The sequence below is a fragment of the Lytechinus variegatus genome, chromosome 3, assembly GCF_018143015.1.
Source record: "Lytechinus variegatus isolate NC3 chromosome 3, Lvar_3.0, whole genome shotgun sequence".
NCBI lineage: Eukaryota > Metazoa > Echinodermata > Echinoidea > Temnopleuroida > Toxopneustidae > Lytechinus > Lytechinus variegatus.
In genome coordinates, this window is record NC_054742.1 from 4,383,820 (window position 1) to 4,662,018 (window position 278,199).

Genomic DNA, 278,199 nt, shown 5'->3' on the forward strand with positions numbered 1-278,199 from the left:
TTCTTTTCGATGGTGAGTTTTCGTTGAAAACACCAAACCCCAATCTATGTTCGTCCATTGAACCTTTTACATGTATGGCTTGATACATAGCCCCCCTCCCCATGCCATACCCCCCTATATCACCCCCCCCCTTCCAACACAAAGTCTTACATTCAACCTGGACTGTATCGTCAGCATTTCTCTTTGTGTAAACCTATTATTATATTATTCTATCATGTCGCTGAAAATAACAATTATACAAAGACCACCACAGTGGTGTATTTTGTTGGGACCCTCAACATACACCTACAAACATTCTTGCTACAGAACCTTCAGAGTCTTCAACGTGACTTGCTGAAAATATAGAAATGGGCAACAGATTGGTGCATCACCTTCAATGCATTCAAGGCAAGAGTACAATCTCTGGAGCCCAGCCCTTGAAAGGCCAATGGCCTCTGCTGGCTCCCCCATATTCTTGGTTTTTATAGTCATATGTTTTCTTTTTGTAAATATTTGATTGTATTTGAATGTTTTTTTTTTACCAGAAATGGAAAAAAATGAAATGAAATGAAAGCTTATGTCAGGCACTCACACACATTTACCCACTTTTGAAGGATGTACAAGTAGTTTTTGTAATATATTCTAGATCATTTGCCATAATTATAAGATATTTTCAAAATAAGGATCCAGGAAAATCAAATCCAGTCCAATTGTATTGTCTGGTAAGAAATCGGTTCTGAATGATATTATTTACAAATGACATCAATATTCTGATATCCGTGGATGAAAAAGATTTTTCTGATTGCCCTTGTATAACACTTCATTCTATATGGGGTTCATATTGAAATCCCATGTCATTTGAGCAAGTATTTTTTTTACTTTGAAGCCATTGATGGTCGGATTCATGTTCATACTGTACTACATGCATGACATGAGTGTATGCCATACACTTACCAAATAACTTGTTTTTCGATCAGATAAACAACCGAGATATCACCAGCGTCACACAGCAAAAACTGTGGTGTTAACCAGTGTACATAGAGGACCACACCAGTTATTTTACACCGGTGTTAAATTGGTGGTGTTAGTGTTACACCTATAGGTGTTATCACAACACCTTTAGTTTTTACAGTTACACTCTTTGGTGTTATGTTCAACCTCTAGTGTAATTTAACCATAGGCGGCGGAAGCGGGGGGGGGGGGGGACGGGGGGACGTGTCCCCCCCTAAATTTTTTTTTTGATAACCTTTTTTTTTTTTTTTTGCTTGTCAATTTGTTTTTCCTGCGTCCCCCCTAAATTCACGTGGCCCCGTGAAACGTGTGTTGTTCCCCCCCTAAAATTTAGGTTGATGACCTTTGTTTTTTTTTTTTTTTTTTTTTTTTGCTTGTCAAAAATTTTTGGGGCGCTTGTCCTATTTTTTACATGTGTCCATCCCAAAATTTCAGGTGGAGACCTTCTAAATTTATTGGCTTCCGCCGCCAATGAATTTAACACTTCAGGGTGTGGTGCTCTATTAACACCAATTGGTGTCAGTTTTAACACCACAGTTTTTACAGTGCACACACTGAATCGGTTTTTAAACTGGCTTTGCCAGGAATTTGGATTATTTTTTTTTTGTTACATGGGAATCATTTTTAGAATTGCATACGCTTCTTATTCCAAAAGGCTCGTTATTAAGAATCATTTACACTACTCCAAGATATTTGTTATTCCGAAAATAATAAGGTGTTTTTTTTATTCGAGCTTTGTAGCATGATGCCGAAGGCTCTCTTTTTTCAGAAGGTGCGTTAATCCTATAATGAAATCAAGGTATAGTAATCAGAATGTTCTGTAATCCGACAATGAATCAAGGTTCGTTGATACGAAATTACACATTGGACTATTCGGACCTTAATTCATTTTAGGAAAGTTGAACATTCTGAATAACGAACACTATTTCATTTATAATATCCAACTTATTTCATTATCGAACTATCGAGCATTCGGAATAAGGAGATAGAAAGCGCATTCAGATTTGGATTACATTGGGTATATTTCATTATCGTATGTAAATTAACTACTGTATTATACCGTAATCATATTATGTATACCTAGCAAATGGGATATTATCGACGTTTTCCCCAAAACAGAAAAACACACACATAGACTCTTAAGATCAACTGTCAATTTGTTTTCAATTGAGGATTTATTCCCTTCGTCATATTCTAATTTATGATATAAATCACGTATATATACAAACAAAGAAATTAATTTCAATCACATACTATCAAGTACATAGGTCGTGAAATCAATTATTGAAGAAGTGTGCATGATCTTTATTCTAAGGTCAACAAAACCAACTCAAAGTTGATCGATGGAATATACTTGAAAAAATAGTTATGATATAGGTAGATTTGGTTGAGTGTGATAGCAACAGCAATAGTTATCACTGTACTGTTCAAAGAGAAGAAAATAATACATTATTGATATCATGATCAAAATGGCAATATCTTTGTGCATTACAGCAAATAGAAATACTAAAGAAATGTTATTTCTAGTCTTTTGTCATCAACCATGTTAACTGCCATGTTTGCATAGATTAGTCTATGTCTACGATATACATGATCTATATGGCATTGAAAACTGCGCTTACAAACAATTATACATTAACTTCAATAATTATACATTTATACAATTGGCACGTATTAAATATAAATATATTTATAAATCATTTGTATACTAGAGACAGTTAAACAAAATTTACCTATCAACATGAACATTTCCTGTAGAAAAACTATAATTCATCCTCCAAAAAATATTGGAAAAAAATATGAACAAAACATCTATGAATAATTCGGAATAAAAATTCGTATCTGGTGTACTGTTTACTTTTTATATAGCTTATATTTTTCTTGGGTTTACCAAATTTAATCTACTCAAACTATTTTTTAAAATCTTGAACATATATTTCATTCGACATTAGTCAACTGATTACATTAAATTTCATAATGAAGGCTAAACTTTGTAGTTAGGAATTATCAAACAAGCTTCTTGCCACATCTTTTTGAAATCCCACGTCTGATTTAATCTGAACAACAATCAGTTTGGACCGGGTCAACTTTGATCCGGTTAATTGTCTGTTTGGTGCGGGTCAGATTTGACCCGGATATCAGTTTATTTGGACCGGGTCAGATTTGACTCGGATATCAGTCTGTTTGGACCGGGTCAACTTTGATCCGGTTAATTGTCTGTTTGGTGCGGGTCAGATTTGACCCGGATATTAGTCTGTTTGGGTCATCGTTCCAGAGCGGGTATGATCTGACCCAGAGATGAGGTATTCCAGGGTCATTTCAGACCCAGAGTGGAGCGCTGTCCCAATGGACTGATTTCCGATACAAATCTCATCCAGAACTTAGCGACTGTTAATCCCTTAAAAGTACTTTACTCGAGAGAGCAATACACATAAACCGAAACGATATTGGCATACCGTTGGTTGGCAACCAATGTTACGGATACCCCCAATCGCCAATCAACGTCCAGTTTGACACTGTTGTAGAGTTCATTCCATCGAAGAATATCTCACGGAAATAAAGACCAGTTTTTGCACCTGAATTGAGAAAAAATGAGAAAAAATATTTTTAAATAAAATTTATTTGAATTCAATGAATGGGTATACCCCCCCGGCGTGAGAAATATTATTTTGATGAAATGCTCCTCGAAATTCGAAACATGAAGATGATAATACATGTATTTCGGACGACTACGCCCTCTGTATGTGAGCACTGGGCAATATCATCATAAATCTTAAAATGTTTTATTCTTAGAAAGCCCCCAAAACACTGTATGATATATTCTGTAAACCGAGAACATTCCTTTTCAGCTAATCAGGAGTGAATGTGAAAATAATTTGTTAATCCAAACTTTGCCACTCTTGACCCAGGTGATAAATGGGTACCCGGTAGGAGTTTTTTATGTTTGAATTTGTCAGGGCCATTATAAGGCTGCGATGAATGCAAAGAATGCTCCCAAGGAAGTGGAAATTGTGCACTTTTCGTGCAGGATTGAAATGAATCCAATGACCGGGGTAATAATATGCTGTAGAGCGCTTTGAGCCTATCTGGGAAAAACACTTTATAAAAACTAGCTCTTCTTCTTCTTCTTCTTCTTTTTTTTTTTATTTCTTCTTCTTATTGTTATTATCATTATTATTATTATCATTACTAACATTGTTATTATGATTATTTTTATTATTATCACTATTATCATTAATATCTTTATTAATACAAAATGATGACAGACACAATTGATATAATATGAGGCGAATGAGTTGGGAGGTGGGGGGCTCGGGGAAGGGGGGGGGTGGTGAGGAGTCATCTTACCTGCCCATTCCATTGATATGCTAGCTCTAGTCATATTACTAAGGGGTTCAGGTAACGTCATCATACTGTATTCCCAGTCATCATTGTCCGGTTCATCTTCAATGTCATCCCACGGTATCTTCATAGTCTCAATGATGCGCCCTGGCTCGGCTAGAAGACCATAGTAATATTCGGGGTTGGTGCTGTAGAAGTTATCACCTAGATTCGTACTGATAACCATTGCTTCTTTGTTCTGTGAGATCCCGTAAAGCTCACTCGTTTCGTTGTGGATACCAATCACGTTAGCTACGTTGTTGTCGATGGCTATAATGTGATTAATGGAAAGATAAATTAATTAGTAAACTTCTTAGTACACATAATTGGGGTTCATTCTGCACCTATCACTTTCAAATTAAGAGGAAGCCGAATTGTAAATAGAAAAAAATGTAAAACAATTTAATTCTCATAAAGTTGCTAGTTATTAGCCGTCAATGGATAAAATCTTTTTGAAAAAATGTCAGTAATGTTTCAACTCTAACCGAGAATAAAGATAATCGTTAAATACACAAAATCAATTTTTTAATAAAGGATAAAATACTTTTCATTATGATGTTTCTATGTATTTTAAGCTTACTTTTATAATTATGATAAAAGGCGAATCCTCATTCGAGCAAGCACTGGATATTATGTCTCTTTCAATAATAATTTTCAATTTCAATCAAGGACGCGCATTGAAAGTGTCCATTGCAATGATATCACATGTAATTAAAAAAAATCAATTAATGGGTTTCTAATAACGAAATACACTTTTTAAAAATCTTAAAAAAACACATTTCTAGCTTCAAAATTACAATTTGTACCTTCCCAAGTGGTGCCATTGTCTTTTGAATATGAACATCGTGTTGGACCGCTGTATAAATGTTAAAAGAAAAAGAATGAAACAAACAAAGACATCAATATTAATTGACATCCCTTAGTTTTCTACATTTTTCAGTAACGTATCGTATCCCTTGTATGTATTGTGCCCATTATAACATGAAGTAAAATGTATCACTTTTTTTATTTCTTCATTAATGAAAACAAAGAAAACAAACATGAATTTGAATGCACAAGACCTTGACCACCGGCCTCAATAATTTGTTATCACCATCTCTTTTTCTGTTTTTATTTATTTTTGTACTTTTTCAAACAAAAATATGTAAAAAAAATGAAATAAAAACTGCAGGCATTTTCTTCATTATCTCTATTGTGGCCTATATTTTTTGTTACTAATTCTAATTAAAGAAATTGATCTCCCTTCTGTAAAAGAATCTCGACACATCAATAACACAAAGACTATGATTATACTTCAGTCACAGCCATACCCATATCAACCAATTAATTACGATCAGGGTGAATCCTACCATACACATACATTCGTCGTTCAAATTAATTTATTCACTACATTCTCCGACTGATGTTTGTACCCTGGTGCATTGTGACGTCAGTTGAAATGCTCTCCAGCATTATTCGTCTATCGCTGCATACATTAATTAGACATGGATTCCATATATTCTGGTAGTCACATCCTCGTGTCACATCAAATATGTGGAATTTATAATTTTCATCATTATAACACCTCTTTCATACTTGAAAAAGGGTTCGCGTCAATGAGAGAGGATAGATCAGGAACGTACACCCAGTACAACAACAAAAATATGCCAGAAATATTATCATTCCGAGTAAAAATGATTACAAAAAGTTTTATTTTAATTTTATTATCCCTTTACAGTATTTTTTTCTTTCACTAGTGCATTACAAATACAAATTTTTACGAGGAAATTAATTTTACAAATGAGATAACAAATATAAATCAACATGTCAGCAGATATAATCAAATTAATATGAATAAGTCTTTCACAATGATCAAAATGTTAAATTTATGAAGAATTTGAATTCACGATCATGTTACTAACAAAATAGATTGTATCATTTAAAAACTCACAGGAACAATACCCATTTTGCCTACCTTTTGCGTATAACCTTATTATTATGATGTTAATGATCTAAATATCCCAACTTACTCGATGTATTCCAGAAGACATACATAGACCGTCCATGTTATCGGATCAACAAGGAATCCTCGTTCAAAGTATCCGAAATCTGATAAAGAGGGAGAATATAGTGTATTTTGAAATTATAACTTATCGAAAATATGTTCATGATATGTTTCTATTGATATCGAAGAACTGAGAGAGAGGGGGGGGGGGAGACAATGACATCAGACGTTAGAGATACACATATTTCATCACCATGGATATGTGTACTTGCTTAATCATAATTAGACGACGACCTGAATTTGCACAACATAATATGTTGTGCATTATATTATAGTTTTGATGACGTGAAATACAAGAACAAAATACGACTATGTACGTTAGTTGGAAAATATTCTGAACATTATCATGGAGAAACTGACTTTAGTAAGGTGTTTAATAAAAGTTATGTATTACCTTTTTCATGCTCGACAGCACAGACGTCTGCAAGAAAAAAATACACAGAATGGAGCTCATAAGTATCAGTGAAGAAAGAAAGCATATTGCGTCTTAAAACATTTAACATTGAAATCTAATAATGATGATATGTCATCCGCACGACTGGATGATAGAATAGTGCTTATATACGTATCCAGTTTGGATTTATATTAGAATAATAACTGGAGTAAATTTGCTTGCTTTATAATACAGACAAAAGTCATTCTGTTGGTGATTAAGAACTGAATTAAACACGTCATTACAAATCTACTCTTGTTAAAATCTTCTTTCAACATTAATAAGATGATTGTATAGTGTGGTGTTTATCATTATGAAAAAAAATTGGAACTTGAAACAGATGAATTCTTATTTCAATCACCACCACCATCACTCTACTGCATGCACCAGTATTAATATGAAGGGGAAAAAATAGAATATCACAAAACAGAGAAGTGACGAACCATTTTGAAGTAAAGAAAAAGTGTCGAAAGAAAAATTTAAAAAAAAAAAAAAACTTGTTTTATGTTAAAATAATGATAAAAGTCGCATCTCTGAGAGACGAAAGAAAGCGAGAAAGAAGGGGGGAGCTCCCACCAGAAATGATGAATTGCGAATGTTGGTAAGGCATCATCACTGTTTCAAATTAAATTCTATTGAGTTAGTAATTATTTAGTAACCATGCACGAAGAATGTGTTTTACAGTTAAAACATAAAAATCAATACCACTAGTCCATTTGAATAATAAAAAGCGATATAAAAACAGACAATGACGTAATATTTGTGTAATACGGCTTACACAACTTAAAACCCCGGTTTTCTTGCTATTTAAATCGACTGTTTTAAAGTCATATAATATTCACATCCTTATCCCTGAAAATATTTTGTAAGTTTCAAAGTATGTCATTATGAAAATTGAACCACACATGAAAAAAAGTAATCAGTTCAAGCTGCATTAAATTGCATTACAGATTTAACAAAAAAATATGTGTGAATGATGATTTCTAAAGTTCAGAGATTGGTAACCACATATATTGGACATGTTATCAGATAAAGGGTATAATGGGAGTATAACGAGTGAAATTGTGCTTTAAAGCTACAATTGGGGCATAATAATGATTGAGCTAAATCCTTAGCCGAAAGGTAAATTCCAAACAATTCTGGTAGTGTTGAATTTCGAATGACGATAGGGGATGTCCAATGATTTATGTAGTATCATGTAGCCTACATGATGAAAATGAGGGGGGGGGGTGTAAAGGGGATAGAATGCATACCTGCTACACCACTGTCAATTTCCCTAAGACACCCATACAATTCAAAACGTAAGATCGGATAGTTGGTATCGTTCTTGTGTGTCTGTGGTCGGATTCGGAAGAACCGGGCATTGAACGGATTGGCAAAGAGGTGGATGACCCATGGATCTTCGGTCACATTTACTTCCGGGACAAACGCTTCGTAGTCATAATTTTGAAACGTCTGCAAATGAGAGAACAACGTGGAAATTATTAACACCGATATAAAACTATACAATATTCAAACGGTAAAACGATAAAAATAAACGTTTGAAATTAGAAGACGTACCATGCACCAACGTTTCTCAATGCGTCCTATTGCGAGGGGGTGGGGGGTGATTATTAATTGGTTGTCAGGAAAGGGAACCTAATTAATTTTATTTGATCACAATAATAGCAAACGTTCATAAAATAGTGTCACACGATGAATAGACATTGTAAGGAAAATGTTTAGTAGCAATGACATTTGATTGAATTGTCGTTTTCATAATCGAGAATGCTAGGTCACAATAGCCAATCAATTATGAATTTTGATGAAGTTTGTCAAGGTATCATGGCTTACCACAACTGCTCCATCTTCCTGATAATCAAACCAGACTACATCTTCTTCACTATAGCTGATTTGAAATGAATCAACATAGTTAGTTCCATTAGGTCCTTGTTGCATCTTGATACCACTGAATCGCATCAGAGACGGATACTTCACCTAATCGAATAATTAATGAAACAACAAGAAACAATATCATTAATACTCAATATTCAAAATCTCTTGGCGTTTTCTTAATAATCCTCGCATTTCCCCCATTTATTATTCCCACGTTTCCCTTTTCACCATTATATATATTTATTCACTCTGAATTGGACACCACTCCGGGCCGACAATGGTTGATTTCAAGTCCGGTGTTGGCCTTGGTGTTGGTGTACCGTGTTAGTGTTGAAATTTTAATTGTTTCCCTGGCTCCAATACTTATTCAGTTTGTAAAACTGATCCAGATCACATTATGAACACCTCAAAAAATAGTGAGTGACTTTTCAGGACTATCTTCATTTTATTTTTGGCGTTATAATCGTGTAAAAATTGACCTAACACCAACACCAAAAGGTCAACACTGAACATGTAATCACCCAATGTACTTGCACACTCTCCAGAGTGCGTCGGCACTCTGCAGCATAGTTGCATTATTGTCAAAATTTCGCATTTTGATGATATTGTACTATCGAGACTGTATAGGCTTTGCTTTCTTGTTATTTATGTTGACCAGCTTATTAGTATTTCATATCAGTATGAGACTCCTGAATGATAAATATAATGGTCCTTTCTTCTATAATTATTTTCCACGTCTGAACAGAAATGAAGAATTATTTTTTTCCTTACTGGAGCCAGGTTTTGCCTGTAAAATGTCTAGGCCTATGTGATTTATAGAATAGTAAAGGATTGACGAACCTGTAGGTAGTCATTGCCAAGGTATGGTAGCATGTATCTTGAACCAGGGGCCCATCCTGTCATTGAATTAATAGTTGCTGTATGAGGAGCATGTGAATCGTTCAGTGTTGAACTGGCTGTAAACTGACATTCTCTATTCATAGCGTAATCCAGTCTTTCAGCACAAGCTAGAAAATGATTAAAAAAAACATTACGGTGAATTAATAAAATAATACATGTACAACTTAAACCAATTTTTACCCTACCTCATAATTATATAAGACAGATCTTAGGCTTCAAAGTGTTTCAATATGATTTAATTTCATTTTCATTTTTCTATTATCAGTAAAAGTGTTGAAAAAGACCAGGTTCTATCCAAACCATTTGTAAGAAAAACAAATTAAAGCATTATAGGCTAATAGCAAGAAATGTATTTGATATTTCAAAATTCAATTTCATTTCACATTTTCCTGGTCAAGCTATAGTAAGAAACTTTATATCCTTTATGATTACCCAGGTGTATTCTCGTGCTATCTGATAAATTATGATATACCAATAAAAATTATTACGATTCTTGTAACTATTCTATTTATGTGCATGGGTTTCCTTTATATTATTCCTAATTATTCATGCCGTTCTGTCATGAACGTTATCAAGCAAACTGTGTTTACTTGTTTTATGTATGAGTCAATGAAATATGCCTTCATCTAGCATGTAATCAATATACGTTTTTACAATTTGGAAGATTCTTATTTTGCAAATGCACTTTCTGCTGTCCTCCATTTATTGCTCTAATTCGATTATATGCAAATGTACAATCACATTAAAATTTGATAGAATATCTAGGAATAAATTGATTGTTGGTTAAAATCAATCAAAATGAATAAAATTTATTAATTCTAGGATTTATCCCCAAAGTGGGGATGATCAATTCAGAATGAAATGAACAAGAAACTCTCTTTAGCCCCACGTACCTTCGATCGTGTATGTCAGATCAAGAAGCTCTAGTTCCGTACTGAATACATCGCCAAGAATGACGTAATCATTATCATCTAATCCACCTGTCTTGTAATAGACGACTTCTAGTGGTACAGTTGTATTGATGACATCCATTTCAATTGGCATGTAGCGATCCTCATCGATTGTGATATTGAACCACATGGTGAAGATATCAGTGAAAAACATCTCGGAGAACTGAAAAGAATTTTTTTAAAAGAACTTATTCTACTTAGTATAACACTGATATATGAAAAACTTGATTATGAAATATATGTTATTCATGAAATGGAATGTTTTCTACAATCATTCAAATCTATGCAACGATGTGAATTCTCGAGATTGCAGCATTCCATCACTAATGTAGGCCTCATCAGTACAGTGTAAATCCGAAGTTAATTACTAGATCGTTATTCAAGTTTACCAAATTTTAAAAAAAGTGTCCTGTACTTGAGCAGTATCGTGAAGTTACCATGGTTTATTTATCTCTTTTGTGACTTACGTGGAATTTGATTCCCTCATCACTGGTTTCGGTACATAAAGAAGGTCCTTCGATCTCAATCAGGGGATCAACACCGATAAAATGAGGAGTCATCAGGTTTATCATGACGGCATGAGCATGTGATGATGATCTATCGTTGTGCTTCAAGGAGATACGTCCTTGAACCACGTCACTATAATATAATCAGAAATAACAACAAAGGTCAAACATTGACGAAAAAGACTTCCAAAAAGGTAATGTTCGGGACGACATACTAGTTGGTTTAAGTACGATATTGTAAAGTATAACATTCGCTCTAAATTCCATAGGGTAATCTGCTGAACTCAGCCGACGTGAGGTAAATTGAGCGCTATATGAGCGAGTATAATATTGATATTACCATTATCATTATTATCATTGTTATTATTATCAATATTATTATTATAATCATCATCATAATCATTATTGTTATCATTATCATCATCATTATTATTGTGATCCAAGAACGAGAACAATTTTGCAAACAAATCGGGTAGAGTTTCAGAATTACACTTCACAGGAGCATGAACCTTAAACATTTATTTTTCAAATCATTCTCATCAGGGGAGCGTTTCATCAATATTTTCATCCGACAAATTGTCAGATCTGACATATTTCCATGATTTTGATTGGCTCAGAAGCACTGTTCCTATGGTAACTGTCGGATAAAATGGGATTTGTCGGATAAAGCATCCGACAAGTCCTTTCATGAAACGCTCCCCTGTTCGTACAATCTAATATGCAAAGTGAATTGTTGCGTTTGCATTTTATTTGAAGGCAAGATAAAACGATATGCCATGAAATCATTGTCATTGATTACATACCCTTGGTGAACATCCCTGATGTCATAATCTTCTATTGTCATATTAATATCAATAATAGGTAGGTCCCACGGCATCATAAGAGCTTCTACTGTCTCAGTGAAAGTCACTTCTCTATCCAAACTATACAGGAACGTGATGGTGAAATCAAGAAGTGTTTGGTTGACTAGCTGGTAATGATCAGCTAGCTGGATCTCAAAAGAGACTATGATATCATCATCACCAAGATTAGATGGCAGGTATTGGTACTTGTGTGATGTTCCTGGTGAAAGAACGAGACGAGACGAGAAAAATGTTTTATATGAAAATCTGAGGGATAATAATTTAGTGTATAATTACTACGTTAAAAATAGCTGCGCAACTATAATACAGATGTGCCAGATCAAAAGCAAAATAATATATCCATTTACAAGACATCTTTAGCGACTAACATTAATTATGTCACAGCTGAACAACATGGCCCTGGAAAGGGGGGCACTGAAGCACCCCAAGGCAAAAACTTGTGTTGCTGCGTCTATTATTCTCCTTAGGCAGCACCCCTGGAATTCTGGTGTTAAAAATAGAGAAATGTAGCTAAAATTACATATTTTTTGTAGTGAAACCCTCGGGAATTTCTCGGGACCAGAATAACCTTCATTCTGTAGTGAAAGCCTTTTTACTTAATTTTTATTAGTTGATTGCTTGACAAATTTACTTCAGCACACCCTATATAAAAGCGTTCCCTGGGCCCTGCTGACCAACTAATCTAACTTTAACCAATCAAATCTACTACATTATGTTTAATGACACCCCATCGGTCGGCTTAGAGCAGTCAGTGTGACTGTGGTATAATGGTAACGCTTTACATCCTTGATAGATATTGATAAAATTTCATTATAAAACAAATAATAAAATAAGACATAACCCAACGTGTTCATAATCTCCGAATCGAAAATGATAGTGCCGTAATTTAAGAAATGTATCGTACCATGATTAGATATGACACCGAAGTCAATGAGCGCGGTATCGTTTTGTGATGAACCCAACGACGACACCGTTGTTGGTATAAACTCTTCGTCCCAGAGCTGGAAACATCCAAAGTTCTTTCCTACATGTTCAAGCTGTATATCAGTAATGGTTAGAAAGGCTTCATCACCAGCGATCGGTAGAGATAGGTTGATAGCCATCGGTGTAGTGGTGACAGTGGTGGATATGTTTAGATAGTAACGGGCCTTTTCACCGATTGTCATACTTAGATTGCCTCGAGGTCGCTTCACGTGGAACGTTGGCTCAGTGTACGTCTATAAGACAAATATAAGATGTTGGCGATTATTGTACTATTGTACGTAGAAGCAGGTTTTTGCATGTGTATAAATTATATGAATGGATTATCTGAAAGTATATCCTCATGTTAATCATTCTGTCAGCCTTTTTATCAACGCCTTAATTATGCTTAAAAATGGTTTGGAGGAGTTGCAGAAAAAGATGAATTAAAAATGTTAATATTCAGTGGATTTGATAAGTCTTATTTTCTACACTTCCGATACAATTATCATACTTGATGAAGAAGATGTTTTCTTACCTCCGGATAGAGGGGTTCTTCTGTAGCATTGAATCCTGACTGAAGAATGATCTCATTGAAACCATCTATCTTGACAGCTCCACCCAACCAGAATTCGTCTCCTTCTACAATCGTATCATTCAGTTCTAGACGAGTCAGAAGCTGAACTCGAACCTAAGATGTAATAAAATTGCAAAAGTGTTACTTTAGAGAACATTACTTATCATTTCGAAATTACAATCACAGTTGGTATATGTGAGATATCTATTTCCATTGCCGTATGACTCTCAGTTCCTACTGGGTACTGTTAACATGGAAAGGTGATTTTAAAAGGTTATTGAATATTTATAACGAAAATGCATTTGTATTAATTCGAAAAATGTCCTACCGCATTTTTGTTGTATTTGACCGGAAGTCCTTCGCTCTTCATCCTCATATTAGTGATCACACCAGCATCTAAATAGGCCATATCGATATGCTGGTTATCAGTTGAAGAGTTGTAGATAGTCTCGATAAATGATCCATTCACACAAGGAATATTCCATCCTGTTGAGATGATCCTTGCCTCGCAGATTGTCGTCTTGTAAGGTTCATCAATGTCGCTTTGTAATTCGATTTCATAGTGGGCGATAGACTCGGGTGGAATGAAGATATCGAGGTTGAATTCAACAACTCCACCGATAGTGACACGAGATTCAGCAGCGTTGAGCTTTGTCAACGTGGCAACGGGAAGAGGATTCTGAATAACATTGAAAAAAAACAGATTGAGCAAGAAAATAATGGGCATGTTAAAGGAGTTAGAGTTTAAGAGTTTTTGGTAGGCGATTACGGATAAAGATTACATATAAGAAGTAATTGGAAGAGAGATAATGAGGGCTAGGTATTGAGAAAGGACACATTGAATCCTGCCAAGTGGGATGGTAAGGGCGATTGCGCCGAGTCCTATAGATGAATCCGACAATCCCTTTTCCAATTAAGAAAACTGGACATAAAAATTTGACTGACTGACAAAATGATGAAGAGTTTATAATCAGTTTATAAGCCTAATGACCGGAACATTATTATTATTACTTAAACCATATTAATTTGAATGATATGATCCATACCAGATTATTTGGAATAGTCTCATTCGTATCCACTGTAAGTATATCTGTAAAGCTCCAACTATCTGTCTCTCCGACTTGAACTGTTACACCAAACCCTTGAGGATCCGGTAAAGTGAGGTTATCCGGTGGCAGAGCAGCTTCCTCCATTTTGACAACTACTTGACCCACTATCCGATTATCCGCCTGATTAGTGGTCGTGATACCTGTCCGAAGAAAAGAATAGTTCCGTTTGGTTTTTCTGACTTCAAAAACGAAATTATAATAATAATAATCGTGTATATTTGTAGAGCGCACACACCGTCAGTAGACGCTCATGGCGCTAGCCGAGCAACAGTTCTCTTTTACAAGAAGAGAGAATTATTTGATGGAAAGACGTAACATTCCTTTTTCAAAAGATGACTTCTTCTACTATGTTTACCAAATTCTACATAAATATTTTCCAGAACACGTGTGTATTCCTGAAGACTTTCATGTCATATGGGTAGACCTTGTGTCTATTCGAAGGTCGAACATTAAAATCTTTTTAAAATCATCATCTCAGACGTCCCTGTAATACTATTTATATTTTCGTCATACAGCGAGAGGAAACGACTGATGATACATCTATAATGTATATCGCTATTATTCCAATACTAGAGAGATAAGAGATCAGCGAATACCACGAAGAACTCTGATCATAATTTGTTCTTTTCATAGTTTCATTCGCCCTTGCTAATATTTTGCAAAATAAACTCGGGAAAATAAACTGAATTAAACACGATGAAAGCCACTACAAAATCTACGACTATTCTAATTTGAACGAGGTAAATAAGCACTTATCATTGATTTTGGCCCTACCTGTATTCCTGACTGGACCTAGATCAAGGAAAGCTCGATCTCGATGTCCATCTTCCTCATAGGACATTAACATCTCATCTCGCTCATCAAAGCATGGTATGTTATCACCACCGTAACGGAAATGAGCACGACAGACAGATAGTGTATCGTTGGGTGCTGTCACATCAAGAGCGTATGTAGTGACTGTGTTGACTGGAGTATACATAACTAGGGTATAGACAGCAGTAGAACCAGCCTTCAAATGACGAGATCTACCAGCGTCAAGGGCCATCTGAATCTGAGGGCTCTCATCCGACTAGGAAAGAATAGATAGTGGAATTGATACTTCATTTACAGTTTATTTAAAAACTAGATAGTGGAATTGATACTTTATTTACAGTTTGATGAAAAAAAAACATTTGCCTCTTTTCAAGTATCTTCCGAATATAGATGATTCATCATTTGACTTTGCTCTTCACATATCTCCATATCTCACTCGTCTTTACAATGCTTCATTTACATTTTGTTTTGGCTGATAATCAAAATTTGCTGAAAAGTTCTGCTATTGCTGTGATTGAAATGGTTCCTACATTTATGTTGAGAAATAAAACATTAAATGTGTATTCAAGAAATATTTATACCTCTTTCATTGGTAAGATGAGTGTTTGCAAGTCCCCCTACCCCCCCCTCTCACTTTCTCATTGGTTCTTCCCCTGCACTACTCACACTATCAAGAGCAGGGTCGGTGTTGAGTTCGGTGACGTAGTCGATGGTGTCAGACCATGACCCTTCATGACCCCATTCCGCCATGACTGTAACCGGAAGTGTAGCATCATCTTCATGATATTCATGATCTTCCCAATGCATGAACACACCTAGAGTGACTGTTGCCTTACTGTCAGGGTTTGCTGTCATCATCTCTTCAAGATAAGTGTTGCTGATTACCCCAAGGTTCACAGTCGTTCTACACATGGACAATGATAAAGGTATTCAATATTTCGTTTCTTGGCATGCATCTTCTTATTTAATTTAAATAATCATAATGATTCTGCAATCTGAAGAATGAAATTGCTCTTTAAAATTTCATTTAATTTCTTGACTCTCTTATTAATCTTAAAATTCTAAAGAATAACAATGTCAGAAAGAGAAGATTTAATTTTTCTGTCTGTGATAATATGAAACAAAGTCAAGGCAAACTTTAATTTTCGATATCAACATGTAATTTTTTACTGGAGGCAATGGAAGTAATTCTACATGCAGAATAGGAGCCTTTCCCTATGTAAATGGCTAGGAATAAACACCAAACTTGAAAAGAAACAACCCGTACTTGTCAATTGCCGCTGAATTATTTGATGTACTCTCATGTGTGAAGATGGTTCTGTTGGCATTATAACATGGAAACAAGTCACTGACGGTCAAGACTTCGACCCGACAGATGCTCATGAATGGTTTCTTCATATCTCTGTCATCCTTGGGAGCCTTGATGATCACGGTTAGATCAGGATGGGTTGTCTCAGCTGGGATCTCGATCTCGATCTCGAAGGATACAGCTGACTTCGGGTAGAGGTAACCATCGTCAGCACGATTGGTTAGCGTGAAGCTTGGGTGCTGTAGGAATATTACAAAACGATTAAAACAAATGACATGGCTGTATATCCGTATCAAGCATGGACAGATGAATGGAGAAAAAGAGGAATAATGATCTGCAATGATCACATTAGAACTAAATGGATTAATATATATATCTAGGCTCTCGAAATGGCTGTTGCTATGTTACATGTTAACAAATATTTCGAAACTCTACTGAAGAATTACAAACCTGGACAAACATTTTCGATTTTTTTTCTGTTTTATCGTCGATTTCTTTATTTACAAACTGCTGTGAATGGCGACGATTATTAATTCAGATATTTTTCTGTAATCCATGATTTTCCAGATTATGTTCTATGTGCACAGGACTTATCAGAGTCTTGAAATCCTATCTTATCTTGTACATCTATTGTAAACTAATTTAACCAATGACTCTCTCTCATGATATTACCTTGGCAGCTGAAGTATAATCGGCTAATCGTTGATCTACAGCAAGTAGAGGATACTGAACCATCCAAACTAGATCATTCTGTTCCATCTCATAGCGGACACCTGCCGTAATCGTTAACTCTGTTCCATTTGAAGCATCTGATTTAAAAGAATGGGAGGGGATGGTAGTGAATTAGCATTGGTTGAGATATTGAGTTCGATGGACTGTTCACAAATCTTCGATTATTGAGCCTTCCTTTGTTTTCCTTTAAACCGATAGGCTTTAGTGTATGGTTTATTTACGGACTATTGCAGCCCGTAGGCTGAATTAAAATCAGTGTACAAGACATTCATGATACAGAGTAATACATTCAAGGAATTACACGAAGTACAATATTAAATCATACGATAAAGAATGAAAGAGAATTGATTTAGAAGTGATTTAAATCCTTACCGGGTGCATCAAAGAGTAGCTGAGCACTAATATGAACCTTGAGTTCATTATCTCCAGTTTCTGATCGTCTGCCTATATTTGTCACTCTACCAAAATCCAATCGAACATAGTCCCTATTCTCTCCATCCTACGAAAGTATGATAATGATAACATATTAAACAAGGCATCCATGAATAGCAAGATGTCATCAATTAGGCTATAACTCCACCAACAAAACCGACTATAAACCGACAGTTGATACGCCATTTTGTAAAACGTTTGATGGTTTTAGACCTTCTTATGGAAGACAGTAGTCTTACCTTACCATTTGATAGAAGTTGTGATTATTTATAATTTTGTAGCCTAAACTAAAATAATAAATTTGTATTAATTTAAGAATTTGCTCATTTTGACGAAAATTCACGTAGTATCTGTCATTTGAGAAAAGAATCAAGTATTAACATAGTTATGAATATTTTTGCTAAAGAATGGTATTAACTATCTGCAATGTAGATTTGAGATCATGATAAGTATCAATATTATAAGTTGAATCATCTTTATTATAATCCTCACCTCTAAAAATCAAGGATTTAAAATAAATCCAGATCGGCTGTGAATAGTGACCAGCCGAATGTTCGATTTATTTTATATCTCAAAAGATTTAAATTTAAATCTCATAAGATTTATATTTAAATCTACAAGGTTTAAAACTAAATCTGATATTCGGCTGGTCACTATTCATAATCGATCTGTTTTCTTTCATCAATCGTAAAGAGCTTCAATTTCCCTCTGTCTTGTGAAGCAGATATTTTTTTACCTTATACATATATAAAATTGACTAAACTAATACAAACGATGAAGTAAAACAGAATCAACAGAATTTTAGTAGACAAATGAACATACCAGCTCAACATATGATGGTACGACTTTGGAGGCACATGGGATATTATAACCCGCTGAAACTACCTGCGCACTACATACTCTCATTTGGGTTTCTGAGTTCGAGGTCACAGGTAATGAGAGGTCAACAATCAGTCGTGACGTCACTTCTTCTTGGAGATCGATGGTCACTACGAAACCAACACAGGCTCCGACAACCACTTGGTTGCCATCGATGGGATAGAAATCGATGGTTGGTTCGGTAGTCTGGAAAATTAGGAGATAATTAATGGGTAATTTGTAAGTGAATGATTATTAGATGGATTTTCAAGGTTTTGTTTACAACTTGGAAGATGTTATCGCCAGATCTTTGATTAATTTCTTGTAAATGAGGTTATATTATGACAAACAAATGAAGATATTTAATGATAGTCATAATAATTGATTGTCCCGTTGTGGTTTGGTCACAATGACCTACGTCAATCACCTGATCTATAGTAGATGTGAAAGTCTTTCTCTATCTATTCTTCTTTTATTAACTGATTATATACTTGTGGTTTTATTTTCATTCCCAACATCATCATGAATAAGCTACCTCTTTGAATTACATATATGTTATAACATACAAAGCTATCATTTTCGTAAATTGTTAATACCGTTTATCATATTGAACCTCATAATTTTATGGTTTGACTGTTAAAATTTAACACAACTCCAAAAATCAATCAAAAACGTGCATTATGGATTCGCTCTTTTTTTTTAGGTTGCACCAAATGCCTTAAGGAGTCAGTCGAAGATAATTATGATCATTTACCATATCAGGTGAGCTGATTGGTTGAGCGTGGATACCATACTGATTAGAGTATATCATCTCATTATTAACAGATACGGCCACACCAAACCAGTAAGTCGAATAATCCTCGATCTCTGTACTATCTGTCAGATGGACAATTGCTTCTGTGCTGATTGTATTACTAGCATCGATCGATGACCCGTACCGAAGTCCTATCGGGCGAATAAAAAATACAAGTTTTAATCTCCATCACAGAAAAAAAAAATAACCTCTGCTTGCCCATTTTGGAAACTTGTTTTAAAGGTTCGGAAAGGAAGTACAAAAGAGTTGTAATGGGTTGGTTAGATATCTTTAGTGGTTTATATATGATTTATATCACCAAGAACCTCTAATAGTCTTATGTAAACTAAAACAAAAAATTGGTCCACAAAACCCTTTAGAAGCCTCATCTGCTATGAAGAAACACAACAGGATGTGAATAAAGGACAAGGAGATGTTCTAATCAGCACTTGTTTTTCTTAGTATGTAGACTTTCTGGGGTTAGACTTATTTTATTACCATTATACAAGCTGATGGTAGTGATTTTAGTATAAAATAGTTTCACAATGTGGATTTCCTTTTATCAAGTAAGAAAAGAAGAGCCGTTAAGTCGTTAATTCGTGGCATTTGAATCCTAATTTTTGCAGGTGAACGTTTTTCTTCAATATTTAACAAGACATGAGAATTGTCCGTATACCAATTCATCATATTATGCATTATCATTCGATTCTTAGGTGATATCTATATACGATATCTAACCAATGTTTAACCTTCAGCGGGAGAAATGTAAGAGTTAATAACATAATGTCACTGACCTTGGTTGACCCATGTTCCGAGGTCAAGGGTTGATAAAACTGTCCAGATAGTCCCATTTACCTCTTTCGTCGAAAATGTGTAGGATTCATCTGACATACAATCGTAGTTGGATCCTAAGTATAAGTTGAAATAAGTCAAGTACAAATATCAATCACAAAATCCTTAACGATTACAAACCATATTGATATTGTTATTAACATAACCATCTTGTATATTACTATAATAAAGCTCATTCTACTATGATCAAATCTATTATCAATTTTGTATCGGAAAACTACCTGAAAGTTCCCGGTCAGGTAATGCAAGATTCAAAATAGTCAAGAGTAGCCACTCGACTATCCCTGCAAGAAAAAAAATCCCTCTGGCATTATGCGACCGTTATAGTCGTACTGCATGGAGAAACAACAATGCATATTTGAAGGAATACATACAAAAAATAAACTATAAGCGATTTTTCTTACCTTTCCCAGTTACTTCATAATCGCATATGGTCATGACAGGATCAGCGGTGAAGTTGTCTGCGATCAGGTCAACGACGACGTTTTCAGAGGCGTAATTGCGAAGAACGATGTCGATAGCGAATAATGCTGATGACTCAACACTCATATTTTGACCATCTGGTCCTGATATGAAGACCAGGGGTGATGCTACGGCCTGAAATTTGAAAAAAAAAGTAAACGGATGTGTAATCTCATCTGCTCAAAGAACAATTCATGAGTTTTCATGATCTGGAGATACAGTTAAACGTTCACGTGTACTTATCCCCCCTTCCCTCCCCCCTCTCTCTATATCTCTTGGCAGCCTAAAATAGATCAGGTAGGTTGCTTGGTATTGTTGGGGAATGTAAGGGAGATTTGTTCACTAAATGAACGAGTGAGATTTTTACCTTCAAATCTAGATCACGCGTTAGATTCAACTCTAAACTTCACTTAGAAATTCTTCTTTGATATAAAAAAGCCATTTAAAAATCCCTTTCGCCTTCTTGATTATTATTTTCAGTAAGATCATCACAAAGGGTTCCTCTGTTGTATATACTTAAGGAACAAACTGAATTAATCAAACGGCTAGGTATTGATATTCCTATTTCCTTTGGAACACAGTAACGAGATATTCCATTCATCTGACGTTGATGAAAGAAACACATCTGTAAAAAGACGGGATTTTTTATTACTAAAACAATATTTTCAAAAGTATGGGTGAAACTGAAATTTCTATGAAGTGAACTAAATTTGTCATCTCTGTCTGTGAGATTATGTTACTATGTTATATCTTTTGTTATTAATGTGATCTTACCCAGTCAGCACGGTCATCAACGGGGGTAAATGATGTGGTTCCAGCCCAAATGTCGTCACTCGATCCATAGGTCACAGCAGCTGACAGGTCATAAGGGTCATCGTACTGGGTAGCGTCGTTGACAGTAAGAATAGCCTTGAACTGGAGTTCGATCTGGTTAGGTTCGTCGTCAGCCGTATCGTCACCATTATTCGTAATATCACCCAGATTCATCACTACCCGATCATACTAGAAAAATACGGGAGATGTAACGAAAATATTTATGTCATGAAACAAGCGTCCTTAATGGAAATAATGTCCTTGTTATTTTGCTCCCATTGTGAAAAGTGAGATACGCCGAATATTTTATTTCTCTCTATGTAGTTGATAATTATGATACTGGAGATTTAGGCTTGAAAATTGTTGATTTGTAATACATTTTTGAAATGGTAATGTTTTTTATATTACAATTTTCTAGATCATCATAAAATGACCAACTAAGAACAGGCTACTGAATGCGATTCTTTTAACACTTTAAACCAGTTGTCCATAAAACATCTTTAGGACATAATAAAATTTTCCTTTTTTGATTTGATAATGATATGATTTGAAGCCATTATACAAGAAAGGTGGACCTCTTACCCTTCCATCTCCCGCTGAGGCGGAGTATGAAGTCACTACATTATTGGTATCGAAGCTCGGAAAGTTTCCACCTACTGTCGTGATACTTGGATCAAATAGAATGAATACGGCACCATTATCGTTTTCAGAAAGGAACTCGACGTCGACATCAGTCGTGGTACCTGTTGGTAACCACAACGTAAGTTGGAGTTCAACGATCTCGCCTATGTTTACTTCAGTCATGTCGATGGCGTCACCGATTTTCTCCAAGAAAAATGTAGCTTCGCTTGGTGCTCCTGAATTCTGTTTAGAGTTAAGAAACGGATGAAATTAATGTTTGTTCCTTAAGGCAATTGGCTGATTACAAAACATGTACGTTTACCATTGTCATAATATTGGGAGTAATCATTATTAACGTCGTGATTTTCCCACCACACGACTTGAATCTAAATATAATACCTTTGTATTAATATAATACCTTTGTATTAACGAATTAGTGTTGCATGAACAATCATATAAGATTTAATTGAATTATGCTCTATAAGCAGGATAGCTAAATCAGTTATTTCTTGAGTCGATAGTCCTTATAAATTTCTTTTAATTTTAATCAATTAGTCATAAACATTTATTGAAATACAGATTTAGATAGATTATGGGATTAGGTATGGCGTTACCATGGTACAACGAAAATTAAAGCATACAGGAAAAACAGAAAAATGTGCAATAAATAAACAACATTAAATATGTTAGAGTAGTTTCATTTCACCCAAATATTAAGATGGCTTGACGGCAACTCATCAGAAGTTTAAGATTATATTATGTATGCGTCTTTGGATGATGTGAGCTCTTAATTAGACATCAACATTATTATTATAAAAATCATGAAATATTTTTTATAAGATTTTATTAAAAAAAAAAAAAAATATCCGTTCTTATAAGTTATCTAATTTAGAAATTTGTTTTGGAACGTTGAAAAAAGAACATTTTTATTTGGTCAATACAATTATACTATACGGCAAATATTTCATTTTTTCATGTAAATATAGTAAAACAATTCCTCTTTTTAAGTCATTTTTATGCAGTCTAACACAGTTAGAAAAAAAAAGCGCTTCATTTCTTTTAAACATAATCGTTCAGAGTTTCACAGGAAAAAGTGGAATATAATTACTCTGAAAGAATAAAGGGTATAGATCTATTTTTTGTTGTTTTGAATTAGATCTGTTGTATATGTTACTTCAACCTAGCATGATGTTTATCTATATGAATGTACAGAATTTGTATCTTTTTTGAGATATGTTTGTTAAAATGTGAATTACAAATAAAACTCGTTTAAAAAAAAAAAGATTTTAGTAAAGACTTACCGATCTTCTTCGTCGTGAGTGTACAACCTGTGAGTCATCACTTAATGATCTCCTGTAACGAAAGCCGACTTCATCGATCACATGGTTTTCAATTTTTCTGTATTTATTGACCTCAGCGGCCGGTTCATCGTCGAATTCAACCATCACAATCATTGTATCAACAACTTTATCATCATCGCCATCACTGATATTGTCATTTTCTCTTCTTCTTCTCCGCGATCGATGTACTGGATTCCGTGCAGATATCACCAATTTCAGCTGCGTTCCCGGTGTCGGGAATTCACTCTTGTTTCTAATCCCTTTACCCGAGAGCTGGATGGCACCAGACTTTGGATGAATATGAAAAAGAGAGTCTTCATTCCCGCTCTCAAGGGCGTAAAGAATTCGCGCGCATGGACAATCCGCGTCGTTCTCTTGGCATTTTTCACCATCTTTGTCCGTGGCGGTGACGTATGTAATGACGTCATCTACATTATAGTTATTCACCACTACGCTCAACGATGATTCATCAAAAGAAGGAAGATAATTGTTTTCTGAAAAAAAACATAAAAAACACAAAAATTGAATATCTAAAAGCTTTTGTTATCATGATGAGTGTCAGCAATTTTTAATAAAAGTTATCAATTCATTATTAATGTATCTTTGATTGGTACAAAAGACTCACCTTGAAACCCCTGCTAATATATTATTTTTGTGTATAAACTGGCGACTAAGTCAATACCATATTTATCTTTGAAACTTAAACATATATCACCTTTTCTTTATTTGAAATAACAAAATAATATTCAGAAGAGACCCCAATGCCTTTAGTATATGTCCAAATGGGATTGTGTGTTTTTGCTTGGACAATTTTGTAAATTTTATTTTGTTTATCTTGAGGGCCTACTAACCTTAGGTAGCTTGTATACACATCAAACGCCCTTAAATGATATCCAATGTTTATTTATTGTATTCTTTGGAGGCTTCTTGTATTGTTTGGAGGCTTCTTATTTTCAAGTGTAAACTGTTTGGTGTCCTCCTTTTCTTGCAATGATATTTCTTTATACGAATGTACAATTTGATGATGGTTTATTATTATTAAGAATAAATTGAATTTGAATTGAATTGAATGTGTTTAAAAAAACATTAGTAATGTATTTGTGTTTGATATCCATCTTCGTAAGGATTTAGTTGTTTCTTATTTCTCTGAAAACACCCTTGCAGTATCCATCTCGATATATTCAGTCTAATTTACATAGAGACCCATTTTACATCTTACGTTGACGTCACCTATCTTGTTATGAAAGTCCTCCATCTTTTTAGCTTAGAGTAAGAAGCAAATATATTAATAATTTAAAAGCCAGGAGTAGCAAACAATAGCGGCGGCTGTGACGATTTTATTGTGATATCGTACAATAAACAGGGCATTCTTGTATGATCTAATCAATATGGCCTTGTTATCGAACATAATGAGGGCCGAGTAAGGGATGAATTAATGCGAGCGAGGGGACTTTATTCGATTTATTGATCAAGGTTTTGTGATGAACCATTTTAGAACGTGTTAAGCCGAGTCGTGTCTGAGGGGGAAAGTAGGAGGAAGATTAACGTTGATAGATTTAGATAAGGTCTGTTTGTTGTAATGGCCTTTTACAATCATATTGAGATGTTTTGTCAATAGATATGTTGAAATTAACCTTGAATTGATAGTCTTTCCGTTTAAATCTATGGATTGTGGTTTGTAGAAATTATTCTCCATTTATATCTAATATTACTATGATTCAAAGTTTATACGACATTCAAATACACACCAAACAAGGTATTAGAATACCCTTTGCTATCATTTTGTTTTATTTTTTAGCACGATATTGACTCGAAATAATCAACAAAAATTAGGGTACCCTGGTGTATTGTGAAAAATGTGCACAAATATACAACGTGCTTTTTGAAGTCTAGCTCTGCTGAAAAAAGCCTTAATTTCCCATTTTGAAACATTATTGCCTTTCCTACCTGCCCCCCTTCCCCCATTGCTCGATCTTAATTTATTGTCATATCATAAAAAGGCACCATGATAACTGAGGGGGGAGGGGGAGCAAGACAGCCTAAATGAGGTCTTTATTATTATCATTATTATTTTTACCGAAGGGTAATAGAAGTTACGCGACCCAAAAATCTATTTTTTATACTTCTTACTACCATTCACCTCCCTTTTTCTCCCCTCCTTTCTTTTTTTTCTCTCACTAGATTAAAATTCACAAGGCTAGGCTCCAATTGGGTGGCCCATGTGTCTTAGTAAAACGATTCAAGATTACTTCATTGAAACATGGTGTGATTGCAGCTTGTCAGCTTGATTAAAAAAATGTTCAATCAAAACAAAATACATATCCTATGAACAAAAAGGAAAAACAAATCAAGAAATCACAGAAATATAATTTCAAATATTATGTTAACGGTAGAACGCAAGTTGACATATTGAGTTTGAAAGGCTGTTATGGAATATAGTTTGAAAAAAAAGTTTACCAGAATTTCATTTTACTAGAGATCTAGTAAGTGCGAATTGGGGTTTGATGTGCAATGTTATTATTTCATATTATGTTGAAAACATTTAGATTTAAAAGGATTTGTTGTAAAGTGGTTCTAAGTCAATGACAATTGTAAAGGAAAACCAGCTACCTAGTAATAGTAACTTAAGGAAATAAATCAGAAAGAAAATACAATTACGCAATGATGATGATAATGGTACTATAATTGGGGCCGCAGAACCTTTTTGAAAGTGGGGGGGGGGGGGGCTGACCATGCAAAAAATTATTATCAGATGCTAATTTTTACGTTTTTATATACGGTTTTGGAAAAAAAGTGCGGGAGTGAAGCCCCCGCAGCCCCCCCTGTTTCCGCGCCCCTCCTATACATTTAAAGAGAAACATTTTGAAATATGTATGAATAAGGCTGGCAAGGTGAGAATGTCCACGTTATCTCATGTCACATTGTTCTCTATAATTAAGTATTCATTTTTTGTCATAATTTGTTTTTGTTTTTGTGTTGGTGGAATTTTAATATGATACCTGGTTTGAATTGCAACATTACATAATTTACTTTATATACGAAGGAAGAAAATTGATATCATTTTGACTTGTTCGTGTATCTATCTTTCAAGGAAAAAGTAACACAAAGAGAAACATTAATGTTTTATTTCATAGATCATAGCATTCCCCCTATTATTATTTTCATTTACCATTAATTAATATTGGGACCCGTACCTTGTAAATACTACCTTATTTTTTTATAAGAATTGACGATATACAAATAAAAATGAATTATTGATGTATATGTAATCTTATTTCTGCGGTAACAAATTTGATTCAAAATGGTGTTAACGATAACAAATTAGAGTGACGCAGGTTTCCGTATATATTCAAATGCCAATAGGTGGTTATCAAATAAGAATTTACTGAATTGAAATCAAGTAACTGTTATCCAGGTGTAGAAATGAAAACAAAAACATTTATATTTCCTGAGGGAGATGTAAATAAAATGTGGCTCAACTTTTCATGCATTGGTATATGGGACAGTATTTTTAAGTTTTATTTCTTATTTTTTAAATTAATTTGTCAACTGTGTTCATTTTATCAATTGCAATTATGCATTATATTCTCAGAATAAAATTATTGGTCTCAGAAACCTAATTAAAATATCATTTAAATGCAATCAAATGTAGGCCCTACTTTCAAGCTTAGTGGTGCTTTGATTTTTTTTTTATGTAGAATATTATATTTGTCTTTCAGACAACGAATTCTTGTCAGTATTAAAACAAAAGTGGTATGTTTGTTTTGAACAGTTACGTCATTATAACGCTAAGTAGAATGAAGTTCCCACTACTTATTATAAATAAAATGGATAGTTTTAGAATGATAGTAGTTTACAGACTATTGATTATATCAATATCGATTATATTTCTTAAGAACAATCATTCCTTTTACGACGAGTTTTCGGCATAGGTTATGATACTCATCAATTTCAAAGATCTATTCGCTAGAGGAAAAAAATACTGAAGAACAGATTGCTGTTATGAAAATATACTGAAATAATTAAAACGAACCCGCTGTTATCGCTTAACTTCGTCACATCATCGCCTCTCGTTGTTATGAAATAATATTGGAAGTACCATCGTGTTAACACTACTGATGCATTCGACCAAAATGCTAAATAATAACTGGAGTATATGGGCAAAAATTCATCCTATATTCCTTTTTACTTAACCATCATATAGTCTACACTTCTTTATGTTTTAAATGATGTTTTTATTGATTTCTCTCAAATCAAAATACACATTCGATAAACAAGTTTAACAAATTATTTGAAACACGAATAAGTCATGGTTTACGACATCGATCCTTCATTTCTACAAGGTAATTACAATGCTAACGATGCATGCAATGAAAATTAATAAACAAACATTCATACCATGCACGAAATAAGGGCTACCCCTCCCCCCCCAAAAAAAAAAACGCATTGGCGTATATACATTCTATTACAACAACGTCAACATATTCCTGATAAGTAGTATATGACTATGTTACTATCTACATAAAATTCCATCTCATTATGAAAGAGAAAAGGGGAAAATAAATGTCAGAACATCAAAACACAGCAAATATCATCATGCTTCCCTCATTACAATTGGTTCATAAAACAAGAGAGTAAATATTATTGTGTGAAGCATTGCGAACTTACACTATAAGATGGATATCATTACTATTTCTTAGAATTAAAGGTATTGTTTAACTTTGTGAGCAGCTGATTTAAAAAATTCTCAAACCAAGATGAAACATGTGTACAAGTGCATGTATTAGAACTAATAAACCCTGAAAACAACCATTATTGAGAATGAAAAGCCAAAACTACAAGGCAAACCTCTATTTTGTAAATAGGCGTCTTATAGACACCTAAATAGTACACATAAGTGTATGGGATGAAATTAAGATGGTGTTTCCGGTCACTTTATATTTCAATTTTTTAAGCACTAAATAATCATTTTCGAACGCAATTTTTTCTGGGCTTCATTTTTGGAACATATCACAGACACAGGTGACAAGTGTGACCTTCTAGCTCAGATTTTTAAAAAGTCAAACCAATGTTAACCAATCACTTTAAACAAGAAGAAACTGCAAACATAACATGTAAAATTGTCATTCTGACCCATCCTTTTTTGGTGATGATGATTCAACATAAAACAAAATATCATGACCTATCATAATAGATTCGAGACTCACCAAGTATATCACAGCTTTTCCCTGCCCAGCACGGCTCGCATTCACACAAACCAGTTGAGTTGTTACATTTGCCATTTTCACATTTTATTTGTTCGTATCTGAAAACAAATAACAAATAAATAAACATATTATTGTATCAAGAAATAACGCTTATGTAAGAACAACATATTTGCTACCTTCAATATTTTCAGATATATTTTGAGATATTAGAGCCCAGTTCAATACCTGATTTTGAAACCAATTTCATTGTGAAATCTTAACTTATAAAGATTAATTTGTAAGAGTTGTAAAGGTCTTATAGAGTAAAATATGAAGTACTAATAACGAAATCATATTCCTATCTCCCTCTATTAGATTGTGTAAATGTAAATACATAATCCTCATATCTGATATTGATTTTGTTTATCTAGTCCCCTTTTCATTTCATCATTGTTGTTTCTCTCTTTTTATCACTTTCCTTTGTCTTTTGCTTTGTTGATGTGTGAGTGTGTGTTATCAGAAATGATTCTTGTTAGTTAATTTTCCCTGTATCAAAAACATTTCTAATACTTATGTGCAACTCTTATTTCCATTCTGTAGTCGGTGATCAAGATAATGAATAGTTTCAAAAGTGTTTTGGTCAGGAAGGAAAGACCAATTTGACGCAAAATTGTTGTGAAATTTGATTGCTTCTGTACAGCATTTTTAATATTGATTCCTTGTAAAGAGAGATTGATATCAATCAATGCATGCTTTCTTCTATGTGTACCAGAGCAGATGGAAAATATTTATCATATTAATATATTTATTTGAATAATATTTCTCGATAAATTGTAAATATTTTGACGTATGATTGTTGTCTTATAATCAAGTAAGCCCATGCAAATATAGTTTTTCTAAATCTTCACACTAAAAACAAATCAGTATAAAATGACTAGTTAATATGGTCAGCTGGGTGCTACTGCTATCCTAGTCATATTTAACTATTTTCTAATCGTATTTTACTAGGACAGAGTCTGACAAGAATGCAATTCAGAAGTGTGACTAAATCAGTTGCACCCACCTGACTACTAGTCAATTTAACTGAGTTGTTTTGAGATTGTTGAATCTTAAGGAAAATGATATCAACAGCTTAATAAGGTGATTTGAAAAAAACATCAAAGATCATAACACCATTTCTCACAGAAATGTTATTTGTAACCTACGAGTTTGTCATTTTGATAACTATGACTATATTATTCCACTTGTGTTTTCTCGAGAATAAAATCGTACCTTGTACACTCTCCGTTTGGACAGTGAATATCAGGAAATCTTTCGCAAACAGTTGGAAAATTATACAAATTTTCACCTGTGTATAAAAAAATAAGGAGAAATGAAGTTAAAAACGGCAAGCTTGACACACACGAATTAACAATTGCACATGAAACTGAACTGTTAACGATCGGATACAGGTGTTGAGAAGGCATTCGTTTGCCAAAACCAAGATATGTGTTTCATTTTATTATAGGATCTGCATGGGCCTGTTGCATAAAAAATTTTACCTGAGAAAACTCCGGTAAAAACTGAAAACTAAGGTTAGTCTGATTTCTGCCATTGACTTTAACACAGGGCAAAAACTCTGGTAAAAATAACCTGAGTTTTCTCAGGTAAAAAGTTTTATGCAACAGGCCCCTGGTTTGATGTATAAAAATGGTTTTGATTAAAAAAATGATTATCTAAAAATCATACAATTTTACATCCCCTAACCCCTACCTTTTATGTATAAAGCTGAATTGATCATTTTTTTATCAATTAGATATCATTGTCAAAGATAAATACCTGTTGGGCTAAATGACACGTCAAAGAAGGAAAGCAGACAGAGAGGGGGGGGGGGCGAGAGAGAGTGAGAGAGAGAGATGGAGGGAGAGGAAGAAAGAAAAAATAAAAAAGAATGGAAGAGAGAAAGAAAGAAAGAAAGAAAGAGAGTAAGAAAGAAAGAAAGAAAGAAAGAGAGTAAGAAAGAAAGAAAGAAAGAAAGAGAGTAAGAAAGAAAGAAAGAAAGAAAGAAAGAAAAGAAAGAAAAAAGGAACGGAACAGGGGAAAAAGGAAAAAAACTGCGGAAATTGTGTTCCTTGATATAGGAATTAACGATTTTCATATTACAAAAAAAGGAATATAATTATAGACTAATAATTAAAAAAAAATCGATAAATTTCGAACACAGAACGAAATTGAAAAAAAAATTACTAACAATTCATTCAAATAAAGGAAGCAAAATTGGATTATCAAGATAAAGAAAGAAGAAAAATGAAATATAAATCATAAAGTTGAAAAGAACCATTTTAGAAGTGCCAACGGTTTCATACGACATTTTTTTTCTGAAAACAACATTTCATCGCTCTAAGAAGTATTCTAAACAAAATGGTTCTTATTCTTACATCAAGATGAAACTTACCATTTGTGACGAAAATGACAAAAGAAAGCAAGATGGCGCCTAGAATAAAATGTTTCTGTGTCCTCTTACTCGAGGAGAGCAGATCCCAAAGTAAGTCTAAAGCCATCGTCAGAAGATAAGTCGTCGCATTACAAATGCCTCACATCTTAAATTATCCAGAAATATATCCAAATGGAATCCAGATTCTTCGTTTGTAGTTGTTATTCCATTTAATAGGATTTTTTCCGTTTTAAGACAGAAATAAGCAAAGCCTTGTTGCAACAGATATGACTGACTATGCGCAATGGCGGATTGACCGTATGGCGTTACTACCGGTAGCTATCTTTGGAAGGAGGACGGTACAATGAGATGGTGTATTAGGGCGTACCATTCGATCTTGTTCCGAGGATCCATGAGGGTCGATCAAAGATCCAGAAATGGCTGCCGATCGATAACTTCTTCTGAACAAAAGGAAACGCTGCGCAATGCAAAATGGTTGATTCTCATGGAAGAACAATAGACGAAGATCGAAAAATAGACTTTTGCATTTACACAAGAATTATGATTAACTATTTTGGAATTTCAATATGATAATCTTTAAATGAAAATATAGATATTGTGCAATTTCTCTGTCTAATAGGATGTCAGAATGTAATATAATTTGATGGAGACACTGAGGATTTTTGGTATTTTATGCTGCGGTTACTACATGCTGGTGAGAAACAAATCGATAATGGTTGTAGACCAATCGATGATCTTTCTTATCTTCCCCCTCTCATCCCCTCCTACTATTCTACTCAGTCTTACTTTCATCATAAGTGCGTCACCCTTAATCCCATTTTTGCCTTCATCTTCATCCGTTATATGCAGGAAAGTATATTGAACACAATCATTGAAGTATTGTAAGGGGTGGCAAACTGGCGATGTTGATCCAATACAGCTTGTGAGGGCGCCATTCTTAATGGTTTAAGAGTCTTATTAATTGAAGTTTCTCCGTGTACGAATAGTGACACAAGTCACTTCCAATCAGTCGGAGAATGATCATGCAATAATTTTTACCATCAAAGAACGAGACAAGAAGATGAATGAATCCAACAGTTTAACCAAGCATTAGACCTACCTATTATAACGCCCCCCCCGCAAAATACAAACTTAGGATACAGTTAAATATTCCCGAATACATTTTGTGGTATACAATAATGAAATACTAAGTAATTTTTTTATTCTAACGAAGTTATTGATACTTTTTACATCTTCATTGGTATAAAAAATATGAAAATACATTTTTTTTCAAATATAACATAAATTTGTAATAAAATGAATTTGACAGGCTGTTATGTTATTTAGGATTAATTTGTCATGCCTATTGATATAGAAGGAAGTATTCAATGATGTCATTTGTAATAAAAAACCTGTATAACATTGTATTATGTGAGGCAGTCAATGACAATATAACGGTCCGATCACGCCAGAGTGAACACACAATCCTATTCCACCACATGAAAGCCAGAACCGAACGTTTGCATCAAACTGCAATACATAGATTTCCAATTATATGGGAAAGTATGCCCTCACATATCAAAGATGAAATTGTATCTGGAAACATCTCAAAAGTTCTGAACCTCCTTCGTCGTGAAATTCTTTGTGTGTTTTTTTGAATAATTAGATGTCTGATTTATAATATTTCTTTCTATAATGTTTAATTTATTATTTTCCTCATTGACCATTTTCAACTAAAGATCAAGTTTATTCATAATTTATACACTAAATTTAATCCGGCCTATTTCAGCCTCAACATCATGTCATTTGATCTCTCTTATATGGTTTTATAAGAGAGACAATTCTTATTGTCCTATATCCCATTATTTATGGTAGACAATTCTTATTGTCCTATATCCCATTATTTATGGTAGATGCAATATCATTTACAATTTAAATTTACGATTGCTTTAATGTTTGATGCTTATCATTCTCATGCTTGTAGATACATAATGATGTGATTGGGGAGGCATTGTGGGGGTTGACTTGAGGTGACAAAGTCACATGAATGACCATTGTATTTTGCCGATTCTAAATATCTTATTTTTATTTTCACCATTACTGTTATGACCTGGATGGGGTTGGGAGGTTTGGGGAGGAAGACCTGTGGGTCATGGCTATTAAGTTAGCCTTTTCCATACCCAGGCAGCCTCTCCAACTCTCATCCAGGTCTTATTTTCTCTATCATGTACAAGTTTGATTGATCTTGTCTTTGATCTGTTTGTATTCTTTGTCTTTTGAATGCCAAATAAAATAATAATAATAATAATAATAATTGTATTCATCCTGAATCAATAACAACTACTAATTCAAAATGTTGAAAAGTCGAATATTGTAATCAGCTGCGTACTGTATTTCACGACAGGGGGTGGGGTATAAACAAGTATTGCGATTACTACCGTGTGAGTACAACAAAAAAATGACACCTCCCGAATCCACAATGGCCCTGGGAAGCGGAGGTGCTGCGAGCAGTTTTTAGTATTACTTTTTTGCTTGTCATATTTGAACCAGCACCCCCTGTTAAAAAAAAATCGTTCCCAGTGCCTTGCTCTCCCCCGCTCGCCTCGCCCCTTTTCTCTCCTTCCTCTCTCTTTCTCTTTCTTTCCCACAGTTTTTTCCCCAGAATTTATATTTTGATACGATCAAAAGCTAACAACGAGGCGTCAGGTTCCAGAACATACAATTTTCTTTCGTAATGAATCAAATTTTGTTTTTCATTGAATGAGCCAAAGATTTTTTTTGAAAACACTGAAATGGGTAGAGTCCTTGACGCCGTCATGGATTATCGTTCATTTTATGTTTGGGGGTCGAAATTTTTAAACTTGCGTTTTATAATTAAGAATTAAAAAAATGATTTGATCGGTGAAATGAATGAAATGAAATGATCCTTCCGTTTAGGCCAAAAGGGAGATGGCACTTTTTGTCTAGTAAAAATTGTCAATTTAATAAAAGACAGGATTCTTTCGACAAGTATACCCGATGCCTCCGTAAAATATAGGCCTAGCCCTTTTCTAGCATTTTAAGATAAATTCATTGATCGAACACATTGGCGTTCAGATGGGCCCGCCCCCCCCCCTCTGAAATTCTTCTCGCAATTTTTTTTTCCAAGCGTATAAATTTTATGACTATTTTGATTGAAGTCTCCCGCAACTTTAGAGACCAGATTTGTGACATACAGGTATAGAAACGCAACCATTTGACCTTAACGAGTCAACGTCACACCGAAGTTGGCGCATTATTGTAATGACTTTGTGCACAAATTCAGCGGGATATGAAATTCATAAAGGGGTTATTATTTTTCACAATAATTGGTCTGCTTAACTAATCTAGTATTAAATTCAGTTATTTAATGATAATTTTACTGAAAAATAGCATCAATGACAGTATTTCGACGACTAAAAGCTCTTTCATGTCGTCCTGCTATCATAACAAAAAATGAGTCTCAAATGATATTCCAATATGATTATTTTTTTAGTTTATATCTTGGTTGAGTATATGCTTACTCTGACAGAAAATGATCTCTTTGTTGTTGTTGGGTTACATTATTGAAGAGTTTCATGAGTCATGTGGGTGGGGTAGATAAGTCACTTTTTTATAATATAGTGCCCTTTTAGAAAGAAAAGGTGTCCCTTTTCCCTGTGTCTCCCCCCCCCACTTTCAACTTCACTCCTCTGGCCATGGGTCATGGTGTATTTGCGACGGTGTCGGTGGGTATAGGAGTGTGAGGGTATACGTGTGTCTGTTTTGGTGCAAACATACATCTTCAAACCGGGCACGATTGAGAGTGAGAGAGAGCAATTCTGCGTATTAGGGTATTTCTGTGATTTTCCGTGATTTTAGTAAATGATTTTTTAATGTGGAATAAAATGAAAAGAAAATAACATTGAAACACGAAGTCACCTACACTTATGATGGTTGTAATTCCTTTCTCTATGTAAAACGAAATCTGCATCTTATTGGCATTCATCACTGTTTCTATACATCCATTCATATTGTTTAAAGAGTACCAGTAACACAGAGGTAGCTGACTCTGGATGGGAAAATCTTTTCGGGAGCAAGCAGGCACTTGGGAGAAGTCCATACTTTTTCTTCACATGTCCTTCTGTTTTCCTTTTTTCTACTTATGCTTTAAACCCCACCCCTCCTCCGACCAACTACGATGCCCCATATCATGGGTGTCGATCACGGGGGGGGGGGGGATGGGGGGGATATATCCCCCCCAATATTTCAAGTGGGGGGATGGCCTGTATTATCATCCCCCCCAATAATTTAGGGTAGAAAAATTATAATAATGATGATGAAAAATGAAAAGTTTGATCATGATGATTATAGTATGCCATCAATCAATTTGTTTCCCTCGCAATTTGTGTATATTGTTATTAAATAAAAACAATCTTTTTCAGGACTATTAAACAGATGGGTGGAGGTTCAAGATGAAAAAGAATGAAATGTTCATGTATCTGATATTTTTTTAACACATGACATAAAAGGACCCCAACGAAAATCAACTTTTGTTGATTGGGTGTTCCATCCCACCAGTGGTGAATAAATTAATTTAAATATCATTAACTCAAAAGGGTGGAAAAATAAACGGGAGTAAAAGGGTGGCAAGATAAATAAAGGAATGACGGTAAGCCCGATGGCGCATGAGAAGCCACACAGGTTGTAATTTGTGCTAGTCTTAATTGGTCCGAATCTGCATTTTATCATCATGCATTAAGAAGAATAAAGATATTGCCAGTCAGGTTAGATTTAAGAGAGAAGTTGTATACACAGAGGCGTCGATCCTGGGTGGGGGGGGGACAGGGGGCGATCGCCCCACCAATGAAAATATTGGGGGGCAAACATATCGTTTTGCCCCCCCCCCCAATAATTCCGCATGTGCAACTAAAAAATAAAATAAGATTGTAATGCTACACTCAAATCAGCAAGCGAGATTGAGATACCAACTCGATCTTGATTTAAAATCATGCTCAAAATGTCTGCTTTTCAGATTGGAATATAAAAATTTTCAGCTCGCGCTTCGCGCTCGCATCATGTACCAAAACCCCATACTTTTCATGATTATATAGGTGAATATAATGTCCCGTTTTCAATTCTAAACCTCAAAAGAACTTTGATTTTGCAATAATCTTTTGTTGGATATATATCTTCCATTAAAATGTCCTTTTTTTCCAGATCAAAATATCAAAATTTTCAGCTCGCGCTCGCATCTAGGCCTATTGTTCTTCTAGATACCCATCTTAATCATTGGTAGCAAAAATGCTTAGAATATCAAGCTTTCAGGTCAGAATATAGAGAAATTTCAGCTCGCTCTCTAGTGAGATACATGTATCGACCCTCCTCATGAGTTACTACAAACAAACGTAAACAGGTACATTTTTCCTGTTTTCATGACATACTAAAAAAATTTAGCTCGCGCTTCGCGCTCGCATTGTTGGTGAAGGTGAGATATGTGTCTCTTTCTCATGAGTTATATATATATATATATATATATATTGTGATCGAGCGCCTTTGGAACGTTGATTCATATTTTTGCCCCCCCCCCATCTGAAAAATGGATCGACGCCCCTGTGTATACATCATGCTCAATAAACAAATCACTATGCACATGGTCCAGTCAATTTTTGTCATTTTTTCTCGGTATGAGTTTAGAATAGGCTTACTTGTAACACAAATTGAATTTTCAAAAAAAATTATACAAGTATAGTACAACAATGAAGGAATTTCCAAGAACACCATGCATATCAACCACTCCCAAATGTCCTAACTTGTGATTTTAGTGGGGGTAATGTTGAAATATCCCCATCCACAAGAACATTTGTGTCAATCATCCCCCCAACCAAGAATACCGATCGACACCCATGCCATGCCCCATATATTACTTAGCTTAACCCAGCAGGAATAGAGAGCATAGATGACTGTCCCATGACTGTCCCACGCCCCCGAACTTATGAGGATACAAGATATCACTCAAAGAATATTATTAGACCGTATACGATCAAAGTGCTACAAAGTTTACTGGCTCCAAATTGAAGATCTAGGTCAATATCCTATATCTTTCCCAAAGTAATTTTGAAAGAGGGTTATCTATTTCTTCCCAGCAAATATGCTAAAAATGGCTGAAATCTAATCAGACAAAAAGGTAAGAAGCAATGTGTTAAAAAGTTACTTTGAATGCATTTTTATTCTTTAAATGTATATCAAGGCCTACGTGTTTACTTAAAACATTTGATAACTTAATGATTTGAAAGTTTTGCTAAGTCAGAAATTACTCTCTCACTAAAACGTTCAATTATCCGACATGAATAACCATGAGCACTGAACAAAAGTAGCATTATTTAATAATGCCTGTTATACGTTTATTCTTTCACCCAAGAATTGCGTGTCATTTTGTATGAGAAAAACAAATCTCGAAAAAGCACAAACAAATTTACTTCTTAATACTATAGTGTAAGCGCATGTTTTTTTTTTTAAATATGATATCAACTATCAACATGAGAGGTTTTATAAGCCCTATTTACAAAACAGATCAAAGTTTCACTTTCCGTTGCCATTTGTATTCAAAATGACTTTATTGGTATAATGCGAATATCAAATTTGGTATCACTAAATTGTTGACAACAAAAATTACCATGTCAGACAGTGACTCCCTCCTACTAGGATGGGAGAGGGAGAGAGAGAGAGGGGGGGGGGGGGGCGTGCACCTGCCATGTCGATATGAAGATAAACATTAAGAAAGAGTAACTGAAATATGATTATATAGGACATGCTGAAAACACGACGTGAGGTTGAGAACGGTGACCTGCATCTTTGATTTTATTACAGAATATTTGTGAATCACCATGGAAACGTACTTTCTTTAACAGCCCTGTAACAAGAAAGTGGCGTATGAAGAAAGCATTCTAGAAGGAGAAACAACCATCCAAAGTTAAGATGAATTCCGGGAATGCATGGTGTCAACCTTCATGAAGTCAACCAATATAATTATCTGGGCCAGTATCCACCTCGCCAATTTTTTCACTTTGAAAGGAGAGATACGAGAATAACGGGTGGAGGCGCAGTGGTTTTACCCTGATGTATAAAGCCTACGCCTATTGCTGTCCTTGAATGACACAGTGCCAATCATCTCCCGCAGAACAATATCAGAGTTTGTTTGGAGCAAACTTCCATTCTGTATGCTCTCATTCTTTTTCATTCGGAATAACAAACAAAGTCTGGTAAGTTCAATGACAACAAGTATTTTTCATTAATTTCTATGGCTGGTAACATTTTAACAGTAACGTGTTAATTATTTTAATCAAACATACAGCAGAGACCGTTGATCAGTTTTGAATAAGAACAATAAAATGGAAACTATCCCATTAGTTTTATCTATTGCAAAATTAATGTATGAAGTATGGCGCAGTGATCGTTCATTAATATTGATGCTATTTGCTTAATTGATATATTCCTTTGAATTTGACAAGACTGTTAAGTGAGGATGAAACTCAAAAGTATATAATCTTAGAAACATGTGACTTGTGAAAAACTGCAGGGAATGACAACAATCATCGTCTCAGTTCGCATACATCGTTTGCTATTTGGATAACATCTTTGAGACAAATTCAAAGTTATCTGCGCTTACATGAATGGGAATTTCTGCAAGGACATTGCACTTTGCGGCATGCATCCAATAGCACTCTATTGCGAATACCTGATAGCAAATTTGAGGGGTATACTTTATTACAACTTATAGATATCCCGACAAATATTTATGGATGCTTTTGAACGCAGGCTCTGTAATCAGATCCGAATTCTGTCTCCTGGTTTAGGTTGGCTTGATCATGAACTGGTGGTCAGCGTCAAACTTCACTGGTTCATCTTTCCCTTTATTAAGCTTGAATAAAATGTTTCCAATATTTTTTTTCTGTACGTGACAGAGGGTGTGAAAATTTCGGTTTACTTCTTCTTTTAATAATGCAATTTCATAGAAATAAGTATAACACATTCTTATGAAAGGTATACAGAATGGCTTGCCCGACATCGCTATTGGTCGTGACATTACTCATCCTCGGTATGGTTGCATCTAATCCAGCTGCTGTTGTCGTGCCGATAGAAGCATCCGGGTCTTCACGTATTATAGCTACTGGACCAAAATCACCTTATGTAAGTATTAAAAAAAAATTATTTAGAAAGCATTGGTCATAGTAGTGCAGACAGGTCTTCATACCGGGAAGGGGGGGGGGGGGGGGTGATTTCTTAACGGGCAACTAAATGGTTTATACATGTACATTTATAAGTTATATGTGTGAGTGTATAGTGCGTTCGCCGTTTGGGGTTTATTAATAATAGTTATAATGATCACGTAATGAGCCGAACATTTGAGGGTGCAGATCGTGGTGTATGGGCCAGTATTTCTTTAAAGTTGTGGTAGATTTTGACATAAAGTTTTTTTTAATAGTATCATGTTACAGCGCTTTATTTTCAGTTTCTTGTTTGTTCTTGGTATATCAGAACAAGTGAGTTTGAACCCTAGCATGTCGAAGCTCTTAATTTGATGAAATTTTGTTTCAGAATTTTGTTATTTCGTTATTTCTTGACCATTTTCTGTAATTGAGGTACCAAATTAAAGGGCAGGTATTGAACTTTTAAAAATGTGGTTTTCTTCTTGAAACCCAGATACAGACCGCCAAATGACGTTTTTGGTATCCCCTCTTCAAATTGATTTTGCTCACTCATGCGTGAAAAAGAAATGATCTAAGTATTTATAGATGAAAGAAGAGATTCTAAACTTTACAATGGTAGGTCATTTGTCTATTGTATTTATAATTTAGTTATGATAAATCGTCGATAAATCTCGGTTTCGTTTGTTCCGGGACGCACTGTATATAAACTCCTAAGGAAATGGAAATGTGACTTTGATCGATTATCCTTCCTCGGTTCTAGTAAATATCAATGTGTAATTAATATTAACAAATAGAACATTTAATTCTGTTTAAAATGATTCCCTACATGATATGATTAGGTTCGCATGGAGGTGCAGTGCCTTGAAATGTGGGGCAAGGTCAAAATTCAAAAGTTGCAAAATGACATTGAAAGTCACTGTTCCTTTTCCCGTGGTGATGAGTAAGTTTCTAAGTCGTTTCTTTTGACTTTGATCGAAAATTCCTCATTTTTAAAGTAAATATCAATATGTTATTAATATCAATGAATACATCATTTATTTTTCTTTAAAATGTAACCCTACATGATATGATTATGGTTCACAAGGAGTTGCAGTGCCTTGAAATGTGGGGCAAGGTCAAATTTTAGAAGTTTCAAAATGAAGCAATATTGAAAGTCACTGTTCTCTTTTCCGTGGTGATGGTTGAGTTTCTCAGTGGTTTCTTTTGTTTTATGCACCTTAACATCGACATTAACATGGAATCACACAGACCTCTGCACAAGCAAACAAACAAACAAACAAAAAACATGCATGGGTATTTCAAACCACGACTCAAACCAAATTATCTCACAGAAACATCACTACAGCAGGGGCTTGATTTAAATTTTGAATTTTCAATTCAGACCTTATCCAACACTTTGCAGATTTCAATTGTCCCCTTTTCACCTATTCTTGCACTTATTTTTTAAAGACTGTTTTTAGAAATTATTTTCCTAAAGTTGAATTTCTATCTCTGTTTCTTTCCTTTTAAATTAACACAGGGGCTTCCTCTTCGATCTAGGTAAGGAAAACATTTGTGTGCGTTTCTCATAATATATTAAAAAAAACCTTAGACAATGATTGTGTATGTTATGCTATCCATATTCTCTCCCTCACGCACTCAGTATCCAGTATACATTTTTAGTTTGTTTTATTTATAGGCCTAATACCACAAAAGTTAAGTATAGGCATAAATATCTCACTAGTGGTGTCTACACACACTTCAAAAAGTGACATGCATTTGAAAATCGATAAGAAAAATCAGTGTTTTTTTTCTTCTCTCAGTATGCACATCGCATAAATTAATGCTTTTGTGTAACAAACCATGCATGCTTAACATTTTTTCTAAGTCAATAACATCAGTGTTTTCCTGGCGATCGAAATCGCTTTTTGCTGCGTGTGAATGGTGAAAAAGAAAAAAAAATCAACATTTAGTTTTCGAGTCAAATTTGAATCTCATGTAGGGCCTAGAAGTGTCTGAACATCTCCAATGTAACCAAACTGAGTCCTAATCAGGAAAACTTCCTTTGAAAGTTCCCTTCTTATTCCAAACATGATGGACTATCTCTTTCAAGATCTGGTTGTTAGTAAGAAGGTTTAATTTATTTTATTTTATATTTTGACTCGCAGTATTATTCCTCCTTTCATACTTACTGCTACCGATCTTGATCGTATCGATGGTAATCAAGATGGACGAGTGACCAATGAAGAATGGAGACGCGTCTTTATTATACTTCTTGCTATCTACGATTCAGATGGTAATTATCAATAATACACATTATACCCCAAAATATACCTCTTTGATGGTACATCATCATGATCATAGTGAGTCCAGCAAGGGGCCTCAAAGAGCAAATTTTGAAAAAGTTGAGGTGCAGGTAATAATTTTCTTAGATATAGTTATGTTGATATTATGAAGGCCTATAGTATGTTGAAAGGATGATTCTAAAAATTAAAAAGTTAGCACAACTACACAAAAAACATTGATATGCAGCTTAATATGATTTTAGCGACGATGCACCATGCGTTTTCTCCTTCAAAATAAAATTTGTTTTATATACATAAGTTGTTTAGCAATTAGCAGTCGATTAATTGAAAAATACAGCTACTTCACTTCCCCTCTCTTCTTTTACTTCCTTTCTCTCCCTCTCTTTCTCTCGATTCCTTCTCTCTTTTTCTTTTTCATCCCTCCTCAATACTTCATAGTGTTCTTTTACTTCTCTGGGTATTGAATTGGAATAAAGTTGCAATTGCTCGCATATAAATCATTGACTGGGGCGACCGGGGCTATAGGTATCCCCCCCTCCAATTGGCAGAATATTGATGACCTTTCTTCGTTTTCATAAAGTTTTTGACAGAGAATTGCTTCTGGAAATTATGGTGACCTTTGACTTTTTTGTTAGTTGTCAGGAATGTTGCCCATCATGACGAGATTTCCCAGATACGCCATTTGCTTACGAACAGTGGCGTAAATCTGGTACGAGCAGTGGGTATGATACCTTATATTGAGTTGAATTCGTTTAGGGGCCGGGACGTCCCCCATATAAAGGGCCATATGTTTACGGGTGAATATAAATAAAATAGGTTTATTAATAGATTTTCTACCAAGAACTAAAACAATTGGATTGACAACTGATGAAGTGTATTAGTTATTTATTGCTGCGACTGATTATATCATAATGGCGACACACAGTGGCGTAATTACGGGGGGCATCGGGGGCACGTGCCCCCAACCCCCATCGACTGGCCCAAAGAAAACGAGGTAAAGGAGAAAAAGAGGGGGAAAGGAAGAGAAAAGTAGTGGGAAAAAATAAATTCTTGTTCTTTAAAATGTTTTATCATATTATAATTATGTTATGTTATAATACATTAGAAAACAAAATGTCTCCATTGTTTCTGGTGCTCGAATTGTCTGTTTAATTAAAGAGATAGATAATCCTGTTGTACTAAAACCTCCCGTTTCAAGTCAATATACACCAAATATTATTTCCTTGCACTTCGAGATTATTGTTTTATTTAGAGACTTACGCTTCTTTTTCATGACTACTTAAAGTGATTGCCCCATTTTTAGGTCTTTAAATAAATAAATTCATGTCCATACTTACGTTCGCATAAGTGAATTGATGAGATATGTCTGCTCTTCATGAATTTCTAAAATCAGTCCATAAAATGTCTCTTTTTCTGATCTGAATGTAAAAAAAAAAAAATTCAGCTCGCGATTTGCGCTCGCATCATTTGGTTAGTAAAATGCGTATTGTCTTCGTGAACTTCTACAAATAAGCCTTAAAATGCCCCCTTCAGGTCTGAATTTCCAAGCGCTAGCAATATTTGATTAGTGAGACACGTTTTTTAATCATTATTACAATGACTAAAATTGCTTCATTCATGTGTTATATGTCATTCCAACAAATGAGCAAGCACTTGGCACTCGCATTAGATGGTGAGATACATATGGTCCTTAAAATGTCCCTGTTTGGGGTCAATATATACACAAATTTCAGCTCGTGCTTCACGCTCGCATTGTTTGTTTAGCGAGACCGGTACGTATCATGATTACAAAATTTGCTTATAATGTCCCTTTTTAGGTCTGAATATCAAAAATTGTCAGCTCGCGCTTCGCGCTCGCATTATTTGATCAGTGAGATACCTATTCGCTTCATGGCACTGTAATAAAATGTTTTTTATTAGGTCAGTATACCTGGCGACAGCGCGCTTCGCGCGCTCACTACGTGCCTCAAAATTTTTAGTGGTGACCCACGGTACGCCACTGGCGACACATTATTTACACATGTATGAATGAAAATGAAACATTCATGCTTTCATGTAATTACATAAGAAACTAGGAAAATAAGGATGTGACATCATCAGCCCACCTAATGAATATTCATGACCATGTGCATAATTATAACTGTTTTCACAAAATATTGATAAACTTTAAAATTCAATAACTTCGTTTTTTCCGAATTACATGAAATTTCAGCTCTGTGAATTTTACTTTGTTTTTTACATACAAATATATTATGTGTTCATGAAAAAAAATTAATGAATATGTTGCAATACCACCTTTAAATACGACCAGAAAGCATAGAATTCGAAAAGCGAAGCGCGATCTGACAATTGTTTAATTTCCCACCCGAAACTGGACATTCTAAGCACTTTTGTAACCATGAACAGGATGGTTATCTATCTAAATAATTGATGCGTGCGTGAAGCATGAGCTGAAAATTTTTTTCGATATTCTGACCTAAAATATCGACAATCTGAGCAATATTGGTAATCATGAACAGGATGGGTCTCTTACAAATCATTACAATTTTTGATAAAACTGAACATTCTAAGCACATTTTGTAACCATGAACAGGACGAGTATCTGTGCAGTGGTGATTGTACACCCCCCCCCCTCCTCTCAGTAAGGTGGCAGCTAGGGGTGGTTATATTCCAACTATCCCACCTGGGATTTACACCAGTGCGCATTAACTCTTATTTCATTTACCTTGTTTACAGGAGACGGGACATTGTCCATTTCAGAGTTTCAGGCTCACAACTTGTCTCCACCTGACCCTACTACTCGCCTAATCCCACCCCCATCCAAGCAAAAGAACGCATTAACAGACTTCAAAGGTCAGCTTGGACGCGAACACGATCATCTAAACAGAAAGAAGGAACAGATGAATCGACAACGAGATCGGAACAATCCCCGACATCATCATCGTGATCGACAAGAGCAAAGGATGCAACCATGGAACGGAAGACCATAATAACACACCACTCAATATCCTACAGCATGATTATATCACGAAAAACGTACAATTTACCTGAATTATTATTTTTTGTTATTTTAATTATTTATTTCATTTTTTATTTATTATATTATCATTTTTGGGGGTGGTTAAATGGGATATCTATAAAAATCTACTGCACGTTATAACAAAACATATATCCAATCTGTTATATATGAATATATACACATCCCATGTACATGATGTATCTAGGGAGGATGATGATTTGTGTTGTAATAGGTCCATGTTGTATAGGACTACATCGTGCCTGGGAATGGGCATGGGTAGAGTGCTCCCAATGGTCTTTATAATATAGAATTTGTTTATATTTTGCATTATTACTAATTTTTGCTTATCAGATATTTTACGAGACAGTGCTCCTAGAAATGGAGGTGACTTTTCACCTCTCCTCAGTAAATGAATGAAAACGCTAGGTGTGCACAATCACTGATTTTTAAGAGCAAGTTGAGAACTACAGATGAAAGAATTTCATATATTACTTTGTAAATTGAAAATGATTATTAGAATGACCCCATCGTGTAGTTTTGGCTCCAGTTAAAGCTGTAGATTGTCTTCATGTCAATAACTCAAATAAAAACCGATAACAAAAATTTGATTCATTTTTGCAATGCACTTTGGCACGAACGTTCGTTTTATATTGCACTATATTTATCAGTCTATTGTTAATAATAATAATATCTATTTTTAATATTATTGTTATTATTACTATCATTATTGATAATACTTCATGATTTTATCGTCTATTTGTACGGTTTAACATTTCTCTTGTGTATAAAGTTATTAGAAATTGAAGTGTTTTTTTTATTTGTAACATCATATACGAGCAGCCGTCTGTTATGTTAAGTAATACAAGCATGATTTTTCTGATTTAAATTCGGCGAGGATGGCGTCACTGGGGTCTACTCGCATGCAGTAAAAAGGCGCACTTTTCACTGAAGAGGTTGATAAAATGAGCGAAATGTTAATCATGTTATAGCAGGAACCTGAAAACCTGAAAACTGGCCATTCTAAGCAATTTTGTAACAATGAACAGGATACCTTACTAAACAACAATTGGTTACACTTCGTAATTCCGAAGGTTCTTTATTCCGAATTTTCGTAATTCCGAAACACGTAAATTGCCTATACCTCGATGTTCGTTAATCCGAAAACGTAAAGGGTTCGTTAATCCGAACATTTGTGGCGTTATTCCGAAGGTTCGTTATTCCGAAGGTTTGATAATCCGAAAACGAAATCGCATACATTCGTAATTCCGAAGCTTCGTTATTACGAAGGTTCGTAATTCCAAACCTTCGGAACAACGAACCTTATTTCGTTTTTTTGATAATCGAACCTTCGGAATAACGCCACAAATGTTCGGATTAACGAACCCTTTTACGTTTTCGGATTAACGAATATTGAGGTATAGGCAATTTACGTGTTTCGGAATTACGAACCTTCGGAATTACGAAGTGTAACCAACGAAATAAGGTTCGATGTTCCAAAGGTTCGTTAATCCGAAAACGAAATAAGGTTCGTTGTTCCGATAGTTAGTTAATCCGAAAACGAAATATGGTTCGTTGTTCCGAAAATTCGTTATAGTCCGAAAACGAAATAAGGTTCGTTAATCATTTCGTTTTCGGACTAAAGAACCTTCGGAAATACAAACCTTCGGAATAACGAATCTTTGGAATATCCGAACCTTCAGAATAACGAAGCTTCGGAATTACGAATGTATGCGCAATAATTGATGCGAGCGCTAGCCAAAATTTTTGTGATTTTCTTACCTAAGATGTATTATGTTTTGCTTCCAAAATGATATTTAATTTTTAAAAAGGGCACATATCGTTTTGAAAAAAAAGGCATTTCCATTCTAAGCATTTTTAAAATCAGGAACAGAATGAGTACCTTACGAGCGCGGAACACGAGCCGAAGAATCGTGATAGTCCATCCTGAAAACTGGACATTGTAAGCATTTTTGTAACCATGAACAGTATGAGTACCTTTAATACTAAACAATAATTTATGCGAGCGCAAAGCGCGAGCCAAAAAGATGTGATTTTCTACTTAAAAAAGAGTATTTCATTTTGAAAAAGGCAATTTAATTTTTAAGAAATGTATTTTCCATTACGAAAAGGGATACTTTTCTTCCGGGAATAGGGGGGGGGGCAAGTGAATTGTGTGAATTGCAAAAAAAAATGTGTAAAAATTGAAAAATGTAATAAAAAACGAGCCGTAGTGATACTCTGCGCTTTTCAAATATCTCTGGTCCAAATTCACATCTATTTTGCAGGAAACCCCTCTTTTTTTGGGGGGGAGGGGCTTTCAAATTTCTCGGGATCAATTATTTGACCTCCATTTTGTAATGAAAACTTTTTTGTGTGCTTTTCAAATTATTTGAAATCCATTTTTTTGGGGGGGGGGCTCAAATTTACATCAACATCCAGTAAGAAAAACGTTCCCAGGGCCCTGGTGCAAGTTTGTTAATAAACTTTGAAATGTAAACTCAACAAGCGAAAATAGCACTGTTGATAAAGTGACAAACAGTATGTCTTACAGTTGGCTTCATCAAATATAATCTTCATTTAAAAAAAAAATATTAGTTCATTTACAAGACATCCAGGACTAGCTCTCGATTTTTATTACTGACATTTTCCGATCTTCTTCTTCTTCTTCTTAGATTGGTTTGAGTGGCGATTAGTCATATTTGACTATTGTCGCCATTTACTCTATTAATAAAAAATCTCACTTCTCACATAATAAAATTATTACCAATACATATGTGAAATATTTTTCATGTGCATCCTTCTAATATGAAAAAGGGATAATTATGGTATAGTTTGCCGTAACTGGCGTAACTCTAATCAAAATGGCATATTTTATATTTTATAATATCGTTTTAATTACTTACATAAGATGTCTCCAAAGGAAAACTCTGGAGTTGATTTTGACCCTTTTGTCATTAGGACATATCACATTGTTTATTATGAATTTTAACTCTAAATCTGACAAGTGTTGTCTCTCTTATGGTGTGTCTCAAGATTCTTTTGGTGGTCCACTATTGTTTTCTACATATATTCAACCAATAAGTACAATAATTAAGAAGTATGAATATAATTAGCTACCATTGATACGCTGACGACATTCAGCTTTGGGTCTCGATCTGGAACGTTGATCCACCCTTAGATGCGATTTCTGAAGCTCTGGAAAATATTGAAACATGTATTCACGAAATGAAGAGCTGGATGAATTCCAACAGTCTAAAGATAAATGAAAATAAAACTGAATCATAATTTTGGGCTCCAAGAATTCCTTGATGAAGGCCAATCAGAATCAATTGGTAGGTCACAAGAGTCATTCTTCCTGCCTCAAGTGTACGGAACCTTGGTGTTATAGTTGATATAGCAACACGTCCTTTACTGAGCAAGTATCTAACATTCTTCTTCAAAGTCAGTAAGATATCAACTGCGAAACGTTACATGCATCATTATAGGTTCTTGACTAAAAAGCAGGTGAACAATTACTGCATGCATTAATTTCATCACGCTTAGATTTTTGTAGTTCCATTCTCTTTGGACATCCTAAACAGCAGCAAAACACTTTACAATCTTCAAAACAGTGCGAGACTTCTCACTTTCACACCTAGAATATGTCCTCAATCACACCAATTTGACTTTCTCTTCACTGGTTGCCTGTTTACCAAAGAATGAAGTTCAAACTCATGTTACTCGTCCACCGAGCCATCATGGACCTATCCACGGAGGATTATTCTATTGTCACTGGGGTGCTGAGCATTGTCACTGCACCCCCAATAACAATAGCTATATAATCCTCCGTGGATAGGTCCACGCGAGCGATGGGATGTCGCCACAATATAGCCCAGTCATTTTAGCCCAAATTTTGACCAAACTTGGAACAAATTGCAACAGAATTTTTTTTATCACAGTGCATTTCTGTAAGGTCCCTAGTACAACATACTAAAAGTCCCAAACTTTCCGAATAGGGGAAAGGCATCTAATTTGCATAAATCCAAGATGGCTGCAAAAATTAATTGATATGCCTTATCCTTAATATTTTTTGTACAGATAATGGAAAAATCTTGAAATGAATACGCAATTCACTATGATTAAGATATCATAACTCGGTTGCAATTGTTTCCGGGACTGTCCGGTTCATATTTTTCGAAAAATGTGAGAAATTATGCCAAAATTTTCGTGTTTCCGGTCAAAAATTTGCATGTGCATTGAAATCTTTCTGTTTTAACATTAGCATCAACAACTAATGTAAAATATCAGCATTCGACAAGAAAGCTGATATATCAACGGAAAAATTGATATGCTTCATAACAGTATTAATGTCTTAACTTGCTTAGATTAAGGGCAAATACATCCGAATGTATTATGCGATATTGCGATAAAGTGAAACCAACCTCCGTGTCCAGTCACTCTTTTATATCGACTACAACGCGATCGCTTGGATGCCTTTGAAGATAGTACAATATACTAAATCGGTCTTGCCTCGCCTTTGTTGGTGTGACTATAACACGCGTAATACAATGACGTCTAGCGATACAAAGGTGTATATTACTTAAATTGATATGTGGGCAAACGGCTTTTTCTTCATTTGAAAGTAACTTTTATGTTAATGAAATTTCTTAGAAAAAGTTAGAGGATGCAAAATTGATCTGCATGCTGTATGCAATTACGTTCAAGAACATCACAGCATAGTCCCGCAATAGCTTGTCAAAGTTACCCTCTTATCCGTAGCTCAACTATTAAAAATATCGTGCTATTTGGAGCCCCCAATGTGACAACGCGGTGTTTTGCTACAAAGAAAAAAAACTTTATTGTCTAGAAATCACTTGGAGGCAAAAGAGCAGGCTTTTCTCTTTGAGTTACATATAAAGAAGTGATGGCACATCAAAGCCTACCCTTTCAGGGGTCTTCTGAAGTCACCAACCCCTTTTTGTATTTTGCTCATTTCTTGGAAAATTCGCACAATTTTTAGCTCCATTGAGGCAATAGGCGTTTCCCCTTTGCAGTAAGCACTTGGGGATGAAAAAATAGATTTTCTTCTATCAGCTAAATTTAAAGAAGTGCTGGCACAGCAAAGTCTATCCCCTACGGGGTTCGCTAAAGTCAATCACCCCTTTTCCATATTTTGCCAATTTATGGAAAAATCTATAAATCCGGAGCCCTCATTGGGGCAAAAAGATGTTTCTGCTACAGTGTAAGCCACTTTTATCGTTTTAAAACCACTTGGAAACAAAAGAGTAGCCTTTTGTCTATGTGCTGCGTATAAAGAAGTGCTGGCACATCAAAGCCTACATCCTTTAGGGAGCTGCTGAAATCACCCCACCCCTTAAGCGTATTTTACCCATTTCTTGTAAAATTTTGGAGCCCCAATGAGGTAAAAGGCGTTTCCCCCTTTGCAGTAGACCACTTTTATTCTTTGGAACCACTTGGAGATAACAAAATTAGATTTTCCTCCATCAGCTACATACAAAGAAGTGCTGGCACAGCAAACCCTACCTCTCAGGGGTTTGCCGAAGTCAACCATCCCTTTTCCATATTTTGCCTATTTATGGAAAAATCTATCAATTCGGAGCCCTCATTGATGCAAAAATGTTATATATATATTATATATATATATATATATATATATATATATATATAGCAAACCACTTTCATTGTTTCGTAATCACTTGGAGGTAAAAAAAAATCCTTTATATCAGCTACATATAAAGAAGTTCTGGCTCAGCAAAGCCTACCCCCTCAGGGGTTCCCTAAGTCTCCCCACCCTTTTTGCCTATTTTCCCCTCCTTATTTTATTTATAATTTATGGGGAAAATCTGCCAATTTGGAGCCCCTATTAAGGCGAAACGTTGTTTCTGCTCCATAGCAAACTTCTTTCATTGTTTCGTAACCACTTGGAGATAAAAAAGTAGATTTTCCTCTATCAACTACAATAAAGAATTGCTGGCTCAGCAAAGCCTACCTCCCTTAGGGGTTCCCGAAGTCTCAAAATTGCAGTTTTTGACCCCCCCCATTCGGGCAAAAGGCATTTCTGCTATATGGTTAAGTCACTTTTATTATTTGAAACTTAAAGATGAGTAGGTTTAGTCTATCAGCGCATCGACCCTTCCCTCTTCAGGGACTCCAAATTGACAGATTTTCCCATAAATTGGCAAAATACGGCGCATCGACCCCTTCCCTCTTCAGGGGCTCCAATTGACAGATTTTTCCCATAAATTGGCAAAATACGGAAAAAGTGCTACTTTGGTATACAGTTAAATAGTAGTATAATAGGATGTGGCAGGTCTAATAGTTATACATCTTATTTTCTCTTGGACTTTGAGATCGAGCAAGCAGAAAATGTCATTATTTTGGTGTACAATGTCACGTGACTAGCATATGATAGTTTCCGTGCCTAGACCCTTTCATGTTAAACAATAAATACAGTCCAAACAGAATCGAATTTATGTATTTAATGTTGATAGTAACAATGTTCTTGAGGTATAAATCTTTGCTTACTGATATTTATGATACAGCGATAGTTTGAGGAATTCAATGTTTATAGTATATCGAGGCCGGAATTGATATGATTTGTAATCGGGTCTGAGTACATAAAACTATTTTACAAATATTTTGTAACTTGTAATTGATTTGTAATCATTGTTATCACATTTCATTTGTTTTTGTCTATATTTATAATGTATGTTTGATTTGTATTTGCTTGTAATGTTGATAATGGAAATGGAAAATAAACTTGAACTTGAACTACATAGTATACACTGGCGTCGTCTGCTACGAAAACTTAACGAGCGAATATGACCAAAATTAACCATTATGTTTATGCAAATTAGAACACTTTCCCCTATTCGGATTTTCTGGAACTTTTAGTATGGTCTTCTATGGACCACAAAGAAACGTTCTGCATTGGAATAAATTCTGTTGCAATTTGTTCCAAGTGAAAATTTAAAATGACTGGACTAATATATAAGATACGTTACATCTGTACAATCACAATCCAACTCGTACTATCAATGCGAACTTCCTCTCAGGTGGGGTTGGCTCCCCGGGGTTGGCTCCCACTGTGGAGGCGTTGGGCAGTACACCCAAAAAAGAAGACAAACTTAAGTTTGAAAAATCAGCTCTTGAAAGCAGAAGAAGGGGTACGATGTGCAGGGGTGGATCCATCAGCCTTCGCCTATAGGGGGGGGGGGGCGGATTTTTTTTCATCCACATTTTCCCCGATCGGCCGCTCGAAGTTGATTTTCGTTTGATTTCTTTGAAGGTAGTCCTTATAGTCACTTCTAAGCTGTATTCTCATAAATCAATATAAATATATAAAAATGTCATAATCCTTATTTAAATAGTGTGAGCGCGAAGCGCGAGCTGCTTTATTTCATTGTTTTATTTCATTTATTTTGTCCTGAAATGTAAACATTCTGATCAATGTTTGTGATCCTAAACGAAATGTGTATCCAACTAAATAAATGCGAGCGCGAAGCTCGAGCAGAAAATTTTAATATACGTTTTGATCTGATCAAAAAGGATCTGCTAACGGCCGCTTGCAGTTAGCCATGAAGACGTTACATATTTCAACCATAAAATAATGCAAGCGCGAACCGCGAGCTGAAAATTTTGACATTTCTACCAGAACAATGGAAATTCTAAGCACTTTTTGTAATCGTAAAAATCAATATATACCTAAACAATTAATGCGAGCGCAAAACGTGAGCTAAAAAATTCGGGATCTACACCTAAAAATGTGACACTCTATTTTATGTTTTGTAAATCATGATAAGGATGAGTAATTGGAAATCTTCCTATAATAATGCGAGTGATATTGTGATCTGAAACTGGATAATGATTTAAATAGAAATCAAGCTGCATATCTGAATAAACATATTTCAGATTTCGACCTAAAATCTGGGCATTCTAAATACCTTTTTATCATGAAAGTCAATAAAACGAGCGCGAAGCGCGAGCTTAAAATATCCGATATTCCGATCTGAAAAAGGGTCAATTTAAAGATGTATTTCAAGCACTTTGTAGGAAAATCGTGAAGTGATTATGGCCCAGATTATGGATCACAGTAAAAAAAAAGAGCTTATTTTTTCTTCATTTCTATTACTTTGAGTTTTGACATAGGACCCGGACATTCTAAAAACATTTCATTATGTCATCATATGAAAATAATGACTACTTTCCCTTTTCTCTTCCTGTGTGCGCGAGATGAAACTTGTCGATATTCCATTCTGAAAAAGGGACTATTAAATTAATATCTTAATTCTGCTAAGCCAAATAAGAGCGCAAAATCTGTTAATATTATGTCCTGAAAACTGGATATTTAAAGCATTTTTGTAATTATGAATAAGATGCACGAGTTAATATATTTCTATCAGTCAATGCAAGCGCAAATCGCGAGCAGAAATTTTTGATAAACTGTCATGAAGTGGGCATTTTAAGTAGTTTGTAATAGAATTAATATTTATATTGATTGGATGGCTCAGAATGGAATACATGATAACTTACTGATCAAAATGCGAGCATGCAGTACTGCGTTTTAACAATCTGACCTGAATAGGGATATTTTGATAACTTTATGGAATACAAGAAAATAATAGGTACCTGACAAATCAAATTTCGTGCGCGCAGCACTAGTAGAAAATGTTAATATTCAGACCATAAAACATATTTTTTTTACAGATCACTTTTTTTAAATTATTTGTAAATCAAATAAAATAATGAAAGTTCGATTTCCGAGCTAATGTGTATTGACTTCAAAATTTGATATTTTAAGCTCCATATTGAGCAAGACATGTCACCTAAAAGGAAATGCGAGTGCGAAGCGCGAGCGAAAATTTTATATAGTGACATGCAAGATTTTCCAAGGTTTCCCCTCATCTTATTTTGTTCACTCGTCTTCCTTCTCTTATGTTTCCCCTTCCTTTTTCTCCTCTCTTTTCCATTTTTTCTTCCCATTTTTTTCTTATGTTTTTGCTCCGCCAATATAGGGGGGGGGGGGGCGGGGGCGGGTCCCAGTCGGTCCGGCCCCCCTGCATCCGCCTGTGAATGTAGTTTTTGCTTGCCACTGTCAAAACTCCTAGGCCTCAGCGTAGGGTGCATGTGTACCCAGTGCACCCCCCCCCCCGGCCAGCCAAGGGCGGAAAACTCCCCAATGGTATAGGGGACCGTATCAACCGGGGGAAATTTTGAGCCAAAGGGGGAAAAGGTTATCACCCCAAATATAAGATCATTTCGACCAAGATAGTTTAACAAGCCGAAAAAAGGGGGGAAAAGGTTAAAATCAGCATCTCGTCCAAAATAATTTCGAGTTTGAATGATGTATTGCTTTCCATCATAAACGACCAAAAATAGTATGGGGACATTTGAAATTGTGCCCCATGGGCGGAAATCCCAGGGGGAACGTGTCCCCGGCCCCTGACACACTGTATAAATGTCCCACTATTTTTTGGTATTTTATTATGGTAAAAAATACATCATTCAAAATCGAAATAAAACGTGTTTTGGGGGATAATAACATTTTTTTTTTGCTTGTCAAATTTATTTTCGTCGAAATGACCTTGAATTTAGGGTGATAACCTTTTTTTTTTTTTTTTTTTTTTGCTTGTCAAATTTTCCAGCCCTTCGTCCCCCTACCTTTTTGGGAGAGATTTCCGCCCCTGTCGTGCCACCTGCTATTTTGGGTAGATGGTGCGTCCCCCCCACCCCCTGGGATTTGATTTTTGCCCATGCCCCCAGCCTACGCCTTTGTTATTTACAGCTTTCATTATCATTATCATAATAATTTATCAACAACTTTTCGATAATGTCGAGGGATGAGGGAAGACCCCTGTCGTCATTTTCGCTGCGCTTGTACCAGATTGGGATACTCAATCTTCTTATGCATTTGAATTGTGCGTGCGAAATATGACATCATCTGATAGAAATGAAAGCCACATCAATGATAACAAAGTTGTTGTCGTCGAAAGGAAGGGAATGAAAATTTAAAAATCCACCTTGAAGGTCGCAGTCGGGACTTTATTTTTCAATTATGAAAGAACTTGATCTTTTAGATGGATGTTAGAAGATGACAGAGGTGGGAACAAATACAAAGTTATTGAGAACAGTGCAGCAGGTACCGGTAAGTACAGTAACTTTCTTGGACTTCGTTCATGTTGGTTGGGTTGGGTTACCGGTACCGTACCTTACCGTTGCCCTCTCAGCCTCTGCAGTGCAGCTGCAGCCTCAAGCCCGCTTCGCGGGCCGGAGCCCAGGATAAGGGATTCGTCTGTGTATCATCATCATCAACTGTAATCTTCAAAGGGCTCTGGATCTGGATGTAGTACAGTGCAGGACCGTTAGTAGACCAAAAGCTTCAGTCTCTGTATTTTGGTTGTTCCGCTGAACTGCGTTGGCTCACTCACCAATACATAGACTGAAAAGCTAGTTGGAGACCCGTACGTACAGACAACGTATTTTAGCAGTAACGTTAGATCGAACAGCGGGAACCCGATTTTCCGATCGTTTTTTGTACATAAAATGTCATATTATGAAAAAGAAATCACATCCATATTTACAAAAAAATGTTTAAAATTCAGAAATATCGTACCTTAGACCTGTCCTCAGTTAACCGCTAATTCATTTGAAATGATGATCGAAACATCGTCATCTTCGATCCTTTCGTTGGTCAAGGTAAGTTGCCATCTTGGATGACGTCATCATCATTATAGACGTATTTACCAGTCGCTACCTATCGCGATTTGTGCCGCTGCTTTGCGCTGCGCTTGGACATATTGATGTGCGTGCGTTCGGAACTTGTCGCTCGCATTGATTGGCCAAGATATCAAAAATTTAATCGGAAAGCCTTGATAAAAGCACAACTTGTTGACGGCTGCCATATTTTCCTCTCCGGCAGAAAGTCAAAAAAATAAGGAATAACCCGGGGAATAACTCATCGGTAACGTATATTTTCAAAATATTATAAAATGTATATGATATCAATAGAAAGATTAGAGTCTAACGAAAATAGTGGACCTTCGTCCAAGATAATATAATGTCATTTAGAATCTAAAAGAAGTAACAAATCTGGACAAAACCCGTCCGCCGAATTGTCGGACCAGATTACACATGAAGGCTCGTACTGACACATTGCCGTCGGTAAATGGGGATTGTAGTAAAATGTCAGAAATTGTTGAATAAATCCCCAGAAACGACGGTTATTCCTGTCTAGACCGTTAGGTATAATGCACCGGGTTAGGAGAGGGCGCAAATGAGTTTAGTCGAAACGTAGGTGGCTTTCCTCGATCTTGGCTTTAAACACCTCTGGGGCCCGTTTCTCGACACCGTCATAAGTCTAACTTCTTGACTAAATCGGAGATAGTGAGCTACTTGTCCGCTAACCGTTTCACGAAGCCCTCTTTACCAAGATCGGGTACAACAACCTCACTAAATATTTATGACACCTCCGAACCTGTCATAACTTCTTTCTTAATGACGTAGTGGCATCATGTGGGTAGACTATGACATGCAAAAGTGCTGAGAAATTTGAAAATTATAATCTTACGTAATCAATCATAGAGGTTGAAATTATATCCCAAAATAAGTGGGATAATGCATTCAATGATCATTGTAATACAAAGTAACTATGAAAACTGTTGGTAAAACGCCACAAAACCATTCATTTTGAAATAGTAAAATAATTTAATCGATAAAAATTCTACCACGTCAGGCCATCCATAACTGGACTTGTATTTGTCGTTTTCAGACCCTATTGACATTTGGATAAATTCTAATCTCTAATTTATGCATAGAATTTGTCAAATCGTAAGATCGGTATCAAAGATTTATAAAAAAAAAATGTTAAACTATATTTCGATGATGTTTGGAATCGTAAAACATTGTATAATTATCATAATTTTACAAATAAAACCGTTTTGGTTTACTTTCGTAAACTATTAAAATTGGATATCCCGGGGGTACCCATCTCAACGTAAACATGTGATTTTTTAGTCATGAAATAAATTATTCATAATTCCATTTTTCAGCAATTGAATGCCCCAGTCTTCATGGTATAAGTATTTATGATGCATAATTTACCTGTGCTATTATTTTAAAAAAATGTAATTCCCAATTCATCACAATATTTGCAATTTCGTCATAATTTTTCTTTTTGAAAATTATGCTATTTTCTGACTAAGGCTACGTCTCGTCTGCTCTTTTTACCGATAGTATCGATATCAAGGTATTTTAGTTAGGAAGCCTTTCGTGAAACAGGTTTAGTAAGATTGGAACTAACTCCGTGGTTTGTGGATAAAGATATGACTAACTCGTCCGGGTGTTGAGAAATGGGCCCCTGGTGATGTACTGCTGACAACTTCGTTAGGGAGTTGATTCCAGGCCAACGTTGTATTCACAAAAAAAGAATTTCTTAACTGCTCTGTGTTACAATGTCTTATTGAGAAACACTTGGAATTATTTGTAACTTGTTTCTCTACCACATTAGTAGCATCAAAGTTTACAAATTTCTTAGCTCTGCAGCCGATATCGAACTTCGAAGATGAAATCAAACTTGGACGCATGAGGAGGAGTGAGGAATATTTTCAAGTTTAAATTAAAGACGAAGTTCAAGGTGATTTTGCAGCCATAGTAGGCATAGCCCATGTATGATCATGTAGGCTTGTAGTCAAGGCGGCTACTAGAGAGTAAAAATCATTTACTAACGTAGCTTAGGCCTACTCGGCGCCAATGCAATTTCGCACCGGTCGATTAATACCAGCATACCTTACCACCAGTAACTATTCACAAATGTCCTAGCAAGTCTCTCATTCACATAATTGAGGTCAATATACCCACCGCTTTTCTAAATATCACGATCATGAACAGCAAGATTTTGGCTTCATCATGCAAATCATGCATCGCTGTGCTTTAGCGTGGATTTGCCGTGCACCATAATGTTGATATGAACTGAAGTTAGCAACCAAAACATGTGAACATGCTGCGAATAAACTGCCGGCATGCGGCAGGGGAGTCTATTTTGAAGTTTTAGTCGCTAACTTCAGTCCATATCATCATTATGCTGCACGAAACTAAGCGAAGCGATGCATGATTCGCATGACGATGTCAAGAGCGAAGCCAAAATCTAGCCGTTTCTGATTGCGATATTTAGAAAAGCGGTGGGTATATTGACCTCGAAATGTGACTGAGAGACTTGCTAGGACATTTGTTAACAGTTGCTGGTGGTGAGGTATGCTGGTAATCGACCGGTGCGAAACTGCATTAGCGCCGCTTACTCTCAATGAAGCCAGGTATTTCTTCCCATCCATATGCCCGAAGGGCCCCAAAACCTGAAACTTTCACCCCCGAGATTTCTACTTCTAAAAGATCTAGCCCTAAACAATCAATTATATTACTGAACAAGAATTCATCAAAACATGAGAAAAATATTATGAAAAGACGGAAGAGACTTGCCCGATGTTTACGCCACCATCTTGTTTCCTATTGTTCTTAGCCTCGCCAACGTTACAGACGCAGTATATAATGCGTAGTGGGTAAGTGCCGCGGAGGGGACCCCCATTTTCACACCCAAATTTCCGTTCCAAGGCATAGCATATTTGTCTTATTGAGAAAAAGAACAAAGAAAGCCGCTCCAAAGCATAAAATTATCTTATCGTGAAAAAAGAAGAAAGAAATCCGCTCCGAAGCTTTGCATATTTCCGTTACACCGTTCCGACCGCATTTATCTGCTACAATGAGCCGCAATTTTGGTGGAAAGCAGCCGCAGAGTGCTGTTCGACTATTGCCTCTGCACTAGCGCACCCGGCGCCTGTGCTGCACTCACACGCAGGAGACCCGTTCCAAGGACCCCGTTTTTACAAACATTTGTAGTTCCGAAGCCCGTTCCGAAGACCCTCCTGTTTACAATAACCCTGCTCCAAGGCCCCCGTTTTTGTCTTGCCCGCGGCACATACCTACTAGTTTTTTGGTCGAGTACCCCTCCCCCCTGGGGTGGTCATTCACAATCCTATACACCATGCTGAGTCTGCTTACAGTGCGTCATGAAGACAGACTAGGCCACTTCAGCTTAGTGAGCATGCTGGTTACGCTGCTGGTTCTACGGTAATCAGCTAAAGGAGGCAGCGTAGCTCAGTTGGTTAGAGCGCATGTTTCGGGTAAGATCGTAGATCTCAACGTTAGGGGTTCGAGTCCCGCTCATGCCGAAACGCGTTTGACAAAAAAATCTGATGCTATAGCGTGTGTTAGCGTGCCTCACCACTGTATTCAGTGCAGGTGTGAATGCAGTTGGAAAACACTCCGTCCATCGGAAAGGACGCAAATGTTGATCCCGTGTATAGGAAAGTCACAACCTATGCACGTTAAAACCAATACACTATTCGTCAAAGAGTAGGGTGTTCACCCAGTGTATTGCACCTGCCGGTCCCGGCAAATTCAGGTCAAGACAATCTTGATGTTCATATGCCATACTAATCAATATAATGATTGTGTGCATCAGAACTACTTGAGATTTCTGGAGACAACATGCAATCGTCGGCAAAGAGCCGGGTTGCAGATGAGACTTGTTAGGGAAGATCATTAACATACAGCAGAAAGAGTGTGGGGCCGAGGACAGTCCCCTAGGGGACGCCTGATGCAACGATACATGCTTTAGATGTTGTGCCTTCAAGAACTACCGACTGCTCACGATCAGTTAAGAAGCTCTGTATCCACTTGAGGTTGCGATCTTGAATCCCATAATGTCTCAACTTCAGGATGAGACGGTTATGTGGGACCTTGTTAAAGGCTTTGCTAAAGTCCAGCATAATCATATCAACTTGCTTTTTACCCCTGTGTGATTCAGCAATAACTAACATTATTAGGCAGCAGGTACTCTTCGAAATGGGGTAGAATGGGATCGCAATAGCACCCTTGTCTTGTCTTGGGTTAAGTCGGCATATGCAGACTTGCTGTACTCCGCCAACTTTAACAAAAGTGGAATAGGCAAGACTTCCATATGTCCCCTCCACTAAAATTGAAAAAAAAATATGGAGAAGGTTTATCAAGAATTATCTAACAAGAGATTTAAAGGACAAGTCCACCCCAACAAAAACTTGATTTGAATAAAAAGAGAAAAATTCAACAAGCATAACACTGAAAATTTCATTAAAATCGGATGTAAAATAAGAAAGTTATGACATTATAAAGTTTCGCTTCATTCTACAAAACAGTTATATGCACAGCTCGGTCGGTATGCAAACGAGGGAACTGATGACATCACTCACTCACTATGTCTTTTGTATTTTATTATATGAAATATGAAATATTTTTATTTTCTCGTCATTGTCATACATGAAGTTTCATTCCTCCCTGAACAAGTGGAATTCCATTATTTTAACATTTTGTGCTTCAGGCAAGGAGGTCCTAATCATCAAATTCGTAAAAATTTGAAATATTGTATAATTCAAACAATAAAAAACTAAAGAAATAGTGAGTGAGTGAGATCATTGACTCTCTCATTTGGATGTACAGTACAGTAACTGGCACGTTCACATAACTATTTTGTTAAAAATAAGCGAAACTTTGAAATGTCATAACTTTCTTATTTTACATCTGATTTTGATGAAATTTTCAGCATTGTGCTTGTCTGATTTTTCTCTATTGATTCAAATCAACATTTTTCTGAGGTGGACTTGACCTTTAAGAAGGAAAAGTTTGATACAGTATACCAAAATATGGCTTTATTCCTTCAAAATTTTGAGTGTGTGTAATTCCCAATGGCATCAGTTTATTTAGTCAGAAAAATAAATACCATGATACTCTTGGAGAGTAGACTATAGGGACAGTGATTTTCCGTTAAAAAAATTGCCTTTTCCGTTTCAGAAAATCTTAGATTCCGTTTCAGCATGTCAGAAAACTGAAATTCTGTTTCCCCATAGACTTTGTGTACAAATTCCGTTACAATTCCGTTAACCCTTTCAGTAGCAATACCACAACACTCGCGCTGGTCAAAATTTGTATCTGCTACTGTACCAACAATGCAGAGAATCTGCTCTTGTTGCATCCATGTAGGTACACAAAATATTTAGACAAACACGTTCAACATGAATACATCCTCACCTTTCACACCATAAGCATTATTTTACGGTTGAATGAAATTTTATCGATAATTTTTGGACATCGTTTTGAGCAGTCAACGATTTCGGACTATCCGCCATTTTGGATTTCAAGACTGGGAGATCGTGCTGTTACATCTTCAAACGTAGAGGGCAGCAACACACGACCGTAATCAAACAATGTGTGAATGTTTTCGATACGGCCGACCCCGCTGGCCGCGCCGGCAATCTAAGGGCCGGGGCGAGGGGTACAATCAAGTGTGATTGAGTCGAGAGCAGTAACGATGTGTGGATTGTCATGATTGTAGTGAAGTGCGATCGTGTTTTGTGGCCATTTAATATTCGTACTTTGTTGAGATTTTGAAGTAATTTCTGTTGCTGTTTTGTATATTCTGAGGAAAATTTGTTTTCCATGATTTTCCGTTTGAAATGCCATTTTCCGTTTCAAAACGCAATTTCCGTGAATTTCCGTCTGTTTTCTGTGATAGCAGAAAATCACTTTCCTTAGACAATATCAATTGATAAACACTACGAAACCCATGGCTTTCAACAATCCTGCTACAGTAGCTCAGTGAGTAAGGCGACAGACTGGAGATGCCTCGTTCGGTAGCGAGAGGTTGGAATCTAAAATCTAAATCTTAATGGCTGAAAGTCTAATCCTTTAGTTTGATGAATTTATTTATTGTTTTTTAATAATTATTTTTTAGAATAATTATAAAAAAAAAGATTTAGAAGATGGAGATCCACTCACCACTGCACTGCATGGTTTACTCCATCAGCTGTTTTTGAAAATAATCCTCTCTGACTCTTTATTTGAAAAAAATCAACATTTTTGATAATCAAATAAAAGTTTTCCTTTTAAATTTCATTGTTTTTGACGACACCGTAATTGATCTCAAAAAGCAATGGTCAGCTAAAGTCAGCTCAATTACAGCTGAAGGAGTGAACAGTGCAGTGGCAAGTCGATCTAAAAAGAATTAGACTTTCAGCCATTTACAAATTTAGGGCTGGATTCATGATAGGAAACGCAGAAAATCGGGGAGTAAAGGTTTCATTTTATATCCCATCCTGTGTGCACATGATATAGGCACAATCCCTGGCTTGTTAGAGAGTAAGCACATGTTACTGAATGATTTTTACTCCCTATGGAGCCAGGGATTGTGCATGCAGGATAGGAAAAAATTAAACCTTTACCCCCTGATAAGCCAGGAGGCTTTTAGAGAGTAGAAATCATTCACTAATGTGTGCTTTCTCTCCATGGATTGTGCCCATATTATGTGCATACATGTAGGACGAGCAAAATTAAACTTTCACGCCCAAGATATCTACTTTCCCTGTTATAGTTCTAGCCTCAAATCATGTAAATTGGCTAGAACTTCATTTCCAAAATTTATACACAATATCTTTTACATTTTCAAAACATTTTAAGTATAAAACAGCCATAAATTTATGAGAAGATAGGATGTACAATGTAACTTACTGATGTTTACAGTCCGTTGCTATCTTGCTTTTTTTGTTAGTAGCTAAGCTACGACTTGCATATAGTACGATTTGTGAAATAAAAATCTTGTAACAATAGTCAGAGGTTCTCAGAGAGCTTTGTGAAACTGAATTGTCAGCACTGGCAATATTGATGATACACCCCCAAAATGGCTCAGATTACACATTTCATAGCCCAAGTACATTTAGTAGCTTGAAAACAAGAATACTGCACTGTGAGTGGTCAAAGAGACCACAGACCACACACTTGAACTGAGTCTGTACGTTTATTTAAAAAACATTTAAATGTTATAAATATGTAAATGCCAAAAACGGGCAGTTACGTTTAACCGTGGCTGCTGAGTGCTCGCATTATGAAGTTGATTTCAAGTGATGATTTTGGATGATTTTTCTTTATTTTGGTGACTGATTGGGTGATTTCATGTTTGGTGTTGGTTATGAAAGCATGACAAAGCTGCTGATCATCTCAACTGTACGCACGAATTTCTTGACGAAGAAAATGAAATTGGGGAGAAATTACAGTAAAATCATATCGAACAGAATGCAAAGGCTAAAATTACTTCAAGAATCTGAAAGAGTAAACATTATCGTCCATTAAATTGCATAAGTTTTGTCATTTTTGAGGTATTTTTGGTCACCGTTTCCCAAACAGTTTAAACTTTTACCAACATTTGTACACATTTTTTGTGTTAACTTGTGCTAATGGCTGATTTTATCTATTAAACATTACCATATTTGCTTACCACATGTATTGTGACGAGGTAAAAAAGAGAAAAAAACGGAAAAGGGGTAAAGACTACATGTAAGAGGAAAAAAAATTAAGAAAGAGAGAGAAACAGATGTATAGAAAGAAAAGTGAAGTAAAAGTGCATTTTTTCCTCAAATATGAAACATTTCATGTGTGATTCTATTATTTGAGCCATGGGAACAACTCCAAGTATCCTCAGTGGTGCCATTCTGTTTAAGATATTTTAAGTATAGGATGTGGTTTGACAGTCTTCTGTGAATGATTAAGACCCATTTCTTGTCACAGGATGTAGCTGTCTGACTCATTTGACCAAGCTTGTTTACATTGCTGATTTATTTAAGGTTGATGTGCGTATTCATATTAGCATCTGTAGTTTCTTTTTGTTCTAGCATTGTGCTTTGTCATGACATATAAACTGCGATATAATGCATGTCATGATCATTTTGTCCAGTATGTACAATATACAATACAAAATTAATTTGGTTCTATATCAAGTTCAAGTATGTGCCATACTTGATGTATCCCCTTCAAAATAATGTTTAAAATAAGGTCAGGAAATTGAATGGACATGATGTGATTTTACAGAACTTTGCACCACCCAGTTCATGCGAATAATTGAAAGTGTGGATACATGAATAATGTAGACCTGGGGGTACTTCTCGAGCAACGAATAGCTTGAATTCAAATCGCACTATACAAATCATGCTTGGAAGACATGTTCATCTGCATAGTAATTAATGAGGTTCCGCGTAAGATGCTACATGTACCTTATGTGCCTGTTGTGTAAGCGGCTTGACTCTTAAAGTCACACATCTAGTATTTTGTACAAAATGAACGAATGTGAATCAAACCACTACATGTAGATGTACACATATTGACTCATTCAATTTTAATTGATTATAAGTTACCATGATGCATCATTTGAAACTGCACGTGTACATGTATACTCCTTTAAAGGACAAGACCACCCCAACAAAAAATTTATTTGAATATAAAGAGAAAAATCCAACAAGTATAACATTGAAAATTTCATCAAAATCGGATGTAAATAAGAAAGTTATGAAATTTTAAAGTTTCACTTAATTTCAAAAAGCAGTTATATGCACATCCTGGTCGATATGCAAATGAGGAGACTGATGACGTCATCCAATCACTGTTTTTTTTTGTATTTTATTATATGACATATGAAATATTCTTATTTTCTCCTCATTGTAAAGTGAAACAGTGATTAATTCCTCCCTGAACATGTGAAATTAGCATTGTTTAATACTATATGGTTCAGTCAAGTTGGTCCCTATGGTCAAATCTGTAAAAAAAATGAATTATTGTATAATTCAAACAATAAAAAACAAAAGAAATAGTGAGTGATGGACATCATCGACTCACTCATTTGCATTTCACTGAGTTGTGCATATCACTATTTTGTGAAAGAATAGGCCAAACTTTAAAATGCCATAACTTTCTTTTTTTTCATCTGATTTATTATTATTTTTATGTCAGTGTATTGATTAAAAAAAATAATTTCCTGATTTATGATAGCTTTTATGAAGTGTCCAAGGGCTGGGAGCCCCAAAAGCTGTGAAAAATGAATAATACTGTTTTTCTTAAAATTTATCTAAACTTCCAAGTGTCTAAATCTCACAAATATTGGTCTTAAAAAGTATCATGTAATTCATAACAAATTTAATGAGTGCAATCACATTCATACATGTAACCTTCTAAACTAGCCACAAACAAAAGTTTAACTTGAAGTACATGTACGGTTTCAATATTTGTTTATAAAATCTTTGTGGGATAGTTTGTGACAACGGTGACAATACAGTGCTGTATTTAAATTCAATATAACTGCCATGGTATATTGTTTATGTGTACCTGTTTTTTGTTTCATTTGATCTAGGCACCACGCCTGTCTGCAGAAGTTGAGCCTTTTATCCCAGGATTGACCTCTACATCACATCAGTCCTCCACTATGACAGCCATGTATTATAACTCTACAACCAACCAACAACATCACCACCAACATGCACCACAACCACTGCATCCCCATCAACCCCACCACCATCAGACACCAGGGACACCTCAGATAGTACCCGGGATGCACCAAGAACCTGCTGCTATGTCAGGTTTCAAACCACCACCACCTGTTCCTCCATCCCAGCTACAGGGTGGTGTTAGCGGTATGCAGCAGTACCAGACATCTAGTGGAGGAGCTGTGGCTACCATGAATGGCAAGAAAGTTCCCCTGACAGAGCTGCCTCGTTACATCACAACATGCTACCCATTTGTACAAGATAGGTTTGTCTATAGTTTGTGCTCATAACCCATTTTCATATTTATGTTCAGAAAGCAGAACATTAAAAAGATTTCTTTCTTTTAAATATAAAAGTTGGGTCATTATCTAAAGTCCTGTGATAGTGTTTTGACCCCTACTGCACACCTTGGCTTTAAATGGTTAGATTACATAATTGTTTTGTTGTCTTGTTTTGTATTATACGTCACTATCTTTGTGATGGCTGAATGAAATTAAAATTGAAGCTATTAAAGACCCAGACCGGACCCAAAAATGAAATTGACAAATTATATACCAATCGAAAGCTTATAAGCTACTAAATACAGCATTGTGAGCTTTATTCATTTTCACCCTTCCCAGCTGAGTATTTTGCTTAAGAATATTCCAATTATCGGACTTCGAACCCAGCTTAGAAAATAGGCTTTATTATGCTTTTCAAATGCCTCGAGACCGTGACGTCACGTTGTGTAAGACGCGTCGCGATTCCATAGGTTTGTACACAGAAAAACTGGGTTATTTTTTTGCTTTCCAGATTACGCATTTCATTTTCTTCACTTCCATCACAGAGTGATATCATATATATTTTTTCCCACATGCTTAAATTATGAAATCTACAGTTTTGAACTAGTTTTTGCCATATTTTATTTCCTGCTTATTTGGCGTAGATTTCAAATCTATCTGCATTCAGATTATGTATCACAACTTTTCCTGACATAGCAATTTAGGCCCAATAAGAGCCAAACAAAGAAGTCACAAAAAAGGCAGTGAATAGTTGTAGGTTTCCATCAATTTCAACAGTGAATAATTGTGAGTGCCATTTTCATCTGAAAACGGAAAAAAAAAATGGATTCATAATATAGAAATGGAAGAAAATACCCAATGCTTTTGTACACAAACCTATGGAATCGCAACCCTCCAGACACAACATGACGTCATCCTTTCCAGGCGACGTGGGGTGCTCAATCGAAGCGTACTTTGGAGGAGCAGTTTCTTTGATTTTTATCTAATATTTCTTAAAAATGGAAGGAGATGTATAGAATATTTTTGGTATATTTGTATTGTATGAATCATTGCCTTTCTTTTAATATATGATTGTTTTTACACCGGTCAGGGTCTTTAAGACAATGTGCATGTGCTTGTTCATTTTTGGAAAGAGAAATATGATCAGTAGAGTAGAGCTTGATAGTTGGTTATATCTTGTTTGTACAGTTCAACTGGAGCAGCTCCTGCTTCTGAAAGTTGGATGGGATACCCCTCCCAGCAATCGCAGCAAGTACAACATCCTCCTCCTCAGTCAGCACCAGTATCGCTACCTCCAAACTCCCAGCATCCTCTTGGCCACCATCAACATCCCCAAGCTACACCCCAGACCACACCCATGTACACGCCTCCTCCAGGTCACCAAACTCCTACTGCCCATTTGACTCAACAACAAAACCAGGAGTACTTTCCAGTCCATCCAGGTTACAACCAGGTAAAAAACACAGAATTGGTATCAACATGTCTTTTGGGGGCTTTTGGAGGACTGCCAAGGGCTGGATTAAAATTGATAAGAACAGGTACATTTACATAATTTTTTGCCAGCTTTCCATGATTCAATGACCTGCTCTTGGGTTCATTATTGATTTATTTTTACACTGCTAAGCAGATATTTGGTAACAGGTTTGAGATAGCAAAACTCAATATGTGAAAGTATTTAGTCGGCATGATCTGTGATCACTTTTCTTGTTATGCCCATTGAAATGGTCTTGAACATATTGTATTCTATTTGTTTTACCAGGTACCTCATCAAACACCATCTCAACCAGTATCAACAGGAGGACCACTATATCAACAAGGTGGCTACCAACAACATGGTAACAACTACCAACCACATGTTACAGGCAATCATCCTGCCCATCACAACCCTACACAATCACCTGTACCAATGCCATCACAACCATCCATACCTACAGGTTAATACTTACTCTTTTTCTATTCTTCTCATGTGACACTGTCTAGACTTTTTGAAGTCAAAGGTTTTTAAGAATCAAATAAGACAGCCTTATTTTTAAAAAACCATTTAACCCTAAAAGGACGGGGAGGCATGATGCCCCCCTCAACACTTTGTGTGATATTTCCAAAACACAAACAGACATAGCCACAAAATTTTATGACTTCTTTCTTTAAAGCCTCGCGCATCTTTTGACACCAAATTTTGTGATGTACAGTGTACAGGTATAGTGTTGTGATGCCACGTGACTTTTTATGGGACAATGTCATGCCAAAAATGGCTCATTTTTTTTCTGTTTTTATTCAAATCAAGTTTTTGTTGGGGTGGACTTGTCCTTTAAATGGTTTGTAACAATTTCCATTGAAAAAAACAATGAAAAACAAAAGATGTAAAAAGCAAAGAAATACATACATGTGAGAAATTCTAAAAACAAAGAAATACATTATTGAAAATTTGGCTTTTGCAATATTTTTTTGTGGAAACCTTTAAATAAAATTACAAAGATGACATTTGAGAAAGTGATTGAAAACTTGAAGTGAAGTCGGGTGTTAGATATATGCAAATAATGTTTTTTATGAATGAATTTGCATATTTTATTCATATTAGATTTAAAAAGTATATTTTCTATAGGGTTAAAAAGAGTCAGCTTTCTGCACTGTGATTGTGTTATTCAGCATTGTAAGCTGATGGAAATCTTTCTTTTCATTATTTATTCTAGTTTGTTTAATAGGAATCTTTAAGCTGTTCTATTATTACTTTGTTGAGAAAAGAACAGGATGTTTGTAGTCTAGTAGGTTTCACTGTACACCATGTATCTTTCTTAGGTAAGTGTTGGTCCTGACCACCCAAGCTTGACGTTTCAACAAATGTGTTTTTGTTGTCTTCAGGAGAATGAGCAAAGTTTTTAAAAACAACATTTGCTCAAGAAAGATACAAGATGTACCATGAAACCTACTAAACTTTTCTTTTTTGCAATGGAAACCTTCAGAAGTTACAGGATGTGTGTAATTAATAGTGCACATCTCGTCTTGAATATCTGATAATTTCTTCTCTGAATTAGATATCTAATTCCTGTTTGTAATATATAAACATTCCATAGGTTGTGATATTTTCTTTTTAAAGCAGCAACAAAACTTTAATAGCACCACCTCCATTCCTCAACACCTGACATCTGGGAGGTGTTTCACAAAGATTTTAGTATGACTTAGGTCGCACTTAAATGTCAATGCGTACATGATATGCAACGCGCAATCTTATTGATCAATACGCAGTAGTGCGCGTCCTCTTAGCGTGATCTGACCAATGCTGTCATGCCTTTTATACTGCGCGCAACTAGACATTTAAGTGCGACTCTAAGTCATACTTAAATCTTTGTGAAACACCCCCCCTGGCCATCATAATACAAGATTCTCAGTTAGGTCGTCTTGTGAAATAGAGGCCCACGTAAATGATCACACTTGAATAAAACTTTGTACATTCATATGCGAAACAACTACTTTCTTTTCAAAAACATTTTAGTTTCTCATTGTGAATAATGTTATAGGCCTTTATATTCTCTGTATTATTATCTAAAAAGGTATATCTCTAAATGAAGACTAGTTATTAATAATACACAGTCAGTGATAGACTACACAAAGTCTTTGGTCAATTCACTCTCCCTTTTAGTTTTACTATGTTCTAGTGAACCTATTCTTACATGTTATTTGTTTGTAGTGTGTTAAGAATATGTTATGACTGAAATATCAAACTCTTGTTCTATCACCAGATCAAAGAGTAATGTTTCCCTGAGCAAATGCTGCCTAAAGTTTGGGAGAATTGCCCCTTTCCAAAATACTCTCAAATTTTAGGCAGTATTTGCTCAGGGACACACGATTGAAGGTTATATTATGATAAAGGGTTAAGTGGTTTCTTGTTTTTCTCAGACATTGTTTTTTGAGAAATTCTGCTAGCAAATCTTGTTTGAATGTCACCTTTCATTGGAAGAACCAATCAGGAAACAGATTGTACGCTGTTGTTATGGTAGATGATATTCCAGTAAGAGTTGCTATCATTTATGAAATGGGACCCATTCTTAAATGCATCTATTGAATAGTCACTACCCTGATATTGTGAATATACTTTTCATCCAGGAAATATATGTAGAATATTGATAAGAATATTGCCAAAGGTATAAAATAATACAGAAGAATGAAAGATACTGATTGATGAATACAAGATTTCCTATTCATATTTGTATACCATTTTTCAGGTGGAGTACCTGTATCACACCCACCGTTTGCCCCGCCCGCTATGATGACCCCTCCATCACAGAGTCCATCACCTTACCCTTATGCACCCCCACAACCCCCTCATGGAGCTGCACCCTCAGGGGGGTATGATGCTACCTTACAAGGCAATCAATCTACCATACCATCTTATGGTCAATATGGGTATGGCATATACCAAGGACACCAAGTAAAGGTATGTTATTATAGAAAATCAAATCTAACACTCAGAGCAGGATATTGGCTCTTAGCTTTTCACCACCTGATCAAGTTGGAAATGGGCCAGGAACACGTTGCATAATAGTTACTATCATAGTAACTTTGCCATCCAATGGTAACTACCATGGTAACAATGCTAATCAGAATCAATGATTCCATCGGATAGCAAAGTTTTATGATAGTCTTTTATGCAACGGGACCCAAGATCTTTAGTTTTATATTGTCTCACCTGCATAGCAGAGTGAGACTATAGGCGCCGCTTTTCTACGGCGGCGTCAACATCAAATCTTAACCTGAGGTTAAGTTTTTGAAATGACATCATAACTTAGAAAGTATATGGACCTAGTTCATGAAACTTGGCCATAAGGTTAATCAAGTATTACTGAACATCCTATTAGAGTTACATGTCACATGACCAAGGTCAAAGGTCATTTAGGGTCAATGAATTTAGACCATGTTGGAGGAATCAACATCAAAATCTTAACCTGAGGTTAAGTTTTTGAAATGACGTCATAACTTAGAAAATATATGGACCTAGTTCATGAAACTTGGACATAAGGTTAATCAAGTATCACTGAACATCCTGCATGAGTTTTATGTCACATGACAAAGGTCAAAGGTCATTTAGGGTCAATGAACTTTGGCCGAATTGGGGGTATCTGTTGAATTCCCATCATAACTTTGAAAGTTTATGGATCTGATTCATGAAACTTGGACATAATAGTAATCAAGCATCACTGAACATTTTGTGCAAGTTTCAGGTCTCATGATTAAGGTCAAAGGTCATTTAGGGTCAATGAACTTTGGCCGAATTGGGGGTATCTGTTGAATTCCCATCATAACTTTGAAAGTTTATGGATCTGATTCATGAAACTTGGACATTAGAGTAATCAAGTATCACTGAACATCCTGTGCGCATTTCAGGTCACATGACCAAGGTCAAAGGTCAATGAACTTTGGCCGAATTGGGTGTATCTGTTGAATTACCATCATAACTTTGAAAGTTTATGGATCTGATTCATGAAACCTGGACATAAGCGTGATCAAGTATCACTGAACATCCTGTGTGAGTTTCAGGTCATATGATCAAGGTCGAAGGTCATGTAAGGTCAATGAACTTTGGCCATGTTGGGGTTTTTTGTTGAATAACCATCATATCTCTGTAAGTTTATTGGTCTAGTTCATAAAAAGTGGACATAATAGTAACCATGTATCACTGAACATCTTGTGCGAGTTAGAGTAGTTTTCAAAGTCAGCACTGCTGCTATATTGAACTGCGTGATGCAGGTGAGACGGCCAGAGGCATTCCACTTGTATTATGTTCTCAACTGGTTAAAGAAAGAGCAAGCCCAGCAAACTATACTTACAGTTATAGATAGGAAGGGAAGGGCATTCTTAACACTGGTGTGGACACATATTCTTATGTCTGGTTTAAAAGATGTTCAATAACATTTATATCTGGTGGGTGTTTCATAAAGCTGTTCGTAAGATACAAATGACTTTACGCACGACTGGTGACCCTTTCTTGTGCTAAATGATATCCCTGTATAATTGATTTATCACCTAAGAACATGTTCTAGTCGTGCGTAAAGTTGTGCGTAACTTTACGAACAGCTTTATGAAACACCCTCCTGGATAGTTGTTCCAAAATCATCAGCTACAACTGACAGAAAATAATTCTGATTCATTACGCACTATTTATGTTGGCTTTAGTCATGGACCTATAAGAGATGGCACAGGTATTAACAAGAGAATTCCTTTGATGCAATGATAGTCACTGTCTGCGGATTATATCTTAATGAAAACATACAGGTGTTTTTACAATAGGGATAACCAAGGCTTCTCTGATAATTTACAAAGGAACACTTTTCTTGGTCTTGGTTTTTGTTGGCCGATGTCTCGAATCAGAATATGCCTTTCAGTTGATATTATTTAGATCTAGAGCAACAAAATTGAATTCCAGGCGATTTTTTTCTGATTTTAAAATTTGTTGTTGATGCGCAAACTTTTGCACTCACATAATGATCTCAGTAACAATGAGAGAAACACAATCTCTACAAGCCATGTACCATATATCTCTTAAATATTAGGACACTGTTATTGGTTTATAAATGATAAACAATGAATCACACTATAGCCTCTACATGTATCTTGAAATATGGATACATTTTCCAATTTTAAAACACATGGCACTAAGATTATTAAATGTTTTAAACTAAAACTGAATGTTGATATTCCAAGATTTAAGTGATTAATTATCTTCTATGCACACAGTTCTTTGCAATATCAATATTTAATCATGAACTGCTTTTAACCCATGGCCTTATTCACAGTGACGATCATAGGATCAAAGTAGACGAAAATGTAGAGAATGTTATTCAGATAACAATGACCATTACAGGTGGGTATTAATTGAAGTCATTCATTAACTGATGAATGTTCATCTTTTGTAGGTCCATTGTTTTGAATGCCCTTTTTTTCTCAGTAGGTATATTTGCTCCATAACCAGGTGGGTATTAAACTGTTTGTAGATGACAAGCGACTTTGCGAATAACTCCTTTCTCAGGAACTACATCCATACAAATGGCAATTTGTTGCATATAACTTACCTCAAGAAAGGATCGCCAGTCATTTGTAAAGTCACTCATCATAACTTACTAACAGCTTTATGAAACACTCACCAGTTGTTATATCATGATATAGAAAGCTCTACTTTAATACTTTTTCTAACAAGTGAGTTTGTTTATATTGAACCATATATTTGGCCCCCTTTTTTAAGGTCCGTGGGCAAAGATCAACAAACAAGGACTTTAGAAATCCTGGAGGATATCGAAATAAGGGGAGAGAACAGTACCAAACCTATGTCCCACCGCCAACTGATGTACCCAAACCTAAAACAAAGACAGTGGTTTTTGTTGAAGCTTGTGCACAAACAGGTGAGTCTATTGTTTAGAAAAATTATATTGAAAATAGAATATTTATGTTGACCTACATATATGTATACATATATATAATGTTAATTAAATCGTACTGAATTACAGGTCAATTTTGGGGAGGTTATTTATATAGTTTAACCTATGTAATTTAATTTTTGTGTCATGCCGATACAGGGTTAGTCCAATCACATTACTAGGAATAGTATTTCAACATTCAGAATGTGACTACCATGAAACAATTTGTCCTATATTTATGATTCTTATGGAATTTTGCTCATTTCTTTCTCATACATTTCATCAATAGATTTTCCAGAATCTATAGCAAACAAGCCACTGTCAGATAAAACAAGTAACCTTGCATCTCGATCCAAAACCAAGACACGGAAGAAGTCCCAAGGTAATCAGACTGGTAGAGATGCTTCAAGTTCAAGTGATTCAGAGGTTGAGAATACTCCTCATGATAGTGATAGTGGATACTACAGCCCCCTTCATGCTCAACAAAATAATACAAGCTCAGTGTCTAGTTATTCAACTCAAACTGGGAAACCAACTTATAGCAATGTAGCCATGGGTGGTAAGAGTGTTTCTCATCAGACAAGCAGTACAGTGGAACAAGGAACATTTACCCAGCCAACTCACCCTATGGTAGTCCCTCAAAGACCTCCACCAGCACCTGCTGCAGTCCCACAGAGAGGGCCCTTCACTCCTGTCCAACCTGCTATGCCTACATTCAGACCTGTAATGCCAATGAGCTACGCAAATATGCTGACTAAAGCTAGGACTGTTCATCCACCTCCTCCACCATTGGCCAATCTGGGATACCAACAGAGACCACCCAATGTTTTCCCAACTCAACCACCGCCTACCTACAGAAACATGGCAGTTAGTCCAGCCCCAATGCTCCAACAACAACAGAGGAGAATGCAGTCTCCTGTGCCTGCCCCTCAGAAGCCACCTGCAACTCTAGAGGACACTCCTAGGAAACGGAAGCAGAAACGAATCAAAGGCAGGAAAGATGCTGAGGTTGAGGTGGAGAAGCCTAAGATGGTGAATGCAGCCTCCTATTGCAAACCACCACAGATACAGGATCAAGAAGAATATCCTGGTTTGCCAATGGGTAGTCCTGCTGCAAACAAGCTCGGAATGAATCAAGGAGGACGTCCAATCAGCTACAGTTCTGTTGTTCAGCAAAGACCTCCTGTCCATCAGGTACATTTCATCAATTTGAGATTATATTTCCATGATTTTTTTTATAATTTTAATGTTATAGTTATCCTTTGCCTTCTTTATGCTATCTAGCTGTTACTAGGCTTTTTGAAACAGTTATGATGGTGGGCCCCAAGTCTGCGCACCTAACAATTTGAGTTGAGATTTAACATGAATTTCTTCTTATTTCACAAAATCTTTTGGTTATTAGTGTTACTTATGTTTTTAAGAGTAAGTGTACCAAATTTCTCATTAAAAAATGAAAGAAAAGAAAAGATTTTCTTGAAAAAACCTCGGGCAGTCATTTTCAGATTGAAAAAAAAAATGGTACCCCATGTCTGCGCACTCATTCACTTTGCACACGATTCAGGGATTTTGATGAGAAAGGCTGCATTTTGAAGCCGTCACATGAAATGCCCTGAATTCATTATTTTTCCACCATTTTGAGTCAGATTTTTAATGAATACCTGTCTATGTATTGCATGTGTAAAGTTTGTGCTCGTTGCATATCTTCTTTTACTAGAATCGCGCAGATACTCGGGTGTGCAGACTAAGGAGACCGCGCAGACATGGGGGAACTGACCATACTTCTTTGATTGATATTACATACATTATTTTGTTCCTTGTCAGAAGATCTGGCTTCTGAGTGGTTGTATTATGTAATGTTTAAATACATTGAAATTGAATTGAATTGATTGAGATCTGTCTCATCCCAATGGCATAACTTAATTTCTTGCCTGTAGGGCGTCATCAATTATTTCCCCTAAACTAAAGTCATATGCAGAAATGCTGATGAAAAGTTTGTTGTTCTCAGGTGAATGAGAGTTCTAGTGAGGAAGAAGGTGAAGATGGAGGAGATCAAGGAAGTATAATTAAACCTGAAGAACTCCTTAGTCCTGCTAATGTGATGAGTACTATCAAAGAAGGCAAGAATGCACGCAAGAGACGTAAGAAAGCAATGATGGCAACACAAGCTGCTGCTAAGGTGAGTAACCATCATTACTAGCTAAGGGGGGCAATGAAAGCTGTCACCACCGACAATTTCAGTAAAATCCTTGGTTTTGATTGGCTGAGAAACACTGGTCTCAGACTTATACTGTCAGAAGAGAATGACAACATGTCATTGATGACAGGCTTAAAGAAACAATGTAAGGAATTGATTTAGAAAGGAAAGCTAAATTAAAACTGGTCATAGATCAGATCCATAAATCATCCTATGCCAGCTTTTCTGTGTAGGTTCCCTGATCAAATGAAAGAGTCAATCAGAACACCTAGAACTTTACCCTAACATCCGAAGCAACCCTGACCTTCCCCATGTAACACTGGTTTAATGACAATAGAGCAATGTTTCATAACACGCTCCTTTTCACTGGTTCACTAGTCTAGTATTATAAGCAATAATTTTTAACTTCGATAAACAGCTAGAGATGAGATTTTACTGTGTGTGCTGTGTAAAATGTATGTATAATGCTGCTAACTGTAGATTTAAGGTCAATAATGTTCTTCAGTAAGAAAATTCAAGTTCTTATGATGTGAATACTAAAAGGATATCACAATTTTCATGACCTATAAATGCCTTTTCATTTCATTATTTTTTGTCCTTGTTTAGGAATACTCTGAGATCACAGAAGAACAGAGACAGTTGCATGAGAATATGAAGAAACAAGGAAAGAGAACAAAAATGCCTATTGAGTTTGACCTTGGAGACATGCTCGCTGCTCTAGAGGTAATTGAGGTCTTTCAAAAATGATAATTAAAATACTTGGGTGAAGATAGTAATGCTCAACCCGATCTGCAGTTGAGACACCATCTGAAAAATAAGTTTTGATGTATTACAGATCAGCATTATTTTAAGATAATAACCAATGGTATTCCAGAGAAAGAGTTTTTTTTACTCAACTAATTATCAAGAGCAGTAAAAGGCGATATCTGGCCTCGAAATAGGATTTTGGGGGGGCAAGGCCACTTTTTTGAGGGGCACTTTTTCACTGAGGCCAGGCAGCAGAGGGCACCAAGGCCATACAGAGGGGCACCAAGGCCACTTTTTAAGGGGCATGTAATAAATTATTTGTAGGTGTTACAGTTTCGCGGCGTGGGGGGGGGGGGCTTTCCACAGTCGATGTTATACATCAGATTCATTACCAAACCACATTATTTACTTAAGAAAAAATGAACTTTAATAGTCTGACAACACTCACTGTATAAGGTTTTAAAAGAAAGTTTCATTATTCTTCAGAATCACTTCAGGACAGGATAACACATCATTGCATTGCTTTGAGTCTTGAATTTGACATCCAACATGTAACATGTACATATTAACAAATCAAGTAAAAGTACCTCTGGTAGAAGTAAATTTCATCTAATTCTTTATCCAAATTACCTCATGGCATGCCAAGTAGGCCTGGGACGAATACCCTTTTTGCCATTCGATTGTTTGCCAGAGGAAACATTCGATTAGTTCGATTAATCGAGATTCCTGGAATATCAGAAATCACGCACTCAAAAATTGACCTACTTCCATGACCTAGCGGTAGCTGCGCTTATTGATATGGGCTGATATGATGGGAGTGGAACTTGGAATAAATGCATTGTATACAAGGAACATGTACTTGTACTGTGTTTGTCATTTATCCCGCCCTCTATACACACAATGAACGAATAGCAAAGGAGTTGTACTGTGTCATTTTATCCCGCCCTCTCTGCACACAATGAACGAATAGCAAAGGACTTTGAGAACTGTGCGTGACCGCTATGGTGCATGGATGTTAGGCCTGGGACGATTGTCATTTTTACCATTCAATAATTTCCTGAAAAAATAATCGAATGATTCGATTGTTCGTCGGGAATCAGGTCTTTTAGGTCACAATAGTTGACCTACTTTATGGTGACCCCCACCCCATGAATAAATCTCCATCAAAGTCACATGTTTAGAATAAATGAAAGTAGGACCTTTTTCCCCTTCTCCATGATATTTATATCAAAAGAAACTACATGAAATGAGATTAAAACTTTCAGTTTATTGTTCCAATGAAAATCCTTCCTAAATCCATGCTGGTACTCTGGTATTATGCATGCATCCCTCCAAGTGCCACACCCCTGCATATGAATGAATCAGCCCAGATCAGAGTTCAAAGTCCAAAGCCCAAAGATGTAAACAACTCATTCATGAACTATTCTTTGAGACTGACCCCAGGTGGAGCATTTCTTGAACAATTACATCCCTTGCCCACACCATGTCCCCGCCCCCACTTGTGGCACTGCCCACGATTCTACACATGTATTTCAAAAAAATATTTTGCAAAATATTTAATTTGAAATACCTTTTAAAATTACGATTTTTTATCATTTGAACCTACATGTATAACTGGGTCTATTTTTGGAGACTAGTCGAGAAAGTACCGGTGAAGACTGGCACATGTTGGAATGTAGTTTTCATTGTGTGAGGGGGATAGAAAAAAGGTTGCATTATTGTTTTGAAACATGAAAGGAATTCTCCGGCTCCCACCCTTATCTTTCTCTCTCCCTCACACACACACAGATGGGGGAGGGGTCAATTTATTTCTGAAGTCATGACCTCTCCTGATAAGGGAACCACTGCCTTCTTCTTTGTTTCCCCAAAAGTTTCATTGGCTATCCGAAGGTCCAATCAGCTCAAGTGAGCTTGGTTGTGTGTTTTCTTATTGTTTTGTGCACGCAGACAATGAACTCATTTTGTGTATCAAGGGCTCGTCCATTCTTATGCTGCAGCTTACATAGCATATGTAAAGCGCACTAGCTGCCGGCCGGCCGCTAGCGGTGTATAGCTAGCTCATCGTTCGGCGCGGCTTCAGACTAGACTGCATACATGCACTGGACGTTGCTGGTAAAGCTAAGATATTGGATACTTTTTGAGATCGGAGAAGTTTTCCTCGCTCAGAAAAAAAGGTGCAGACTTTCAAAAGGGGCACATTATATATCAGAAAAAGGGCACATTTATGAGAAAAAGGGCACCACGGCCATATAAAAAAGGGCACATTTTTAGTGGCCGTAACTTTTAGCAAAAAGAAGAAGGGCATGACGGCCAGTAATGGGGGCATCGACGGCCATGGCCGTCGATGGCCGTCGATTATTTCGAGGCCTAAAAGGCGATATCGTAAATGTTTTAAATTTATGGGATGCTAGGAGAAGTGTGTTAAAATAGTCTTGTTGGACACTTTGGTATTAATGTTAAGGAGAAAATTATTACCAGTTTTAATTTCAGTTAAAAGTCCATATATTGATGAGGGAGTTATGAATTATCTGAACTGGAAGTGAAATTCTCATATGATGATTTTAGTTCCTCATGAAGTCTGAATGGAGCAATAAGCATAATGCCAGGGTTGATTAACATAAACCCAACTTTGTGAAATCTAAGCTGAAAATTTTCACACTGAAGATTACCAACACAGATAAGCACATGTAGGACAGTGTATTTTTCCAACATTATCTTGCATAATGTTCTTATCAAATTGGAAATATTATCTTCTGTATCAGGTGTATATTCTTTATATATGGTTTATTTGAATATTTATGTCATTTATATTTTCTGTTATGTTTTACTTATTGTAATTATTGCATTATAAATTTTGTTGGAAAAATGAATGAATGAATGAATGTATTATAATTGCTTGAAAAAATACACAACACCCTTATTTATATAATTCATCCGCCATTATACATTTCATAACATAATCGATTTGGTATTTATTTATACTGCAAAAGAATTTGGGTGATCATTTTATTGAATGACTTTTTAATTATTTCTATCAACTTAATGTACTCTATCTACATGTATATCTACAATGATATAGTGACAGTTAAACTTAATTTTACATGACTTTGTCATGAAATCATTGTTTGCTTCATACATTACATGTAATTAGCCTTCAATGCCATGATAGATGAATTAAAACATGTAGGCCCGTATTCTGAACTCCGGTTTAAATCAAACCCTGGTTTTAAGTTGTGGTTTAACTATGGAGAGCCAATTAGGGCACAAATCCTTGATAGTACACATTTAATTCATTAACTCATATGACACCCAAATTGTTCATATTTGTCTGGGAATGATAACTGAATTATTTTTCTTCTTTATGAAAGCAAAATGAAACAAAATAGTAAACATAAGAAATATACAATATAAACAGAATTTTTAATATTTGGCTCCCCATAATTTGAGCACAGAGTTAGACTGAAGTTAAATCCGATTTCAGAATATGGGCCATATACTCTAATGGTCCTTGTTATAAACTTGATATACATGAACAGAAACAACAGCAGGAGATACGAGCCAAGCAACAGCAGCAGATGATGCATAGAGGGCCAGTAGCCCCTAGTAGAAATGTCCAGTTTGCCCCGACTGTAGCTACAATGGCTCCATACTCACAAACAAGACAGGTCAAGGATGTAACAAGGGTAGGTCTACTTCTACATTGATTCTTGATATATCTGGCATCAGTGTTCTAATGTTTTATCTGGTGAAGGGTGAACATTCACCACATCATTGTAAAAGGTATTTATCTTTCAACTATAAAATATGAAAAATATTAGGAAAAACGTGTTAAGCACTGAAGAAAAATAAAACAAATATTTGTGCAAGACTTTGCTAGAAATTTATATGCAAGTGAATCGAAATATCAATCGATGGTTAAATTCATTTTTTTTACTGTTTTAAGGAGATCGGCAATTGGAAGACTTATGGTTGATTCTGGGACCATTACAATTTCCTTGCATCCCCCTCCCCATGTGATAGGTAACAAAGTGAATTACTCACCAGGGGGTCTTTTCATAAATGTGTTTGTCAGATGTGTGTGTTGTTACATGCAAAAGTGGTGACCATTTTACGTGGTATGGTATACTCATATGTAGATGTCTAAGCACTGAGTAATTGGTTCAAGCCACGATTAAAGTCTTATGAAACACTAATCTAGCTTGGTTTGATCACATGGCATCAATGCCTTTGAAGCTAATGTTCTTTACTTTTCGCCTTTATGAAAGGAACAAGGCTCTTGTTCAACCTTAATACTTAGAGACATTATCAAGCTGTATATTCTCTTTCTGTTCACAACATCTGTGTAATAAAAAAAAAGCCTTTTCTCCTAATAGTAACATATTTGCAAGTGCTACCCAATTGATAAAAAAAACTTTCACACAAATTGGCATCTCAATTTAAAATATCTGTACATATTAGAGCCTAATGGCTAAAATACTAGCCAAAAGTGATGTTAGAGGGTATCTGTTAACTAAAGAAAAATCTCTACGGTTTTTGATATATGTAGTGAGTTATTTTGACCTATTGTTAAAGGAGACACCCGAAGAATCCAAAGTATTTTATAATGCCTTTTTGTGGTCATCATTGTTAAGGGGAAGTATTACTAATCAGATATATAACTTCACTTTTCAAAATAGTCATTAGAGTTTGCAGAAATCAGCTCTCAAAAATGATTTATTTTCATGCCATATTTCTGCCTTCCATCGGTCCTCTTGCGAGCTCCAGCTGAGTGACGTCACACAATGAGCGTGAGCAGCTGAGCTGACAGCAGCCCATTGAAGACGATCTTTCCAATCAGCGTTTTTTGCTCTTAGAATTGTTTATTCCTCACAAGATTGGTCTTGTTATATAGATAAAAGTTTGAATTTACTGAACAGTGAAATAAAGTGCACATTTAACGTATTTTGGTAACCGATATTTAGCTTAGAAAAAATGATTTTTTTTTTCAAGAAATATATTTGAACAAAGCATATTTTCACTTAGAAATCACACTTGCGACAAATTGATATTATAATCAATATAAAGCATAGACATTCTTCGTCACGACTGAAAAAAAATTATGAAATTTCATTACGTAACAAAGTCAGGAACCACAAAATAACATGGCAATATCCATCGCGAAATGATTGAAATTGCAGTTGAATTGCCGAAACATGATTAGCCCACAGCGGCGAGCGGACTTTGTTTCATATATCTTAAAAGCCCACCGTAATGTAGGGAATGGTCTGTGGCCAAACGTGTTGGCCATCGTTTTGTCGTGTGCGAGGACCCTGGTTCAAAACTCGGATTAAATTGGGTATTTTTTTTTATTCCTTCTCGTCCCTACCCAGCTTTTTTTCTTGTGAAATCCCATTCAGACCTGTATTTATCAAATCTTATTTAATTGCTGCTTTTGATTTTCAAGTTCTTGATTAGATTCTACTCTTATTTGGGATGGGAGGGGTACAGGATGAGTTAAAAGTCAAGTCCACATCAACTAAAAATTATTTGAATAGAGTATATTCCCTTGCTGTTTTTACTCAAAACAGTCACAAAACAATGATATGCAAATTAGTGTTGTCACTCACATCACATTCGTTTCTAATTTTTTTGTGGCATTTTGTTTTTTAATTCTTTGCAGATTTGAGTATAGGAATTTCTTCATCCGAACACAATAGGTTACATTTACGGAACTGTAACTCTAAATGTTATTTGGAGGAATTAAAATCCCTCTGAAAATTTTTCAGAAAATAAATAGAAAATTAAATATCAAATCTACATGTCATGTAAATATATCAAACAACAAAATACAAAAGAACTTAGTGCGTGTGACATAACGGTTAGTGTAATTTGCACATCGACACAGATGAGCATATCATCGTTTTATAAATTAGGCAAAATTTCTCAATGTTAGAGTAGTAATTATATAAATTTGAATCAAAGTTTTTATGAAATTTCCTGCAATATCTTATTTTTCTTTAAATTCAAATGAATTTTTGATTGTGTGGACTTCTCCTTTACTCTTAATGTAGGGAATGCATAGCAATATTTATCCAGAAACAAAATTGTCTTAAAATATGCAAATCTGTAATTGGGCACATGTTCACTTTTCTTTCATCCAGGCCACTTCCTCACACCCACCAGGCTTACAGTCTTAGAACAAAAAAAATGATGAACCATCACACAACAGCACACAACATTCAGTGCTTCACAATAAATATTTCACTTCTGTTCATACATGTACATGCAATAAATATTGTGGAAAACAAATAAAAGGCGTACCCATATTCAAATACCGTTTAAAAGGACAAATATATTATACCTTTCGAGAAAAATCAGCACGTTAGATATCTGATAACAAAACACAAATATGGGGCACTGCAAGAAACTTATGTTCCATTGCAAATCAAGCGTAAGTCTTAAATTCAAATTCAAGCGTAATAAGGTCGAGTTGCAATAGCAGTTCAACTACATGTACATGTTTGTCTTTAATCAAAGGACTTACCCTTGATTTGGGACGTGTGATTGATTAGAAAATTTCTTGCAAAATGCCCTAATAACATTAAAATTGTTTTTTTCGTTTTAAGTTGTGTGTTCTTATTTTCGACAAGCTGTATTCCTGTCCAAGTCAATTTTTTTAGTTCTCTCCAAAACTGTGCTCAAAATCGTTTCCAAGATCGATAAAGATAAATTTTCTGTTGCATCATTATCAGTCCAAAACTTGCACCGTAGCTCCTGGAAAGAGTGAAGAAAAAAATGGCTATATCCAAATCAGTAAGAGGACATGATGGAATCTCCCAGATTGAAGTAGCGAGCAGAGACCAGAAGTCACCAGAGTCAGCAAGTGTGCAGATCTGTGTGTAGAAGAGAGAAAAAATAAAGAAATAATTTAAATAATCAAATCAAAGTATGAATTTCATTATCTTGATGATTGACGACGTGCGGTGGCATGTAATTCCCGGTCAACAACAAATAATAGTAGGTTTAGACACCTGAAAAATTCCACTCAGAACACTGGTGCTCTACCTCAACGCTCAAGTGATGTTTGTGTAGGCCCCACTCTACTTACCGCTTAGCGGTAGTGAATCACTTGAGGTACGGTACTCTGTGTCATTACAAAGAGTGCATTTATCTTCATTGTTTTATGTTGAAGGCATTACGCATTCATATGTAGAAGCACTCTAATCAGAAAGAAACACCAGACTCTAGTTTTGGCCAGGAATCAGCATGATCAGGGTAACCACTGCTGAAAATTTGTCTTGCTTCATGACATCGGCATTATGGTGATATAATTCTGTGTATCTGGATGTATACGATACAGGGCCCTCCTGAGCATAAACGCATTGGGTACTAGACCTGTGTATAATAAAAACTTAAACATTTGGCCTTATCGTGAAAACATTCGGCCTTATCGTGAAATTTGGTGTTTGTGCGCTCGTTGTGTACAAAGTCAATGGGAGTGGATCACCGCCGTTGACGAAATAAACGGCAGTGAATGGACTGGTGACAAAAACTACGATAATGCCAAACATTCCTCTGAAACAGCATATTTTCAGCCATGGTCCATGCCAGTGCTCCTAAATAATTTAATCGCCTGAGTCCTGACCAGTTTATTTAGAAATCTGACTGAAGTCTTTGTGAAGAAAAATCTGCTGGAATTGTGCAAAAACATTATTTCTAAAATAAAGACTTTTTAATTTTAATAGTAGTCATGCCAAAATGCATGATTCTAAAATTATATCAGATCTGTATCTGTCATCTGACCTGAATGCATCGTCAGAACAAGTACAGACTACAGTTTCCAAACATGCTTACCTTGACTTTTGACTGGATCAAACAGTGCAGCGTAACCTGCATCGGCAGCAAGTGAATGGGACCGTACAGCTTGGAATCAGAGCAACACAACGAAGACTGTCGAGTGGACAAAATCGGTCTTTCCAGTTCATAATTCAATAAAAATGGATAAAGTAACACAGTTCTGGTTCTCTTATAGTCTGAAGATGTCGAAATCGGATATCACAACACATGAAGAAAACGGTAAATTCGAAGAAAAATAGAGACCAGGAAGGTGTATCAGTGTATTATGCACAGAGAGATAGTGTGTAGTCGATCATGTGACGTCATTATTCTCGACTGTTTTCGATCGCGTGAATGTCTGCCTGGGGGCGGCTGGGGGGCTGAGAAGGGTCTCTATTAATTTCATTTCTTGCATTTCCACAACATCTGTAAGACTTTTTAGTGACATATTTGTGTATAAAAAGACAAGACCTTTCCATTCATATATAATTTGTCTATAATCATCACTTTCGTGAATTTTCTTTGTGTGTATCCTTTAAGCATGTCTGTATCCCGTTCATATTTTTTCTTATTGACAGGGTCATAATCCTCTTGACCTATCTGCTCCTTTAAAGAGAGGGAAGGAGAGAGAGTTACCAACAAAGAAGAAACCAAGCGCTCTTAAAAGGGTTATCTTGAAAGAAAGAGAGGAGAAGAAAAGGTTGCGAACCCTTGAAGAGAGTCGCCTCTCTGATGAGTGAGTATTTAAGTTGTCATGGTGACTTGAGGATATTTAAAGTTTTCTTTGTCAATTATGGGTCAAAACATGCTTGATTAGTTACCCAGCTTTAGCTATAGAAGTCTTTTAGTGGGCTATTTCATCTAGCTGTTAACTTTACACATGGCTTGTCACCCTATATTGTGAGAAGTGAGGGCCCCCCCCATTTTTTTAACACACTGGGCATTGGGTAAGGTATGTAATGAAGAAAATGTATTTTATCAGTTACAGGCAATGTTTGCAGTTAGAGTTGTTTACTCACTTTACTATTGGTATTTAGAAGAGCAATGTGAAATTCTTGCTTGGTGTCTTTACAGATTTGGAGGGCCAGGCGTATGGTGAATATATCTAGAAATGTATGTAATAGAAATGTTTTAGAGGAATTTGATTAGTAGGAAATTCTTTGACTGTACTATTGTCCATCAGTGATGTCCATGTTGGGAGAATTTAGTAGGACATACCCGATTTTGCTATGTGTACAATGTGTAGTGACATTCACATTCAGCACTTGTTTCATAAGGGACTTGGTCATGGTGGATTATCTATTGTTATTAGGGGTGCTCTAACAATGTTCAGCACGGTCGGGTCGGCGGTCGTAGTAACAATGTAGTGCATGGCCAGGTGCCAGTGTTTCACAGAGTTTCAAACACACTAGCAAACAACACAATGGTGGTAAGCTTCCATTGTCTTCTCATTCACTGAACACCTTTCAAAGTGTTCTTTGATTTAGCAAGAGCTCATGGGCTCAATGCTCACGGACTATACGTAGTAGCCCTGGAGTGTATAAATGGATGGACAAGTAAAGAACATGGATAACTAACTGGATGGTATCATAAATGTTCATGTTACCATAACAGACAACTTTCAAACATAAGTTTAACTTAAATTGATCTAAATGGAGCTTGTTGGATGGTCACACTAGTAATAACAAGAGTGACAATATACACATAAAAATCCATAAACAAAATAAAGAGATATGAACGTCCTGATTAAAAAAAAGTTTTGAGGTGGCCTTATTGTTCAGCATGTAATTAGCGCTATTACAAAGTAATGTGAAATATATTTTATGATTTGAATGCACTCAATAATGTTTAAGATGCTTCTTTGTCACCAAAGAAAGTATCATTGTTCATTCATAAAATTATGCATACCTGGTAATTTATTAAGTGCTTTATAACAAAACTTATGGATTCTTTTGGATACCTACATTATGGATAGACTTATGGATATACGTTTTGATGAAGCATTCTTAACAAGCTTTTAAGAATGTCAACGGTATGTTGTCTAGTAAATGTAATAGTTAACGTCATAATTATGAGAACTGTTGCAATGATTTGGGCTGAATTGGGAAAAAAACACAACTAAATATATTCAGTGTATGTAGGTGTGTATTTGTAAAGGTAACAAGCAGGAGAAGCGACATCAGTCCTTATCTTTTTACCTCTTTTTACTTATTGCAGAGAACCAGCTGGTGATGATGATGACGATGATGAGGAGGAGGAAGAGGATGGAGACGAGGAGGAAGGAGAAGAGGAGGGAGAAGAAGAAGAAGATGAGGAGGAGGAAGTAGAGGATGAAAAAGGAGAAGCAACACAAAAAGTTGTTGATCCGACTGAAAGCAATGATGGGGGTGTACCTTTGGGATTATCACAGGGTTTATCTCAAGGATTATCTCAAGGATTCTCACAAGGGTTCTCCTATGGATTCTCTCATGGATTCACACAAGGATTATCACAAGATGGTATGATGATGGTGATGTTCATCATGATGATGATGGTGGTGGTGGTGGTGATGATGGTGGTGGTGGTGGTGATGATGATGGTGGTGGTGGTGATGATGATGATGGTGTTCATGATGATAATGGTGGTGGTGATATTGATGATGATGATGATGGTGAGGAGGAGGATGATGATTGTGGTGATACTGATGATGATGATGACGATGGTGATGATGATGATGATGGAGAGGAGAAAGATGAGGAGGAGGAAGGAGAGGATGATAAAGAAGAAGCAACACAAAAAGTTGTTGATCCAACTGAGAGCAATGATGGGGGTGTATCTCTGGGATTATCACAGGGTTTATCTCAAGGATTATCGCAAGGATTCTCACAAGGGTTCTCCTATGGATTCTCTCATGGATTCACACAAGGATTATCACAAGATGTTATGATGATGATGATGATGGTGATGATGATGATGGTGTTCATGATGATAATGGTGATGGTGATATTGATGATGATGGTGATGAGGAGGATGGTGATTGTTGTGATGATGGATGATGATGATGGTGATACTGATGATGATGATGATGACGTTGATGATGATGGTGGTGGTGGTGATGATGATAGTGATGATGGTGATGATGATGATGGTGTTCATGATGATAATGGTGGTGGTGATATTGATGATGATGGTGATGAGGAGGATGGTGATTGTTGTGATGATGGTGATACTGATGATGATGATGGTGGTGGTGGTGATGATGGTGATGATGATGGTGATGATGATGAGGATGATGATGATGATGATGAGGATGATGGTGATGATGATGGTGATGAGGAGGATGATGATTGTTGTGATGATGGATGATGATGATGGATGATGATGGTGATACTGATGATGATGACGATGGTGATGATGATGGAAAGGAGAAAGATGAGGAGGAGGAGGAGGATGGTGGTGATGATAGATGATGGATGATGAAGATGATGATTGATGGCAGTAGTATTGTAAATGATGGAAAATTTTCATAGCCCTTAGTTCATAAATCAAGATGACCTTTCAGACATTAATGAACCTCTTGACCTCCTAACCATGCTGTCAAGCCAAAGACTTATCATATGTCACTTCTCTTCACTGACCGTAACATCGACTATACATTGCTTTCTTTTTCCTTCACAGCTCCAAGTGATCGAGGTTCTTTCCCAGGGTTCAATGCATCTCAGAGTGACCTTTCACCTTTGAGTCAGATGTCACCCTTGAGTATGAGCCCTCTTTCTCCTGGGTCTCCGTTGAGCTCAGGCTTATCAAGCCCGGCTACTGGTATGGGACGTAGCAATCCAACCCAAGTTGCTACAAAGATACACAGTAGAAGGTTTAGAGAGTGAGTGTACAATATCTCTTTCCATTTGTAACAGATATGTACCATTTTACATGCAGTTAATTCATCAGATTATGCTTACTACAGTTGTGGGTTTTCTCACTTTTTGTGCAAGTATAGATATTTTCTTATTGGTGTTTATATGCCATTAAATGAATATGAATTGTTAATTCAGTCATTTAATCTGTTAATGTTGTAAATCAAATGTTGATTTCGAGCTTCACCTCTTTACATGACGAGGGATTAAGAAATGTACTACATGGTCCTGGGAAAGCCTTGTTAGGGAGTCCATTGAAACAAAACAAAACAAAAAAAAAAATCAATGCTCCCTTTTGTGAGAGCTTGTACAAAGGAAGTCCTGTTTATTGTTTTGAGTACTTTAATATAAGTCTTGTACTTGTTGTGAAGGAAGCACTATCCACTGACCAAAGTTGTGTAGCCAAGACTACTCACTCTATTTTCTTTCACTCCTTTGCTTGGACATATCTTGTGCATATAATTCCTTTTTAATCTGTCATGGTTTAGATGTAATTAAAAGACTTGTACAGCTTGCATCTTAAACAAGTAGTGCCATTGATACAAGAGATCTTCAAATAGTGTGTAATGTTGTGTTATAAACAGATAAACGGACATTAATAAATGAATTGTAAGAAATAAATCAGATATTACAGGCTGCTTAGATATAGATATTGTGGTTCTGTATTTTAGATCAGTTGGAATATTTTTCAATTCTTTATAAGATTGGGCCCATGTCAATGCACAAAGGAGTTATTAACATACTAGTTATGATGTATGTTGGTTACCTATTTAGGTATTGCAATCAAGTATTGGATAAAGACATAGATGCATGCTGTACAACTCTTCTTCAATCTCTCGTCAAGTTTCAAGACCGACAATATCACAAAGACCCAGCAAAGGTAGGAAACAACTCCACAAAATCAAAAATAAATTTTCTTGTAAATGTACATATGCCCCAACAATGCAAGAATAAAACTTTTTTATATAATTATTATTAAACAGGTGTAAGAAGAATCTCCAATTATTACTCCACCAGTTCATATCTACATACAGCATCTTGACAAAGCACACACTGGAAGAAGAATGTCTGACATATTGTTATATGAATATTTGATCTGAGATGGACTGAATACAACTCTTCATTAATTAGATAGTGGAATCTAAATTAATTTTCATAATTTTATCCATGTTAATGTAGAGCAGTATATGAACATTTAAAAATTACCCAATTAACTTTCTTTGTTTTTAACTTTTATTTCTATTATTCTGGCCACAAGTATGTTTGAAATTGAATGTCACCAAAAATACCGTTGAAATAAAAAAGAACCATTTATTTTATGGGTTAAAGCAATGCATACATAGTAACTTCTGTTGTAATTTGCATGATAAATTCTATTATAATGTTTTGGCCCCTACCATGTGTTACTGCTATAAAGATTAACCCAACCATTTTGTATTATGATTGATGTATTTGAATTAATTATGTTATATTTTATTATAGTTTATATTTGAATAAATTGAAATAGAGTAGACATGCCGAGCCAAATCCAAGCGGCCTAGTTTTCTTTACATCTGTAGCAAGGGAAAGGGGAAAGCTGCTAGTGTTGATCTAACCAATATTTGGATAATATATAATGACTTAATATGTTTTGTTTTGGAATATGGACAGTTCAATTTTGTTACAGAATGTTCTGCATGACTGCTTTCTTTTCATTGCTGATATCTGTAGGCCAAGATGAAACGCCGTTTGGTGATGGGTCTTCGGGAAGTTACCAAACATCTCAAATTGAAGAAGATCAAATGTGTCGTTGTCTCTCCTAATCTGGAGAGGATTCAATCAAAAGGTGAGTTTGAAATCCAAAATTGGCGCTTCGTTTGTTCAATTTATACTAAATTAGAAACATTTGCAATATCCCACGCATCAGAATGATGGAAGTTTTCTTGAGTTTTGCTGAATTCTCTTAAAGAAGTTTAAAAAATGATGAAATTATTTCCACAAAGAAATGTAAAACATATCTTCCCTTATTCTTTTCTCTTTTTTGTTTAGGTGGTCTTGATGAAGCGATGGATAGAATCAGTGCATTAGCCAGTGAACAGAATGTTCCTTTGATCTTTGCTTTGGGTCGGAAGGCGTTAGGGAGAGCAGTCAATAAAGTAGTACCAGTCAGTGTAGTCGGAATATTCAATTATGATGGTGCTGAGGTATATTTTCATTCTTCATTTTAATCATAGATCATGATGCATTGATTTAATTCAAGATTTTTTTAGTGATGAAGAAATAAACTCAAAATTATGAATACTGGTAAAATGAAATTGAATGATCTTTGTTTTTTATCATGAACAAAGCAGACAGAGGCTGTAGAATGAGATGATAGTTGGCCCTACACATTGACTTGACAAATTGGCTTGAAGTTTAGAAACGCATTGTGTTGCGGTCTTCATGTATGAGTGAAGTTAAAAAAGCTTAATCAAGAATTTGAAAACAAAGTATATATGTATGAATGTCACACGTATAATGGTTTTTCAAATTTTATAAGCCGTTTTGGCAATAAGGGACTATTTTTTTTTAAGTCGTGCTGTATAATTCTATGTCAGACAGCTGCACACCAGTCAATTTATGTTGCAGTCATAAAAATGAAAAAAATTAGCAAATTTCCATGTGATACCAGGAATATTATTTCTTTTCATCACTTTCATTTTGCCTACTCAGGATACATACAAGCAGCTGTTGGACCTATCTACCCGGGCTAGAAATGCTTATGCTGACATGGTACGTAAATTCCAACAGGAGTTGGAAGCGGCCAATGCTGCTAGTGCAGCTCGTATGGCCAAACATCGCCATCACATGGGTCACAATCGTAATCTCTCTGGATGCAGTGCCATCTCATTCAGTTCTGTCATCTCTGAACCAATATCTGAGAATTATCCTAACCCTGAACCTGAGGTAGATAGCCAAGGAAGAGAGATTGAACCAGATACACCAACTACACCTACCTATAGTCCACAAGGAGGAGGAGGGGGTAGTAGTAGTGATACAGGTCAACATCCTGGTGCTCCTATGAGAAGCCTGTCATTCACTGGTACTGGTAGCGTGATCAGTAACTCTACAGATGATACCATCCAGAAGGAAGAGAAAGATGGAGGAGGCAGCAGCGTTGGTAAAGACTATGTCATGTCTGAGACATCCTCACGTACCTTGACAGCGGGTGAAGGAGATCAAGATCTAGAGGAGGGGAGCAAAGAAGATGTCAGTAGACGGGAACTAGAAGAGCTTGAAGCTGGGTTAGATGATCAGGATCATGATGATGAAGATGAAGAAGAGGAGGAAGAGGAAGACGATGATGAGGAGGCAGAAGTCATCAAGACCGGTATCCTTCTACCGGAAGATGGTGCTCCTGAGAAGCGTGTGGCTGATTGGGTTGCTGAAGCACAGCAATGTATTGAAAGTCTTACTGTTAATGATAATACTGGAGATGGTGGTGGTGATATGACCAAGAAAGGAACAGAGGACAAGAAAGAGGAGAAATCCGGTAACAACTCACCCTAGCAAAGCAGTAAAATGCCTACTACAACAGACATATACACTGTTTCTTGTTTGTGGTTTAGAGTGAGTTACTGTTTTGATTCTTCTGTAAAAAACCAAAATAAGGCTTACTTTGTGATAACATGTGTTAAGGAAATATTGGCATTGATTCCCCGCTGCTACATTGAGTCAATGTATGGTAATGGCTGTCTGGTTATCAATAACATGTGTATTTCATTTCATAATCTGTTATGCAATTATTCCCTGGACATATTCTTAGTTTTATCTGATGTAATAGTTATATTATACTGAATGGCTTAGAATGAAATACCAGAAATATTCCAAGAGTTCAGGAAAATATTCCACGAATCGCAGATGAATATTGGCCCTAACGAGTGGAATATTTCTGGTATTTCATGAAATAAAGCCATCTGATATAATTATTATCATCTATTCCACCCCCCCCCTCTCAAAAAAAGAGGGAGCAGTTTGATTTAACAAGTCATATCACTTATCACATTTTGTCGTTATCACTTCATAAGATCAATTTTGGTCGTTGACATGCGACTTGCATGTAGTTCACTACAACGTCATCGAGCGTAGTCGTGGCTCTACGCTGCACATTTATTGTTGTACGCGTTGTTTTTATTTTCCCATGCTCATTTAACTGTTGAATATGCTCTCACCTTCAATAGCAAATTTTGTACAGGAGCCTATGGGATATTCGGCGGATTTCGGTCCTTTTAGGGATAAGCTCTGATACTGCTTGGGCAATTGATGCAGACCAAAATACACGTGTTAAGGCATCCCTAGAACACTGTTTATAGATAATACTTGTTCTTTCAAAGACGTACTTATTATTGTCTTACACATTTATTTATCCTATGCTAATCATGTATGGCAATGTAATATGATGTTCAATATATTATGTATGTAGACATTGTGTAAGATAGAGACATGTGGATCACATCTTTTGTTACTGGATGCTACTCATGAATGATTACAAGTATCTTAGTGAACCACTGTTGCGTGTATTACTGTAGTCAACATATTTAGATACAGGACTTGACGTTTCTGTTTGCTATCAATGCATGATGCTGATGCCTGTAATATTCTCGGCTGCTTTGGAAGAAATCTTCCCAAGTTAGAATGTGTTTTTCTTTTGAATCTGAAAGACAGTTCGTACATATTTGGGTTTTCAATAAGTGTTGATTTTTTTCCCATATGAATGTTGTTATTTGCTTCTACACATACGTTTAAAACAAATGCAAATATAGTGTTAATAATCAAGAAATGGTGCATGAATTTGATATTTACATTGTGTAATATAAATATGACTAAAAAATGGTAATGTGATTCAATGCTATGTGAATATGTATGTATTTCTATTTTAATCAAGAATCGTCAAATAACCATGTGGATTATTGGATGTATTTTATCTGTTTGCATGTAAACTCTTTTCACAGTTATTTCATGACTTTATCCTTGAGATTTTAAGACTGAAGTTACCTGATTTGCATGAAAGTAGCCATTTACTTCCATGGAATCATTTTTCAATGAAAAGTTTTGTATGAAAGATGTTTCATTCAAGCAATGTTTTCTTTCTTAAGACTAAACGTCTTTCAAAAAGACAAACATGAAAACTCTGAAAATCTGTGTATTGGAGCGTTAGTCTTTGCAATTGCTTGAATTCAAGGAGAACTTGGCAATTATAGTATGATATTAGAATTGGCATGCTTTCCATTTGGGCAGAATTGTTCTGCATACATTCAGACACAGTCAAACTACATGATATTAAAATAATGAGTTCTCTTCCACAGTAACATTTAAGTACAAGTTTGATTTATCTTTGTGATAATAATAATAATAATAGCGGTATTTATAAAGCGCCTTTTGCCTGAGGATCCAAATCGCTCCTATTATTACCCCGGCTTTAGCTCGAGCTGCCATCACCGGCGCTCAGTGCATGCAAGGAATTAATCCTGCCGGGTACCCATTCACCTCACCTGGGTCAAGTGCAGCACATTGCGGATAATTGATGAGGTCGTGTTTGACTGCTCTAAATTGAACTAGATATTATTATCACAATATCAAAATTGATCAACCGTTAATGAAGTTTGTGTACATTTGCTAGCAGCAAAGTAAAAGGAAGCCAAGTCCTTGGATATTACTTTTGTTGTTGAAATTAACACCTTAGTGATTGGTCTTTGTTTTGTTATATGTTTTCCTTTTAGGTTTCATAAAGCTAACATGGTCTAGCATGTTAGCATTGAAAGAAAATATTTGGAAAGCTATTATGATTAACATTGAAAATAGCTTGATGTGCATGTACATGTATATTTGAATAAAATGTCGTATTTTTTTTTTGCATGTAATTATTTACCATTTCTTTAATTTGATAAAGTATGTTGTTTAAAATGTACAACTTGTAAAAAGATTTTAGAGTATACTATCATGATATGTTGTCATATTTCCTTTTGCCGAAGTGAAAAAAATATTTCTGGAATTGAATAATAATTGAATATATGGTTTTCAGGTCCATCATAATTTTGAAGAGTAACGGATGGAAGACCTGATTCTTGGACTCACTGACTTGTCATAACATACAAGATTTATGCCATATTGTGTATTACTTTCTTTTTCTTTGCTTAAATGGTAGTTGGGAGACATCACTTTGTATTAAAAATGATGGTTCCAGTGGAAAGTTGTACTCTGTCTTACAAAGTAAAGTAATTGATCCAATTGATCTCAACTATAGAAAGAAAGCGATTCCATTATCTACAATGAATATTTGCCATTATACCTGTAATATCCTTTAAATACAATGAATGAAATATACACTTTCTTTGTTTTGGTCTGTTAATGTAATTCGTGTTAAGGAGGGGATGAGGAAATAGGTCAATAGACAAATTCTTATGGTACTGTTGACTTTCCATAGTTAAGTTTGATTGTATCAATGTTACTTTTGTAAGACAGGAACCTAGAATGCCCGGAACTTGAAGAATGAACTTTATATGTAAGGAGTTATTTTTATGTTTATTGTCAGTCCCATTATGACAGCTTCATGTGATGTTTTACACCAAAGCTCAGAAACTTGAGGGATTAAATAATTGTAATAAAGGAGTTTGAAAGGTATTTTCTCAATGTCATTTAGAAGTAAAGAATACATGCTTCAGGAATGGTTTGTAAAATGGTATCGCAAAGGTATTCTTGATTACTTTCTTCTGTTTTGCAGTGCAGGGATTGTTTTCATTAAATCAGGTACACCTGATAAATGTCTATAGCATAGATGAAGATGGAATATGAGGAATCATAAGTCTGTTTAATGCACTGATACAAAAGGCTTGAACAAATGTGTAAATACATTTGATTTGAACATAACTCTGAAGTTAATATTAGGTAAAGATATCAGCTTGATATATTCAGGATAGAAGCAGCCTAGCAATCATTTACTATATATATATTGATGTAGAATTTTCATGATTTATAAATCTATCATATGTTATCATTATTAAGCTATGACTACATATCTTTTAAAATCCATCCCTCTTGCTTCACGTTATATTCATATATATTATTAGATATTGAACTTAAAGGAAAATGTATATTAATATTATTTACAGCTATGTAACAATGTAAACGTGCAACTGCTTATGAATCTTCACGCTTGTTGATATTAATTGTGCCTTTCTTCATGCTTGCCATCAATGTAAAAAATGAAAGAAATGTTTAGATTATGCTGAACCAGAATTGAAAAAGATAAATCAAGCGTTTATTTACTTGTCTCAAATATAACTTGAGCCCACGTAGGAAGTAGCAGTCATTTATTTTATTACAAACAGTATCCCCTCTGGTCTAATATATTTAATGAAAGTTTTGTTTAGCTAAGTGAGCTACATTACTTGAAAAGGGGTCTTTATACTATATATTTAAAAATTGTGTGGATGTTATAAAGGATTAAAGGTGCACTGCTTACTACAAGCAGAACATGAAAGTTTTGATAGTTTTATGCTTAATCTGCAAAACTTGATGCTTACTATAATTTCTGAATTGAGTTTATTTTGTCCTTTTCATTTGAAAACTGTGGTATTTCTCAAAAAGAATATACAATGAGTGTATTGCAAATTTTATTTGTGTATTGTGATTTAATGACTGGGGATATCATTGCTCCATGATAGTTTGGCTTATCAAAGATTCACACACAATGATGGTATGATGTTGACAATTTTCATTTACTAAGCATTAATACAGTGGTGTTGTGAATTGTTATAGGAAAGGTGATTTACCTTCTGTATTTAACTGTTATATTTGATAGGGAGCTTTTGAAAATCAGAGAAAAGGAAAGAGGGTAGAGTTGAGATGGAATGAAACAAACAAAGCACTTTATATAAGGAGTGTTGTTTTGGAAGAGGATGAATGTAATATTTGGACGAAGGTCCATTTTAATTGCCTTCAGTTCTGGTCTCATAAGCTCCCTGATATGTTTACTACAACATGTACCAAAATGATAAATTCTCGTATAATGTTTACCCGGTATCAAAAGATAATGCCCACAAACTATCTTACTTTATGAGGGCCTCATTATAAGAAATAAAGCAAGACATGAAGCTGATGTCTGGGATATTAAATACATACATGTATGTGTGGTACTTAGTGATTTAAAAGGAGTAACTATTGTAAAGGACAGATACTGTAGATGTTAAATGTATACTCTATGATACAGATTTCTTGTCTACTCCTGTTAACCCAGATTCATTAATGTTTGCTCTGATTTTAACCATTGTTTACAATGCTTATGTACTCTTTATTTTCTTAGATTTAATTATAATGATCCTTTATTTAATGCAATGAATGAACTATATTGTAAACTCTGCTTGAGTTTAACTTTTTAGTCTAGTAACTACAGACCTGCCAACCTGTGTAAATATAATTGTATCTTTGACCCACAAAACTGTATTTTTTTCCCCAAAACTGAATTCTATGATATATTGTGCATGCTCAGCTAGGATTTTTATAAAATCGGTTCACATCACTTAGCTATGATTGGTAAAAAACACAAATGTATCTAGTTTTTTAAAAATGTCATACTGAAAATTTCTAATTGTATCCACATAGAGCACTACACATATGATGTACTATGGAATGCAAACTGCAGAACTCTAGACACACTAAAAAAAATATGTAGATCATGATAATTTTAGATAATGGTATCAAAATACATAAAAATTGTATGCCTGTATTCTAATTGACAAAACGGTATTAAGTAATACAGCTAAAATCATACTGGTTGGCAGGTCTGTAATCACTTAATTTCAGACCAGAAATTGCAAAACATGTTAATATTCTAATTTGAACCGATTTCTGAGGTCAAGAAGCAGACTTGCCTGTATTAAGTTTTTTTTGTGACACAATTCTCTACATAAAAACAAGTTTCTTAGTTGAACAAAGTGATTAATGCTCAGTTCTTAAGAAGTATTTGTGTCAGCCTGTGTCCCGTAACACAAAGGTTAACGATTAATCGTACACTTAATATGTAGTCAATGCAATCAGAAAAAAGTTGTACGATCATTGCTAAGCTTTGTGCTACGGGCTTTAGATTAGGATCATTGTTCTATAATTGTTCAGGTTGGAAGCACGTTGGATGGTTTATAACATACTTATTTCTAAGTTCATGGAATTTACATTATACATGCTATAAGATAACGTTTATTGAATTAGTAATTTTTATCGTTTCCTTTGACATACATCTTAAGATTTCTGTGTTATAAATCATTATATATCTCATGAGGAGATTTGGCCACAATGAACTAGTTATAAAATATACAGGCAAGTATTGTTTTGTGTACAATAAATGCAGCTTTAATCAGATTTTCTATGTAGTTTATTGAATTTACTAGGTGTTTTTGATAAAGATTGAAAAGAAATGTTTTGGGGGCAGTTCCAGTTTGGTTTTCCAATGTTTTACACAGGATAATTATTCGGAGAACACTTTTGATTCATTGAGTCTGTAAGTCTGCTGAATGAGAACAGGGGCAGATCCAGGATTATCAACAAAAATTCTTTCACACAATATACCCCCCCCCTCCTGAAATACCATTGAACATGTAACCACCACCAAAAACTGAAGCCATTGACATGGACCTAAATAACAGACACAATAAAATCATTGTTCAAGTAATTGTTGGATTTCAAATTAATTTTGTATTTTAATACATAAGAATTATGGACATTAACATTTCATTGAAATACAGATATATAGATTATTTTGCATTCATAAAAATATAGTACTATCATTGTATTAGTAAATGAGTGCATATATATATACATAATTCATTTACAGTTAACCTTGCATATGTCAAATTTACATTATTCACATAAGTTGAAGTAAATCCTGTCATAATTATCCAGTTTTCCTCTTTACAGTCTCGTTTTTAAATAAACTAGTAAAAATATCTTATTATAGGTCCCTATATATACTCAACACAAGATTGTGAACAAGTTAAAATAATTCTTTTCATTTTAAAACAGTATCTCTACATTTGAAATAGAAATCTATTAAGGGTCCCAAAGAAAAGGTATCTATTCAAATTTTTGGAGAGACTATTAATAAATCATTGCATTGGTTTGAAGCTAGTGTAATGTCTGTAAATCTGACTTATGCAAGGTTATCTATATGAGATCTGAACATGAATGAGATGATGGAGAATTGAGTGAAAGATAAGAAGTAAATGTCCAAAATATTATTGAGTTCATATGATCAATGAAATCTTCATTGGAATGTAAAATAGCCTGACAGAATACCAAACACATACATGCCGCATGTGACACCCATTAAACCCTTATTTACATGCACTATTCTGTACAAAGACAATCATAATTATAAGATTATTTTAACTTAATATTACTTTCACAATCTAAAATAATATGAACTTCATCCCTAATAAAGAAAATACACAGTATTTTCAATCAATGGAAAATGGCCCTCCAAAATTGGTCATATTTAGCCTCTTGTATTATCCACCAATCATACTACTATCATGAGCTGTCATACTTTCAACATCCAAAACAAGGGGGTATTTCATTAATATTTTCTACCGAGTTGCTCTTGATCAATCACCTGTTAATGAAAGCATTTTCAAATCAATGAATTTTCTTGTGTAGGGAGCTAATGATATTGTATTCCATGGTTTGCTTAAAACATGAGCTACAATATTTTCATTATTATCTCTGCACACACTACTTGCTAGCTTTCATGTTACTAAGACCTTTGTTTATAGGGCAATAAAAAATGGTGATCTGATGTGTAAATTTGATAAATATAGGGTTTTCAACTTTATCATCATTAATTTGTCGTTTTCTCCTGAATAAATTAAATTTTAGATGTCATTTCTAACCATTTTTAGGACCTCATAAAAATTATTCTGAGATAAATCTTTGAAAAATACCTCTTTAAAAATAAATACTGATTTTTACTTTTACAAAGATCATACCCTTCTTACTTTCATTTAATCTTGTCCAACCTTTTACCAATATGCCTGTCAGATGGATCTTTCTTTATCATCTTCAAATTGAACAAATGCAAGACTGCCATGACAAATATATCATAAATAGGAAAATAATAAAAACCTTTCTAGCAATGTATATTTAAGCTCTTCTTCTGTTACTAAACATAGGCTTTAACAAAATGTTAAATGGCAAAACACAAATGCAATAAAAATTTGTCTGCTTATTTCTAGTTCATATTCCATAATCATTACAGGTTTTGCAGTTATTAAACAATGAGAATTTGAACAATGCAATACATTTTAAGAAAGATATCAAATATTACATATTCATACAAATCACACTGACAAGTGAAACAGTTACAACTTTTAACAAAATACAGATTTTTTTTATACTGCAATTTTATCTTTCATCAATATGCCTAAATAATTTGATGAATGGAGTAATGTTACAGAAATTTTATCTGAAAAATATATTTGTTTGCATATACATGTATAGATATATATTTAACAATTGAAAAAAGAATAAGCTTTTATAAGTGTGAGTATTATCCCAAGACCAGCTTGTTATTTCTTCTATATCTGTATAAAGCTGCGAATAAGTTCATCCAATATAATTATAAATATTTACCAATATCTGGCATAATATGCATTTATTTGGCTTTTGAGCACTGTATCAACCAGTACTAAAACCTGAATTAGGACTTGATCCTTGGATGATATATCTCTATCCTATTATGATGATGTGCATAAGGTCATAAATGGCTACATAACTATTTTGGGAACATTTTTAAAACACTACTCCTTTGACTCCTCCCCCTTTCTGTAACATTCATCAAGAAAATGTACATGAATATGCAAGCTGTTACAGAAAAAAAAAAACAATATGAGTTGAGTAGAACATTCATCCATCCCCAGCAATATGAAAGGAAAAAGGGCAAGCAAGAGCGAGAGGATGAGCGAGAGGGGGGGGGGGGTGAGTGGAGTGAGTGGAGGACAAGCAAGAGAAAGAGAATAGGAGGGGGAGGGAGAAAAACAGATACAGAGGAAAAAAACCCATCTAAAATGAGAAAATATTTTTTCTTCTATCTACTGTTCTTCTATCTACTATTCGATGTAGTAGTTCAGGATAATATGTGAAGTAGACCAAAAAAAAGGAAAGCAAGAAAAAGTGTACTTCTGTCAATGAATATGTATGTACAGTGTATCAAGCACCAAATCACTGCTAATAAAATTCACTTCATAGAATAACATCAATGACAAAAACAAATGATTATGAATTCTTTCTTGATACAGTTCCAAAAAACATCAAATGAAAAAAATATCCTGTGACCGAAGTAATTATTATTGTCAATTCTATCTCTCAAAGAGATGATTCAATGAGAATTAACATAAAAGGGCAATTGTATATTATCTTGATATAGTATATTTTATGTGTAAAGTATTAGCATATGATCAAAATATAATATTTAGCACTTTTTCAAGAAAATAATCATTCCATACTACTTTGATATTTTGAAGCAATAGACTAGTGGCATTATTTAGGCAGTGTGTTGTACATAGATCTACAAACTTACATTTTGTTTCATATTGACTTTGCAGGTGTAGTCCTTCTGCCTTGGACCTCATCAAATTCTTTCAAACCAACACCTTTTCAAACTCTTTCAAAACAAAATTGAGGACTTAAGCTGAACATTTTTAAGTTTAAACCAGGGGCCGCGGAAGGTTTTTCAAAGTGAGGGGGAGGGGGGCTGACCATGCACAAAACACAATCATATGGTCATTTTTACATTTTTGTACATGTCGGTTATGGAAAAAAGAGGGGGAGGGGGGCTTTAGCCTCCCCCTTCTCCTGCGGCCCCTGTAAACTAAGTCTTCATGGACAAGCTTTTAAGGGGAATCAATGTTCTTTTCTACTTGCTTTACCAAATCAGTATTGTAATCACATTTAAAGTTAGAATATCCTCTCAAGAAATAATAACTATAACTATCATACACGCAGTCTTTTGACTGTACCATGATTCAAATTTGCACAAAAAAGCAAAAACTCTTGATTGTGAAAAAACTAACGTCTTCATTGAATATAACATGCCAAAGTCATTCTTTATTCACAGTGCAATGAAAATAACTTACCAATATATAATTCTTAATAATATTTTTTTCCAAACTGAAAAGAATGTTATAGTGTATAGACTGAGAGTCCACATCACCCAATATTATATTTATGTTGAGTCATGTTTGGGGTAATAGAGATATGGTGGATCATATATGAAAAATATTTGCTAAATTTAATTTGCTAAATACTCTTCAATTATTACTTAAATGATAAACAATGTATTCAGGCATTCAACATGACCTTGTTTCCATCCAAACTATTATTAGAAACAAAGTTTTTGACTTCTTGTGTTTCTTGTGCTTACCTTTCTGTTCCACCATTGCATTAAACAGTGAATAAAAACTCAATGAATGTAACAAATTCAAAAGGCACATTGATACATAATCACAGTGCAAAAGAAATGGTTGGAAGACTGTAATAGAAGTATACATCCAAAATGAAGTTTAGTCAATTTTTTATAAACATCACAATAAAAGGCAATGATTTACTTGTCTTATAAAGACAAGACAGATCAGTACGAAATTAAAAAAAATAGATATATAAATATATAATGAAGGCAGGGGCCACAGAGCCAGGGGGAGGGCTTCCCACTTTATTCAACAAACGTGTACAAAAAATGTAAAATTACCATCTATATTTTTGCATGGTCAGCCCCCCCCCTTCCACTTTCAAAATCATTCTGCAGCTCCCACACATGATTGTTTAAACACAATTATTTCCTCAATCAGGAAATATATGGCGCGAGTGTGTTTCAACCGAACGATGACCTTTTAAATGTGACCACATAATGGGCTGATATCAGTTCAGATATCTACATCAATTATTATCGTCCTAATAAAATGAACATAGGTTGAATTATTTAATATAATAATGATGTATTTTTATCATTTAATGATAATAATCTGTTTCAAAATACATATTCATTTCAACTACACCAAAGCAATGTCTACAAGCAATTTACTAGTGATTTAGATTTTCCCGATTATCAGATTCTGGTTTGCCCGAACAAAATGTATGCATCTTCTCCACTCCCTGGGGAGCATTCCAATGAGAGCTTCCAAGCTCAAATGCTATGCATATATCCTTCCAAGTTTTTTTCTTTGAACACCTGGGTGGAGAGCGACAATGTTTTGATTGATGCCTTGCCAAAGGACTTACCCTGTTTCTTCCACTTGTGCATCTACAGTTATTTAACTACACTTACTAACAACACAGCTCTCTTGGATAATTTACTAAGCCTAGTAATTATATTTGATCAGGTATTTGCATGAGATTGAACAAACTAAATCCAAAGTAAAGCATAAAGATATATTTTTTTGTCACAACGTAATCCCCTTCTAGTTATTCCAAAAAGATAGTAACCATATTTTTCTTTCATATAGGATTAATAAATCAATGTCATATTAGCCTCCTTAATATAACATAATAGAAAGTTATATATCATGACTGTGAGATACTTCCAACCAATCAGAGCTCTTACTTTATATTTAACATAAACATTTGCATGTATGCAAATATTAGGAATAGAAAATCTTGAAAAAACATTCTGGCTGTCACAGGCAACAAATAATCTGAGAAATAGACTAAATATTTCCCAAAACAGAAAAAAAGTGTAATCAAATGTTTATATGATAGTCATTTCTTCTGTTTGATTGCAAAGTTCTATGTATTGAGTTGGGATGTGTCCTGTCTGTCCCTCGTACTCAGCTAACCACCAGTTTGTGTCATCTGTATTAAGTATTCTCAGTATTTGACCAACGGAAAGACTTAACTCTGACTGTCCCTGTAACAAAAAAAAAGCAGGAAATAAGCATTATTCATAGAGGATAGAGGCATGTTCTAGGATTATTTCAGAATTTGACAATTTTTCAACAAATAATAGAGAAAAGAGTTCATGAATTAAAAAAGGTGATCCTTTGTCTCTTAAGGGAATGGGGCACAATAGGAGGCTCAACAGACCACAAGGAATTCTTTGATTTTTTAGTAAAAAGGTGGGCCTGTGACATAAGGACAGGAAAAGGCCTTGTCATAAGAAATAATAATAGGATTGGGATGGAGATATAGGATAATAACAAAATCTTAAAAAAACAAAAACAAAAAAAGTGGAACGCCTCTGGCAGTCTCGCCTGCATTATGCGATTAGATAATAGCAGCAGTGCTGACTTTGAAATCAGCTATTGAATAATTAATCACAAAAGAAGACATATGATAATAACATACTATATCCATTGACCCAAAATTACCTTTGACCATGATCATGTGGCCTAAGACATGTGCAAAACAATCATTCACACTTGATTACCCTTATGTCTATGTTTCATGAACTGCATGTGTAGATCCATAAACCTTCATAGTTATGACAGAAAAAAAAAAGTACCCAAAACATGGCAAAAGTTCATAGACCTTATTTGATCTCGGTCAGGTGACCTAAAATGCACACAGGGTATTCATGGATACATGGTTACTCTTATGTCCAAGTTTTATGAATATATCCATAAACTATTTAAGTTATGATGACATTCCACAAATAACCCTAACATTATCAAAGTTTGTTGACCCTATTGACCTTTGACCTTGGTCATGTGACCTGAAACTCGCCCAGGATGTTCAGGGATACTTGATTTCTCTTATTTTCTAAGTTTCACAAATTAGTTCTATGAAATATCAAACTTATGAAGACAATTCCATAATACCTCCAACATGTCAAAAGTTTGTTGACCCTTAGTGACCTATGACCTTTGTCATGTTTTCAGTGATACACTATTACCCTTATGTCCAAGTTTCATGAACTAGGTCCATATACTTTCTTAGTTTTATGTCAACATTTCAAAACTTTGCCATGGTTAACATTTCGATACTGATTCCCCCAACATGGTTTAAGTTCATTGACCCTTTTTGACCTTTGACCTTGGTCATGTGAACAGAAACTCAGGCAGGATGTTCAGTAATATTTGATTACCTTTCTGTCCAAATTTCATGAACTAGGTCCATATACTTCCTAAGTTATGATGACATTTCAAAACCTTAACCTTGGTTAAGATTTCAATGTTGACAATGCTGCCGCCGCCACCAGTCAGAAAAGTGGCTCCTATTTAATAGTCTTGCGCTGCTATGCAGGCGAGACAAAATGGATAGATATACAGGATACGAAAACAATCTAAAACAAAATAAAAAGATTTACAAAATCAAAACAATCTTGCAAAGGCAGCTACAAATCTAAAGTGCAGAAATCTTGACTTCATAGCAATAAAATCAGTATATGCATTCATTTATTGAACCAATGAGCCCTCTACGAGTATTAAATAAAACATGCCATGCAGTCTGTTATGCTATAAATGAAATGAAAAGCTGATGCAAAAAAAAAATTATGACTTTATGACCTATGCCATTGACAAATTTGAACATTTCATCCAATTACCAACTGAAGAAAAATGCAAGATCATCTTAGTTAAATGTAATTTATAATTTAAATTTTTTATTACATTCATGTGTGATGACATGCAGTATACTACAAGCACAAATTTGACATATGAAAATGTACATTATCAATGCTTTGAGTAGATGAAGATCATATACCCGGCTTAGAGAGTTTGCCTTCAAATGAAGAGATTTCCCCTCTTAGAACAAGTCAAACAGATATATATGATCAACCTTTATCGGATGCAAACCTGACAATAATGGCTACATAGCAAACATGGAATGTGCGGTTAAGGAAACCTAGTTTTATTGTAGAACCATGACCATTATCACAATCATCTTTATCACCAAAATCACATTCATAATTGAATGGGATAAAAATGACAATTTCATTCAAAACCACAACCATGATAACAATCATCATCTCACAATCCCAATTATCATCACAATCAAAATTATGATCATGAATATTCACAATAGCATAAATCCTAATCCAAATTCACAAACAATAACTTTATTTTCCTAACAATCACAGTCAATAATCATTACAACATAACATTAATCAATATTCCTAAAGGTATAGCATCAAATAAAAGAATGGAAAAGAAAATTGTCTACTACATGTGAAAAGGGATGGGGTACTCCATACTATCTAACCAGTGAAATCAGACAGAAAAAATACTTTTAAAAATCATCAAAAGTGGATGGTGAATACCAAGCTTGTTTTATTTTGGTAAAACAATTTAATTTGAAAGATAGTAATTACTAAAACTTATTTTGATACAATGGACATATGTTTTACACACATGTATGAAAATAATTATGATTCTATGTAATGGAATGTGAAAAGGAAAAGTGGGGAACATGATATCACCAATCCATCTAATGAATATTCATAAAAGCAACATGCACATAAAATTTTCACAAAATATTGTTACAATTGAAAAATTCGATAACTTCATTATATTTCATTGGATTTTAATGACTTTTACACTATTTTGGCTCATTTATTTTAAAAATCTTATTATTAAGTGACGACTATTTTCAGAATGGAATACCCCTTTACGCTTTAGGGTGGATTAAAACGGTGGCAAAGCTCTAGCTTGCAGTATGTGCCTAGAAATCATCATCTAAACAAACTTACTTCTGTCGCTTCATAAAGGTTCTTCTATTGAGAGTCATCGTGAACTTAGAAGACTTTCCATTACATTCGCTTTCCTGTTTCCATAACAATCATCCCACACACAATTTTACAATATAAAAAGAATATTCAACTATTCTACCTACTGCTTGAATTTTCACACATGTCAAGATTTTAAATTAATTGTTTTTAACATTCTAAGCTATAACAGCCACAAAATTCCCAAAATATTCCTTTAAAAAACTTCACCATAATCTGTTGATAACTAGTGTTAGTATCAGAATGAAGGTGAAGAATTAACTGATTGAAGCTTTGGAAGAAAGTTTAAATCTAAAAAAAAAAAAGAAAAGACTTTGAGAATCTAAATGATGGCCGTAATTTCATTTGCAGCTAATCATACCAGAAAAGATCATTCAATTTGTAAAATATTGCATTGCAAATCATACTACATTTCTAATGTCAAATTTCAATACAATTTCGATTTCATCAAGATTCAAACTGACTTTTATTGCAAAAAATAAGTAACATTTCCTTATTTTGCTATCTGGAAATAGGAAACACTTGATTCTTGAGAATGAAAATATTGTAGGACCACAGTCATGCTGGCATGTTTTCTAGGGTTGGTATATTACTTTAAAATAGTTTCATATTTCCTCTTTAGTATCACATTTTTATTTCCACATTTAAGACTGACTCATTACTTCACTTAAATCAATATTTGATATCCTTACTTCAAAAAAGCAAAAAAGAAATATTTGATATCCATTCCAACCATAACATTTCCTCAAATACATGTAAGAAAATAAATAAAACAACTAACAAATTATCATTAACCTATCTATTTCCATTTCAAATCCTTGTTTGAAAACGTGAGGAAATTAGGAAACTAAATACTTCCTCATTAAATAAGGGAAGGTGGAAAAAATGAATTGAAAGAATAGCAGATAAATATTACTAACAAGGCAATAACCCCAAACTAGTCTTAATTATTAACAAAGGAATCCAAAACCACTCAGGTTATAATGACATCATAATTATGCAAATGATATGAAGCATACTATTCTAGTCTAGAAATGTGTCTTTATCTTCTACTGCACTTCATTTTGTTTCTAAAAGGCTATGTACTAGCTATTAGATGCCTTTACAATTTCTCACTTTTAAATTTATCTTTAACAAAGAAATTTAAATTTTCAAGTAAATTTGATAGTCCCACATCAAACACATGGTTGCAGTATAAAATACTACTGGTGTAACATGGCTATCATAGCACAGGATGGGAGGAGATAACAATTCTCTTTGAGGTGACCTAATAAATTAAATTTTGAAACTAAGATCAAGTTTGACTGATAAATACATTTAAATTCCCAGTCACACTAAAAAAGCTGAGTGATATTTAACACTCCATCGTGTTGGTAAGAGGGACACATGCTACCGCTTGATAATCTACGAGATTATGTGAAACATCGGGTGTGCATTGGTGCTTATAGCGCAGTTACATTTCCCCTATGACTGCCATACAGCAACTCAAAAGCAGCTCAGCAATTTTCGTACCAGCTACATATAGGTGGTTTGAATAAAATTGAATGAAATGGTTGTACAACCGTACGGCTGTTGTAGGGAAAATGTGACTGTACCATAAAGCATGACATTCTTGACTTTTGGTGAAACATCTCCTGCTATTAAAGAAAGATATTAAATGATATATTATCATTAAAAAAAAAATTCCTAGGTCTTGTCAACTAGTAATAATCATAATAGGAGATATCACTAGTGATAACTAGTGATAGCTACAATCACTTTGCAGACGCTTTCTATAACACAGATAATCTTTTGTAAAAAGCCCTTCATAATAAAGCAGCCTTTGTTGAAAACCGGTGAATCAAAACAGCAGTGTCATCATGGACTCTTGACAAACCACTTATCTTCAATTTTTTGTCCACTCCAAATCTTAAGATGAAATGCTGTCCAAAACTTTCATCAATAACCTCTAATCTGTCAACTGTGATTTGACAGATATTTTCAATAGATTCTCAATGTTTCAGAATGCATCTGATAAGTGAATGTTAAAATACAACAATATAGCTTGCATCATTGCATGCAACTCATATCACATTCTTTCTTCTAGGTATGATGCAAAGTTATCAAGATGCAATTAAGATCTGGTGTCAATTGTTTGTTGCTCTGACAATTACTCTATGAAAGGCCTTATTTCAAATTCAAATTGACTTCTAAGATTTAAACAAGGAGGATGGGGCATATAACCTGGGCTCAGGAGGCAATAAGTTAAATCAAAAACAAGAGGAGAAAGAAAAAAATCTAGAAATCTGATTCTAATTAACAACCAAAGAGTCGACAGATGCCAGAAGTTGACAGTGATGTAAGTGCTTGTACCAAGGTTGAATGTTAGAAGGGGAGCAACCTTAGCACTGTCCCACTCCAGTCTATAACCTACACAAATCAGGTGGTGCTGCACCATCCCGAGTTTGCTCAATCTCAAGATTTTAGACCGATCGGCCCTCTTCGCGATTAATCTTGAGATTCAAGAAACCCCGTCTCCACCATCGCAAGAAGAGCGATTCCTGCTCGAGCGTGGCATCGATGCATTATGGTCTGATGCCGTGAATAAATAATCCCGATTGCGTCTGCACCTACGAATTAGCGTGATAATTCGTAAAATAGAATAGCGTGCTATTTTGCAAATAATCCCAAGTTGACTTGGGATTGCAATCTCGAGATTAATCCTACTAACTAGCACCATAATTGTGTCTCCATTGTAAATAATCTTGAGATTGTTCAGATCGGGATAATTTGCCGGATCAGAAATAGCGCGCTAATTTGAAAACTCGGGATGGTGCAGACAGCCCTATATAGAGTAATTGTCACAGGAACAAATATTGTTGGTCACTGTCAAGTTTCTCTGATCTTAAAAAAACATTCTGAAATCCATACCACAATTTAAAAAAAATAACAAACCTTTATAACTGAATAAAGCTAATAAGTGCTGGCTATAAGGAAAGTGAAGGCAAGAACAAGATTACTAATAGAGCAAAAGCAAATTAAAAGAAAAGTTTATTATAGAAAACTTAGATGTGATTGTCATTGATAGCATGCTTTGTTAGAAAAGGATGTTGGCTCTAAGATTGTCATATGAATTCAAATAGACCTTACAATAGAGACATATAACTCTTTGGCAAAATATTAAAGACTGTATATTCAGCTTTCCATGAAGTACCATAGAACAAAATATGCCAAAAACTTCTTAAATAATGGTTTTTACTTCTTTTCAAATCCAAATGTACTGATAATTTAATGCCTTCTCAAAACAATGCATATAATGCTAAAAAAAGCCCTATTTATTATCGTTTACTTTAATGTCTTGCAATGATTTTATCACTAAGTGTGCATACAGTATGGCGATGACCCTAGACACCAAAACATCTTGATAGATTGAGAGTAAATTGCCAGTCAAAGAATAAAGAAATCAAGAGGATCAAAGGTTCCATAATCTTATTCAAGAGCAAAACAAAATACACAAATAATTGTTTACGCACATTTTTTTGCTTTCAATATCTGTTTTCAAGAAGGGAGAGGGCACTTTTCATCATCATAAGCGGGGGGTGGGGGGGGGGGGAACGGGTCAGAAATACCCCTATTTGAATATGGGTTAGGAGTAAGGCCAAATTGGCTTTAAATCATATCTGAGTATTATTATTATTTGAGTATTCATGTGACTGTTCAGAACTATTGGCAATATGTTATTTTATGTAATTATTATCACTTATTTAGCTAAAATAAATACAAGAAAGAAGTACAAATGAATGGCATAATCCAAAATCGTTTGGCAGACCAATTGTAATGTGTGAAATGCCTTAACACATACAATGCAGACAGGTGGATATTATCAAGAAAGTCATAGCAATGTAGTTATTAATCATTCCACTCTACATGCAACTCACTTCATTTCAGGTCCTCCAACTCCACTGATGAACTCTCCGTAAAATATAATTCTGGACATACATGTATGTTTGATACTCAGTCTTCAGTGAAGATTTATAGCAGGATGAAATTTTGGTTATAGCTTTCCTGACCACTTTAACCCATATTTTACAATTTTTTCCCTTTGCAATTACCATTCTTCATTTCAAATGTATCACTTTTCATCAGTCTATCCTTCCATCCATCCCAAGCATTCTTTCTTCAAAGACACCATCCTTCTATCCATATACATTCGTAATTCCGAAGCTTCGTTATTCCGAAGGCTTGTTAAACCGAAAGCGAAATAAGGTTCGTTGTTCCGAAGGTTCGACAATCCAAAACGAAATGAGGTTCGTCGTTCCGAAGTTCGTTAATCTGAAAACAAAATAAGGTTCGTCTATCTGAAAACAAAATAAGGTTCGTTGTTCATTTCATGTTCGGACTAACGAACCTTCGGAATTATGAACCTCATTTCGTTTTCGGAGCAAAGAACCTTCGGAATCAGAACCTCATTCGTTTTCAGACTAACGAACCTTCGGAATTATGACTCTCATTTCCTTTTCGGATTAGCGAACCTTCGGAATTACGCCACAAATGTTCGGATTAACGAACCCTTTTTTGTCTTCGATTAACGAACATCAAGGTATAGGCAATTTATGTGTTTCGGAATTACGGACTTTCGGAATTACGAACCTTCGGAATTAAAAAGTATAACCCCTTCTATCACACCATCATTCTATTTAACCACAATCAGTATATCACTGCATGCTAGGCCCTTAAACATTACTATGATGATTATATCTATGGTATCCTTGATTTTAATTGGATGTTGAGTATTCTTAATAATAATAGTAATAATAATAGGTATTTATAGAGCGCCATCTATCTAGAAATAATCTATTCCTAGGTGCAAAGTTATTTTTATCCCCCGGCTTTGGCTTGAGCTGCCTTTCAGCGCTCAGTGCATTCAAAGAAGTAATCCTGCCGGGTACCCAATCACCTCACCTGGGTTGAGTGCAGCACAATGTGGATAAATTTCTTGCTCAAGGAAACGGACAGTCAACCTGCCCAAAAACGTCGAGTCTCTCTACTGCTTCTACTCATCATCTTTACTCAACGACTCAAGCTAGCATCTCCTCATCCATCCTACTACTCAAGCTGTTTCAACTAAGCGATCTCTTCTGGTTTACAGTCCTTTTCAGGACTTCATTTAAGAAATATTACTCTACTCTCAAATTTCCACTTCCTCGCCTATACTTTTTTTCTTCTTCTATCTACTGTTTCTATAACACTCCACATGGTGTACCATAAACCACATCAGCAATTGTACATGCCACCATGAAAAACTTCAAACAACATCTATTGTGAAACAGGTAGTCAAATAATGTGACTGGTCTTGTACATGTGTGGAGAGGAAAGAGTGAGCTTAGAGATTTATAGATTTTAGTGAAGAAAAATAAATGCAGGGAGAAGAAAAAATGAGCCAATTTATTTAACATCTTGCAAAATCCTTCTCCATACGAGTAGCCCTTTTTTGCTGCAATCATTTTAATTTTGAAGTTGCTCTTTTTTTGTTAAAATAATATAATGTCTTACCGTGAATCCTTTACATCACTTTATGAATGTATGTGATGTAAAACAATGCAATTAAATAATATGATTATGACAAAACAAAAAGGAAATGAACTTGAAATGAAGATAAACTAAAAATACATCATAAATGAAATCAAATAATATAATTAGCAGGGACAATTGGCATTGGTATCTCTCACATTTTTCACCCCCCCCGACCCTATTAAATAAATTGTTCATTTATAATAACTTCCATGGTAATGATGCTCAACAACCAATCATAATCAAGGATTCCACATGACATACCATTAGATTAACATATTCAATACTTTAGTTTTATGCACTGTAATTACATACTTCTGGAACAAATTTATTCTAACAATGGTTGTATGTTCTAAAAAGGCCTTGTTCAGAGGTCCTAAATCTCAATGGTATGGAAAATTAAAATTGAAAATAATTCATGAAAGTTTGGAAGAATATAAAATCTCACATAATTAAAAAAATCATTTAAAGCAAATTATTTTGATTCATGAATTTACAACTAATATAACATCTATAAAGGAAAAACCAATAATAAAACAAATAATAATCAGTGGAAAATGCAATCAGGTCTATATTACATCAAATATTTGCAAAGCTTTGGCGAAGCTAATTGGACAATATGTTGAAGGTGATGTTTTGTATTGGGCTTGTATTTCAGTATTTAAATTGTTAATCTTGTTTATCATACAAGTATGAAATGCACAGTATGTAATGCACATCATCAGAATAGAACAGAAAACAGAACTCTAAAAATATGCCTTCAATGCATGCAAGTTTGAAGGAAAGGAGTGAGTGGAAATAGGGGGTGGGGGGGGGGGTGGGGAGTGGCTTGGCTTGGTAATATATGGAGTATTGTGTTATAAACAATATTCAGACTTGGAGCTTTTCGGATTAAAAATGGGTGCCTCAGATCAAGTTATTTTGAGAATGATCTTTTGCCCATGCTGTCCCATCACTCTTGATTGTAACCCTATCATTATGTTAAGAACTCTTCTCCTTCAAAATTAAATCCATCTTAAAAGAATACTTATTAAAAAGTATTTTGTTAGTGTTATGATTGCCAGCAACTTTCTTTTCTTAGCTTTTCTGTCTTCTTCAAAGTGCTCATTTGGATGTACATGTATTTAGCAGTGATATGTGCTATATATTAAGCATGTTGGTATTATTATTACTATTATAACATTTTATCAAAAACATCACCCAGGGTGATGATAAAAACATGGTAATTTCTTATGATTTTTGCTAAAACAATATTTGCAAGATAATCATCATCCAAAAATAAATCTCACTAAATCAACAACTGAAATAAATTTTGCTGATAATCAAAGTCTAAAACTCAGGTAATTGATTCAGCAAATTGAGTAATTTTGATGAATATCATGCACATGAGCAAAAAATGAGGCACCATTTAAGCTGAATAAGGGATATCAAAGAATACCTATTAATAATATATACTTCATAAAAAAGTTGGCATGGCTTAAATATGACTACCTTTTGATTAAAGTTATATTTTTTTCCCCTAAAGCAAGTTCAATGATTATCACATTATTTTGTCGGTCTATATTCTTCAAGAGAGCCAAAACCATGAATGTGATAATAATGGAATGCACTCCAGCTTTGCATGTGAAGTGATGTGAGCTCTAAATAGAAGTAATAAAAGACAAAACAGATAGTGAAAAAGAGAGAGAATGGATCGTATACACAACAGTGTACTAAATTTGACCATGATTTCAACCTCAGGCTCAACTATCATTACTCTTTTTATATTCAATGTATGATTACTGTACGCATCTTTAATACTTTTAATACTAAATATAGGTATTAGTATCATATTCAGTCAGTTTGAATGGTTTGATCACCTATAATGATGAAAATCAACTACATATTTATTTGTGTAGCGATTGGCTACCAATATTTATACAACTGATTTGAAGCCATGGTTCAATCCAGTACACATTAGTGAATACATTTCAAAGAAGAGTTATTCTCACCTGTGCTTTATAATCATAACGCGCCCGAACATATTTAGAGGCCTGATTAGATTGAGATGGGGGAGGAGTTTCCACTGCTGCATAAAGAGGGTCTGGTGTGAATGGGGTGTAAAAATCATGAAAAATAATAAAGATGATTGAAAAGAAACAATTCAAAAACAAAGAATCATAATAAAAAAATAAGGTTTAAGGCATTCATACAATGAAATAGGACTGGTAAAAAGAAAAGATAACAGAAAATCTACAATAATGATAATATTACGATGAGTAATCTGGTAGAAATGGAATAAAATGCAAAACAAATATTATCTCAATGTTTATCATACATATGAAAAAGTTCTTGTAGAATATTATTGTTTCACCAAATATTATGTTGATGTTAAGATGACTACTGAAGAAAAAGTCCTAGCTAATGAAAATAACAACAAGGATTACATGATTAATCAAAATGCAATCGTTATGGAAATGTTGGAAAAAAAGTTCCTTATGAAAAATGTAGATATGTTACATCATACATCTAAAAATGATCAATAGCACAGTCCAACAACCCAATAATATTGAACATCAAAAAAAAACCATGCATGAATTATGTATGAATATATGGTAGATCATGAGGGAATACAATGACATTTAATATGTACATATTATAAAAACATACAAAGGTTTCATTTTTAGGAATCATGTGAGAGGAAATATATTGATCAAATTTATGAAGTTGTATTGAATGTGATCAAATGAGAAAAAAATGTGAGACAATTTGCTGAAATACATATTTGGCAAAAGGAAAGAAGTGTGTTGTAATACCAGTGCAGATTAGACAATGAGAAGCCTCCAATACAAATGTGTTAGTATTATAGTACTAGTAGCAAGTATTTTATTGAAATGATACAATATACACAGCTCATTTTTATAACAAATAGATATATTCATATACATTTCAAAGAATAAGTATTGTTTATCATACAATATGTACAGAATGAAAATGAGAAAGTGCAGAGATGTAGAATATAAAAATGTTATAAGTAGCAGGCTATATATTTTCTTAATATGCATACAGTTAAAATGAAACTGAAGCCACAATCAATTCATTTCATCCCCATAAAAAATACCCATTTATTGCACATAAAAAATACCCATTTATTGCACTTAAAAACAAGACAATTTATAATTTGTCATAATTGTTTCACTATCTCAAATAATTTATGCACAATAATATTCCATTATAAGTTTTAAGAGTCATTACAAAAATGCACCTTGAAATGGGGGTATTAATAACAGTATTAATACATGGCTAAAGTTATCATTCAATTAAAGGTTCTTAGATAATTGGAACAAATTAAATGTACTAAATAAGAAGAAAAGTTTTCATGCCACGCAAAAAAACTAAAAAAATTATGTTCATAATATTTCACACAAATGTGAATTGTCATCAATGTCAATTCAATTGAAGTCTTGTTAAGATATGATGATACAAACTGACTTCATTTATGCTAATCAGTGAGCAGTGCTCAAGTCCCCAAATTGTTTAAATTTCCATGGAATAACTCATGACATTACTTGCTATGCCTTACATGTATATCCCTCTGAATTTCTAGACAAAGAATTAAGCACTGCTGATCTTTGCCAAACCAAGTCTCCATGAGACGCAAGTATGCACTAAGCATTAATGAGATTAGATACATTCGTTATAAGTAGCAGTTATACAGTGCATTATATATCTTTTATTAGAAAAGGTAATCCAATTTTCGAGGGCTTCTATTCAGAGTTACATGTACCAATACCAAAATTGAATCTTTTTCTTTTATCTTTTAAATTAATTTATGCATTCCTGCATGGTGGTATAAGGTATTAATAAAAGATTAGAGTTTGCTCTTTCATATTACGGTATAATATTCAATGACTCTTTCATATTACCAGTCCAAATTTGGATTACCTTTTTTTATTTACATTTTATAAGATGTTAGAGCTATTAGAGCAGTTGTGTTTTTAGCGTGTTGTTAGGTGGTTGCTAGGGTAACTTACCGGATGACCTTAATGTGTGTTGCAGCGCTTGGAAATGCTCTGTCATGATATTTGACGATATACAACATTTTATCATAGTGAATGTGCAAATGACTATTCATGATTTTCAACACATCCCACAATGCATCATTCCAACTGTGAATAGACTTCTGACAATTTCACTACTGAGGAAATAACCTTAAATGGTTGTCTCAACAGCTACACATTTTGTTAGGAAATATTGGTAGTGAAAATGGTAGTTGCAAAGCGATACTATTGGCAAGGAAAAATTATATTTCAAATAACAAACTATGCTTCATAATATTAGAACTATTGTCTGAAACTAAACTGGGCACAGTTGGTATGATCAATGTATTAAGGGTTAATAATATGGTTATGCACAACAAAACTAAGATCATGTGAGTGTAAAATTGCATTTCAAATATTTATAAGATACACCTATATCAGATAGAATTCAAAAGATTTTTTTTTATTCTTAGAAGAAATTTTAAAATCTTGGAACAGTAAAAGGCAGTTAATTATTTCTCCTGAAGTCAACAGTGACCCTCCAACACAAAGCAACCAATAAATCACAATTCAGACTTGTCTTGGTTTTAGATGAATACCATCTTTATCCTTAAAATCATACATAACTTGCTGTAAACTAGATTGAAATAATAATTTTATATATCACAGAGAAAGTGAGACGGTTGAGTAGATTATTACTCTCAAAATAATATAAAAAGCAAGGTGAGATCACTGAAGCATGCTGACTTGTGTCCTATACCATTGCACATAGTATCAAGATGTTATGAGATTAAACTAAAAAATGCATAGCTATTCTTTCATCCTGTAATTTCTTAAACACCATATCAAAATCTTTCATGACAAAGAAGATTAAGATTTCATGACTTATGCCTTGTAATAAGATCAGCTTTGATAAAATAAATCTGTACAGTAGATCTTATTTTGCCAGATGAAAGACTAGTCTAACATTTTAGAAAGTAACAAAACTTCTATTGTGACTTATTGCTTATTTTGTGGTGGAATGTAACAAATACATTGATGAAATTAGAGTAATTTTATGAACAATTCTGAAGTCAACACACAGTATGAATGGCAGTTGATTTTGTACATATTTAAAATCATTATGTAGATCACACAGGGATTCATCAAATACTTGAGACTGGCACGTCAATTGATGAAACTTGTCTTCTAACAATGTGTTTTTACTTGATCAAAATGGCTGGAAATATGAGTGATTGCAATTAGGTGACATTTTCTAGTATTAAAGAGGTCTCAAGTTGAGTCCCCTTCAATCTAAACCAAAAAGGATGGAAAAATAAAACACAAATCAAACAAAAGGAGATGAGAAAGCCACATGAAAAAATGCCAAAAATAATTAACCATCCTCTAATAATCCTAATTGGTAACCATGTATATCAAACAGTTTGTATATTAAAGAGTTTTATATTAAAGATTCTTTTCAGGACCAACACTTGCCCAAGAAAGATACATGGTGTATCGTGAAACCTTCTTCACTATCCTTCTTCATCATGGAAATCTTCAGAAGTTACATTATATATTAAACATGTTAAAAATCAAGTCTACGTCAGAGCAATCTCTAAAACAAGGCCAACACATTACACTTGTAGATGCCAATTAGATTTATCAACAATATACACCATGACATATGCTATTTCCAGCTTTCCTAATATTCACTAGCTTTTTGAAATTGATTTAATAACAAAGATCATAATACAGATATCAAACCAAAGGATTCTTATTTAGCATTTGTTTGTATCTTATTTGAGCCAGAAATCAATATGCCAAATATAATTTCAGAGACAGAGAGTTTGTTGAAGAGTCTGAGATACTTTGAGCATGTCAATTTAAAACTTGGCCTTAAAAGTTAGATTTACACCAAATTTGCATTAATTCGAAGAACGTGTAATATTTATTTGAAAGACTGTCTCACTATTTCAAATAGCTTTTTTACTTTACTTGCCGTATGTGATGGGTTCATATTTGAAATTCAATTCTTCTCATTCATTTCAAAATGAGAGCAAAATAACATGAAGCATTCAATGAAAAACAAATATAGGCCACATCAAAACAAGTCTTCATTTGGATTGTAAGCTTGCCAAATAGATCTTGGCATTGAGAAAGTTATTTGAGAATTGAATAATGACTAACTGCAGACTTTAGAAAAACAGGTGTCAGAAGATAAGAAAGATTACAGGGAAGGAATTGATTTATATTAATGACTACAATCCAATGTTGTGATGATATCTATTCAAAGAGGCAAATATTTACATACTGTGTACTAACCATACTGAGATATATTGTATCAAATAATTTGTAATTCTAAAATAAGAGCTTGTTGCAGAACAGAAATTACTTTTTGAAAAGAAAAGTCAATTCAAATATAGTTTTAATCTCAATTGCTTAGCTTGCGGAAATTTGTAATGCTCATTCATTTACATTAGGTGTTTATTACAGCATTTATTTTCAGATGCATGAGTTTTGAAGATTAAACTTATTATAGAACATGGAGATGTATTCTAAGTGATCTTTTTACTTTAAAATCAAACAGGCATCACAAATGATTTACTTTGGGCAGTCATGTTCTGTATAGAACAAAAATGAATAACAGATGATTGAAATGGTTAAATGAATGTGAAAGATGTATTGGCAATTTGAATGATTGTCTAGCGCAAGAGAAAGAAGATGGGGAGAGATACAGGACAGGACAGGGTAGAATTCATACAACCCACAGTCAACATCTTCTGACAGATAGCTATGATGGTAGATAAATCCATTCAATTACCACAAATAGACAATAAATTATATAATGCATAAGAGCTTTAGTTTTGGTTGGCAGCTTAACATAAATAGCATGAATGGTGAATCGGTGACAACCTTATCAGTATAAACAAAAGGTCATATCTAACATAACCGCAAGCTTCTAAATTAACAGACATAAAACGTTCCATGAATTTATTTTTGAAAGTTTTTAATGTTAAGATAGGAGGAGAGACCTTTCTTGAAAACCTCACAACCTGTTTTGCTTTTTCATAATTGCTGAGATTCCTGTTGCTTAGCTATAAATACTTGTTCTATTTTGACTGTCACTTGTCACCTTTTGTTAGTCACTATGAAGCAGTGTAGTGTAGACTGTGAGTGAACTCTGTGGTCAGGCAACAGGAAGAACAATATTATACTGACACAACAACTCCTGAGGTATAAGATGTTATTCAATCTAACAGATAGCTTTAAATCGCTATCTCTATTGGATCAAGCTTTAGGATAGTAATCCTTACCAGATTACTACTAGAAATACCCTATCCTGACATTCATGTATCTATGGATTGGTCAATTTATTTGTAATATAATTTTTTTAAACATTACTTGGTCATCAATGTAAGTATAAACTCTGCAAGGATTAAAGATCTTATTATCCTGAATGATATATATTTAAAAGTTATCCATGATCATTTTTTTTCAGATTGTTACTAAGATCATTCCAATAACTTTGGCTTCAAATGGCATATTGGGGAAGGTAAATTTATAATATTCAATTTTTTATTTTAAAGTTACTTTAAACCAGATCTGGATATTATCTCAAAATTATTTAGAAGAAAGCTTTGTCAAAGTGTCAAAAACACAACAATAACTGTCAAAACTAATGATGATGATTTGCAGCATTAAAATGGGCAAAAATTGTATGTTATTTTGTATGCTTTTTTTAATTTGATGTCTGTGGTTTTTTAGGAAAGGAATGAGAAAATGCACAAAATATAAAGTACTAGTCAAGTGCTTTATTACAAATTATAGCGACCCTGAACTTTTTAATATGTATCTATCTATATGTTTGTTTTTAAGAGTAGTTTTGTAATGGTTAGTATTAAACCATCAATGTTTATTGGTTTGGGGCTGGTTGTTAAGAAGTGTTGTAAAAGAATAATTGTAGCAGCTGAAATATTCCTGGTAAAAAGGCTAATGGCGCAATTCCACAAACAATACATTAATTTTTTGCTATATTTAAAGAATACTCTAGTTTTGGAAGACTTTATTATCTTGTATTAATAGAGAAAGGTCATATTGTCAGCAATTATTTGTATTTGTTAAATTTGCCACTTCATAAGCAATTGCATCAAATGAAACATCAACATATTTGATATCAATTTCTAAGAGAAACATGCAAAACTTTAGAATGATACACCTCTTGTTCTCATTACCAGGGACCATATCTACCCAGAAGAGTTATGACCTAGACATTGAAAAAGCTGAAATAGATTTCTAATCAAACATACAGTGAAGAGTGATTGTTTCAACTGAATATGAAATGTGTAATATAGTGAGCACAAATCAATATTAATATTTAGTGATCCCCATAACTCCTCTTGTAAGAGGAATTTTGATAAGTTACTTGTTGTGAAATGTTTTATTATCTATCAAGTGAAGATGATTGAGATTGCTTTGATGATTGATCTCACTGGCAGAGATGTTACCATGACAACCCATTATAAATCGTCTTCACTGACTAAAATGTCTGCTCTGACAATTTCAGGGAAATCCTTCAGTTTTGACTAGCTGAGAAAAAAAAATCATCTTGGGACTGTTACTATGGTAACTGTCAGAGAACAATTTGTCAGTGCTAACAAGCTTCATGAGATGGTGCCATGATGGATTTTTGACAAAGTTTCTATAAATCAATCAAATATACTTGACTTCTCTTGTCTCATTGATATCTTCGAGAGCAGTTGAGGCAACATCAAGGCAACGTCTCTGAAACCAGTGATGGTTTGATGTGCAAAAATGTTTGTGACCTAGTTTCCCTTTAAGACTGACAATACCCCCGAACACGATACTGTTTAAACCTCTCAACCCCATCCTCAAACTCCTCCTCAAGCCATATCCGTAAACTCCAAAATTTACCGTTATCTGGTTGCCTAGGCAATGACCTGCGAGCCCCATTGATGAGTGGGTTTGGTGTGTTACTAGGAATAGATGGCAATGCTGTGTGAGGGTCTCGTCTCCGATTGGCATCCGATGTTGGCGAAGGCATTGTTTTTCCATTAGACATGGTTGATTTAGCAATATTCCAGTTGCCTTCTACTTCAATGGGTGCTTCAACCAGAAAATAAAGACATGAATTCACTATCATATAAAATAACAAAGGATCATATATATATAAACATTCAAAGAAATTTGTATACATTGTAATAGAGGATTTTCATGTAAATTCAACATGAAATGAAAATCAAAGCAGAATATTGTTAGCTTGTGCCAATTTGCTTCCATAAGTTCATATCATCAGCAGTGTTTAGAAAGCTCTACTAGTAAACAAATTAAAGTGCATTACAGTACTACAAAGTGAAATCAGGGATATTTGTAATCTTATTCACCCCTGTCATCATTGTGCGTGATTATAATAGGTATATCTGCTAACTGCTACATAAATCAAAAGAAAATGACATTCCTTCATTATAAATCATAAGAATCAAAATGATAGGAAACAAACAAAACTTTAAATAGCCCTGTATTTTTTCAAATAAATCTATCTACAAGCTTTTGTTACATGCCTGTTGAGATCTGACCCAAAGTAGATTGGTTCTCTTACCAGGCCTGCTGCTCCCTGTCCTTTTCTGGGCAACAAATAATCTGATATCATTCTCTTCTGAACACTGCTCTAAGATCTTCCTGCTCTCCTCACAATGCTAGAAAAAATTAAATTAGAGTGAGTGAGTTAAAGAGAGATGGGGAGAGGGGGAAGAAGAGGGGAAAGAAAGGAGACCAAACAACAGAACAAGTCCTAATTTATCACAAACAACAAAAAGTCAAGTCAATAAAAAAATGAAACAGGTGTACCAAAAAGGGGGAATTCCCAATAAGGGTGTGTTTACAAACATGTGAAGGACAGATTGTATTTTAGGAAATTGTATGTCAAACTTAACTCCTCCTCTTAGAGATTTATGTTAAGTTTTGAACCTTTCAAATTCAAGGGAATCAGAAAAGAACGTGAAACAAAACTTGCATCTAGACATTTCATGGTCATTATAAAGGGTATTTAAAAAAAATATGCACAGGCCTATTTATATGTGTATAGTTCATGCTTTTCCATGGGTGCACATAGATTTCTTTTCTAAAGTAATAGAATAGTGATCCATATTTTGTTTCTTATTGTTGTATAATGATCAGCTATAATACTGAATGAAATGTTGTGATCGAGCATGGACATACACAATAGATCAAGATAATAATAAATGACTCTTAGAAAAATATAAAAAGAACAGAGGGATCAAAATCACTGATTTTCACTGAAAAAATTTGCTTTAAACCAATTGATGAAATACATGGATTTTAGTAGCTGATATCAATAATAATTTGTTGATGAAAATCAGGGACAAGAAGAGACTTCATGCCCTCTAGTGGCATACCTGATCATCCTCTACGCAGTGTAGTGAAAGCATGTTGGTATGGACCCACATTGAGTTACGTAAGAACTTTATCCTCTCTTCCTCCATGGCTTGTAGAATCTATTAATCAAACATATCAAATGCAATAAGAATTTCCATTAAAGGCAAGTCCACCTCAACACAAAGTTTATTTGAATGAAACAAGAAAAATTAGACATACATATGATCCAAAGTGAAATAAGACAGTTATAATATTTTGAAGTTTTGCTTAATTTCAAATTGCAAATGAAAATGTGTTATGAATTATAAATAATTCAAATAGGCATCTATGTTTTGCATAAATGAATATGAAATAACCTTGGAATTTCATTTACAAGATCTTAACTTAATTTCCTCATAGAAAATGCATTCAAGCTGAAAGTTTCAGAAGGCATATTTTGCATGAGTGTCAACATGTCTATATTTCTAGACTATTTGAGTAGTTTACAAGTACAGACCCATGTCAGTCATTGTATGTAATAACAAAGAGCTCTATTCATGTACATCTCTGCACTATTCACCTTTCAAACTAAAATTAGGTTTTGTTCAAGGTTATGTGGTAGCATTGAAAAACAGTCTGCATAGTTACATGTATATGCATGATGGCAAAAGAACAAGTGCTGGAATACAATGTTACAATAGAGCTATAGCCTCAAAATACAGCAATAATGCACTGTACATAATGGAGCTCGGCCAGAATGCTGCAAAAATGTTGATCTTGGCAACTGAAAGCTTGTCTGGAGTTTGCCGGTCATAGCAACAAGTAATAATCTTATATGCAAACTTGCATAGTGAATTCCATGTATTGCAGTTATTACTGATAGGTTTAATGTAACACCTGGGGAGGTATTCAGAACAAAGATATTTCATTTTTCTCAGAGATATGCGGTACAGTTTTCTGGTGGATGTCATAAAGTCTTTTGTCATGAAAATTGTCATGTATTTTGTCTATTCTCTTTAGCACTCACATAACAGACTTCAGAAATGTGCATAATCCCTTTACAATAAAAATATGACAAAATTAATGATAGGGTCTAGCATAAATTTTGTCATAATTTCTTTCAGCACCACAAGAAGTTAGGCCCTACATACTAATTTCCTCTCCTTTTTTTTCTCCCTTTCTTCTAAAAAATCCTTCTTAACTATCTTTCTCTTCGTACAAAGCACATTATATACACATGGTGTTAGCCAAGTGTATTTAGGATATGCCCCCACATTTTTTTGGTCTTCCTATTGGTTAGAAGGGCTACAATTTGGAACTAACAAAGATTTTTATTGGTTTGTCTGTAAAACTATGGGCAGAGATGTGAAATAGAAAAGACAATATCCCGGGAGATATTACAAAAGCTTTGACAGTGTTATAGAATACCACCCCTGGTTACTAGAATTCAAAGAAATAAACATGAAAATTTAATCCCTTTATATAGTAAACAAGTGTATAGGCTAATTAGTTTAAGTTCACTCTGATATCAAGTTGACTTCATTAAATGCACATAGAAACATATTGATGAAGGTTTGGCAAAAATCAAAGAAAGACAAAGTTATATGAATTTTTGAAGTTTTGATTCTGTAGCTTTTTCTCCAAATGTGAGCAGCTGCCCCATTATCTAAAGGTTCATAAGGAGAAATGCTTTTGCATAATGAATAGGCCTAAAATAAATGCATATACATGTAGGTACATATATTTCTAATTTTTGAAGGGGAAAAAATGACACATAATGGAATCTATATCACATGACATATGCGAACCTTCACATGTGACAAGACAAATCAAAACTTGAAAAATCATAACTCTGTTTCCTTGATGGATTTTCCTAAATCTTCACCAACATGTTTTGATCAGTTTTTGTTGTTTTCATCAAACCAACAGGATCAGGTTGAACTTCCCATGTAGACACAGCTTCCCAAGGCTAACACAGCTAACAACACAGTCTATTTAATAGTGCAATTAACATTTTGACTCCTGAATACTAGCTGATCTGCCTGAATGAAATCAGGTCATTGGGTGCTTCATAAAAACTAGTCTGTATGCACTCAAGTTTGGCACTGAGAGTCTGAACTTCAGACTAGTCATACAAGTGCACTTGGGCATAACGCTATTCACAACACCAGACACAAAACCTGTATACATTATCAGCCCTTCCTCTATGTGGCTGGCTGAAAGGAGTATTGTTTGCATGTTCACAGTACAGTATAGCTTTAAGTCTTTTATAATCTGATGGCAGGCTGTATATTCCATTTTGGGTGAGCTAGTTCCTTCTTGTTGTACACACGTTGGATCTTGAAACATGGCTGCTGATGATACATGCGTTACTGTTACAGATAATATTCAATTAACTGGTGACCTACAACTAAGTGCCTTACTAAGTTCTATGATAAAGGAACACACAGTTCTAGTAGAGAAGAGTCAACTACCACGCATCAGAGAAAAGAAAGCCAAAGCAATACAGGAAGTCAAAGCAAGAATTGCAAAGACTAAACTCAGAGCGCTGGATGAGAAACAGATCTTGAAAAAGATAGCCAATATGAAGGGACATATCAAGAAAAAGATTGAATTAATGAATCAACGCAAGACTGTAACACTATGTCCATGGGAGCAGGAATTATATCAAGTATTGAAAGGAAAAAGAGACTTCTCTGTATCGATGGTACCCAGTAGCCATTCCATGACATCAAGCATCATTCCAAGTAGCATGCCTGTTACAAAACCCGATAATACATCTCTTTCGGATGTAACCATGGCAACAGAACTAGTACATGAACGTGATGAAAGCTGTGACGGATGCAAGGTTGGTATGCTTCAGATGAAGAACATAAGCCAATATTGACCTTATTATTTACTTGAGTTTATTTGGGCAGCGGGGGGGGGGGGGGGTACTCAAATTATAAAATGATACATACCCATGTGCCACACCAAAAATGAAAGTCAGGGTTCTGGAGCTAAACTTTGGTCTTAAAATTAGCCATTCAGCGGCCTTTGAACCACTGCGCAGAGCTAGCTTTAGCTGTCATTGAACGCAATTTGCCACTACTGCGCTGGGTATGGCAGGCCCGGGGGGGGGGGGACTTCCATGCACGAGTGGATATCATGCACGACCATGGTGTCTCGAAAAGCACCCTAAACACGTAATTACCACTTTCTGAAAATGTACCCCTTAACAACAAGTATTGGCATGTGAAACCATACCCTTAACAAGTATTAGGAACAAAACAATACTCTTGGCAAATATTCCTGAAATGAACCCCTAAACAAGTACAGGAATATTTTATTGTTATGTCACGGGTCTTTACATCGTCGGTTTTCATATGGTTTAAACACGCAATGTTGGGGTAAAAAGGACATCCTTTGTAAAACATTTAATTTTGTTTTATCATACCCGCAAATTTGACCCTAAACACGTAACTTCCCTAATGAAATAGATACCCTTTTTTCATAATTTTTGTGTTTTTGACACCCTTATCACGTTACGTACGTAACGTGCCCTATCGTGAAAAAGACATCCTTTTTACGCGTTTTTTTGGTCGTGCATGGTATCCACTCATCAATGTAAGTGGCCCCCTCGGGGAGCAGGCTGCACTGGGACGAGAAACTACAAATTTGAGGGTCTCCAGGAACGGGAAAAAATAGGAATTCCGGATATGGCTTTCTAAATCGGTAATGCTCTGGAACAGAAATTTTAACTGAAAATGGGGGTCTCGACCGTGGCACATACATATCATACACCCGGGTTCGGGCATACATTATATATCTATTCCAACTATCATTAAAACTTGGGCTACACCTTTAGTCCCTCTGGGATATTGTGCATAAAATCAAGGGAAGGTGAGATCAAACAAGGTCATCAGATATTTCTTCTCAAAAGTCAGAAGGCATCGATCTGATGATATTACCAGACTGTATCTAAATTTTATGTACAATATGTAGGTCTATTGAATACTAAAGAGATTAGTGTAACATCAAGAATTGACCAAACTAAAAATCGCAATATGAGGAGTATTTTTGGATCATTTACTACTAGGACATCAGCATGATTCAGGGGCCTACTTAGTTAAAAACTTATTTGCACGTTGAATTGTGCCATGTTGTTTCATATTGTAAAGTAGCGGAACAATGCTTCAAGTGTCATTCCAAAACTTAAAATTCTCAAATTTTTGGCACAACGAATTTCATGAACGTGCCGGCTACCAATCGAGCTTACCCACTTTGGTAAAATGTAGTCTCGAGTCAATGTGGGCTAAGCCCCTGTGAAATTGTAGCCTGATCATTAGATCTGTCAGTTTACAAATTATAGAACGGTCAAAAAGGGAATGCATTTCACAATTTCTAATGTATTTGATCGTAAACATTGATTTGATTACGAAATTATGATATATTGTTTGACCCAAGCTTCTCAGATTTTTTTATAAGGTCACATTGAATTACCACAAATAATGTTGTTAGGGTGAACTTTGCATTTAAAGGTCAAGTCCACCCCAGAAACATATTGATTTGAATAATTAGAAAAAATCAAACTAGCATAACACTGAAAATTTCATCAAAATCGGATGTTAATTAAGAAAGTTTTGACATTTTAAAGTTTAACTTATATTTCACAAAACAGAGATATGCACAACTCAGCGACATGCAAATGAGACAGTCAATGATGTCCCTCACTATTTTTGTTTTTTTGTTTGAATGATACAATATTTCATTTTTTTTTACAGATTTGACAATAAGGACCAACTTGACTAAACCATATAGTATTAAACAACGCTAATTCCACACGTTCCGGGAGCGATTAATCATTGTTTCACTTGCCAATGAGGAGAAAATTAAAACATTTCATATAACATTCAAAATAAATAGTGAGTAGACCAGGATGTGCATATACCGGGTAACTGTTTTTTGAAATTAAGCAAATGTCATAGGACTAACTTTCTTATTTTACATACACTGTAAGATCTTGATGAAATTTTCAGTGTAATGCGTGTTGGATTTTTCTCTTTTTATTCAATTAAACTTCTTGTTGGGGTGGACTTAATGAATATTAATTTGTTTATTCTTTGCAGGGTGAAATGGAATTGGAATATTGTGATGTGACATCTCATGAACCAATGAGAGGAGTTAAGAGAAGTCATCTACCCGGTGAAACAGAAGAAACAGCTTCACTAACCATAGCAGATCTTAGAAGATTAGTACTACTAGAACAACTCAGATATACAAGAATGAAAATACGTCGACTGGAACAACAAGGAATCAAAGATGATCATCCGCCATGTAACACTCATTGCAACAATTACTTTGACTGAAATGATCTCATCAGTAGCATTCATGAACTAACTTTGCACTAAATATTTTCAGAGGTGTACTTGCAAAAATGAACCAAATGGGCAGTTCCATGCATTATGAACATTACACATTTTCATAGGAACATTGTTAGCGCTAACAATGCATTAACAGAGGCCCTGTTACGACCAGTGAGGTGTCAGCAATGCCCAGCGTCACAACAAGACGTTTTCTACATCTTGGATCAACGTTTTATATCACCATCCAGAAGATATGTCTGGGCCTACTGTTAGTGCTCTGTTACTAGGCTAACAACGTTTCTGTGCTACCGGTACAGGACTGTAAGATAAAAACCAACTTTTTTATTCACAGCTTATATCATACAATCCAGAACACCTATGTTCAGAATTTCAGAAAGCAAGAATTTTTATCCATGTCAGTAGATCATGTGGTATTTATGAAAGGTTATGTTGCATTATGGGTATTTCATATGTAATGCATGTAACTGTCCACATGTACATGAGTTAATTCTTCTTAAAGAATATCATAGCAGGACTTGAGTTTACACAACTCTTAATTTTAATCCTGTACTTTAATTTTATTTTGGTGGATAGAAAAGTCAAGTTGATTTAACAAGTACAAAGTGATTCTAATAAACTAGAGATATTTGCACACAGAAAAGTACTAATGCTCAGTCATTGATATTACGTGTTATTAAAGATAATGGTTCCAATACATTTGCTCCAGTAACAAATACTCCAAAAGGAAAACCAGCCAACTTACCTCAAAAGAACTAAATAATAACTAAATAACTCTAGCCACATGCCCTCTTAGATAATATCACCGGACCAAATGTACCAGGAGGAAATGTGTCACACATTAGACAGATATATATTTTTTTTACTGTACCATTAATGTAAGGGAATTATCAGCTGTAAGACACACACTGATTAAAAAAAAGGATGTACCCTAACATTGCTTTTGGTAACAATGTAGTGAGTGGGTAACCAATTTAGTAAAAGAGCTGAGTTTCTACATAGGGTCCCGTAACACAAAGGTCAGCGATTAATCGTACGCTTGATTTTCATGATTAATTGTACATTGTTGTCAATGAAATCAATCCTAGAAAAATGTGCTACGATCATTGCTAGGTTTTGTGTTACAGGCCCCAGATCACTCATACTCACTTAGAATCTGTAGAAGTAAACTCTGTTTGGGTTAAGTAGAATATAACTCACAAGATGTAAATACATGTAATACATGTTTTGTATATTCTGGTCTGAAAATGTACTTCAACTTTTTTTAAAGTAAATTATTTGACTTCTGGTAGGTGAACTAATTAGGCCTGGGACTAAAACCCGGGTCCCAAACAGAAGCCTCAGGTACCTGGGTAGAAAAACCAATACCTGATACCCAAAAATTACTTACCAGTCCCACCGACATAACGTGTATTATTTATATCTAAATGATCTTTTCAATGAACAAAAGTATTGTGTTTTTGATAGTGTTAGATTAGCATTATCTTCTTAGTTTTTCTAGCCAATTATGGGGTTGTTCCACCAGTCATATTTCATGCGACATGATTTTGGGGTACCCAGGTACCAGAAGACAAAAATACTTGAAAGTCCCAGGCCTAGAACTAATGCATACTTAATTGTAGGTTACAAATTTGTTTCAACATTTGAAAAAAAGAACATCTTGAGCAAAAATTTCCAGTCAACAGAATATATTAAGTATTAGTCCGAAAAAATGGATTTCACTGCCAGAATTTTGAATTTTAATAATGATGAATAGCTTGAAATAAAGTTTTGCCTTACTATACATGTCTCTTCCATTTGTTTCTCCCAGTCATTCCTGGCATCATCAAGAGTTTTGACTGATGCATGATATTGGGCATCTATAAAGAGAGAGAGAGAGAGAAGATATCATTAACAATACTTCACAGAGAAAGAAGAATCCAGATAAATTACATGAACTTGAAGAGTTACATCCTTAGTACATGCTTTAAAATCCAGCATCAACACCAGCTTCATAAGTATTTTTGAAGCCATTTTTGAAACAATGAAATACCTCTTTTACACACCATCCTAAAATTTCTTAAGGGCAGCAATTGACACTGTCTTTCATAAGCTTTAGCATGCACAGAAAGAGAAAACTTAGTACTTGATCATACAAAAATTCATGTTATAATCCATGTAAGCCCAACTGGGCCTCAAAATTATAGGAATGAATTGCAATACAATTCATTTGTTAATAGTTAAACTTTGAAAATGATTATTGAAGCATACTAATAAATATCTGAAACAAGACTATCATTTGAATTTGAAGACAAATGATTACATTAGAGAGTCCGGACCAGTGGACAAGGAAAGGTTATACACGCAGGATGCTTATTATAAAGACAGAAAGAAGGAAGTGTTCATAAGAGGGAAAATAAAGACTGAAAATTAAGAGAATGAGAGAAAGAGGGAGAGATGTCAAAAGTGCAAGGCATCTTAAAGGACAAGTCCACCCCAACGAAAACTTGATTTGAATAAAAAGAGAAAAATTCAACAAGCATAACACTGAAAATTTCATCAAAATCAGATGTGAAATAAGAAAGTTATGGCATTTTAAATTGTCGCTTATTTAAAAAAAAAAATAGTTATATGAACGAGCCAGTTACATCCAAATGAGAGAGTTGATGACATCACTCACTATTTTTGTATTTTATTATATGAAATATGAAATATTTTTATTTTCTCGTCATTGTCATGTGAAATGAAGTTTCATTCTTCCCTGAACACGTGGAATTTCATTATTTTAACATTTAGTGCTTCAGGCAAGGAGGTCCTAATCGTCAAATTCGTAAAAATTGAAATATTGTATAATTCAAACAATAAAAAACAAAAGAAATAGTGAGTGAGTGACATCATCGACTTTCTCATTTGGATGTAACTGGCTCGTTCATATAACTATTTTGTTGAAATAAGCGAAACTTTGAAATGTCATAACTTTCTTATTTTACATCCGATTTTGATGAAATTTTCAGCATTGTGCTTGTCTGATTTTTCTCTATTGATTCAAATCAACATTTTTCTGAGGTGGACTTGACCTTTAATTAACAAAAGTCAACCAACGGCTCAGTCACATGCAGGTTTCAAAGTGACTATCCCTATCCTACATTGTTATTCTCTATGAAGTAATCGTTGAAACGAAAGGGAAAATATGCTAAGCAGGATTCTAGCTAAAAGAGATGTAGCTAAAACTATAATTGCCTTAGACTTTCATTAAGGTATCAATAAGGAAATTTCCTTAAGACTGACAAGGAAACAAAGTTGGGGGCCTACAGGAGATAAACAATTACACAACTTCCTCAACAATATGAAACCAGTTGAATTTAAAAAAGGGAATTCCCCCAAGCATCCAACTTTCAAGTGTCTCTAACATGGACACATTGAAAAAAAAACATATAAATATATATATATATAAATAGGAGAATGCTTCTAAATAGAAGTGATAAAGGCATGTGTGTTTATCAAACTTACTTTAGAGGAAAAATACAATTTTTTTTACCGTTTCAATTACTTCATAGAGAAATCTCAAAAAGTATCTCAAAGCCCTTTAAAATTGCCAATTTCACTCTTTTTTTATATTGCATATATTTGTGGTTATAAATTATTCACATGACTATTAACCACAGACATGGCATTTTAGAGGAGGACATTCGTCTGCATGACAATAAAATCCCCCTGGACTGGAAATACTACTTTAGCCCAAAGCCACAGTGGCTGCTACAAAACCATCCCATGATGCCTGTTATCCAATTCAACTTCTAAAAATAACAGTATCATATGACAGATCTCCGTCAATACCCCTACCTTCATGCCAAATGTTCTTTTCAATAATTCTTTGAATATATGATTACCCACTCCCAATCTCTAATCCTAAAACTGCCAATGTGTAGACTGCTTGGCATACTGATGGAAACATAATGTAAGAATTGCAGAATTCTGATTTGATTGGTGTATCTTTATTTTTTAAATCATCTAAAAATACAGCTACACTCGAAATGAATCAGTGTCATTTCTATCATAACCACCTTTACCCATCCCCCTCCCACATGACCACAAAATATGAATGTACACAGCAAACTACTACTAATAAATTCTTAGAAAAAAAAGTGAGAATTGGAACCCTTTTGTCCTAGATTTGGAGCCATGTAAGAAAAACCTTAAATGGTTTTATAAAAAGATTCTAAATACAGAACACTATAATGCCGCTGCCACCGCGACCATCACCATTTCTACTGCTGCTGCTGGTACTACTTCATATTGTTTTGTTTTAAATTCAAAATCATGCACATGATACCAAACATTTGGCTTTAGAAGAAGACAATATACAAAAGAAAACAAAATAAGTTCCAACTGATAAAAGATAACAGACAAATAATTGAGGGGACTGAAAATAGTCAATGGGTCTACATCTCAAATAATATGCCTGTATCTCATATAGTTCCTGTTAAACTATTTCACATTTATTTAAAAGCAATATGATTCCCAGGACTGATGATCCTTTTAGTGTGGTTGAATATATCTATCAACCCATTAATAACCAGTGATAAATCAACCTAACATGCCAAGACAGCATCATCCTCTTTGGATAGTAGATAATACATTTCAGACTCTACATGCTACTGATCTAGGAAATAGGTGATTTGTAGTGCTCACCAAGTGTCTACGCTTCACACTCATATCCTACATCAACAACAAACAAGCTCAATTACACATACAGAATGATCCAATTACTTACAAATTATATTTGACAGGTTTCTATCCACTTGTATTTGGTTATCTTGATAGATATTTCCAATTATTTTTGGTTTATAACCTAAATATACATTATCTTTTCATCACTCTTTACTTTTATTAATTTATAATTTTCGTTTCTTTTTTTACAAACCACAACATTCACAATATGAATGTTTCAAGTGCTGGGGATTATTACATGCCATTTGCATAGCTACACCACCAATTAGCTATCTTTGACTCACTATTACCTGTTAAAACCAAAGCACAATAGATTTTAGCCCACTGAATCTATTGTTCTCTGCTTTTTACAGGTAATAATATGAGCTCTAAAGTTATCAAAGATATCAGCATCCAATGTTATACAGTTTTCTTAAAATAATACATACCTGCTTGTTCTACTGCTGCTAGACATTTCTCTTTCTTCACAGTGAGCTGTTAGAAATGAACATGAATAGGAAGGTGATACGATTACATACCACAATACCTCTATTAAACAAGCAATATTGGGAAAATGACAAGTGGGATAACTTGCCAAATCAAGTGGTAATAAAGAGTACTTCCATAAACTCTTAAAAGTCATATCCTCAAATGGGAGCTCAAAAAGGGAAAGTCTGATCCTGATAAATCTCCTACATACCCGAACACCATCAGCCAGTTTATCTTCCATTATTGAATTCATGAATTTGGAATGGAAGGTGCAAAAAAAATCAGGTAAAAATTTACAACTGCACCAAAGGTATGCTAACAAGTTATGTTATGATTTTCTTTCAGTTTCCTTCGCATATTCACTTGAGATGTGGATATGATAAACAAAATATTACCATGATTTACAGCTCTCAAAAGCAAACATTTTCTCACGGTTGTACTGTATGTAATCAGAGTTCTTTATTTCACTTTGAAATGGTATACAAACTTCATTTATCAATGAACTGTATCACACAATGGTTTAATTTTAGATCCTTGAAACTAGAATTTGTATAATTTTGTAATATATGAACACTGTCAGAGTAAAGTGAGAGAGTTGGGTCAGCCCTTAAAGATGTTTGCAATCATTCAGAAATCATGTTGTCCTGACACAATGCTAATTCTAACTCTTCACGTCTAGATTTTTAATTTTGAAAGTAATAACTCAGTTGATGAAATCAAAGTTCCATTGAAAAGTATCTACAATTTACTTTTCTCAGAATGTTGTAAAGAACATCCTATAATCAAGGATACTGAGACTCACAGAACATGACAAGTTTGAAACATTCCAAAACCAATACCAAAATCATGTTTCTGTAGAATCATGTTACAAGCACATATACATGTATTTCAACTAATACAATATTCAATCTTCTATTAACCTGAATTGCTTTCCTCAACTCACCCTGTCATCTATTCAAGGTTACATTTGATACATATTTAAGTTAGCAAAAGCTAAAACATACTATCATGCGATCATGCCTTTACTAAATCTTTTTCTCTTCTTCATGAATGAGTTTTGAAAAACATGATTTTTTACAACCAACAAAAATCACAAGAAAACAACCATAGTTTACACTTAATGTAAAGGTGAAGAATTATTGCCTGAAAACAACCTATATCCATTCTTTTATACTAACCTTGTCTACTTCTTTAGGTGCCAAAACCAATCTCTGTTTCATGTAGTTTTCATCAGCAATGTCTAACTCTCGTTTTCTATTTTCATATGTCTTCTTGGCCTGCATTGGATAAACAAGTTATTAAAAGGATAATTGTGTAACAGAAAATTTGCCATATTTTAAGAAGTCAGAATGATGTCTATTAATGTTTATTTCAAACCAACTCCATCATAAGACATGCTTAAGACTAATTTACAGCGGGGGGGGGGGGGGGGGGGGGAGGAAGGGGTGAATAGAATAAAGTTCACTCACGTTAATGAACTGACACAATATCACATCACCAAGCCTGTGATTAAGTTATGATACTTCAACTTTTTGCATAATTTCACACACCATTTGTGCAATTCTTGGTCATTATGCAAATGAGGGAACCAATGATGTCACCAACTCAGTATTTATTTTGTTACTAATATAGGAAACATGAAATATTTAGATTCTTTCCTCATTATAATATAACTGATTTCACCCTGAACTTATGGAAATGCCACTGTTGTAATCTATTGGGATTAATTGAATAGTTTTGTTATAGTTAGTCTGACAACTGAAATAATGTTAAAATTCATACAATGAAATAAAGAGTGAGTGTGTGTGTGATGTCATGAACTTTCTCATTTGCATATCACTGAGTTGTGCATAAGTGCTTTGTGAAAAAAGAACAATAAAAAATGTCATATCAAATCAGATTTTGACGGAATTATGAGCATTATTCTTGTTTTGATTTTACTCTTTTTATTCATTTTCTGGATTAAGCTTCCCCATTAAGCTGAAAACTATCTAGCTCCGTAACAGTAGGCATATATTTCAGATCACTACATACCGAAGGGAAGGGGAAACCCTAGCTCATTCACAAAGAAAAAAGGGTTTGCTTATTCTGGCACCTTTCAAGGTAAAAACATGATGAATTCTGTCCAAGTAAATTGAGTTCATTTTAATCTAGGTCTACATCAGAGTCTGTATTGAGCATGATAGGAAGGGCATCCTGGCTCCTCTCCAAATACTCACCATAGCACTTTCAGACTGGCTTCATCACCCCCACAAAATGGTGGATTTATGAGTAAGATCCTTTTTCAGATTCATTTTCCACCTTTATATCCACCTTAAACAGACCCTTTCGGGGTTATTCTCTTAGTTGTGATAACATGTAGTTTGGTTTGAGTGTCTGACGAAGCCAGTAATTCAAAATGGCCAACTCAGCACACAACAAACTAAAGCATCCACTAGCACACGCCGAGTATATTTGATAGGATAGACAAGGTCTTGTAATTTACTTTCACTCTGCGAGGATATTAGCAACCTTAAAAACAAACCCTCCAAAAGTACTCTTGATTTGACAAGGTAATTACCAGGTATTTCTTCTGGGGACATTACAAATAATTTGTTTTCACATTTGCAAAAAAATTGTATTTTTCTGGTCAGGGTAGATTGGGTATAATTTCCGATTAGAGAATATTAGGTCTTCTCAGTTTTCAAGTCGGTCTGAAAGTACCATGTGTTGACATCACAACAAGTTGACAATTCCCCATGGAGGTTCAAAGGTTCATGGGGGCCAATATTAACTTGGTTAGTTGAAGCCAATATGCATTCATAAATGTAGTTCTACTCTGAGTAGAACAATAATGGTACGAACATAAAGACAGATAAAACAAATACAACATAGGCCAGCATTGTAATTTAAACTTACTAGATTTTAAGCAAAGAAATATGTACTAACCTACCAGTAATGACAAAATGACTATGTTTTATTCCTTTTGTGGTTTGATGCATGAATTAAAATACATGTATAAACACACCATCAATGCACTGTGGTACAGATGGGGATGGCATAAGCAAAAAAAAATTCATGACCAAGATAAAAATGGAGAAAAAGTTTTGAAAGGAAAGGGAAAGGGGTAAAATATTATGTTTTCTGATTACCGGTATGTAAAAACCTAGAATTATTACTCAATCGCTTTGCCTGCCTGAAGTATTTTTTTCAATTTGCAACATACGCCATGCCTAGCCCCCTAAAATTATTGGCTCATTGCGCTATTGTACCAAAGCATATTTGGGATGACATCAAAATGAAAAACTTCAAATCATATTCAATAGACCAGTTCGTAGTTACTTCATGGGCAATTTTGGTCAAATGACCTTTCATTTCTTTCATCATGATAGGCAGATTTCAAAGCAAGATATTACGTAAGCTTGCCTTACATAGCAGAATGAAGAAATTGAATAGACAAGGTGACTAGAATAGCACACCAATGAACACTTAATGAAGGAATTTGTTGCATTCCTACTTTGAATGCATATCTTAGCATGTTGCACAATGTACTTGACAAACCGTGAAATACCAGTCGTTCGTGGAAGCATTGTTGTTTTTTTGTGGATGTAAGTGAAAGCGACAATTCAAAAGAATATATGAATAATTAAGGCATCAAAGTTGGTGCTTATCTCATTCGATTTTAAACCACCATGTCAATTTAGTACAAATGACCTTCTTCTGATCATGCGTAGAATCTTTTGATCATGGGCAGAAAGGAACTACGAACTGGCTTATTGTCAAACATCAAATCAAATATCACTTTAAGAAACAATCTAATCTCACATTCTCACTATCTAGAGTGGTCATACAAAACCCACTGATAATTGAATATCTGATATCATGCAAAATACATTACAACAATTGAAATGTATTGAATTTCATCTTCATCAATCATGACAAAGTTTCTAGCCAAAGTACCAATGTTTTACTTGCAAACAGAGAAGATAACCTTTAGGCTATAGGAATGTAAATAATACCATACCAAAGGTTCTTGAATACAAATATAGAAAACCTTGTGTCTATAATCTATTTTGAAAGTACCCTGGGGCCGATTGCACAAAATGGTCTTTCTAAGGACCGTCTTTCGTGTCGCCCATCTTTTATGATGCGCTAAGCGCAGTGTTTCTGAAATTCATGATAAAGAATAAATTTCGTTAGCTTGCTTTTAAATCAAATTTTATACAATTTCATGACATATCATATCATTTTATAAACAAATATTTTGTTTATCTTTACGGACGAATGAAATATGTTTGCAGATGATTTATTTAAAATGAGTTTCACATGGCACATCATAAAAGATGGGCGACACGAAAGACGGTCCTTGCAAAGACCCTTTCGTGCAATCGGCAATGTAAAGCATCCCTATAATTTTTTTGAAGTTGCACTTGCAGTTTATTTCACCAATTTTCGGGGGAAACATTTAAGCAACATATTGTTCAGAAAGTCAGCACCTAGGCCCAACGTACAGTAAATCAGTTCACACAGGCAGTTGTCTTTCTGTTATTAAATAAAATATACAACACTCCTATATATAGCTCAGCCCTGTACGTTACCACACTTGATGTTTATGCTGTAAGTAAATTGTAACAAAAATATCTGCATTTAAATACCTGCATTTAACACATGTATGGTTTGGATAATGACTATAATAATCTCATAGGGTTTAGTCTAGAGTCATAGTTTAGTTTGGTATTAAATGACTTCAAACATTACTTTAAAATAATCCATTTTTGTTGGAGTAATTAATCTTAAAAGATATTTAGTCATCTTATGAATAGTGAAACAAACAATCAGAATTTGGTCAATATTCACTCTAACTGGAAGGTCAATTTCAATTCAACAGTGTCACTGACTAACAGGTCAATAAGTTCAGGTTAATGGTCACTCTGGATAGAAGATTAAGTTCAGGTTACTAGCCACTTTGATTTTGACTTTGCCTTATCGTGCATCCAATTGCTTCACATGAGCTGGAAATGCGTCATTTCATCCGCCATACTTGACTGTCATAAAAACCTACATATGGAACCCAACACTGATGGTCAATATCGTTCTGAGATTCTATGTGATAAAATATATTAAAATAGCAAACTTTGACACAAAAATATCAGTTCCTCAAACATTCACTAGTTTCATGAATTGAGGCCGGACTTGAAAACGCCTCAGGCAAGATAGAAATCAGAACAAAATGCAGCCATAACGAAAGATTTCCTGATAAATATTCTTGAAGTCAATTAGTCATAAAGATCCCTATTGTAGTCAAAATTCTAGTCTGTCTAAAATTACAAGAAGTAGAGGGCAAACAAATAAAAAGAAGTGACAAAATAAAGCCCAGGAAATGAATTAATACCATCTAATGTGACATGTCCGAATTTCAGAATGGGGATTCCACTTTCCTTCAAAATTAGATAGTGATCATTGTCAATTGTTGCGAGGCTGTACGACTAAACCTGTGACAAATAACATGATGAAAGCTCAGAATTGTAAGATATGATAAATAAACTTATATACATCTTTCAAATCTATACATTTTAGTACAGGGATGCAACGTCTAAGCTCTTTACTAGAAGAAAGAAAAATAGAAACATTTGAAAACATGTACATCTCAAGCAAGCACACAGATATCAAAACTTTCATTTTCATTTTCCTGCAAAGGGTTTCACAAGAGCTTTCAGACAATCTGAGGAAAGGGTAAATCAAATTTAAATCCTTATCAGTGTTATTCAGTTTCAAACTTTTGGTCAAAGGCTGTTGAAATGATTATCTTAATTACAAATGAGAGATTAAGATTCTAGAGTAATGCTATATTGAATGTGAACAGTCACAACAACAAATACACTCAAATCAACTGATGGTAGTTATTGGTATTAATACAGTTGATCAGTCTAGAATCTGTTTGGCCTTTGTAACTGTGACATTTTAGAGAAGTAAATAATATTTACATCACAGAATCAAAAGGGAATAGATTGTAGGCAATTTATCTATTTCATTGACATTTAAAGTTGTAAATGAAGATGATCTGAACTTATGGTTGCCGATGGAAACATTTAGATTCTTTACCTGAATTCTATTAGCTTATTTATGTCTTCTGAGACAATACATAGTCTGGATTGGTAGGATATTAAAGTTGAGACACTACCGGATTTCTCATGGATATTATGGAGGAAAACCCAAACTAAATACCAACCCTTGATCACGATGACCTTTGAGCTTGACTTCCTATATCATGAAAGAAACTGTTTCCTGTAATGTTGTTAGTTTCACCAATCAATAATTCCATATATATTGAACAATGATGACAAACAATGAATATGAGGATCAATTAATAAATGTAAGACCACATCTGCATAAAAATACCATGAAAATAGCAGTCTTAATATTTTTAATTGTTATATTATCTCAAGTTTGAGTGATATTTTGGTTTAGAACTGCTTATTCTGTTTATTACTACATGTATTTACTTAAAATAGTTGGTGATCTATTGGTTCTGACTGGCTAACAAAGATACTTGAATTGATGACATACTACTTAATTCTTTATATCTGATTGATCATTCTGAAAGCAGTGAATTTGTAAATACGGGCATAATATACTAGTAGTCCTTTCTCTGTGAGGCAGTGCATGGTGGGGTGTGTATAAAGGCCACCGCACACCTTACGACCCGACCAGTCGCCGACTGGCTTGCGACTGGGTGAGGGGAGATGTGACGTCACAGCGCTTGTCAGCTTCAGAGTCGCAGACCGGTCAGAGACAAGTCGCAAGGAAAATCGGAAGGATTTGACATGTCAAATCCTTATGACTGGATCGCAAGCTCAATCTAACCTTCAACCAATCAGACAGCAGAATTGCATGACGCGTATTATGATAAACAATGCGCATACGCAGTAGTAAGCGCAATTTCTCAGATGCTATGCCAAAAAGCAAAAAGCGCATGCGTGAGTCGCAGATCGGATCGCAGGGTGTGCGGTGTCGAGGCTTATGACTGCCTTGCGACTCATCTCCCCTCACTCAGTCGCAAGCCAGTCGGCGACCGGTTGGGTCGTAAGGTGTGCGGTGGCCTTAAGTAAATTTTGAAGGGAAAAAAATCATTCAAAAAAGTAAGTAATAAGAAAAGGACCTTTCACATATATTTCTCCCTTCAGGATGGGTGGGGGGCTATGATCCTTTTTCTCCTTCAGGATTGGAGAAGAGGAAGGCATGTGCTGTTTGTATGAAAATGTTCATAAACCCTGTTTCTCCTGCAAATCGCGCAATATCTGGTACATGTCATGTAATGTATCTAAATCTATTCACATGTTACAAAAGTTAAATTTCATCTAGTTATCAAAAAGGTTTCAAATTTAAAAACAAGTGAAATATTTAGGAATATGATTTCCAATGGTCTTAAAAAAGAATCGGACCTCTTTTGAGAAGCCTCCATATGGGTCTTCATGGTAAATAGTACTGTTAGATCAGTCTCGATGTCAATTAAACTTGATCTATACCAACAGCATGTTTCGCTTTCACAATAGAAGCCAATTTATTTCCTTTCTCCTTGGATATCCTGGGAGTTGACAATTGTTCTCTTCCCTTTGTAATGTGATGTCACTTTTATGATGTATAATTCACTGTTCACCAATTAAGGGTAGAGAATCAGTTTTGTTTTTACTGGGAATTATTCCATAATGATGGTGTTAATTCTTTTTTTAATCTTCTTTAGACTAGTAGAATTACTTTAATAACCTCTCAAATACATCACTCATGCAACCTCACTTTAAACAAAGATAATTGAAATGATATTATGAAACTATGTCTGGCTCATTTAAATTATAAACTCTGACTGCTCTTGAATGCCAATTCAGACCATACTTATATATATGATATATGATTTCAGACCCAATCAAAAACTGAAAATACCTGGGTATGAATGTGGAAAATAATTATTGGGATATGTATTTTGAGGCCTGAAAGAGTTCTTGTGAAGTTAAAGCTAATTTAGTAATTGAGTGGTTTTAAAACATCTATAGTTATCAAAATCAGGAGTGCCATATAATCAAGATTTGAAGTTGAATTTATAAAAAAAACACATCTTTTTGCAAGATTTTCTTGATAAAACTAAAGGAATGAGTTGAGGAATTGTAAAGTGGGTGCAGCAAGTAATGTGAATGATCTGGCATGGTGACAGAAGCACCCTGAATGGCATGGTGACAGAAGCACCCTTAAGGCAGGAAAAAACTGAGGAACTATTAATAGAAGTCTTTCAGCCTTAGGGACTAACTCACACAAGAATACAGGACCCTAGAACCTAGTTACTACTTCCCTATAATGCATTAACCTAAACCTACTAAAGCTTGTGTGTATTAACCCTGTTCTATTATGTTTCTGATCATAAAGCATTACTAATGGTATGTCCAACTTAGATTTGTGACCATGACTTATCAGTTTTATATAAATATATTGTTTAACAAAGTGGTGTATCCAACTTGGCTCAGAATATTTCTTTAAATGATGCAACTATGAACAGAATTCATGGTTTTCACTTTTGAATCACCAAAATCATCAACAAACCTCAAAGATATCAAACAAAATGTGGAACATATTGCGAAGTAAATCAATTGATGATGTCTGGATATCTTGCATAACCTGTCAAATTAAGTTGATAATTGCTTCCTCATGTTAGGTTAGGTGAACAGATGTGGTAAAGTGACATTGAAAAGATTAAAAATCACTTACAATACTGTAGCAACTGCAGATTTGCCAAGTATTCTAAGAAACAATATCTTTTTCAAATAAATAGCTAATGCTTACAAAAGAAAAAAAAAGAGACCTTCATCTATCTAATCAGTGTTATATGAACATGAAAAAATTAGAGTAAAAAATATGAATCAGCATATTTCAGATTTTTAAATCCAAATAGAAATCTTTTCACTAGAAATGCATAGTAATTTAATGGCTTGTCCCATGTATAAGAGGGCTAATATCTTTCATTTCTAACACTAAACTGATTGAACTTAATATTGCAAAACAGAGGCACATTGAAGGATTGCACTGGAAAAAGGACCCCTGTTGAAAAAATATTTTTATTATATCCTTGATATACAATTGTTTTTACCCACTATTCATGTACTGTGATGTATGTTTTTGTATTATTTTTTGGTATCCTATACAGGGGCGGATCCAGCCTTCGCCAATAGGGGGGGCCCCGGAATTTTTTTTCATCCACATTTTCCCAGATCGACCACTCGATTATGATATCTGCCGGGATTTTTGGTTTCTTTAAAGGGGTAGTCCTATTAGTCACTTCTTAGCTTTATTCTTATGAATAAACATAAATATACAATACCATAATCATTATGTATATAATGCGAGCGCGAAGCGCGAGCTATTTTTTTTGGGGGGGAATCTTATGTACTTTTTTCTAAAAGTTTTGAACATTCTGGGCAATCCTGAAAAAAGATGTGTATGCAAGTGAATAATTATTACAAACGTGAAGCGCGAGCAGAAATGAACTGATGGAAAAGGTACTGTTAAGGACTTGCTTGCAGTTAGCCATGAAGATGTTACATATTTTTAAAAATCAAATAATGCTCGCGCTTCGCGCGAGCTGAAATTTTTGACATGTTTACCTAAGGAATGGAAATTCTAAGCACTTTTGTAACTTAACAGAATAGGTATATAACTAAACGATTGGTGCGAGCGCGAAGCGTGAGCAAAAAATTTCGTGATTTAGACCTACTGAACGAGACACTCTATTCAAGTTTTGTAAATCATGAAAAGGATGAGGAAGTGGGGATCTTCCTTACATTAATAATGCGAGCGCAGAGCGCGAGCGGAAAATTTTTATATACGTTTTGAGCTGATCGAAAACGTATTTGTTATGGACTGCTTGAACTTAGCCATGAAGACGTTACATATTTCAACATTCAAATATTGCGAGCGCGAAGCGCGAGCTGAAAATTTTTGACATTTCTACCTGAATAATGGAAATTTTAAGCACTTTTTGTAATCGTGGAAAGGATAAGACAAAAACTGAACATTATTGATGCGAGCGCGAAGCTCGAGCGGAAAAATTCTGGACACTCTATTCATGTTTTTTGTAAATCATGAAAAGGTTAAGCTATTGGAAATTTTCACACATTAATAATGCGAGCACAAAGCGCGAACAGACAATTTTTTATATTGTTATCTGAAACTGGATAATTATTGAAATGGAGAACAAGCTGAATAATAAATAAACGTGTGTTTGAGATATCGACCTAGAATTTGGGTACTCTAAATACCTTTTTTTTTACCATGAAAATCAATAAAGCGAGCGCAAAGCGCGAGCTAAAAATATATGATATTCAGATCTGAAAAGGGGTCACTTTAAGCTTTGTATTGCAAGCACTTTGTGGAAAAATTGTGAGGTGAAAAAGGATAACAGTTAAAACAGAGCTGATATTTTCAATTATTGTTACTTTGAGTTTTGACATAGGGCCGGGATATTCTATAAGGACATTATGTCATCATAAGAAAATGATGACTATCTTCCTATTTCTCTTCCTAAGCATGAGAGCGCAAAATCTATTAATATTATGGCCTGAAAACTGGACATTTAAAGCACTTTTGTAATTATGCATAAGATGCATGAGTTTAAAATCTATCAATGCGAGCGCAAATCGCGAGCAGAAATTTATGATTAATTGTCATCAAATGGTGATTTTAAGTAGTTTGTTTTAGAATTAATATTGAGATATACATAACTCACTAATCAAAATGCAAGCGTGCAGCGCTAGCTGATACGTTTTGACAATCTGACCTAAATAGGGATATTTTGAGAACTTCATGGAATACAGGAAATTAATAGGTAACTGACAAATCAAGCAGAAATTGGTAATATTCAGACCATAAAACAAAAATTTTTACACTTTTAAAAAATCAATTTGTAAATAAAACAAAATAATGAAAGTTCAATTTCCCAGCTGAAATATGTTTTGTATATTGACTTCAGAATTTGATATTTTAAGGTCCATATTGAGCAAGATATCACCTAAAAGGCAATGCGAGCGCAAAGCGCGAGCGAAAATTTTATATCCCGACATGAAAGATTTAAAAAAATTAATTTCCAAGTCTTCCCCTTATCTTAATCACTCATCTTCCTCCTCTTATGCTTGCCTTCCTTCTTTTCTCCTCTCTTTTCCCTTTTTCTTTTTTCTTTTCTTTTCCCCTTTTTTTCTTTTTTTTGCTCCGCCAATAGGGGGGGCCCGGGCCCCTCCCCCTGGATCCGCCTATGCTATACCATTGTAAATGTGATTGATATGATTATTGTTGTACATACCAATTGTTTGATCAATAAAAAGTTTCAAAAGAATAAAAAAATAATGGCTTGTCAAGATACATGTTAAAGGACTTTCAGCAATTATTTTCTACCCTAATACTTGTGCAGCACTTTAAAACTATAAACTTAAACTATCCATTGATTTATTTTATAAGGTTAAAAGGTTGTGTGTGTATGGGGTACAATCCAGGGTCTAGGGTCTGGAATCAATTAACTGATATTTTACTCTATCATATATTTTAGAAATGTTAGGGGTTCTTGGTAGTGTTCCTGTAATTGTCTACACCAAATAACTGTAATAACTGCATCATTCATATTTTCACATATAAATACTTACTTCTTACTTTAGACATATTTAGAAGTAACAGGTGAAAGTCATTGTAAGTCAAATAAATTTGATAAGTCTGGATCAAAACAACAAATATAAGACCTGTCACAAAATAATGTAATTTATCAAAACAGAATGACACTCATTACAATGTTGGTTTTGGTTTCCAAGTTATTCATTATAATCCTTTTATTCTTCAGGTTCAACTAAATTAGATTGATGATAATTACTTGTCACCTAGAAACTCTATTACTAAATTAATAAAATAATTTATAATATTGCAAGTATACCCGAGGCTCTTACAGTTATCTATCAAGTGTATGTCAAGAATAATGTATCTGCATTCAGTGAATAAGTCCCTGTCTGAACCAAGGGATCTAGGGATCAAATCCCCCTATACCATTAATGTCATTTGGAAATGTACAAATTCAAAGCACATGTAGAAGGATCGTGGTCTAGTGGTCCTGACTCTAGCCTTCCAATCAGAAGGCCATGGATTTGAATCCCAGCCATGACGATCATTTCCTTCAGCAATGAATCTTTCTGCACTGTGCTAGACTTGTTCTAGGTGAGGTGAATGGGGACCTGGCAGGATTTATTGTTGTGATTATCATTTTCATTATCATTACATCATAATTCATTCTAACAGGAGAGCACAAGCTTTGCGGCATCTATCACCTTTTACCATTCATTATTCTGCTTAAACGCATTTCAAATGCATTTTTTTAGGATTTCAATATAGCATGGTGAGAGTTGTTTTGAATGAATTTTGAATGAAAAACTAATTGCATGCATCCACTTGCTAAATTAAATTTCTTATAAAACTATGTTTCCAGGGTAAAGTGTGTTGATAGATTGCAGCTCTGGAACAGATATTTCCCCCATCCTATTGCCTAAAATGCTGGGTGTAAAGACCCATCTTACCTGTGTAACTTTATTGAACCATTCCTTCTTAAGAACCTGAGCCTTCTTGGTATTCTCTTCTGGTTTCTTTCTTCTCTCTTTTTGTGATTCTCTGAAGTCTTCAATCTTCTTAGCTTCTTCCATCATCCTCATACTCAGCTGGATGTGTGAGTTTCCCATGGCTTCTGTCTGTGACAACAGTTCATCCCAGGACTTCCGAAGACCACTAAACATTTCAAAGATAATAACAAGGGACATCCAATGACTACTAGATACTAGTATGGATACAAATACCAGCAGGAAATTATTTGAAAAAAAAAACCAATATAGCATCTTCTACCACTGAATAAACTAAGACTGATCGCATGGCTAGTGTCTGTAGTGATGAGCGGATGGAAGCTTGCCCATCAAACTCTAGAGTTTTGATATTGATATCGATCAATGAAAGTTGTCTTTTTAGTTAATATACCTACATGTAGAAGGAAAATTCTACCAAATTATCACGAAAAGAATTTATGCAAAGCACCCATATTCAAAAGGACTGTAAACTCTTACTACAAAAGCAACACAAAAATAGATACCAATTAATATCTTTCTTGGAAAAGGTTGATCGTAAACTATGGAGAAGTATCAAACTTTGATTTGAAAAAAATGTACAACTCTGGTGCACTATCAATTATTAAAACTCCAGTAAATGCTATCTCATTTACGAGGGGTGATCCTGATGAGAGGTTATCCTCTTTAATCACTTTGACACTTTGGATTATTCTAACAGGGTGAAGAACCTTGAATTAAATGTGAAATCTTTGAGCACATCATGAAGGGTGTGGCTTAATGGATGAGAACAAAAAGGTGTGAACTTTAATACACATCCCTATCTTATAAAAGATATAGCTTAACAATGTAATTAGTGTTGACAATATGAACCCCTCCTCCAACGTAAGTTCTTCAAGTCAATTCAAAGTTTATAGGGATAGTTACCATGATAATTAACATGTTAAAATGGTTAAAGATAAATTCCAGTATTGGTAATAATCTCAAAATGACTTTTTACAGAATCTAATATAATGACCACCCAAGTGTCTGTTTGTATGAATAAAAAATATGTGCCAAAGTATTCTGGAAGAAATTGTGTAATTGCTAAGAAATAAGCAAAATAAGCGCGGATTCGGTCACTTCCGTCGGGTCTTTATTCAAGCAATAATAATACATTGTCCCATGTGTGCCTATCTGTGTTGGTGATCTTCAGTGTGACCATTTTCAGCGTAGATTTCAAGATTTCACATATTTCAGTTTATGTAACTTTACCAGATCTAGATCCTTGATGATATACTGACAATTAAGCCTGGTTTTACAGACTATCTCATGAAATCAGTGTTTACTGCAACTACTGGCATTTCTCTTTAAATGTGACTGCATATAATGGCATACTGTAAAAAATGTGGTGTTAAAACTGACACCAATTGGTGTTCATAGAAGATCACACCCTGAGGTGTTAAAATTACACCCTAGAGATTAAACATAACACCAAAGAGTGTAAATGCAACAACAAAAGGTGTTATAATAACACCTATAGGTGTAAAACTAACACCACCAATTTAACACTGGTGTAAAATAACTGGTGTGGTCCTCTATGTACACTGGTTAACACCACAGTTTCTGCTGTGCATAAGAGAAAATATCTTTTCAATTCTTACCCAATTTCTTCCTTTCCAGCAGCATTCTTTGCCATTCTCTGAAGAGATCGCCCAAATGTATCTTCTGCCTTTGCTCTGTAAAAATAACAAGAGTTGAAGAAAAAAAAAAACGTAAATCAAAACACTAAACACATATCTCTCTTCTTCTTTTCTGGCATTTTACTTATTGATATTTATTCATTCATGTATTTCTTGTATTTACATTGTATGATTTGTATGTTTTTATGGACGAATAAATAATGATAATAATAAAAATAGGTTCAATAAGGAAGCTTTAAAACAATTCAAAAATCATGGTCTACCAGCTCTTCATCTTTTCTCTTCTGATACTTAATTTTCTGCAAAAAAAACAAGACACCAGGAAAGTGTGTACATGTACATCCCATACAGCAAAGTCACTAACATCACATTTGTGAAATTAACTCTTTCTTAAAAATAAATCAATGAACCTTATGATCTATAATTCAACCTTCAGGGATATTGGTTTTTTTATAGCACAATTGCATTGACAAAGAATTGATAAATAACAAATACATTTGTCTTGATATTTTGTAATAGACATAGGCCTACTGTACATGTAAGTATACAGTATGAGCTGTATTTGTAGTGCTTTGTAGGACTGACTTCCAGTGTAAGAGTATCTATATAAACAACTGAGTCATTAAGAAGTAAACTTGATTTTTTTTCCTGTCAAGTCAGTCCATTATTATTCCCTCTTGATTTTTTTAACTTCTTTTAAAGTGGTAGAGGATGCTATGCCATTTTGCAACATTTGAATGTTCTTGTGATTAAGAGCTCTCTCTTCAACTGAATTAAAACTATCTTAGTATATCATCATATTGTTATTACGCTATAGCCTCTGGAGAAAATACCACTAGTAGAAAGAATAAGTTTGTCAGAGAAGATTCCTGTACAATGAATTCAACTCTAATTAATATAAGCTCTTGAAATATCAGACCTCAAACAGACAAATTTGTATGTCATTATTTCAACAACTATTTATTCATTATTCATGGCAGTAAAAAAGTTTTGTTCCCCCCCCCAAAAAAAAAAATCCATCTGTTTAATCATTCACATCTATTTTGCTCCTTAAAAAAACAGACAGTACCCTTTTTTAAGATTCCACTTAAAACACTTCATCAAAGCATAGTATAAGTGAATGTACTTCCTCATTCATTTAATCTTAAAGAAGTTCACCCTGACAGAAAAAAGTTTATTGTTAAAATAGCAGAAAAATAATAAAAAACATTGCCGAAGTTTAGAGAAAAATCCATCAAAGAATTAAACAATTATTAGAATTTTAATCATTTGATTGGTGACGTCATATGAGAGCAGCATTCCTACATAGCGAATGGTAAACAAAATCAATAAAATGTCATTTTCTCAGAAAATTGGAAATGGTGTTTACTGTAACTTTCATATATCAACATACAAATCATTTCGCACCCTATCATAAAAAGAAGGCAAAAATAAATCATCAGGAACCATTAAAAATGAAATTCATGCATTTTATATTACATAACATATGGGGCAGCTGCTCATTTATGATGTCACAAATCCAAAATTTAAAATTCAAATAAATTTCTTTCTTAACTATAATGGATTTTCCTCAAACCTTTACCAATTTCTTTCATTATTTTTCTGCTATTTTTACAACAATTGTTTTCAGAATGAAGTGAACTTCCCCTTTAAAGCTAAAATAACTAAGAAGAGGAAATACACACATCCATAGATATAAACTTTTTTATATGCGACATCCTACGACTGAGCAAACAAAACATCAGATAATAAAATATTATTCCTCAGGATTATCTTTATGGACCCCTGACTTCCTCAGGCAAAATAGTTCCATAAGGGTACCTGTCTTAAGTCCTCAATAATATTAGTATCTAGTAGGATTTTTCCTTGAACAGTTTAGCACCTGTTAATATGGCGGCTCAGCTACAGCCAGGGTCATGATATGATACCAAGTATCAAAGCGCAGTTGAGTATATGCATATACAGTAACTGCGCTGTATAAATGGACATATTATATTATTACTATTGTTAACATTGATACTGTAAGCAATACACGAGTTGAATAAAGATGGTAAAGAATAACTAGTACATCAAAGATATGGAGCTCATCCGGCATCTCACAACGAACTTTAACACAATTGTTTATTTCAGCCCAGTTGACACTGTAGTGAATTCTATTGGTGACATAAAATTGAGGAAACAGAATTGAAATTGATGAAGAAATTACATAGAACAGGCATTTTTTGTGATTAATGAATAAATTTTGTTTGAATAAACATAAATGATTTTCTAGTCAAAATTTCTGATTTATGTGTAGAACCTTGGTGAACTTCATGTAGCTCTCAGATGGAATAAAATAAATCAAAAGCAGTCAACAAATAAGTATTATGTGATTTTATAAATCATGCATAAATTAGCATATTTAATGAGTTTCAAAAGTCACTCTCCACATGGACTGCTATCCACCCATGTCTGATAACCTCAGAAATGCACCCTAATTGGCGTAACTACATTAACTAAATTTGCAACCCTAAATGGCGTAACCCAAAGCCACCCTAAGTGGAGCGAACAGGGAAATCCCCTAATTTGAGACCCTAGAGACGTGGCGTAAACATCGAAATTGATAATTGATGTTATAAAGCAACAGGTATAAATTCCATTTTTTATTCAAAGATATTCAAAGTAAGGCCAACATGATCACTCTCCAGGACATTTATCTTAGCCACTTGAATAGCCATCTTTTAGCCTATTAATTAATGAATGCTTGTGAAAAATGTTGCTTGCCTTGTCTGACTGATGCATCAATTAACATTCCTTGCACCGATTTTATCAAAACTTGAAAAAATGGAATCCATACCCGTTAAAGTGTTGATGCTTTTTCTGGACGTGGGTGCATAGCAGTCCATGAGAGTGACCCCCCCCCGGACAACGGAAGCCACGCCATCACATTAGCTCATCTGGCCCTTCAGACCAGTTGAGATAAAAACTGGTATTTGGGGGATAATATTTTCTTGCTATGAATTATACGTTACCTCTCTTTTAATAAAGTTTCCAGTGCTTTACACATCTCTCTCCCATCTTTCATCCGTTTGAGTAATACTTCAAAGCCATTAGTACTATTGAAGTCTGAATCCTGTATATCAAAACAGTATAAAAATACACATATTAATATAAAATTTGATGATTTTGTAATCAAAGAAATTTAATCCAAAAGTCAAAATGTATCATTGCATATCTCTAATCAGGATGCATGCTTGCAGGATTTAGTTACTAGAGTAATTGGCAAACTTGAAAAAAAATTCAGAGTTAACCACTCATGATTATTTATACCCTTTTCATAAACCCATCATCCAATTAGCCGCCTAATAGATTAATACGGATAATTCAATAAAAATTGCGTTCACAAACTCCGAAAATAAGCCGCATTATTTTAACGAGCGCCTGTCCTGAAAAAGGCGGATAATCGTCATGACAACTGGACACGCCCCCTCCGATGCGGTTGTGTTGGAAAAGGGTGACCTTGTGACCGCACCATGGCAATCATCCGCATTATTTGGAAATAAACTCAAAATCTTGTCCCGATGCTGCTAATATGCGGATACTAGCAGCATCAAAATAATGTGGATAACTCTGGTCCTCCTCCAAATTTACGACCAAATTATGCTGCTATTAGCCGCATAATTGGGTTTATGAAAGGGGTATTAATGCTTGATGGTATCATGAATAAAACAAGATTTATCAAAGAATGCGATTTTCATGAGTACAATGTATTAACTTTTTATAGACTTTTATTACGGTTTCTTAATTCTTATGGATTTTTATTGTTATCATTCACAAAAAAAAATAGTGACCATGTTGGAGGTTTAATATTTTTAAGTTGCTTCCAGAAATGGCAGAGACCTTTGAGTTGACTGAAACTGTTTGTCCCTCATAATGAGGTTTTCTAGACTACTGATCCATGTATATCATTATTCATAAACACAAAACAATTTTCTAAAACCCCATTTCATCATGAGAAATTGTACATACAAGTATGAAATTTCATCTCCCTTTAGACATGTGTGCCTTCTAGAGGGTAGAATGGGAAAAGAACTTCCATAAAAAACTACATGTAATAAAACTTTAAAATAAATCCATAATAGAACTAAATCCACAAAGAACACCTGTACATATTACACATGATTATGCAATCACTGTATAAACATGGTTGCGAAGAACAAATGGGGATTGGGCCTGGGAATTTGGGGGAATTCCCTAAAAACACAATATCCTTCTACTTTACTTCAAATTCAGATCCACCATGCATACATGCTTTTTTTATCTTCTTCTTTTTACTTCTAGTTGGTTTCATGAACAAGGAAACTAAATGTACAGTATGTAATCAAAGGAACTAAACAAAAAGGATTGGCCTTCAAAAACAAAATTGATATGAATGGAAACACTGGACAACCTTGCCTTAGTTCTACATGTAATGTTGTTTGAATTCATTATTGTACATACATAATTGAATTCAAATTTAAACTGAACATAAAATTGCCTATCAGATAAAGTTCTAAAATCTCGTTCTAGTGTATGACCCTTGTATACTGATGATTGTAACTCAAATGATAGAAATGTAAAATACTAAAATATGCTGATGACAAAATAATTCTATGCCTGATTAAAAATGAAACTGGTGATGATAGTTATCATAGGGTGTGTTTATGCTTCCATTGCGAGGACAGAATCAGCGTTTTCAAACATTGTTTCAAAACGCTGATCGTAAACGTGGTTCTGGGAGTGCTGTTTATGCTTAACTTTTCAGAGGCAAAATCACGAACTCCAGCTGGCTTTGCATCATCATTTTTGTTAAGCAGAAAAGCGAAGTCAAATTGGGCGAGCCCTTTTTTGAAAGTTTTTTTTCCCCGAGTTTTGTTATGGGGAAGGTACGTCGACTGTTACAATATCAAACAATTCCCAACATTTTAGTCATTGCATGGAGCTACTTGAGATAGCCATACAATTTCCACCATGGTGAGGATAAAAGTGAGAAAAAATAAAGAATATTAAAGTATACATAATAAAATAATAAAACATATATTTGTTTATGCTACTGGGGCGTCTGGCGATGTCTCCTCATTATTACTCATGTTCCCGTTTTTTTTTTGTAAATCCCTCAACATTCATCGTGATGACAATTTAGAAGAGTAATACTAGTAGTAGTACTTAAATCAATTATCACACATGCAAAAGTAACAAGGGAGATGAGAGGTAATTCCGTGGAGGTAACATGTGACCACGGAGCAATGCGACTGTATTTGCTCGCGGATTTTCATCTCACTAGAAGCATGTACCAAATGACGTCATTTAAACATGTTTACGATCATGGTTCTGTTTATACTTCCCCAGAAAGCCTGATCCTGGTCAAACAACATTTACATGTGCACCTATTTGTGAGTTTATGATCGACGTTTTAAAACGTCGTTTAATTGTAAGTAGGCATGGACGCAACCATGTTTTGGACTAATCACGTTTGGAAACGCTGATTCTGGACTGAAAAGTGTAAGCATAAACACAGTCATACATGTAGAAGTATTGAACGCTTCTCTAGGTGGTGAAAAAACAACCACCTCTTCATAAACCCATCTTAGGCCGTGTTTATGCTTTCACTTTTCAGGCCAGAATCATTGTTTCCAAACGTGATTAGTCCAAAACATGGTTGCATCCATCCTTACTTTCATTTAAACGCTGTTTCAAAACGCTGATCGTAAACTTACAAAAAGGTGCGTTTGTAAACATCGTTTGACCAGAATCAGGCTTTCTGGGGAAGTATAAACAGAACCACGATCGTAAATGTGTTTCAATGACGTCATTTGGTACATGCTTCCGGTGAGATGAAAATCCACGGGCAAATGCAGTCGCATTGCTCCACATGGTTGCATGTTACCTCCACGGAAATACCCCTCACCTCCTTTGTTTTGCATGTATAGTATTACTCTTCCAATTTGTCATCACATGTAGGGATATAAACCCCCCAAAACCCTGGAACATGAGTTATAATGAGGAGGCCTGATGCCCCATACAGAAGCATAAACAAATAGATATTTTATTATTTTGTATACTTAATATTCTTTATTTTATTTTACTATTATCCTCACCATGGTAAAAATTATATGGCTATATCAAGAAGCTTCATGCAATGACTGAAATATCGGAAATCGTTCGATGTTTATTCCTTTCCATAACACTCAAAAAAACTTTCAAATAAGGGCTCGCCCAATTTGACCATGCTTTCCTGCTCAACGAAAATTACGATGCGGAGCCAGCTGGAGATCGTGATTTTGCCTTTGAAAATTTAAGCATAAACAGCACTCCCAGAACCATTCTGTCCTCGCAATTGGAAGCATAAACACACCCTAAATGTAAGTGTAAAGAACAGAACTGCTCCCTCACAACCTGATTCAGTTGTATCAGATGGTGTTACCATTGAAGTGGTAGATAGTTTTAAGTACATGTATCTAGGGACAACCATTGATGATAAAACTTAACTGGATACCCCAAGCCAAGATCACACTTTCAAAAGCTCGAAATAGAATGTTCTTCCTTCAAAAGCTTAAGACCGCGCATGTTCAAGAGAAGATACTGCAGGTCTTTTATAAAGCAATGGTGAAAAGTTCCCTTCTCTTTAATTCAATTGTTTTAGATACATGCAAGTAGGAAAGAGGACATACATACCCTTTTTACACAGGCTAAAATTTCCTTAACCCCGTACTATAGGTGGGGCTAAATTGCCATTTAGCCCCACCTATAGAACGGGGTTAAGCTTAGCCCACTTTCTTTTTACACAGCATTTTTTAAAAGTGGGCTAACCCCACCTATAGTACGGGATAATTTGGCCCTGCAAAAAAGCAGGGTTATCCCAGCAATTACGGTGCTAAGAGCGATAGTACGGGGTTAAGATCGCTAGTGTAAAACGAAAGTGGGCTAAGCTTAACCCCGTACTATATTTAGCCCCACCTATAGTACGGGGTTAAGGAATTTTAGCGTGTGTAAAAAGTGTACGAGTGAAGTACTTGTACTACGAATGATCGACAAAAACCACTAGTCTGGGGTTAGCGAGTTTCATGTTAAAAAGCAAGCATTCCTTATCCGGGGTTAGCAATAACAATTTGGCATGTGTGAAAAGGAAAAAAAATAGTACGGGGTTAAGGATAGTACGGGGTTAGCGATAGTCCGGGGTTAAGAAAATCCTGTGTAAAAAGGGTAAGAGAAACTAGAAAGAATTGAAAAGCAAGCCTCTAAAATAACAAAAAAGGGTGCTTTGTAGAATGAAGGTTGAGTCCTTGAAAAAGCCAAACCCCTGCAGAAATTTAAGCGTGCCGCTTGCTAGTAACTAGCATGCGACTAGCAGGGCGCTCGCTTAATAAGCGAGTGCCTGCTAGCGAACAGTCCCTGCTCGCTAAAAGATCGCTTAACTATTACTCTGCACGCATATCACACGCTTATTAAGCTAGCCGCATGCTAGTTACTAGCATGCCGCAAGCTTGCGCAAGCTAGTCGCACGCTTCCCGCAAGCTTGGAAATTTCTGTAGGGGAAGAGATCCCGACCAATGAGAACCATGCCCTTCATAAATATTATAATTTGGTGAGGTCAGGCAAACGTCTGAGATCCCTTCCCGGCAGACAGAACATCACGCTTCGTAAATTCAGTTGGGACTGCGAGCTTGAGCAACGAGGAGTCATATATATGTGAGTTCCAGAGACCCCCATTTTGACGTGATCAGTAGCAATACATTTTTAGCAATTATTGATTCAAGGGCCATTCTGGAGACACCCATTTTAAAGACCAATATTGAATTCCAGAGCCCCCTATTTTCGACGGTGTGGCACATAGGTATCATGTCCTAATTCCAGTAGCCCCCCCCCCCCCCCGGTATAAGTAATAGACCAAGGCTCCATAACACAAAGATTAGCAATCAATAGCTAAATGATCTGACCAATTAACGTCAATGTTCGATGCGCATTTGGTTTAAAATAATGACCAGGAACCAATCAGTGCGGTTCTTTCATATTGCAATCCATCGCAAATCTTTGTGTTACGGAGCCCAGAGTACTGTACTTAAAAGTCCTTACCGGATTTGCATCAAGTTCAAAAGAATTTAACAGGGTTTCCCCAGGCTTTCTAACATGAGGCAAGGTATTTTTCCATTGTTGAGAACTTCGGGTGTGTTTCAAAATTTAAATCATGATTGAAAACGTGATTACAAAACACAGATATGAGAAAGAAAGGGTGTGTTCAATGTCCTAAATTCCCGATTGAAAAAGTAAACATCTTTCAAATCACGATTCAGAGGAAAATTAAAACGTGACATTTGTAAACGCAATCATCATAGATTTTACGACCTTTAGCATCGCGAATGCGACTTTGGAAACGATTGAGTTTTGAAATGTCTTTAAATTTGTTCTCTGCTTCTTGCAGTGGAAGCCTGCACAAGCAGGTGCCAAACTGACTCTTCTCGTGATGCGTCAAACTGCGCAATAAAGCTGCGCTAAGAAAAGTAGGAAATTTAATGATGACCAACATCTAAACAGCTTTATATTTGTGACACTGAACAGTGCACCGCTGATCATGTTTGGGCTTTTCACACATGAATCTTGAATCATCATTGTAATGATGATTGCAGGAGCATCATTGTAATGATGATTGCAGGAGCATCATTGTAATGATGATTGCAGGAGCATCATTGTAATGATGATTGCAGGAGCATCATTGTAATGATGATTGCAGGAGCATCATTGTAATGATGATTGCAGGAGCATCATTGTAATGATGATTGTAGGAGCATCATTGTAATGATGATTGCAGGAGCATCATTGTAATGATGATTGTAGGAGCATCATTGTAATGATGATTGCAGGAGCATCATTGTAATGATGATTGCAGGAGCATCATTGTAATGATGATTGTAGGAGCATCATTGTAATGATGATTGTAGGAGCATCATTGTAATGATGATTGCAGGAGCATCATTGTAATGATGATTGCAGGAGCATCATTGTAATGATGATTGTAGGAGTATCATTGAAATGATGATTGCAGGAGTATCATTGTAATGATGATTGTAGGAGCATCATTGTAATGATGATTGCAGGAGCATCATTGTAATGATGATTGCAGGAGCATCATTGTAATGATGATTGCAGGAGCATCATTGTAATGATGATTGCAGGAGCATCATTGTAATGATGATTGCAGGAGCATCATTGTAATGATGATTGCAGGAGCATCATTGTAATGATGATTGTAATTGTTATCATGACTGTGATTTATAGCGATTGTGATTCTAATCATGTTCTAGTTTCACACATGCTAAATATTCATCATTAGCCTTGTTTTTCACAAGAATCATCAATCAAATTACAATAATTTTAACATGTGAAGGGGCAGTTGTGTTCTGTACTTGAGTTTTCAATCACGATTCATGTTGGTGTTTAAATTTGAAACTCGACATTGAACACATCCTTAGGTAGTCAGCATTGTGTATTGCATACCAGTAGATTTGTTTAAAAAGAAAGAAATTGCTCTCCATGAGTAGATGCCTGAAAATGATCAAGTAATAATGAAAATCATTTTGTTTAATTGTCATTTCTTTCGTATCATCATTTGATTCGTATGGTCAGACTATGAAAATGTCTTTTTTTAAATAAGTCAGAGTTTTGCTCAAGATGTCAAAGGTTGAAAGTCTATTCAGCCGATGTGATCGATATGAGACCGTGTTTTGGAATTAATGGCTGAAAGCAAGCCTGAAAGGAAGCTATGGAAATGAAGTCTTCTGTTGTCTGTAAAACATGTCTGTAAATCTCATTGTGTTTTGAGTCAAAACATAGGACTTTGATGTCTGAAGGTTGAAGATTTCCAGATTAACCATTTGGCTACCAGATTTCACATTATAAATGCTTACAATGTGCACTTGACTGGAAAGCAGCAAATTATGTCTACCCTATACAGTGCGTATCAAAAAAAAACGGGACAGATTTGAAAAGTCTATAAAATTTTTGTTTCAAATTATAATGTCTATATTTTGGTGTTAATTGGTGCTCTGAGGTCTTATCTTTCAAATGCCATTAAACGAATTTAGTTTCGTTCATGCTTGAGCGAACACTGGACGTTTTTGTCGGGGGTTACAAAAGAGGCTTGCCCCCAAATGGTAGAAATTATAAATTTGACGGTCATACTTCTTGCTAATCAGTAGACTTCCTTTCTAATCTTTTTATTATCTTTACCATGATTTTTGAATTATGCTGTCGAATTTCATTTACAAATTTATTTATTTACTTGAATTATTTAGTTTTTTCTTTAAAACTTCTTTTACCTTGAATTTTCCTTCATAAGTAAGAAAAGAAAACTTTTTGTCAACCCAAGCAAGAAGATTTGCATTATTAATTGGGAGAATTTGTAATTATTCAAATCGTATTTTATTATGTGAAACAAATTATGTTATGATAACATTAAATTTTAAAATAAAAAAAACATGAATTCTATTTTCAAGGGGTTATTGATTCCTTGACGAAGTTTAATTATGTGCTTTACAGGACAAAGAGAAAAGGATTCATGTCTTTCAATGGCATTGGTGTATTTAGTCAATTTTGAAGGAGCTAGATATGACAGATCGGAAAGAAAAAACAACAGAACAATTCAAGCAAAACAGATTTGAAAATGAATTTTCACCGCAGAATTTGAAAATAATGGCAAAGATAATAAAAAGGTTAAGAGAAAGTCTGCTGTTTAGCAAGATGTCTGATCATCATATTGATCATTTTTTGCCTTTTTGGTGCAAGCCTCCTTTTTAACCCCAGACAAAAACACTCCGTGTTCGCTCAAGCATGAAAGAAACTAATTTTTTTAATTGCATTTGAAAGATAAGACATCAGAGCACCTACAGTATTAACACCAAAATATAGACATCATAATTTAAAACAAAAAAATTATAGACTTTTCAAATCTGTCCCGTTTTTTTTTATACGCACTGTATAGGCTTACAGTATTCTATCAAGTTTGGTTTTAATAAGAGCACGATTTGCATGTAGTTTGCAGAGAATCAATAAAATATACACTTTATTTATTTATTAACAATATTTCAACAGGATACCCAATCAACATGAAAATTGCTCTCCCTTGGGGTCCTGCATATTAAAAAACAATCACAATATATCTTGTTATGATACACAATGGCCCGTATTCTGAAGTCGGGTTTAACTTAAACTTAGGTTTAAAGTTGTGGTTTAAGTATCGCGAGCCAATTGTTACATAAATCACTGAACAGTAGAGACATCATACTTCAGCTCATTTGGCTCTCAAATCATTCATAATTGTCTAGGAAGTATAAAAAGATTATTGGCTTCACCATCGATGAATCAGGAAGAGCACAGTAAACATAAGAAACATACAACTTAATAACAAATTTGATACTTCTGGCTTCCCATACTGTTAAACCACAACTTTAAACCTGAGTTTAACTTAAACCCGACTTCAGAATACAGGCCAATAAAATTAACATGAGGAAATGTATGTATACATGTACGCAGAATGATAGAACCTAAGAGCAATATTATCGGAAAATTGTAAATGATTTATCTTCGTATTCAACAAATTCATGTGTTTCATTTCATGATTTTGTTAAAATTTCAAGGACCATGAAAATTCTGCTTACAAGTGACATCATAAAATATAACCGATATTCCTTGGAAGATTTTCACCAAATCCTCTGTCTCTTTCATTTGCCTGCCTTTATTAAAGGTCAAGTCCACCCGAGAAAAATGTTGATTTGAATCAATAGAGAAAAATCAAACAGGCCTTACACTGAAAATATATAACTTTTTGTGAAATTATTTGTAATTTGAAATCCAATTCTGATGAAATTTTCAGTGTTATGCTTGTTAGATTTTTCTCTTTTCATTCAATTCAAATCAGCTTTTTGGTGGGGTTGACTTGCCCCTTAACCCTTATTTATCTGAGGGGGTCAAATTGCCCCCCCCCTTGACAAATTTCCCACTAAGCTGTCGCAAGAATTTTTTTTCCATGCCACTAGCAGATCTTTTATTTTCAAGTCTTGTGCATCTTTTAAAACTAAATTTACAATGCCCAGGTACCCGGTTCTGAAATTACGTTTTTGTGAGTGCATGTCAGACCCACATTTGCTCAAAAACGTGATTCCATGTACAAGTCAATATAAATTGTGTTTTTTCAACCAAAATCATTTATGTATGATTATTTGTTGGTTTAAATGGATTTATTTATGGTTGCAAAAGTGTACCAGACAGAAGATAAAAAACAAAACAAAACACAGAAGTACCGGTACATAAGAATTACAAAACAATAAATCATATAAGAAATTCATTCTTTTTTTGTATATATTTATTAAAATTGTAAAAATTGATACTCTCACCAAAGATTAGCATTCTACTAACTATATTAGTTAAAGGCAAAACAAGTGGAATGCCTCTGGCCGTCTCACCTGCATCACGCGATTCAACATAGCAGCAGTGCTGACTTTGAAAACTACTATAACTCGCACAAGATGTTCAGTGATACTTGGTTACTCTTATTTCCACGTTTTATGAACTAGACCAATACACTTACAGAGATAGGATGGTAATTCAACAAATACCCCCAATGTGGCCAAAGTTCATTGACCTCACATGACCTTTGACCTTGATCATGTGACCTGAAACTTGCACAGGATGTTCAGTGATACTTGATTACTCTTATTATGTCCAAGTTTCATGAATCTGATCCATAAACTTTTTAAGTTTTGATTGTAATTCAACAGATACCCCCAAATCGGCCAAAGTTCATTGACCCTAAATGACCTTTGACTTTGGTCATGTGACCTGAAACTCATGCAGGATGTTTGGTGATACTTGATTAACCTTATGTCCAAGTTTAATGAACTAGGTCCATACATATATATTTTCTAAGTTATGATGACATTTCAAAAACTTAACCTCAGGTTAAGATTTTGATGTTGATTCCCCCAACATGGTCTAAGTTCATTGACCCTAAATGACCTTAGACCTTGGTCATGTGACATGAAACTCTAATTGGATGTTCAATGATACTTGATTAACCTTATGGCCAAGTTTCATGAACTAGGTCCATATACTTTCTAAGTTATGATGTCATTTCAAAAACTTAACCTCAGGTTAAGATTTGATGTTGACGCCGCCGCTGCCGCCGTCGGAAAAAACGGCGCCTATACTCCAGTCTCACAAAAACTAATTTATGGCAAATTTCATACACTTATTTGCATAATTGATTAATACAAAAATATAAATGATAATTTTTGAAAATTCTACTATGCAGACTCATAGTTTACATTTAGCTCTATGCAGGTGCAAATTTTTACGGCGATCACAAATGATTTGTTTGTGAAACGATGACCATGCTTATTTGACAATTGACTCATTAGCATTTCTTTCATATTCTTTGTTAAGATTCTCTCACTGATAAGAGTGGATTAAGATTCACACGTGAGTTTCTGCACCAAATTGCTTCTGATATTATTGTTTGTAATCTGCTACGCGTACATGTAAACAATTTGCTAAGCTGTTGGTTTCAAATTAGAGATAAGATTCCACTCTTGCCATGAGCATCAAATTATAGTAAAAACATATCTCACAAAATTGAAATATTTCTCAGATAATGGGTATATCTTTGTAGGATGTACTGTATACCAACTTGGTGTTGATGGAGCAGAAAGCTACTTAACAGAGTTCAAATGAGCATATGGTTACCAACAGAAACATAAAAATGCTGGGGGGTTTTTCACCTAAACTTGCTCTTAGATTTCTATAAACAATTATGATTTCTGCTTCATGCTCAAGAGGACACTGTAAATACTTAGTAACACACAGGAATTGATAGGTAAGAGATCTGAAGGAAATCAACCCACATCCTGTGTAATATAGAGTTTTGAACAGAACGGAGACATCCCTGTACGACTAATACCCTTTTCATAAACCCATCCTCCAATTAGCCGCCTAAGAGTAATGCGGATAATTCAATAAAAATTGCGTTCACAAACTCCGAAAATAAGCCGCATTATTTTTATGAGCGCCCGTCCTGAAAAAGGCGGATAATCGTCATGACAACTGGACAGGCCCCTTCGATGCGGTTGTGTTGGAAAGGGGTGACCTTGTGACCGCACCATGGCAATTATCCGAATTATTTGGAAATGCGTTCATAAACTCAAAATCTTGTCCCGATGCTGCTATTATGCGGATAATAGCAGCATCAATATAATGCGGATAACTCTGGTCCTCCTCCAATTTTACGACCAAATTATGCTGCTATTAGCCGCATAATTGGGTTTATGAAAGGGGTATATGTGGTTCCCTAATATGTCTACATCCTTGTATGTCAGATATGATAGATCTATGCTAATCTAGGTCATGTACTGTAGATGAGGGGTAATATCATTCTCTATTCATACAATACTTCAATATATTGATAGTATTCAATGAGGAACCAAGTTCTGTTTATTCCTTTTAATCTAATTTTCAAAAGGGGGGTTGCGAAGTTTTGAAAAGATGTTCACATTTTCAATGTTTTATTGTTTGAAAGAATGCAGAAATTTTGGCATTAATCTGAATCACATGACTTGTCAATCAAACACCTAGTGCATACTGTGGAGATTAATCTTAACCTTTACAATCTCACCATTCTACAGTTGCTCCTTATCGTTTGAACTATTGCAGAAAAACCTGTCAACATTAATGCTCTCAATCTAATTAGCTTCCCAGCAACACAGTAAACATAGAAAGATGTTGTCTTGATGATGATGCAGTCATGAAATCTAACCCCCTTCACACGTACCAAAGTCATGGGTCAATTTTATAAAAACCACTTAGGCCTACACGTATAAGAATAATGTAATTAGCCTTTGTGTATGAATCTCTAATTTACTTCCTTTCCATTTCTCTTATTCTTCTTCAATTTGCTTTTGCTTACTCTTCTTTCACTTTGTATTCATTACTTGAAAATTACTTCCATTACTGCCCCCTCCTCTCCTCAAGCACCATCCAAGGCATTCTACAATTCATATGCAATTAATTCTGAATTAACCATCCTTCATTATTTGCTGCACTAAAGCTAAAAATAGCAAACATTCTTTCCTTTTTATGCTCATAATCATGGGCGCACTAATGATCATGGAAACAACACAAATTTGTTCCAAATCTGTGGGCAGTGCTCCTTAAGATTAACTAGATTACTCCTAATAATAGCATGGGACCATTGGCTAAGTTTAGGTCTTCCAGATAGGAGTCAATTATGTTCAGCTTAAATCATCTAATTTATGTATTCCTCCTGTTTCTATTTTTAGGGATCACCATTGGTTAGGACGCGTCAAGATCCCAAGAGAGATCTGTCATCAAATGTGAGGCTGCTGTATAATCTGAGTGCGTCATTACCTACTTCAGATGGATACAGATTGTTTAAAAACTTTGAGGAGAAATTTATGACAATTGACAGCAAACTATTTAGCTTGTAAACATAAGAAACATACAACAATCTATTAAAAAGCACAGTTTTGACATTCAAGTTTTCCATAATTTCAGCACTGATTAAGACCATGGCCTACAATTTCAAAGTTAAACCTGACTACAGAATGCATGCTAAACCAGGTCAGTTTTGACCAAGAACTGCACTGTAATGTTCTGCAAGGCAAAATCACAATATAAAAATACATGTACACTGTACATTGACAACTAAAACGAACAAGATTTGATTTGAAAAAGACAAAGGCAGAAAAGTTCCTTTCTTCTTGACCTCCTTACATGTATATTTAACTCAAACAATGAATGAAGAAACCATGTACACACTTCTTGAAAAGAGCCTGTTCACATGTCCCGTTACACAATAATGGTATCCTAGAACTTAGGCCTACTTGATTCTAAACTTAAAAGGAAACAATTCATAATTGACTAATAGCCTTGACTAAGCCTTCATAGATCACAGGTCACAAAATGTATTATAATCTCCTAATGGTGAAATCTACCACAGATTTACCAGTTGCTTAGGTCATAACTGTACAGTTGAGGTCTTCCTTTTGGTCAAGGGGTTTACATATATCTGTCCATGGACCTATGATCTGACAAAGGATTCAGACTGTGTCTATACATTGTACAATCTATTCCCAACAGTCAATGTTTTGTTATTTTATTTATAGAATATGGAAAAGCTTGTGATTTCAATCTCAACATTAATAAAAACTATGAAATGACAATGATTGATTTGAAGTTTGAATAGAGCTTTGTCTTCTTGTAAACACAAAGTTTCCTGGAATTCTGAATGATCTGTGCAACATTTATGACTTACTTATGATTTTTAATAAGAATAATGCTGCATATTGCCTAGTGAATTGAAAATTGGATGAAATGAAATTAAACAAGGCCTATACAACAACAATAATACTTTTTCCATTCAGATTTGGAGAAGCATAGGTCTAGTACAGTATATTCCCATTCCTACATTGTAGTCTGAAAAGTTACCTAACCATAGGCATAGCATGTTTAAAGGACAAGTCCAACCCAACGAAAACTTGATTTGAATAAAAAAGAGAAAAATTCAACAAGAATAACACTGAAAATTTCATCAAAATCGGATGTAAAATAAGAAAGTTATGGGATTTTAAAGTTTTGCTTCATTTCACAAAACCATTATATGCACATCTCGCTCGGTATGCAAATGAGGAACTGATGACATCACTCACTATTTCTTTTGTATTTCAGTCTAAGAAATATTTTTATTTTCTCGTCATTGTCATGTGAAATGAAGTTTCATTCCTCCCTGAACACGTGGAATTCCATTATCTTAACATTTTGTGCTTCAAGCAAGGGGGTCTTAATCGTCATATTCGTAAAAATTGAAATATAATTCAAACAATAAAAAGAAAAGAAATAGTGAGTGAGTGACATCATCAACTCTCTCATTTGAAAGTAACTGGCTCGTTCATATACATGTAACTTTTTTGTTGAAAATAAGCGAAACTTTGAAATGTCATAACTTTCTTATTTCACATCCGATTTTGATGAAATTTTCAGCATTGTGCTTGTCTGATTTTTCTCTATTGAGTCAAATCAACATTTTTCTGAGGTGGACTTGACCTTTAATCGCTTGCATTTTACGGGTGCAAAGCCCCCGTTTGTACCTTATAAAATATCAAGTAAATTAAAACAAACACTTGTTAGAAACACTTTCATCATTTAATGCAGACTGTATAATGCAGCAACTAAAGTAGAAACTAATTGACCATGTTTCTATGTACATGTACAGGTCATAAGTATAGTATGTTAATACTATATCAGCAAACACGACACTTAAAGATAATCACTATTAATTTCATGTTAATTACACAGTAGGATATGCTCAATTTGATGGATAATTAGATCACTGATCATTTGTGTTCCAGTTTGTTCACTTTATTCTTTTTTTAATATGAATGAAGTGGCTTGTACGTACATGTATATACAAAAGATGAACAAAATAGCCCATCAGTTTCATATTTTACACTCCACACACTAAAACATTTTTGCTGAGTTTTCTTTCTATTTGTATTGTACCATCCTACTTCTTCTAATAGCCATCTGACCAATAAAATAAATGAACTGTTTATAAACCTAACTTTTGTTTGACTAGGTAAAAAAAACAATTTTGGAAAGGTGGATATTATACTACCAAGCTAGTATATGACCAAGAGACAAAACTATATTGATATTAGACCTTGTGGCTTTAGTCACGATGGTGTGAGATCTATAGTGTATGGTAAAAAGTCAATGAAAGGTAATTTTCTCAGAAAATCAAAAACGGTTTTAACTGTAACTTCAGTATATCACTAGAAAAAAAAATAACACCCATTTCTAAAATGAAAACAATAGTAAGTAATCACGAACCATTAAGAAAATGACATCTATTTTTACCCAACCCATGGGGCAGCTGTTCGTTTATGACGTCACAAATCCAAAACTTCTAATAACTTTCTTAATCTTTAATGGATTTTCTTCAAACCTTAACCAATATTTTTCATTACTTTTTTCTGCAATTATTAGTTTTATTACAAAACTTTTTTCAGGGTGAACTTTCCGTTTAATATGGAGCAAAACCATGAATACTACATGTAGAGCAAGCCAGGAGTGGGTTGTGGACAAGAGGGGAGTGTCTCTACTATTCCTTCTCTCTATCTGGGTAGCAATATATTCAACCTAAAAAGTAGTATCCTAATATCTTTGCTGGTAGTTTTATTACAAAATATTACAAAATGCCATTCCTACATGTATGTTTCATATACCTACATAAATGCAATTTACATTCTCATTATGACATCACTAATGTATCCTGATAACTTGATCAATGAAAAGTGTACCCAAGTCATACCCAACACTATGCATTTATCACAGTGTTTACCTTTAAGAGTGAAAAGATATAAATTTAAACAACACAGTTTTCCTAGGATGTCACTAAGATTTACTGATTAATTCTTATTCTTCCCATGTTTGGGATTCACCATTTATTTAGTTTGTATCTTTACTTATTCAATTCTCATACTTTGCTTACAGTATGCCATCTTGTATGTGTTTAGTAGAAAGTGGTCGACCTACAAGTACAAGCCTAAGAGTAATGGGCATTAGTGGTGCAGGTATTTTGAACAAACAACTTTGACATGTTGCCTGTTAGTTCTTCTTCTTCTTCTGGAAACAGTACAGTCCACCGTCTGGTGTATTGTCGTACTGGTGAAGTGCAGCGTGCAAGTGTATGTACATTATCCAATAAAAAATTGCTTACAGCATGCAGGTAAAAACAACCACCGTTATTAACGGAGCTGGGTCTTTTGTACCTCTTGTTTAAAGATGTGTAGAGAGGTACAATTAACTGTGCTTTGGGGGAGGGAGTTCCAAAGTCTTATCGAAACTGGGAAGAAGCTCCTCTGGTAGACAAGTGTTCTGGCAAAGGGAACAAGGGTCTTCTGAGAATGACCTCTATGCATAGATGTGGATGGAGTGAGGAAAGTAGGTGGGATGCCAATGAGTGAGTTGGTAATACATTAGATCATCACCACCTTGGCCTGTGCCCTACATACTTGGTTACAATAAATTCCTCAAAACTTTTATCTGCAAGCTCCAAGATCAAATTATGAGCATGTTTATTATATATATCCATCATTTTACTAGCTGACCTTATTTGCCTTTATGACACTACCTACAGTATTACATGAACACTTGTTTCCAAGCACCCTCTGCACACCCTCCACCTGTCCACCAACAGCAGACCATAAAAAATACACTTAAATTTCCAAATGCTTGCTGATTTTCTGAGGATCTAGAATCACACAGAGCATTGATTTGACCACACTCACAAAAAATAATAATATTGAATAAGTTAGTAATATAATAAAGGGATCCCATTTAACAGACTCATCTTGGCCCTTGTCCATGTTGCCTGGGGTTAGATAGAGTCTTGGCCAGACAATTGGATTATTCTCTTTCATTTTTCACAATTCCAAAGATTTGACAGCATCAACATCACACTAAGGACCCCTTAGCGTATAAGTCACAACACTCAATTCTTTTTACCACTATTAATATCAACAGCTAACAATCAATGTACTGCATGCAAACAGTCTCAGGGACGAGCCGACTGAACAACCTGTGCCCGAACTCTGCCGTCGAACTTTACCGGCAGGCTCCCCGTGAGCCCAACAACTCGGTATTGTAGAATAAGAGTTAAGCAAATAAAAATAAAAATTGCGTTTCATATTAGCCGACTCAACACTTACCCAGAAATTTTCCAAAAACTTCGTCATCATGTAGCTCCTAAGCAGAGTATCAGGTCAAAAATTACAAAATATTAGACATCCACATTCATTCACTCGATTTTGTAAACAATCCTAGGCTCTAGAACGTGTACAGAACTTGGAAGAGATCGCATGCAGTGCAGTGAGCAAGATCGATTGGCACCACAGAACACGGAAGTAAAGTTTGGTATACACTTATGCCCAAAATAAGACTTATGAATAGAGTGTAGCACATCAAACGAATCCGGAAGTTTCGAACAGAAAATTCGGAGAATCTCAGTTGGTTCTGGGCATGATAACCATGTCATTTACACACCCCACCCACAAGTAAACAAAACCGGGAAACAAAACTTGTTGATTCCTAAATAACTGTCTTTCACCGTCTTATCACAACAAAGCATATTATGCATTCATGTATCAATTAATTAATTAATTACTTCATTCATTCATTCATACTGGCGTACAGATTGGATGCGGGGGGGGGGGGGCGGGGGGCATATGAACCCCTCCTCCCCTCCCCAATATTTCACTACCAAAAAAAAGAGAGAGGGTAAAATGTGATTATTGTTATCATTATAATTACTATTATTACCATCATTTCATTTTTATTTTCATTATCAGAATAATATGTCAAAATTGGATGTTCATTCATTCATATATTCATTCACTCACTAATAATTATGTTCTCGTTCATAATCTATCAAGAGTGCATTTTCGTTATTTATTCATTGATTAATAAATTTATTTATTTATCAATGAATAAATAACGAAAATATTTATCAATGAATAAATAACGAAAATGCACTCTTGATCATTATGAACGAGAACATGCATTTTCGTTATTTATTCATTGATTAATAAATTTATTTATTCATCTATTTATCCAGCCATTTATATATTTCCATTGTGTTTGTATTCGTATATTATTTATATATCATTCATTTAATTATTTATTAATTTCATTTAAACATTTATCCATCTATTATCATTTTTTATTTATCAGCCCATTTTTTGCTAATTCATTTAGGCCTATATACGTACGAACTAGTGCAATTATATTACAATGTAGGCCTAAATGTTTGCATCACTAAAACAAAAGTTGGTGTATGGCCTACTACGACATCAGCCAAGGCCAAACCCCGAATTCCCCATCCAAAAAATATATATATAATACACAATAAAGAATAAACCTAGGTCACATGCAGTACATTAATTAACTGGCATATACTAATGTCCTAAGATTATGTAGATTGGTATCAATTCATACGTACATGGATATAGTAATGCTTCTATGTCACGTAATAATCAGCCGGGGAAAGATCATCAATATGTTAATAATAACTTATCAAAATTTACGTTCACTAGAAGTTTCAAATAGAAGGTCATATAAAAAAGTGAACATCCAAAGGTTTCAATAAATTTGACACCTTTAATATTATTTGGGCTCTATCCTGGGCTCTATAAAGGACTGGTGTCAAAAAGCAAATTCACACCATCTAGGTATTATGTATTACTTTGAATTGACACCGTTAGAAGAAGAAGATGCCAAATGAGGAGGAGGAGGTGGAGGAGAAGGAGGAGAAGAAGAAGAAGAAGAAGAAGAAGAAGAAGAAGAAAGAAGAAGAAGAAGAAAGAAGAAGAAGAAAAAGAAAAAGAAAGAAGAAGAAGAAAGAAGGAGAAGAAGAAGAAAGAAGAAGAAGAAGAAATGAGAATAAGAAGAAGAAGAAAGAAGAAGAAGAAGAAAGAAGAAGAAGAAGAAGAAAGAAGAAGAAGGAAGAAGAAAGAAGAATAAGAAGAAAGAAGAAGAAGAAAGAAGAAGAAGAAAGAAGAAGAAGAATTAAGAAGAAGAAGAAGAAAGAAGAATAAGAAGAAGAAGAAGAAATGAGAAGAAGAAGAAGAAAGAAGAAGAAGATGAAAGAAGAAGAAGAAGAAAGAAGAAAGAAGAAAAAGAAAAAGAAAGAAGAAGAAGAAAGAAGGAGAAGAAGAAGAAAGAAGAAGAAGAAGAAATGAGAAGAAGAAGAAGAAGAAAGAAGAAGAAGAAGAAAGAAGAAGAAGAAAAAGAAAGAAGAAGAAGGAAGAAGAAAGAAGAAGAAGAAGAAGAAGAAAGAAGAAGAAGAAAGAAGAAGAAGAAGAATTAAGAAGAAGAAAGAAGAATAAGAATAAGAAGAAGAAATGAGAAGAAGAAGAAGAAAGAAGAAGAAGAAGAAAGAAGAAGAAGAAGAAAGAAGAAGAAGAAGAAGAAAGAAGAAGAAGAAGAAGAAAGAAGAAGAAGAAAGAAGAAGAAGAAAGAAGAAGAATTAAGAAGAAGAAGAAGAAAGAAGAAGAAGAAGAAGAAATAAGAAGAAGAAAGAAGAAGAAGAAAGAAGAAGAAGAAGAAGAAGGAAGAAGAAAGAAGAAGAAGAAGAAGAAGAAGAAGAAGAGATGGCATGGTGATCATTACCAACTGCAATGAAAAATCGACTAACGCCCTCTGGCATCATGAGCATGTCCATGTTCAATCAGTCTTGATGGTACTTGTAGTATAAACAAGCCTAATTATTATTATTATGTTTGCTTTAAAGATATTTTTAAAAATAATATTTTCCTTTCAAGGAATAATGAACAAAGTATGTAAACAAAATCAAAAACATATAGGGCCTAAATTATCAAACTCTATGTAAGAAAATTGGGTATGACATGAGCAGATTTTCAAAGTGCACCATGCATATTCATGATATTGAATAATAGTGTAATATTTGACCTGATGCGAAATATCAGATAGAAATAGGGTCATGATTGTACCCTCTCCCTTCCAGTTTGCATCGATGGGAGCACTGTTTAATAATAAACCTGCCATCTCTTTAAGGTTAAATAAACATTTGGAGTCTCCTTTTGTGAAAACCATCGCGCACAATAGGCCTACTTTTCTAGGTCAAATGACTTGTTAAACTGTCCCCCTGGTCTGGCCGTCTGTAAAATAAGTGGGGGTCAAAATGACACACTAAATTAAGTCAAATGACAAACATAAGCAAGTCAATGACGTATTGAACAGACCTATGACACACTTATGTGTGATTGGAATGACAGCCCTATGTGCATTACAAATCATTTGTGTCATGTCATAAGAATATGTGACATGGGACACGTAAAGCCAGACTAAATATTTAATTTGACTAATTTTTATGTTATTTGACTCATATTAATCCTAACGAGGGTCTCCTATAAGACTAATTATAAATGTGTCACTTGTCACTAATTATAAATCTGCACTGGTCCGTTTCGTTCTCAGAACGAAACGACTACTATATAAAGTCTGAATAAGGAGGAAGAAAGGAGACTTTTCTCCTTCTTTCTTACCCTTGGCTGATTATCCGAGTTTTTTTTTTTTTTTATTTGGCGATTCGCCAGGGGGACAGAAAGGAGATAAGGATGAAGAGAGAATTTTCGTTGTTAATTTGTTGGTTTGTTTAGTTCTATTTTCATTTTTTTTTTGTTGTTTTTTGCACTTTGCACTTTCATCCTATACTTTAGTTTCGGTTTCCCGAAACCTGGAGTTTTATCAGGCCACAAATCCAGTTTACTTTTGCTTTTTCTGTTGCAGCTTACTGTAGCAGAAGAAAGTCAAACGTGTTGCAAGAATCAGAACGCAGTCAAAAGAAAAATAAATTATTTTTTTTTAAAAGGAAGGGAAACAAAAAGAAATAAAAAGGAAAAAAAGAGAAAAGAAAAGAAAAAAGAAAAAGAATTTTAAAAAAGAAAAAAGAAGAAATATAAGAAGAAAAGCAAAGAAAACAGAAGAAAGAAAAAAGAAAAGAAAAGAAAAAAGAAGAAAAAAAAGAAAAGAGAAGACAACAAGAAAAGAAAAAAATAACATGAAAAAGAAAAGAAAAAAGAGAAAAAAAACAAAGAAAATAACAGAAAAGAAAAGGAAGAAAAAAAAAGAAAAAAAAAGAATTAGAGAGAGAAGGAAAAAAGGAATGGAAAAACTTTATAATAAGCTACTGAAAATGAACAAAAGCTGTGGCAAAAATAGTCAATCCTGACTGGTTGACAACCAAGGAAAGAAGAAGAAGAAGACTTGTAAACCACCAACATCTTTCTCTGCAGATGCTAAGTTTGCATGACTGGAACAGAATTCAACCCCACCTCTCCCCTCCCAACAAAAAAGAAATTAATAGTACTATCCCATTTAGCTAGCCCACGTCGGTTCAAGTGCTCTGTAATCAACCAGACCCATTGAAAATGTTGTATACGTAGTATCCCGGAATCAATTTTACTCGGAGATAGGAATGCTACTTTTAATGATAGATCACATTTCTTTCTAGCATTCTATAGATTTTGTCATCTCGTATCTGATCTGTATCTGTGCTAATTTGACAAAAATATTGAATGTTTATTTTCATAATTTTCAGTTTCCAGTACAGATGGAATATATCTTCGCTGAATCCACGAAGTGGAACAACGTCCCAAAATCACGTGAAAAAGTAATTTTTAAGTTTCTTTCAATTCATTATTCTCTAGCTATGGTATATAATTTCACCGAAATTTAGAACTCAATTGTTCTAAATAATGAGATGATTAAAGTGACAAGACTGCATACATTCCTAATTCCGAAGCTTCGTAATTCCGAAGGTTCGGTTATTCCGAAGGTTCGTAATTCCGAAGGTTCGTTAATCCGAAAACGAAATAAGCTTCGTAATTCCGAAGGTTCGTTAGTCCGAAAACAAAATGAGGTTCGTAATTCCGAAGGTTCGTTAATCCGAAAACGAAATGAGGTTCGTAATTCCGAAGGTTCGTTAATCCGAAAACGAAATGAGGTTCGTAATTCCGAAGGTTCGTTAATCCGAAAACGAAATGAGGTTCGTAATTCCGAAGGTTCGTAAATCCGAAAACGAAATAAGGTTCGTTAATCCGAAAATTAAATAAGGTTCGTATTTCCGAAAATGAAATTAATTCATTTTGGTAACAAGAACGGTCTGTTCTTGCAAGATAATAGGATATTATGCAATGATAAACTAACGAACGATGATACGTGTGTGTTGTGGCCAAAGCATGTATCGATTTAAGAATAGGCGCCCGGATCAAACATACGCTTAATTTCGATTTTATCTGAGCAAATGCTGCCCAAGCAAATGGTTTAAAGACGCAGCTGGGGGATTAAGTGTGTTGGTCGTTTGCGAGTAACCTCCAGATAATAATATTTGTATTGGAGGGGATGTCATTTTTAATAAGAGCTTCTCCTGAAAATTAATCTAAAATGTATACTTTAAATGAAGTATTGATTTTGAAAAAAAAGGAATTTCCCATTTTGCAAAAATAGCATTTCCCTGTTATTTCTTTAGGTGTGCAAGTGCCCCCTGCTCCCCCCCCCCGGCGGATCCAACTTTCGCCAATGGGGGCGGGGGGCGAATTTTTTTCACCCATAATTTCCCGGATCAGCAGCTTTAAAGTTGATTTTTTTGTTTGTTTGTTTCTTTGAAAGGGTATTCCTAATAGCCAATAATTATCATAAAAATAAAGTAAATATGTAATAATATTATAAGCCCTTGTTAAATAATGCAAGCGCGAAGCGCGAGCTATAGTTTTCGTTGAAATTGGGGATGTCATTCTTAATAAGAGCTTCTGCTAGTAATAAAAATAAAAACAATGCTTTGGTAAATAATACCAATGTTATTATTATGTCTTATAAGGCCTACATGAAATTTCCAAAAGTTTGAGCCAGTGATTCGCTCGCAACATCTCACAATAATGCCCTTTTAACAGTAATTAAGTCCATTGACCAAAAAGCGAGTTTTATAACTTCAGATTTGATTTTTTTTCCAAACCGCTTGCTTGCTACGCTTTCTCGCGAAAAATAACACCTAAATATATATGTTATTAATCAGAAATCAATTAAAAAAACTTTGCTCAACTTAATTACTACAAAACACACAACTTCTTTACACAGATGATATTGGTTAAAATATCCGTTTGCACCAAAATGCCCTTTTTGGCATATAAGTGCACTTAAATCAATACATGCTTTGGCCACAACACACATATATCATTGTTCGTTAGTTTATCATTGCATAATATCCTGTTATCTTGCAAGAACAGCACCGTTCTTGTTACCGAAATGAATTAATTTCATTTTCGGAAATACGAACCTTATTTAATTTTCGGATTAACGAACCTTATTTCGTTTTCGGACTAACGAACCTTTGGATTAACGAACCTTATTTCGTTTTCGGACTAGCGAACCTTTGGATTAACGAACCTTATTTCGTTTTCGGACTAACGAACCTTCGGAATAACGAACCCTTTTTCGTTTTCGGATTAACGAACCTTCGGAACAACGAACCTTATTTTGTTTTCGGATTAACGAACCTTCGGAACAACGAACCTTATTTCGTTTTCGGATTATCGAACCTTCGGAACAACGAACCTTATTTTGTTTTCGGATTAACGAACCTTCGGAACATCGAACCTTCGGAACAACGAACCCTTTTTCGTTTTCGGATTAACGAACATCGAGGTATAGGCAATTTACGTGTTTCGGAATTACGAACCTTCGGAATTACGAAGTGTAACCGAGAAGACATCACTGGCCTTGTGATAGGTCCATGGTTTAAATCACTGCTATGTCAAGAATTGATGTTCATTCGATAAATTTTTAACATGGAATGCAGCAGTAGTTACAGCTCTTGGGTTGTGCATCCTTAATTCTGTTAAACTTCAGAATCACAGGCACTGAGGCACATAAAAGTGTAGAAATATTTAGTTGCGTTTATATCTCGAAAAGTAATTTCGTGCATAAATGGCCGCGTGTGCCACTTCGTGGAATTCGGCGACGTCGCTGAATACACGAAGTGGCACAATGTCCCTCGTTAAAAAGTCAATTTTAGGTATCTTTCAGTTTTAGTATTCTCTGGCTATAATTTATAATTTCACCGAAATTTAGGACCCGATTCTCTCTAATTAATGAGATAATAAAAGTGAAAAAACAACAACGATATGAGCCTCAAAATCCTGTTATGTTTGCAAATGTGGCATCGCATTTAACCGTTGTTATTTTAAACGAAATTTATATCGTTTTTAAAAAAATCCCTTTCAAATTCCTTTAATGAAATTAAATTTACATACAGGCCCTCCATGCCGACAACGAAATCAGCAACTTAAAAAGAAAAGATATAAATATAAATTGTCTGATTAATCAGATGAAGAAATTGTCATATTTTCAGCTCCAAAACGAAATGCGAATATTGAAAGTCAAAAATGTTTAATTCAACTTTCAAAATGCAATTGTCTGTGTTTTGAAAGTGGGGTGTAATTTCGTTTGGTTGGAAGCCGAGGGATCAGTTCCACGCTCGCCTTATATCAAATATGTCACCCCAGAAATTATTTCTGAATTTTGATAACTGAAAAATGTAATGTTGTATATGATACACCAAGGGAGTTTGAGCCTTAGGGTATATATGCGTTAGCCACAAGAACCTTCTCCCTAGAGAACGATTATTTTGAACTGATAATCACAAGAGCCTCAGGATATAATATGAAGGATCGCAATATGTAGGATGTTTAAAAGAAAGAATGAAGTCTGGTGAAAAAAGAAATTCAACTTTTTACATCTTAAGCACAAAATATTTGTAAGAAATAAAATAACTTTGATATGAAATTAAGTATTTTCACTTGAAATTAATATCTTAAAAAATGAAAATAATGGTTTAAAAAATGAAAACCTATTACAAAAATATAACCGCTCCATAAAAGGTTCACTTATTGACAATGAAGAAAAGACACTTACAAAGTATTATTTTGTTTATTAAATGGAGATATAGATTGCCAAATTGATTGAAATACGTATGACGTAATATCATGTATTTTAAAGTGAAGTAATTCACAATAATTTTCATAGCGTTTTAATTATCACCTTAATCAGTCTTTTAAAACGCAATTAATCACAATTAATAAAAAATAATTTGCAATGATTATTAGGCAAACACAATGTGTAATTTCATTTAATTTCCATTATAAAGTAATACAGCTGATGACTTTATGATTGCTACATGCTACCTTTAAACATCATGACTAAAAGAAAACAAAAACACTAAGTAGCTTTTAGGCGTTAACAAAATAAAAGATGGAAAAATGGGGCATCACCGCAATGTTCAATTTCTGACTTGTCATTTTTTATCTGATTGATGAAGCTTTTTACAGTTGAGTTCGTTGTACAATGCCTTGCTGCGTGACATAGAAAAAAAATAGGAGGAAATTCACTAGAGAATAATACAAAGAATAACCTTTACATTTTGATCTTTATACAATCAAGATTCACGTCCAAACACAGACGATTACATCAGTCATCGGTACCGAGTATGATGCCCCTATATTTTCCATTTTCTTTTTTTCTTCATCTTTATGTAGCTCTCTTGATCTCTCATGCTCAAAGCTCTGCCTCGCATTGCCATACGACTTTATCATCTGCCCTTTTCTGTACATGCTACACAGCAAAAACTGTGGTGTTAACCGGTGTACATAGAGGACCACACCAATTATTTTACACCGGTGTTAAATTGGTGGTGTTAGTTTTACACCTAGGTGTTATTACAACACCTTTTGTTGCTACATTTATACTCTTTGGTGTTATGTTCAATCTCTAGGGTGTAATTTTAACACCTCAGGGTGTGGTCCTCTATTAACACCAATTTGTGTCAGTTTTAACACCACAGTTTTTGCTGGGTAGCATGTTTACTTTGAACAATGTGAGAAGGCAGGAATTTCAACTTTATCCAAAGTTTTTGTCACAGTCGCACGGCCTATAAAGCATTAAGATGGCTAACACTGTCTGTAATTTATGAGTAAATTAGTTTAAATATTATTTATTTATTTATTCATCTATTCTCCACTCGTGGCCCTTTTCGTCCATCGGCTGTTCTTCTAAGAGGTATTGTGTACACGTTTAAGAAAAAAAAACACAAGAAAACATAAATCAACATCAAAAGTACATGTAATAATACATGCATGTAATCCGAGACAAGGTGAGGTAGGACTATACAAATTATACAAATAGTAAAAAAAAAACATACAAGAAATTAAAATAAAGGGATGAAAGGTGGTGTGTGTGTGTGTGGGGGGGGGGGTGTAGCATGTAGTAAGGGGGAATCATGACAGGTGTTGAGCTAATGTGGTCCTCATATTTATCTTAAAGGTAGAGAACTTTTAGGAGGGATGTATGACAATAACTTGTTCCATATAGCTTTCCGCCTTGAAACAAGGAACGTCTTATGCCATATTCAGTTTGGGGGCAGTTCAAAGTCAGTGTTGGTCATTTCCAGACTGTGTTTTAACCCCATTAATCCTCACTATATTGTTAGACTAGAGTAAGTGACCAAAGTCAGGTTGGTATATCTTTTTTTCTTTCATATCCAATTTTCTACATTTACAGGCCAGTAACCTCTTTTGTATATGTTCGAATTTCTCGACTAAACTTTAAACTCGAGGCGCCAACTTGAAGTATTGAAATTAGCATATGATATTGAATGTGCTTTTTGAACTGAACACTCTTGTTCTCAGACGCAGACCAGCAGCTGGAAACCACTTTTAATAATGATCTATTCATGTCATGAATGAAATGGAGGGGCTTGGAATGCCAATTACATGAAACATAAATCCCAAATCCTCAAAATAGTCGAGCAATTTTAGCCAAAGTTCAGTTGAGTCGTCAGGTCTGTTTGTCAATGTCACAAGTCAATGTAATGGCAGAGTAAGAGGCTCGAGAGTGTTTGTGAGTGGTGCCATATTTAATGGATATAACAAGACAGGGCAGAAAGGGAAAATACAACAAAAACAAAAACAAAACAAGAGAATAATATATAACAACAATTTTTTACGGTGATTCCCTAATTACCCATTGAATACAGATGAGTATTGGAGATTGGTTGATAAATTGGTTGCAAAATTAGAGGTGGTATCAGCCAACAAGGTAATGGAGGTGCAGAATAAGTTATGAATAGGTCTCGAAATACAAAGAGCCTCGTAAAATGAACTGCGTTTCATTATAATTATGAGTCTTCCATTAGATTGCCCCCCTCCCCTACGCAAGTGGGTGGGATGGGGAGTGGGGGGGGGGGGGCTACCGACAACTCAAGTAAACAGTGGGTTGGCAATTGATTTAACCTGTATCAATCTGTTCATATACCTAGAATAGACACAGACCTACAAATGCCTGAAACATTCTGAGTACGTTTGCCATGCATATCGATTCTCATGATCAGATCAGTCAAGATATAGCTTGTCCAGTTCATCTTGTAAATATTTCTGAAAGTGTGGTGATCAGGAGAAATTTCCATCACATTTTTCTTCAGACAAAAGTTTACATATCTAACAACTTTCCTTATTATGATTGGATGCCAGGCACAGTTTATTATGTCGGAGACAACATAATTGTCAGATCATGAAACGCTCTCCAGATTGACAGAAAGAGAGAAGGAAAGAGAGAGGGGTGATGGGGGCGTTGTATACGGGTAAAGGAATTGAAGGAATTTTGGAATTTGACAGTAATTCTTATTATTGAATTGAGATTTCATTTTTTTTTTCAATTTTTCTAATCAATATTGTCTTTCGTTAGACGCGATTTTAATGATTTTTGTTTTTAATTCGAACTTTATCTTTAACTCTTAGTGTGAAATTGAGTAGTGATAGCTCGGTGAATAATCAATAGCCTGAACTGATACGCTATAAGTTTAAATTATAGGAGCTGAGAGCAAAAGTGAAAGTGTGACTTTGGTTTTTTGGCATATTTTATTGATTTTGGACGTTCTACTCTCCCATTCTCTCGTTCTATATTAAATTCAGGTCTGCAATCAATAATGGCCTCTTCACTTCGCTGCTGTAATCGTATGATACTACCGTACTCGTTTCATATCTTATGCTGAAAGCTCGTCTTGGCTTTTCTCTTGTCTTTCGCATGTTTTTTTTTGTTCTGATTTCTTTGTATTTGTTATTGCATAAAAATCTTTCATAGAATGTGATATATCATGTAATGAAGAATATTCATTTAAACTTTCGTTTCTCTCTTCTTGATTTACAGTCTGTTTATTTTCTTGCGTTTGTACTGGCTATATATTAATATGTTACCAATCATTGATTATTAGCAATAAAAACCGTATCATATCAACATCAGGAAAAGGGGGAGTCTGATTTGAAATCCGGAGATTATATAATATATACATCCAGGTATTGGCCAATGTGACAATTCAAAATGACGGATTCTATCCCTCATTATTCCCCGAGTCACTTAAGAATCCTTTGACCTACTTCAATAACGGGTCTGGTATAAGTGCGTTATCTAGCCCTATCAATTCTCAATCACAGATCAGTCCTTTTCCTATTCAATCATTTATTCAGAATTAGGAAAGTAGTTGCAACTATCACTTTATATCTAGTTTCTTGAGAATCAGCATTTAGTAAAATGCATACTATTGCAGTGAATTTCAATATTTGGTATCCGTTACGGCATACTTTATTTCTTGCTCCATCATGACAAACCTCGGTCATGATTACAAGATTGTGAATATTCTTTGTAAACTTATTATGCGCTTTAAAGTAAGTTAACAAATGGGCCTTTTATAAACAATGATTCCTGCCAGGTACCCATTTACCTCACTTGGTTCGTTATTCCGAAAACGAAATGAGGTTCGTAATTCCGAAGGTTCGTTAGTCCGAAAACGACGTGCGGTTCGTAATTCCGAAGGTTCGTTAATCCGAAAACGAAATGAGGTTCGTAATTCCGAAGGTTCGTTAGTCCGAAAACGAAATGATTAACGAACCTTATTTCGTTTTCGGACTAACGAACCTTCGGAACAACGAAACACATTTCGTTTTCGGATTTACGAACCTTCGGAACAACGAACCTTATTCCGTTTTCGGATTAACGAACATTCGGAACATCGAACCTTATTTCGTTTTCGGATTATCGAACCTTCGGAATAACGCCACAAATATTCGGATTAACGTTTTCGGATTAACGAACATCGAGGTATAGGCAATTTACGTGTTTCGGAATTACGAACCTTCGTAACAAATAACCTTCGGAATTACGAAGTGTAACCGAAGGAAACTACTAAATGGCTGGGATTTGTACCCACGACTCTCAGTTTCCTTAGACTAATCACCAGGCCACAACGCTCCAATCACTTTACACTCTTAAAAATATTGGGTAAAAATGATCCATGAGGGTAATTATGTGTCCAACAAACATTGGGCATTTCTTTTGCTTATTTGTATTTATCCACTCTGATGAAAATTTTGCCAATTCCAAAGTAATTGCTGCTTATTTTTAAACCTTACTGGACAATATGCTTCCCGAATTGGGTAAAATACGGCCCGAAATCGGTTGGACACTTAATCACCCTGGTGCTGATTAAAATTAACCCAATATATTTTCACAGTGTACTATTATATGCATGTGTGAGTGTGTGTCTTAAGTCGCGAAAGCATATGCATACAACAAAGTTATATTACCTTCTGCACAGTTGAGGTTAATACCTTTCTTATCAGACATTTCATTCCCAAAATGATTTTTTTTCAGTTTCATCGCAATTTCGGATCATTGAACGATTTTGCAGACAGCATTGCTTCAGTATCATATATATCTCCTGGTTCAGATTCTGTAATTTAAAACGTTCGAAAATGAGGTACGAAATTCTTCCAATAGATCATACTAACAATGATGATGATGATGATGGTGATGGTGATGATGATGATGATGATGATGATGGTGATGATGATGATGATGATGATGATGATGATGATGATGATGATGGTAATGATGATGATGATGATGGTGATGATGATGATGATGGTGATGATGATGATGATGATGATGATGGTGATGATGATGATGATGATGTTTATGATGATGATGATGATAATGATGATGATGATGGTGATGATGATAATGGTGGTGTTGATGAAAATGATACGAGTAAAACGACAGCACTATGACACAAAGAAAATAATTTCGTATCATTCATGAAACTCAACCAAAAACATCTATTTAGTTTTCATCATTGAAAATGTAAAAAGAAAAAAAAATATTAAAACTTAAACAACCTCTCATTGAAATATCACGTTCATCAAAGGGTAGATATTATTTTGGTCTCGTGTTATACGAGATAGATACAGGTAATGATGTAATTTGATGGTTCGGAAGCTCTTGCCCTGGTTTTTAGAGCAGAAATTTCAGCGAAACTGCTCTCCTCCCACAAAGCCCCTGGGGAATTGTGTTTGATTTCAATTAAACTGCAAATTGAGTTTCATTACCTTTCTACTTGCTACCCTATATCTTACCATCGATTTTCTTCCCTGCACCAGAAACTTTCTAAGAGAAACCCTTTGGTACAGATATCGATGGACACTCCTACATAGGGATCCATAAATAACAAACAAGTTTATCTTGACCTAAAATAATACCTGCAACAAATATGACAAGGAAAAACTGATCATGAGGAATTCAATAAGTTGAAATTATTAGCTTTAAACATTTTGATATTCCGAAAGTGAAAAAAAATTCAGAATAAAGAATTCAATCATGTCAATATTGAATATTTTTTTCTCGATATTCATTCAAATTGACCCACTATACAGTGCGTATCAAAAATGAGTTTACACTTTATAGAAAAAATCCTGTAAAATTATACATTTGTAATATCTTGAAGGTTTTACCACATTTTAACATTGGTACAGATCCATTTAAGCAAATGACGATATAACTGTCGAAAAATATTTCCGCTTGAGTGAGCACCACTTACTTTTGAAAAGTTCGTAAAAAATGATTTGCGCAGAACTTTGAAATAGTTAAAGGAATAAAAGTAAACCTTTATCATGAAGAACACGTTGAATTTAGCTAGTAAAATTGGTTTGAAGATATCTTTTACTTTTTTAACTTGTTTCCTTGCCCAAAACACTTCGAAGAATGCATTACGCCCCTCCCCACTCCACTAAACACAGAGGCCATCGTGGCGATATTTGCTTTACACTTAGTTGTGATTTACATGAAATGGCTCAGGCTTAATTTTTATTTTGTTAATCATTGTCAAGCTTGGAAAAGGTGTGGACAAACAAGCATTAAATGAAAAATGAAATATAAACCCACTTTAAATGATAAAAACTTAGTGAAAAAATGCTGGAGATGTCTGATATAAACTTTTGCTCAGATTCAGTTATGTCCTCAGATCCAGCTGGCACTTAAAGGGTAAAGGTTGTGTTTAAAGTAAAGTGTTGAAATTTCAATTTTGGTGGCAAAATTGTTAGAAAATGCTTTAATGTATCTGTTCTATTTCAAATGACTAAAAGTGCAACAGAAATGTATGAGAAATGTTTCGCAGGGTAAATTTGATTTCGCCCTTTCTCCTTGACACAGTGTGAAAACGAGCATTTCTGCGCAAACAGATTTATGCGAGCTTTACAAAAAATTGAAAGGACAGTGCTCACTCAAGTGTAACATTCTGTCAAAACTTTTACTTTCATTGGATAGATGAGACCCAAACCCAAGGTTATATGCGAAAAAATTACCCACATGTTGTATATTTTTAAAATTCCAAGGGCTTTTTCAAAGTGTAAACTTTTTTTGATGCACTGTAGAATAACTTCGATCTTGATTAAAAAAAATAAGTATATGATCTATTTCTTCGTTTTAAATCAATATTATTTTGTTGCTTTTGATAACCATGTTAAGGGAATCCCCCTTTTCTTTCTCATTCTTTATTTCTCACTATTTCTCTCTCTGTAGGGATTTCGTCATACTGAAGATATACATGTCTATGGTTCTATCTCCCTCTCTTTAATTTCTTAAAAGCGGTTTAGGCACAATAATAGATCAATAAACTTTCATTCATTTCAAATTATAACAAATGCCACGTCTTCAGTACGTGGATAAATAAAAGAAGCCGTCTTGATTACACTTTTCACCCTTTCGACAAATCCAGTACAAACATGGAGTGTCTAAATTGTTCTCAAATCACCGTTACTTCATCACCTGGTCTAAGATCACTCGAGTTAATTTACACCTGCCTCAAAGGACCTTAGAGCATATACCCTCATCCAACTCACAGCGTTTAACAGTACGGGATACAGTCATACGAACGGAAACCACTCCAGATCAAACCAAGATATTACATTATTTCGAATACATTGATATCAGTAGGTTTGACATAAGTGTGACCAGGGCATTATTGTAATGATCGAAAAAGGGAAGGGGGAGGGGGAGGGAGGGGTGGGGCGGGGAGAAGTAGAGCATAAATTCAAATGACTTGGTTCATACAGGGAATGTACTTTCCTGGTACTTAAAAATATCTATTGTTGAATGCTGTTGAAGATTCATAACGCTCTTTCTTAATCATTTTAAGAAAATAAACCTCCTAGCGAATTACATCTTGAAGTATCCCCCTATAAAAGTAACCATGGTTATCATTATGGATTAGTTGTCCTTAAACTATTTAATGTGCGCGAGATTGTTTCGTACATACTCAATCTGGAAAAAATATGTTTGAATACATGTTTATATCGATATTCAAAATTGACAAGGACATCCTTCTGATATAAGTTTTATACAATTATTTTAGGCTTCACATTTTGACAAACACTCTGATAAAGACCCGATACACTCGTCGACAAACGGAATTACAACACCCGTATTTGGAATAACTTACCGAAAAGTATTTCGTGAAACTATAAGTAACTCCACTTTTAAGAATCAGCCGAAGTCCTATTTGCTTATTTGGCTTGATTGTCCTTTAATTGTTTTAATGATATGTTCTATTTGTTTTATGTAACATTTTCAATGTAAAGCGATGGTATACATAACGTGAATAGCGTATCTTGATTACTTGTACATGTATATATTTTATATAAAACTATGTCGATCAGAATGTGATTTTCGTTATTCTGTATTGTAAGAGTTGTATTATATGAAGTTATAAAAGGACTTTTAGAGAGGTTCGTTTTGCTAACAGATTCTAAATGATAAAAACTTGGTAAATTTAATTCTAAACAATACTCATGATACTGAACATATCGCATTATTGCTATTACAGACTTTCTCTTTTGAATAATGTTCAAACTATACAATGATATTGTATATACTAGCTATTTCAAAGCGTCCCCTTCCCGGTTAAAATCACTTTCAAACTGTCATTTGCCGTACAAAGTACCTTTCGTGCCAAGTATTCATTGGCCAAACAGAGGGATGATGTATGGCTCTGGACTCTGGTAGTGAGAATTATTAAATATGCTCATATCTTTTTAAACTCCCAAATGGAGAGTAAAATATAAATTGATGCTTGGAATAAAGAATGTTAGTGCGATTTGACCTTCATACAGCTAGTGTTTCACAGCCAAGGGACTTGCCAGTCATTCACACTTCAGGGCTATGTCTCAATATGACATCGTCTCAATTTTATGGGTCCATATGACTTGTTATATCTTGAACCAAACATGTGTATTTTCATATCACATAATGCGATTTGTGATGTCTCATTTTAAAATTTGATGTAAAATGAGTAGCAAAAAAATCATGATCAAAGAGGGAAGTCTACTCTGCCATGAAGTCGGTTTTGAAAAATAGATAATATCAGTAAAAGTTTGGCGAAATCCTTGATAGATCAATAATAAAAAAGAGTATGTATTTTCAGGTTTTCACTTTTTGATATGACTCGCAAGTAACTCTCTAATTATCATCTGATAAATAAAGAGCAATCTTTTGTATGCATTCTATGAATTATCATACACATTTTTTCTCATACACAATTAATTCTATGAAAAAAAAATCAATTGTCATGAACCCTTAATTACAGAATTTCTATCAGTGGCGTACAGATGGGGGAAGGGGTGCTGGGGCGTTTGTCCCCCTCCCCCATTTATCACGACCAAGAAGAAGAAAAAAGAGAAATGGAAAGACAGAAGGGCGAAATATGTTATCATTTTTTTTTATGTTATGTCAAAATCTATCATGAAACTTTATTTATAAAAATTAAAAATGCCGAAAATTTTGTTCATAGGTTTGGCCCGATCCCCCCCCTCAAAATTTTGATTCATTACGTCACTGATTAACATCATATATGACAAAGCAAAACTGTTCATTATATAGGCAGCGCGAAATTAGCCGAAAACGAGAAATATCAGCAATTATGTTATTCTTTATATTGGATTTTCGAGAAAAAATGTATATCTCCGTTTTTTATTTGAACCAAATTTAACATCCTCTATAATTTGTTTGGATATTGTGAATTGCTCGGTTACTGTACAATGCATAATTTCCCAATTCTACGAATCTAAACGTCGTTTTTCCCAAGAAATATATTAATAATAGAATATCTATCGTTCTCACTTCTTCAAATAACTTAAAAACTGCTGCTGCTAGAGAACTTCTTCATGATTTTTAAACATTATCAATCCTTTTAAATGGCACTTGACTAGAGAAATCTTGTTTGGAGTGAAGTTAGATCTTGAATAGCATGGTTCTTCAGGTCAATGCTAACTCCTCTCTGACAGCCGTCAACAAAACTCTTTCTCCCACACCGAGAGTCATTGATGCGGGAGTTTGCCCTCGAGAATTTGCAATTAGCTGCTGTATCAGTTGACATATCAGAAATCACATAAAAACTTTGGCAATGTTAAGGTTTGGGGTTGAATGAGAGGCTGATTCCCTTTATGATAATCCTAAAGGTACGAAAGCGATCAAATCCGGTCTATGACGTCATTTCTGGATAGAGAAAGTATATTTTGATGGAATTTTATCCCAGGGTAGATAAATTTCCAAGATTTATTTATCTAGTTTCTATCGGCCTTTATATGGAAGGAGAAGGGAGGGGGGGGGGGGGTATAAGAGGGTCTTAAAATCAGTCCACATTGATATTACATCGTACAGAATTTGTGTGATACAACATGGGTATATCGTACGACGTTCGTATGGTTTGGATATAGGATATTTTTGTGTCTAAATGGTCTGTATATGATTTACATTAATTATGACAAACTTCTGAATAATTATTGTACTAAACTAACAACAGTGTTGACCCCCCCCTTGATAGACAATGCTGGATCCGCCCCTGCAGTTGTACCATACAGGCTTGCATAAAAACGGGGTTTGCAAACGTGTGTAAATTAATATACAACCAAAAGCAATCTAACCAACATTTTATTTTAAACTTTGACATCTTTGGGCGATTTTTTTGACATAGAAATTTCTCTCAGTACAGACAGGACAAGTGATCTATCATCTTGTTGCTATCACCTTGTCGCCATGTTCAAAATGCCACCCTTGGTCAATCGCAAAAAAATCTTTGTAGAATATAATATACTAAAGAAGAGTTCGCTCAAGAAAGTTTTATCATTTTCTGGTATATATTGTTTGTGCTTTCATTATAAACACCATAAATTGCAGCTTCCTTTTGCCCTATTTTTGATTTGGAAACAAACTTCAAAAACCATCCATCGGTTTGATGACTTTAACAAGTTTCATCATAGTTTTCTTCTCATACAAACTCTTCTCTCATGATTCAAGCTACTCAGAAATGTGTCTCGTTTCGAGAACTGAAAGTTGTTCAAAGATCTGTTGATATGTCGTTCTTGATTTAAAAGTAAACGTAAACATAAAAAACACTTCTATCACCAGAATGTTATTTCCTATATAAAAATACGATAAGTTAGAAAAAAGAAAAAAAAGTATTCTTTTAAGTATTTGAAGTCACCATAGATTATGTTGCTGGTCCATTTTTTTAATGTCTATGCTTGTTATGTTAAAATGTAAATCTATACGACGACGAGAATGGGAGAAATGCAAATTGCATTGGTCTTTTAATGTTCATTTTGCGATTTGAGTTTGTGTAACAATACAATCAATTCCTCCATTTGATTGCTACATCGTTGTTCAATCCAGTCAAAAATTATCTAAAAATAGTTGAAACCAAATGTTTTTAAGCACTCTTAAAAAAAAATCTTGAATAACTCAATTGTAAAATACTCATGCAATGTTCTTATGAGGACAAAATAAGAAATATTGAGTTAATTCAAATGAACAGCTGCTGTGGTCAATAACTTTTATGAGATTTTTCCATGGAAAGTATCAATAAAAACATTTTCATCGCTATTTTAAATTCGAATCTCAAGTGGAGCGGGGGGGGGGGGGGAGATCAAGATGCATGCGGTACTAAAAAAAATAGTAAGGACATCTTTCGACTGATGTCATTAAGTATTGAAAGCAAGAAAAGGTAAGAGCTAAAAGGAGAGAAGTAAGTAGAGAGAGAGGGAGAGAGAAGGGGGAGAAAGAGGATTTTTTAGGAAGAGAAATAAAGAGAGACAGAAAGAGGGGGGGGGGGGTTGGGTATAATTTATTGGGAAGACAGAAGAGTCGCAAAATTGATAATCACGTAGTTTCATCCGCGGGAAAAAGGACAATGATAGAAAAGTAAATGCAGACTGAGTAGTCAGCAGACTTCCCTTTTAAGCCTGACATTTCTTTTTGGCGCGGAGTCACCTCCAAAACTGTTAAGTTTGCAATCAGATAGCACATGTACAACGATCTGAGCGTACTCCCGCTCTTAAGGATGAAGAGAGTTGTGTGAGCGATCCTCTTTACTGATGTTTGTGTCTCTCAGAATGGGTTGTTAGTATCAGACGGAGACAGGCTATCGTAATTCCATCATGCCAAGAACCCGTTGATGAATCTTTGAGGAGAATAGGTCTTACATCGAACGAGAGAACCCGATGAAAAACATAAGTGGCAATTGACTGATACAAAGACGACAGAACAAAGTTGTTACAGACCGTAAGTCAGCTTTATTCTTTGTTATTGTTATTTTAGGACAAAATTTATCCTTAAACGGTTATAGTTTTAGTTCTGTTAAGAATCCGAGAGACCGATCTGGAAATAATGTTTTTTTTTAATTTATGTTCAGCAAAGAGAGGAAAATTTGAGGAAATTATTGTCTTCTCTTAATTCCCAATAAATATTTTTGGAATTCTGATTTGAGATGATATCGCCATGCGTCTGCTGTTTTGTGTGTGTATTGGAGGATGTGTGTCTGTGTGTGATTGTATGGCAGGGGGTAAAAAAGAGAAAGGGGGGGGGGGGGAATATTGTGAGAGGAGAAGGTTTTGGGAGGGGGTTCCGGGCAAAGAAGTGTAATTTTTGTACATATTTACACTATTCACTTTGTGAGTAGACGTGCATGTGTAATTTACGCCATTTAGGTGGATACAATACATTGAAAAATTCAACAATATACAACTATCTTGTATTATCGATCACATACTGTATTAAACAACACTTTTTATCTTTTTTTTCTCTCTTATCAAGTCATATATCTTGTTAATACTTCATTTTGTACTTGCTGAAACGCATTAGCATTAATTTCTGGTATTTTTGAAATTTCATGTATAATTTGTATATTTATATTTGTAATGGATTTATTGTATAATTTATAATTATGTTTCAAATAGTTTGTACAAACTGCTTATAGAATGTGATTGTGTATTTTGATTTGAGAGAATAAAATAAAACATCCTTAAAAAAAATAAAACATAAAAACTTGGTTCCTTATTGTACAGTTAGTAAAATGGAATATAACGATTATCATTACTGTGCCTTAACTGACTGAGCAATTTGGTTTCCTACAGGCATTTAATGTGCATTGACCTATAGGCCCCCTATTTCGAATTTTTATTTTGGAATTACAAAAAAAGAAAATCCAAACTCAATTCAATATGTTATTTTATGTCACATCAGGGAAAGCAAGCACGAATTTGATTCAATTTGCACTAAGGGGAAAAAAAATGAAATAAAAGTGAAACTTTCATAACTGCAGTTTCAATTTCCTTTATATGAGTGAATAACAAACACCGTATTAAGAATCTCTCTTAATAAATAATTTATTGTTGATATCGTGTTGCCATGATGTGTTCTTGCATGGATCTCACTAGATCATATCATACTTTGTTCATTTGTTTATTGAGTTCCCTTTTAGTCTTTCTAATTGATATTTTCAGTGTAAAGATATTGTATAATGCACAATAATCATTGCACCCGCCTTTCTAGCCATAGAGAATCACGCCATGTCCTCTGTAACCTGACGGGACTCATTTCAGTGAGAATTGAATTTAAACATAACTCAATAAAAAAAAAACGTAAATTCTTAATGCGCGCATTTCATTGGTTGAAAGTCAAGCGTAAGTTCTTAATACGTACGTTTCATTGGTTGAAAGTCAAGTTGGGAGTGATTTCTGGAGTTGTGTTCGATCGCAACCATTTTTTTTTCAGCTGGCCTCTGATATATTCATATTGTTCCATGAAAATTGATATTGTATGAATTTATGTCGAGAAATGATATTTTGTGATAGTGCAAGGAAATGTTTATCTGAAGAAAATAAACATCTGTCATCAGCCGCAAAGCACACATATAAATATAACCAGACATATTAAGATACAAAACCTTAATACATGTCATCTTCGTTCTTAGAATAGTTCATGTCATTTCGTTTAAGGAGAAATAACGATGCAACATACCAGTATATGTTTGCAAAACCTTGAGAGTTAATAACAAGGTACATTCGTCCATGTGAAATGCAAATAAAGATCATTTTGATCAAATTATTGATATCATATAGACCTAATCGTACAATCAAAGTTATGACCTTAGTCGTGTTAATGTGCCTTTTTGTTAAGCTTCTATAAGGATCTCGGTATGTGAAAGTATGTAGAGGGTTCGTTTCTTATGAATTTTAGTTGTTAGGCATGTAAGGTGGAACGTAAGTAGGTATGAGGCAATACTCCTGAAGATTTGCCCCGGGGTTCATTTAGAAACACATGTATCGTTTCCTGAACAGGTGGTTTCAAACCAAACACTCACTCATATCCTTCATACGGCACCATGTAAAGAAAGCAGGCGAGAATGTCCTCTTAAGAGTGACCTCTAAATATCAGAGGGAGCTATCTTGCTGGATGTAACAATTGATTTCCAATCGATAAATAGGTCAAGTTGGATTTCGATTAGAGAAGGTACTCGATGAAATGTTAAAGTACTTCAACCTATGTATACATGTAAGTGTCATAGACTCATGATGACGAATCATTGTTTTTTCATTCTATACGCAACGAGCGAGATATTCTATTCTTTTTTAAGGTTAGCATGGTTAGTGAACCGGTAAAATTTTGTTATCTTACCAACATCTGTAAATTTTCACTTGTAAATATTTTGTATGTAAAACCACTATTTTTAAAATCCAAGTTATAGGGGACTGCAATCAATCCAATTCAATCCAAGCATTCCAGCAGTCCCCTTAATATTACTAACCTGTTATATAAACTGCCTATTGTACAGTTTTAGCCCATTGTTTGTAAGTTTCATGTTCTACGTTCAAAGTCACTTGAACCATATTTGTTTGTTGTTACTTCATAGTTCATAAACTAATTATCATAGTGGCAACCATGCACGATTAATTACAGACGCATGACCAGCCATGCGACGGTGATTACTTATGAATGGATGTAAAAAAAAATCCATTCTATAAAACAAAATTAATGATACACAGGTTTGTCCGCGCATCGGTGTGACCATTGAGCATGCGATGCGGTGACTATATAAACTAGTTAAAACTCCCGCGGCTACTACTCGTGGGTTTATAACAGTTCCTCAGTTATATTATGCTCACAAAACCTACAGATGCACTCATATCTGTGCATCATTTATACACTGTAAAAACTGCGGTGTTAAAACTGACACCAATAGAGGACCACACCCTGAGGTGTAAAAATAACACCCTAGAGATTGAACATAACACCAAAGAGTGTAAATGTAACAACCATAGGTGTTGTAATAACACCTATCGGTGTAATATTAACACCACCAATTTAACACCGGTGTAAAATAACTGGTGTGGTCCTCTATGTACACCGGTTAACACCACAGTTTTTGCTGTGTATAGGCCTACTGCTATACATATATTGCTTTTCAAAGGTGAACGGTTACTGAATATCATATGGCTATTATAGTGGACAGTTGATAAATTGAGTAGACTTAAGAATGAAGCGGGCTGAAATCCTGGAGCAGATACTTAAAGGGATGGTCCGGGCTGAAAGTATTTAAATCTTAATACATAGAGTAGAATTCACTGAGCAAAATGCCGAAAACTTCATCAAAATCGGATAACAACTAACAAAGTTATTGAATTCTAAATTTAGTAATATTTTGTAAAAACAGTCATCATAAATATTCATTAGGTGGGCTGATGATGTCACATCTCCACTTGTTCTTTTGTATTTTATTACATGAAATTAGGTTTATTCAAATGATTTCCTCCAAGAACTAGAAAATTGGATTGACAACTGATTTAGTGCATTAGATATTTATTGCTGCAACTTATTTCATTATAAGGGAAACATATTCACACGAGTTTGAAATAATGAAAAAAAATGTGATTTTATTTAATAACATAAGAAAACGGAAAGTGGAGATGTGACATCATCAACCCACCTAATGAATATTTATGACGACTGTTTTCACAAAATATTGCTAAACTTTATACTTCAATAACTATTATTTGTTATAAATTCTACTTTATGTATTAAGATCTAAATATTTTCAGCCCGGACCATCCCTTTAAAATACATCTTTAAAACCGTGAATACGGGTAGCAAATCAGGAAGATCGTCAGTTGCTCTGAATTCATCTTGGTCTCCGAATCCTAGTAAACAGTATCATTACTGAAGAAGCTCCAGTCGTTGCTTCTGGCCTTCATTCATTGGTAGCATTTATGCCGGATTCATCATGGTCGCTGAATTCCTCCTTAACGAGAGCTATTCATCATCATGCATACCTGACCACCTACCCGTCAATAGTGCAGCTATGTAGCTCCATTATTTAATGTATAATTATGATTCATTATTAAAACAAAATAGGGGATTTGCAAATGAAAAGAAAATATATATATATAAATTATCACCGCAAGTTTTGACCTGTGAGACATGTTTGATTGTTTGTTTTCATGATCATAAACAAATAGACCAGCATATATAAGTATACAGGTCAATGTTCCTATAAATTATTATATCGGTTGTGTTTATTTGAAATTGCATGTCTAACATGAAAGACATATTTTAATCCTAAAAATAGCGGTACAATAAAACATTTGTTTCATAACTAGGTCTTTTAACATTATCATGTTGACTTCTTTACATAATTTTTTTATTCATTTCAAATAAATGTTATAGAGTTTGCTAAAAAAAAAAAAAAATTGGAATTAAGATGTTTATATAGGTTTTATTTTCAGTTCAAAATTCTCCGGTAGGAGAAACCTCCAACATCCATTGCACTTGAACGTCATTTAGTGAAGGTTAATTAAGCGAGGAACAGCCTTTAGGTATTATTTAAGAAGTCAAGACAGAAGTACTTATTTTCTTTATCAAGTAGTTATTATCTTCCCTCAGGAACAAGTCAGTGTTGATCGTTACTCAACCCTTAAGTTTATCTGACTGGATGATATGGGGGAAGAGAAAAAAAACTGCAATGCATCGAAGAATCTTACTCTTTAAAATCATTGTTTGGAAACGGCAAATAAAACCACTCACCAAACCAATCTATCGTCATGTTGACAACACCAGTAGAAAAAACAAATAGATGCAAAACATAAAATAAAATTATAGAGTGGTATCCTTCGTTTTCTTTATCACTGAGTGAATTAAAATAAGAGAACAAAGTAATAATGTTTATTTTAAAAAGTTTGAAAAAATGAGAAAATAAGAAGGGCGAATCCATATAAATAACGATGGAGAGAGCGAGAGAAAAAGTGGTGAGGATAAATATTATGATGCAATCTGAACAGCAAACTTACTTTATATTATAAAATTTTAAACTTACTTTATATTATATAATTTCAAACTTACTTTTTATTATATAATTTTAACGTGATCAATGTAATTATTTTGTAAAATAAAGTTGGAAAAGTGTGAATACATTTTTTAATGAAAAGTAAAAAAAAGTTCTTAAAAGTTTTTCCTTTTTTTAACCACAGATCAGCGAATTTAAGATACTGCCACGACAGAAAATTCGTTTACTGAACACGTTTTTAGTATCTGTAATAATACCTTGATCCCTTTGAATGAAAGCGCTCTTTGTCCGTGACCTGTGTATAACGTTCCATTAAAGGTATGTCATGTAGTAGCAGTCTGTATGGTTATAAATAAAAATCACCACATCTATTCACATAACGTCTATGATTTCCTTCCTCACACTCAATTTACTTTGCGGATACATATCAGTCTACAAGTAAAGATATTCAAGAATGATACTAAAAAGGTGCTAAAAAGGTTTCAAGAATCTTCTCAGATCTCGAAATATACCACGAGTTAATCATGCCAGTTTATATTCTTCATGTCTTCCCATGATGTATTTCTTCATTCTTGTAACCAATAACAGGGTATTCTTCATTTTAGATTCAGTTTCTTGGATCAATTACGTGAGATGATATCAAAAAGGAAGATTGTGATGCTAATGATTCCTTGGAATCAGTGACGACGTATGCTCCTTCAACAGTCACAGTCACACTATGGAAACCAAACCGACCGACCATATCATTGGAAATAGTCTAATTGATTTCATCGGTCTGGAGTTGGGTTCACATTATGTGACAGATATCTAAATTCTACAACAGTCAAATTAGCCCTTAGCTGAACACTTCATTAACCCCAATCAAATTCATAATTGCATCCACCTAATTTCATTTATGACAGCAGATCTACATCAAAGAATTACCTGAACGATTGTCCCCAGATTAGATCATATTTTTTTATAATAATATTGTATGTATAAGAAAACCAATGGGTCTATCGGAAAGAAAAAAAAATACGATGGACGAAAAAGGGATATTACGGCTCATTTTGTAAGATTCCAAAGTTAGAATAGCAGTTCAATTTATTTTTATCTATTTATTATTTATTGATTGGTTTTCTTTCTTATTTTTTTCTTCTTCTTATTTTCTTCTTATTTGGCTGCATGGTAGACCTGTTAAGTTATTCAAAACTGCTTTCCAAAGGCGCCCTGCAGTTTAACAAATAACTCAACATCATAGCAATTCAATGTATGTAAAACAGAATACATTATACGTACAGAGTGAAATCAACAATTACCATGGAATCGTTTTTCATCTACATCAAGTTATTCAGTGTAATTACATGTATGACAGTCAGAATTTTAATGATTTACATTGTTTTTTCAATGCATGGAGAGATTCGCATTTTTGTATATGGAGCGTGTAGCGTTGAGGCCCAGTGGATTAGTCTTCGGACTTTTAAACAGAGGGTCGTGGGTTCGAATCCCAGCCATGGCGTAATTTCCTTCGGCAAGAAATTTATCCACATTGTGCTGCACTCGACCCAGGTGAGGTGAATGGGTACCCGGTAGGATTTATTCCTTGAATGCTTTAGCGCCTATATGGCCGCTCAGCTACAGCCGGGGTAATAATAATATGTCAAGTATATTTCAGCGCCTTGAGCACATAATTAATGTGGATTTGGCGCTTTAGAAATACTCTATATTATTATTGTTATTATTACATCACAAGGGAGAGAATTAAATAAGGCGGCAGAAACATATTCAAATTATGTTCTTTTATAATCCGTCCTTGGGCAGGGTATTTGAAGGGGGATTGTTCAGAATATTGTGCTTTATAAGTTACAATATGTTAGCAGATATGTGGTCCCAGAAAGGCTGGGGCTAAATCTTTGTGTATTTTGAAAGCACGAACACAAAATTGAAATTTGATACGTTCCTCCACTGTTCGCCATTTGAGTGTAGACAACAAATCATGTTGGGAGTAAAGATAGTCCTTATTCAAATTTTTTTCGGGCATACTTATTCTGCAGTTTTTGTATCTTATTTTTATTTTTTGGTTTTTGCACAGTTTCCCTGAGATGTACAACAAAAATCAATGTAAGGTAAAATCCTGGCAAAATATAAATTGTTAAGAATCCTAGGCGGAAAGAATTGTTAGATTCTCTCTATACAACCTATCGTACGAGATATTTAAACAATGATACTAGATACATGTTCTTCCCTCGTCATGCTAGAGTCAAATGCTACACCCTATTTTTTTATCATATTCACATTTTATATGGGATCATTTCTATATTCTATCATTAAAGCGTAATTTTTTAATCTTTTCCTATGACCAAAAGCCATGACTTTTGTCTTTTTTTAATGCCAATGCATGCTGTTAAGGTTGAGCCAGTTGCAGATAACATCAAAATCACTTTGCAGATTTTTTTTAACCTCCTTATATAATACATCATGACAGAACAGAGCAGTGTCATCTGCATAAAGACACATTTTGGAATTAACATTCATATTCAAGTTACATATATCATTATCATTGATAAAAATACAAAATATCAATGGACACAACATGGATCCCTGTGGGAAGCCTGATCTAATTTTTACACTTTCACTAATACAATTATTTATAACGACAAACTGTCTCCTGTCTGTTAAATATGATTTCATCCAATCATATTTCGTTACCCTTAATTCCATAATAATTCAGTTTTTCAAGAATGAAATTGTGTTGAATAACATCAAACGCTTTACGTTCATTAGCTCCTGATCCATTTTATCGAACAAATAGTCTTTACTTTTCAGTTTGACATGTAGTAGTAGAATGCAAAGGTATGAAACCTGACTGGAAATTCGTCAGAATTTAGTTTTCATTCAAGTTTTCATAAAGTTAATAATTAGATTGCTCTTTCTTGTATATTAGACAAGGCAGGTAGAACAGATATTGGTCTAAAATCATCGACGTCATTATGACCATCCTTTATGTATTGGAGCATTCTTGCCGTCTTTAAATCTCTTGGAATATTACATGTTCGCAATGCCATATTGCATGAATATTCCAATGGTTCTACTAAAAAGCAGCAGTCAGTTTAAGAAGCTTGGGATGTATGCCATCTACTCCAACAGGCTTTGAACAATCAATGTTTGACAATGTCTTAAAAACGTAATCTTTTTTTGAATTTCACTGAATTTAAATTCACATTCGTGTAAAGATAATGTTTGCAAACTACTTACTGCATCAACTGATGATTTATCCGAAGGAGTCTGCAATCTCAGCCCTACGACATTAAAAGCTTTGTTAAAATCATTGGCTATTTGTTTGGTAGGTATCTGTTCATTTCCCATTGTAAGTTTGATATCATTATTTTTCTTTCTTATTTTTCTTTGGTATAAGTTTCGAAAGAACCCTCTAATTCTGAATATTACCAGTTCTGAAATTAATTCTGATAGTAATTATTCATCAAAAGATTATTTAAACTGTCTGCTCTATTTCAAACATGATTAATTTTTTGCTACCAAGATATTAATTTGGTTTGTCGGAATTGTTTTCGACAGTAATCCCTTTCTCGTGCTAGATTCAGAAAGTCATCATTAATGGTACACCTTTTTGCTTAAGACGCACTGATAAATGGGGCATATCTATCACACATTTCCAACAGAGTATTTCTAAAACAACTCCATGATTTTAACATGATGGGAACATTACCGAAGCTTTATAAGCAGACGTTGATGACATTTATACCTTGATCGAAACATTTCTACCTGCTGTGGAATTATAACTTTAGTCAAACCTCTTCTCAAATTAATAATTTGGGTCGATTGGTTGACAATTTAATAGACAAGCCACTTTAAACCAGTGCAGCTTATGATTAACTCTAATATAATTCATTCCATCGATAAGGAGGAGCACTTCATCACACGTGGATTGAAGTAAACACTATCAAGAACATCTCAATTTAAATCACACGTTAAGTATGAGCTGGAATCAAAAGGATGTATTTGAATCATGAACATGGGCTATTGAACCCCTTATAGTTACTTTATCATTTTAATGGTAAATGATATTCTTCATGTTCATCATTTTCCAGTATTGGGTAGACATTCGAAACGAAGGAGACAGGGCATTGGGAATCAGATGTCAAAATCAAACTCTTTGCTAATCACTTAAAGTCCCAAAGGAAGAAAAAGAATCGTATGTTTGTTTGTTTTCAAGTTATATTTCTTTCCTGCAAACAAGAACGAAATCATTATTTAGATGCATGTGACCTATTTTTGTTAGACTAGAATACCACTCTGCTGGTGTAGGTGTACCTTCTCATAACCTGCCTATGCGAAGTGTATGTATTATGGGTGGGTTTTTTTTCTTCTGTTTGCTATATCTCTTTTATCATTATTGTCTTTTAGCAGTATAGTCAGTAGTGGAGTAATATATAGGCTAATATACTATAAGTCCTCGTCCCTCTTGCACTCGCCAAGTTCCACTGGAATGTTTTTAAATAAGACCTGCCAGTTTTTTTTTCTTAATCGGATTATTCATCCTAATCTTCAAATGTCAATTTGCAAAATTTGTAATCTGTGTAAAAGAGCAACGGTGTAGTGGTTCTGACTCTCGCCTTGTAATCAGAGGGTCGTGTGTTCGAATACCACCACGGTCTATCGTCCTTTTGCAAGGCGTTAAAGGGGATGTTCACCCTGAAGAAAAGTTTATTGTAAGAAATAGTAGGATAAAATAATAAAAAGTACCGGTAAAGGTTTGAGAAAAATCCGTTAAAGATTTAGAAAGTTATTAGAATTTTAAGTTTTGGATTTGTGACGTCATAAACGAGCAGCTGCCCCATGTGTTACGCAATAATATAATATTCATGAATTCTATTTTTTATCGGTTCCTGATGACTTATTTTTGTTTTCTATTCATAATCGGGTGTGAAATGATTTGTCGATTAATATACAGAAGGAACAGTAAAAAAAAATAAATTTTCGGAGAAAGTAACATTTTATTTATATTTTCCATTCGCTGTTTAGGAATGCTACACGCATATGACGTCACAAATAAAATAATTGAAAGTCTAATAAAATTTTAATTCTTTGTCGGATTTTTCTCAAAATTCGGCATTACATTGTTTTTTGTGTTTTTGTTTTCTGCTATTTTTACTATAAACCTTTTATCAGGGTGAATTCCCCTTTAAACCACACTTTTCCACTCTCCACCCAGGTGTTTGTATATACGTGGTAGGATGTAAGTCATTGCAGCTTATCCAGAATTGTGTATTGCCTCAATGGCGACTGACTGGAATAATCCACAGAGAGTGAAGGATGTACATAATGTGCGGGAATGACTGAATGAATTCAATAACAGGGGTAATGATAAATCTATAAGCGCTTAGATACTTAAATGTCTCATTTCAAATAACCAGATAATGATTATCATCATGTATTATGCTTGCGAATGTTTCTTTGAAAGAATAACGAATAGCCTGAATAAGTAATGGCGTTACATACTCTAAACCAATCTAGATATTGCTATGATTATTTTGAAAAAAGAGACAGATACGAACGACAGAATCGAGAAAGATATGCGGATATCACAAAATGAGATTACTGAGCAGCTAAGTCTAGGTAAATATCAAATTGGAAACTTTCTAGGAAGATTGTGACAAGGAGTAAGCAAAACTTCCATTTGTCGTGTTCATCAGTGTTTCGATGATCGAAACTATTTATTTTTGCAGATACCATAATGTTTATAGGTAAAAATCGGTTTCGGCCTAAAATTTCAGCTTCGAATCATGTCATAAAACATCGAGCAACAAGTTTTACAAAACTATATATCAAATTTTCCTTAATCATTGGTCATTATAATTAGAAATGGCCGACTTCCTTAAAATTTGCGCTCACAAAAATTATGTGACGTAACAGACGAATATCTCTTGATTATTATCATTATTGCCTGTCAATAAGTTTCTTACGTCAGATATGGACCTATATTCATTTACTTCTATGGCACGTGGAATCGTAGATGAATACGCCGGAGATTTGATGTGAACATAAATTTGTTTCAAGAGTTTAGTACTTCCTACATTCTTTAACTTCAGATCAAAATCTTAAGAATATTGAGTTTGAATGATGGAAGTTTACGGGTTTACAACCATTTATTCAATTCCACTTTACGCCCGCCCCACAGGTGAGGGATCATGCAGAACATTCATTCTGCAAACTGGCAAAAGGATCTCTGGACAAATTCTTGCTTCAGCTCTTTGTAATATCCACGAAAATGGGCCGTATAAAGAATTTAAGATAATACTAATAAGCTTGGTCATGTTTTCCTATAGTTTGTCTCACTGGGACTCACGTGTCATATCGCCTGTCAACTGGTTCGATCGTGAGATAACAGTGTAAGGTATACGACCTTAAATCACTTGTTTTTCAGCTCCTCTTAGATGTGTCAAGAGTATTATGAAGGGTGTCAAAGCCTGGGAGTAAAAAAAAATCGTTGTGTGTAAGGGTAGTTTTTTTATGATGGTGTGGGGGCATTTCTGAAAAAAAGTTCAGATAACTGAACAAAAAAGTAAATATATCTATGCCTTTTTATAATGGCAATTACTTCAAAGAGACAATATTTCTTTTTAAAAATATGCTATTTCTGTTCTAGGTTCGAGACATTTTCATCGTGGGAACATGTATTCAACAAATTAATAACATGTTTCGCTGCGATGTATTTTACTAGTATTTATTGTCTTCGCAGTATGCCCCCCCCCAAAAAAAAGCGGGATCCCCGCTGCAATCACCAGCTAAAAATGACAATAATACAGTTTACTTAATTCAATCAAGGGTATAACATTAATGGCACAAAAAATGGTTATGCATCATGTTAGATGTAAATTATTTATCGGTGAAGCATGTGGGGATGTCTTCCAATTACTGGCAAGAGAAAGAAGTCTTGGTTTGCTATGACCCAAAAATTCCGACACGATGAGCATGATGAGAGCGAAGGGGAAAACGGGTACACGATTAGATCATTTTACTGATATATGTCAGGATTTGTCACAAAATTAGGTATTCATGATTTTTTTTTCTTGATCGCAATTTCATCTTCAAAGTGTCTCACGTCCGCTCTGTTCTGTTCACCCTTTCAATTCTGTTGACTTATTGCGTCACTGCTACACATATTCTTTTCTTCCAGGTGTGAGGTTAAGTGGAATACCAGGCAACCATTCTATAAATGACGTCATACACTAAATAGTTATGATATATCGTGTAGTATTCTTATTCAGCTTGTCTGTTATTTCTGTATTTGATCCATCTGTCTGACTTCTGTAAGATACCATCTGGAATGAATTAAACCATGCAAGATAGGATTCCAGAACTCAACGGAGGCAGTTTTCATTCTAAACCCAAAACAAATTTTAAAAGCACACACACACAACACCCGAATCGCAAAATTATTCGAAAATATGCCATCGGCGATTTTAAAGGAATTAGAAATCAAACATTTACATTTTAAAAAATAAAGATTAGTGGAACTAAATCATGACATGAGTAGAGCTATCGGTGTTATAGGCAAGGGGGTTAGGTAAAGGCTAAGTCTTACTATGAACCTTTATTTACTGTACCCTTTTAATTTGCGGATGTTTCTTTCCCTAGGAATCTAAAAATGAATTTCATCAACATTTTACAAATACATTGGTGGATATCATTTTTTAGAATGTAATTAGTGTTAGATCCAACCCTTGTTTAAAGTATAAGCGTAAACATGATTTGGTTAATACACTTTTTAATTCTCTACTCACTTAAAGGTCAAGTCCACCTCAGAAAAATGTTGATTTAAATCAATAGAGAAAAATCAGACAAGCACAATGCTGAAAATTTCATCAATATCGGATGTAAATAAGAAAGTTATGACATTTCAAAGTTTCGCTTATTTTCAACAAAATAGTTATATGAACGAGCCAGTTACATCTAAATGAGAGAGTCGATGACGTCACTCACTCACTATTTTTTTTGTTTTTTATTGTTTGAATTATACAATATTTCAATTTTTATGAATTTGATGATTAGGACGTCATTGCCTGAAGCACAAAATGTTAAAATAATGGAATTCCACGTGTTCAGGGAGGAATGAAACTTCATTTCATAAGACAATGACGAGAAAATAAAAATATTTCATATTTCATATAATAAAATACAAAAGATATAGTGAGTGAGTGATGTCATCAACTCTCTCATTTGGATGTAACTGGCTCGTTCATATAACTATTTTGTTGAAAATAAGCGAAACTTTAAAATGCCATAACTTTCTTATTTTACATCCGATTTTGATGAAATTTTCGGTGTTATGCTTGTTGAATTTTTCTCTTTTTATTCAAATCAAGTTTTTGTTGGGGTGGACTTGTCCTTTAACTAATTTTTACGTTTTGAATTGAAATCAAGCCTTTCAAAATTACTACAGAAAAAAGGTCTTATTATATATATGTATATATTCAAAAGACCAGTCTCATTTCACCACGGAAAAAATAACTGAATCCTTACAGGTCTATATTCAGGCTTCCATGATGCTCTTTTAAATCTGTTGCCGATTTTTGGTACGACTAGTTTTAGCTTATTTGTTCTTTTTATTTTACTCTTTCCTCTCTGATTTATTCCCTTTCTTTGGTTAAAGACATTGAAAAAGCTATTTTTTTATTGTTTATCCTTTATTTATCATTAAACAATAGTACGTGCATTTTTGTGAGTGGGGTTGCGCGTGTGTATATGTATGAAATGTGATGAACTAGTCTTATTTTCAGACTATTATATGTTTACGGTATTGCTGGAAAACAGACTGAATGCTGTAAACAGGGGGGGGGTGTTTTGCTGTATTTAATTATAACAAAAACATACATCTATTCTTTATGTGTTGTTATGAAGTGTGTTTAAATAAAAAAGAGAAGAAATGTAAATAGAACAATTATGTTGTGAGGTAGGGGAAACAATGTAGTAAAACTGAGTAATGGGCATCAAAATTGGCCTTTCGAAATGCGTGTAAATATATGTTGAATGTACAATTCCAATAAGATTGAAACAATGAGAGGAGTATTCGGTGTGAACCATGTCAGTTGGAGGAGACAAAAAGCTAATATTTAGACATCAACCCTTGTTTGATAGCACAGGTTGCTGGGCAAGTGAAAAGCATATCTTAATTAAAAACAGACATAAGGCCTACCTGTTAAGAAACCGTTTGGTTAAGCAGACGATCGTTTAGGCAGACGATCATTTCAGCGGCCTCGATATTCGTTAAATCATGGGGGAATCTCGAGAAACTGTTGTTCCTGGTCAAAATTTTCGACATAGACTTTCAGCTGTTCTTTATAAATTTGACGAGCTTATGTTTTTTTTTTCAATTCATTTACTGTGTACTTGGGTTCATCCCCATGCATTGTCGTTTAAAAAACTTCCTCTTTGTAAATATCATACACGAAGTTAGAGTAACAATAGGCCAATACTTCGAAGTATCATTAGCTTATAGTCTTCAAGGTTCCATAATTACGAAACATTTTTGTACAGTACTCAATGATTTCATTGACTTTAACATTAGATGGCACAGTTATGATAATAGTAAAATTTATGCACAGGGGCCCAGAGGTATTTACTTGTTATATGGGCGATAATATTCAAATCTTTATAAATGACATGTGATTGTGAGCTCGATTTTTTTAATGAATGAAAGTTTGCTTTGTCATCGAGAAACTAACAAAATGCCTTTCTCGAACGATAGATAATTGTACTTGTATCAAAATTACGATAATTATGAGATATAATAATTTCAAGTAATCCAAATCATCCAATTCTACCTCAGAGGGGTATGACAAGATAGATAAATTTTAATTTTACACAGAAAAACCCAAACCGATACATACTCTTATGTGCAAAAAAAAATATACAGAGTAAAAGGCTTAAATCTAAATACATGAATAGGACATAAAACATAACCATAGTTCTTTACAGGTAATATATACAAATAGGTGAGTTTTTTACGAAACAATTTCACATTATGATCAAATGCAAAGTTAGAAACATGCAAAAGGCCTTCAGTATGAATGCATAATACAAATTATTATACGACAATCTCTATATAGACACTGCACACACACACACACACCCCCACACCCTCACACACACACACACACCCTCACACACACTCATATACACACACACATACACCTTTTCAACACCCGTCATCATTAAGTCATACCCCCTATGTTTTAAAGAAAACTGTTAAAAATGAATAAAGGAAGGGACATCCGACCTTCTGTATATTTTAGTGTCAGAATTTATTGCGTCGTGCATTGATTGAAGATAGTGAACTCGAACATTTAATTCTTGTCAAAAACACCCTCTTGTTTCAACTTGAAAAGAGGATAAAATCAAAGAAGGTTATTTATTTCAAATGATATTGATTCATGAGACATTAATAGTCACGTGGCCAGTAAATCATTACGGGCGTGTTGATGCATTGATGCTATCCCGCAATCCATGACCACAAATTAAGAATTATATAAACAAGATAGATTTGTTTGGAAAGCGTGATTCTAATTTTCCGTTCCTTGACCATTTCTACTAGCCTCTAGACATCTATTGCAATCCATCTCAGTAATATAACTTTGCTTTTATCTTTGTAATAATGTGGTTTTCAATTTCAATGACAAATCATAAATCTTGATCCATCGAGAGAATGAAAGGGGGGGGGGTATGAGGGTAATAGGGAATCCATTCACGGGGTTCCATACCTTCTTTATGCCTATACTTTTTTTTTTACTTGTTCCTTGATATATTGTGGAGCGTTGTGGCCCAGTGGATAAGTCTTCTGACTTAGAAACAGAGGGTCGTGGGTTCGAATCCCAGCCGTGGCGTAGTTTCCTTCAGCAAGAAATTTATCCACATTGTGCTACACTCGACCCAGGTGAGGTGAATGGGTACCCGGCAGGATTAATTCCTTAAATGCATGAGCGCTGAAAGACAGCTCGAGCTAAAGCCGGTGTAATAATAATAATAATAACAACGCGCCTCAGAATATAATTCTAAATAGATTGCGCTATATAAATGCCTATTATTTTTGTTATATATCAAACCCATATTTTATTTTAAAAAAATGACACCCCTTCACGTTGCTATGCCACAGTTGAAGCCCTGCTTTTATTTTTTTTAAGTGAATATAGTTGAGTCGTTATTCAATATGTCCCATAGTTGTCAAGACTAGGTTTGTGTTACTGCCGTGAGGCGCCAAAAAATCTTTTGGCCAAGAATGCATCAGCGACACAGATGTGATTAAATTTTTACTAGCCAAGCCCTAGGATAGCAAAAAATTAATGTTTATTGCCGAGAGGTTGGTTCGTTTTGATGCGAGCATCGAAAGTACTCCTCTTACTCTCATTTCTCCTTCACCCTTCTGAGTCCTCTCTTTTTTTCCTTTCACCTCATACCCTTTCTCTTTCGCTTCCTGTATTTACCATACCCATTTTCTTCCCTAACACATTCCCTAACAATTTTCTTCATTTATTCTCTTCTTTCTATAAATCCTTCTATTTTATCGTGTCTGGTTGACTAATATAATTTCCACCATTTACACGATTTCACCAGTCACCACCATCCGTGTGAGATATAACGTAAAGCTGTTCAAACGTACACAAATGCATTCAAATAAACAAAGATGTCCGTGTTTTTTAATTTCATATCTATTCCATAACTCTGATGAAGATTTGCTCATGCAGCAATCGATTACAAGGGTTTTTGGAAATCACAAGAGAAAGGAGGACCTCCCCTTTATGAATATTTTGTGATGCACTCGGGCATTAATAAGGGGAAATCCTAAATAAATAGCCCTGGTTTCCTAAAGGGAATATGAGGCTTAAGTATCTGCCTCTGACGTGCTAGATGTGACATTCTGGGATTTGCCCTACATCGTTCCACCTCGTCTCAACTATTTTATTTTTGATTAGATAATTAGGAGTGGCTACCATATTTAGTTTTACCATAATGCGCACTAATCAACAATAAAGTGCGTTGGAGCATTTCAGGGCTCGGTTGGAGTTCTACCTCTGGACACTGGGGTCACATTTTCGAATAATAAACGACACTTGACACAATCAAAAAGCCTTCAGATTTGTGGGATTTGAAGAACAAAGTCTCTACCTTAACACTGGATGTCAGCCTATAGTCGCTATGCACATTCATGAAATCATTATCTACTGTCCCTTTTATTCACCCTCCAACATTATACTCAACCATGTCAACCTTCGGGCATACAGTCACACTCACAATCAGCACCACTGACATGACTGATATTCGTACATCGAGCAAAACCACAAAAGTATCTATAGAGATAATACCAATATTTTTGTAGTAAGTAGATTTACGGGCCCAAATCCGTTTTACCCATTAAATCATCAAAGTGCTAGGAGGACCACCAGAATGACATTAGGTATAGAATCGTAACACCTTGACAGCCTGAGAAGGGAATATCATCAACCTCTCATACACAAACAACACAAATTGCTTTGACATTGAGCCCGTTGATTCATATGTTGTTCGATATGTTGCTCGATGTACCAAAGTAAGTAAAGACTATTCCAAATGTGGAATGATTGATGATTTGTTTTAAATTGTATGGTGCGATTTGTTAGATGTACCGATGTAAACACTATTCCAAATGTGGAATGATAAATTGGTCCTACAATAAACCCATATGGATGGTCAATTCACTTCTTATTTGACATGATGTTGATAGTTTTCCTTTTCTTCAATTATGTCTGCATTATTTCAGTGCTAATATCCAACGTTTCTTTCCTGGAGATCAAAATAAAAATTGTTACAGAATTTCTGTTGAATTAATAAAACAATCAAAACTATCCTTTTTCGAGAGCACGCCTATATTATGCTACCTATATTGCCTAACTTTGATGGAAGCAACTTTTAAAAATGTAAAGAGCAAACTGTGTTGATCATATTTATGTAAAGTATAGATGTCAATGTCGTAGTATGATGTCTAACAAATCATTTCTCTGCATAATCAGTATTGGTCTATGAAATTTTGCCTGAAAGATGTAAAATGTACACACATCATCAAAAACTGAATATGTCACTTGCGTCCTTTTGCCAATGGAAGGTAGTATAATAAAGTGATTTCATATCTACTTGAGATGATAACTCTACTCTATTTCGGTAATTATCACTAAGTCATTTCAAATTCAATTATCAACACAATTCATTTTGTATTTATATCTCTTAATCTATGCTGAAGTTTGAAAAAGGGAAAGAATGTGAACACAGGACAAGATTGTGGTTCTTAAAGGTCAAGTCCACCCCAGAAAAATGTTGATTTGAATAAATAGAGAAAAATCAAACTAGCAGAACGCTTAAAATTTCATGAAAATCGGATGTAGAATATAAGAAGGTTATGGCATTTTAAAGTTTCCCTTGTTTTTCGCAAAACAGTGATATACACATTTCAGTGACATACAGATGAGTCGGTCATGAGGTCCATCACTCACTATTTGTTTTTTATTGTTTGAATTATACAATATTTCATTTTCTACAGATTTGACAATAAGGACCAACTTGACTGAACCATATAGTATTAAAAAATGGTAATTCCACATGTTCAGATTTCCAGTGTTATGCTTGTTGGATTTTTCTCTTTTTATTCAAATAAATTTTTTGTTGGGGTGGACTTGTCCTTTAAGTATCATATAGTATAATGTATCGTTGGCTTATGACTTTCTGATCTCTAGGGGTACGTAGCACGAAGCTTAGCGATCGGTTGTGCAGTCGATTTGTAAGCATGATTGCACACAATTATCAATATCATCAATGATAAAAACAGCTTTACGATCACGAACAAAGCTTGGTGTAAAGTGCCCAAATTGGTCAGCAATCCTTTTCGAGTTGGCTGATTAGCCTTATTTTTATCATTATAAATGGAATGACGTAATTTTCGACGTTTTGATCATGCGCATTGTCTGAATCGATTCCATCTCATGGCAATGAAGTCCAATTAAGGTTTTACCCGCCGCCAAATACGACGTTGTATGAAGTAAACGAATCAATTAAAGGAATCTCTTAAAAGTAAGATGAAAAAGTCCTCACAAAAATGAAATAGGCCTACATGCATCTAGATGTTAGCTAACAATAAATGATAATCTACGTTTGTCTGATTTTTTTTAATTGCACACCTAGTTACCAATAATGCATATAACATTTCAAGTTATTTGAAAGCAGGATAAAGCAGCAATGTAGATTAAATGCCTTGCTCACGGGCATAGGTGCCGCGGCTGGGGATCGAACCCCGGACTTTACATGTATAGCCAGGCGCCTTAGACCACTCGGCCACGGCACCATTTGATCAACATAATAAATCTGGCCAATATTTTGTTTACAGTATGACAAGCTGCCTCAGGGGCGGATCCAGGATTTTCAAAAAGGGGGCGCATTTTCCAGAGAAAAAAAAGAAAAAAGAAAGGATTTCAACCAAAAATTAAGGACATTTCGTCCACAAAAAACTGACAAGCAAAAATGCAATGAGCTGCAAATGAAAATTTCTTTAAAAGTACACTTGCCGTTTTTATGCAGTTTCGTTCTCTTGATCGCAAAACATGGAAATTATATGCTGACATTTTCCAATATGGCATATGATAACTCAAAACGTCTTGATAGTGAAATCTTTAGTAGAAAGGTAATATGGTCTCGCGTGGGTTTATGTTACCTGTGACATATTGAAATCCGTTTGCTGTTTGATATCCGTAGGGATATCGTGGTCTACTTGTGAAGACTCTCGTCTTTCAATCTGAGGGACTTGGGTTCTATTCCCAGCATGGCGTGTATTCCTTCTGCAAGAAATTTACCCACATTGTGCTGCACTCAACCCAGGTGAGGTAAATGGGTACCGACGGGAAGAAATTCCTCAAAAAGCTGTAAGTACCGGAATCGGTAGACTAGCTTAGCCGGGGTATACGTGCGCTATTAAAACCCTATATTGTTTTTTTTTTTTATGTAGCATGCGTCTGTAAAGTGAATTTGGTGAATTCAAGGTGTGTGTGTGCGTATATATGAGGGTGGATGTCTGTATGGATGTGTTGTACTTGATTAAGTGTATACCGCAGTAGAAATAATCGTTATGGCAATTTCTTTTTTTCTGTTTAATAGTGAATGTTTGGATGCTAGCAAATTTTACATATATCTTGGATTCTCCACCCTTTAAGATCACACTCTCACAAGAACGTGTTTTGTGTCCCATTCCAAAAGCTTTCAGTGCATGAACTCAAATTCAGTTAACCTATCCCACTAATAATACTACTACAGGTTTCTCACTTTCATGTAAACTATGTTTGACAGTGTGTAATGTATTCAACTATTTACCCTCTAGGCATGGGTGTCAACAGAGAGTTTAGATTCAGGGAGGGGGGGGGGGGTGATGGAGTTTAGCATCTTAACTCTTATCAAATCAACAATGTCGGGTTTGGTACACCTCCTTTTCTTTGGGACTGGACGGTATGTAGTTTCCAGTTTTAAGTTACTTTTAATTAGCACATTCCGAGCCCGAGGCATACAGAATGTACCCCATTTGGTATTTAACCGACCTAGTTCTTTGCACCCTGAATAGGTATCTTCTACTTTTGAATACCGCTCATAGTTCCGAAGTAAACAATGATCACATTTCTTTTTTCCGCAAGTAAAAAAAATTAAGATAACAAGAATAATAAGTAGTTTAAGGTATCAATAATCTCACAAACATTTAATCTAGTGAAAGGCCCAAATTAAGGGAAAATATGTAGGCCAATGTGTACTCGCACAATGACATTATAATTAGTAAAATCATCAAAATGTACAGGTTTTGAATAAAACGGTTTTTTCCTAAATTTCTTATTAAGACCTTGATTGTAATCTTAAATCTTTAATTAACCATTTGTCCCTATCATATCTCATAAATTTCACATTTATTTAATGTTCTACGAACTACAGACATTCCCATGTTTGAGAACAGTTAATCACATAACTTTAACAATGTTCCTATCTTGTGCTTTCACGTACTAGCTCCTTCACTTTATTTCTAAACATCTTACGTCAGGTGTGCGGCTGCAGGTAAGACGAGCTCTCGGAAGAAAAGTCAAGAGAAAGAAACTCTTTCCCGCCGTCCTGGCTCTTTTCACCTCCATTCTCTTTCATTTTACTGACTTTTAAATGACATAGATGGGAGTTCCTTATGATCTATTTTGTCCAGCACAATGCGAATATTGGGCACACGTGTTGTCCGTAAGGCACGGTGGTTTCATATATCTCGCCAAAAGGCTAGTTACCGCACGGGAGTAGCGTAATGAAGTCCGTCTGTATGCTGCTTTAGAGATGATTGCTAATAACCCATGCTGTACATTGAATGACATCATTTTAAGCGACGGAAAGTAGGAAGGAATCCTCAAACTTGACAAGTTCGTTATACACAATATTTCTATGATGTTTCCTGAATCTGATGTAGATTGCTAAAAATCAATCCGAATCACTTGCCTTTTTCATATACGCACAGGCTCAACATCTATTTTGATATGTAAGAATAAGATCACTACCGCGAAGATGTTTTATCTTTACGTATGTGACATTAAGAAAAAAATATAATGCAAAGTTGCGGGACTCTTCTCCCACTTTTAGAAGCCTATTTTCAAAATATCATATATACATGCAATTTCAAGCACTTATAAGAAATTTGCATGTTAATAGCTCAATAAACCACCAAAATATTATAATGTATAAATGTGTGTAATGTAATGCGATGTATATATGTAATAAAACGATTGTTTTATCATACTTCTATTCACTTAACTTTATCATACTTCCCAAAGAACGGTTGGGGGGAGAACAAAGTGAAAAGACAATAGAAATGGAGATGCCGGGTTAAATACCAACCTTGGCGATCACGGTATAAAATGATTCTAAAATAAAATAAGTTTTTGAGAATTGGAAGGCCGAGGAGATAATAAAAATGTAACTACAATGGCAATAAATTAATGTACGCTTATTTTTCCACCACAAGCACCAATGAAACCGACTCTAAACCGTACAAAGCTTTATTTCATTTCGGATGTCATTCCAAGGGTCGATTTGGAGTTTTTTGCAGCATTAGATATAATAATAGATGCATGTATATAGAGTGAGTTATGGAAAAGTGAAATTGTCATGATGTTCATAAAGTACATTGTAGCGGTTGGCTCTTACCAGGCCTATTGAAAGATAATGATGATAATAATATAGGGTATTTATATTGCGCACACACCCACCTTGTTAGGAGCTTAAGGCGCTCCTATATTATCCGGCTAAGCTAGGCGTTCACAGCGCACACAGCTTCTTGAGGAATTACTTCCTACCGGTACCCATTTACCTCACCTGGGTTGAGTGCAGCACATTGGGGATCAGTTTCTTGTTGTAGGAAATCACGCCATGGCTGGGATTTGAACCCACCTCTGTTTCAAAGTCCGGAGACTAATCCACTGGGCCACAACGCTCCACAAAGATGCAAGTGTTTGGAATCACTCTATCCATATATGTTTCGACACCTGTATAAACTGAGCTACATCAACGTATGAAATTGGTGTGAATCGTCTTATCATGCAGGGTTTGCTTTCAAAGAAGGAAAATAAAATTAATCCTCTTTTTTACACTTGGAGATCGTTTTTGGTACGAACGCGGAGAAAGAAGATCAAGTCCCATCACCTGTTCTAGAAATCCTCAGATTAGACTTCCGACAGAGTAAGAGAAAGATCGCCTCCATCTGGCTAATAAATCAGCAGATAGAGGGTAACGCGATACAGGAACAAATGAAAAGATGGAACATGTATGCACACAGCTACGACGACATCTTTACAATTACAGAATGTTTGAAAAGGGTATGGAAACAAAGATTTTATTCTTAGGATAAATAATTCTGTTAGTAATGACATACCACAAAACACGATTGGATGTTTTTCATTTCATGGAAATTTGAATACATGCTGTACATTTATTTTACATTAATTATGAAGATGGCCGTTATGTGATAAAAGATCGCCACAGGATGTAATCATTACAAGAGCATTCTTTAGGGAGGTGCAGCTAGACTTTGGTTATCAGAAACGGAGATATTTCACTTGTTGTTTTTTAATAGATTGAATGAAATAAATTGTTTCATTTTAACACAATAAATTGTTTTTTATGTCAATTAAGTTATGAAGGTTGTCATGTTCGTTAAAGCATTGACCTACTACTTGTAGGTCCAAGGTTAATGCGATCTCCACGATCTTCTTCGTTCTGGCTGTATTGTTATATAACCAATTTAGCATCATGGATTTGTAAAATAAAACACCCCTTATAAAACAAAGTAAAATATAGATGAAATGGGTTTATGTCTCAGCGTTGTGTCAAACGAAATAATGCAATGGTCCAGAGGTTATCTAGGATATAATCACTTTTTATCTGATAGCGACTACACAAATTGTACACGAAGGAAATCTACATCCTAAATTCCAAATTAGCAGTAGCTTCTTTTCTGCTATCGCGCGCCCCACATGAGTGATTATACACAATTTTTGTACTTTTTTTTTGTAATTCTTGACACCATGATTGGCACACGTTTGCACAGGTGCCTAAACTTTTGCACTAACTTGTTAAATTAGCACCTTTCGGGTACAACTCTGCACCATTTAACGCGCCAAATGCACCGCGAAAGTACAACGATTCCAAGGATTACGAAGATTCCATTGAATGGTGCACAATTAAAATAGTCATGCTCATGTCTACCTTGAAGAAAGTGTACACTGACAATGAAATGTCATTGATTTGTAACGGAAAGTCTTAACTTACAAATAGTCATACATTTACTGCAACTATAAGCCATTTTACCGTGACGTCTATTATCAACATTAAATGTTGTCTGTGCCTAGCTGGCACGATTTAAGAGTCAATATTTGTTATAGACTAAAGAAAAACTGCTTAGGTCTACATGGGACCGAATGGTAATGGATCCAAATTGATTAATGAATTCATGATAGCTTTGGAGAGATAACCAACATTTATTTAAAGCATATGTAGTTATGGTAATGATGTAAGCGAATAAAACATTTTATAATGTCTCTAAGCATATAATGCAGCATAACAAGTTATCCTTAGTAGACCAGTAGTCAGAAGCTTCTCCAAGAGAAGCTGTATTCAGTAGTAAAATATTTATAAGAAAAAAGAATATGCATTCATTTAATATTTAAAATCTTCATAAATATGATTCAATCAAATGATACAGGTTAGACATAAAATTTTATCGTAAAACAGGAATATACTGTATCTCCTGATGCTACTCAAAACTGACAAGCACCATCCATCAATTTTTAGAAATTACTCAAGGAGAAATAAATTCCCAGGAAATATAGAGACGAGTTAGCCTAAACGACATGCATATGGAGGAAAAGGGAATGAGAAATGCTATGAATTACAACCTCAAAAGCTAGCCTCGAGCAAATTTTTCAATCATGCTGAAAATGTAATGACCATTAACGCATAAACCCGCCTCTAAAAAGTGAATACATATTACATCATGATGGCTTTATGATACCTCAGACACGCCGTCACCTCTATCACTTGTCAGAAAGTGGGTGAGCTTTCTCTTTTAGTATTTTTTCTCTCTTTTTGTTCTCGTTTGTAGCTTAAAATATATATTTAAAAAATGTGAATCACGAACAAATAGTCAGCTAATTTTATAAACAGGTGTTATGACCTCTTAACATATGATTCGTTCGTGTAGTATCGTGATTTGTTTAATTTAAAGTGATTGGTTAACATTGGTTTGACTTTTAAAATATCTGAGCTAGAAGGTCACAATTGTCACCTGTGTCTGTGATATGTTACAAAAATGAAGCCCAGAAAAAATTGCTTTCGAAAATCATTATTTAGTGCTTCAAAAATTGCAATATAAACTGACCGGAAACACAATCTTAATTTCATCCCATACACTTATGTGTACTATTTAGGTGTCTACAAAACGCCTATTTACAAAATCGGGGTTTGCCTTGTATTTTTATCTTTTCATTCTTAATAATGGTTGTTTTCAGGGTTTATTAGTTCTAATACATGCACTTGTACACATGTTTTATCTTGGTTTGAGAATTTTTTGAATCAGCTGCTCACAAAGTTAAACAATACCTTTAAGTATAATGGAAATGTATGTTAGTGTCATTAAAATTGGAATATAAGTCTATTCTATTTGAAAGAATGATTAAAGATTCAGAACTTGATTATTGACATAACGATGTATTTGATATCAGCATAGTTCGGTCAAATTCTGAGAGTACCGTAATATATAAGAATGATTTAAAAATGAAAACACAAGAATTAGCAGAATGCAGAAAGAGGATTCCTGATTGTATTTATCGTATTATTTCTATCAACTTTGTGCTTACTCCCCACACTGAGTTCGTGCCTTACAAATATTTGAGCAATTGTTAGGACTTTTAACCTCGTTTCATGAGTTTTTTTTTCGCTTCCAAGTCATTAGACTTTAGCCTAATGGAAAAGATTTTAAGTAAGAATTGACAGATAGTGTATTATGTTTGGATGACAGTAGTGATTGCTTTCACAGCCTTTTCTGCGAATACAAAATCTTCTTCTTCAATCTCTCATAAGCATTGGCTTTGGCACTAATTCCTAATCAAATAACCAATTATGCCATTATTAAGATATAACTTAGAGTTATTGAGGCTAATAAACTCCGGCAATCAATCAATAGAGAATGATTTTACCTCGTGAATTAAAACATAAAAAAAAATAGTAACAAAAGTGAAATGTTTTTATTAGGATGAAATAACTAACCGTGGAATCCAAAATAAATTATCACAGTATATATACAAATAAATGAATAAATATATATGTATGTGTGTGTGTGTGTTTTCACGATTTTATAGCACCAACACATTATTCCAAATAGAAGCACGAAGACACCCATTGATACATTCAGTTATCTACAACCTTAAGTAATATGACGTAGGTATGTAATGCATTTTAATTAGAAAAGAATAATATCTGATGAATTCAAATGAGGGTGAGGAGTTAATAATGAAGATATACTCTTAATTTCACAGATTTGCAATAAGTACCTGTCGATCGTCTAAAGAATAAGCATTGAAATCTAACCTTTTTAACCTTGCTTGCAGCTGCAATTAAAAACTATGAAATATTTGAAACTAAGTCCTAAAATAGTACTTTATGATTAAAATTGAATTCATAATTAGACTGATGACTAACAAGCTCATCTGGATTCTCTTTTTAAAATCCAAGTAATTTCTATTGCTGAAATTCTCATTCTCACTAATGTTAGTTTAGAGATATCGCTGAAACTTTACAGAAGAAGTGATTTTAGGGGGAAAAAGTAGCCATTGGAACTGTATGTAAAGAGAGAAAGAGAGGATGGGGGGGGCGAAAGAAAGTGAGAGAGAAAGAGACTGATAAAGGTAGAAAAGAAGGGAGAGAAAAAGTGACATGATTGTATACCATATCATTTTGCGCGCAATAAACAAGTAGATGAAGTAAGTGATGATGATGTGCTCCAGGTCGTGTGAGTTATTCCATTTCCACATTCGGTTTTCGACACACGTCGACCTTCCAAACAGGTCTGCTACTCGACATGAAAATATTCTATAATGGTGATCCCTGGAACCGATGACGAATGGCTATTGCTTTCAAAGATCTCCAACATTTATCTGGAATCTTGAATACTAATTTGTTTCTTGATGTTTCCGGAATCGCAATATGTGTTTTGGATTGACATTTTCTATTTGTCAAGGCATCGCTTGCTTGAACGTCAACCTCTTTTCAACTGAGGAAAGTTTGGATACTCGTTAAGATAAGGTAAAAGCTACGGCATTATGAACCGAATCGTTTGTTGTGCTTATTTACTCTAATTATTTTACTCTCAGAGTGAGAACCATTCCAACTTTATCAGGTATATATATATATAGGGGAAGGCGGGGTAAGTTGTGACAGTTTTTGCTTTTTGCATGTTAGAATTTATATGATTAATAATCTTGTCGAAATAAATACCATGCCTTTAAATTTAATTCTTCTGAAATATTTTCCACCCATATATAACTTTCTATCCCCACACTTAAAGTCATCGTGACCTTTGAAAAAAACGATGTCAAATGGCTCAACTTGCCCCATATATGGGGTAAGTTTGAGCCACCTTCTGGGGTAAGTTGAGTCACAAAAACTATGTACAAAATGTATGAGGGGAGAACCAGCATGTCAATTTTTTGTTTAAAGTCATTCACTTGCTAATTCTCTATAAATACTAACATCCTTTAAAAGGAAAAGAGCAGTCATGTAAATTTGCTCCTTTCAGCCAGCATTTCAAATGATTTTTATGGTTTGTTTGTTTTTTAAGATACATTACCATAGGAATTACCATGGCTCAACTTGCCCCATGCTGTTTGGCTCAACTTACCCCAGTCCGAACTTAGTGTGATAATTTTGTATCCACACATTTATTATGCATCCATCATATAAAAGACTATGACAAGAATGAAGATCCATACCTGGACTAATAATGTTGTTATCATGTCTTTATTGTATTTAAAGACGTATGTGTTTATAAAGCACTTATCTATTTCACACTCTTTTTTACTTTTTTGGCTAAAATTCATGTTTTTCCCTCTAAAAAACTACTTTTTGTTTCAAAGTTGAAAACAATGTGGTGGGGTTAGGGGTTATGCTATGGGTCATCAATACATGACACCACCACAATGTCTGACTCATTCATTAATGGCCTGGGGCTGGTGGCTCAACTTGCCCCTATGCTCAACTTACCCCGCCTTCCCTACATATATATATATTGCTCATATTAGACCATGTTACTTCCTTTATTATTCAAGTAGACATTTGTGTATAGTCGGGACACTTATATGGCGTATGCATTAAGCATTCAAAAAAAAAAACACCTGGGACCCGTTTCATAAAGATGTTCGTAAGTTAAGAGCGACTTTAAGAACGACTGGTGATCCTTTCTTACGCGCTAAACCATCTCCAATGAATATACCATTTACCACAGGAAAGGATCACCAGTCGTTCTTAAAGTCGCTCTTAACTTACGAACAGCTTTATGAAACACCTACCAGGTCCGTCAAGGACGCCTATACCAAACTTTTCTTAGTAGAACTCATTAATTATTTAAAACGATTAAGTGGAAGACAAACTTGATGCAAAATAAAGTAATTTTTCCTTTCAAACACCAAGTATAGGCCTAATAACATAAATGGTGACAATGACAATAAGTATGATAATGATAATTATTGCAGAATAATATTAATATTACTTTCTTTCCTCTGTCATTTCAATAGCATTTCAGATAGAAACATATATATACTAGAAAACGAATACTGTTTATCATTTTGAGAAGAAACAAACATATTAAATTGTTGAAGCGACAGTAGTGGGAATCGGTATTTCAAATCATGGTGTGATATTCTAATACAAGTTTTCTTTAAAAAAAACGCTATTCAATTTCTATAGATGTATGAAGATCTTAATAGGTCATATGGTTTTAATTGTACTTTCCACCATGTTGAATTTGGTATAATTTATGGCATAGTGGATATACACGGGAATTAGTTTTAGGCAAATACACATTATCTTTTTGATAAAGAATATTGGATTGGTGTATACCAAGTGGGCAATTCAAAAAGGAAAGCAAGCACGAAACATAATTGCACTTTGAAATATTGATTATGAAACAAATCACTAATTCCTTTCTCTCAAATAAAACCAAATCCCAATTGTTTGATATTCACGTTTGTAAGAGAAGGATGGATTTATTCTAACGCTGAGAATTTTGGTGATTATAACAGAAAACTGTAGCCATTCATGATCTTCAAAAGCTGAGATTTTAAACCTTAAATACTCATTGACGTTTCTAAAAAGGCGTCAAGAGAGAATGGGATAATGTCAAATTACAGAAATCTTAGGATGGAGATACGATTATCTTTTGTCTTCATGTTTTCCAATATTTCTCGCTTTTTCTTTATATGATATTCACCTACGGTCTCAAAATATAATCGAGATAGAATTCCTTTTTTTTAGTTCTATTTTTATGAGACTGGGATTGATATTTAAGATAAAGAGCGTTGATGGATTTCACATGGGTATTAAAATAATTGCGAACCTTGTAGTAGCGCTTAATTTAGAGAGTTTTAGAATATTACTTAAGCTCTTTAGGTAAAATCATAGCCAAATATACATCCTCTATTTATTTCGTATTCTGCTTTTCTTTAAAGGTATTGTTTAACTTTGTGAGCAGCCGATTTAAAAAATTCTCAAACCAAGATGAAACATGTGTACAAGTGCATGTATTAGAACTAATAAACCCTGAAAACAACCATTATTGAGAATGAAAAGCTAAAACTACAAGGCAAACCCCAATTTTGTAAATAGGCGTCTTATAGACGCCTAAATAGTACACATAACTGTATGGGATGAAATTAAGATGGTGTTTCCGGTCACTTTATATTTCAATTTTTGAAGCACTAAATAATGATTTTCGAACGCAATTTTTTCAGGGCTTCATTTTTGTAACATATCAAAGACACAGGTGACAAGTGTGACCTTCTAGCTCAGATTTTTTAAAAGTCAAACCAATGTTAACCAATCACTTTAATTAACAGGAGGTGCATGTATTACAAAATACTGGGCCAATGTGAGTGCACTTCCGAATTTTGCCTTAACCAGAATTACATTTTGTACTATATATATCTATATCTATATATATATATATATATATATATATATATATATATATATATATATATATATATATATATATATATATATATTTAACCACTCTCATTTAGTTCCTTTAAGAAACAACAGTTTAAAATTCTTTTTATAGATAAAGTGTAAAAGCCTGGAAGATAAACACGAACGGACATACTAAGCCAATTGTTCAAAAGGTATTCACTGTGAAAATGCTCCAGGCGATTATATCGGTCTAGGCAGTTTCCTTAACAACCGATACTACTTTTTCAATATTGAACACCTCATCCTAATAACAAATAATTATTTCTTTCCTTAAACACAGTATTACTTTCTGGATTTCTCCTAAAAATAGTTTAGTCCGATGAAATGCACATTGAAGAACACAATGTTCGTAATTTCTTCAATTAAAGCCATGTGTGAATTGAACATGCGCCAATTACGAAATATACTTTAAAATTTACTTGATTTCTTCGGTAGAACAAGCGATGAAAAGGGATTATAGTTCATGGAATCAAAGCAAGAGCGGCGTTCCTTCAATGTTTGTGAAAAAAAAGTATTTGTACTATCCTTATAATTGGCTCGAGCTGATCACAGCTTGCAAAATCGGTAATAAATTCATGAAAATTAGGATTAATTTCTTTCATAAATGAGCTCGATGGTGTTCGCATTCGCGGATAACAAATATGCTTTTGATGTTGCTGAGAGAGATGTTTCGACATAAAATGACAATTATAAAATTGAGAAGTAGGGATAGCATATTGGCAGGAGGGCTCACTGTGGAAGCAATATTATATATCATGCGCAGACATATACCCGAGAAATGGTGAAGGTGTGTGTGTGGGGGGATGTATGCATGTAGATATGTGGAGGTAGAGTGAGTGTATGTGTAAGGTTGCGTGTGGTGGAGGGTGAAGAAAGTGTGCGTGACTGTGTGTGTGTATGTGTGTGGGTGGGTCAAAGGATTCCAGAGAAGGAGGGTGGGATGCGCGTAAATGAGCGTGTTGTATAAAGTGAGGTGTGTGTGTGTGTGTGAGGGTAGTCGAGGTTGTGTTTGTTTAATATGTGTTAAGGTGAGATTCGGTATGAGAGTGAAAAAGTTAATAATTTACCGTTTTACGGAATCTGTTTTCTCTAGCTTATCGGATAATATGAACAGGTGGTTCTTATTGTTCACCTATCCATCCCAGTCCACTCAACCCGTTAACAGCATTTCCAAACATAGACACGGTAATTAATAAATGTAAATTGAGAATTTAACCTTTACATAAGTTCAAATAACGAATAATCGGTCAAATACTATTTCGTGTTATTTAGTAAAGGCATCAAGATGATTTTGAAAACTTGTAGATAACTATAAAGTACAATGACCGGGGTGGGACAGCCTAACTTATTTGTCAAGAAATTCAAATTTCAAAAAAAGAGGAGGAGAAGATGAAAAAGAAAGAAAGAAAAAAGTATGAAAGAATCGTGGAAAAGAAGTCTGTCATAATTTGGCACGAATGTGTAATATCAGGTCACGTATTATACTTTGCTCAATTTTAGGTGCGGAATCACACAAGTTGTTTGTGACAATCAATCTGGGAAACCAATGAAATTAAATTGAGACAAATTGAATTTATCAATCAATTCGAGACTAATGTGTGTTTATCATCACTACAATCATGGCAATAACATCTTGATTGAAACGTTGGATTTTTTACAAGGCATAATTAGCCTTACTGGCGGCACTTTTTACCCTGGCCTTTTTATAAGAAAAAAAAGCTCTTTGAATAAGATGATGCTAGGGACCTGGAAGAAAAATGGAAACCAATCATTTAATACAACATTACATAGATAACTAACATTGGACCTATAATTAAAGATCAAATACGATTACTTCTTATGAAATCAAAGAATCGAATATCTGATCGTACCTTTAATACATATCATGATTACATTTTATAAATAAATATTTTGCATGATGCTATTTCTCTTAACATAATCAGTTTCCCATTAATTGTGTTAATTGTTGATAGTCAGATGGTCCTAATCAGCGGGTCTTGTTAACGTTTAAATATTGACAAAAAAATCTTCACAACCATCCTAATGAATTAATAAATGTTACCATGAAGAAAAAAAATATTGGTCGGGTTTGAAAAAGGGTTATTCTTTTAGTATAATGATCACATGATTAATTCTATTGAGATGATCTTTAATTGATTGGAATGGTTTGATATCGATTTTTTCCATCTCCTTCCTAAAGGGAATTTGTCGGAGATCGGTTTGATGGCGCGAAAAATAAGATTAAAATTGTATAATTTATATGAATATATCATAATATCGATTTATTTACGGTTATATATCATCCCATGAGAATTTACGGTCCAATTTTTCTGGGATGGCTTCCTTGAACTGCTCTTAAAAATCTCTAAAATAAGTTACTCCCTGACATAAGACAAGAGGGTTTCGTTCAATAATAGATATATTCAGCCTATATAGAAATCCACGAAGAACCAATTTGCATATAAATCAGAAAGCCAAATTGATGTTGCATCATTTATGACCAGCAAACATTTTCTCTGCTTTTCCAAATAACTCGAACAATAAGCCCATCCAGATTGTTATGAAAAGTAATGAATTCTTATATTTTATATTCAATGCATAGGTTTAATAGTCTATACTGGAGGGATGCAACAATAGGAAAATCATTCTGAATAGAATAATGATATGCAATATTGTCGGAGATAAATATCATATTAAAAGAAATCATGCTCGTAATATGTTTATTATGAAATACTTGCGGCACCGACAGCAGTCATTTACTTGGAAAATCTTGTCATTGGGGACAAACATTTTCTGACAAGCAACATAAATTGAAACAAATCATACAAAAAAGGTTAAGGTCCCTGCTAGAAAGTTAGAGAAAAAAATTCCGACAAATAAAAAATGTGTCACCACATTTCTTTTATCACTATCTGTATTGACATGTCAGGCACACACAAAAAAGATCAAAAAATTGGTCAGGGACACTCCTTCATCTCATGTACTTTAGTATTGCTCTATAAGGGTAACTTTCTAATATTCACTAAAATGAAATAAACAGGTTTCAGAGTTTTAATAATCCATTTGAAGTACATAACTGTTAATGTGATGACGCTCTTCGTTATTGTTATTTTCCAATTCATTCAATTTTGTTAATACTTAGCGGTCAGTTGTTTCATTTGGCCCACAGGATACCGCGTACCTTACACTGTTTAGTGGTCAATTATGATAGTATACAACATTTATATAGCGCTTAATAAAAATGTTTCTTAACAGTGCATACTATTATCCCGGCTTTAGCACGACTAACCTGATCGGATGCTCGAGCATTCAAAAAATCCTTCCTACCGGGTACACCTAAGTAGAGAGTGGCAAATAAAAATAAACGCCTTGTCAGAGGACGCGAGTGCTGCGGTGGGAACTTAACCTAGCTGGAAATTGCAGTTCAAAGTCCGGAGACTTATCCACTGAGCCACAACACATTATGTTTGAGGCATCTTCCTTTCAAAATATGAATCAGTTTTAAATTGATATGCTCCTTAGAAAGATTATAAACTAGTCTGAACAGAATTATACCTCATATGAACCCGACAGAATTCACCTAATGTAGAAACTTCGGGTGTTTGAAAAGACCTATTTTTGTAGGACCTCCAGGTTGATAGGTCGTGAGTAGCTGATATTACATCTTGGATAAATGTTAGGTATGACTTGCGCAGGCATCATGATAACAAGATGACTGTATATCTCATCGACCTACAAGTGCAAAGGATAAAGAGGACATGGCTGGTAGAAGGGAAATAGAAAGAAGGTTAAACAGAAAGAATCAACCTGAGTGAAAGTTAGAGAGAAAAGGGGAAAGAGTGGAAGGTAAGGTGGTAGGAAGAGCAAGTTTATAAATTCTTTATTTACAACGCTAACGTGAAATAATGAAAACACGTAATTAAGTAGCCAGGATCGACGGCTTTGAGACCCCACTCATGATAAGAATACTATCTTACCAAATGAAAAGCAATAAAGGGGTGAAATGATAGAAAAAAGGGTAAGAGAAGTTATAAGATGTAAATGACAGAGAGAAAGATGGTGGAGAGAGGGAGAGAGAGGGGGGGGGGGGGGGAGACAGGGAGTGAACGTTGGTTGGGGTTGTGAATGGCGAATGGGTACTTTACAAAGATGACTTATAGGAGCTGAAAATGAGGGCGACGTCTAAGATAAATTGAATTAATTTGCACTTGATTAATAAGGCACAGAGAAGCATGGCTGGTTAAGCCATTAATCTTTCACCTAACGAGCAAAAATCAGATTAATGGTATTACGAGGCATAGGGATACCATGAAAGAACTTTGACCTTAAAAAAGCTGCAAAATCAAAATCCCCTAAAGAGACAAGAAAATAATTATTTTATTTTCAAGACGTTTAATTAGACTAATTACTAATTTTCAGGAACTTGCTCCTAGTATACAATGTTTTCCTATGTGTTTCGGAATAATTCATAACGTTATTATCTGATTATACGATTACCTATTAATGGTCTTGTCTGTATTACCATTACTACCTAATGAAGTATATATTTTTGAATTGCTTTTTAACTAAGCATACTTCCGCACTTGTTTGATATCATATTCCATTTTTGGTAAAAGATAATTTCAACTAATTAATTGAAAATATCGTGCATCGCATTTTTTGCAGCTAGATCGAGGAGGATTTAAGTTTATATTTCGTTTTCCTCCAGAATCTATTATAATCTCTGTTCCACTTGTACTTGAGTTTCTTTTTCTTGAAATTATTTGACGATTGCCAAACATAATAGGGCCTAACAAATACCTTCTGACTGACACTAGTAAAAATAAATAGATTGATGGTATCAATGATACTTGATAATAGCATTATCACAAGGGATACTGTAAGAGATATGGAAACTTCGGTAAAAATATTGTACTTGTAATCATCGAAATTGATGTTAAGATAAACGTCTGTGCCTCTCTAATTATAACTCTAGTAATTGGTTGACCATGGAAACCTTACTTTGACTCCTACTTATCTATTCTAAAATAAATGGTATAAGGATTTTTTACAAGGATGGATTAGAAGGAAATTACTAGCTTAATATATAGAGGCGGATCCTGAATTGACAAGGGGTAGCACTTAAAAAAATGCAAGCAATCTGGTATAAAGAAAAGAAGCATGTACTTACCTATAGTCCACGTTATTCCCACTTAATTACAACTACAATATTTTTTTATCCTCATCTTGTGCATCACGCCATCCTAATACAAACTACAGTATTTGCTATCCTTATCCTGTGTATCATTCCATCTCAATACATTCCTTTATTTATGCATGTATTTAATTGGTTAGTATGATTAATGTTAATGTTATATTTTTTTTGTTTTGATGCTTATTTCTTTAATCAAATTCTTTCTCATGGTGTAGTGCACTATATTGCATATTTATAATTATTTATTGCAATTTATAACTTGCAATATTTTTTTATAGTTTGTGCTATAAGAATTCGTTTAGCTTTTATCATTTAATACTTGGTTTTTATTCATTTGATTGTACACTTTCTTGAATAGATGAATTGCTAAACAAGTTTGGCCAGTTGACATCATATGTCCGTTTACTGTTTCATTTATCGTGTTTATGAAGGAAGACTCCCAGATTTGACTTATAATTGGTAGACTATAGACATTTGGGTTGCTATATTGCGTTACCTTAGCAAAGAACATTAATTTACTGATCGTTCGTATCTATTATCGACATTCATGTCCAATATCTATATATATGAGAAAAAAGTACTTTTGTATGATCAAACACAGATCAAGTTTTCCACACTCTAAAAGAAGAGGGCGCTATTAAACCATTCCTTTCAAAATCATGACAGAGAGATTTGTTTTCTTTAAAGACAAGTGGTAAAACATGAGAACATGTCATGATAATATGAACGCATTTAGAACCTGACGATGAATTGTAAGAGACCCTTGGGCGACACTCCGTGGTGAAGATTGAATATTGAATTTTCCCGCAATGCCGATCATCATTTCAAATGTTCCCTCCTATAATGGACATTATGGTACTCTTCAGGACTTTGGTCAGGACGTATGTTTTTATGCTCGGCTTTGTCTCCCGGATATGGATGGATTGCAAAGTATTTAGGGTTGAAAATCGTTGCGCTTAATAAAGAATGAGTGAAAAAGGGAGAAAATACACCCTGAACGACACCATAACCTGAGATTTTGAGATTATTGTTCAGATGGGTTCCTCTTAATATTTCACAATTGTCAACAAGTCATGCGCTTAAAGCTTGTGTATAGTTTTGGTAAATCCACCAAAATGCACCTATCACTATTCCAATTCATTGCGAGCTAATATGAATGGATATGCCCTATAACAGTTATGATGTGGAGGATATGAAATGAAAATGTGTTTTACAGGATAAATTTGCGATTTTAAATGGAAATTTAACTTGATCGGGTCACCCGATCAAATTAAAATATCTGTGTGTTTTTGTCTTTCAATTAAATCCTATTCCAAATCATGGAATGGGCTGAAACTTTCAAGATATGTTCTTTGTCTGTAACTTTTGGATATCTAATCACTAAATTTATAAGATAAGTGCTTGAATGCCCATTTTTTTAATTTAAAACAAGCATCGCCGAAAGAGGGCGCTATAAATCCAAGATTTGAATATTTGAAATTTTCTCAGAGAAGTGCAGTTGGAAAAATATCTAACGGTCTCTACGCTTCAGTAAGACTGTCATATTAGATGATATTCGATTATCAATCACATTATTGACCCTTTACCAAAGCTATACACAGGCTTTAAAGTGATTGGTTAACATTGGTTTGACTTTTAAAAAATCTGAGCTAGAAGGTCACACTTGTCACCTGTGTCTGTGATATGTTCCAAAAATGAAGCCCAGAAAAAATTGCGTTCGAAAATCATTATTTAGTGCTTCAAAAATTGAAATATAAAGTGACCGGAAACACCATCTTAATTTCATCCCATATTCTTATGTGTACTATTTAGGTGTCTATAAGACGCCTGTTTAAAAAATCGGGGTTTGCCTTTAGCTTTTCATTCTCAATAACGGTTGTTTTCAGGGTTTATTAGTTCTAATACATGCACTTGTACACATGTTTCATCTTGGTTTGAGAATTTTTTAAATCAGCTGCTCACAAAGTTAAACAATACCTTTAACTCACCACATCGATTTAGAATAATAAAGCTTTGAGATTGTCTGCTTTTCGACATAAAATATTGGTTCACTCGCTTTTCTCATATTCCCTTAAAGTGTTAAAATATAATTTCGGTAAAAATGTGCATGTTTGATAATCAAGTAATCAATATTAATCATGATTGTGATACTGTATGGCCGATTGATTCCTTAAGAGTGTCGTATTGTTAAATATAACGAGTCTCTGCTTATGTGGGGTGCTTACCACTTGTATTTACTTTGTGTTTTATCAAATCAAATGAAGTTGAACTTATGAATGATGATATATACATGTACATAAAAATAGAAGATGAAATAGGAAGTAAATATGTGAAAAAATAAAGCCAAGGAAGTATCTGGAGTTTGATAATCAAATGCTATTTCGATCAATACGGTTTATTGCGAATGTTATCAACCCTTTAATTGTAAAAAAAAAGGGGTAAAATTTTAGCCAGCACAAGGATGATTATGTGTCCAACCAATTTGGGCAGTATTTTATTCAATGCGGGAAGCATATTGTCCCGTATGGTTAAAAAGTAAGCAGCAATTACTTTAGAATGTGCAAAATTTTCACCACACTGGATAAATAAAAATGCCCAAAAGAAATGCCCGATATTGGTTGGACACATGCATAGTTACCCCTATGGAGCTCTTTTACCAAATATGTGGAAGAGTATATTTATCCAGCAATATGTAGAAGAAAGGCAAAATTGACCACCGGCTAGGCCCTCACTCACTGCATGCACGCTCTTAATTCTTAAACCAGCTTAATGTTTTTAAGATTTACTTGCTGAAATGAAGATATTAGTATGGATACGGGTACGAATATATATATAATATGGTGTTGCGACAGACAATAGAAAACAACAATATCTAATCTGACTCGCAATACAGATTCAGAACATTTATGTTGGTGAAGTCTAATTCACCGAGATTGTAATGCAACAGTCCTATATTAATGATGTATTTCTGGCCTTCTCGTATTTCAATTACCACAAGTGGCGCTCTAGGGCAGGGGTTGGTGATACACAATGAAACGGAACACAAAATAAAGGTTGGCGGGGAAAGGCGCGACACAAACCTAGATAGAAAAAAAACATGATAAAAAACAAAAGAAACTGGGAAATGAAAGAAAAGAGAAGAGAGACGAGATGGGGGCGGAAAGTAAAAGGAAGTGGTTAATGGAAGTTACTGTAGGTTTTATTTTTTTACAACCAATACTTTTTATTATCCCCATCATGTTAAAGTCATTTCGACAAACAAATCTAAAACAGGATTTTCATTATTTGAAGAGAATGCCCTTTGCCTTGGGCACCACAACGAAAGTACATCTCGAAATCAAATCTGTAAGCACTTTTCCTTCGTAAAATTTGCTTTTGATGACGACGACTTGAAAATTTTGAGTAGATATATCCTTACAATCTCTACTTTCCATGTCTAGACCATGAAGCTAACGAATCAGGGAATAAACGGCTAAACCAATTCATTGCAGAAAATGAGAAAAGTGGGGGTTTTCTATCCGTGAAATTAATAATTCATGCAGAAAATGATCCTGAGTGATTTAGACTTTAATTTTAACGATCCTTATCATTGGCGAGTAGCCAGAAATATCTTAACGAAATTATTTCAAGTGCTTATTATTTGGTTATCACTGTATAACCAGAGAATAAGCAACGGAAAGCTATTTGTTGTAACAAGTTAATTGGTACACTTTGACAATGGAATTGATTAATTACGGAAAAACTTTAAAATCAAGATACATAATCTGTACTGTAATTTATGTGATAAGGGGCCCGTTGCAGAAAGAGTTGCAATCAATCGCAAGTCTAAAAATCATGCCCAATTTGATTTTCAACCAGCGCGCATTTGGGACTTGCGATTGATTGTTTTTACTTGCGTTTAAACGCAACTCTTTCTGCAACGGACCTAAGATTGGTTGTACCTGAAGATAATTGCCGGCTGCATGTTATATTTCATGTTTTAATGGCTTGAAAAGAAACAACCGTACAAAAAAATACATCGAGGGTTTTAAGCCCTAGGAAAGCTGTCCACCTTATAACTGTTCAATGGGATGAAAAAAAATAACCCTACATGAGTATATCCACCCCAATACAGTCATTAAACTACCCCATTTCCCCCCAAGAATGTCCCAAAAACCATCATAATTTGATCGCTTGATATAAGCGTGGCCCAAACAATCGAATTGCTCCCCAATGATCTTTTGACTGGGATGATTTAAATTCTTGTGGGATATAAAGAGTCTAATCAAATAGAAGCATGTATTAATGTGAATAAAAGTAAGAAAACAATTTAATAATTGGAGCCCTTTGGCTTCATCAATCAATAAGCGAGAGAGAGAGATATGAAACACACACCCACCATCGCAGACGTACACACACAAAAGAGAGGGGTGGAAAGGTGCATTCATGGGATGTTTGTGTGTGTATGTGTGTGAATGAATGACACAGAGGAGAGGTTAGGCTAATGTTACTTTAAAAGTCACTATTCTCGTATTTGGGTCCCTTATTTTGATTTTCAAGCCCTACAACATTTTGTGGTTATGTTTTTTAAAGAAAAAGGAGCGTTGTATGAGGAAACAAAAACGCCAGAATTATGAAATTCCCAAAATCATTGTTAAATGATACTACCTTTCCACTCCCAACGATCCATTCTTTATCAAGAATAGTATGGATCAAACGGTAATGGCTTCAACCTTTAATGTCTAGAGGCAATATTCATGTTAGATATCAGTATCTTGGTACAGATCACGTTTAATTTCAGCTGCTTCCATCAACATTCATCTTTAAAGCAATTCCTTAAAACAACACCCAAGTACATTCTGCTCGATGATATAACCGTGGCTTCACTAAATATTAGGCTAAAGGACGTAAACTTAAAATATGATTTACTCAAGGGGAACATCATACAGAGATAACATGTAACACGTCAAACGTTATCAGCCTCCCCCATCTCATGGTGAGTGCTAACCCTCCGGGCTCCCCTTCTCCTGTGAACAGCGACGCGGTGACATTTCAATTTGGCGCGCCGCGAAAGAAAAAAAACCTTCATGCAAAAGTAACAGAAATATCATTCTACCATTGTAGACTTTGGTCAAAATACATGACTTAGGTCATCACCCTGTTTAGCAGAGAGAAAGAAAGAGAAAGAGAGAGAGAGAGAGAGGGGGAGGGGGAGAACTAGATGATCGAACAAACACTTTAACACCCCTCTCCCTCCTTCCCCTTGGTATTGTATATTCCTCTCTCTAGACCCAGACCCTGTGGCGGATAACGTACTTGAAATTGTGATGCATCGGTATGACATCTGCAAGCACTATTTCAACCTTACTTTCTCTATTTTAAGCTCAGAAAATATCGAATAAAATTGTATTCAAATTAAAATATACTTCACTGACTGATGAAATCATCATTTCGTGTTGATTGATTTGATTATTAATTATTGGAATATAAACGCCCAGTTCCTTTTCCTTCATGCAAATAATTTCTTTTGTTTTGTTACGTTTTAATTAGACACACTTCGTTCCCCATTTGAACCGAAGTCACGTGCTCATTGTACTGCCCTTTTTTTGAACACCATCTCATTTTAAGCCTCTTTTTAATTGATTAGCTAGAGAATGCAACTCTCTGTGACTTCTTTTCTTTAAAATGAGCAGGATGTGATTAGCGTAACAAGTTTTGAACAAATTAAAAGACCCTTTAAAATTGTAACGACACATAATCCTCGTTTTGTCACCTTTGCGCAATTGTAAGAGGCCATGTGCTTCAAAAGACTTAACTTTTCTGAGGACGACAAGAACACACTTGTCAAAACGTCGAGATTGGTCCTTTTCAGGACCAACATTTGCCCAAGAAAGATAAATGGTGTACCGTGAAACCTACTGCACTATTCTTCTTCGCCATGGAAACCTTCAGAAGTTATAACTTAACTTTAATCCATAGGTAGTAGATGTTTACCTCTTTGACTTGTATGCTATTTTTAAAGCAAATAATCACTAATTTAAAGAAGGTTATTGAACTGAAAATTCATCCCTAGCGACTTTTTAAGGATTTGCCATGCCTGGTGACATATGGAGTATCCTCTCTGGAGCATTGCTATTATTTGCGCTTAAACGGAATGTAACATATGGCATTATCCTCCAAAAAGCACCGGTTTTCAGTCCGATTTTTCTTATATGGTTATCATCAAACTTATGAGTAGATAGTGCATACATAAACCAAGAGTCTAATACAAGATTATAGCGCAAAATTAAGATGATAATCCTCCGAATTTTAAAGTATTAGTGAAAAATAGATTGGAATCCCATGCCTTCCCGTTCAAAACAGACGCGTTTTTTTTTTGGTCCCAAGATGGCCGCCGCTCCGCACCGGTGACTTCATTTCTGAATAGTCAATCAGCGTGCGACCGCCCATCCAGATAGTATTCAGATCAGCGGCCTGACCAAGTTTTTACGGCGGTGTGAAAGCACTTTCGATCGGTCACTGGGTACGACCGTAACCAGCGAACGTACCATGGTGTGAAAGCACCATTAATCACTTTTCATGAATTCATACATTACAAAATGTGATAATTAATCCCAAATTTCAATCTGAAATTCTACAGCTTCTCTTTTTAGAATCATTCTCTAAGAACACTAGTATTTTCCGACTCCATTCAGCATTCTTTTTTATATGTATAATAATGATCTTCTTGTTTATTTCACATTCTTCTACGGTATATTTCTTAAGTGTAAATGATTGAAAGAATCATTGGATACACGTCCTCCGTTCCTCCTATTATTTTTTGTTACTATCTTTCAAAGATTATTCTGTGAAATCACTCAATCTCAAGAAGCCTATCACTATGCGTAACATCCATATAAAAAAATCTTCCCCGAAAATCCCAACACCATTTTTTTCGTATGGAGAATGATTTGATTCCATGAATTTATTAGGCATAATGAAATCACTTTCAGCTGAACATCTCAACATATCTTGACTCACGTAGCCGACAGCAAATGAGAGCCTTAACACAAGGAAAGTGCATGCATTTAAATTAAAAGGTCAACATCTAGACATCTAAACAATGATAAAGGTCAATATGTAAAACTGTCCTCACTATAAATGTGTAGAAGTTCAATTTTCTGTTTCATATGTAATCATCAAATCCTAGCTTATTTACAATGTATTTTCAGCTCTGCTTATCGCTACTACAGGTATGTGTGGGAGTGCATGTATTCCAGAGTGCGCATGCGCTTGAGTGAGTGAGTGGGTGTGTGTCGGATGGTATTATCCCCTCACACTTGCTAGCTATCTCAGGAACATGATAAAATAGGGGGAATGACAATTTAGAATACAAATGTTGAAAAAATTTAAAGGACTTTTGTAAAATGTTTCAAAATACATTGAGTTCATTTTGCCATGTCATGTTGGCTTAACATACTTTTATACTTTTTTATACTTTTATTTATAATATTGCTTCCACTTTGCTCCCATTATTATCTTAAGACTTAACTGGGTAATATTCTTTATTGACCCTTTGATTAGGACTTGGAATTTATCTAGCTAATAATTTTTCCTATGTGGTTTGCTCGTTTGAATGTACTGTAATATCATGATGAACGGAGAGGTTTTCTCTTATAAATGGAAATGTGTAATCATTTCTTATAGGGTGGTGCTATTCATACCCCGAAAATGGACTGAAGCCAGCATTGGTGGCGTCTTCACTTATGTGTGACATCTCTTTTTTTTTTAATTTCCAGACTGACGCCGCCTTGGACTGAGTCCACCTTTGGATATGTTTTGAAGACAGGAGTTCGTGCCGGCTTCAGACCTGTTATTGGTAAGTTTGTCATCTCCAAATGGACCCAAGCCGGCCTGACCAATAAACTAGAAATAGCGAATGATAGAAAATGATGACATAAATAGTCAGATAACTTGTGGTCGGGTGAAAAGTCGATGTGAGGCCGGCTTATGCATGTGCATCAGGGGCTCTAATGATCTAGAGACGGCCTCAGTCCACTTTCGGCGTATGTGTGTCACTACCCATATTCCAGGCGTAAAGGTGGCTTTTAAAACTGGCACCAGAGCCGTATTCAAACCTCACGCTTGTATCAGGGGCCGAAACTCTCATTCAATTCATAAAATAAAAAAATATGAAAAATGCACCCATATTGTATTTGAAGTAATCACGTTCTGGTGCAATCGCAAATGTAATTTCATTTCAGATATTCAATCTTATGTCAAAAGGAATAGATAAAAAGCAATATTAAGCAAGTTGGGTGAAACCTAAATGATGCAAATACAAAACTGATAATGTTACCGGTGCAGCGTATAGAATTAGATAGAATTAGCAAAACACCACTACCACCCCCGCCACAACAACAACAACAGCAACATGGAATCAACATGCAGTACCAAGAGGGTTTCATAATAGGGTGGAAATAACAATTTGCATTAATGATGCATTATCAAATCCCAATATCAGTCTATAAGAGTAAACATTTTCTTCAAAGTAAATGAAGTACAACCTTACACAGGAACACATAGAGCGCCGTCTATTGACAATTATGACAACATTTCTCCCTAATTCCTGTCAATTTTCTAATCATAAAATAAGATATGTGATGCAATGGAAAGTTTTGGGACGGACAGGCCACATAATGATGTGTTCACAACAAAAATGTAGAATTTCTTGCCTACATAATTATCATCTAAATTTTCCTCGTTCATAGTATTGCGGTTTTTTTTAATGCGTATGCATGTACTGTATGAATGTCATATTCAGTCTAAATTGCAATATTCTATAAATAGTAGAAGTGCCACCGACTTTCATCTTCCTTTCTCCCTTACAAGTTTGTCTATATAATGTCAAGAACATATTATTTGGAAAAACTCCCATTTTTAATTAAGGAGCCACAATCACTTATTGTTTAAAAGAAAAGATCAATGTAATTTACGCTGGTTTTGTATTTTGTGTTGTATTAGGCACATAATTTATGTTCTATTTATTTTGTATTACATATTGTACAGCCGGCCGTTTTTATAAGGGTTATTTTCTTTTCTTGCTGCTACCTACCAGGCAAACATTTTATATTTTGTATCAATGCATGTACTGTATTTTACGTATGTGTATCATGTAAATGATTTAAATGCTTTGGATAGATAAAACTGAGTTGAATTACATTAAGTATAAAACGTGTTTTATGTTTGAAAATAAAAGTAAAGATTTTTTTAGCCATCAATATTTAGGCCTAATTTTTAAAGCGCATATATTATTTAATTTGTCGAAGAAATGCATGCATTGTCTTATTCATATAATTGTAATATATTGAAATGCAAATCTTAATGCCATTTATTATTTACGGCATTACTAACATTAGCATCAATCTAATTGAAGTTTTTGTAGCTGTCCTATCATATATTGTTGATGACACATAGATTGTGTATCCCCTGTGAATGTATGGAATAACACTGTGTAATTCAACCGTCACATCCGGATCTAAAATGATGGCTATCGGCATCTCTTTGACGATCGAAATAATACTTGAATGACTTGCAGACCAGTTCAAACACACACTCATCAGTCTTCCTTTCTTATCTCTCAGTCGTGCCAGTCATGTCTATAGAAATCTTTTCGATGAGTTATCGGGGATAAAGATGTCCCTTCTGCAGAGAGCATTTTGAGGTGAAACATGAGATGCTAGGTTGATTATCCTCCGGACGAATAGGAGAACATTATCGGATCAAGGCGATAATCAAATGCAAATACCTCTGACAGATTCCGAAACGATTTAGAGGGCACGAGGCAGGAGTGAGACCTTACTTCCTGTCTAATGATGCCCTACTAGCTACTCATGGAGGCAAGACTCTGCCACTAAACTGCCCCATTGTCCAATGTCCTACTGGAAGTACAAAATATGGTCAAATAATTATTAAACTTTAAAAAAAATACGAAGAAAGAAGTAAGCCATTCAATTAGAGGAATTGACACGTTAATTAGAAGAATTAAACTTAATAGAGACAGAATGTGCAAAATTACATCTTTCAAAATCTTAAATTGGTACCTTCAAGTGTATCCACAAGAATGAAGATCACCCTTCTAATTTTATTGTATATTATTGTCTCGTTTACTGTAGGCAAAAAGTGGGTTTCCCCGAATTAGAATCATCTAGATAGTTTCCGATCTAATTAACCCCAGAGTGATAGCCATGTCGGCCGATAGACGGCTGATTCAAGCAGAATTTGAAGATGTAATTTCCTTCCAGGTGCATGTATCAGAGCGCCAACCAAGGACATTCTTTACCCAATATACAAGAAAGGGAAGTATCATTACACTTAAAGCAAAGAGTCATTGCTATAAAACAATGTGTTTACTTATTAATATTTGAAAATGATTTATTTACATTTTATTATAAAAAGTTTTCTTTTCAGTTTTGTTGAAATTCTTGATTTCAAGTAATTTTATTCTTTTTATTTAGGTGTTAATTTATTCTACATGGCTGTTAATAAAGTAAATCTCTGCACTAATCTCGCATTCTGAAAACTAAATCTCATCGATTCTTTTTTTATTTTTTTTATTTTATAACGTTGTACAAATTAATTCGATGTAAACTTTTATTTAAGAATTAACCTCACTTCTGACACTATCTATAATCATATTTACACAACACATAATACAACAAAATCAAATTGAAATGGAAAATGTATAATTGGTGTTTACTGATTTGTATGAATAAATTATTTAGCGACAGATCTAAGCCTGAATTACCAGTTTATAATTAGCTAGTGTGTCCAAATAAAAAAAACCTAGAAAGAAATACAACTTGGAATTATATACTTTATACAGGATAACTTAGGACTGAACAGACATTAGATTTATATAAAATGGGAAATAACGCACACCCTATAAACCCACGCAAACTCACCCAACACAGGGCCAACTGAAACACCCACGCACACAAAGCACTCACACACATACTAGTACCTAATGCCCTCATACTAGTGTACCTTTAACATCAAGCTTATATACGCATACAAACGCACATTCGCACACCCTCAAACCCACGCTCATACACGGCCTAAACACGCAAATACATGTATTATTTGTGCTCTCTATTCCTCCTTAAAAAAAGATAAAATCCCGCAAACTAATTCCATATTCTATACTACATTTTTGTTGGTAAAATTAATAACATGTTCATATCTACTATTGATCACAATTATAGGGGTTATCCAAGAAATACTATATATTAGCTCTATTTTGAGGGCTTTCACCAATCAATATTGTTTTCCATCAAAATTTTAACTCTTTCCTTTTCTCCCTCTCAGCAATTCGTGATTCACAATTCTTTAACCTTTTCATAATATTCCTACTAATAGATTTTCATAGAATTGTCAATATATTTGGTATTCCCATTTCTTGTCCTTTTCCAGTATTGTATATCATCTGTTATTTTCTAAGATGGAATTCTTGTTATTAAGTTTCATAATCGCTAGTGTTGTAAGTTTCTGTATCTCATAAAACTCCAATGCACTGCTTTTTTATGTCCTACACCCACAAAAAACAAAAGCAAAATACAAAAAAAAATCATGGTAATAATGTAACTTCGTATGAGCTTACTAAGTGTTATAGCCGTGAGCATCGATCCATCTTTCACGTTTTTAGTGAGATGGAAATAGATATGTTTTTACGTTCTCTTTTGTGCACCAGACCTTTCAGGAGTAGACAGACATCATTTCAAAGAAATTCTGTGAAAAAGTTTGTTATAATTGGGACTGTTCAGACCTATGTCATTGATGATGGTGATTTTGAGGAGGAAGAGATGAAGGATACGTGATGATACTGTAGATGATATTAGCATATCGAGACTTTCTGACTAGTTTAACACCTTCTTCATAAGGTTTTATTTTCATCAATAACAAAAAACGCATATTAATTAAACGTTGAAAAGATACCCTTGTTTTTCAAAACGTATACAAGTAATTTGCAAAAGTAATGATTATTTTTTCGGATCTCTTGAAAGAAAATAGTGCGAAACTACGATCGAGTTTTTCTTCTCAAGTCATGTCTGAAAACCTTTAGAGTGACTTATTCATACCAGATTTAGAGTATACTTGTAAAAAAATACCTGAAATCAATTGAATTGATTCATTTAATTTTTTTCCTCCAATTTTATTCATATAATAATAGGAATCATGAATTTTTTTTTATTATTAATCAAAATCTCTAAATTGTAGACTTCACTGAAAAATATAATTGTGATAAAACTGAAAAATGAAAAGAAATATTTGATTTTATGTACGTTTTTTGAGAAAATTCTTAACACGATGCTTGATATTGCGAGGAATGTATCAAGAATTGAAATCGTTGCATATTTTTCTATCCGAATATAGAATCTGATTTATAACAATAATGATTTCAAAAGAATCATTAAAAACAACATTATTTTTGGTTTGATCTAACCCCAAGAGTAAAATGTAGGTATAATGTAGCCTTCTGGGGCACTTTATGATATTGCTTGGCGGATAAAAGCATTATATTGAACTTAAACTAGGTCATACAAAGAGCTGTTATTGATTTGATTAAATTCAATGTGTGTATTTTAGCGTTGATGGTAAAAGGCATTTTACTTGGTTGTTATGAAGGCTCAAAGGTCTATTGCTCAAGGGAGATGTCATAGGATTATGTAGAAAGGTTCAATCACCTTGAATACCCGAGGTAGGCTAGGTTAGGTAAAAACATTGTCAAAATTCATAATGGATGTATCTATAGGGTGCTAGAACAATTCAATGGCAATATATCCATGCAACAATACAATGATTTGCATAATAGAAAAAGTGACTCAGGGGCTTATTCCTAGGTCCACTTGATTTGTGTGTGAAAAAAATGACTGTGTTTTAGGTTAACCTTTTTAGGGGGCTATTTCAGTTTGTTTAATCGAGACAATGGTAATAATTAGAAATAAAAAAAATGTATTTTTACCAATATAAATACTTATTTTGACATAGCCATGAGTCAATAATATCAAAAGTACAACTTTTACTACTACTAGTTGGTCTATCTGAGAAATCCTTTATCAATTATACATTTTGATTTTTCCAAGGATTTCGACCATGAAAAAAACAATCATACTTATCAGAAAAAAAAGAAATCCTGATCATCATCATTGTTAGCGACGTTGGATAGATCATTTCATAATCATAACGATGAACGAAGGAAAGATATCATGGTCAGTTCAAAAGGAGGTTCCTTGTTATTTCAAAAAGCATGTTGAAATAAAGAAAATACATCTCCCGAAGGGTTTCAATCTTAATACCCCATGGCGGTCAGTCATAATAAGTGTGTTTGCTTTACATCCAGAGAGGATTACCATTACCAGCATAAGAAGAGACTGGTTGAGATTCAACTCACCGACACTCATCGACAGCAAATCGCCTTGACGGTGTTGAGTGTCCAATTACTACGGCGTCTATAGATATTGGATGTCTTAGGCGTCGTTGCTGTCAGGGAGTAAGGGCTATGAGGTGTGAAGGTTTGTAGAGGGAAATGTTGATAGATTCACCATTGATCGATCTGTCCTTCATATCGATGACAAGGAATGAAAATGAAGGAGTCTGAGAGAAGATTGAATTACACATGTTTACATGCCAAGTTCAAACTAAAAGAAAATATATTGAAGTTATACAGAAAAGATTATCTTGATTGATGAGAAAAAATAATGAAAATTATACATCGGTGGCTTCTTTAACAACAATGCTCAGTATGGCGATAGATTATTTAAGGAAACACGCTGCACCATGAATCATCATATTTTGTGACTTAATATAGAATCTGAAAATAAAAGTAGGTCTTATTTGTTAGGTTTTACAAAATATTCCGTAGGAATGTGAATAAATTTACACACACATATATATATATATATATATTGTCATGTACATGTGCGATTTTTGTTAGCGCAAGAGGGCGCTTTGCGCAAGGCATTTAACCTACAATGCTCTTTTATCCTGCTTTCAAATGAATGGAAATGCTATATGCATTATTGGTAACTAGGTGTGCACTTGTTTAAAAAAAAGGAAAAAAAAGGTAATCTGATTTATTGTCTCTAGTTCCGTTTTTTCTTTTATATTATATGGAGTAATCGCGATATAGTCATATCGGGAAGGGCATCTTCTTAAGCTCCCCCTCCCTGATATGACAATATATATTTACATATATACAAATAATGAATGTTTATGAGTGCAATGGACAGAATACTTTATGAGGTGAAAGATGAAATTATCCATTCAACGAGGCGTACCATTGCGTGAATTAAAAAAAAAATCATTTGGTTTATATGACACCGTTTTTTTTTTCCAGATGAAATTTATGAATTTTGATGCAAAACCTGCTCATGCAGTGCGAGTTCGGCCTGTTGATTGTTACGTCATTACAATATGCGCACTGCTGGTGCCTGCAGCTCATAGAGATGTATATATTGACACTAGAGTAATCGCTCGCATTGACGCGCGCGTAATGCGGCTGTGATTCCATGTATTGCGCAGCCGCCATCTTAAAGAGGGCAAGAGCGCGGATTTATAACACACGGCTCTATGGGAGAATATCACATATTTCACTTTTTTACATTATATTTTCAATTTAATGCTGTATGCAACGTTAAAATCACAAGGCAAAGCATTTTTATGTTAAAATATATGATAACCATGCATATTTTATAAAGGAGATGGACTGAACATCCAGAAAACGGGGGAAAAACGAGGTCGACTGAGTAGTATATATAAGCCATCATATAGCATATACCGTGACAAGGGTGTAAGATAAGGTCAACTTAACACTTTAGAGTGTTCATATGTTCTCTTGATTTGGTGCTCATTTGACACTCAGTGTTCAAGCAATATACTGTATTGAAACAACACTTAGAGTGTAAAATAAACACCAAATACTCAGAAGTGTTGAAACAACTTGGTGCCCATTTGACACTCCAGCAGTGTTCAAGCAATATACTGTGTTGAAACAACACTTAGAGTGTAAAATAAACACCAAATACTCAGAAGTGTTGAAACAACACCGTGACAGGTGTTGGATAGAAATATTTTAGCAAAAATTATTGTTGAAGTTACACTTCACTGGAGTAACTCAACACTGCATGTCTGTTGTTGGGGTATTTTAAAAAAATACCCTAGTGTTAAGTTACACCGTCAGGCTGCAGGTGTTGAAGAACTTGAAATCGGACACCAAATGGTGTGAATCCGAACCGTGAAACAACACCAAAGCTGCATGGTGTTGGTATTTTTTTTAACACCAATGGGTGATTTAAACTTTCGTTTAAATGTTCGTTTCTGCAGGTGTTCGAGGGTGTCAAATGAACACCAAATGGTGTCAACTTCATAACATTCTCCGACTCGTGTTCAAATCGAATACCAAGACTGGTGTTGATATATTTTAACATCCTAAATGTTGGTAATCTTAACACCAGTGGCAGTGTAACTCCAACACCAGATGGTGTGGTCCTTTATTGATTGGGCTGCTAGATTTAACACCCGTGGTGTTAAATATAGCTATAACGTCGCATAGTCTCCAATATTATATTTAATGGGATTATCAGTGATTCACCATATGATTTCTACTTTGATTTCCTCAAAATTAACTGAAAGGAGGGGAAACTTCAGACCAGCCCTGATCTACATAGGTAATGCACGTACAGCAACCTATTTTTCCCCGTTTTCTGGATGTTCAGTCCATCTCCTTTATAAAATATGCATGGTTATCATATATTTTAACATAAAAATGTTTTGCCTTGTGATTTTAACGTTGCATACAGCATTAAATTGAAAATATAATGTAAAAAAGTGAAATATGTGATATTCTCCCATAGAGCCGTGTGTTATAAATCCGCGCTCTTGCCCTCTTTAAGATGGCGGCCGCCCCGAACCTGGATTCACAGCAATTTGATGAAGTCCGCCCTCTAGTGTCAATAATATACATCTCTATGCTGCAGCTGCAGTCTCGGTGCGCGAGAGCAATGGACAAAATCGTATGGATCCAAAATAGCACGGTTGATGACCGTCATTGCAAAATGGGCTGAATGAACGATATCAAACAACCAATCAAATCACAAGGATCTGTCTAGGTGTCATATAAATCACAAGGATCTATCTCAGAAGATCACTTAATTTTCTTTAAAGTGATACACTACATGATATGATTATGGTCTTCATGGACCTTAACATCAACATTAACATGGAATCAAACAGACCTCTGCACAAGCAAACACATAACAAACAAACATGCATGGGTATTTCAAACCACGACTCAAACCATGTTATATCACAGATCTCTATGTTAATCTCGATGTTAAGGTGCATGAAAACAAAAGAAACCGCTAAACTCACTCCTAACCATGCACAACGTAAAAAAAAGAACATCGACTTTCAATATTGTGTCATTTTGCAAATTTTTGAATTTTGACCTTGCCCCATATTTCAAAGCACTGCACCTCCATGTGAACCATAATCATATCATGTAGGGTATCATTTTAAAGAAAATTAAATGATCTTTTTATTTTTATTTTCTTAAACCAACGATGAACAAATTGGTATATCCAAGACAGAAGTCCGGTAGAGTCATGAAAGAGAGTGAATTAATTCATCACGTCTTTGCTTTGCGTGTGAGTTGGAAACTGTTATTGTAAGATATATTCTCTAATTTACATTGGATGTCTACCACTGACAAATGTTATTATTCTCACACGAAAGTCTGGTATCAAGTTTTTTGTTAAATCATAGGAGAGGGAAGAGACAGTCTCAACACGTCATGTTTTACCTTAGGGTGGTATTGTTCACACTCCACTATACGATTTCTTCATTCTATCATTCCACTGCATTCCATTACTCCGAATAATACATCAATAAGCAAGTTACTATTACTAGTTCGTCGAAGAAAGGAAAAATAATAAAGTAAAAATCCTTTGAGTATAGTGTAAAATGCTCACGATGTAAATTTTTTTATGAATATTACCATAACTTTGTTACGTGGAGTATATGATTTTTCCTCTGTGATATCTGTATCTTACAGGAAATGAAATTGTCAGATTGACTTTACTGATTTGTTTTAATTAAAACCACTCAAAGATGGCTGTAATCGTTTTGGGTTGGTCAAAAGAGACATATACGGCATAATTAGCAGCAACACTTAGCTTATTAGTGAAATTAGTCCAATCTCCTCAGGAAGGTTGTTAGACTTTTATAAATCTTGAAAGTTACAGATGAAGACTGGTAATTTGCGCAAGCATTGTAAAATCTAGGGTTACATTCTAGGAAAAATAAAAGGGAAAATGAGAACGTCTCCAAACTCTTTGAAATCATCAGAAACATTAGGTGGACGATGTGTCATCACACGTATCACAAACATTAGAAGCACGATAAGAACCTAATGTCACCCAGACGCCATACATTAATGATATTAAATCAGAGTATTATCGCTCAATTGGTTCATTATCTATTCTACTGGCAACATGAATCATGCGTGTAAATTCCATATTTAATACAGACGCCTCGACACCACATCCCTTCGTACGCCATGATGCCAAAGATGACAATGGCCATGATCACCATTAAATTGGGGGGAAAATAGGTCGCATGATTATTTGACTTGAAGAATGAAAGCTTGCAGTTATAGTATTATTATTATTAGTAGTAGTCTCATCATCATCATTATCATAATTATTATTATTATTAATATTATCATCATCATCATTTTTATCCTTGTTTTATTCGGAAAATACCAAAAATAAATGAACATTGAAATAGTCAATTTAACCATGGAACACCGGGAACCAAGAAAGTTAACTAATTATGACAATTGCTTTCTGTTTATGATAGATCTATCTTTATCATAACATATTTGATTAATTGTATTCTATAAGTATATGTTTAGTATTCAGGCAGAGTATATGGATTCAAGATTTGATTACCACCAATTATCTTCCCCGTAAATACAACATCTTTCATGATAGATTGACCTAATTATAATACTCTAAGAAAATAATACACAGAGGCGTTTTGTATACCTTTTGATCCTCCTCTGTATTTATGTTAAAAAGAATTCCGAGGGATGTTATTGATGAGCTTCCTCCCTTTTCATTACACTTTTAAGCCCTTTATCATTGAGCATCATTATTTTCCCCTTTCTCATCTTTATTCATTGATATTTTAGATGAATGTTCAATTACTACGGAGGAAGGAGGAGCAGGCGAGGGATTAGTTTGAAGTCATCGATCAACTCATCCACAAATTATTCCTTCTGAAAAGAGCACCCTATTAACAGCAGAAAAAACAGGTGAGAGAAAATTATGAGAATGGAATATTATAGAATTGCAAAGGCATCGAGGAAAAGAAACTTTCCCATTTTGAGTCTTTAAGTTTGTACTTTAAAAATTGTTTTAAAAAAGAAAATCAACAAAACTTACCATATTGCATTTAATTCAATGAATCAAACAAATTGCTGCCACTATCGAGGATATCATAATTTTCCCAAGCTTAAATTCATTTTCTCCCTTTGGAAATAATTATCCCTTAACTGTATTTGTCAGAACATTACTTTTAAGAACAACGCTCTTTGATCTGTCTCAGATGGTCTTGTAAACAAACTCAAATTAATATATCAAACTCAATTGCTTCTTAATGTCTGGCTTGTATTCTGAACCTCGATTTAACATGGATAATAACCAAAATCTATATTAGTGATAATGGCCTCCTGCGGTCTATAAAGATCGTGATTATATAAATCCTTGCAGGCTGTCCTGCTGGCGAACTTCTTTCTCTTGGTAAACAAGTCAATGCGCGAAAGTCACTCTTTGCCGCAGAAGCTGTACTTCTATTTCGTCTATTCTTCAATTTTGTATGTCTCCCATTGTCTTAAGGCGCCCAGTTAGGGAACTACTTCTACTTGACATTTTAGTTAGAGTTCCTGGTTCCTCCCAGTGATCTGTATTTATCCCAAGACCACGTATATCCGCTTAATCACTTTTCTTAGGCGTAGTTGAGGGCGAACAGTGCTTCTCTTACCACTGCTAGTTGTCCGTAGAAGATTTCTTTCACAACTCTGCCATCCTTCATGACGTTGTACCTGCATTGTCTGAAGATCTGGAGATAGTGAACATGCTTTGAAGGTCGGCAAGAGAAGGAACTTGTAACAGTATGAGAGACCTTTCTTCTATGAGGCTGTCAGTCTCTTCTCTTCTTTGGCAGAGATTATCAATGTATAAGTAATATAGTACATGTGTTGAGTACACCATCTTTATCTTGGCTGGGAGTTTGACGTTCTCCCAGACTCATGTAGTTAGGCGAGAGGATGTTCCTACTTGTTGAGTTCTGTATCAAGTTTGAGATTCTGGTAGATGGTTAATCCAAGTTATGTTTCACATCTTCTCTTAGTGACCAATGGTGATAAAAGGCAATGCCTCCGTACCCTGTCTCATGACATAGTTTTCAGACTAATTGGTCAGACCAAAATATATGCCTTGGAGAGAAGATCCACTGGAGTCTGTAGTTTGGTATGAGTTGCGACAGCCTCATCAAAGTCTGTTGCACTCATGTATAGACATGATAGTGCTACTCTTTCTGTTTCTACTAGTGCATATTATATTAGCAGTTCTATCCATCAGCTCGTACGCTAAAGAGTAGATAATCTCATAATAAGTTCTGCTTTAATAGAAGCATTAGTAGTATGCATTCAAAAGTTTAAGAATTGAAAATGTCAATGATTTTTCAAGCATTTCCAATATTGTTTGTTCTTGAAGCGCAAAACGAGTAAATCGCTCGCTTCCTTAGATATGAACGTATTCAAGGCTTTACGAGAAATATTTAAACGTTGATTTGGGCTGATATTTATCATTCGACGGACCAAGTTGGGTAATATTTCTTAAAGCTGGTGTGAGAGAATTTCCTTGTGATGGAGCAACTTTATGGAAATGTCTGATCCCTAGATGAGTTGGTCTTGTCAGTGGTTTGAGAGAGATTTCTTGATCCCTAGATGAGCTGGGCTTGGCAGTGGTTTGAGAGAGATTTCTTGATCCCTAGATGAGTTGGTCTTGGCAGTGGTTTGAGAGAGATTACTTGATCCCTAGATGAGTTGGTCTTGGCAATGGTTTGTGAGAGATTTCTTGAACCAGAAACATGGCATTATGATAAAAGAACATGATTATACACCCATGATAAGATGAAATCAAACACGCAATTAGAATGAAAGCTGTTTCAAAAACATAGAAAACGTGCATAAGTATATGTATTTTAGAGTGTGTATTTGTGTGTGTGTAGCTTATTAAATAAAGAAATACATAAGCATATAAACAATTTTTGCAAAATAATATACATGACATGTTCATATTAAGTTTCCAACATAGGCACAATTGTATTTGATTTATAATGATGTGATTTTTGATTGAAAATATCATTAAATGTTATTATGCATTTTAATACATTCCTACATGCAGACTATATGAAATAAAAGTTATATCCATGAAAGTATGTGAAGAACAAAATTGAACGCCTAGGGGCTGAATATAGTGTTGATTGTATATGTCTCGCCATATAGATCTGCGCTACTAGCTCATCAAAGACGATCAAGGAAGGTAGGTACCATACTGTCGACCGTCAACAAGGGGATTTATGGAGGCACTTGACCATAGAACTCATTTAAAGGTCACCTCCAAAAAAACCTGGCTAGGGATTTGCGGCATAGTTTTCATGCAAGGCATGATAAACCACATCGTTAGATTGTCACCACGATCGTTTAGAATGCTAATATGAGAACCTGTTGAAGGGTAATGATTCACATGACGTAAACAATAGAATACATCTTTTCATCACAGTTTGATTTAATGAATGCTCCGAGAAAGAGAAGTTAAATACCATTGCGTAATGATATGACAACGTAGAGGCCAGTACTAACAGCTTAATAAATGAAATTTAAAAAAAAATGATTCCTGTATATAAATACTTTAAAGGTCAAGTCTACCCAATAAAATGTTGATTTAAATAAAAAAGAGAAAAATCAAACGAGCATAACGCTGAAAATTTCATCAAAATCTGATGTACAATAAGAAAGTTATGACATTTTCAAGTTTCGTTTATTTTTCACAAAAAAAGTAAAATGCGCAGTGACATGTAAATGAGACAGACGATGATTGTATTGTTTGAATTGTACAATATTTTCATTTTTACACATTTGACAATAAGGACCAAATTGATTGATCCATATAGAATTAAACAATGCTAATTTCACATGTTCAGGGAGGAATTAATCGTTGCTTCATTTAACAATGAGGAGAAAATTAGAATATTTCATATTAATGACGTCATCAGTCTCCTCATTTGCATACTGACCAGGATGTACATATAACTGTTTTGTGAAATTAAGCGAAACTTTAAAATGTCACAACTCTCTTATTTTACATCCGATTTTGATGAACACTCCAGTGTTATGCTTGTTGTATTTTTCTATTTTGGTTTAAATCAGCTTTTTGTTGGAGTGGGCTTGTCCTTTAACTGTTCTTTACTGTTATTTCCCTTTTCTCTAGCTTCTTTTCTTTTTTCTACAACTCTTTTTTTTCTATTTATTTATCATTTTTATTGTCTATATCATTTCCCCATGATTAACAACCTCTTGGGATAAAATTAAAGGGAAAAAGTCCTGGGGAAAGAATATTGCTTTTCCGGTTGGCAATGGATTTTGCATTTATTGACGTTTTATAATTATGGTCTTCAATTGCTTTTAAAGAGTGAGCAGAGTGTTTCTTGTTCTCTATAACTGTTTTCATTTGATGTCATTGGATTTAGAGATAGCAATGTGTATGTACATTTATACATGTATGTATGTATGTATGTGTGTGTATGTGTGCGTATGTATGTACGTGTGTATTTATACCTGTAATCTGTACACATGATACACATCGGTCTTCATTCCATTCGATGTTGTTCTTTTTTATTAATCAGGGTTATTATTAACTAGAGGGAAAGTAGCTGAATAATTAGGAAAACGTGGCTTGCGTTGATTTTGCTATTAACAATTTTTGGCATTGTGTACGATTCATGTGTAAGTTAAAAGTAAGAATTTAAAAAGGAGGTTGATTTGACGATCACTTCGGAATTGTCCTTGTTCTTGTTTTCACAAAAACAGACAGCAATCTCAAGTTACGTGGTTTACCAAAAAGAGTTCAACGAACGGACAATTATATTGATCCAAAGTCTATCAAAGTGTTTAGCAGTCAGTCGTGGTGAGTTTACCTCTTATTATTATTACATACAGCATGTGATCAAATGAGGCACCGTTGCTTGACCATTTGAAATCCAATTACAAAATTATCCTACGTTCATTTTTATCATTCCTCTGCAATAGGGATAATGAATTGATAATGAATTACCTATGTACGCAATACATTATGGCGTGTGGTATACCAACCATGCGTTAAAAAAATATACTCACCACTTTAGATATTTAACCCATTATCAATAAGCAGCTTTGGACTAAGAAACTATATTGTTGAAGACACAAAATTATTGTGGCTAAAATTCACCGAATAACACTGAAAAGCGAATCCGAACTGTAACCTAATTTTATTGATAAATAAAGAAAAAAATTCATCATGATATGCCTTGATGATGAACAAACGGAAATTTACACAAACTAATGATTTTTTTTAAATATACATTTATAAGAGTGAAAATCGATGTTATTCAAACAATTTTATAGTTTTAGATTAATCATCTGAATGATGAAATTACACTATCATAACTGGAAATACCATAACATCACGACTCTTTAGGCCTATATTTCATTAGGTGTACCCAATCCTAGATCATTTTCTTCTTTGATTATCAAAATAGGAAAATTTATTACAGGGATCAACAATACTAATAAACCAGTTAATCACCTTCTATCAATAAAACCTTGAGAAACAAATCTAAAGATATTTGAATAAGCTATTTACATGGCTTATGAATGGATAGTAAGGAAATTCTGGTAAATTCATCACGTGATAGCGGGAGGACAGTCCTCAAAGTCTATCCTACTGTCATTTTGGTAAGAAAGGTTTTGTTAACATTACTCCAGTGTAAATAGGTACAGACAGGAACAAATTCAGTGAATGCTTTAATAATTTTAAATAGTTTTCAATAGCTAACTCTGGTAATGCTGAATTTGAGCTATAGCTTTCGCATAATGCCCAATATCAATTGCTATTACAAAAAGGTAAAGATAAAAATAGCTAAAAATAAGTATAAAAGACTCTTTTAGTCTCTTATTCAGAGATAGTTGTGTTGGGAAAACTCTTGTTAGATTTCATTCATTTTTTTCATATCATGTGTCTGTATCATTTTTCAAAACGGATGTCTACTTTTGAAAGCCCCCGGGAAAATTGTAACACTTTTCTATTTCATTAAGACCTTTGAGAGAAATGAGCTGTAGAATACTGAATGCCTGGGATGTGATTGTGAGCTAAATATCCCGAGGAGGTGGTACACATTCCATATACATTTGATACAATACGTTTTTCCTTGTTGTTTGTGGATATGATGACCTATTTCGTACATTCTAACATTGCACTGGAATCGTGCATAATGCAGGATACTTGAGATTGTATTTTCTATGCAGAATATTATCAGAATTATCATGGCAATACATGTCTATTTTAAGCCTCAAAAACTTTAAATCAATCCCAATAATGCAATAATCTCTGAGTCAAAAAATGAAGAAGGAAGACAAACAAAAATTTAAAAAATAAAGATGAGAAGAAGAAGAAAAGGATTTTTCTTGTCATTTTTTAGTCACGTTTTAATGGAAATTTCAACTTGTCTTTGGTATCATCTGAGTGGCTAAGAAATTATTCATTGAGACAAAAAAGAATAAAATTTATGAAAAATGGATCTAACCCTTTTTGCAAATGAGCTCGTCAAAAGAGTTTGTTTTCAAAAGGGGTTAGATCCACTTAAGTCCTCTCCGAGAAAATCATTTTGTTTTATTCTACCATATTGCGATATTATGCGAAACTAGATTGTAATAATACCCTACCATGTGTACATAAAATTTAGTATAAACGAAAACTGCCTGTCTTCATTTATGTTCTTTTTGTGATGGGAATTGAAAGTTTTCTTTGGCATCATCTTGTAGAGCTACTATAGATCTATACACTGTGACAAAATAAATCAAATTTGATGAAAAATGGATCTAAACCCTTTTGCAATTGAGCTCTTCATTTATGGAATATTGTCTTTATTATTCCTTTTTGTCTATGAATTAACAATATTTGAAATTTAAAGTAACTTAATGATACGTTATCCCCATAAGAGTCGCTTTCCGTACTGCGTCTATAAATGTGGAAAAAGAAGTCTGACCAAGGAGATTTAGATGATGTTTGAAGGTTTACATGGTGGTATGAGTAATCGCGGGAGATTTAGCATCTGATCTCCATGGCTAAACCAAAATTCATTTATAATCTACATACGTGCGGAAATCATTATTTAGATTCAGGTATCGTAGCAATCTTATTTTTCCAAGGCCAAAATCAAGTTCTGCATGCACCGTCTCAACATCGAAAAAAAAATATTCGGTAGGAAGAATGTGATAGAACTGTCTGAATCTAGTCAAATCAAGATGGCAGAGGAGACGGGGCGAGACTTCAGGCTTACAACATGAAATGAACAAAAATTTCCATATTTGATAGGTGGAATATCAGGGGACAGGGTATATCTAGGTACTTCTTCTATACTGTTATTATGCTATAGGGGAATTGAAATGAAGGCCACGCATTGCATTCTTATCGATTCTCCTTCCACTTGTTACAGTCATTTCTAGTTTTATGCAACTACAAGGCGAGATATTGGTGGCGTCTGAACAAGAGTCACGTCTGATACTGTTCGAGAATTTATTTGTTTAAAACCGAACGCTACGCTATCGCATTACGGTAAATTTGTTCTAGATCAGTGTTTCATTACCATTAATTATGATGATAATAAAGACAATAATCTGTTTTTATATGGCTCTTATCACTTAAAAAAAGGTTCTGCAAGTGTTTCATATTAATTGCGATTTCATATCAAAACAGAAAATGGAAAATTTTCGTTTGGCTTGTGCAGTTGTACATCCATCGCTCATTCTTTTCTTTGAAAAAAAACGATATCATTTCATATATTCAAATATACTTTACAATCATTTTTTTTTTAAATGAGTCATTGTTTAAAGTCCTTCAGGAAGTAATGTTCATTAACTCTTAATCATCGATGTGATCAAATAACATGGTATAAAACTGTCGACGTAATCTGTTTGTGCATAAACGCTTTCATCCTATACCATTTTCATTATTGTAATCATAACGTAATGTATTTATGCCAATACAGCATCTCCTCAGTTTATGAACCTGTTTTGGTAAACGTCAATTACAATTCATGAGATCAAATCTTCTACTAGAATATTTATCAATAAGTGGAATTATGAACGGATATTATAGATATGTGAGGAGTTAAAAGTACAATTATGGTATTGTTTTCTAGTGGAACATTACCTGTTAGACAAAATTCATTATGGTATGTGCCAAACCTTTCTGTAGATAAAATGGTAATCACTTAACATTTCCTTATCAAAACTATTTAAGCCCTGTAACAAACATGCAGCACAGTAACTATTGGGTCCTTCATAGTATACTTCCACACCACCACATGTCATGAGATAAATGTTCACTGTGCTACAGATCACGCGTCAGGCACCAAACATGAGGCGACATGCTGTTTCAACCTCCTTATAATGTCACTCGTTACGGACACAAAGACCCCTTGACCCAAGTTAGTACACTACCACCTCTCCATATCAAACAGAATATAAAATAAAAATTAAGATGAGATCAAAATATTTTCTAATACCACTTTATAATTATTCTTAATAACATGTTTCTATCATCAGTAATCTTCTTATTTTCCCACGTGCATTGGTTATTTACCAACACTATACCTCTATTGGTCGGATAGAATCTTATTACGTTTGAGGTAATCAGTCAGTTTTACTTCTCTAAGTATTACCCACGGGAATTTGAGAAAACTTAATTTTCTTTCAACAAACCGACACACGTCACGTTTTGCCTTGAAGTGTGGTATGTTGGTTGGCACGAATGAGTTAAGTTAAAAAAATGATTTGAAATAAGAATTCTTAACACTTGGGGATAGTCAGATATATTCCGTGGGCAGAGTTGTCATCTCTTTTGGTGCCTATTCTGTGTGCCGTGTCACAGAATCTGTTCTAATTCCTCATTTGATTTATTTCCCATTTTCTTCTTTTCATCATTATAATCTTCACCATTCCTCCACGTCGTCTTGTTCCAATGCTTGTTCTTATTATTCTTGATCTTTTTATTAATTATTTAGCATTCTTCTTCTTTTTTCGTATTCTTCGCCATCTTATCTATTTTGCATTTTGTTAGAATACTCTTAACTTTCATTCTTTCCTTTTTTGCACTTGTCCAAATGGTATATCATGAAGCCAGAATGTGTAGAATTCTTTCTTTTTTTAACTCTGGAAATGGTTGATACATGGATAAACCGCTAAAGATGGTGAGACACTATTACCTAATGTGATTTGGAGAAAAGTGACTGTTCTTTATATTCAAGCTGGCGTCCTTGCACTTCATGACATTTTGCAACCACATAGTGGTTGGAGCATATTACCTACGAATGGCCGTTAATGTTTCTAAAAATGTCGTTGAACATTGTTTAAAAAAGAAAATGAACGGTGCATTATTCTTTGTATTCTATATCAAATTTAGTCTGGTGCAAAGGAGAGATTATAAGGCAATTCAATAGCTGTATCATTATAGTTATTGTAAGTATAGTACGCAATATACATGTATATCAATGATAACGATAGGTATTTGTGTAGAACATACTTGTTCATGTTAGTATGTGCTCAAGGCGCAACTATGTAATACTAGTATGAATACAGAATATATAACGAATAGACTTAGACTGTTATGGATTTAAAAACAAAATCTTTTTGAAAACCATAGGCGTTCAACAGTCTAGTTCAATTCTTGAAGAAAAGAATGTTTGGGTTCGATTTTACCCATTTGGATAAAAAAGAAAATGAATCTATCAATTTCTCAGGCTCTTTTTTTATTCTGAAAAGTTTACGTTCGTTCAACCTGAAAGGTTGAAAGCTCGGGATAGAAAAAAAATAAGAGAGCGACTTTGCAATGTTGAATCTTTCTTGTGGGTGAGATGATCGTTTGCCAGGAACATGTTGGTATCATCATCTGGGGAACGTTTCATCAATATTTTCATCCAACAAGTTGTCAGATCTGACATCTCTCCTTGATTCTGATTGGCTGAGAGGCACTATTCCAATGGTAACTGTCGGATAAACTGGTACTTGTCGGATAAAATGTCCGACAAGTCCTTTCATGAAACGCCCCCCGGCTCGTAACCACAGGCAATATCGAATCAAAGACAAGAGGTCAAATTAAGTGAACATGAATTATGTGATACTAAAGGATAAGGCCAGTCTATACGTGATCCGCAGCTGTGCATTATTGATTAGGTATCGGCTTGTCAAACATATATATATATATAATTTTTAACCGGAAGTGTCTTGGTTATACTAGAATGGGCTAGGGATCTGAAACACGCATGACCAGAGAGTGATTGATCAACTATATTGTTAATGTTGTTTTGGGGAATCAATATTCACATAATCTTAAATTGTAAAGTCCATCTCACTTGTAATTAGATTTTTTTAATATAGAGTCTATCGAGTTTACAAAACATTGAATTTTTTCATCAAAAATAAATTTATGGGATTACAAATCAGTTAAATGAAAAAAAATCAATAGTTAAATGAAAAAAAATGAATAGCAAATGAAAGAGAGAGAGAAAAAAAATTGGGGGTCCAATGATATTTGGTACTTTACTTTAAAACTTTAAAAAAGTATATTTCAAGTTATGTAGAGATTACAATGAACATGATTGCCTTAGAAATATCACACACACACATCATTATTTAATCCCAATTAGTTACTAAAAGGCTATTCCTCATGTTCACGGCCGAATCAATGAATGTTTTCTTTATAAGACAAACGGATGTACATGTATTTCAGATTTCACATAACAAATTCATTAGAAGTAGTGGCTGATAGGTAAGGTAGTCTTGGCCTTAAAGCCAAAAAAAAAAAGAAGTTCACACCTAGTTATCAATAATGCACATAGCATTTCCATTTATATCAAAGCATTGTAGATTAAATGCCATGCTCACGGGCATAGCTGCCGCAGCCGAGGATCGAAGCCCGAACTTTTTCGTGTATAGCCAGGCGCCTTAGACCACTCGGCCACGGCACCTCCACTATACTATTATCGATTCGATCTTTTGCAATCGATGAAGATTTCCGTTTTGGTGTAACCTGCTACTCAGTACCTTGCATTCATTTAACCATAGAAAAAATACATGTCAAGGGTTCCGTTTCATAAAGATGTGTCATAATAACAAATGCACAATTTCTAGAACAAGTTTACCGTTATCAGATTGAATGATATCAATGGTTATTGCAAACTTGTTATTATAAAAAGTCTTATAAAACAGGTCTCAGGTTTTTTACGGCCTGACCAATACAACCTCCTTCCGAATAAACTCGCCTTTGAAGCACCCAAATTTCTTTTTGAATTGCTTCCGATTGCTTATCAAACATTTACTAAAAGAATTTCCTTTACCAATAAAATGAATTGTAAAAAAAAGTTATAGTCTGTATTCGTTGGGTGACGCCAAAATTCTATAAGTCTTGATGAAACTTGTCACCCATAACGAGCTTCGATAATTGTCCTTTGGTGTTCAAGGTATTCTGGTCTCTAAATATCAACTATATAGTTAGAGGAGACGGATGGGATATTTTAATCATTATTGAAACGATACCGGATGCAAAGTTATTGCAGAAAATTAAGTTTTGATTCCAAATAAACTTTGACTGTTCCTCATGAATGAATCTATCATCTTACCTGAGGTTTAACAATTTTCTCTCAGGCTAAGATTTTTCTATTCATGGATACAATACTTCCTTTAAAACGAAATTCCCCTATTCCATCTTGAAATTATATTACCACCTTGGTAGTTTCCTGGCATTTAGTGGTATGTAGAATAGTCAATCATATCAGAATTGTCATTTTACTTTTAATATTCATAGCAATCACCATTTTCACTGTCTTAAAATAGTTTATGATGGATGTTATCTTAATTATTTTCATTATTTGGTGTTGACCATGTAGACATTATTATTGAATACCTTTTATATTTCGTTATTCCTCTCTAATGTTGTTGAAAAAACACATTCAGCCTTTGACTCTTCTATTAAAAAAATATTTGCGCAAAAGTGCAAGTGGATTTCAAATGGAATAGGATTGATCGATAAAGTTAGATTATCAATGTTAATCCAACTATAAAAACAAATTTTACGCTTATTTTAATGAGGATTATCTAAATTTTAAAGGAGAAAATATCACGAAATCGTCACCATGACTATCAGAAATTCTGGCATATCCGTATAAGTAGTATTCAAACGATGTTTATGCTAACTTCGGCATTCATTTCCAAACAAAAATTATGATTTTTTTTTCTGAGGATTCCGATTGGAATAAATAACAATATCTACTCCCGGTCAGTTGCCAAAAGAATAAGTGAGAAAGGAAGAAAATATTGACTAAATAATTTCGTATTTTGCAAAGTACAGTTTGAGAACAAGACTTATTAATTCATCGGGGCTATCGGATTTAGACCTATTGTCTGGTTGTGCACAATAATCTTTGCTTGAACCTCAATTAAAATTACTTAAAAGTCGATTGACAGTCGCATAGGCTTACTACACCAAAATTTTCCCCGATAAAGTTGATTTTCTTGACTCATGTTCCTATGGGGTCCTAGAACAAATTAACCTTAGGGTTAGGGTTATGGAACAAATTAAGCAATTTTGCTAATTTGCATAAGTCTAAAATGGGCGCCAGATGCCATCTTGGAAATATGTAACCCTTTTGAACCCCTTGCTACTGAAGGATGAGGAATACCTCCTTTTAGGTATTTTGGGATGTGTAAAATCCATTTCTATTATCAATTTTGCCATATGAGGTCACCTTTAGGTCATATCCAAGATGACTGCCAGACGCCATCTTAAAAAAAATGAACCCCTTGCCCCAGAGTAATAATTAGTACCTCTTTTTAGGGGTTTCGAGGTTTGTACACCTGATTTCTGTTATCTATTTTGCAATATAAGGTCATCTTCAGGTCGGACCCAAGATGGCCAACAGGTCGACGCCATCTTGAATAATTAACTTTTGAACCTTTTGTCCCAGAATAATGACGAATACCTCTTATTAGGGGTTTTGGGGTGTGTCGAATCCTTTTCTGTTATCAAATTTATAATAAAATTCATAATAGTGATCCCATTCATTGAGGATTAGTGATGTTCAGCTTGACCCATAACGATGCATATACACTGTTACAAATACTTTAAACAACGCTGTTTACTATGTGAATCGCACAGTAGTCGTTTAAACAGTTTAAACACGGGTTTAAAATCTTAAACAACAATGCTTGAATTATTGATAATCAAATATTTGAATTTAAACTTTGTTGTTTAAGATTTTAAAAACCCGAAGCAACTACTGTGCGGTTCACAGAGTAAACAGCATTGTTTAACTTTATTTTTAACAGTGTACCGTGAATGAAATCATTCATTATTCTGTATACAGGTACTTAGCAGAAGAAGAAGACCGATAGGTTAACCAAATTAAATTCATTCAAGTTGTATTTGTGTTAATGTGAAATCAGAACATCCTTTCCAAAGACCGTAACCTCATATCAGTGGTCGTTCAAATTCAAACACCTGCTAACTTACTATCACCTCTCTTTACCGTAGAAACCACATCTCATTTAATGATAAAAACGACCACAATATTATCGAACGTCAAGGATACTAATAGAACATGATACATATTCAAGATGTTTTTTTTTCTTTATGAAGTTTGTCTTTCGTCTGGATCGAAAAGACAGAAATGGTTCTCATGAGAATAAATCTTCATAGTTCAAAGAACAATCAAAACCAAAGTCAAGCGAGAGAGAGGCAGGTTATATAAAAATAGTGCCATGATTATAGTTGATTAATGGTGCACAATAAATCAACTTCCATCCAACCTACGTTACATTATTCAAAATAACGAAATTGCTTTAATCTGTCTGGAGTCTGTTTCTTTGGTTGCATAAGAAATAAAAAAGATTGATTCTTTCATAAAATTGTTTTAATATAATTCTGAACAATGGAAGGGGAGAAGCTATCAAGATAACCATTCCCAATCGTGAGTACAAGGCAAACTCAAATTCAGATATTAATGGTGAAAATAGAAAATTATGTCTTCAATGAAAAACTTAAGACAAATATTAATAGTTCAATAGTACAGCCATCATCTCTCCTTAAGAAAAATGTTTGGTCAACGAAATATACGTACCATGCCTCTTGAGAATTGACAGAACACTTCTTTTCTATCTTTCGGATGTTGATTGGAAGGAAGAAGATTGAATTTGTAGCATGAGACACGTCCAAGTCATGTTTAAGATAGAAACGTGTACTTTCTTGAGACGGTGAACCCTCTCTGTGTACGTGTGGAGTACTGTATCTTTCATGGTAAATGGTATCTACGGGAGATGTAAACATGAGGGAGTGCCAACTCGAGTGTCTTTCAAGAAGAGCAAATGTATACTTTACACCTGTCAGTAGGTATGTTTGTGTTATCATCGATATAAAACTATCCAGTCTCCTCAAAAAGAGTTGTGTTTGCTTTGTCGAGAAGTTTGTTTCTCGATTCGCAAATTTGTATCACATTTCAACATTAAGGTGACAGGGTATTAGCTGCTACCATCGCCAGTCCATTAGAGGTCCAATTGGCTCTCATGAGTCCAATCAAAGTGCCGTAAGATAAGAGCACAGCAGAGGGTATTTTATCGTCCCCGTCCCCACGAATTTGAGATTTTCAAGGAAAGATGAAAAACAAACCCACTTCAGATACATATTACATTTCACATTCTACGTCATTTCGCGAACGCTATTTCACTATCCATGCAAATAGTGTCAAAGTTTTAATTTATTCATATTAGTATGCCCAGTGGCGTACCAGATTAAATCTCTTCAGGAGGGGCATTTTTATGATAATTTTATAAAGAGTGTCATCAAAATAATGTTTGGGCACTCTGAAATCCCTGCCCCCATTCCCACATCCTCGCATACGCTAATGGTTTGTCCCAGATATGTCTGAGAAAAAAAGGAACAAAAGTGAATGAACGATATGTATTCCTCTGTAGATATAAATAAATCATAAAATAGTAAATTCATGTATGTAATATAAATAATGAAAACGAAACATAACTTGATAATCATAAAAATAATATGGAATAGATTAGGTATTTCAAACTATTATTGATTGCAATTTGTTAGTGTGTTTTTTAATTAAGGAAGGCGCATAGTTGTACCTCAAATATCAAGTTTGCTATGGTAAATCTGTTTCTGTATTGACGTAAACCTTGAAATTGCTTGTCATTTTTATTCTATGAGCGTACATTTTCTGATATAACAGAAAAACTATCTAAAGTAAATCAAATGAAATATACTGTAGAGATTTGAAATAGACCCGCTATAGTATTTATATTTCTATGATATAGTTCGAGAAAATATTCCTTAATCACATGTGACACTGCTAGTCTCAATTGCAATTATGTTTTAAACAGGTTGCCCTTAGGCAAGTAATGAATTTGCTTATTCACATATAGTACACCTTTCTTCTAATGATTATTCTAAAGCTATAATTGGATCTAGGGTAAATCATGATTGGATAGTAATTAGAATGATAGATTTATTTCGGAATCAACCACGACAGAACAAAATTATTTAGTCATCCTAGACGTCGATATGTATATAAAAAAAATCTCTTGCGTTTTCTCCCTCCCTACATGCCCTATGTCTCTGACTATATGTGTATACTGTCATACCATGCATACTTTATTTTTCACTGCCCTGTCTATTTCAAGCGTGTCTGTATATTACAATCAATAATATAATTTGCCAATTTCAGCAGTAAATATGTAAAATGGTCCGTTCCGTTTCGATTGGTGGTACTCGGGATTTTTTTTTAAGCTGAATAACTCTCACAGAAAACTAACGAACATCCAAATGTACATCCACAAATTAAAGCGCAAACACAAAACAATTAAATAATCTCAGTTATTGTACTAAGAGCCGGGCTATTTATCCTATGTATCGGTCATGCTCATTTTATGAAAATTGTCATTTTACCTGGTGTTTACTACCATTTTACCGCACTTTCAGACTTTGTACATGTTTCCGGTCCCACAACTTCTCACTCGCCCACACCCAACACAAATATTTTCACAAATAAACTGTTTTCCCAACATGACAATATCTGAAGAAAATAGTATAATAGAATGAATTGCCTAAAATAACAATAAATAAACTTAACTTTCGTAACAGTCGATCCACAAAATCTTAGTCCAAAATCACTCAAAAAGATGAGCTGGATTTAGGTGCAGGAGGAGCATAATTAACCACTGGTTGCCAAACCATAAACGATACTCGTCATCAATACATTTCATTGGCATAAAACATCCACGTTACGTGGCCCCGGGATCTGATATTATGGTAGTAGGTCACGTGGTTAATGAATCGACTATTAATGAAAGGTGTTACAGTTGCAGCTACTACCCAAATCGGATCCCTTGGGGCTCGGAAGCGAAAAATGTTTTCTATTTCTAAACCTTTATGGGTAAAATAAAGTTTTACAGTCCGATCCTTATGGACGATCAAACTTTTATGCGTCATCAGACTTGTCATGATATTATGTATACAATCTCAAATAATGATAAACAAACTTGTTATGATGATAATGTCATCTTGAACTTTAATCAATCGTCAACAAATTAATAACTATTTTATCCGTAACAATATGAATAGTAAATGTTTTTTCTTCAACATACTACTATTAAATTTTCTATAAAACAATAATTACAATACAATGTAATCAATTTTGGGAACTAAAAAATGCTATCATCTGTAATTTATTATTGAAGCCTTGCTATTTGCCTCACGCGTGCATGTTATTCTCAAAATTTTGAATGTATCCTTTAAGAAGATACTTTACACCTAACGCTATTACAATCTTGTTTTTGAACGATGCATCTATTGCTATGCCGGAGGTCTTCTACGAGATTTGATTGCTGTAATGTTACTTTTATCAAATCATCTGAAGAGATGTGTCGGTGTTATCTTGTCTACATTTAATAACAGTCAATTGATACGCTTTAGTCTTGAAAAAAAAATCACGCCGTTCACTGAAGGTTGAGCCATTGAGATATTCTTGCCACTATTTATAACTTCATTACGTTATGAAAAACGAATATTAAGGATAATATTTAATGGTTGTAGGCATTTTGATTCCAGCATATATTCAGTCACTACAGTATTTTATGAAAATTAACGCAAAGCTAGCTGTAAGTGTCTGAGAAGTGATGAACTCACAAACAAGAATTTTACCCGAGATATTCATTTAAAATTGGATATATATATTTTCACAATAGTAATTCATGTCATTATCATTATTATTATTATTATCTTATTCAGCACTTTCAGAAAAAAAACGAGGCAACATGTACAATGCAAGAATAAGAAAGAGTACAAAAAATACAAATAATTTTTTAGACCATTGCTCACCCAACCAGGTAGCCTGGGTAGGGAATATGTCAACTTAATGGCCATGGCATGGCCCACAGGCCTTCCCTCCCACACCCGATTGAGTGAACAAAGATCATTACATATAATAGGGTTACAAAATGGAATAACATAATAGTATAAAACAGGTAAGTTGCACAAAATGAACCAACTTATCTTTAACATAACCATAGAAAACCAGGAATTACAAATATTTTATTAAAATAATTGAGCCGGAATTAATAGGGAACAGTTGAAATAAATAACTTTACAACGCATGAGACACCAAGAACATGTTCAATATTTCCTGATAATATTTCGCCTCTGCATTCAGAGGGAAAGGCTTCCCATACTATGGGATATCTGTGAATTGCAGTCTGGTGAAGCCTCTCTGTTCTTGCCTTTAGGTGTACAAATCTAACATCTCAGAATGTACCTCAGAACGCCTTACACGTATTACAATATTATTCCTTGCGGCATGGCAAACAATCAAGCCATACAACAATTTAACAAAAAAAAGGACACCATCAAGAAGAGCCTCCTAGATTTTAACGAGTACCATTTCAATAATCGCAAACGTTGGTCATATGGCATCTCTTGACGTCGCTGTCTGAGTATCATTCTTGTTGCCCTTCTCCGAACGTGCTCAAGTTTAGCAATATGATTCTGAGTACAGACCATCCAAGCTGACACTCCATAATTAAGGATGGGCAGCACAAGTGACTTGTATAATGTCAGAAGCGCTCGTGAAGAGAGGCCAGCTGACATACGGGATAAGAGCCCTTGCATACAGTTATACCTTGAAACAACATAATTTACATGGTCACCCCAGTTCAACTAGGAATTGAGAAATACATGATACAACTGACCTGTTCTATTACCTCATCTATCATGTAACTAGTATAACCAACATTCTTTTTACGAGGAGCAATTCTCATTGCTTTGGTTTTACTGGCATTAAACTGCATAATAAATCTCTAATAATCTCTAATCAATCTAAATATCAATGTGTCATCTTCAAAAAGCAAGCAATGTGATTGGACAACTCTTACTAGATAATTGATAAACATATTAAACAGTCTCGGACCCAGGACACTTCCTTGGGTATACCAGAAGTAACAATCGCAGGATCTGATTAAGAATTTAATTTCCTTTCTAAGATTTTCAGTTTCTATGTTTTCTTCTCTCAACATCTTATGAAACCAATATCACAAATGCCTATATTAAGAAACAATCATTTGAAGGTTACGACCCCCTTCATTCTAGAAATAATGTCACAGTCACATAAAACCCAACTTCAAACTGCCCGATGGTATATCATTGAAAATATAATGTTAGAGCATGGAGCTATCAAAGTTTTGATCGGTCTACAGTAGGTTTGGCTCGTGTGACCATGGAGCTATAATATGTGACCGCGACATCATCGAAAACTTATCGCGTATCAACTTGAAGTTGTATGAGTGGACGAATGGATTGATGTATGTAATTCATTCCATCACGCCTTCATGCAACTCGTGTGCATTTATCTCTCCTGTTCTTTCAAATTCCTGCGAAAGCAAAGTTGGCTATAGATGGGTTGGTACCTATAGATGCCACATGGTTTCCGATATTTTTTTTTAATTGTCCAGTCATGGTGTTGTATTTTACTAGACCAGAGAAGGCACGTAAAGGAATTATACATTTCATATCCATCTCTTCTGTGTTATAACATCCTGAGGCCTGAGGGAAAGTTTATTGTCTAATTTCAAGTCTACTCAATATGTGGTAAGTAATGTCATTATTGGGAAAACTTCACTGGTAGGACTTGGTAAGAGCGAAACAATGTAGATTAAGCTGATAATTAAACATTCCTGCCAAATTTTGTGTGGTATTATCCTGGAGTGAATAATTGACTGTATTTGAAAAAATACATGGATTGGAACTTTGGTGCTGGAGCAGGCTGGAGATCCGATCGACAGAAAGAAGAACAGCAAACATTTTACTTGAAGAGATAAACAAAACCAACCAAGTTTGGTCGTAAAATAAAGACTTGTATCATATTTGAAATATTATGAGGGCAAATGGGAGGAGGCATGACGTCCTGGGGAAAAGGAAAAAGGGAAGTCAAAACAAATGATAGATGGATAAAATCGGAACGAGTTATCATAGGAAATGGCAAATCTTTGAGAAACATTTAATGTAAATTTGGTTAGGATCTCGACTGATCGATAGAGGAGCGTGAAAAAAGTTTGCTAATGATTTTTTTGGGGGGTTCACAAATAGGAATGATTCGATGGCACATAGTAGTATTGTTAGTATTATGGTCTTGATATATTATTTCGTTACCTTAATAGCCTATCCATTAGTCATGTCATGTTCAAATCAAATCAACACCTATTGCATAATAAATCTCTAATTATTGTCACATATATGTTATGAAAGTTCAAATTTACGTTTTAGACAAAGGGTTTTCTCGACAACCATATAGCTTACCAGAGCTTGTCAGACGTGAAATAGCAAAAATAAGTGTTTAAATGTATTTCATTTAAAAAATAAGTGTTTAAATGTATTTCATTCATTTTATTACTTAAGAAAAGGATAATTGAATACACGATGAATGACCTTTAAACGATTTTAAATCACTCCTTGAGCACTTGTCTACCTTGCTTACCCCTCAAAATTTGTTTATATACTTCACAAGATGTTTACATTTTCTTGTGGGTATCACTAAAAAAATACCCACATTTAATTGATCCTTTATACTTTTAGCATTCAATCTCTTCATTTCTCTGCATTTTGTTCACATTCATCCAGTCATAAATCATTCATTATCTTGAAATCCATTTCTCTTGACTCGTAAGAGTTAGCGATTATTTTATCTATCACGTTTCGACAGAGCTCTAGAGATCCTTTGCGTGTCATATAAAACTATTTACTATCCGTTGATGGATCACAGAGAAGTTCTATGTCATTTCTGAATTCCAATTCCATTTATCATCAATGAATTATGTATTTTTCAGGGATTTAAAAAAAATCAATTTCGAAATTTATGAAGGCAACACTATTAAGCAAGGTGTTGGTGTTACAATGTTAATCGAATATTAAGTGATTTTTTTTGTTCTGATTTGTATTATGGGTTAAAATTTGGTCTTGATTATCAACATGCTAAGTAATTAACATTGTAATAAATGGGGTAATAAACACGTTAATCCCGCGGTTGATTAAAATTATCAGCCGCTAATATCTGTTTTATCATTGTTGTTGTTTATACGTTTGAATATCTTATTTGCATAAATTTCAGTCTCTATATATAGAGCCTATAGGCTTGTCATGCATAGACGTAGAAACTTGTATACAAGGATGATTATGATGTGATTCCAGTATACAATATGCATTGTCCGATATTCCTTTTTGCAACATCTGAAAATTACACATTCATTGACATGGAATATTGTTCATGTACGCAAACAATAGACAATTTTCGACACCGGATACAGCCGGTATTAACAAGGGTCTCCCAGTTGATACACGGAGACTCCATGGTGCATTCGGTAGTGCAGATCTAATGTGGCTTTGAGGACGAACACAGATGATTATCTGTCCGTTTACTCTACTTTACTCTAAATCATTGAACATGTTCATTTTTTTCTCCCGAATATGCCGATACCTCATGGATGGCGTCGGATGAGTAGTCTGTCCGTTTACTCTACTTTACTCTAAATCATTGAACATGTTCATTTTTTTTCTCCCGAATATGCCGATACCTCATGGATGGCGTCGGATGAGTAGGTGTTCACATGGTAATCCTGGACTGTACACGGATGACCCCAGATTAACAATCCGTAAAATCCTTGTAAAAGGATTTTGTTAATGTATGGATTTGCATAGTTTTATATGTAATTTTATTAATGTCTAAACCTTTACAAGTAGTGCGCTTAACTGGTTCCGACATATATTTTACATTCTGTCCTTGCTTTGGGAATTTAGATGAGGAATCTCAAAGAAGATTGTGTCCATACTACTAACAAGCACAACAACCAGAGAAATCCTCATTATAATTATTGGTTTAATACACACCAAAGAACTTTGCAGTCGTTGAAGCTTTAGAGTTGCGACGTTAACTTTTTGACAAGGATAATGTTTTATTTTTATTGCGCATGCGCAAAGCGGATCTAAGAAGTGTAGTTGAAAATCAATGAAACAGACGACGAATCTCAGAGACCTTATCACCTTGGATCAATATCATCATCGAAGTCAAACACGACAGGTTTTATCTATTCTAACCCCTCTCCCTCTTTACCTCTTTGTTACTCACAATTTCTATTTATTTCAATTTCATCTATTTTGGTTAAGTATTTGTGAATAAATAACATTTTGGCCGTATTCTGTAACATGTAGGCCCTATAGTGGCAACACAACTACAGCACGATTACAATGATAAGGTATCTTTACACACATACTACGGTATCTTCACACACCTACTAAAGTATTTTTACTCACATACTAAGGTACCTTTACACACATACTAAGGTATCTTTTGAAAAATACTGAGGTATGTTTAGACACATACTAAGGTATCTTTACACACATACTAAGGTATCTTTACACACGTACTAAGGTACCTTTACACACATACCAAGGTATCTTTACACACATACTAAGGTGCCTTTACACACATACTAAGATATCTTTACACACCTACTAAAGTATCTTTACACACATACTAAGGTATCTTTAGACACATACTTGATGCTATGAATGGATCCTGCACTCCGTAGTATTTTGCGCGTGTTATAGACCTTTAACCTGGCGTGAGCTGGCCAACTTTTGGTTACCTCACCTGAAATATCAAATACTTTAGTCAAATACTCTGACACGTCTAGAATGGGATGACAAAGAATTACCCCCTCCTTAGTGTTAATCTTGGGGATATTTAACAGATGTGCTCAATTTCTATGATAAAGAATTGATTATGATTCATGTCGTAACTTTGCAATGTGTTTTAGTTTTTTACTTACTTCGTAATAACAAAAAAGAAAAAAAAAGAAGATTTAGAACGCAGCCGTATGGGCCCTGGAAAGAGGCAAACTGAATCTGCGCTTCGTTGCGGTAGGAAAGACACTCTGATAAAGGCCGCATGTAATGTTTATCAACAGTAATAAAGCCCCATGAACACCTTTGCGAATCACGCAGCATCAGCAATGAACATCTAAGATATATCCTTTAAAAAATAGATCGTTACCCTTGCCGAGTTTTACTAATTGCTAAGATGCATTTAATCCTACACACATCTCATAAACCCCATCCGTTGTCCTTTATAACAGAGCAGCAAACTTTTTAAAGTTTACATTCATGTATGTCGGTTTACCTAACTGATCATGTTTTTATCTTTCAACAGATAGTCCAAGGTTCGATTAGAAAATAAGCTGCGCTACCGTGCGATCGGTTTCTTAGTATATTGATTTGTGGTTAATGTTGTAAAAAGCAATGTAGATCAATTGTTCATCAGATGAACAAGGTGAAAGAAAATTGGTGAAAATGTCAATTTATGAACCATTTCAATTGATGCTTCCTATCTGTATGAGCTAATAAGAAATAACAAACAGATTCGAACTAATACTGGTGTTGAAGGAAATGACGGATGTATAAGTAACGGAAAGTTCAGAAGTATCTAAGTGTTCTAAAGACTACAGTAAAGCATGAAGCATAATAAGCATGGCTTTCGGACAGCAGCTGTTACCCGTTCTACATTTTAAGAAATAAATTCGTACATGGTACCCATTCTCTTGGATTGAGTGCAACAGAATGTGGATAAACACTCAATGGCTTGGTATCGAACCCACTTCTCTTAGATTGAAAGACGAGATTCATTACCACTAGACCACGACGCACAGTGGGCCAGAATAAGTTGAAAGTGCGCCAAAATTATATTCCGTATTATAATTTTACTTTAACATGTTGATTAAGAGTAATTTTTGGCGTAGAATCGACTGAACATAATTTTAAGCCGATATGACATCACTTTGATACCAAATTTTTGGCTACTTAAAACCTGTCTGTGAAAAGACAAATTACGCTAAACAATGTGAAGTATATAAACTTTGTGTAATGTGTTACTTTACGATTGACCAGAGTGAATGTTGGTTTATGCTTCTCACATGCCTAACAAGTGTGTATGAGATCCTGAAAATAATTATATGACATCAAAATGATCATTAGATTTAAAAGATACTTAAAAATCCGAAAAATATTAACCGTGCTTTATCGAGCGGTGTAGACTTTGGGTAAAACGCAGCGTATATAGGACCACGAATGTTTTACTTTGGTTGAAATTATTCTACAAGTAAATTTCATCCCTGGAAGAAGGGTGGGTACCCCTTGTATGCGCTATCAACCTTTATTTTGTTTGCATTATGCCCGGAATTATGTATTTTTCATGGAATGGAAGGGAAATCGTCCCGGAATCGTCCTCGCCGTGCAAAAATGAACGGCAAAGTACCCCACACGGTGCGCTGCGATGACTGCGCAGTATAAGAATTATTGTTTTTTAACAGGTTTTGGGGGTGTTGTGCCAAGTAAAATCGGCCCTTACATGAAAACGGCAAAAACGGGCAGTCAAATTTGGTATCAACCTAAAGCTTAGACATCTGGCAAAATGATGATGATAGAATTTAAACGGAAATATAAACGTTTCTAATGTAAATGCAAAAAACATGGATTATCAGCCTTTTTCGAGGAATAATTATCCTATAAACCTCCTGAAATGTGTCTTCTATCTACTTCGAACCATTCCACACGAAAAAAAGAATATATCAGGATTATGTGGGTGCCATTTCAGATTCCTATATTAAAAACCTTTCTTGAAATTGCTTGTTATTCAACTAAGTTGTCATATACGCAGCATTTCGCAAAATGTCACATTTTACGATTTGAGGTAGGAAATTTATGTAAATTCCCGAATGAAATATTTTGCTGAAGTATTCTTCAAAGTGTTGTCTTTCAGCTGGGCGTAACAAAAATTAAAAATCTGAAATTTCCCAAAATGACTTTTGGCACACTTTTGTTTCGCCCCGGCCCACTGTGCGATGCCCTCATCATGGACATGGGATATATCGCCATATTCACGTTTTTTCCTGACATTACACAGACAAAATTAATAAATATTCATCGCTATTACTAATTTTGTCTGTATAATGTCAGGAAAAGCGTGAAGGAGAAACACAGTGATGTTTCCTCGTACACCAAATTGATGATTCCATATAGATTGCATTGTTTTCCAAGGAGTGATCTCCAAAGATGCCATCGTTGGTGACCAGTCTCTTCCCTTATAGAATTAGTGATAATCAGTTGATGAATAACGATGCTATGGGTGCAGCTGTACAAGCGATTTGATTCTTGGAAAAATAAAATTATGCTGAATTTATATAGTCATTGTATAAACCTAACAAAATATTCGGAAGATTTGATAAAAACAGAGGTGACAAGGTAAGAGAAAGCAAATTGCTTTATTTTGTTGAAATATTTAAAGAAGACTGTGATAAACAATCAAAGTAAATATATTCCACAGAGGACTCTCTTGGGTGATATGAATTCTGAAACGATTTTTAGTCGTAGTTATTAAGATGAAACACCTCCCAGGAATCCGATGACATTTTGGCGATGGAAGGTTAGGTGTTAAATGATGTGGGCAGAGATAAACAATTTACGACGGACCATGAGAATTGGTTTAAGGAGGGATGCTTTTAAGGAATATGGGAGGAAGTGATTGTGCGAGCTTCTTGTATCCATTAGGAATTTTAATGCTTTTTTTGAGAGTCAAAGCAACTTACATACTATCCCAAATGGAGCGATTACCAAAATATAAGCGAAGGTTTATAGAGATGTGAGGAGAAAATTCCTTGAAAGCTATTCATACAGACAAACACTAGCACTTTTGCATTGGGAATTGAAATTGCAATTTTGTCTGTAAATCACATGCAAGAAGTGATTTGCAGAGACATTAAAAAGCGAATGTTCAACATTGATAAGTCATATTTCCTGCTGATATTGTCATAATGTGTGGCTTTTAGATCAGTACGCTTTCTACGAAACGTTCATGAAATATCTTACCCTGGCAAACATAGACAAAATATCAAGCAGATGAAAAAAAAATCGTGAATTCTTATGTTTTGCAACAAAAATTACCTTTTTAAAAGTTAAATCATAAACCAGTTTGGAGTTCCATTGATCATCTTCGTACGGGAAAAAAAACAAACGTGAGCTTTTCTTGATTCTTAACCATTTCACTACACATGGTTCACATGAGTCGAGAGCAGCATAGTGTAATCAAATCACATTGATGGGCAATAACACCATGTGAGGTATTCGAACCCCGACCCTCTCATTAAAGGCACTTACAGTGGCGTACCGTGGGTCACGGCATGGGGGGGGGGGCACCAGAAAAAATTTCGGGTCATTTAGGGAGCGCGCAAAGCGCGCTCAGTTGTCAGGTATTCTGACCTAATAGAGATATTTTAAGGACATGCAGTGCCATTAAACGGATATGTATCTCACTTATCAAATAATGCGAGCGCGAAGCGCGAGCTGAAAATTTTTGATATTGAGTGCTAAAAATGGACATTATAAGCAAATTGTTTTTTAATCATGATACTTAACTGTCTGGCTAAACAAACAATGTGAGCGCGAAGCGCGAGCTAAAATTTTTGTATATACTGACCCTAAACAAGGAAATATTAAGGATTATATTTTAGAATCCATTAAGGGTATAAATATCTCACCATAGTCATCTAATGCTAGTGCCACCCTTTGCTGATTTTGCTAGAATTACATCTAAACACAGTCATGAAGCACCTTTTGTAGTCATGTAATCATGATTATCATACGCATCTTAATAATCAAATACTTTTTTTATTTATTTATTTACCACTTGTGGGATGGAACACCCTATCAGCACATGCTGTTTTTCGTAGGGCAAAAGCGCGAGCTGAAAATTTAGGAAATATATACCTGAAGAGGGGCATTTTAAGGGTTGTTTGTAGGAATTCTCTAAGACCCTACGTATTTGACTAACCAAATGATGCGAGCGCGAGGCGCGAGCTGAAATTTTTGTATATATTGACCCCAAACATGGATATTTTAAGGACTATCGTTAGGAATTCATTAAGTCAGAGTATACATATCTCACCATAGTCATCTAATGCGGGTGCCAAGCGCTTGCTGAGTTCGTTAGAATTACATCTAAACACATGGAGCACTTTTTGAAGTAATTGTAATCATGATTATCATACGCATTTCACTACTGAAATACTGCGAGCGCGAAGCGCGAGCTGAAAATCTAGGAAATTCAGACATGAAGAGGGGCATTCTAAGGGTTGTTTGTAGGAATTCACTAAGAACCCACGTATTTCACTAACCAAATGATGCGAGCGCGAAGCGCGAGCTATAAATAATTTTTTTATATTCAGATCAGAAAAATTGACATTTTAAGGACTGATTTTAGGAGTTCATGAAGAGCAGAAATCTCACCAATCCACTAATGTGAACGTTAGCACGGACAGGAAATGTTTTATTTTAAGACCTTAAAATAGGGCAACAACTTTCAGTAGTCATGAAAAAGAAGAATATATCACTACTTAAAACAGTAATAACTCTAATTGCGAGTAAATATATTATTTTGTTGTATATTGATTTGAAAACGGGAGGCTTTAGTACAGCAGGTTTATATATCTCGTTAAACAGTCTATGCGAGCACCAGAAACAATGAAGACACAATTAAGCAAAAAATGTTTCATAAAGTTATGAAAAAATGCTTCTTATGTTATATAACATAATATAACACTATAATAAACAACAATTTCTTCTTTCCCCCACTACGTTTCTTTTCCTTTTTCCCTCTTTTTCTCCTTTTCCCCGTTTTTTTTTTTGGCTAGCCGATTGGGGGGGGGGGCACGTGCCCCCCATGCCCCCCGTAGTTACGCCACTGGGCACTTATCAGAACCACTAGACTACAGTACCCCACACGGCGCTGTGACATACAGATCACCGATCCCTTTAAAATCCCATTCAAACCTCACATTTATATTGAATGGCGAAATGTGTTGTCTCCTTCATTCAGGTTAATAGCTAGATGAGGTCAAAGGTCAAAGGGGAAATACACCTTAATCATTTAGCCGTATGCTCAATTGATATGAGGAAACTAAAATTGCATTATAACCCATTAATTCAAAGGTCTGCTTTGACGCTTTATCAAATTATCAAACAGAAATGAAAATTTGAACTTCACGGTTTTGTTTCGCCTGCCCTTTGTAATAGCAAATCCACAAGGTCGGAGCTAACGTCCCGCGGATGGCGCGTTAATTGGTGTTTCATAAAATAGAAAGTGTAGGACTGCTTTGAGTCAGATGAAACTTTGGATCTCAGTGAATGGTGGTCTCATATACTCTGTGCATTTGAGTTAGATGATCGTATGTTCATCTTCGTTTTCCATGAGCTTTCTTGTATTCATGGTATTTACAAATGGTAAGACTGTCATTAAATATATTTCCAATTCGATTTCAGCTACTTGTTAATATTATTTGAAAAGGTTAGAATGGCATGTTTTTATTATTTAATCCGGACACATTATTCGTGGGAAGTTACCATCTTAGCTCAGTATTGTCAAGAGTTTATTTGAATTTCAACTTTCGAATTGATTGTGAAATCTGAATGCTGTCCATCAATAATTGAAATAAAGTACTCAGTATGGTAAAGTTGTTTGATTGCTTGTAGTATAGGGCCTATACTGCAATAATATCTGGATGAACTTTCTTGAACATACATTGAATGAACTACAAAACTTGTTAAAGACTGCCTAAAACATGTTATCGTCATAGAGTATTCACGGTGGTGTACTTATTTTTTAAACGGTATATGCAGTCAGATTTTCTTTGCATTTTCTTTTTCTGCAGAAAAAAGTGAAGAACGCATAAAGAGTGTTTTTTAATGGTGGCCAAGTGTAAAAGTTGTTAGAAATGTCAAACTTTGCATTTTTAAACTGCATTTTTATGGATGACTACTCGTCTTTTCATATTCATACTGAATTTATTTTTTTTCCATCATAGTAACATTGCTGCTACCTGTCGCCCACGCCAGGCTCAATGCACTATACCTTTGGCATGTTCTACCTGGTTTTAAGGGAATATATACTGTGTGTTCATATTCAAGTTCGGTATGTTCACAGAGCCATTGTACTTCTGTCAGACAATCCTTATATCCGAAATAACACTCGGTTAGATTAATAGTCACCCGCTTGATCGGATCTCCAGAGAATAATGCGATCGACTGACGATACCCGATACCACGAAGCGATTTCACTGGTTCTTACCGGATAAGCTGAAATCGATCCTACTCTAGAATACGATGAATGGCGATCGAGATGATGAAGGTGGGGTGGATGATGATGGTGGTGAAGATGATGATGATGGTGATGATGATGGTGGTGATAGTGAAGATGATGATGGTGGTGATGATGATAGTGGTGGTGATGATGATGATGGTGAAGATGATGGTGGTGATAATGATGGTGGTGGTGGTGGTGATGATGATGATGGTGGTGGTGGTGATGATGATGGTGGTGATGATGATGATGGTGAAGATGATGGTGGTGATAATGATGGTGGTGGTGGTGGTGATGATGATGGTGGTGATAGTGAAGATGATGATTGTGATGATGATGATGATGATGGTGGTGGTGGTGATGATGGTGGTGGTAATGATGGTGATGGTGGTGGTGATGATGATGGTGGTGGTGGTGGTGATGATGACGATGGTGGTGATAGTGAAGATGATGATTGTGATGATGATGATGATGATGGTGGTGGTGGTGATGATGGTGGTGGTAATGATGGTGATGGTGGTGGTGATGATGACGATGGTGGTGATAGTGAAGATGATGATAATGATGATTGTGATGATGATGATGATGATTGTGGTGGTGGTGATGATGGTGGTGGCGTTGATGATGACCATGATGATGGTGATAATGTTGACAATGATAAAGATGAGGAAGATGATGGTGGTGATGATGATGATGATAATTATGATGATGATAGTGAAGATGTCGATGGAGTTAAAATTGTTGTTTATAGACATTAGAATGTTGATATTACATTAATTACAACCACCATCTTACGGTTCCTCTACCGAATGGCATTCATCAAAACATCAAAATACGTCTAATCATCTAAGTCACTCTTGTCTAAGTCTATATGATATCGGTCTGGTGTCATTAGATTGTTTAAAAATGTATTTTCAAACCTATGTGAGTGTAATTCCAGTCTCATGTCGAGCTGTTGTCTCAATAATTTTTTACTTGATGTGAGATGCGAGTCTTTTGTATGCGAGTTTATGTGGACCTGGTGTGTTATTTCTTTCACTCTGCTGTCGGTCTAATGTCGTGTTACCCTAATATCAACCTAGATTTTGCTTCTAGTCTGATTATATGTCAGTTTTCTTTATCGACAAAGTCTGACATCAGTTTTAGTCTGATGTCATTCCGGTCATCCGGCGTCATTTTAATTTCTGAATATCTCATGTCAAGCTTGTGATAGTTATCGCTTGGATTTTTGACATTGGCTTTCATTAGTTTAACCGCGGTTAGGTCAGTCAGATGTCGATCTGCTGTAGATGTAGGATCTCTTTTGTTTCACTGCATGTGATATTAGATGTCGACATTGGATTTCATTCGGTTCGCTCTAAGTCTGACGTCAGTCTGATGTTTGTATGATTTCGACCTGGGAAGCGTTTCATAATCATTTTGTCCGACAAGTTGTCAGATCTAACAATTTTCATGGGATATTATTGGCCGAGAGGCACTGTTACTATGGTTACTTCTTCTAACATACAAGGCTTTCAATGGACTCGCACCATCATACATCAAAGAACTCATCCAGCCCAAGACTCAGACCACTTCCATCCGGCTCCGTTCATCAACATCAATTCACCTGCAGCTAGCACCAGGTCCACGCACTAAGACACGCTACGGTGACCGTGCTTTCTGTGTGTGTGCCCCCAAGCTTTGGAACGATCTCCCAGTGATAATCCGTGATTCTCCTTCTGTAGACACCTTCAAGATCAGACTCAAAACATATCTATTCAATGGACTGTAGTTCGATTCACTAATTCCATGTCACCCATCTGTTTTCTTTGTTTATTATAATTTCTTGCAATGTAATTTAACGTAATGTAATTTAATGTAATATTATGCAACGTAATGTGATATAATTCATTTATAATCCTTATACTTGTATTGCTTTAAGATATAAATGTTAAGCGCTTAGAAACTATAGTAATAAGCGCTATATAAATGTACATTATTATTATTATTATTATTATTATAAAACGTCCGACAAGCCCTTCCATTGAATGCTCCTCTGGTGCCTCAATACTGTCAACTGATTTCGATTTGTTGATTCTAGTCCTTTCATCTGATTTCAATTTCGTATACGTCTGGTGTTGATTTGGCGTGTGGTTAGTCTGATGTCAATTTGCAGTTGGAACGTTTTCAGTTTTGTCTGTCATGCGGCCCTTTTGTATAGTCTCTGTGATTGCAGTAAGATGATATTCATGATGAAAATAAATAATACAATCATTTTCGTGATGCTACACATAGAAAACTATATCATAGCGTATGCAGAGTAAAAAAAAGCGAGAGTTTAATTCTTTTTCTAGTCAAGATTATTCAAGCTGACATTATGGGTAGGTAAAAGACTTGTGCATGTTTCAATTCGCAATATTAATTTCATCCACGAGCGGAACAAACACTTAAATCTCGTGCATTTTGTTGTCATGGTTTCCTCACATTTCTTACCACGTTCTGTATACATTGGTTTAGAGAACAGGAAGATACACAATTCCTCTCTAGACTGGTATGGCGTATTATCTTACACAATTCTAGAGATTGCATTTTTTTTTCTTTGAATACAATAAGACCATGGATTCCGACGTAAAAACCACGAGACTGTGCTTACTAACGATCAGAGCTAATTACATCAAGGGATAAGGGAGAGGGTCTGAAAACACTCTTCTCAAAAGAGTTTCCCATACATTTCCATGTCAGATGGTGTAAGGATTGCAAAGATGCAAATATATTGGTGATCAAATCCGTCAGTGTCCGTCAGTTGGTCAGTGTATCGTATTAAGAGTCATGAGAGTGGTGGAATTTTGTTGCTTTAGGTGTAAATCTTTCGCCATTCTTTCATTTTTTCCAATTCTTTTCATGCTTACACATTATATTCCCCATTAACATTGCCCTTTTGAGGAGAACTTAAAGATAATGATAGAAAGTCTAATAAACTGATAAAAGTGACAAGAAAGGGCGATTATTTTTACGTATACAGATCTATTTGAAATCCAACTTAATATTTTGTTTTACAGTTGCATACTTTGTGAGTGCTAATATACAATACACATTGAATCTATGGACACGGATATCATTGAAAATGTTCAACTACATATATCAAACTCCAATTCTTCACACACAAGTTTAAACTGCCTTTCAGTTAACTTGCGTGGTTACCAATGAAATTTTACCCCAAAACTAATGAATTGATAACCGTATTTACCGTGAATATCTCTTCATGACGTAATACAATGAGCAGAGCAATGGATCATAATCATTTCATGCTGTTTCATTCCTAGGATAACATATGTTGCGAGGGATTGTATTTCATCTACCACGTAGGACGAAAATCAGACTGAGAGATAACGATATGGTATATTATCATCACTTCGACTGCAAAAAAAATGGGACTAAAGAGTAAATTTTGATTCCGTCTTCGAAGAATTGAACCACGCCTATGCAGAATTGGTTAATTTCACGAACTAGACTACAAATTAGTTTACGCAACTGCCACATAGACAGACGACAATATCATTTGAGAGGAGTTATCTGTCAGAAAGGAAGCATTATACTATCAACAGGAGAGTTGAAGACTTCAAATTTTATTGCTAAAGGTTAGTGTGTGTATCTTCTTTCCCCCTTTCTTAAAAAAAATCTGCATGGAAATCTTACTGTATTTTGATGAATATATTTATGAGAACAATGAACAAGAGTACATAATTAGATTATAAAGTGCCGAATAGAACCTTTCCTTGTCCCGCGGTTGAAACCTTTTTATCAAATAAACAGAAAATAAACAGTTTTCTAGAACCGTTTTTTATTCGTCAAGGAACCCTTTAACGTTCTTAATACAATTCACATAAGGCATTTTTGACGGTATGCAGAACCCTACCTATTCTGTATAAAGTTCTTCTCACCTTCTAGAACCCTAAACAGTTAAATCACAAGATCAAAACATTAAAATGTGACAATCCTCTAAATTTACATCCTATTATTTATGCTTTTACACCTTAAAAAACACCTTTTAATAAAATCAAGCTGGTATTGGAGAAGACTTGACTTAAAGCCAGGCTGACACTTGCACGACTTTTGGCCACGATTTTGTCGTGGAAGGTCGTGCCATTTTGGGGGCACGAACTGGGAGGCTCCAGCAATGTTTACGACTTCTTCACGCATAGTTCACGACAAGTTCACGACGAGTCAACGAATATTTCACGAATGCGTGCCCGTCAGTGTTCACATTGACACGAACTGGCACGATGAGTTCACGCATAGTTTGCGCATAGTTTACGCACTTCCCTCATTGGCACGACGAGTTTGCGCAATTCGGACGGTGTCGTGCTGAACTATTCGTGAACACGACGTGAGCTGTTCGTGAACTATTCGTGACAGTCGTGGCATGGCACGCACTGGCACGCATCCTCCCGCATCATCCCGACGAGTTCACGAACAGTTTGCGCATAGTTCACGACCCGGTCGCTAAATTTTGTCGTGACCAAACTTTTGAACATTTCAAAATTCTCGTCCCGACATGGCACGCAGTCACGACGTGTCACGACGTGTTTACGCACACTTCATGACAGTTCACGACTAGTTTGCGCACTTGCACGACTGGAGTCGTGCCAATGCGTGACACAAAATCGTGCAAGTGTCAGGCTGGCATTAGAATGAAGTAACGATTCTTGAATTCATAAGCAAGCACATGCATAACCAAAAACATTACTTCGTTTTCCTAATCGGTTTGTGTAGACGATTAGTCGGCTATTTGCGAGGGTTCGACCACGATGTCTATATAGTACTTCCAAAATTCCCGATTCTTTGATTTTAAAATGGGTTTTCTTTAAAAAAGATAAAGTGATTCGCAAAATAATCTGATTTTTTTTCATTTGAAAAAAATACTTCCCTTAATGTACTGACAATGATGTCATAATGGGATAAGAATAATACACAAGCAATGAGAAATGTGCAGTGAAGTCTCCCTATGAAATTAATTTGACGCTAATTGCTTGGAGCACCAATTACAATTCAGGAGTAGAGTGGTTTGTAATTGATTATAACCAAAGTCTCACCTTTCGGCGGAACACGACAATTTACCGTGTTCATACATGATATGTGTCCTCGTTCATGTACTCAGTTTCTATATCTCCAACAGTATGTTTCGATAGCCATTAACGTTGTTAATTAAAAAAATGACGTGATTTTCGTAACTTTGGTTCAAGTCCTCCATGCCACTAACACTGTTTTACAGGCCATAATGTCTATAGCTTTGCCACATTCCACAGGAGTTTATTCCTCAGAATACTGCACCATCTTCATTGGTAACAATAACAAGGGTACGAGCACTGGGAGTGATCTGACATACATAATATAGATCAATACAATAATTCATTATGATTGATATAAGAGAGATATCATTGCTCATCCCACTCCCTGAAATCGGAGATATTTAATATCAATAATGAAATTACATTAAACATTGCCCTCTATAAACATTTGTTGAAAAATCTGCAGTTTTCTGTATACTGATCTAGATGGAATTAATTCTACAACAAAGCTGTGACGTCTTCGTATATTCACTTGAGACAACAATAGATTCAAACCATTATTATTATTATTGATGGAATATGAATTATCTTTGCACAAGGTCATCAGAAGAATGTACTTCTTTCTTAAATCTCAGATCGTTCAGGTAAATCACGATTTCCATGACATAATCCCTTCAGGTTGAAAGCAAGCGGAACGTCATAAGACAACAATTAAAGCTTATTGTTAACACATACGCAAGTGATTATGAATTCACAAATGGATAATATCTGTTTAGAAAGGGAAACATTCTGTGCCATTTTGCAAAGTTACAGTATTATTTGCAGTCTCCTTTTTCAATCCTTATAACTATTTTTTGTGTATACAAGTGTTGCTGTTGTTTTATTTTTGCATGGCATTCCACAATAGTGCGTTTACACTAGTATTACCTTTTCAGGTACTTTCCTTATGATTTAATGATTATAATACAATTATCATGTAAATTTATTGTCAAGATAATGTTAGAGGGTCTTCTTCTAAAGCCTTTTATCAACTTTTATGTCTGAAAGTGATACATATGTCTTCATATCTGACAACTTTCCCTATTGGCTAAAAAAAGCTCAGATAACTCGGATAAAATAAACTTAATCGGATAAAACACCCAACAAGATCTTTCAAAAGTTTTTTGTAACGCTTCCATTGTCATTGATACGGTGATCCTTTAATGTTGATATTAAAGGTATGCTCCGGGAAACTGTTTATAACAAAAAAGTAGTCAGAGTAAAATTCAGAGCAAAGTGCTGAAAACTTCATCAAAATCGGATAACAAATAACGAAGTTATTGAATTTTAAACATTTGCATTATTCCGGTGAAACAGTTCTTATGTTATTACTTGAAATAAAAATTGTTTCATTTTTTCATAAATGTGTAAGTGATGTGTCTCCATTATTGTGAAGTAAGTTGCACCAGGAAATAACTAATGCAGTTAATCAGTTGCCGAATGAATTGTTTTAGTTCTTGATAGGAATTTTTTAATAAACCCAATTTCATATAATAAAAGACCAAAAGAACAAGTGGGTATGGCATCAATAACCCACCTAATAAATATTCATGAAGACGTGCCTAGAACTGCACCGGAATAATGTAAATCTTTGAAATTCAATAACTTCGTTATTTGTTATCCGATTTTGATCACATTCTCAGCATTTTCCTTTGCGAATTTTACTCTTTTTATTGAGATATAAATATATTCAGCCCTGATCATCCCTTTAAGGGTTTTTATCTCAACGGTTGTAGGTCGATGAGAGAACTCCGTCAGAAACTAGATTAATTAGATTACGCTTAAAGAATGTTGGATTCCATATACCTCGTTCTACATATACTCACATAAGATCACGCTACACGCTATTAAAGTAAAGAAAACGTTACTACTACCGTCATGGCAACGAAAACGACTCTAAAATGACCGATTATATCATATTCTCATATAGCTTTTATCGAGTTTGTTTTGTTGATGTGACTGTTGTTACAGTAACATCAGCGTCATTTTCAAGTCTATGCTTAAGCCACATAAAATTGCTTTTGAAGGAAAGTTATGAATATTTGTTGTTTTCTTTTTTTCATTTCCACAATACATGAAAAAGAAGGAATATAGTGTTACATTGATGATAATGATACAAAATATGTCCCATAAATAAAAATCGTAGATAAGGAATTCGCTTAACTAAAACATGACTCGAAAAAAGCATCCCTAAAAAGAAAATAAAAAAAAAATAAGTCAGAACAAAAATTTAATAAAGGCCATATACCAAATAAGATATTGACATTATTTGCATCTTAAATAAAATGAAGAAACACAATCATTCACCTCAATTATGAAGAGTACTTGAAGAAATATAATCTACAGTACTTTGAGGAAAATCAATCCTTCATATTCTTCTTGAGTGATAAAGTATTGTTACAAATTCGTATATATAAAGGTAGTGAATTCCAAATATTAGGCCCTGCATATTTCATTGCTTTATGGGCTAAAGTACTTCTTGGAGTGAACAAATGTAAATTAAATGAATGTCTAGCTTGATAGCTATGCAATATGAGATACGAATGTCAAACATGCTCATTGCATTCTTCTGTGCTACAAAGAACTCCCACATTTTGTTCTATAACAGTGTGTTCACAGTGTGGAACAACAAAATGAGAAATTTGAGCATTTCAACATTGCGAATCACATGTTCACATGATTATAGTCCACTTGTGTACACAAAGTCAGAATCCAGACTCTAGAGATTTCCATTATGTAGTATTACATTCAAGCAATTGCGGACATTACTATCAATACACTATGTGACATTTTCAGTAGGTTTTTTTTTGTCACCTAATGAAAAAAAGGACGCAAATGTGTTTCTAAGGTACAATAGTGCAACAATTTAAGCTATGTTTGTGTTCACCTTTCAAAGAAATGCATGTTTTCGTGATTATAACAACACAATTAATAATCATGTCATAGAGCATTTGTAGTTCAACCTTCAAATTTTCTTTATAGTTATATATCGATACCAGGAAAATGTACATCCAATAAAGTGTGATGCGGCACCACTTTGAACAGCTTTCATCAAACATTGACTTAGTCTGTGGTACTTCTCAGTTCTGGCTCCCTTGTGATATACTCTCCCGACAGTTGAATCTAGTTATCATCTTACCTTTGATCATCTCTCTTCTCCTCCACCTCCTCCTCATCTTTCTCCTCCCAATTCTCCTCCTCCGTCATATATTTCCCAATTCCTTCCATTTCATTTGTTGTTTATTACCGAAGTATCACCAATAAATTGCATATATTCCCTTTTTATCCCCTTTTATTGAAGAATAATTGATTTTTTTATTGTATCTCTGTACATTATAGCCCAATAAACAAACGTAGGACTATACTTAATTCTAAAGCATTGATCTTTCCAAAGTATAAATGACAGAACAACCAAGAAAGCGTTCATGTACTTCAAACCATATCAACATGTTACTTGCAGGAAACACTACATAATGCCTTTAACATGTTTAACCCAGTGTATTATTCAAGCTGTCATCTTCTATTTCTTACGACGAGAAGACAAGATTCGAATACAGTTCAGATGAGATCGTAAACGACATATCTCTATACAGTAATAGTATGGTAAAATTAAGGGCATATATATATACCTGACATTTTACTGGGACCACTACTCTCTTTTCATAGATTCCAAATCTATATATAAAGTTATATTAAAAAGATGTCCCCCTCTCCGAGTTCCCTCAGCTCTCTTATTCTTTCTCTCTTTCAATCAATTATTTCTATCTATTTATTTATTTATCTATCTATCTATCTATCTATTGGCCTTTTTTATTCACCTGTCTGTCTATTTACCAACTTATTTATCACTTTCTGTGTATTGTGTTACTTTATACACTGTAGAAACTGCGGTGTTAAAACTGACGCCAATTGGTGTTAATAGAGGACCACACCCTGAGGTGTTAAAATTACACCCTAGAGATTAAACAATGACTTAAGAGTGTAAATGTAACAACAAAAGGTGTTGTAATAACACCTATAGGTGTAAAACTAACACCTCCAATTTAACACCGGTGTAAAATAACTGGTATGGTCCTCTATGTACACCGGTTAACACCACAGTTTTTGGTGTGTAAATAAAAAAGAAAAACTATAATGAAACCAGGGGTATTTATACGATTTGAAATAGTTGAACAATCCATATGATGTCTGCATGCGACAAGTTGTTTAATCTAAATAACTTGTTCATTACACAATAAAGTGTAAGAATATTTGTAATAATATAATAAGTTACTTCTAAAAATAAAATGCATTTGTCTTAATGTAATTTTGTGTGTGCAAATATAACTCAAAGCGAGCAATTACTATATCATTGACAACAAAAATAACCAGTTATAGCTTTAGTCCCATATGTATCTTCAACCTTCTTCTTACCAAAGACCTCCAAGTCATCTTCGACGCCATTCTCTGTCAAACCACGTTGTCTTCTGAGACGACGGCAGCCATTTCTAGTCATGAAATATTAAATAATTCAATTACAATGGATTTGCTGTACCCTGTATTGTAAAGAGCAAACGTTTTCACACGGCGTGACCCAACAGTTCTAATTTAATAAGAGGGTTGGATTGTTGTTAGAGATCAGAGTAAGACATGAGAACCTGAGCTTCACGCACCAGCCATTATGGAAACCACAAGTCGTCTTTCAACCTCCCTGATTAGATCATAAAAAGCAACTTAGCTTTCTTTTTATTATGAGAATACAAACCCACTCATTTCATTTATCGAATAAACACACATTCGTCTTGTGCATACAAATTTTGCACGTTTGACAAATTAGATAAATTGAGTCGTTATAACTTCAATAGAAAGATGCAATTCTTATAGGGCTAAATTAAAGACAATCATTATTGGTTGTGGCCATTAACGTAGGAAAGTGTAAAATGGTCGTTAACTGATGACTGCTATTATACTACTACCATTAGCACTTTAAACGGTAATTTGATAAATGCAAACCCAAAGGTTACACTCTGGTTTCATTTGGATAGACAGATATTACATCGGCCTTTTTGCTCAATTAACATGCACCTATATTTTGTTTTAGTTTTGTTTTGTTTTTCAAATGTTAAATTGTTGTGGGTTTCTATGTATCAATCACACTGCACAGTTGATATTACCAACCATATAGTTTTGATATCATGTAAAAGAATATAATAGCTATTATTTAGAACTAGAACTCGAGAGGTGGGAATTAGTTACCATATTAATATATTTATATCGTCAAAATTTCTAAGCGTCGGTTACTTAATGCCGATTTAAATCCGTTTTAGCGTTATTTATCTTTGACTCTTTACGTGGATTGAATGGGGTTATTTCACATGTAAAGCGATATTTAATTGATATCACTTACCGTTAATATTTGAATTGTGTTAATTGAAGAATTTACATGCAGTGTTATGTGCCAAAGTGGTTTAAGTAATTTATTATTAATCGCTAGGAATATCTGTTAATGTCCCGCGGTCATTTTGAGTTCCTAATAAACCGATTGTAACGTCAGGCAAAATAAACCTCGAGATCAATAGCATATTAGCCTTGCTTGGTTGGGGGTTGTGAAAACAAGAGTTTTAGCTGAAAAGCGTAAAGGTTCTTTCCAAAAATCAATATATTCTGCACTTTGCTTGACCTTGATTCTGTATGTCAGATCAATTTAGATTCATAACGATAATGAATAGATGCAAAATGAGATTAAGGTCATATAACCATGGATGTGAACCTTTGAATAGAGTGCCGGTTTATATACTTTAGAGGAAAATATACGTTCTCTTATACTTTAGAATCATAATGAATTAAAATATAGGTGTACAATAATACTTTGCTGCAATTTTATGTTGAAAATAGGGAGCTTTTCCCAAAATAAATTAGGCAAAGGGGATAATCCCGATTCAGATAAAATCGATCTATGCTACTCTGAGCTTCAATCCGAACTTAAAGACTGAGCATGCGCATATTTTGCTTCCTAATTCTTAATTCACTGACCTCTCTTTGCCGCTGTCACACTGGCGAAACAGATCCGAAACCGATATACAAACGATTACGTTATTTTCAATACCATGTACCATAAATCGTTTCGGATTTCTTGAGATGACTGCGGCAATACCACATGGAACCGGAAGGTTGTCTCAGTTGGTAGAGGGTCCGTCTCACAGCCGCGAGGTCGGGAGTTCAAGTCGTTAAAATATGGGAGTTTCTGCTACCCTGTTTGGTGTTCAGCGATTCAGGAATAGAACTATACGTCGATCTGGCGCTGCACAGTGGCTGCCAGGTCCACGATTAATGGAGGCAAAACGAATATTCAGAGTATTTATATTTAAGATGTCCATTTCGAAAAATAAAATATGGAGTTTCGAA

The 278,199-nt window shown here is 34.6% G+C and overlaps 5 protein-coding genes and 1 long non-coding RNA gene across 9 annotated transcripts; 4 read left to right on the plus strand and 2 right to left on the minus strand.

The window, feature by feature from the left end:
- Positions 1-3,138: 3,138 nt before the first annotated feature.
- Positions 3,139-31,609, minus strand: LOC121410033. Its single transcript, XM_041601853.1, has 30 exons — positions 31,234-31,609; positions 30,072-30,147; positions 28,821-28,918; positions 23,575-24,107; positions 22,235-22,516; positions 21,614-21,841; positions 20,782-20,974; positions 20,320-20,433; positions 19,487-19,677; positions 18,697-18,939; positions 17,815-17,941; positions 17,383-17,519; positions 16,669-16,949; positions 16,068-16,305; positions 15,363-15,657; positions 14,526-14,728; positions 13,808-14,158; positions 13,441-13,593; positions 12,847-13,159; positions 11,883-12,141; positions 11,041-11,212; positions 10,517-10,736; positions 9,564-9,730; positions 8,682-8,825; positions 8,102-8,303; positions 6,810-6,836; positions 6,381-6,459; positions 5,178-5,227; positions 4,339-4,641; positions 3,139-3,566 (listed from the first exon to the last, which is right to left on the minus strand). The coding sequence occupies exons 1-30, from the start codon at positions 31,337-31,339 to the stop codon at positions 3,466-3,468; spliced, it is 5,886 nt and encodes a 1,961-aa protein (XP_041457787.1). The 5' UTR covers positions 31,340-31,609; the 3' UTR covers positions 3,139-3,465.
- Positions 31,610-39,261: 7,652 nt separating this feature from the next.
- Positions 39,262-45,331, plus strand: LOC121412171. The gene is made up of 4 exons (XM_041605080.1): positions 39,262-39,399; positions 40,939-40,958; positions 41,567-41,694; positions 44,441-45,331. Exons 1-4 carry the CDS (start codon positions 39,262-39,264, stop codon positions 44,692-44,694), a joined length of 540 nt encoding a protein of 179 aa, XP_041461014.1. The 3' UTR covers positions 44,695-45,331.
- Positions 45,332-54,639: 9,308 nt separating this feature from the next.
- LOC121410035 lies at positions 54,640-92,875 on the plus strand. The gene is made up of 17 exons (XM_041601854.1): positions 54,640-54,867; positions 64,978-65,375; positions 66,580-66,844; positions 67,151-67,325; positions 69,612-69,823; positions 72,626-72,782; positions 73,087-73,991; positions 74,803-74,973; positions 75,598-75,714; positions 79,275-79,421; positions 84,132-84,289; positions 85,771-86,051; positions 87,211-87,412; positions 88,221-88,326; positions 89,157-89,271; positions 89,475-89,629; positions 90,138-92,875. Exons 1-17 carry the CDS (start codon positions 54,814-54,816, stop codon positions 90,972-90,974), a joined length of 4,455 nt encoding a protein of 1,484 aa, XP_041457788.1. The 5' UTR covers positions 54,640-54,813; the 3' UTR covers positions 90,975-92,875.
- A 31-nt stretch (positions 92,876-92,906) lies between these two features.
- LOC121410038 lies at positions 92,907-99,234 on the plus strand. The gene is made up of 2 exons (XR_005969265.1): positions 92,907-95,841; positions 96,245-99,234. It is a non-coding gene; the product is annotated as an uncharacterized LOC121410038 (long non-coding RNA).
- A 709-nt stretch (positions 99,235-99,943) lies between these two features.
- Positions 99,944-165,928, minus strand: LOC121410036 (proline-serine-threonine phosphatase-interacting protein 1-like). 4 transcript variants are annotated; one of them, XM_041601857.1, is made up of 14 exons: positions 165,725-165,928; positions 148,946-149,046; positions 145,896-145,970; positions 144,220-144,424; positions 132,829-132,927; positions 131,611-131,656; positions 128,252-128,331; positions 121,151-121,249; positions 120,334-120,430; positions 119,649-119,840; positions 114,729-114,767; positions 112,707-112,798; positions 105,130-105,203; positions 102,239-102,351 (listed from the first exon to the last, which is right to left on the minus strand). In XM_041601857.1, the coding sequence occupies exons 1-14, from the start codon at positions 165,752-165,754 to the stop codon at positions 102,336-102,338; spliced, it is 1,245 nt and encodes a 414-aa protein (XP_041457791.1). In that variant the 5' UTR covers positions 165,755-165,928; the 3' UTR covers positions 102,239-102,335. The 4 variants fall into 4 exon arrangements, with proteins under 4 accessions (XP_041457789.1, XP_041457793.1, XP_041457790.1 ...); XM_041601855.1 differs by lacking the exon at positions 105,130-105,203 and having other exon boundaries at positions 99,944-102,351; positions 165,725-165,926; XM_041601859.1 differs by lacking the exons at positions 105,130-105,203; positions 112,707-112,798 and having other exon boundaries at positions 99,944-102,351; positions 165,725-165,925.
- Positions 123,316-126,511, plus strand: LOC121410037. Its single transcript, XM_041601860.1, has 2 exons — positions 123,316-123,957; positions 126,218-126,511. The coding sequence occupies exons 1-2, from the start codon at positions 123,457-123,459 to the stop codon at positions 126,455-126,457; spliced, it is 741 nt and encodes a 246-aa protein (XP_041457794.1). The 5' UTR covers positions 123,316-123,456; the 3' UTR covers positions 126,458-126,511.
- Positions 165,929-278,199: the final 112,271 nt, after the last annotated feature.

Bases quoted from the DNA above. Each gene is read 5' to 3' on its own strand.
- LOC121410033 (XM_041601853.1), bottom strand. From the start codon at position 31,339: ATGGCTTTAGACTTACTTTGGGATCTGCTCTCCTCGAGTAAGAGGACA. The intron at 24,108-28,820 runs GTGAGTCTCGAA...GTTTTTTTTCAG, and splicing joins GAAAAGCTGTGATATACTTG to AAAACAATTATCTTCCTTCT. The intron at 10,737-11,040 runs GTAAGTCACAAA...AATTCTTTTCAG, and splicing joins ATGAGGGAATCAAATTCCAC to TTCTCCGAGATGTTTTTCAC.
- LOC121412171 (XM_041605080.1), top strand. From the start codon at position 39,262: ATGGCTTGCCCGACATCGCTATTGGTCGTGACATTACTCATCCTCGGT. The intron at 39,400-40,938 runs GTAAGTATTAAA...AAATTAACACAG, and splicing joins CTGGACCAAAATCACCTTAT to GGGCTTCCTCTTCGATCTAG. The intron at 40,959-41,566 runs GTAAGGAAAACA...TTTGACTCGCAG, and splicing joins GGGCTTCCTCTTCGATCTAG to TATTATTCCTCCTTTCATAC.
- LOC121410035 (XM_041601854.1), top strand. From the start codon at position 54,814: ATGACAGAGGTGGGAACAAATACAAAGTTATTGAGAACAGTGCAGCAG. The intron at 69,824-72,625 runs GTATGTTATTAT...CCCTTTTTTAAG, and splicing joins ACCAAGGACACCAAGTAAAG to GTCCGTGGGCAAAGATCAAC. The intron at 89,272-89,474 runs GTGAGTTTGAAA...TTTTTTGTTTAG, and splicing joins GGAGAGGATTCAATCAAAAG to GTGGTCTTGATGAAGCGATG.
- LOC121410037 (XM_041601860.1), top strand. From the start codon at position 123,457: ATGGCTGCTGATGATACATGCGTTACTGTTACAGATAATATTCAATTA. The intron at 123,958-126,217 runs GTTGGTATGCTT...TATTCTTTGCAG, and splicing joins AAAGCTGTGACGGATGCAAG to GGTGAAATGGAATTGGAATA.
- LOC121410036 (XM_041601855.1), bottom strand. From the start codon at position 165,754: ATGATGACGAAGTTTTTGGAAAATTTCTGG. The intron at 128,332-131,610 runs GTATGTATTATT...CTCTCTTTATAG, and splicing joins AGCAGCAGTAGAACAAGCAG to ATGCCCAATATCATGCATCA. The intron at 121,250-128,251 runs GTAAGGCAAAAC...TTTGATTAATAG, and splicing joins AAATGGAAGAGACATGTATA to ATTCTACAAGCCATGGAGGA.